At 42.2% G+C, this 288,358-nt stretch overlaps 2 protein-coding genes across 4 annotated transcripts; one reads left to right on the forward strand and one right to left on the reverse strand.

Moving 5' to 3' along the window:
• Positions 1-46,642: 46,642 nt before the first annotated feature.
• On the reverse strand, positions 46,643-59,334 carry EIF4A-III (eukaryotic initiation factor 4A-III). Of its 2 annotated transcripts, none has more exons than XM_087686725.1 (9): positions 58,912-59,334; positions 48,485-48,725; positions 48,322-48,402; positions 48,124-48,231; positions 47,910-48,029; positions 47,636-47,803; positions 47,403-47,489; positions 47,164-47,295; positions 46,643-46,976 (listed from the first exon to the last, which is right to left on the reverse strand). In XM_087686725.1, exons 1-8 carry the CDS (start codon positions 59,217-59,219, stop codon positions 47,182-47,184), a joined length of 1,227 nt encoding a protein of 408 aa, XP_087542851.1. In that variant the 5' UTR covers positions 59,220-59,334; the 3' UTR covers positions 46,643-46,976; positions 47,164-47,181. The 2 variants fall into 2 exon arrangements, with proteins under 2 accessions (XP_087542851.1, XP_087542850.1); XM_087686724.1 differs by having other exon boundaries at positions 46,643-46,982; positions 58,912-59,333.
• Positions 59,335-89,756: 30,422 nt separating this feature from the next.
• Positions 89,757-207,548, forward strand: LOC148030403 (Zn-dependent exopeptidases superfamily protein). Of its 2 annotated transcripts, XM_087686726.1 has the most exons (13): positions 89,757-90,261; positions 114,393-114,631; positions 114,850-115,006; positions 140,892-140,969; positions 153,790-153,864; positions 154,134-154,253; positions 154,377-154,538; positions 154,694-155,228; positions 155,361-155,517; positions 167,254-167,363; positions 172,140-172,252; positions 199,927-200,317; positions 206,373-207,547. In XM_087686726.1, exons 1-13 carry the CDS (start codon positions 89,875-89,877, stop codon positions 206,711-206,713), a joined length of 2,865 nt encoding a protein of 954 aa, XP_087542852.1. In that variant the 5' UTR covers positions 89,757-89,874; the 3' UTR covers positions 206,714-207,547. The 2 variants fall into 2 exon arrangements, with proteins under 2 accessions (XP_087542852.1, XP_087542853.1); XM_087686727.1 differs by lacking the exon at positions 153,790-153,864 and having other exon boundaries at positions 206,373-207,548.
• Positions 207,549-288,358: the final 80,810 nt, after the last annotated feature.

Here is a 288,358-nt window from a genome sequence, read left to right on the forward strand (position 1 = left end):
TCAATGTCTTGATTGGCCAATAATAGATATGAAAAAGAAGCTGCCTATTACAAGTGAGTTTGAATGATTGTTGATTGTTGTGGGTTGCTTTGCTTAATTTTATGCTACATAAGTAGTTTCTTTTCTTTTGGTTCCTTATTATGCTAATTAAGATGTGTTTTAAGATCATATCATATGCTCTCCCATCAACATTATGAAGCATGTAGCCTTGGCTTAATTTTTTGTGCGTTATTAATTGCATTTGTGTTCTCTAAAAAGGCTTATAATGTGTAGCCCAACTTTTGTTTATTTATGGGGAGGGGGTGAATAAACCAAGAATCATAACCTCATCTCCTAAATTATCTTCTTGAGGAGTGCAAGCTCATCCCACCAAAGTGAAAGGTGTGCATATTACATTGCTTCATCTACTACATTATCTTCTTGAGAAGTGCTCCCATCCCATTGAAGTGAAATGTATTCGTACTAATGGTCAAGATTTATGTGATAAAAACCTACTTAGATTAATCACATCCAAGTTTATATGTTTAATGCCATTCTATATAGTAACTCTTATGGCTTATACTTGAGTTTCTAGTTCCTACTCTTTCTTGTCATATTTCATATGCAAATCTATATCATCACATTATTCACACTTTCATCTATTATTTTGTATCTTTCTTTCTATTAAAATAACATCTTTTGTAATCTTTCAATAATTTTCATGCTCTAAAGCTAAGAATATCACTCGAACTTCATGGTCATCCTAGAAGAAGCCATATGATGTGTTGAGCAGCATAATTTTCATAAACTTCCTAAAAATAACTTCATGCATGGTTGAAAGCTACCTTTCTCAATCTAGACTCTCCTATCTCCCATCATTTCTCAAATAGGTTAGGTGCTACAAACTCTTTTTGTCTCCTCTTTAGATTTTTCCCTAATACTCTTGAACCAATTTAAGAGGTAGTTACTCCCCAGCATGCCTCCATGATTCATAGAGGGCGATATAGGAGGTATCATCTTACGATCCATTTATTTTGGCTCATTTTAATATTTGGTTTCTCTGACACAAAACTTAGCAAGGACTTAAGTGCCAAAATCTCTATCATAGAAGGAATGAATGCTCTTTTTAATTGATTATACTTGAAGAAATTTCACATACACCAAATGGTTAAACCATGGCCTATTGAGCCCCTCAATATATACAAGAGATCCTTTCCCCAAGTGGAGGCTTTAGTAAATTGAATGGTGGTCAAGTTCTTTATGATCATGTTGATTATCTTGAGAGTTCAAGAATCATAGTCACTCTCTCAAGGGATCTATTGAAGAAGCGGATTTGTTGTTGATAGATGGTAAAAGGGAATGCTTTTTAGGTGTTGTAATCCTTTTTGGGAAAGACTTCAAAAGCATTTATTTACCTATAAGCACAAAGAACTAGCATTCGTGTAAAGTCTTCTTTAATGAAACTCAAAAGAGGTTGGACCTAGACCAACTTCTTAAATTCCACAAGTCAAAGTGTTCAAGGAAGTAGCAAAATTCAATCAGGGTAGGTAACTGTTGAGGACTTGAATAACAATAGACAAGAACAAGTTGTTATTGAGGATTTAGATGGTATCGTCTATCAGTTATTTCCTTAGCAAGTTGTGGAAATGGCTACATCTCTAGAGATACTTAGGCAGATGTTTCTTCAAGTTTTTGTGTCCATTAATTCGGAAAATGTGTTAGATCCAAGTTGTGAGATAATGAATAATATGTGAGAACCTTATAAAATTAGACATAAGATGTTGAAGTCACCAACTTTCAATGGGGTTTCTAGCTCTACACTAGGCTTCTTAAATGATAGTGCGAGAATGACCTATGTTGTGGGTACAAGTCGTAGTCAAAAGAGTCTTGTTATTATTGTGATCGTGTGTCTGAACTATTTGAGGCTTCAACAAAGGATTGTGTAGCTAGTAATTGAGATGGAGCCAATGTTTATCTCAACAACCCACTTTCAACCACTTATATACTATGAATATCAAGTGGGCTATCCGATTCAATCAAGGATTTTAATTGGAAATGACTCTAGCTTAAAAGCAATTTTATAAATGGGCATGCAAGAAGCCAATGTCAAGCACACATCAAGAGTTCTACACAATTGAATTAACACAAAATCATAAGCTTGGATATTCGATTTTCATATCAAGGACAAAATTGATAACAATACTAGAAAAGGATAAATGTTTATTTTACTTATTACCTTATTAGATCACGCAAGGATGTAAGAATGGCGTAACAATTCATATGTGCAAGAAGAAGTTAGTTAATAAACACCAACAAGCATATTAAATCAAATCAAGTGAGAAGGCATGTGGTGATTTATTAGAAAAACCAAGTTATATTGTATTCCACAAATCATTAAAGCTATGCCCAATATTAGTTAATAAGGAAGATCAATCCTTTGACTAGTCATACAAAATTGGTTCATAAACAGATATTGGCCTGGCTAGACCTTTGAGATCCCTATAGCTACTTCCTTTGTATATTGCATTTCCCTTGCCATCCTCCACTTACAAACATTGCATGTGAATAGGACTTGATTCTTATATTGGGTAACACCCACACACACATGCTCGTGCATGCACATCTGAGATGGACAATCATATGTACCATTTTAAAATGACAAATTGATTCATACCAACTAGATTAAGTGATGTTGCATATTTTGACTCTCAAATATGTGACCACATTCTATTGGTAATGCACATAACACTTTCATCATTCAGGGATAGTTCTTTCACCTAAAATCGATGTTTTTTCAAAAGCAAGTAATATAGGTTATATCCTTGCTTGCCTATCTAACCTTACATGCATTGACGATAGGTCAAGTTTCACCTCAAATTGATGTTCTTTTACCTAGATAGTTTGATTGTTTCAAAATCCATTAAGTTGTGCATATAGATGGCGCATTATACATATTTTCTAATATCTCTTATAGTAACAATGACACACTATATTTGTTTTAAGTTAACAAGGAGGCCAAATGTCTCCAACTGTGAGATGCCCTTCAATAAGCGCTACACTACTTACTTGGTGGTGGTTGTATTGATAGTTAACAATGTTCCCATCTTCCAAATGCGAGCATATGTATTAGTCCCAACACACCAATCCATCAAATTTTGGACCATTGTACTTGATATGGGCATTCAACTCATGACATCAAATTGGCCAATAGATTGTATTATTAGTTGATTAGCACCCATCCAATTTAGCAACAATTTAGAACAAAAGATGCATTTGGCCACTTGAATGTATGACACCAATGCTCATATATTAAATAGACGGTTTAGCACAACTCAAAATATTGAGCCATGTAAATTTCCTTATATTTGTATTTTGTAAAATCTCAAAACAATGCATTCTTAAGTGGCACTCTATTTGCCCCTTATTATCTCTTTTTTGTGAGCCCTTCATTTATAACTAGGTTTTCTTGATAAAAATGTCAAAATGCTCCAAATTTTTTATATTTGAGTATAATTTAATGGATTTAAACATATTATATCAATCACTTAAATACAAAAGATTTGATTGTGGACCTTTAGATATCACTATATTAGCCCCTTTACCCCCATTAATATTTATGCAAGTTCTCTTCATGCCTACTCATTCGCATACTAGATATTGAGCACTTTCATGGATGTCAAGTGCATTATGGAGGCTTTAGAGGGTTATTTAGGTCATTCCTCTCATAACACATACATTATGCCTTGGGAGGCTAGGAGCCCCTTGATCCTACAACATATTTGGCATTGATAAACAATTTTTTATTGAAGGTTGATAAAGTAAACAATACTTACATATAGAGAGTGCCTTTTGGACAATCAGTAAGAGGCATCTAAAAAGGACTTCGGTTGTGTGATCAAGCATTTCACAATGAGGCAACAAGAGGTGATTAGGCTAGTCTAATCTTAATCTCAGGAGCTTACATTAGGCCCTAAAGTAGGTACCTATTTAGAAAATTGAGAAATTAGGACAACATTGAGGCATGTCACATGTCGAATTGTGCTTTCAAGGATACCATTGGTGATACCTTTTGCTCGAATAGTATGGTATTTGTAATCCCTAGTGAGTGTCAATACATACATATACTTAAATCATATTTGTCAACACGAAACATTGTCGTTCATGCAAGCACAAGCACTTTGAAGTTAATTATTACTTCATTAGGAAGGTGCTTGAGAAAAAGTGCATTAAGCTTTCCAAGGTCCATATGAATAATAACCCTAAAGATCTTCTCACAAAGAGTTTACCTCTTAATACTTTTCACAATGTAGAGTTATTATGGACATAGTATCTTCACTTTCTATTATACTCCCATAAAGATACATTGTCATTTAAGTGGGAGGTTGTTGGGTTAAAGGCCCATAGTTGAGCAAGCACCCCTTGTGTAAGTTCACACTATAGAGTCATGTATAAGTGAAGGTAACAAAGAATAAGGGTCCCATTAATTATACCCACTAAACTTCTTATGTGCTTCTCTCTCTCAATCCTCTTGCATTCCATAACTCCTACTTTGTATCCCACCATTACTTCCCTCTCAAGTTGAGTACTACAAACTTGACTAGTGTGATAGTTTCAAGACCAAATGCCAATTTGGATGGGGTTAAGCTTGTGATGACCTTGTAGGTTGTGCAAAAGGCCTTCTAACCTACTAGTAAATTTCCATCCCAATATTTGCAATCTATAGACACTACTTTTGTGAAGACTTTGAGGATATTTTTGTTATAGATTCCATGAATCTATAGGTGTGAGGGTATTTCAAATTCTTGTGGACAGTTTGAAGTTGTTTTGTTAGGACACTGATGACTTTATTGCTATAATGAGTACCATGTATTGAAATGAAACTATACCTGGTGATGATCTCTTTATAAAGGTATGTGGCTAATATTTAGTGCAATAATTCGTGGCTATGAGGATATAGCAATTACTTGTTTTAGAGATAGTTGGCTTGTTAAGATATAACAATAATCTATGGCTATGAGGATATAGCAACTACTTGTTTTAGAGATAATTAGCTTGACAAGATTGAAAATTTTGAGGCTACATTTTTAGAATGGTTTAGCTAAGCATTAATCCAATGCTTAGGAACTGGAGCATTTCTTTATACCATCTCTATGGGTCTTCTAGATAACCGATGATTCAAGGGTCTTTGGGATGTTGTGAAGAGGTTGGCATTCGAAAGGGTGGTTTCAATGCTAGTGGATTCCTCTCTAAATCAAGGCAAGGGAGAACCCTACTACCAAGAGTTGAGAGCTTGAACAAAAGACTACTATTCGATCAAACTCATGCATCAATCTAGCCTATGACGTTTTGCTATTCAACCAATACAACATAGTAAAATGGTCAACGTGAAAGGCAAAGGACTTGCCTATTAAATAGTGTGAATATTTTTAAATGGAGTAAATATAGTAGTAAGGGAATAATTTGTTTCTAGAATTGGATAGTGTCAGCACTCTTGTGAGTGCACCGCGCCAAGACCCATGGGCCACTTATTGCTTCAAGTGTGTTTCAAGTCGAGAGCTATGGCTACCTCTCACATAGCCATGTGCATTCTCTCTCACACAAGTGTAGTGAGCTTACCTTTGAGTCTGATCGAGTTGCCTCCCCCTATGAATTTGTGGTAGCTCCATGATTCAAGATACACCTTCAAGCAAGCTCCATCTCCAAGATCCAAGCTTCAAGCTCCATAACCACGTGCATGAGAGAAAAGAAGAGAAGAAGATGATGATGAAGAGAGGAGAAGAAGAGTTTCTCCATGGTTCCTCACTCACTCACACACACACACACACACACACACACACACACTCTCTCTCTCTCTCTCTCTCTCTCTCTCTCTCTCTCTCTCTCTCTCTCTCTCTCTCTCTCTCTCTCTCTCTCTCTCTCTCTCTCTCTCTCTCATACACAAGAATGAAGCAAGAAGCAAGAAGCAAGAAGAGAGTAAGTTTGGCCACACACCAAGAATAAGCTTCTTTATTCACTTTTTGACTTTGAAACATGCCCTACCTCCTCCTTCGACAGCCATCCCCTTTTTGGTCTGGGCCTTTGTCCATTTCTCCACTCTTTTTCCTCCTCTTTTCTTACTAGCATGGCCTTAACTTGTGCCTCTTATTCTTTACAACTTGCATGGGAGTAGTGCATTACGCAAGTGATGGAACTGGGAGATGGAACCATAGGCAAGCCTAAGGTGTTGTCCCATACTTGAGAACCCAATTGGTATAAAGGAAGGTACTGTGTATGACTTAGGGAGATAGGTCTATCAAAATGTTTTTCCCTTGATGTGCCCTAAGTTGTGAAGTGGGAAAGGGGCTAGGGTGGTCCCTAGGTGTAGTGGTTTTTGTGACACTCAAATGGAGGGATTTCATTTGAGATAGATATCTTGATCTTTTCATATTTCTTGCTATAGTATCTACCATCTAATGTACATATCGTCAACTAGATTAATTTTACTTCCATAGCTAGTACAACTAGATGTGAGGCTACATATTGCCTAGCTCTTTTCCAAGTAGTTCTCAAAATAAGGTGCTAAGGCCCATGGTACCATAGGCATTATACATACATACATCTTGGCTCTAAAGATTACGATTGGAAAAATATTATTCTATTTAAAAATCATATGATAATTATAAGACCTTGCATGCAACTCGAACCAACAAAAGGATGTGCTAGAGCAAGAGTCTTTGAGGATGTTATGCGTGTATGACTTGCTCAAAGTCACCATCCACTAAGCAATGCTCCAGTGCACTTTGTAGAGGAACCACTAGAGGAAGACTCATATGTGAACCCTTATGTCTCTTATGACAAGGAGGCTAATCCTATACTGATGGACTTTAGGCCTATGCCGGTCATGGCTTTAGGCAGAGGGAGAGGTAGAGGCATAGGAGGAGGTCAGAACCATGAGCCCATATAGCATGTTAGACGTGTGGCCATCTAGGGTATATCTCATCTTGTTGCCCTAAAAAGTAGAAAGAAAAAATAGAAAGAAGGCCGACTTGAGATATCTTGAATGTGGAGTCACACATCTACTCGTTGATTTCCCTAGGAAAAAACCCTCCACTAGTTCGACAATCATACCATCTATGCCAGTCAGACTCTTTTGTGTCAAGTCACTTGACAATAATGCCACACCCATCCCCATAAATGTCATGACACCAGCCCAAACAAAGGAGGTTGGTATTTCATTACTTGGACCTAGCAACCCAGATGTAGCCTCTATAGGGAAGAAGAGCCAGTGAAGGAGAAGAAAGAGAACTAATGCAAAAATAACACTCAAAACAAAGAGCACGAGACCACTTTAACAAAGGGAAAGCATGTTACTAATACAAAAGCAAAAACATCTGCTCCTAAGACAAGGGAGAAGGGAAGTGCTAAGGTTGGAGAGTACCCTGACCCCAACCAACAAGTAAAAGCTTTGGATAAGGTCAAAGAATGGATAAAAGAAGCAAAAACTCACTTGCAAGATGATGAGCCTATCATTGAGGACAAGATGAGCTCTCAACCATGAGCCCACCAGTTTCTCCCATGTACTTGAGATTAGGAGAGGAAACATCACCACATTCATAGCCACATAGACAGAACATGGATGCCATGAATAGACGAACTATCCAAGAGAATTGACAAGAATCCCATGAAGTTGAGGAGGGAAAGGTGATTGACAATTTGCTCACCACATATCAACACCTATAACATTGCCACCATGAGAATTTCTTAGGCAAAACCTTGCAATGTGGCAAGTTTTGAAGCAATAGGTAGAACGAATCAATAGACATGAACCATAAGACTTTCCCACAGATACACACAGTCTTACCTATCATTTCCCTAGGAGATACAACACAAAAGGGGATAGTAGACACATGAGTAGGAGTTAGTGTACTTAGCGATAGTCCTGCAAGCTTAGGGAAACCCATCGTTAGAAATTGTATGGTTTAATATTACACTAGCGAATGGAATGAAAGTTAAACCATTCGAAGTGCTAAAAGATTGGCCTATGAAGATAGCAAGAGTCCAATTCTCGATTAACTTCATAGTTATGAAGGGACTGGACTATGATTTTTTGTTAAGGAAGGCCTTGCATGAGGAATGCACCCAAGTGATAGAGGATTGGGATAATGGCCTAATATTCTTAGGCAATAGATTAGAAATCCGAGTAGAGATGGACACTTGGAAAACCTCACTAATGGACCTAGATGCCATCTCTTCTATTTTGAAGGGTGATTCAAAGGCTAGAAGTGATTATGGACATTTAACTAAGTACATTCATTGTCCTAAGGATGAGCACGATCGGATGTGTGTGTTGGCAACCATTGATCTGCCATTCTCGGATGATGAGGATGAATATAGGCAAGCTATAGACTAAGGTAGGAAACCCAACAAAGCCACAACTTTTAACCTACCCATAGTGCCCCTATTCATGATGGCTAGGAGTTCCATTAGCTGATTGACACCAATCACATATCATGTCCTAACAAAATCAAACTCCATAGAATCCTCGAGTACCTGTCAAGTGAGCTAGTTGGTAACTCAGTTGCTACTACAAACCTAAAGCCCGTCAAGGATCTCATTGAGAGTAAGGAGTGGAGATGGACTAAGTTGCATGACTTAAACCTACTATACAACTGGGCTCTCATTACAAGTGAGGAAAAACTTGAGGACAAAAATCCTGAAAACAATGCATTGTCTGAGCATGAGGATTTCAATGATGAGTATAAAGATTGCTATTCCATCAGTGAAGAGAGAGAAGAGGAAGTGGAGACCATAGAATATGGCACAGATGGAAGAGTGATTGAGCAAATTAGAGTAGACTCTAAACCCCGAGAGGTCAATACTTTTAGAGTGAACAAAGGAGTTGTCAAGGTAGATCATGACCAAACTTGGCTAGAATACCTAGAGGTAGTAGATTATGAGAGCAAGTGCGATTAGTCCAGCCTAGCACCACATCATTATTTGGAGTGGATTCAACCTCTGAGCTATGACCAATAAGGGAGACAACCCTTCTATGAGGATTGTGAGTACAACTCCGAGTCAGAAGCTCTAATAGGCGACCTTGAAATGCCTCGACCACCTAGGACCAAATGCACCAAGGGGGAACTCCCAATCCACCTAAGGCACAAAAAGAGGATAAAGGAAGAGAGAAGGAAACGGTCAAAGTCTTCAGAAACCGACCAACAAAAGAAACCCTAGGATGGCCAAGAAAGGTGACATAAGCATGTTTGCATGGTCCTTAGAGGAGCTTAAAAAAATAGATTGAAGTTCCGTGACTCATAATAATCTCATGATTCTTGATATAGTACCAGCTGGTTGATAAGCTACTAAATGTAGGATTCATTTATGAGATAGAGCACATGAAGTGGGTATCACCCACTGTGATAGTCATGAAAAATAATGAAAAGATTCAACTATGTGTGTACCATAAAAAGGTCAACGCAGCTACAAAGAGAGACAACTACCCATTACCATACACTAAGCACATGCTAGAGAGAGTGGCAGGAAATAAAGCCTACAATTCTTGGATCGCTTCTCAGGCTATAACCAAATGCAAGTCCATCTAGATCACATGCACAAGATGGGTGGGGTGTTTTTGCCTACATAGTCATGCCATCTGGGCTGACCAATGCCCTTGCTACCTTCCAACACACCTGCCCATCTTCAAGGACATATTCAAAAAATGTTTGGAGGTATTCATCGATGACTTATTCATCTGGGAATAGCACTTAGAAAAGCTACAGATAGTCTTTGAATGGTATAGGCAATATGGTCTCTCACTAAATCCCTTAAAGTGCCACTTTTGGATAAAGCATGATTGTATTTTAGGACACATTATGTCAAGGAATGGGATAGCCACAGACTCCTCAAAAGTCAGGGTAATTGTAGACCTTTCCCGCTTCAATCAACTTCAAGGGAGTTCAATGCTTCTTAGGCCACACAGGGTACGCGGTTTGTACTAAACTATGCATTGATTACTATACCTTTTTACAAGGTATTGATAGTACTCGAGTTGACCAAAAAATATAAACAAGCCTATAAAAGGCTTAAACATGCTCTAACTTCAGTTCCTATCTTAAGAGCCCCAGATTGGTCCATTGCCTTCCATGTGTTAGATATGATCAATGCCCCACCCTCATTAGGTGCTACCAATGATCCATGCTGCTCAAAGTTGTAAGGCCCCCATTATGAGGAGAAGCCAAGTGTGAGCCCGGACATTGGTGGAGTCCTAACTTGTATATTAGATGAGGTCTATGTGATTGGATGGCAAAAAGGTGACCATTGTGGGTCTAATCTTTGGATTAGACGGAGTGGCTAAGCTGGTAGCAACTCGAGGTGCATTACATCGAGTTGTGGTGTAAGGGAGTTAAAAGGGGCCCCTATTGTGGGGTCCGGGGGCCGCGGAAGCGGCCCCTGGCTGGCCCCCCTGGCGGGGGTCCGGGGGCAGCGTCCCCGGCCCGATGGTAAAGGGAATATTCCCTGGAATATTTCCTGGCCGACTAGTGAAGGCTCATATGGTAGGTCGGGTCAGCATGCCGACCTAACGACCTTCGCGGGCTATAAAAGCTAAACCCCTTCGCAGCCATCACTCACTCATCTTTCACCCAGTTAGAGTTGTTGTTCCAGCTAGCCTTAAGCTCTTCACCTATCTTCTGTCTAGATCGCCATCTAAGCTTCACACAGTGGAAGCGCACGGGTGGACAGAGCCATCTTTGTATCAGTTGTTTGGAGTTAAAGAATTTACTGATTCTCCTCTTATCTGTTGTGTACTCTCTATCTCTTTCTCAGATTCTGTTCGCTGCGCCGTATAATATTTTACATGGTATCAGAGCCCAGGGGGCTCTAGAGATCGGAGAGCATGCAAGAGGCAAAGGCTTCAACAAAAAAGAGAAACTATGTCGACTTCCGGAAGCGGTGCAGGAGGTGGTGTTGCTGTACCGGCTATTCAAACACTGAGGATTCATCCACCAACCTTCAGCGAAGGCAAGTTAGATGGTACAAACTACACCTTGTGGAAGTTCAAAATTACAACTATCCTTGATTCTTATGAGCTTCTGGAGACTGTGCTGGGGACTGACGCAGAACCACAGCCTACCCCCGACCCATCAAATCCTAGTGTGATGATTCCTCCGAATGCAGATCTTCTACGAGCTTGGAAACGAAGGAATGCAGATGCATTGTGTGCCTTAGTGACAAGCTGTTCTGACAATGTTTTGACTTTGATTCAGCATACAACCAAAGCGTCAGAGGCTTGGAATGTGCTAAGGAGTCAGTATGAAACACGAAACCAAACAAGGGTTCAAAACTTGGAGAATCAACTAGCAGCGGAGAAGTTTGCTGAAGGAGAGACGGTTGAAGCATTCATCACTCGGATTAAGAATCTGCGCGACCAGATGGCTGGCACTGGGATACAAAAGACTAGCGAAGAGCTAGCTCGGAGGTGTCTTCGGATTTGTCCACAAAAGTTTGATGGACTAGTAACTGCTCTTAATACTCATGTGAGACCTCAAGCTTTGACTTTTGAGGAGTTTTGTGCATTATTAATGGAGGAGGAGTTGAGGCTGAAAGCCCGAGAAGGAAGCAACAATGGAGATGCTGCATTCTCTGCCAATGCAAAAGGCAAAGGTGTTTCCTCCACCAAAAATGATGGTGACAAAAAGAAGAAGGGCGGCAAGAAGAAGTTTCAAGGAGAGTGCTTCTACTGTAAGAAGAAAGGACATGCAATTGCAGATTGTCGTGTCAAGAAGGCAAATGAAAAGAATGGTACCCTTAAAAGTAAAGGGAAAGAGACAGCCAATACGGCTGAAGCAGAGTTGGAATTATTCATGGCGACCATTGAGGAAGTGTGCTCCTCGGCGCAAGAAGAATCTACCACTGACTCTTGGGTGTTGGATAGTGGGGCCTCCCGTCACATGACCAACAAAAAAGGTCTATACAGTTCTATGCAGCCTCTACAAGAATCCATCACTGTGACGGTTGGAAATGATGCTAAATGCCCTGCTGCGGGCACAGGTACTATTTCTTTTGTTGCTGCAAATGGTGAAGTCAAAAAGCTTTCAAATGTGTTGTATGTTCCCGAAATCAGGAGAAATCTCTTATCAGTTGCTGCCATAACTGATCTTGGTGATGAAGTGAGGTTCAAGAAGACAGGTGCAGAAATTATTGATAGTGCTGGCACAATTGTTGGCAAAGGAGAAAGAAGGAACAACCTGTAAGAGCTAAGTGCTCTTACAGCCACCGCTGGAGTGGGCACAAGTAAGCTTTGGCATGAAAGGTTTGGACACATCGGATTTGCAGTATTGAAGGAGATGCAAAAGCAAGGTATGGTTGCTCACCTACCTACAATAACTGAATTGAAGGAACCATGTGAAGCTTGTATGATGGGCAAGCAACAGAGAAAGGCATTTCCACAAGAAAGCAAGAATAGAGCACAGGCTCCTCTAGAGTTGGTGCATGCTGACTTGTGTGGTAAGATGCCTACACAGGCCTTGGGGGGATCTTCTTATTTTATGTTGATTGTCGACGACTACAGTAGGAAGATGTGGGTGTACTTCCTTCGTGATAAGGCTCAAGCTTTTGGTAAGTTTAAAGAATGGCTAATACTTGTTGAGAATGAAACAGGGAAAAGTGTGAAGAAATTTAGAACAGATGGTGGTGGTGAGTTCAACTCAAAGGAGTTTGAAGGCTTTTGCAAGAGCAAAGGGATCAAGCATCAATTGACGACGCCTCACACACCTCAGCAGAACGGTATTGTGGAACGCAGGAATCGCACCATTGTGGAGATGGCAAGATGCATGCTAAAGGGCAAGGGATTGCCTAACCATTTTTGGGCTAAAGATGTTAATACTGCAGTCTACATTCTAAATCGGAGCTATACAAAGGCTCTCAAGGGAAAAACACCTCATGAGGCTTACACTGGTAAGAAACCATCTGTCTCACATTTCAGAATTTTTGGATGTGAATGTTATGCACATGTTCCAGATGAGAAGAGAAACAAGTTACAACCAAAAAGCAGAAAATGTATCTTCTTGGGTTATAGTGATGAGCAGAAGGCTTACAAATTATATGACCAAGAGGCAAAGAAGATCATCGCGAGTCGTGATGTGGTGTTCAAGGAGGAGCCGCATACAGTGGAGGAGGAGAAGGCAAGTTCTTCCACTTTATCATCAAGCGAAGAAGTAGTCCATTATGAACCTGTCCCGAGAGCTATCCCTATCCTTAAGGAGGAGGAAGCATCATCTTCAGTTGATGAGGAAAAAGTTCACCAACCTGACATCACCCCACCGGAAAAGCCATTGCCGCGTTGGGTGAAGCAGCTCTATGACCACAATAATCCTATGCCTGCATCTGTTGAGGAGAAGGCAGACGGACCAAGGAGGTCTCAGAGAATAGAGGAGCAAAGGAGGGCTTCTGCTCACATAGTCAATATGGCCTTGATGGTTGAGATTATGAGAGAAGTAAAGGAGCCAACTGACTTAGAAGAAGCACTTGCAGATCCATCATGGAAGGATGCTATGCAGGCGGAGTATGATAGCATAATGAAGAATGACACTTGGGAGCTAGTGGATCGACCAGCAAAGCGGAAGGTTATTGGCACCAAGTGGATCTGGAAGGTAAAGTACAAGGCTAATGGTACCTTAGAAAAGTACAAAGCTAGACTGGTTGCCCAAGGATTTTCACAAGTTGAAGGGTTTGATTTTCAAGAGTCATTCGCCCCAACTGCCAGAATGACCACTATTCGCACAGTACTTGCAGTGGCTGCCCACAAGAAGTGGCCAGTGTACCAAATGGATGTTAAGTCAGCGTTCTTAAATGGTGACCTCAAGGAGGAGGTGTATGTGGCTCAGCCACCAGGGTTTGAGGCCCCCCATTCTGAGAACAAAGTGTGTAAACTGAAGAAGGCATTGTATGGGCTGAAACAAGCCCCCAGAGCATGGTACCAGCGGATAGATAGGTTCTTTTTAAACCTAAACTTCAAAAGATGTGCCTCAGATGCTAACTTGTATGTTTACAGGGATGGTAAAAAGTCTGTAGTGATTGTCCTATATGTGGACGACCTTCTTATTACAGGTGACTATGAAGATATGATCAACCAAACTCGAAAGGCTTTGAGTTCTGAGTTTGAAATGACAGACTTGGGCTTGCTGCACTATTGTTTGGGGATTGAAGTCTGGTAAGAGCCAGGAAAGATCTTCATCTCTCAGAAGAAGTATATATGGGAGATCTTGAAGGCATTTGGCATGACCGAGTGCAAGGAGATAGCTACACCTATGGAGGTGAATGCAAAGTTATCCGTCGAGGATACATCAGCATTAGCAGACATTGGGAGGTATAGGAGGTTGGTCGGCAGTCTGATCTACTTGTGTAACACCAGACCAGATATCAATTTTGTTGTTGGTGTTTTGAGCAGGTTCTCAAACAAACCTCATGAGAGTCATTGGAAGGCTGGGATGCAGGTGCTCAGATACTTGAAGAAAACTCTTGACTATGGTATCACATACAGTTTCGAAACTTCTCTTGTGGGGAACTGTGACTCAGATTGGGCAGGAGACATTGATTCGAGGAAGTCAGTTTCTGGTTATTGTTTCTCTTTGGGTTCAGGAATTTTCTCTTGGATTAGTAAGAAGCAACCAACAGTGGCATTGTCTTCTACCGAAGCAGAGTACAAGGCAGCTTGTTTTGCTGCATGTGAGGCCGTATGGTTGAGAAGGATTCTATGGCATATGGGAGTGCAGGATGAAGAACCAACTGTGCTGAGATGTGACAATCAGAGTTGCATCACCATTGCCAAAAATCCAGTGTTTCATGCACGCACCAAACATATAGAGATCCAGTATCACTATGTGCGTGATTTGATGGAGGATGGGATAGTGGAATTGGTCTACTGTCCAACAGAGGAGAATGGAGCAGATATCTTTACCAAAGCACTTACGAAGGATCTGCTTCAAGTTCATCTTCAGAGACTCGGCATTGGGCCGAGGAGATAGTTCACCTATGGGTGGACATTGAGGGGGGGTGTTAGATATGATCAATGCCCCACCCTCATTAGGTGCTACCAATGATCCATGGTGCTCAAAGTTGTAAGGCCCCCATTATGAGGAGAAGCCAAGTGTGAGCCCGGACATTGGTGGAGTCCTGACTTGTATATCAGATGAGGTCTATGTGACCGGATGGCAAAAAGGTGACCATTGTGGGTCTAATCTTTGGGTTAGACGGAGTGGCTAAGCTGGTAGCAACTCGAGGTGCATTACATCGAGTTGTGGTGTAAGGGAGTTAAAAGGGGCCCCTATTGTGGGGTCCGGGGGCCGCGGAAGCGGCCCCTGGCTGGGGGGTCCCTGGGGGGCCAGCGGCCCCCCTGGCGGGGGTCCGGGGGCAGCGTCCTCGGCCCGATGGTAAAGGGAATATTCCCTGGAATATTCCCTGGCCGACTAGTGAAGGCTCATATGGTAGGTCGGTCAGCAGGCCGCCGACCTAACGACCTTCGCGGGCTATAAAAGCTAAACCCCTTCGCAGCCATCACTCACTCATCTTTCACCCAGTCAGAGTTGTTGTTCCAGCTAGCCTTAAGCTCTTCACCTATCTTCTGTCTAGATCGCCATCTAAGCTTCACACAGTGGAAGCGCACGGGTGGACAGAGCCATCTTTGTATCAGTTGTTTGGAGTTAAAGAATTTACTGATTCTCCTCTTATCTGTTGTGTACTCTCTATCTCTTTCTCAGATTCTGTTCGCTGCGCCGTGTAATATTTTACACCATGTGCACATTGATGAATTAAAGTTTACCATGGGGGCAGTGTTGTGCTAACTTGATGAGCGTAGCCTTGATTATCCAGTGATATTTGCTAGCAGATGGCTCACTGATATGGAAATAAACTATTCCATAACAGAGAAGGAAGGGTTAGTCATGTTGTTTGTTGTAAAGTAGTTTAGACATTATCTTCTAGTGACACCCTTTACATTCTTCGTGGATCATCAAGCTTGCTTTATCTTTCGAACAAACCTTGCGCAATAGGATAGATTGCTCGATGGTTGCTTTTTCTTTTGGAATTTGACCTCTTTGTGGTAGTACGCAAAGGCAAAAAGCACTATATTGTAGATTATATGTCCCGCATATCCATAGGTGAAGCGGCCAGATAGGGCATCATTGATGACCTACCAAATGCATATCTTTCTAGAATGTTCAGCCAAATGAGGCTTGTTTAGAGCAAATCTCACACTATATTGGGTGGATGATATAGTCCACATCCTAGAGAATGGATTGCTAGAATGACCCATAGAAAAAGTTGTTGAGAATCAGAAATCACACTCACTAAAACAGCCTCTTTGTATGGAGCTTCAGGGTCAAGGACATGCAAGCTAACCTATCCCATATGCACAATGGTGCCTATTGCAGTTTCCTACTTTCCTATAAAGCATTGTACTTGCTTCCTTTTCTTAATGCAATGATAGTACTCTTTTCTTTTCAGTGAAGTGTCAATGTCATTGTCCACATACACAAGATTGTGTTTATGAGTCCAAGTCTCAATCTTGGAACCTAATTCACTTGTGTAACAAACAGTGTCTTTGTCTTCTCCATCATGAGTCCACACTTCTCCTTTCATCCACCATAACTCACTGCCATGCTCTAGATCCCGCATTTCTCACATGGTATCAGAGCCCAGTTGGGCATGGCATTGCTTCTCCAGCCTCTCTTGATTTCTCTCAACCTCAATCTAGCTCAATGTCAGCTCATGACTTCATCTCCCAACTCTAGTCTCACTGAAGCTTCCATGGCAGCCATAGCCAGCAGCACCCTGTCAGAATGAGCTGCTTATATCTCACTCCACAGGTCAAATCTCTTGGAGCTTCCTTCTGGAAAAGTATTCCCCAACTCACAAAGCTTCCCTGTATCACACATAGATACGAAAATGAACTACTCAACGACAAAGAGAGAGGATTTAGCCATGGTGTTTGCTGTAAAGAAATTTTGGTATTATCTTTTGGCTGTGCCTTTTACCTTCTTTGTTGACTATCAAGCCTTGCTTTATCTCGCTAATAAACCTTGTGCTACAGGATGCATTGCTCGATGGCTACTTCTACTTTTAGAATTCGTATTCTCTATGGTTGTACGAAAAGGAAAGTAGCATTACATGGCTAATCATATGTCTCTTATACCCACTAGAGAAGCCAGTGTGGATAGGGCATTACAGACGAATTGCTAGACTCGCATATGTTTAACCTATCTAGCAACCGAGATTTGTTTAGAGCTGACTTGACGCCATATTGGGTAGATGACATAGTCCAAGTTCTTGAACACGGACTACTTGAACGACCCATTGAAAAGGCCCGACTTAGGTGACTCATTCTTAAAGTCCAATCCTATCAGTTGATAGAGGGCCAATTCTATAGGCTAGGGCAAGATAGGTTGCTATGAGGATATGTGTGCGAGCATGAAATGCATGACATACTTGTAGAGGCACATGGCAGAATTGCAGGAGGACACTTCAACATAGATATGACAACCTGCAAAGTGTTGCAGTCTCAAGTATGGTGGCCTACTCTTTTCCAAGATGCAGCACAATTCGTAAAGCACTGCGACCAAGTGCCATCGGACCAATGTACCTATTCGTGAGGACAAAATGGAATTAAGTCCAATCATTGCAAGACAACTATTCAAGAAATGGGGAATTGACTTCATTGGGCCGATTAGTCCTATAGCACAGTACTCACAGGCCAAGTACATTATCATTGCCATAAATTATCTCATGAAATGGACAGAGGCACTATCCACGAGGAAAAGCAATGCTAGGACAAATGCTAAGTTCATATGGGAATAAGTGATCTCACAATTTGGCTACCCCATTGAACTGGTTAGTGAGAAAGTCATGCAATTCATCAATGAAGTGATCTCTCACCTCCTATCCACCTTTCTGATCATCCATCAAAAATCCTCACTGTGCCACCCTCAATCGAATGTCCAGGATGAGTCCACAAACAAGATTCTAGTAAACATCCTAACCAAAGTAGTCTCTGCTTCATACAATGACTTGGATAGCAAACTAATGGCAGCCTTATGGGCCTATCAGATAGCCTATAAAATGGCTATAGGACAAACTCCCTTCAGGTTGACCTACGGAACTGAAGCAATTCTACTCATAGAGTTTTTTGTTTCGAGATTTAGAATAGCTCTTCAAGAGAGATGGGACAGAAGGGAGGCATGGACGTAGTTCCTAATCAAGCTAGAACACTTATCAGAGACTCGACTTCTAGCCACCCATGCACTGATTTACAAAAAGGCATGACGAAAGGGCTGGTTTGACTTCTAGCTTCCATGCACTGATTTACGAAAAGGCATGACGAAAGAGCTAGTTTAACAAGCATGTCAAGTAGCAAGATTTCAAATAGGGAGACTTAGTACTATTGTACTCAATCAAAGGTCATAAACAGAAGATGAAGTTTAGAGGGCTAGGACCTTTCAAAGTTTGCACCATTAGCCAAACCGGCAATGTAGAACTCAAAACCCTAGAGGATGAGGACATAGGCTTTTTCAATGGCAATCACATAAAGAAGTACCACCCGCCCACACACCCACTACATGAGCCTTCAATGCTAGAGTCTCATGTCAATGTACGAGTGGCCATTATCATGGAAATTGAAGATAAAGATGAGGAAACTGTAGCTTTGGCTTACTTGCATATGATTGTCACTGCCCAGCAAGACATACATTTGATGCATTGATTGATGAGGGAGTTAACTTTAATAACTTAACTCATAATCATTGGATTCAAATTGGCAGACGACAATTGCAGCCCACTTCAAATGGATGCCTAAGCATCAAGAGCCACCACCTAAAAGCACACAATCACGACCTCGCAAGGCTAAGAACTCGCATTTGAAACATGGGAGGTAGAGAAGAAACTATAAGCATCGACAAATGGTCAAGCAGTGATGGGTTCCAAAGATCTCATTGCAAACGTAAGGCTATTACAAGGGTAATGCCTGGATATGGGTACCTAAAGCCAAGATGGCCAAGGGCACTACTCAAATGCCACGTGCTGCAACCTTGACCACACCAAGCCACGTGACAAAAAATGCCCCAATGCCACAATCGACTTAGGCTGCAAAGCCCATAGAGCCTCAAATGCATAAGCTCGCAGAGACTAAATAAGTCTATCGACCATAGTCGCAGCCTACTACTCACACAATGCCTCAACCTAGTCCTGCTAGTGTCCCTAAAACCCCACCAGTGTCTAGTAGTGCAACATTTGCATCACAAGCCAAGCCTAGTGCGCCAATGACTCAACCGTGCCATCAAGGACAACCAAAGTCGCAACTATCAACTCTGTTGAATTATCTAGTTCAGTCAAACCCCAACCACCTACAGGCCTTACACCCTCTTACGAGCAAAGATCAATTCTCACTTTGGCTGTAGATTTAGCGGAGAATACAGGGGATGACTTGGTTGCCTACCTTCAACGGTTGGATGCCACCTTTACCACACTTGCTAAAAGCTACGACATGCTAGACTTAGGTCTTTTAGACAAGCCTTTAGCAACGGAGGTACGTAAGACACTATCTTACTCATGGGAGGAATCCGAATTTGTATTTGTTAAGGCTCCCAGGCAACCGAGGAATTAATTTCCGCAAAGATATCCTGAGAACACACATGAGAAGAATGCCTCATTATGTCTTATGACAAAGCATAGTCCTTGCCACCAACCAAGAAATGGAGTTGACATAGCTTGCTGACAACGACTCCTCTTTCTTGAGAAAATGGTATGCTCTCTGACTTTAATGGGAGAAATAGGGCTATCAAATCATGACCAATGCTGAGCAACGATATGCAATCAAGACCTCATAGTATGACCCCATTTATGTAGCTCCAACCTCCTATAAAGTGTTGACCACCATTTGTAACCGAACCCTAGAAGCGCACCTCCTGACCCACCCATATTTAGATCAAATTCTGACTGAGGAGGCACTACACATTGCCAGCAGAATAGACTCCAGTGACTTCCTAATGTATGTTCGCACCTACATCACTCAAGTAGGCATCCGTCCTTTCGACATGGACTGCTATGTTCATCTAGAATACAATCCGAACTTCTATGCTTGGCTCATGCGAAAGTAAAATACTAAGAGCATGAGTTGAATGCCCTTGACCACTCAACCCTTAATCCTAGGAAGGATTCTTCTCAATTCCAAATGGGAGGGGGTAAGGTGAATCAAACATGTAAGCTTAATGAAACATGCAAGGAAAAAAACCTCAATCAATGTCCAAAAGTGGAAAAGAATGGATGAAAATCAACTTGTGATTGAGGAAAAGTGTCATAAATTTTTTGGAATGAATGGATTGCTTGAAGGAAATTTCTCTTTCTATACTTAAGCATTTTATTATTTCCATAAAAGCATAATCAAATCTTGCTTACTTTTCAATAAGAAATTATCTTAAGGACACTAATGGTGAACCATGGTATCATGGCAGGAACTCAAAATGGTAGCATAGTAGAATCGGGCCCATCAACTTCCATTCATGGAAGAAGAAAGGGTAAAGTACCACATCTCCCTCGACAACCCTGCCTACAACCAACTAAAGTTTAGAACTATCCACAACATTGAAGAAGTCGTGGCTAAGGAGGAGGCTGCCAAAAGAGTTGTGGAGCAGTGCAATCTTGCTAAATATGTCGAGAAATTTGGGTAGGAGACCGACCACACTAAGTGCATAGAGTTCTTGAGAACCTACGATCCCAATAGAGAATGTGGCACTGTGACAGTCGGAAGAGGAGAAGGAGCCAAGCAGGTCTAGGTCGAATTGAGTAAAGCCTTGGTGGAGAATGCACTAGGATTGGAGCACAAAGTGGAAAGGAGGCCCAAAAGGTATGTCTATGCAATGTTGAGCATGAAGAAGGACTAGGCTCCAACCAATGATGGCATCAGCATCCAAGACATCCCAAATCCAAAAGTATTCATGAAGTTGTAGATCTTTCACATGAATCGTGATTACTCCTAAACAGTCGATTTGTGGTCCCTCATGGGTCTTAATAGGTGGTCTGATGGGTGATTATCACAGGCAATCAAATTGAGTCTCTACAAGGGGGTAAGCAACTGGTGGTCGGTATTTTCAATCACTCTTGGACTGTAACGTTAAAGTTATTGTGACAATAAGCTCCATGGTCTCATTGACACGTGGTGTGAGTTCCAATCTTGATTGCTAGGTAGTTAGATAATGCCCTTAGGAGGCCCTAGAGTCGTCAAAATTGTCAAAAATTGTGTTCTGGACAACGCATCTGAGTAGCAAGTTTGCCGGTCCGAGTCCCAAATGTCATTCAAGTGGTCTTTGTGACCGTCCGAGTGGTTAAACTTGGACTTAGATGAGGGGTGCCCATTTGAGTGTCCAAGTAGTCTGTTGTTTGAGGCATGTGGGACGGTTTTCCGAGGCTTAAAAGTGGTCCAAGTCCAAGTGGACCTTGTCCATCCAAGTGTTCAAGTGGGGAACTATTTGAGTGGACTTGATTAAGTGTTCGAGAGTGGACTAAGGTTACTTTGCCATCTGAGATTGAGTGAACTTGACTATCCAATGCGAGTGGGAGTAAACTTACTCAGACATCTAAGGGTTGAGGGCCGATGTGAGGATTCGGCCATCCAAGTCCTAGGGACATCATCGAAGCGGCAAAAAAACACACCGAATTATCAAAAATTGACTATCTGACTTCATTCAACAAGCATCAAGGAAGACTCAGAATGTACCTGAAACATATGACACCACGAATTGATGTTGCTGCCCTCTTGACGTGTGACTCTCTTTGTTCTCTTAATAGCTCTCTCTCTCTCTCTCTCAATGTCCAAATGAGCTCTCTCTCTCTCTTTTCCTTTCTTTCTCTATTCCCATGTTTCCTAGTTGTTACAAAGGCTTATCTTTTCCTTCTTTTTTTCTTATTTCCCAACCTTAATGCATCCTACTGATGATGAAAAAAAACATACCACTTATTTAAATAATGCTCCTAAATCTTCCAACACCTAAACTATTAAGCAAAGAAGATCAAATGCCCTCCGATTGCCTCACTTCCTGCCTAAAGCAAGCACTGTTTCGAAGACAAGATCCTACTCCATTGCTCAATTTTGAGCATGCAAGCTCTCAAGCCTGAATCCCTTGGTCTCGGCAACAAAATGTTGGCACTCTCGTGAACACACCTCCAAGACCCATGGATTTCTTCAAGCATTTCAAGTCGAGAGCTATGGATGTCTCTCACTTAGCCATGCACACTCTCTCACACACAAGTGTAGTGAGCTTACCTTTGAGTCCGATTGAGTTTCCTCCTCCCATGAATCTACCAATAGCTCCACGATCCAAGATGCGCCTTCAAGCAAGCTCCATCATGAAGCAAGAAGAAAGCAAGTTTGGCCACACACCAAGGATGAGCTTCTTCATTCACTTTTACACTTTTATACATGACCTACCTTCTCCTTTTATGGGCATCCCCTTTTTGGTCATGGCCTTTGTCCATTCCTCCACTCTTTTTCCTCCTCCTTTTCTATTAGCATGGCCTTAATCCATGCATTTTATTCTTTACAACTTGCATGGGAGAGAGTCTAACGCTCTTTTACAAAATAGATTACAATGCACCTACACACACACACACACACACACACACACACACACACACAGATAGCTATTGTTATTGTAAAAATGAGGTTTTTTATTTTTTTAGATGTTTTATCTCATTTTTGAACATTTTTAACATTTAAAAAAATAGGTATTTTGGGGAAGGAATTTGTTAAGATAGAGAAAGCAAGAGGCTTTTGAATAATTTGAGAAATTGGATAGCGATATATTTTTTCCACCCACATATCATTGCAATCTCCCTATGATTTTCTTGAAATGATCAAATATTATTACCGAAATACTTATTCTCCATTGTAGATCCCTATTAAGTTCCCAAATATCTCCAACAAAGTGCCTTTCCTCCCAAAATCTTACACACAATTTTCTATTCTCACTTTTGCTTTTTCTTCAATGCCTTCTTTTGCTTCATTTTTTGTTTCTATGAAAAATGCATGTCCCTAGTGTCTTGCCTCTTCTATCAAAACAATCACAATGTAAATCAATTTTGACCTTGATATAAATGGAGGTAGGTTCTTACCATCATCTCTATTAGTACTTGGGTAATGCTATAAACAAAGAAAAGAAGAAGACATGGAAATGAATTCATTGAGACTTACAAGGGTCGAAACACATATTTCAAGCTCATAGAGCCAAGAATAAAAATCATATAAAACATGTAAATATACACTCACAATTGTGCTTACACAAATGGCCCATTAACATGCCACATTACATACAAATTGTACATTTTAGGGATTTTCTAAAGTCTATCCTTCAAACTCAAATATTGATAACCTATCGAAAGCATAGTTCGAATTTTGATGTATCTCATAGTTGTATTATTGGCGAATAACTTTACAAAGTTAGATCAAATAGGTCATTGGTCAAGGACAAGGTTCTCTTTTATTAAATTTTTTACACTACATGCTCAATCATTACACTATATAGATCTTTAAACCCTCTTCCTCTCCCAACTCTAGACAATGTAGAATGGCCAACCCCAAAACTAAAAACAAGCTGTGAATGTCCTAGATTAAAGATTTTCAATGTCATCAAATATCATTATTGCCGATTTTGAGGGAAAGAGGGCCTTTCAATTAGTGTTCACTAATTATGAGATTAGTGAATAGGTCAATGGAACAGTGCCATGTGTGGTCCAAAATGTAACATTTGACTCTCTATGAATTCAACCAAATTTCTTCTAACACTAGCAAAAAGGTGAATTCCAACTAACAAATTTGTCCTTGATAATGACTTTTTTTCATGTCCTTTTCTTTGATTTTGGCTCCTTGATTGTCACTTGAAAATAATAAAAGTAGAATACTTTTATTACAACTCAAAGCAACGGATTATTTAAAAGTTTTTGTAGTTCCCTCCCTTTTATATGCATTCATCTTGTAGCTATCACTATTTTATTATTCTAGCTTCTCTAAACTTGATTTTGCAATATTTTTATTCTATCTCAATACCTCATATGGCTACTTCTTTTAGTGCTTCTTCAAGATGGAGATCTAACTCCATACAAGCATGTATGTGCTACAATAAAAGAGAGGATTATTTATGGTATTAATCAACATACAAGCTGCAAGATTAGATAACAAAGCCTCCATCTTGTAAATGTCTTTACAAGATTAATTTTATAAAAAAAGAAAAGATGTGAGCTTTCACTAGAAAGGATGAATTCTAAGGTTCAAAATACAAGATAATAAATGGTATGCAAGGATCCAACATGTGTATACTATGAAGGATCTTCACTTGCCACCTTCCATACAACAACAGTTCCTAGCTCATTTGTAAGGCAATGAAATTTCCTTTGCTAATTCTAAGTATGTACAAAGCTGAAGAGACTATACCTATCCAATACCCATCATCTATTGGCAATGGGCAAACCTCTCTACTGGAAGACCCTTCATGAGAAGGTCTTCAGGGTTATCATCAATGTGCACCTTGACTAGCTTAATGCTCTTGCTATCAAGTATCTCTCTGATGAAATGATACTTCGCATGTATGTGTTTTGTCTTTGCATGAAAGATAGGGTTCCGTGCTAACATGATAGCACTCTGACTATCACAATGGAGGACAATAACCTCAGTAATCCTAAGCTCAACAACCAAACATGACAGCCATAAGCCCTCTTTGCATGCCTCAGTGGTAGCCACATACTCTGCCTCTGTAGTAGACAGTGCAATACACTTCTACAGCCCGGATATCCAAGAAACATCCCCCAGTGAAGTTAAACACATGTCCTGAAGTGGACTTCCTACAGTTTGTATGTCCATCATGGTCTACATCCGTAAAGCCAATGACATATGCCTTCTACTTACCAAAGAAAATGCACAAATCCTTTGTGCCCTTGAGGTATCTCATAATACCTTTCACTCCTTCCCAATGCTTCTTGCCAAGGGTTGCCATGTACCTGCGAACCACTCCCACTTCCAAAGGCATCACACAACGATACGGAATCTTGGCCGTTTCAGCCTTCTCATCATCAGATGTAGGGCTATCCTCTGCACTAAGTTTCACATATGGAGGCAATGGAACTTCGATTTCTTTCCCTCCCTCCATATTGAAACGCTGCAAAATCTTGGATACATACTCCTACTGAGATAGATAGAGTAACCCCTTCAATCTATCTCCAAGTATTTGCATCCCAAGAATGTGATTGGCATCACCAAGATCCTTCATGTCAAAGCTGCCATGAAGACTTTGCTTCAATGAATCCAAGGCATGAGTATCCCTACCAGCAATTAGCATGTCATCAACATATAGAACCAAGATAATCAGGCAGCCATGTGATGCCTTCTTGATGTACAAGCTATGATCAACTTGACTGTGAAAGCCCTGAGACTACATGAAAGTATCAAACTTATGATACCATTCCCACAGTGCTTGTTTCAACCCATACAAACTCTGTTTGAGTTTACAAACCATCGTCTCTTTGCCTTTAGCAACAAAACCCTCAGGTTATTGTATATATATGTCCTCATGCAGATCACCATGTAAAAATGCAATCTTTACATCCATCTGTATGAGCTCCATATCTTCAGCTTCTACAGCCAAGCCCAAAATGGTTCTTAGTGTAGTCATGTTGACTACATGAGACAAGATGTCGTCAAAGTCAATTCCATGTTCTTGCTTGTACCTCTTTGCAACCAATCGTGCTTTGTACTTTGGCGAAGAACTGGAAGTGACCTTCATCTTGTAAACCCACTTGCATGGAAGAGTTTTCTACCCTTTAGGTAGCTACACCAAGTCCCAAGTACTATTCTTATCAAGTGATTCCATTTCCGATAGCATGGCCTTAAACCACTTCTTGCTGTCCATCCTAGTCATTGCTTCCTTGAAGCATGATGGCTCACCATAATCCGTCAACATTTGACCTATGGAGCAAGGGCTCAATATTTGCTAGCTGCTAAGTCTACAAATCTGCATTTACAAGTTGCTATCTCTACATATACAGCTTGTTGTCCTGAAATTGCAGCATGTTGTCCTTACAGTTTAGGTTGTCCTAATTGCATGTTTTCACGCTGAAATTGTGATGTATCATGGGTAATACATTGTTGGTCATTTCCAACACCATTTTCTGCATTTTCAGGAGTATTTACAGTAGGTATATGCTGCTATCCACTAGGCACAAACGATTGTCTAAAAGGTGCATGAGATCTTCATGAAAGATGACATCATTTTTGCATACTATCTTTCTTTTCTTAGGATCCCAAAGTCTATACCCCATTTCACCCTTGTCACCATATCCTAGGAATATACATTTACAGGACTTTAGTTCCAGTTTGTTGCATTCTTCTTTATTTATGTGCACAAAAGTCTCGTAGCCAAACACTTGCAAATGAGCATAAGAAGGTGGCTTGCCCAATCACTCTTCCTGAGGGACTCTCCCCCCAAAGACTTATTCGGTGACCTGTTAATAATCAGATGAACAACAGTCATAACAGTGTCTGCCCAAAAGCCATGGGGTAATGTAGCATGAGACAGCATCGTACGGATCTTATCCTATATGGTTCGATCCATGCACTTTGTAACTGCATTTTGGAGAGGATTATGAGGGGCATTGAGCTCCCTCTTTATCCCCTTGTTGTCACAAAATGCTTGAAAGGCTTTGGACACATACTCCACACCATTGTTATAGTGAAGACACTTAAGTGTCTTATCAATCTAATTCTCTACCAATGCCAAGAATTTTTTAAACTTGTTAAGCACTTCGTCCTTGCTACAAAATAGGGTAAACCCATACCTTCCGAGTAGCATCATCGACAAATGTGATAAAGTATTTCTTTCCTCCTAGAGATAACCCTGGCATCTGAAATATATCAGAATGTAGTAACTCTAGAGGCAAAGATTTCAATGAAAGAGACTTTTGATGAGATGTATGCGCATGCTTACCATAAACACAATGATCACAATGCTCCAAATCAACATAACGAAGACAAGGCAAGTAACCCAAATGAGAAAGTACTTTCATTCTTGTTTGACTCATATGTCCCAACCAGCCATGCCACAAGGAAATACTTGATTGCTCAGTCATGGCAACAACATGGTCATGCACACTAGATACATGAAGTGGATACAAAGTATCACTATTGCAACCTTTGGCAATAACCCTAGATCCCTTACATATCTTCCATTTCCCATCACCAAAGGTGGTATGAAAACCATCATCATCTAGCTGACCAGTACTAATCAAGCTCTTCTTGAGATGCGGTACATGCCTTACATTCTGAAGAGTGAAGACAGATCCATGCTAAAACTGCAGTTGCACACTGTCAATGCTTGCAATGTCACATGCATAATTGTCCCCAAGATGGACAACACCATGTCGATCTTATGTATAGTCTGTAAACCACTCACGGTGAAGGGTGACATGAAAAGAGGCACATGAATCCAAAATCCAAGTGTGCATGTCATCATCCGTATCGGCTATCAAAGCATGTGCATTGAAACATGAAGAGATAAAGAGTACATCATTCCCACTGGTGCTCTCATGGCTAACTACATTCACCTCTTCAATCTTTACACTACTCTTCTTAGTAGGCTAACTCTCTTTCTTCTCTTCCTTACTGTCATCCGTCTTCTTGCCCTTCCCTTTCTTTTTCTTCCATTTATAGCAGTCACATCTGAAGTAACCCTTCTTGCCACAATGATGGCATTCAACATCCTTACCACGTGATTTACTACGTCCCTTACTATCAAATTTGCCTTTCTGTTGCGATCTGCCTCTAGTATGCAAAGCACTGGAAGACTTACTAGATGCATTGTTTTGCCGATTCATTTCTTCCATGAGTAGAGCACTCTCTACATCAACATACAAATGCATAGCATTAGAATTGCTCATAGCAGTCCTGAAGGTATCCCAGCTCTCTGGTGGCAAAGTGCAAAGCAAGAACATAGCTTTGAACTCATCATCAATATTGAACTTCAAAGCGGCAAGCTCGCTGAAAATGGATTTAAACTCACCAAGGTGAGTAAACATTGCAGTATCCTCTTTCATACGCAAATCCATGAGTTTCTTCAACCAGTAGACTTTGCTTGCAACACTCTTCTAGGCATACAATTCTTCCAATTGGTTCCAAATGTCATAACCAGAATCCAACCCTTCAATGTTAAATACCAAGGCATCAGAAATAAATAGCTCAATGGTCGACAACTATATGACAATAAATGACAGCTAATGCCAAGCAATGAAACTTCAAAATCCCTACGATCCCATGTCAAAGTTCATTTTAGCCTCCTCCTCTTGCCTTGGCCCTTGCTGTGCCCCTTCTGTGAAGCCAAGTGTGTCAACCTCTTGTGGGGTTAGGCTTGCTAGTAGGAGATAGTGGCGCTGCTCTTCAAGGCTAAGGCCAACTCCCACTGGTTGTGGCAGTATTTGTAGGCTTGCTCTCACGAACCTGTGTGCTATTCCTAGCTTCTTCTTCATGGCTTCTATGGTTTCTTCTTCCTCTGCTTGTGTGACATCCAGTAAGGTATTCAGGAAGGCGCATTGCTGAGTTTGAAAGCCCACTTGGGCAGCCTCTACTCTGCTTTTAGTGAGTACTTTTTCTTCCTCCACTTGAACCAGACGGCGCGCGAAGCTTTTCACCCTCGTTTCATTGCGGGTTTCCCACTCTTTTGCTCCCTTCGTCATCTCCTCAAAGCTCTCCCCTTGCATATGTGTTAAGGCTATTATTACCAATTCCTATGCTTTCCACTTTTGAGTTATCACCTCCTTCTCTTTTTCCAAGTGCTCAACCTCTTGGTGATACTCTTCCTATTCCTACTCTCTTTTAACTTCTCTTGCAGCAAGCTCATCCATACCTAGTTTGACTCTCTTTTCAGCTGAGCGTCCAATTCCTCATGCTACATTATTAAGAGTTTATGTTTGTGTTGTAGTCCAACTAGCTCATGGATCTCACCTTCGAGCTGTTTTCTCCAAGCTTCCTCCTTTTCTTCCTTGGTATTGAGCCTTGCTTTTAGCTCACTAATCTCCTTTTGGTACATGGCCACACCTACCGGGTTTTTTCTGTTGGGATAAAGGGCATTGTTCATGTCCGCCTGCCAGGCTGTACATAGTACATATACCTATCTAAAATCATTATTGAGGTACACTCTTCAGTACCACAAATTGTGTGTCTCTATCTCTTCTCTCTCTCTCTCTCTCTCTCTCTCTCTCTCTCTCTCTCTCTCTCTCTCTCTCTCTCTCTCTCTCTCTCTCTCTCTCTCTCTCTCTCTCTCTCTCTCTCTCTCTCTCTCTCTCTCTCTCTCTCTCTCTCTCTCTCTCTCTCTCTCTCTCTCTCTCTCTCTCTCTCTCTCTCTCTCTCTCTCTCTCTCTCTCTCTCTCTCTCTCTCTCTCAACCTACATCTCTACGCAGAAGCTCCATTGCAACTAACTCAAAAAACTAGTATTAGAGTATGGTTCAGGCAATCAGGAGCTTGGCGTTTCTTCAGATGTAGGAGCTTAAAGTTGAAGAAGAGTTCAATGTGAAGAGTTTTCAGGTAGGACAGCAAGGTTTGAAGCTTTTTCTTGAAGCTTGAAGCTTCCCTCTTCATTTGAGCTTGTTGGCAGCCATCTTTGGCCACTTGGGGACCCTCCCCATCATCTCCAACACTTGGACCAGCATTCTAATCCCTTCATCAGGGTTGAAGGTGCCATCAACATGGGTATACAGATCTAGTTTTCAGCATGCTCAGGACCTACTACAACTGCTCTTCATTTGGCATCATGTTTGTGCTCCACACTTTGCATCTAATGCTTAGCATTGAGCATTGAACTGTAGTATTACACTTGGGACTGATATACATTTAGCTTTAGGTCTAAAATAGACAATATTCAGATCTGAAATAAACAGGGCATCACGTATCTTTGTGTGTCTAGTGCCTACAGATCGTGCAAATTTGATGGCTATTGGATATCTTGATGTTGGATGCTTTGGGAATCATGTGGCATTTTCTTGACGCTATTTTGAGCTAATCTTGGCAAGGATTTGGCTCAGTTTGCAGATGTGCTCATGGCTGGAATACACATTCCATAGCCTACAATTTACAAGAAGCTCTCTGTCCTTTAATGACATTAGTTCTTGGACATGCATGTTGATGCGTATACATGCTCAAGGGATGTCAAGACACCGAGGAATGATATGCCTATGTATTGAAGTGCATTTGGCCTAATTTTGTCTGATATTTCACTTAGTTTTGATAGAGATTTGATTGCTAGAATAATATGGTTGAATGACATTTTGAATGTGTATGCATTATGTCTAGTTTCTAGACTTGGTTTCAAACATTCTATACCATGTATTCATGCTTATGGTTGATGTTACATGATTGGATTTGATTCTGGAATGCATTTGAGTAGTGTGATTAGAGCTCATTTTTGGATCAGCTTTACTTATAGGTCTATTGCTGTACATTCAGAACAGTTTCCTAAATTGTAAGATAGCCACCTATATTGTCAGGAATTTCTAGACTGCACTCCTGAATTCTAGGACAGTCGCCTGTATTGTCAGGAATTTCTAGAATGCACTCTGTTTTTGTCAGGAAATTGGTATGTTTACTGTCATTGAATTCTTTTGAGGCAATTTGGGCAATGAACTGATGTATGTTCTTGCTGTACATACTTGAGGATATTCCTAACATACTGCCGAGTGAAGAGCATGTCCCACTGCCACCTTCTCCCCCATGACCAGATGAGCAGCAACAAGTAGATACCTCCGCAAAAAGAAAGGTGGCATTGAGAGAAAGGAGAAAACAAATGGTAGAGGAAACAAGAAGAAGATGGAATGCCAAAGGAGTAATAGCACTACATGTACATATCCCACCATGTAAGGGATGAGTCCCCAGCAAGCTTCCACATCGACCTTGTGATCTGGGAACGGCAAGAAATAGCCATGAATCCCTTCGATTTTAATTTCCAATTCCCCACCACCCTGCGTAGAGTTTTGCCCATCAAGGTGGTGGAGGAGGTGATTAATATCAAAGGCAAGCTTGGGGAGAAGTGGCTGAAGGAGAGAGAACCCCACTCTATGGGGCACTAAAGATGCTGAATTTTGGCAAAACAAAGTTTTTGAAGTGCCGAGGTCTGTGTCTTGTTACGAATGCCAACCTACATGGAGAAGGTGGATCTGCGACATCAACATGGACACTTGGATGGCCTTTTGCAACACTCAACCCTTCGAGTGGAACAACCCAACGTTCATGTCATACCCTTGAATGGTAGGAGTGGATTTTGACCCCAATATCCACGGCCTGTACGATTTCTCGATAATCTATAATCCGCATTGTACTACATATGAAGATGCCCTATTTTCACATCAGAAAATTTGTATGATACCATGGTCCACTTCATCAACGAATTCTCTTCGTGCCCTAACCCCGCCTTTATTACCACCTGTAATTACCTTAGATTGCTTAGGATAATCCTTAGGCAAGACTCCACTCCATAGGAGCGTAGCCTCCCAGCCTTCGATTTTGATCCTAATGCTATAGATAGTTGTGCATTGGCTCGACTAATGATGCAAGTTGCATTACTACCTTCATTTTTCTTAGCTGCTTCTAGAGGATATGAATGCTAGCCTATGGTTAGACCTATTTCCCACTACACACACTTAGGGCACCTCAAGGGCAAGACATACATAGGGAGGTAACACTCGCCTACGGTTATAGACCTATCTCCCTAAACCACAACCATTGTACCTCACTTCCCCACACGCGGGGTCCTCAAGTGTGGGACATCACCCAGGCTAGACCATACCTCCCATTCCACCAGCACAACCAATATGCATTACACGATGAGGTAGACACTCCCTCTAGGTAGAGTACGTCTTCTCTTTTCAAATACTCGGATGCTGCAACCACCAACATCAGAGGCCCCGCCATCCACTCAACATATCTGCAGTCTCCAACAATGCAATCAATGCCAAGCTCCTCAACCACTATCAATCAACACAAGGCTCCATCATCCACTTAGGCAACCACCCTTCAAAGTACCAGACCCTCAACAACAAAGCCCCGCAAGTGCCATGGGACTGGCACTCATCTAGCAGAGGGGGGAAATGTTAACCCCAACTCGAGATGCTCGAGATGGAAGCAAAAGAAGGATTAAAGACAAAAGTACATTTTTAAGTGAAAGGCGTCCCAAAACTTTTGTAAAAGAGCGCCACGCTCCCTCCTGTGTGAATTGTAAAAGGCTAGATAGGCATAGGCTAAAGAAATAGGCCACGTAGAAAGGAATGGAAAAGAGGACCTTGGCACAATGGCCGGTCATGTAAAAAAGGGGATGGGTGCCCATGGGATTTTAGGGCATGTATATAAAGTTCAAAAAGTGAATGAGAACTCATTCTTTGGTGTGTGGCAACAAGAGACTCTTCTTCTTCTCTTCTTCTCTTCTCTTTACTTTCTTGTGTGTGCTTGAGAGAGGGAGTGTAAGAGTGCGGGGGAATGAGTGTGTGAGGGTGAGGGATCAAGGAGGTGAATCTCTCCACCATCTCCTCTCTTCTTCTTCTTCTTCTTCTTCTTCTTCTTCTTCTTCTTCTTCTTCTTCTTGCGTGCGGCTATGGAGGATGGAGCTTGGAGGTAGAGGCTTGAGGATGCTTGAGCTTGCATCAAGAATCAAGGAGCTACCGGCGTGCTTGAGGGAGGAGGCAACTCATTCGGGCATCGAGGTAAGCTCACTACACCTCGATAGGACCAAAAGCGCGTCGGCTAGGTAAAAGATAGCCATAGGTTCTCGCTTGAAATGCTTGAATGAATAAGCGGTCTGTGGGTCTTGGCAGTTGAGCATGAGCACACCTCTACACCTTTCAATTAGTGACCATGGTGGACTTGACCTAAAGCTACCAATTCACATGACCACAATAGTATTACTAACAAAGGCCAATGCAAATAGACCCTATTGGCTAAAGTGCTTGTGATCATATGGGTGTTCAAGTAGTCATATAATTTGATCTATGATGCATGTCTTATTGCAAACCCTATTGGCTAAAGTACTTGTGATCATATGGATGTTCAAGTAGCCATATAATTTGATCTATGATGCATGTCTTATTGCAAGCTTGGATTCCATAGTCTACATACTTGAATATCAAGGCTATAAAGTATAGTGACTATTATTGAAATATGCAAGTTCAAACCATTTCTACTTGCATAGGAACAAGCCTTAATACAAAGGCTTCATAAGCTAAGGACAAGAAAATAGTATATTTGTGATAATGTGTGATGATGGGAAATGTCCAATATCATGTATGCAATCCCACATTCCTATATGTTGGGGCTAAAGGCTGATGCCTAGTTGCTCGTGTATTAGTTACACTAACAGTACCTGCACACACATATACACTGCAAGTGACGGGCACCCATCACTGTCACTTCATTCTTCATTCTTTTAGTAACATTTAAATAAGGGAAGATCGGTCACACACTGTGATGGTTGAGGTTCCCACATCTTGTGTCTCTTGCTCTTGCTCTCTTGCTCCTTCCACCATAGCTCTTGCTTCCGCTTGCGGATTTCCACTCAAGGCTCACTCCCTTCAACTAGTATAAGAGCCAAGATTGAGGAGCTCTTCCCTTTAGTTTACTTCAACCCAAGACAAAGTTTTAGCTTGAAGGTTCCATGTTAGTTCAGCCCTCTTCTTCCCGAGGTATGAATCTTGATCTTGCTTCTTCTTTCCAAGTTGTTCACGCCCATTGAGGCTTCCTCCAGGGGTTAGAAAGACATCTTGTTTGCGATTGTGTGTGGCTCAATGAGGACTAGCAAGACTAGTAGCCACATCATCACACACAGCATGATTTGCGCCAATTTTCCAACTCCTCTCCTTGACACTATTGCAAGTATTGGCAGCTCCTATGGCATTTGACAAATATTTGTCACCTCTCCTAACACTGTTTGGGCCCTATTGGAGCATCCTTTGCCAATGCATACATCATCCATTGTCTATACAGTTATGATAGTTTGCTATAATATAAATAGGGATATCCATTACTTCATTGTTTGAGCTTTACTAATGCTCATATACCTATGTATTGATGCTAAGATGCTCGATAAATGTTGTGAGTTACTTCTTGGATAGGTTTGAGCTTTCTTTGCTCAGTTTAAAGCAGGGTTCTTTGTTGTATACACTGTGGGCAACAAGTATTTGACTTGAAAGCCTTATGCATTGAAGGCTTACAAGCTTCTCAATTACAACATATGCTTATGTGCATACCTGGCACTAATGTATGGGCTTGGAAATGTCTATGGTGACATTGGAGACTATGTTTTGAGCTACATTGGATGCTTTGCCACTCTAGTATTATGCTTCTATTATGTTTTATGCTCTTGGCTTATGCTTTATGTATCTTAGATGCTCGGATGTCATGGACTTAATGTCTTGAGCTTGCATTGCTCATTTGGCGCTCAAAATTTTGTTCTAGTGGGAACTGCTACTTGTCACTTGGATGTTACATAGAGCACTTGATATTTGTAGTTGAGCTTGAGTGTATTACAGTGAGATAGTGGGACTCATTGTGACATGTGCATGCTCTCTTGATATGTATTGGATGCAATTACCCTGTCATGGGCTGATTTGATCTCTTGACTTGGACCTAACACTTATGTTTGTCAAGGTGTTGTTAGTGGTATTTATATGCTTTTGGGTTATGTATTGAGCTTTGCTCAATGGGTTATACATTTGGCAGTTCTCTTCATTTACCCTTGAGACCTACCCTATGCATGATGTCTATGCATGTTGCATGTCTAGTTATTGACATACTACAGTTGTGGTAGTCTTCAGTGTCAGTTGTTTCATGGCTTTTTTATCTTGATTGCTCACAGTGGGTTGTTGAGCTATTGCTACAGTTTATTACAGCAACCTGTCATTTCTAATCTATGCATTCTTTATTGTAGTTTTTGTGGATAGTTCATTACATTGGTAGTCTTTCTTGTTTACAGCTTGATTTGGTAATGGTTTTGGGGTTGATTTTCAGGAAATTACAACAGCATGGTTTTCCCTTCTATGCACTTGCTTGGTCTCATGATAGTGTTATCTTCAATATTGAAAAACTAGATGGGACCAACTACAGCTATTGGAAGACATAAATATGCAGGTTTTAGTGCAAAAATTGCAGGTTAGACCACTAAAAAATGAGGGTGTCAAACCCAAAACATTGATGCCAAGGATTGGCTGGAACCGGATGAGGTCCACAATTATTTTATCACTCCCTAAGCAAGTTCATTACAATGTTATGATTAACTAACAATCAGACTACATAACAACTTTGGACACTGATTAAGAGTCTTTATGACAAGCAGAGTCTTGCATCTCAGACATATTAGCTAAAACAATTGATGGGCCTTCACATGAAGGAAGGGACTTCTATGTCTACACATTTGAATGAGTTTCACTCCATCATCAACCATCTAGGTTTGCAAAATATTGATTCAAGGATACTTTGCATCCTTTATTTCTGCTTGGTATAGCTGAGTCATGGGACACTTTTCGCATGGCTCTATGTGCTAACAGCTCAAAGGATGGGCTAGAATTGTAGGATGTTGAGAGTTCCCTCGTAACAAAAGAGGTAAACAAAAAAAATGTGGATGCTTCTTATATGTCACATCCATTAAGTGTGAGAGGCTGGCAAGACGATAAGGGCCATAGTAGAGACTCTCAAAGGTTCTCAATCTAGGACACATAGATAATCTCGCAAAAAGTCTGGTGGCTGTAAGTTGTCTTATTTGTCATTATTGTGGGAAAGTAGGTCGTATTCAACCACAATGCCATAAAATGCACAAAGACAAGTGCAAAGAAAAGGATAAAGAGCCAGTGTAAGATAAGAATCATGACCACATCATTGTGGCTAGCAAGTTTAGCATCAAGATTGATGAGATTAATGTGGTGTAGCCTGATGTTTCTGATAATCTCATATTGGTATTCTCTTCCTTGGATGCTTCATATATGACTGATACTTTGTTAGGATATACTCAATGTTGGTTGATAGATTCACGGGCTTCCTTTCATGTGACTCCTCATAGAGAGCAACTTACCAGTTTATAGTATCTCCCACCCCTAGACTATTAAGTGTTTTGAGTATTGTGATCATTGTATATATGGCAAGCAAACATGTAATACACATAAGAAGCCTAGCGTGAAGCACATGGGTGAGCCGTTGGCTCTTGTCCATTCAAATGTATGTGGTCCCATACCCTATCAGTCTCAACAGGTGGTGTAAAGTACTTTGTCACTTTCATTAATGATTAATCATATAAGGTCTCGACTTACTCTATTAAGCAAAAATTGGATGTCTTGTTTACCTTTCCGCATTGGCTTGCTTTTGTTGAGAACCTGTCTGGGTATAGGCTAAAATGCCTAAGGTCAGTTAATTGGACAAGTACGTCTTGAAAGCTTTTGAGCAGTTTTGTGATGAGCATGCTATTAATAAGCATCAGTTGACTACCCCTTACATCCCTCCCCAGAATGGTATTGCCAAATGCATGAACATGACAATTCAAGAGGGAGTCCACATGCAGGCTTATCATAGCACTTTTGGGCTCAGACAGTTACTACTACCATGCACTTCATTAACATGTCCCCTTGCACTGTTATTGATTCCCAGGTTATAGAGGAGGAGGTATGGACTGGGAAATCTCCATCATATGCTCCTTTGCACATCTTTGGTTATGAGGCATTCTACCGTGATCCCAAGGACAAGCACAATAAGATAGATCCTAAGTTTGAAAATGCATCTTTCTTGGTTATGGGAATGTAGGCGAGATGGGCTATGCCCTATGGGATCTGCAAGCTTGCAATGTTGTCCGCAACCATGATGTATTTTTCCACAAGGAAAAGATCCGTAAGTAGCCTAAGTAGGTAGTTGAGGTACTAAGGGTGATCTTTTAGGAGAAGCCCCCCACACCCATACAGCCAACTAGATAACCTGTAGCAATCGTTGATGTTCTAGTGGCCCATGATCTACCTATTGTGTAGTATTAGCTTGCTTTGAGATAATTTAATAGAGTTAGATGTTAACATGAGCACTTTACACCCTCCATGGATTATGTTATGGTGACATATGCAGGTCATCCTCTCTCTTCTAATGAGGCCATGTACAAAGATGATAGACACTCATGGGACAGGGCTATGCAGTCATAATTTGACTCTTTGCAAAAAAACCATATATGGGGTTTGGTTCCTTTGCCTAGTTGCAAGTAAGTGATTGCCATGCAAGTGGGTATACAAGTTGAAAGTATCCCTATACTCCCCAAGCTTGCTTATAAGGCCAGATTGGTAGCTAAGGGTTTCAAGTAGGAACATGGTGTTGACTTCAATGAAGTCTTTTCTCCTATGGTCAAGATGAAGACCCTACACTTGGTACTCACATCGGTTTCTCAACTAGACCTTTATCATATCGATATCAAAATAGCTTTTCTACATGGGGACTTGCATGCTGAGATTTATATGCAATAGCCTTAGGGCTTGGAAAAAGGTAGGGAACACCTAGTGTGCAAGTTGAGAAAAGAACCTTTATGGCCTTAAGCAATCACCTAGGGAATGGTACCACAAATTTGATGCTTTTATGCATTCACAAGGATATAGTTGTAGTGCTATGGATCCATGTTTATACACAAAGAAGACTCGTGATGGCAGCCTTATGATTTTGGTACTCTATTTGGATGATATGCTTATTGCTGGGAGAGCTCATGATGAGCTAGATGCCTTGAAAACTTAGCTCAAGAATAGCTTTGAGATGAAGGACATGGGACAAGCCTAGCATATTCTTGGGATGTGCATCACGAGCGATCGCTCTAAGGGGCTCCTTTATCTGCCACATAGGAGTAAATCCAGAAAGTTCTTGAGCAATTTCATATGAAGGATGGTAAGTGTATTGGTTGTCCTCTACCTTCTCATGTGAAGGTTAGTCATGCCAATTGTCTGCAATAGTCAGATGAGTATAGGGCCGAGATGGCCAAGATCCCTTATACATCCACAATGGTTAGTTGTATGTATGCCATGATAGCCACTCGTCCTGACATAGGATTTGCGGTGGGAGTTGTAGCATGCTATATGTCTACACTTGGTAGTTGGCATTGGGATAGTGTGAAGGGTATCATGAGATACTTCAAGGAGACAACAAATATGTGCATGTGTTATGGTGGCCAAGATTCATGAGTCATGGGGTACACTGACTCTAATTATGTAAGCCATGCAGACAGTAGGAAGTCCACCTCTAGCTATGTCTTCACTTTTGCTGGCAGTGTTGTTTCTTGGATGTCCACGGGGTGCAAAAATCCACGCCCCTCTCTATTACCAAGCTCGAGTATGTTGCAACCATTGAGGTTTGCAAGGAGGCTCTATGGTTAGGCGTGATTGATGTGATCCCTACACTATATTCGGATTCTATGAGTGCCATTCAGTTGGCCAAGAATCTAATCTTCCATGCAAAGTCAAAGCACATTGAATTGCACTATCACTTTATCAAGGAGGTAGTAGAGGACGAGTTCATTGAGCTTGTCAAGACCTCGCAACTAACAAGAAACCTACATATCTACTCACTAAAAGTCTCTCAACGGAACATTTTTCCTTCCTTAGGAAGGTGATGGGTGTAGGATGAGATGTCATCTATTCCTCATCCTGTTGTATTTTATTTATACAATATATTTTGTCACTTTTTTCTTGTTCTTTCCTAACTAGTGGCACATTCACCTTTAAGTGGGAGGTTGTTGGGGGCAAAGGCACATGTGGCTAGCCGCCCATGTATTAGTTACACTAACAGTTCTTGCACACATGTACAATACAGGTAGCAAGTGCCCATCACTGTCACTTCATTCTTTATTCTTTTAGTGACATTTGAATAAGGAAAGGCCCATCACACATTGTGACAGTTGGAGTTCCCACATCTTGTGTCTCTTGCACTTGCTCTCTTGCTCCTTCCACCATAGGTCTTGCTTCCACTCAGGGGTTTCCACTCAAGGCTTAGTCCCTTCACTATCTAAGTTGTTGCATTTGCATACAATGGAAAATGACAAGTGTCTCTACATTTATGGAGATAACTATGTAGAAAAAATTCAATAGCTATCTTTCCAAGCGATAGTTATGCAAAGTAGGCTTCTCTCAATCTATACATCAACTTCCCAAGCCTCAAAACATACAATGTTCCTCTCATTATGGAGTATAAATAAAGAACTCATGGATATTTGATTCTTGTGCAAAGATATTGGCTACCTAACAAAGGCACATGTGTGAAGATTTCACAACTATAAGACAACAACCACCTATTTGTAATCAAGGAATTGCACCTAATATTAAGCCTTGGAGTGTATATGAAAGATACTTGCCATCACCAAGAAGTCCATCTACCCTCAACAATTATGGGATCAAGATAATCTCGTTTCTATAAAGATACATAGCTATAACAATATAGAAGATAGAGAGAGAACACAATGAGGGAAGAGAGATAGCACAAAGGAAGAAGTAGAAATGGAATAGGCTGAAGATTGCAAAGAGCTAAGTTCTGAGCATCATACTTAGTATTTGGAGAGCTAATTCATAGCTCTAAGTATACATAACAAAAAAGAAAAGTACATATATCCTTCTCAAATGCATATACAAGGAATGACACTTTTCCCTGTAATTATGAATAACTAAATAGACATGCCAACTCTTCAGTCTATTTTAGCAGCATGGTTTTTGTGCTTGTGTTTACTTGTATACTCTCACAAAGTTGCAATGTACTCATTGTTATGTGAAAATATTAGAATATAAAAATCTATTACCTTACAGATTCTAAGTGATTTGTATTGCTTATTTGCTATTGAGGACAGCACACTCGAGAGAGTAGCACATCTTTAAAACTCTTGGCTTCATTTGATAGTGAGAGCTCTTCCAATTCCTCCCAAAATGTACATTTATATAATGCAATTCATTTTTCCCTTGAAGCACACCATCAACTAAACTAGATTGCAAAGTGGTGAGCATTAGTTCTTGGGCCCTAAAGCTATATAAAAGCATCTACTAATTTGAGAAACAAGGTGAGGAGAAATTTGGAAAGGGAGAGAGGCACTAGAGTGTCTACTCGAGAGACAAACAAGATGAGCAAGAGGCAATGATGAGAGAGCAAGTTGAGAGCTTACAAGAGGCCTTCATGAGACAAAGAGCTTTGAGTTTATGTAAGCTATCGTTAAAGGAGACTTGATAGGAGATGTGTATGATTTATAGCAAGTTCATGTGAGAGATGTAGACTAAGATATGTGCCACTTGAATTATGCATGGAGGAATTTCAAGGATGTTGAATATTGAGAAGGAGGAAATTTGTATGCTACCAACATGGAGGCTCTTGACACAAAGATATTCATTAATCTTTTAAATCCATTTCTACAATACAAGATGTCAAAGAGATGCTATTCAACGAGGGGAATATTCAACTATATTTGAATTTTTTGTGATTTTGGATTTTGGCTCAATAGTGGGGAGAGCACAAGTTTCAAGATTCAATAGAAGGTGAAGAAGAAGAGCCTATAACAATGAATAGAGTTGGCAAATCATTTGAGGTCATGGACATGGATGGTGGTCCAGTTTATGAAACTATTTGTCAAGATTCCAATATGGAGATTCTAGTGTGATGTATGTATATGTATATAGGATGTTGAAGTTGTTTGCTCCTTGTAAGCCCAAAGCCTTGAGGAATTGATAGAAGATTCAAACGTGCGAAGAAAAAATCAAAGGTCTCCCAAAAGAGACACACATAGATATTAGTTGAATTTGTAAGCTTGTAGTTGTGCTCACAAGTTCAAAATTATTTAGTTATAGAAGAGAACTTGCCTTTTGTTGTTGCAAAGCTAGAAATTACAAAGATCTTAAGCCATGTGGACCTAAGCATATAGTCTATCTTGGTCAATGATCAACGGTGCATAGATTATCCTTCGATGGTATTACTCTTTATCGATGCTCTTGTATGATTTCACATTTATACCTAAGAAGCAATTATGGAACAATCATGTAGTCACTGTTCATAAATCAAGACACACTGAAACTCCTTGTAGGTGACTTCTTGAATTATTTTTATCAACAAGGTGTAGAGAGCTACATTTTGTTTTCTCTTTTAGAAAGGAGGATAGATAAAGCAACTGACAATTTGTGAAAGCCCAATAAGGGCTATGCCCATCATTAGACTTTCAAGGGATCAATCATGAAACATGATCATGTATATTGCTTGTAAGGAGCTCAATCTTGTCAAGCCTAAATATCCAAGATCTCTCAGTTATGCTAATATTTTCCAATTAGGAGTCTAAGCTAAAGTTCCTAGTTCAAACTATCTATTTTATGCTCATCATGGTTAGGTGGTCTATATTTTTATCATGGAGCATATATTATCACAAGCTTGGATTTCGTAGTGTGATCTTAATATCAAGGGCATTACACATGATTGTATGAGGCTTTCTCCTAGGTGTCTAAGGATGGGAGAGTGATACATGGATTTTTCTTGGATCTATATTTTTATCATGGAGCATGTATTATCACAAGCTTGGATTTCATAGTGTGATCTTAATATCAAGGGCATTACATATGATTGTATGAGGCTTTTTCCTGGGTGTCTAAGGATGGGAGAGTGATACATGGCTTTTTCCTGGGTCTATATTTTTATCATGGAGCCGGTATTATCACAAGCTCGGATTTCGTAGTGTGATCTTATTATCAAGGGCATTACATATGATTGTATGAGGCTTTTTCCTGGGTGTCTAAGGATGGGAGAGTGATACATGGATTGGTGATGGCAAGAAGGGAAAGGTTATGTTTCGTGCCCTAAGGTTGGCATCATGTGGAAAAAAGGGATATAGCTACTAGGAGCTTTTGTTTCCTAAGATAGTATGGCAAGGTTTTCCCTATTAGCTAGCAAAGGTTTTACTTGGCACCACAAGATTTTCGAGTCGTGATTTTGGTTTATTCAAGGACTAATAACTTGAGCTCAAAGATAGGTGTAACATCACTAACTAGGATACTATAGCATGAGGACATATTGGTCAAGGCTATGCAATTGGTTTGAACTAGTTGATCGTGGATGTGGACATCTTGTGATGTCATAGATCCTTGGGTATGTGTTGGACTATAATGGGTGGACTATATGGACCTTGAAGGTCACATGCGCTTATTCAATAAAGCTATTGACACTATAGGTAGACAAGGTCTTGGAGGTCATGGAAATAGCATCATCTTTTTAATTCTAGACTATTTATATACCCATATAATGAGTGCCATGAGCCATGAATCTAGCATCATCATTGTTTAAAGTAGGTCTAGTGACTGACTTGGATGGTTGTGGATGCCTACATGACAAGAAAACGGCCGATCTATAGGTGACGAGGAGATGGAGAGCATGTGCTTTCTGGTAATGTGGTCAATTGTATAGTTAGCATGATTTGGTGGAGGTGAAAAAGGCAGTTGCCTAGACATGCTTTTTCACAAACGCCACAAAAGAAGATGGATGATGATTTTTTGAGAAGTGGAATCAACGATGAAGGAGTCTCTGTGGATGAGGCGATAACCGAACAGCCACCATGATTGAAAAACAAAAGTATAGTTATACTAGGTAGGAGACAAGAAAGCACGAGAGCTTTAAAGCTCTAAAGAGCTTATAGGAGCTAAAGACATCGAGAAGCCAAAGTGGTGGTGTTATTGAAGAAGAGAATATGTTTTGGAAGAGGACAGGAAGACCATGAGACTGAATAAGAAGGCTACACATGTGCTCATATCAAAGGCCCGTTAGCTTCAAGAGTGTGTTTATGGAGGTTTGGAGGTAGCTCGTGGATGGGCGTGTCTCCTTGCGAATTGATGGGACTTCAAAGTTGAGGTGTCCCCGATGGATTCTCCAAGAGCTTCTACTTGCCCAAGGTTACTGGGGATTATGATGCAGATGCTATTGGTATATGAGTCATAAGTTGAACGTTTGATTTTGCTCAACAAAGAGTATGAGTATCAAGGGGCTATTGTGTCTAGAGGTGAGAATTGCTTTTTATTCACTATGCTTGAGGTGATGTCGTTGTCTAGCAATTTCCCTCCTAGAACCATTGATATCAAGCTCATCTGTCTGTTATTTGTATTGTGAACATGCCTTTATACACCATGTTCCACCTATTGTTGATTAGATACTTTGATGTCATATCAAGCTTTGAGCTAATAATATGAGGCATTATTTCTCATTCTATATGAGCAATTATGTTGTTATTCATCGTATTATCATACTTACCTTAATCATTACCCTTTTCCTTTAGCTTTGGATCATGAATATTTGATGACTTTTTAACAACATGCTCAACCCACTACACAGAGAGGTGGAGGAGGAAGTACAAAGAATACATGCAACACTTATAGTGCTAAGATTATCAAGATTATCTTTAATGTATATAGTGACAATGAAGATATTTGCATCTATGAAAGCTACATGAGACAATAATAATACTAAAATTTCAAATTGTAAAGTGAAATTTTTCTAAAGGCAATACAAAGGGTAAATTTTCTATTTTCAAATTAGGTTAGAAAATAAAAAGGGATACAATCAATGTTACCATATTGGTTGAGCATAGGCATATGAATGGTATCACAATAACACATCAGCAACATTTTTCCCTCTCATGATATGCACCAATCAATGATAACGTCCTACTTGTAAAGCATGATCCCTTAGATATGGGATCTACATGTATAATGTTGTTCCTTCTTTTATTTCATGTTGAGACAACTTTATAGGGTCATAAGGCCAAACAGGGTTGGTGAGAAGGGAACACAAAGTGCTTAGGGAGCTCCTTCAACCATGTGATGACTTGGTTCACACAATTGTGTAATTCAATGGAGTTTTTCAAGGCTTAAGCAATGAAACAAAAGCATGTATACATTTGCAAGAACTAATGTGTTGGACCAATTTTGATGGTAACTTGTTGCCACTTCTCCATGCTTCAACAATGTAGCTCATGGTTGAGAGAAAGCTTTTGGATACTTAAATGTACCTTGCTAATTCAATCTTTCCCTTGAATTGGTGAATCACACCTTCATGTGGTTTTACTATACTATCAAATAAGGCTCTATAGACTAATAAATCATTATTGCCCCTACTAAGGTTGCAACCTCCATATCATTTCTTGTAGAACAGCCAATTGTCTTACTAAAGATTGCTTCACATGACCTATTCATAATAAGGACACTAGCCAATCGCCATCATTGAAAACCTTGTTACACCTCCTTTAAGAAGACTCCCAAATTATTTGATTCAAATTATCACTTTCAGCTATTTGATAATGGCCTCACTTTGCCTAGTGCTTGGTGTCCTCAGCAATCCATTCTACTTTTCTATCACTACCTTTTCCCTTTACCTGCCCAATAACTCCTAATACCTTGCTTTGGCTAGTCATGGGGATTTCAAATGAATACGTGTTGCAATGAAAACCTACACAAGTATTACAAAACATACATCCCTCCTTTGTGCCCTTTCATAACAAGGTGTGCTAACATCAATCTTCACTGTATAAAAAGGCACCTACATTAATTGAGGTCACTTCCCACCCTAATTCATTGCTTAGGTAAACATGTTACAACCTATAACTATATTCAACTCCACAATTAAAAACTCTCACCACAACACCCACATTCCCATAAATTGCTCTAACATATAGTTCAAGTAACTATTAAATGAATCTCCTAAAACCATTGGCACATCCTTTCAAGTGTTGCTTAAGCCAATACGAATATATAAAACAATGAGCTATGCCGACACTCTCAACTTTGAAGATGATATCAATTCTTATCAAAGAATGCACTGGAACATTATGCCATTTTAACTATTGCACTACAACCAAACTTTGATTACAAGCCAAACCTCTCCTCAATAGTGCAATATAATCCTAACGAAGTTGTACACATTGTCAACACCCTCTAGCTATAATTGTGTATTTTGCATTGCATTTACTAATCAATGCTTTTTTGTGAGGTTTTTTTTTTTATGGGTGGCACACATGCACTCCTTGTATTGTGCATGTTATTTATAATAGTCAATGCTTGGGGGGGAGTTTCTTCTAAGCCAAAACGACTTCAAGCATACATGCACTTTTAAGTATGACACACACACCCTACTTGGTAATACATTGGTTTTGTTTTTTTTTTTAACTCCAATTGATCAATTATACCCATGTTGTACTAGTTCAAGCTCATGCACCTGGCAAATGATCCCCAATCCATGTACTACTACAATCCCTCGTTATAAAGGTTGAACCAAGAACCAAAAATTAGCTAACAATATTTGAAGTGATTTTTTCTCACCGATCCTACCATCAATGCCTACACATGAGCTCCCGATTGTTACCAACCAATATTTTCTTGCAAAGTACCTATGCCAACATAGCCAGCCACCAAGATTCTGCCGCCAATCTTGTAGCCAAGTCCCTATTCATCAGCGGTGACTATTTTCTTGCCAATTTAACATGCCCAACAATCATCCAACCACCTAATCCCAATATATCTAATTAAGCATAGTAGACTGATGACATCTGCATAGATAGTATCCAATTGGGGGAAATAAATTGACACCTTGCATGAAATATCTTAAAGATACTGGTATAATCTTCCTAACATTGACTGATTTAAGTTTCATAAAAAAACATTGACAATATGTCCGCTTCAAAATAAGTATAAAACAAGGCGATGGACCGGCCAAGGTAAACCAATTAAAGCACGGTATTAATCACAATAATTGCTACTCCCGATGGACCCCTTATTGAAACATGGCAAATCACTTCTACTAGGTTCCAACAACCCGATTCAAGGGTGATGAAGGTCTCGGACTTCGATTCAAGCCACATAGTCAATATATTCGGGCAAAGGGTGAGAGCTGTGGAGGTTAACTTGGTTCCATCTAAGTTCCACAGCTGCAGTATCATTCCAGTTACAATTTACATCAGGTGGAAGAAAAGCACAATGAGCAGCACTTTGCATCTTTTTATTGTTGGAAGTGGTCATTCAGCCTGAGGCAAACCATTCCACCATCAGAATGACAAGGGTAACATGAAGAGGTAAGTCAACCAAGCTGGGGGAGTCTCCATACAAATATGAAGAGAACACGATCATAAGAATGCGAATGAACACTGAATCCTGTAGCATTGCTTCTTTATCTTAGCTTCTTAGATGTAGGCTTGTGACTCAGTTTGGAACAAAAGGCGCTAGACTCTCATGCTTCTCAATGGCAAGCCAAAAGATTTGTTAAACCTGAGTAGGCTAACCAGATTTAAAAATTGTTCAACTTTTCTGGTCTTTACATGACTAATAAAAATAAGCACTTCGAATGTGAAATACTCAACTTTCTGCTAAACCTTCTATTAATCTTTGATGACAATGATAGACCCACGCAAGTCTAAGAGACAACAGGGGGACTATACATGAGACACCAAGGGTGATAGGCATATACATGACAACACTAGTAACACACAGGCAGTATTTAAAGACCCTGCCATAACAGTCCCCCAAGACATAGTTTGAAGACAACACAGAGCATCAGAGACTAACAAACTCACAAGTACATAGTAAGGACTGCAATACCAAAAAAGAAACCATTTCTTTACAATACAAACATACCAAGGTAGAAACTTCCTTTTTGACCAAGTGAGAAGAGCACACCATGAACTGCCCAGCATATCCAGTATGTCCGTAAAGTCAAAAAGAAAAAGCTCAGCCGACTCAGAGCAGTTAAAGGTAGCTGACTAATGTACAAGAAATCGGTTGTTCAAACCGAGCACTGTATTTCATATATCCCTTGGACTGCAAACACAATATCGAGAAATCTGTTTGTGTGCATCTTCAAAGCCATTATCTGGCAGGAGTCTGACTTGGACTGCAAACACAATATCGAGAAATCTGTTTGTGTGTATTTTCAAAGCCACTCTGGCACGAGTCTGATATCTTGGACCTGTATCTGCCAACAAGATTCACAAGTGGTTAACATTAATGCCAATCCGATCCTTTCTTACATGGTTAAATCTGCATTATATAGCTTAAAAGACTGCACGAACTGTAAATAGGCTATTCGTAAGATGCTGGGATTCTTAAAACTTCAAGATATGATAAATCCAACTTGACAAAATATTCGGACAAACCTGTAAAAGTTAAATTGCTCATAACAAATCAGCAACATTCATGGGCATTTCATCAATTTGAGTACTGTAATACTGCTCAATATCCCGGAGGATTCTAATGTCATCACTCCGCACGAAATTGATGGCAACACCCTGAAAGCAATTAGAGGACAGAAATCCATCCACAATTCATCAAAAGGTTTCAGGCATTCAATCTTTGGCAACATGATTTTACACCAACAATTGGCATTACACTTTACCTTTCGCCCGAACCGACCAGATCGACCAATACGGTGGATGTAGAGCTCACGGTTATTTGGAAGATCATAGTTAATAACCAACGAAACCTTGAACAAAAAATTCATGGAACGCTATTTCAGATTCAGAAAAACTCCTAACACCAAAATTCAGAGGATGGAGTCAAACAAAAAAACAATATATCAACACTTTGCCCAAAGTAAATTCTATAAACTAAACCATTACAACATTGCACCTGTTGCACATCAAGACCACGAGCCCAGACATCTGTCGTGATTAAGACCCGAGTGTTCCCATTACGGAACTCTGCCATGATTGTGTCTCGTTCCTTTTGAGGCATATCTCCATGCATTGAAGATACAGTAAAATTGTGGCTCCGCATCTTTTCTGTTAGCCAGTCCACCTGACATACAAAGATGAGTTTAAATCAGGCATCTGGAGAATTCAACAATCAATACATGCGATCACAGCACAAATGAAGGTGCCTTTTAGAGCTCTGCCACACTCACCTTCCTTTTCGTATTGCAAAAGATGACTACTTGGGTGATAATAAGAGTGTCATAAAGGTCACAGAGTGTGTCAAACTTCCACTCTTCTCGCTCAACCGCCACAAAGAATTGTTTAATGCCCTATATTTAGTAGGGAACAAAAATGCAGCATAAGTTCTCTGAATGAAATTACATAATGTTGTGACAAGCCTTGCTAGCACAATCACATGCCTACCTCAAGTGTCAACTCATCACGCTTCACAAGAATGCGCACAGGATCCGTCATGAATTTGTTTGTCATTTCCAAAATTTCATGAGGCAAAGTTGCCGATATTAGCACCACCTATGAGGATGCAGAGAAATGGTCAATCTTTATCAAAATTATCAATGTGTATACCCATATTCGGTGCAAATTGAAAATACTTAATTCAACCTGAAGTTCTGGAGGCAGATACCGATAAACATCATAAATCTGGTCCTTGAAACCTCTGCTTAGCATTTCATCTGATTCGTCCTGTATTATGAATAAATCATAGTAAGTGTCACATCCTGAATTAGAGAGCTTGAAAAGACAACACTCAGAACATGATACTTACAAGAACAAGTAGTTTTATAGCCCTTGTTCGTAAGGTTCTCCTCTTTATCATATCATAAACTCTTCCTGGAGTTCCTGATACAACATGCACACCATGTTCCAACTTTCGGATATCTTCACCAATATTTTTTCCACCAATGCACGAATGAGCTTGAATATTAATGTAGTCCCCAATAGCTAATATCACTGTCTCTGTTTGAGCTGCAAGCTCTCTGGTTGGGGACAGTATCAATGCCTGAACCCTGAAGAGAAAGTAAACCAAAAATAAAACACAGATTTAAAAGTTGACAATTTTTTTGCAGAACTAAGCAGTCCCTATAATGGTTGAAAAGAGGCTTTTCTAACTTGGCCAATTCCACATTTAAGTTTATGCTTTGGCTGATTATGCATTTCGTTTTAGAAATTAGCAAATTTTGTATTCAGTTTTCAAGATTTGGCCTACCTTGTAAATTTGGACTATTTAACTCACATTTATGAGTGTTATCATATCACTGTACAGTGGATTAGGACCCCAGTCCTGTTCCATCCATGCGGCCTCCTCTCATGTGCATGCACATAACATCTGCACCCACTCAGGTTCTCTGATAAGTTTCACCAGTAGCCGTGTTTCAGTAGTTTCAGTTGCCGGACACAGCCAGAAAAAATCTTATTTCAACAGACAGGCAGGCTGAGCAGGATGGTGTCAGCTGCAGAGTCACTACTCATCTTCCAATGAGTATGAGACTCATATGAAGGCAGGAAAATATTTTAAGTGTGACCAGCCAGGTTGCACGAAGGTGTTTTATCCCAATGCCTAAAGCAAAATGTTCCCCTTTCAAGACCATCTCAATGTACAAGTCAGTAAAGGGAAGGTTAATGGTGCAATCTGTCACCTTCCCTTTAGGGATACTATCTCAATGTGCAAGACAGCAGGTGTTTCAGTACAAACATGAACATGATTTATTTTTGGAAAACTCTTTGGCAAGTCTAAGACATTGCATATCGCATAAATGAGTTGTGCCCACATTGATTAAAAAACAAAATTAATTAATGTGTTAGTTCATGCCACATTAATTATTTCATTTAATCAGTAATTGAGGTTCTCCGAGTTACAAATGAATTTATTTAATGTGTAAGTTTGTGTACACATTAAATGATTTCCTCTTAATGAAACTTCATGTAAGTTTCATTTAGCTTATTAATCTGGGGGCAAACCAAAGCTTTGGGCTGGGCATCTTAAATTTAATGAATCAAAGGTGGAATAATAAAAGTGTAATATTAGTTTTAAATATTCTTATGAAAGGCACAACCCCAGGACAGACTGAAAAACACCACTCACGAGACCTCTCTGTGGGCAGGTCAAGTTGCCAAGAGGGGAACATAGTCTATAGTTGCTGATCATGGATCTTCCTCTGATATTTGCAGTTTCTGATCAGGACAGGCAGCTCTTGGGTGAATCATGGCAGTTTTCGGGCTGGGAGGAGCTGCCTGGAGCTGGAAGAAGCAGTTTAGAGTTGAGAGATGGCTTGCTAGAGCTGGGCAATGGCTTCTTGGAGCTGGATGATGGCTGTTCATGTCTAGGTAAAGCTGTACCTTACACATGAAGGTGAAGGTGAAATTTGTAAAGCTTTACTAGTCGATACCTTACACATGGAGGTGAAATTTGTAAAGCTTTACCATTTAGGAGGGCACATTGCAAGTAGCAAACATGAAGTTGAAAACTTAAAACTGAACTTAAGTTTTGCCTCTTATGGTTAAGTATTTACCTGCTTGAGACTGTCCTTACTGAGCACCACCCGTATCATGCACAATTTAGTGCAACAATAAACTAGTCACTCTAGTTGTCATGTGCTGAGTCAATTGCGACTCTAGTGTGAGAGAGAATAGGCACTCTAATTTCTCCCACATGCGCCTAAAGAGCAATCTTGGGTGAGGATTCTCATGACTAAAGGCTACAGAGTCTCAAGTGTGTAGCCAAAATTCTACCACCAAAAAGAGATTAAAAGTAAATCCCTCCTCCAACAAGTGGAAGAAGCACATGCCACATGCCCTCTCTAATCTGCATAGTACTCAAGCTCCTCAAGCACTACATTGTGGTCATCTATGGACACAACAAGTCATGTGTGCATGCTGGTCTAATCGGAGCTCTCTATCATCCATGATGGCTACCAACTTGCAGGCTGGATGCGCCAAAGCTACAAAACTATGGATAGACTTTATAAATCCATCTCCATCTTCTCTCTACTATGTCAATGAGGTATGCGCACGGTGACTTTGTAACCATTATGCAAGCCGGCACCCCCATAAGACTCAATTGCCACTCTAAAGAAGTGGACAAGAAGGCCCATGGTGGACCTTTGCAATTAGTCATACGCAACACCCTATGAAACGAAGTCACCACAACAACAGTGGCTTTCTTCTTGGAACGAGTGGTAGATGACCTGATTCACCGCAAATTACAGGAAGCAATAGATACAACTCTGAATATGAAAACTTCACCACTTAATCTAGTAAACCAACACCAACTTGGCGAGTCGACACCATGTTTAAGTCAAAGTGAAGCGGTGCCGAAGCGTATGACCAAGACAGAGTGAACAGAGAGAGGAGAGAGAGAGAGAGAGAGAGAGAGAGAGAAAGAGTGGAACACAAAAAACCTGCAATGAAGAATGCTATATAAGGAAGCAGATACGTACATGGGCGTAGAATGTATGTATGCGTATATCTCCACCTCGAAGATCTCACAATTTGTGAACCTCCAAGCAGCCTCCACGATTAGCAATCTAGAAACCTATAACCAGAATGATCGAAAGTGTGTGGAGGCTGGGCAGAATAAATAGCCCAAAAGAAATGACAAAAATAATGCAGGTCTAATGCAGTCGAGTGCCCAAAATCTGGCCGATTGCAAATGTCATGCCACGTGGCACCTACACTGACTACCACCTACTTACATCACCTACTGTATGGCCAGACTGCCGCATGTCCTACCTCAACGACTGCACAAAACTGCTTGCGAATGCATATGACTACTTGTCCAAGGAATGCCAATCTCTTAACACCCCCTCTCAAATCCTAGACAGGGCAAAAGGCTAAGGGATCTGGAGTGCTGTCAAAGTAAAGCCTAAGGAAGCGCCTTCGTAAACAAGTTTGCAAGATTGTCCTCTATCTTACAGTAGACCATACCAATAGTCTCATCCAGAAGATTCTCCCGAATGAAATGGTGCTGGATCTCGATGTGCTTTGTCCAAGCATGAAACACAAGGTTCCGGGCCAAGGCAAGGCAACTCTCATTATCGCACTAAAGTACAATATGTAGTCTACCGGCAACCAAGCTCCTCCAATAGTCTGCAGAGAGAGCCACAGAGTCTCACATGTGGTAGAAGACGCTGCCCAATACTCCGCCTCAGTCGAAGATAGGGCAACTGTGGGTTGTTGCTTACTGCTCCATGAAACAACACCAACACCCAAGGCAAAGCAATAACCTGTTGTGGACCTCCAATGATCCACATCGCCAGCCCAATCTGAATCACTCCATCCTATAAGTTCCAAGCATGCATCACTTGTATCTGCTGGATAAAAGATCCCGATATCAAGTGTTCCCCGAAGGAACTGCAAAATGCGCTGAGCAGCCTACCAATGCACCATCAACTCATGAACCCGGCCAGCACACCTACAACATAACATAAGTCAACACAAGTATTGAGAAGCCAAATCAAGGAGCCAACCAACTGCCTATATAACGAGTAGCGTTTACCAAAGGAGAATCCGAATGAGCTCTGGTCTTCCAGTTTGGATCCATAGCGGTCGTAATAGACTTGCATCCCTCCATCTCCCACGTAGTCAAGAGCTCTTGCACATACCACTGCTAGGAGATAAAGATCCCCCTCGGAGTCTAATAGATCTCATGACCTAGAAAGAAATGAAAAAGTCCCATATCCATCATCTCAAACTTCTCAAGAAGAGTTGCCTTCGTCTACTTGACCATCAGGGCATGATCACCTATCACAATCAAGTCGTCCAGGACAAACACCACACGACCTCCACCTAAAAAGTGAACATAAAGCTACGGGTCAGCCTAGGAACACCGATACCCCAATCTCTCTTGGAGAAACAAGGCAATCTTCTCATTCCAAGCACTGGGAGCTTGCTTAAGGCCATAGAGGGCCTTCCTCAACCTATACACCTTACCATCAGCGTTGGCACCCAACTATCGCTAGGATCTCCAAGAACGGAGTGTTCCTCACCCCCCTCCGAGGAGGCTAGAACTTCCACAAACCGAACATCATGGCTCGTGTAGACATCCCGCTCAATGGGGTCATATAATCGGCAACCTTGAGACTACGAGCTATAGCCCGCAAACACCTATCTTTTGGAAGCCGCTTCAAATTTGTCACACTGTGTTTTCGGGATGTGAACATAGGCATCACACCCAAATGCCCTAAAATAAGAAACATCTGGCTTAGACCCAAAATACGCCTCATAGGTGCCATACCAACAACAGTGGAAGTAGGGTATCAATTAAAAATGTGGACTGCAATAGACACTGAGGTGTTTGTCGATGCTCCATCATAGTTCAAGCCATCTTGATCACACTGCAATTCTTCCGCTCCAATATTCTATTCTCCTAAGGGGTGTTTGAGTTGGCAAACTCCTAGTGGATACCAAGATCTACACAAAAACGAGAAAGCTCATTAGAAACACATTCTCCACCCTTATCCGACCGTAAGGTCTTTAGTTTCCAACCCAATCGATTCTCCTCAAAGAGCAACCAATCTTGAAGTTGAAGAAAGCCTCCTACTTCAAAAAATAGGCCCATGTCATCCTGCTGTAATAATCCACAATTAGCATGAAATACAAGCTCCCCCTCATTTGTCCACAAAGATCACTAGAAACAAGCTTCAAGAGTGCTGACAACCGCCTCGAAGCCTTGCTAGGAATAGCATCACAATTTTGCTTCCCACGGATGTAGGATACACACTGTTGCTAGCTCACCACAATATCCGTCAAACCTTGAACAAGCTATCCCTTAGTCACCTTCTGTAGGTAATCATAGTTGAGGTGGCCAAACCGAGCATGCCAAAGCTCGGATTGTGTTTGTGAGGTAAGAAGAAGAGAGGTCAAGGCAGAAGAAGACCGCAACTTGTAGACTCCATTCTCCTCATAACCTGAAGCAAAGACCTATCTTGATCCATGATCAAGAACCCGAAAGAAATCCACATCAAACTTGACCAAGAGGCCGAGGGCACAAATCTTGTGCAATGAAACCGGATGGTATCCCTAGGCCAACACATAAAGCACCTCATATGTATAGGCACCACCCTGCCATCTGGAATAAGATGCATATTAACCCCTCCTTGAATAGGGATAGAAAAACTATCACCAATGAGAATCTGTCCATGCAAAGGCTGCAAATGAGCAACACCCGCTATAGAAGGAGTCATGTGCCAAGAGGCACCACTATCAATAATCCACTCCCGAGAGTATGGGGCCGTCAACACAACATCAGAGGCCTTCAAGGTCGATGCCTCAACCACCTCCAAGTGGAGGAAAGCAGCTGATGAGTAGGCAACCACTGCTCCAGAGTCCTTTGAAGATTTCTCCTTCTTCTCCTTTTCCTTCTTCTCCTTGTCGAGGCAGTCCTTCTTCCAGTGACCTGTCTTGCCACAAATGTGACAAGTCGGCTCCTTTTCCTTGTGCTTTGATCTATCCTCCTCCTCCTCCTCCTTTTGGTCTTTCCCTTTTTTCTAAGAGGAAGCACTAACCAATGCCTCCAATTTAGAAGCATTGGTCCCTTTCAACTACTCCTCTTGGTCCAAGACCATAAGAATCAACTCCTCCCAACGAAGAGTCTCTGACCGCCCTAAGACAATCAAGGTGGAATAGAAACCACTAAAATGATGTGGAACTATTAAAAAAGAGTTATCACCATGTCCTTAGAAGTGATCACCTTTCATGCATTTTCCACCTGCATCTAAAGATGCCTTATAGCTTATTGATATGCTCCCGCATAGAAGATGACTGATTGACACTCATGGTCCTCATATGGGCTTCCAAAGAAGCTCGTTTCATGACATCATGTGATTATACATCTAATCAAGCTCCAACCACATCTCCCAAGCCATCATCAAATGCTCTATATGGGAGATCACAATTGTAGTGCATTAGAGATTAAAACAAGCGAATGTGAGCATTTAGTTTGTCCCAATGTGCCTGAGCCTTTGCCAACTCCAACTTATCACTTGTAGGGAGTCTGAACTCATCTCTCAAAGGAGAATGGATAACCTCCGTAACAAGCTCCGCCAAATCATAGGACTCCAAGATGGCAAGCATCATAACCCGCCAAATGCGATAGTTCTCGCCATCGAGCTTTGGTTGACCCTAACAATTGGCACCCCTTGCAATAAATTTTTATCTTGTATTTCTAGAAGGTTGAAGTACATTGAGACACCCACTGATCTCCTTCAATCTTCAACACAATTGCTCTTAAGAATGACCAGCACTTCATAAAATCAATTTTCTCTTTAATTGTACTACAATCCAAGTACAATTGGGCCTTCAATCTCTCACATTTAAGCCACAATAAATTGAGAATGAGTGGCTACATCTCAGATCAGCTACAAATTTATTGCCTTCAATTGCTATGCCAAGTGCAAGGTCTTCCGTATTTGGGCACAAATGCCAAGGTGACAATGGAAACCCTGATTTCTACTATATATTAGGATTTCAGCAGCATTGTCTTCAATTGCTCTTCATCGAAGGCTAGAAAAGGCTGAGAACTACCGAGGGAAGACTAAGATGACAGAGAAAGTTGTCAACAAAAAAATTTCAAGTTTCTATGCCAAAAAGTGTCCAAACTAGCTGCTGCTGTGATCTGTAATAGTAAATATGATGTCACTCGTGTTGATTTGGTAGCCCCTAATGGCTGTCACCAGCCCCAAAATGGACTCACCTGCTGCTGGCCACACCCTTGGAGCTGCTGCTTGTTGTGTGGGCCTCTTTGACTAGCTGAAAATGCACTGGAGCTGTTGTTGCCTGCTGTAGCAGCTCTCTCTCTCTCTCTCTCTCTCTCTCTCTCTCTCTCTCTCTCTCAACCTCCACAATCCTCTAAATGGCTGGAATGACCCTCAGCCAACTCCCAAACAATCCTCCCTCAGTTTGCATAGGTAATTTTGACAAGTGGCAATCTTTTTGCCACTTGGCAGCCTTCTAACTGCAATATTCAGCATTAAAAATATTTTTCAGAATATAATTTCTAAGATAATTATTCTTTTATCCTTGCCTAAGAACTAGCTACTGCCCATTCACAAATAATGTGCTAACCCCATGTTGAGAAACCAAGTAATTTAGTACATTTTCCCTCCATTCCTATTTTTGGTTTCCATTTACAACCCCAAATAGGCTTTCTGAGCGGCTCCCGAGAGAATCGGGGCACCACCTAAGAGACTTCAATGGGCGGATTGTGTGTGTGTGTGTGTGTGTGTGTGTGTGTGTGTGTGTGTAAATATGGCATTGACTCCACCCATAGATTCAATCCTACACATTCATTCCTTCCGACATTCAGTCACTCTCTTCCACGTTCTTCCATCCTCTCCATTGCTATTCACACCCTGCAAGGAGGACATTATGGTTCGTGGCTTCGGCTTCCATCTCCACCACGCGACAATAATCATCATCATCTGGAGTCATCATCACGGCTGCATTTTCAGTCTAGGAGGCTTCTCTTCATCAGGCATCAGCCCTCCATACATCTACCTTGCATTTGAATCATCCTTCCATCGGGTATCAAGAGTTCTCCATCTAGCAACATCATCTATCTACGTATAGGCAATTTGGTGGCCCATTCTCCATCTAACAACCCTGGCCCTCATCAATGTTAGTTGTTTGGTTGTGTTTTGCTGTCCACACATCTTTCCAACATCTACATCAGCTCCACCAAGCATCTACTTTCCCAAGAGGCTGCATTTTGCAATTCTTGCTCCATCTAGGGTCAAATTCCTTCATCTAGTAGGCTGTCCTATCCTTCACCCTCCAAAGTACACATCATTAGCTAGTGATCTTCTTCCTCGACTCCGACGGCACCAAAGGACTGCATTCTACTCCCTCAACACATGTCCTTCATGTTCAACATTACCTTCTATACCCTATTGCCCTGAGGATTACCTTTCACTCCCTCTACAGTGCAAGTTTCTTTGAAGTGTTGCCCGAATCAGACACGTATAGTCATCTTCAAAGTTTCGGCTCTACTATATTAGCTTGATTCACTTAGCATGATCCAATGATCCATCATTCTTGTTCCTCTTCTTCTGAGTTTCTTGTTTATACATTATGTGTTTCTCCCCCCAAACCCTACTCTCTCTCTCATATGCACACCCTTTCGTCTCACTATTTTGGCATGTTATCAAAGCATATTTGTTATTTTGACATGGTATCAAAGCAAAGCTCCTTAGAGAGCTAAAGATCCTCTTCATTGAAGAAGGCAAAGACAAATTGCAGATTCGGAATCACCTCCACCTTACCCCCTATTTCCCTTGCATCATTGGGAGATACCTTAATCTTTTACTCCCTCCCACCCTTCCTTTAGAGGTTTGCCACATCGGTGCTCTCGCCTCTCCACAAGACAGGCGAGCCACTGGTGCTTCTCTTGCAACAAGAACAAGCATCCCACCGAGGATTGTTGACATCAACCTTTGCTCCCCACCCCACCAAAGTATATGCATCTCCTTCCTAGCACTCTTGCTACCTCACCTATATGGGCCACATAGATCATTATGCATCGGCTCTCTAGGGTTAATGCTCCAAGCAATCAAACACATTAGATGCACAATAATTCCTAACGAGCAAAAGGAGGCTCTAAGATCTCATCCACTGCAACAACCTCCTAGAGACAACCACAATACACTATCAAGGTTTCCCCCACTCATTTTTGGATGCAATGGCTTTCCCAACCACCAATTCAACAATCCGCTCCAAGGAGAGACAATGGTTGTTGGGTACCATCTCATCAGTCCACTGAGAGAGAGAGAGAGGGAGAGACTATTCGGCTTCTTCCGCTCCTTTAGCTTCACAGTCAGCTCCACTGAGAGACTGTGACTGTTGTCCACCCTTGGTTCCCTAGGAGCTATCTATTTCCTCACCTGTCATTGTTTTGCTCCTCAAACACCAATTCTGATGCGGGCATTGAGGAGATTCTATGTGATACCCCTCCCTCCACTCCCTCTTTTACTCAGGTTCAAGAGGCCACCTTTGGGAGCTACCAAGCCTCTATTCCATTGGCAGCCCTCCCTCCACTCCCTCTTTTACTTAAGTTCAAGAGGGCACCTTTGGGAGCTACCTAGCCTCTATTCCATTGTGAGCCCAAATGCCTTCTTCGGCACCAACAGCAGAATTTTCTTTGTCTTTAGATGTTTTGGAGGCCACAATACATGAGTTTCTTGCTTCCCTCTCTCTCTCAAGAAGAACTCAAAAGAGGCTCATCTTTCTTCTTCAAAGGGGGATCCCACTTCCGCATCAAAGGGGGTCCTTCTTCATCCCATAGTTCTCTACACACCTTTTTGATAACACTTTAGCACGAACTCGTACAAAGAAAGGTATGCAAGGTCATTATCTTCATTCACATTGAAGATTCTTCAATCATGGTCAAAGGAAACCTTCTAGTCTTACAATACACAACAATGTAAGAAAAGATCCAGATAATTATGCAAACTAGATCCCTACAAGGAAGCAAGATATAAAGCACAAGAAACACAAAAGGAATGAAAATGGGCAACCTACACAAGAGGTAGAGCTATCATTATGAAGCCCAAACATCCCAAGCAAAAAGAAGCAATCATCTAAGAGTGTCTAGGTGGATCGTCTGATATATTGTATTCTTGTCCTATCATGATATGATGATTTTAGTATTTATTGGGTTTTTTTTCCTTTTTTAATTTCCAATTTGATCATGCCTTTGGCACGTGAAGTGAAATGTATAAACTTTGATGTATATGATCCTATCCTTTAGGTCAATTTTGGCCAGCATAGGTCGTCCCTCTCTAGTGATACACCAGTCATTTTATCATTATCACCCTATAAATCTTGGTTCAAATCATGCTTTCTATGATGACCTTGCATGGTTTCCATTTCTATTACAAGATAACCTTACAAGTGAAAGAATTGAACTCGTTGCAATGCATTTAATAAGCTGTGTTCTCTCTCTCTCTCTCTCTCTCTCTCTCTCTCTCTCTCTCTCTCTCTCTCTCTCTCTCTCTCTCTCTCCAAAATTGCCGACAAACTGACGGTACTAATCGTGGTAGGCTAGAAATTAGAATGTTACTGAGATCATCACAGTGTGAAGAAAACACGTTAGAATTTGCAAAAAGTTCTCAGTTTTGGACAGAGAAATTACCTAGGTAACCATAAATTTAGCACAGTTTGAAAGACATAATTCACTCAAGCCAGGAGTACATTTCTTACTCTCTATTAGTGATATCTATGAGCTGACAAACGGCAAGGGCAATCATCGAGGTCTTGCCGGTCCCGGACTGTGCCTGCGCAATGACATCACGGTTCTGGATGATGGGCCGGATGGCACGCTGCTGGATGGCGGACGGCTTCTCGAAGCCATAAGCGTAGATGCCACGCAAAAGCTCATCGTTGATACCCATCTGGTCGAAGGTGTTGTAGACCTCAACACCGGGGCTGGTCTCGAAGGCGATGCTGTCATCGTCGAGGACGCCCTGATTGCGGGTCCTGTTACGGGGGACGACGGAGGTCGCCGCCATGACGGCAGCCAAGGTAAAACGCAGGCTCTGCACGCGCGAAGGGTGTACCTGGGAGGACCCTCTCTCCTGACAGAGAAGGAGAAGACGCTGGGTAGACTTTGAAGCAAAAGGATTTCTTTCACAGAGACCTCTTTTATCTTCACCTAGGGCTACGACTTTAGAGCGGTTTCACACGGGCCCTTCTCAAAATTGCACCAAAAAAATAAAATAATAAAATAATAATGCGGTGACCTTTCATATTTTTATTTGATAAGGCTCCCCTATCTCTCCTCGCGTGTCCACGTAGTACCCCCAAGCTGCCCAGCTAGGGAGTGATCACACTCGGCACACCCAGTACTCCTGCCAACTAAGCTACCACCCCAGGTGGTTAAAATCGCACCAAAAGTTGCCAATGGTGGCTGTCGTAATGGCAACCTAGTTCATGACCACAAAGTGTGTGTGAATTCCAATTATGTTCCATTCTCAAGTTCGACCAGCCATTATTTGCCTTGCTTGTATGGGGATGCTTAGCATCTCCAAAACCTATAGGTTTTTTTTTTTAACTATTGCACCAATTTCCACACCACTGACTAATAGGCCATATTCACATGTGTAAACTGACTTTCTACATCTTGCAAATTAGCCAAAATTTCAAATCTTTTCGTGTTTTTTTGACTAGTAGATTGCTTACAATCAATGACCGATATTCATCAAGACATCTAGGATAATAAATACAAAAGCCTTCAACTCAAATTTTGGAGGGAATTTTTAATCAACTCACATGTATTCTCCATTTTTATGACTTAATTTCGTAGAGTGCAAGGTTGTTTTCAAAGTTTTGAAGGTGATATTGAAAAATATTGCAATTCATTTTAAGTCAAACCTCGGTTTTATATATACACAACCAATTGCATACGACCATATATATGCATTAACTCCATCTTTATCTACCAATGTTTTCGAGTTTATTTGATCAATCCATGGCTTGCAGCAGCTCTACTGGTGACACAACTAATGATATACAAGCACATGCTTGCATTAACTTGGTTTTTACCTTTAACTACGAATATCAGGAAAGACACCTACTTGTGTGCAAAAATATATACATAGTCTATGGCCTCTATCTAGCCATAGTTTGAAATACACTACATGAAAGCACTCTTGATGAAGGACAAACAAAAGAATGGTGGCCCAAAGGCCCCAAACTACATAGCTACCCATGCCCATGCCCCTATCCCCACCATATTTTAGGAAACTCTAAAAATTGCCCTTGAATTTCAAAATTTACCAAAATGCATCTCATATTTAGTCAAGATTCTCACTAAACTCCTCCAATTTGGTCAAATTCCCAAAATGCAAGTGAAAACATTGCCTAATTTCTTAATAGGCCCCTTACATGTTTACAAAATTGGTTTACCCCACCATATTTTACAAGTTTTTTTAGGACAATTGTGTCTCATAAATCCAAGATAACATAGTGGCAACATTTTATTATATTATATTCAAATGAGATATAAGAGCTTATAATTTACAAAGACAAGTGTCGCTCTTTTGCAGCTCATTTAATGGTAAGGCACTCAAAAATAGATCCTCCACATAATTTGAATTAAAACACATACAAATGTATTTTAGTCATTTGAAATTGGAGGGGTATTTAGGGAAAGTCCACAAACTATATAAGCATTTTGGTACGTTTTCTAAAAGAAGTGTGTTGCCATCACTATCAAATGAGAGTGCACATCATGCACCATAGCATTGCGCCTGCTTTGGTTTTTCTCTCTCTCTTGTATTAATGTTCATGTTTGATAAGGGAAAGAATCAAACCCTTAAGTAGAGAAAAAGAGAAAAGACCTATACAGTGCTAGTTAAGTAGGGATGATTTTCCCCTCAACAACAAGCAAGATCCCCTAATCATTACCATATAATGCCCTTACAAACAATGCTAACAATGGCCCCTAACTCATATGAACAAGGTGATGTAGTCTTAAGTTCATTTCCTATGTTAAATGTTGTAAGAAAGGAGTAGTCATAGCAATTCTAGTAGGGTTGTATAAAGAAATAAGAAAGTAGTCATAATACAATAAGAAATAACTTTGTATAGTCATCTAAGAAGAAAGAAATTATAAAAGAAATCCCCACTTTAAAGGCACAAATAATGCACATTTGAGGCATCATGTAGTGACTTTGAATTTTAGATGGAGTTCCAAATGGAGTATGCAATAAGAATTTAGGTTGTTCCAACTACTATTATGTTTTTTTTTTTTGAAGTTAAATCTTAGTATATTCAATAAGGCCCTTCATATATTGTCCACTTGGGTATGTTATTAATCGTTAGCTTGATCAAGCAAATAAAGGTTTACCCCATGAGTCAAGTATGCGTATACATGAGCACATGCAAGTGTCAAGAGAGATTGTCAAATATAATAGGTTTTATTATGTATACATGTATGTATGTTAGTTACATCAAGGTATTTTTATAAATGTAGATAATTTACATGGATAATGTTAGATAGATGTACAAACATACATACACATGCATGCATGTTTTGTGTGTGTGTGTGTGTGTGTGTGTGTAGCTATATATAGCTATGCATGCATGCATACATATGCATATATTAATATATGAATACATACATGTATGTTTGTGTGTGTGCATGCCCTTGCATATTCATATACAAATGTATGTGTCTATGAATGTTGTATGGATATAAGCATTATTGACAAATGTATGTATATAGTTGTAGACATGTGTGGATAGATGTCCATGTGAATAAATAGGGTAATAAGGTGTAAAAAACATACATTTCTTTTGTAAAATGAAAAGTACTTTGATATAGTACAATGCACATTTAGGTGAAGTATCACTTCATCAAGGAGGTGCTTAAGAACAAGTGCATTGGACTAATCAATATCCATATGGATGATGATCTTACTGAGCTTTTCACGAAAATTTTACCTTCCAAGTGCTTTGCACGCTACAAAGTGTTGGTGGACATTGTATTGTATCTTCAATTTCTTCGTATACTCCCATAAAGGTGCATTGGCCTTTAAGGGGGAGGTTGTTGGGGTAAAGTCTAGTGGCCCACCAAAGCCAAGCGAGCACCCCTTGTATGTGTACACACTCTAGACTCATATATAAGTGAAAATTTAAAAAATTTAGGGTACCATTCATTTTATACCCGCATAACTCTCTTGTTCTATTCTCTCTCAAAACCCTATTACACTCTATAGCTTCTACCTTGTATCCCAACATTGCTTCCCTCTCAATGTGTTACCCATTGGTAACTTAGGATGTGGAGCTCATTATTTTGATATATAGTTTATTGCTATGAAAATAATTTATTTATTTTTTGAGTTATTAGTATTTATAATATAATAATAATTATTGCACATTGTATACTTATATAACATTGGTCACATTGTGTCTCATGGATAGATGGGAGGGAATGAATGTGTTTTGTATTTTTGGGGGGGTGGATTATTAGGCAAAGTTGTTTAGATGTAATGGTTTTTATATTTCTCAATGGAGCACATTTATTGCATGGAATTATTATCGTTTTTTGGGCACTATTATTCCACATATTTATTTTATATATTATATATGAAATTATTTTTTATTATTTTGACACTTGTATTATGGCCTTAGATCAAGACAATTATTTTTACAAGACTAGATTTATGATTTTAACTTTAATTAATTTGGATTTTTATTGCTTAGATTTTAAGCACAAAAAGCTAAGAAATATAAATCCAAAGATACATGTGCAAGGGAAGTTCTTCCTCATGCATGGGGGGAGATTCTATCCATTTTCTTGTAATACACTCTTGTCTAGTCATTGCTTCCCTCGTGTCTAATATTTGTGTATCACTCGCAATCACATGAAGTTTGAAAGAGTACAGATTCACCATATGTCTAGTCATTGCTTCCCTCATGTCTAATATCTGCGTATCACTCACAATCACATGAACTTTGAAAGAGTACAAATTCACTACATGAGTTAGTGTTTAGAAAATCCATTGCTAACTTATTTTCAAAGTGGATATGTAGATTTCATGAGACAGCATCTATTGCATTTTGGCTTTTCTCATTGACTTAGTGCACATTTGTTGCACAAGGCAACACTAGCATGTGATTGATCACCCATGTTGTTTGTCTTCAATCAACTAAGGACAATTGCTTTTAATTCCCAATAAATCTCATGGTATTTATTCTATTGCTACGAAAATAAGATGATTGTTTATTTATTTTGTGGATTTTTGTTATTATTTTCTATTCACTATGTAATAGTAACTTGTTTCACGTTACACATGTGTAACATTGATTAGATCTGTTGAATAGATGGGAGGGAATAATGTATTTTGTATTTCTCATGAGTGGATTATTAAATAGTTGTGCAGATGCAATGATTTTTATACTCATCACTCTAGCACATTTGGTGCATGGAATGATTATTATTTTTGAATACTATTATTATGTGGATTAATTTTTTGTGCTTATATATAGAACTATTGATTGTTGTTGTAACACTTATATTATGGCCTTAGGTTAAGATAATTAATTTTGTAATGCTATTAAGCTTTAGTAAAATTAGAGAGAAATTATTAAACAAAAGAAAGTTGTTCATATAAGGAAAGTAAAAAGCCCAAAAAGTATGTTCTTCATGATTTTTGAGCACAATAATCTAAGAAATACAAATCCATGAATACATGCATGAGGGGAGATTATACTAATTTTCTTATTGTGAATTATTTGAAAGGTAGAGCCCAAGTGAAAGCACACAAGCCGAAGTAAGAGTAAAGCAAGAGCTATGGCTGATGGAGCAAGAGAACGAGAGAGAGAGAGAGAGAGAGAGAGAGAGAGAGAGAGAGAGAGAGAGGCAACATATATGGGAACTCCAATAGTCACAATGTGTGACTGGTATTCCCTTATTCAATAGTCACTAAAAGAATAAAGAATAAAGTGATAGTGATGAGCACCTACCACATATAGTGTATAGGTGTACGGCCACAATGTGTGTAGTAAATACAAGGTAGTGTAAGCATAAGTGCCTTTACCCCCAACAACCTCCCACTTAAAGTGAATGTGCCCCGAGTGAGAAGAGAATGAGAAAAAAGTGACAAAGTACAAATGTATATAAAGTACAACAAGACGAGGAATAGACATAATCTCATCCTATGCCCAATATCTTTCTAAGAAAGGCAAAACATTCCGCTAAAAGACTTTTAATGAGTAGGTTTGTGAGATTCTCGGAAGCCAAGATCTTGACAAGCTTGATAGACTCGTCCTTTACCAGCTCCTTGATAAAGTGATAACACACCTCAATGTGCTTTGTCTTCACATGGAAAACTGAATCCTTGGCCAACTAAATAGCACGCATGGGATCCGAATGCAATGTAGGAGTAACAATAATACCAAATAACCTAACCATGGGGCCTCCTTGCAAGCTTCAGTGCTGCAATATACTCTACCTCGATATTAGATAAGGTCATGCATTTCTTCACCCTAGACATCCAAGAAATAATACCTCCAACAAAAGTGAAGACATACCTAGAGCTAGACTTCTTATTATTTGCATGTCCTGCATAGTTAGAGTCAATGTAACGCACAAATGTAGTATCATGGCCACCATAGCAAATATACATATCTATAGTGCCTTTCGAGCACCTCATGATATCCTTCATGATGTCGTCCTAATGTCACCAAACATGTGTAGTTATATAGTGTGGGGATAGTATGCCACAACTCTCACTGCAAATGCTATGTCAAGGTGAGTGGCTATCATGGCATACCTCAAATTGTCCATTGCAAATACACAAGGGATCTTGGCCATCTCGGCCTTTTGCTCTAATCTGACTAGGGACAATTGGCCTGCTTGACCTTCACATGGGAAGGTAAAGGACAACCAATAGGCTTAACATCTTGCATATGGAATCACTCAAGCACCCAAAGGTCTTGGTAGGTACTTTGAGCTTAGCTATGATGCACTTTGCTATAATTAAGGCAAGGTCAAAACTAGTCTAAAATAGAGTGCTTTTTGTAGGCAATCTAGGGTCAAAAACCAGGCCATGTCTAGCTACTCTTTTGCTAATTGAGCATCTTTTAAGTGGGGAAACTCCTAAAAAATGGTGGTTGGTCACTAAGAGGATTCTTCTAGTAGTAGACCTTGCCATTTGATGAGGTATTCTTTGATGGATCTGGACCTCAAATGCTTATCACACTGCCCAATGATTGCCTCAAGGGTATAAAAAGCAAATTTCTTTGCAGAGACGAAATGCAATTTCTTGTGGATAAAAAGAAATCAAACATTGATTTTCCTTTGTGCAAATAATAAAAGGATAGGAGGTAAGCAACATACCTTTCAATAGTTGAGTACAAATGCCACATAATTCTCAGCCAAACATAGGGGTACTTGAGAGCATATTTGTGTGCTAATTTTCTCATCACCATTAGCCGCTTGTACTTTGAGGGGGTGCTATGATTCAATGGGAAAGCATTTCAACCTATTAATGACTAATTTATTTACAAAATTGTGGCTATTGCCACTATCCACTAAAATGAAAACATTATTTCCATTGATTTTCCCTTGAATGCGCAGTGTTCTAGGGCTTCTAAATCTTATCCATGTGGGCTATTGTTGGCATTGGGGATATACCACAACAATTCTCTACTGGCAATACTTTTCTATTGCAGGATGTATGTCATGTACTTGCGCTTACATGTAGTCTTATGTCTGCAGAGCAGCTTGATGATGCTGGATTTCATGTTTTATTTGGGGATTCTGCCTGGAAGATCACCCGTGGTAGACTTGTGCTTGCTAGAGGTGCCAAGGCTGGCAGCCTCTATCCTCTTGTAGTTGATGGGTCCTTTGTTGACCATGTTTTGTTAGTCAATTCCATCCCACATGTATCTCTTTGGAATGCTTGTTTGGGCCATATGTCCTTGAAGGGAATGAAAATGCTTTCTGGTTTGCAATACTTACCGCCCCTTGACTATGCATGTTTTGATTCATGTGAGCATTGTCTTTATGGAAGACAGACTAGGAATACGCATAAGAAGTCTAGTAGGACATGCACGAGTGAGCCCCTAGCATTGGTACATTCGGATGTTTGTGGGCCCATGCCCTGTTAATCTATGGATGGTGCAAAGTATTTTGTGAGGTGACAATTTTTTGTGTAAAGTCTAGGCTTACCCCATTAAGCTTAAGTCAGATATCTTGGCTATGTTTAAAAGATGGCTTGCATTGGTTGAGAACCAGATTGGGCATAGACTGAAATGCCTTAGGATTGAAAATGGGGGAGAATATACGTCATGTGCCTTTGAGTAGCTATGTGACGAGAGGGGTATTAAGCATCAATTGACCACCCCCTATACCCCACCCCAGAATGGTTTGGCTGAGCGGATGAATAGAATCATCCAAGAGAATATACGTAGTATGCCTAGCTATGTAGGCCTACCACAAAGCTTTTGGGATGGGGTAGTCAGTACAGCTGTGCATGTCATCAATAGATCACCTTCTAGTGGTTTGGATTTCTAGGTTGCAGAGGAGATATGGACTGGGAAACCTCCGTCTTATGAGCATCTACGTGTCTTTGGATGTGAGTCATTCTGCCATGTGCCCAAGGATAAGTGGACTAAGTTGGATCCTAAGAGTGTCAAATGTATTTTCCTTAGCTATGGAGATGCAGGCGAGATGGGTTACCGCCTCTAGGATCCGCAAGCGTGGAAAGTCATCTGCAGCCATGATGTAGTCTTCCATGAAGACAATATGCATAGGCAGCCTGAGAAGGTGGTAGAGATATGTAGGGTTATGTTCAAGGAGGAGCCATGTGCTCCTACATAACCAGTTGGACAGCCTGCAACAACAATTGGTACACATGGCCAGGGTGTTGGACATGATGCTAGACATGTAGCAAAGCCTGCAGTGAGACGGTCTACTAGAGCTAGACGTCCACCTGATAGATTTGAGCCCTTGATGCATTGTGTCTTGGTTACATATGCAAGAGAGCCTCTCACCTATGATGAGGCTATGCGCAAGGGTGATAGTCACTCCTGGGAGAGGGCAATGCATCTGAGATGGACTCCCTGCATAAGAATATGACTTGGGATTTGGTTTCCTTGCCTGCTGGCAAGTACAAGTTGAAAAGTAACCCTAGAAACCACAAGCTAGCTTATAAGGCAAGACTTGTTTCTAAGGGGTTTAAACAGGAGCATGGAGTTGACTTTGATCAAGTCTTTTCTCATGTGGTCAAGATGACCATCCTATGCTTGGTTTTGGCCTTAGTTGTGTAACTTGACTTGGACATGCATTAGATGGATGTCAAGACTGCATTCTTGCATGGGGATTTGCATGATGAGATCTACATGGAGCAGCCTAAGGGCTTTGCAGAACCTGGTAGGGAGCACCTCGTGTGCAAGTTGAAGAAAAGTCTTTATGGCTTGAAGCAGGCACCTAGGGAGTGGTATCATAAGTTTGATGCCTTTATGCAATCACAGGGCTACATCAAGAGTGCTATGGATCTATGTCTTTACACTAAGAAAGCCTATGATGGCTCATTGCTTATTTTGGTACTTTATGTGGGTGATAGTAGGGGAAGCTCATTATGAGCTGGATGCTCATAAATCTCATCTGAAGAAGAGCTTTGAGATGAAGGATTTGGGACAAGCCTCTCACATTCTTGGTATGCGCATTAAGCGCAACAAGCATTAGGGCATACTCTACCTCTCACAGAGGGAGTACATTCATAAAGTCCTTGACCGTTTTCGCATGCAAGACGTGAAGCCTATTGAATGTCCATTACCTTCTTATGTGAAAGTCTCACACGCTGATTTTCCACAGAAAAATGAGCAGAGGGCCGAGATGGCCAAGATCCCTTATGCATCAGCCGTGGGCAGTTTGATGTATGTCATGATAGCCACTTGTCTAGATATTGCCTTTGCAGTTGGTGTTGTGGCATGCTATATGGCTATACCTGGCAAGAAACATTGGGATGCCGTGAAGGGTATCATGAGATACCTGAAGGGCGTAGCAGATATGTGTATTTACTATGGTAGCTAGGCTACAGGAGTTGTGGGCTATACAGACTCCAATTACGTAGGACATGCAGATAGTAGGAAGTCCACTTTTGGCCATGTATTCACCTATGGTAGAGGTGTTGTCTCTTGGATGTCTAGGGTTCGGAAATGTACGGCTCTCTCTACCACTGAGGCTGAGTATGTTGTAGCCACTAAGGCTTGCAAGGAGGCCATATGGTTGGGCCGTTTGGTTCATAACCTTGGGATTGATGCTATACCTACACTACATTCGGATTCTATGAGTGCTATTCAGCTAGCCAAGAATCCGGTCTTCCATGCAAAAACGAAACACATTGAGGTGTGGTATCACTTCATATGTGGGGTCGTGGAGGACAGGTCTATTAACCTTGTCAAGATCTCCACTGATGAAAATCCTGCATATCTGCTCATGAAAAGCCTTACTACTGAGCGCTTTGCCTTCCTCGGGAGATTGATGGGTGTTGGATGAGATGAGATTTTTCCTCATTCTATTGTACATGTGTACATTGTACTGTCTTTTCTTTTTCTTTTCACTCCTCACTGGGGCAAATTTGCCTTTAAGTGGGAGGTTGTTGGGGGTAAAGGTGCCTCCATCTAGCCACCCATGTATTACTGCACTGACAATACCCGCCATTGCACACTACAGGTGGCGGGCACCCGTCACTGTCACTTTATTCTTTATTCTTTCAGTGACAGTTTGAATAAAGGAAGACCCAGTCACACATTGTGATTGTTGGAGTGTCCATTTGGTCTCTATCTCTTTTCTTGCTCTTGCTCTCCCACCATAGCTCTTCCAAGCAAGCTTCGATCCTTCTCACCTTTCATAGTCACCTAAGCATGCATACACATGTGTGCGCATTGCACACACACACACATTAAATGGGAGGGGTACTTGGCCACGATAAGAGAGGAAAACCAATTAAAAATACTACAACAAGAGAGGAAAACTAGCTACAAACACAAAACTCAACGACACAAAACAAAGAATCAAGAAAACTAAAAGAACCCATACTCACACATACACACACATTAAATGGGAGGGGTACTTGGCCACAATAAGAGAGGGAAACCAATTAAAAATACTACAACAAGAGAGGAAAACCAGCTACAAACACAAAACTCAACAATGCAAAACAAAGAATCAAGAAAATTGAAAGAACCCATACTCAATTTGAACCCAAAAATGTATTCACTTAGTAGGTTAAGGTGTTGTATATTAAGAATCAACAATGCAAAACAAAGAATCAAGAAAATTGAAAGAACCCATACTCAATTTGAACCCAAAAATGTATTCACTTAGTAGGTTAAGGTGTTGTATATTAAGATTGCCTTACACCACACATTCTTTGAGGAAAAGATAAAGTGTATTTGTGCATAGTACACAAGAACGAGTTGAATTGAAATCAAGAAGACCTTGCTTGATTAATATCCAAATAGCCATAACAGAAAGATAATGACAAGAACAAGGAGACTTACAAAATCCAAGGTCAAAAGGTAAGAGTTGAAACAATGGAGCAAGCCAAAGGAACCTTAGGACTCAAACCTATAGTGTAAATGTATGCATCTATGGAGTGGGTGTGAACTTTAGACTTTGTCTGCTAGTAGAGACCCTAGACAAACTCTTGCCCTTGAGAATATGCCTATTTGCAACATCATTAGTCAAACCATCTAGATAGTCAATATGGAGACCATGAGGACCTTAGCTAGTGCTATGGAATGATTTGAGAACACAGGAAGTAACTTCGACAACTTTCAAGCCACTGTTGATAGCTTCTAGTATGCTACTAGCTTTGACATCTCAAAAATAACCCTTAAAGCCATAGAATGAAAACTTGTAGAACTGCAAGGGTGGGAATAATCACTCTCAATTAGCTATTGGATATCAATAATGATATTAGGTACTAGCTTGTGATCATGCAAGTAGAAATGGATAGCATACAAAGTATGCATCCATATTATTGCACAAACCAAGAAACATGATGGGTGCTAGAGACCAATCAAAGATCCTCTTAATGAAAAAAAAAATATCGAGCCATTGATCATACGTATAATTTCATTGAACAATCTAAGCAAGTTTACAACGCAAATAGCCTTGTCGATGATGCCAAACAAGCACAAGTATTTAGACTTTGCCTAGGGAGAAAGGGGAAGACTTGGATTTTATGGAGAATGTTGGGGGTAAAGGCGCCTTCGCCTAGCCGCCCCTGTATTACTACACTGATAGTACCCACCACTGCACACTGTAGGCGGCGGGCGCCCGTCACATCGGGGATTGGAAAAGAGTTCGACACTGCTTCTTAATCATTGGTTGAGCTTGAGCTCCACTTTCCATAGCATTTGGATATTTATCTTGGATGTATCTTGGCACTTATCGGTCTATGCTTAACCGCTTTGGATATGCACTTATGCTCATGTCACCTACCTATGTCAGTTACATTGTTTGAGCTTAGATGCTATTGGAGTTTTACTTGGGCTTGACATTCAATTGTCTGGAGCATATTTTGGAGATCTATTGGCTTGCCAGATTTTATTTTGGGATATACTTGATGTCTATGGATGCTACATATGGATGTCACACCGCCTCCATGTTCGGGATGTCTCATTGATGTTTGATCTTGGACACTTGTCACTGGTGCTTGTGCATGCTTTGTTTGAGCTTTATTGCTTAATATTTATGGCTTTTGTGCCAGTGGGAGCGTCTTTGGATGCTTGATAGACATTGAGCAGGCGATCTATGCTATTTGAGCTTTTGAGACTATTTGGGATTTCTTACCCTTTGGGATGATGCATGGTTCATATGTCTTGGTTCCTTCCGATGCTTATGAGTTGTCTCTTTGACTTGGGTCCCTTTCCTTGTGAGATGACACCTACTTGTGTCAAGTCTTGGTAGTGGCAAGCACACTTTGCTCCGTTGACTAGGGGTTGTGCCTACTCACTGGCAAATATTTCATGACATGTTTGGGTGTTGGATTCATGCTTATCGACTGTCATATGCCTATGTTATGCCCGCATGATGCTGGTTATGGTCTTGGTAGTATATTATTGACGTGGGATCCGCTTTTGGCACAGTTAGCTCTCATTTACTGAAATCTATCATTTATTACAACAAGCTGAAATCTACAGATTTTGAGCACTCCTCTAAGGGTAATCCTTACTATTTGATGTTATCTTGGCCATATTTAGTGGACAGGTGCTTCTCTTGGTAAAATCCACTCTTTCAACCAGTTTTAGCAGTGGTTTTAGTGCATTTTCTACTAATTACAACAACCTACAATTATGCCTTTTTGCATTGATTTGGGACAATATGGCTGGTCATCTGAAAGACACAACTCTCTTTAACATTGCCAAGTTGGATGGTACCAACTATGGTATTGGAAGTCCCAAATATGGCAGGTTTTGGTGCAAAAGTTGCAGATTAAACCCTTGCGTTTCAAAGGTGTCAAACCTGAGGATATGGATGATGATGTTTGGATGGAAGTTGATGAGCTATGCAAGTCTACCATTATTTTGTCACTCTCAGAAGAGGTCCATCATAATGTTGTTGAAGATGAGAATCAGAGTGCATGGGATTTATGGGAGAAGATTCAAGAGCTCTATGCACTGCAGAGTCCTGCATCACAGATGTATTGATTGAAGCAGTTAATGGACCTTTGCATGAAGGAGGGGTCATCCCTATCATCTCATTTCAGTTAGTTTCATGCTATCATGAAGAATCTGTTGTCACAGGGTATTGAGTTCAACGATGACTTGCATCCATTATTCCTACTTGGCACCCTTCCAGAATCATGGTATGTATTTCGTACTGCCATATGCACGAACAAGCTTGATGGGTTGAAAATCAAAGATGTTGAGAGTGCTTTAACGACGATGCTTCTCGCTCTTCACATGCATTGACCGTTAGAGGTGGCAGAAATGGTAGGCATGATAATGATCATAAGGGTAGGGACTCTCAGAAGTCCATGTCACAGTAAGTCCCATGGACGGAAGTCTGATCTTACCTGTCATTATTGTGGGAAAGCGGGACATATTAGGCCACAGTGCCATAAAATGCGCGATGATAAACGCAAGGAAAAGGGAAAAGAAAAAGTGTAGGAAAAGTCTTCTGAGCACAGTATTGTACCTGCAAAATCCAGTGTGAAGATAGAAGAGGTTGTTGGCTCTTGAATTCAGGTATGTCATTTCATGTGACACCCTGTAGAGATTGGTTTCTTACCTATCGTACTATGTATGGCTCTATGCACCTTGGTGATGATAGGTCTCTTGACATTGTGGGCATTGGAGATGTTAGGCTACAATTTCCTTTTGGCAGTTCTTTTGTTTTGCATGATGTACATCATGTACCTGCGTTGACTCGCAACCTTATGTCAGTTGGACAGCCTGATGATGCAGGGTATTTTGTGTCTTTTGGAGACTCTACATGGAAGATTACTCATGGCAAGCTTGTACTTGCAAGAGGTGCCAAGTTTGACAGCCTCTATCCCTTACTTGTATCAGGAGCTACATTAGATCATGTTTTGTCTGTGGGTTCTATTCCCCATGTATCCCTTTGGCATGCTCGTTTGGGGCATATGTCTCTTAAAGGAATGAAAATGCTCCGTGCTTTGTAGTATCTTCCGCCTTTTGACTCTTCGCATTTTGATTCTTGTGATCACTGTTTGTATGGCAGGCAGACTAGAAATACACATAAAAAGTCTGGTAAGAAACGCATGGGCGAGCCCTTGGCTCTTGTGCACTCAGATGTATGTGGGCCCATGCCCTGTCAGTCACTTGGTGGGGCAAAGTACTTTGTTACTTTCATAGATGATTACTCACATAAGGTTTGGGCTTATCCCATAAAGAGAAAATCCAATGTCTTAGACACATTTCAGCTTTGGCTTGCATTGGCAAAAAACCAGTATGGGAAAAGGATAAAATGCCTAAGATCAGATAATGGGAAAGAGTCTGTATCACGTGCTTTTGAGCAGTTTTGTGATGAGTGGGGTATTAAGCATTAGTGACCGCCCCTTACACCCCACCCCATAATGGTATGGCTAAACGCATGAATAGGACCATTCAGGAAAGGGTCCGTAGCCAGGCTGGCTTACCGCAACACTTTTGGGCTGAGGCAGTTACTACTGTAGTGCATCTCATTAACATGTTGCCTAGTGGTGGCATTGACTTTCAGGTTGTAGAGGAGGTGTGGGCAAGCAAGCCCCCCCTCTTATGATCATTTGTGTGTCTTTGGCTGTGAGACATTCTGCCATGTGTCCAAGGACAAACGCAATAAGATGGATCCTAAGAGTGTCAAATGCATTTTCATTGGCTATGGAGATGCAGGAGAGATGGGTTACCGTCTAAGGAATCCACAGGCGCGGAAAGTGATCCGTAGCCATGATGTCATCTTTTATGAGGACAAAATGCATATGTAGCCTGAAAAAGTGGTTGAGGTACGCAGAGTTATCTTTCAGGATGAGCCACCTGCTCCTATTCAACCCACTCCACGGCTAGCTAGATAGTGTGCAGCATCACTTGATGATCATGGCCTAGATGTTAGACATGCTGATATTAGATAGGATGTCGGTCAGGCAGCAAAGCTTGGGTTGAGGCATTCTACTAGAGATAGACGACCTCCTAACCGTTTTGCGCCCTCTATGGATTATGTATTGGTTATAGATGCAAAAGAGCCTCTTACTTATGATGAGGCTATGCACATGAGTGATTGTCACTCTCAGGAGAGGGCTATGCAGTCTAAGCTTGACTCATTGCATAAGAATCGCACTTGGGATTTGGTTTCCTTGCCTCAGGGTAAGAAGGCTTTGCCATGCAAGTGGATGTAGAAGCTAAAAAGTACCCTTGGACACCCCAAGCCAGCATACAAGGCTCGATTGGTTGCTAAGGGTTTTAAGTAGGAGCATGGTGTTGACTTTGATGAAGTCTTTTCTCTTGTGGTCGAGATGACCACCCTACACTTAGTCTTGGCCTTGGTTGCACAGCTTGACCTGGACTTGTACCAGATGGATGTCAAGATGGCTTTTTTACATTGGGACTTGCATGATGAGATTTACATGGAGCAGCCTAAGGGCTTTGCAGACCCTAGCAGGGAACACCTAGTGTGCAAGCTAAAGAAGAGTCTATATGGCTTAAAGCATGTACCTAGGGAATGGTACCATAATTTTGATGCATTAGTGCAGTCACAGGGCTACAGCCGCAGTGCTATGGATCCATGCTTGTACACAAAGAAAGGCCGCGACGGTTCTTTACTGATTTTGGTACTCTATGTGGATGACATGCTTTTAGCAGAGACAGCTCATGAGGAGCTCGCTGCTCTTAAGGCTCAGCTCAAGAAGAGCTTTGAGATGAAAGATATGGGACATGCCTCCCATATACTTGGTATGCGTATCACGTGCGATAGATCTCAGGGACTCCTCTATCTGTCACAGAGGGAGTACATACATAAAGTCCTTGAGCGCTTCCGCATGCAGGATGTTAAGCCTATTGGCTGTCCATTACCTTCTCATGCGAAGGTTTCACAGGCCAATTGTCCGTAGACAGATGAGTAGAGGGCTGAGATAGCCAAGATTCCCTATGCATCAGCCGTGGGCAGTCTTATGTATGCCATGATAGCCACCCATCCAGATATTGCTTTTGCAGTTGGGGTTGTGGCACGTTATATGGCTACACCTGGCAAGAAACATTAGGATGCCGTGAAGGGTATCATGAGGTACCTGAAGGGCACAGTAGATATGTGTCTTTGTTATGGTAGCCAAGATACAGGAGTCATGGGGTACACTGACTCTAATTATACAGGACATGCAAATAGTAGGAAGTCCACTTCTGGCTATGTGTTCACTTATGTTGGAGGGGCTATCTCTTGGATGTCGAGGGTGTAGAAGTGTACAACTCTTTCTACTACAAAGGCCGAGTATATTGCAACCATAGATGCTTGCAAGGAGGCTATTTGGTTAGGCCGTTTGATTGCAGACCTTGGTATGATAGATGTTATGCCTACATTGCATTCGGATTCTATGAGTGCCATTTAGTTGGCCAAGAATTCGGTCTTCCATGCGAAGACAAAACATATTGAGGTGAGGTATCACTTCATTCGCGAGGTCGTTGAGGATAGGTCTATTGACTTTGTTAAGATTCCGACTGAGTAGAATCCTGCAGACTTGCTCAGGAAGAGCCTCACTACTGAGCGCTTTGCCTTCCTCAAGAGATTGATGGACATTGGATGAGATGACGTCTTTTTCCTCATCCTACTGTACATGTATACATGTTGTACTATCTTTTATTTTCTCTCTCTCTCATTGGGACAAGTTCACCTTTAAGTGGGAGGTTGTTGTGGGTAAAGGCATCTCCGCCTAGCCGCCCGTGTATTACTACACTAATAGTACCCACCATTGCACACTGCAGGTGGCGAGCGCCTGTCATAGTCACTTCTTCTTTATTCTTTTAATGAATGTTTGAATAAAGGAAGGCCCGGCCACACATTGTGGTTGTTGGAGTTCCCCATTTATGGTCTCTCTCTTTCTTGCTCTTGCTTTCCCGCTATAGCTATCGCGTGTAAGCTTCGATCCTTCTCACCTTTCAAAGAAGGCCTCCTTTGTATTATTGAAAGATTTGTCCATCAAGTGCTTTGATGATGCTGGCTATAGGGACAGCCTCATTGTGTGACTAATGAACATTGCAGTGTTGGTAGTAGGAGAGGGTATGAGAGACTACATCTCTAAGGTTTAGAGTTTGTTTTTAAAAAAATCCTATTGTAGAAAGACCTACATCGAAGGCAATCACAAACGCCTTCATCAAGTGTATCCACGATGGATGTAGAGGGAGCTCACTGCTCAACTGCTAGATTCACGGACCGCTTATCCCTTCAAGCATTTCAAGCGAGCACCTATGGCTATCTCTCACCTAGCCAATGTGCCTTCGATGCTACCGAGGTGTAGTGAACTTACCTTGATGCCCAAATGAGTTGCCTCCTTCGTCAAGCACACCGGTAGCTCCACGATTCGTAATACAAGTTGAAGGATCCTCAAGCCTCCACCTCTAAGCTCCATCCTCCATAGCTGCATGCGAGAGAAGAGAAGAGAAGAGAAGAGAAGAGAAGAGAAAAGAAGAGAAGAGAAGAGAAGAAGAAGAAGAAGAAGAAGAAAAGAGGAGAAGATAGAGAGCTTCATCTCCAAGATCCCTCACCCTCATACACTCACTCCCTCACACTCCCTCTCTCAAGTACATACAAGCAAGCAAAGAGAAGAGAGGAAGAGAAGAAGATGAGTTTACTTTTGCCACACACCAAAGAACGAGCTTCTCTATTCACTTTTTGGCTTTTATACATGCCCTAAATCCCTTGGGCACCCATTCCTTTTTTACATGATAGGCCATTGTGGTAAGGTTTTATTTTCCATTTCCTTCCATTTGCCTTATCTCTTTACCTATGCCCATCTACCTTTTACAATTTGCACAAGAGGGAGCCTGGTGCTCTTTTACAATAGTTTTAGGGGTGTCTTGTATTTAAAAATGCATTTTTTCCTTTAACTTGATTTTTGAGACCACCCTTGGGCTTTTAGCTATTCTCCATCTTGCTTCTTCCATTGTATATGCATTCTTGACGAGTGCTAGTCCCATGGCAGTTGCGCGGCTTTGTAGATGAGAACTTGGTGCTTGGAAGGGTGGTTGTTACCGACGTGATGATGGGCCTTGTGTGGATGGGTACTGGGTGAGAAGCTTGGCAAATGATTGTGTTGTTGGAGGCCGAGGATATGTTGTGTAGATGGCAAGGCCTCCGATGTTGGTGGTTTGCAATATCCATCATTACTTGAAAGAGAAGAAGTGAGCTACCTAGGGGGTGTGCCTATCTTACCATGTGGTGCATTATACTCATGCGAGTGGAACTGGGGAAGTGGGACTTACTACAAGCAAGTGTCCCACACTTGAGGACCCAGTTTGTAGATAAGGGAGGTGTGGTGGGTGTGGCTTAGGGAGACACGTCTAACCGTAGGTGAGTGTGACCTTCCTAGGTATGTCCTGCCCTTGGTGTGTGTAGTAGGGAATCAAAAAGGCTAGGGGATTAGGGACAGAGCTAGCTGACTAAAGCCACCGAACACACCTAACTTGAGAACCCCTAGATGCAGTGCTTGTGGCCTATGTGAAGTGAGGTGGTCTAATTGCTTTGCTCATGAGGTGTTTCTCTTTCCTCTTCTTTTTTTTTTTTGAATTACATAGTCGTGACAAGAGCTAGTCTTCGTCATTTGAGTGGGGTGGAGATGGGGGCCTAAGAGATTTATTTAAGAATTGCCAACTCTGTAAGTACCCTTTGAGGTTTAGGTGGACTTGCAGAGTGGTACTAGAAAGAAATGGATGATTGCAACGGGTAAAGCGACTATCACTCATATCTTCTAAGAGGGAAAAGCAAAATGAAGGGAGAAGAGCAGCTCGCATCATCAACGAGTCATGGTGCAGTTGTCTATGGCATTGGGATCAAAATAGAGGTTTGGAAGGCTGTGTTCTTGTGGACTGGGATCTTGTCTAAGTAGTATTGTAAGTAGTCTAAGGTAATTACATGTAGTGATGAAAGCAAGGCTGGGACAAGAGGAGAATTCATCTACAAAGCGGACTATAGAGTCATACATATCTCTGGATGTGAAGACAAGGGCTTCTTCAGGTTTAGTAGAATTTGCATTGTAGATTATAGGGAAGTCGTATCGACCATGGACATTGGGGTCAAAATCCACTCCTACTCTTCGAGGGTATGGCATGAACATTGGGTTGTTTCACTCGAAGGGCAGGATGTTATAAAAAGTTATCCAAGTCTCCATATTCACATCACAGATGCACCTTCTCCATGTGGGTTGGCACTCATAGCTAGGCACAGATTTAGGCACTTCAAAAACTTTATTTTACTAAAAATCAACATCTTCTGTGCCCGATAGGGTGGGGTTCTGGTCTCTTTCAGCCAACCATTTATCCCCAAGTTTGCTTCCGATATTAATCACTTCTTCCACCACCTTGATTGGCAGAATCTTGCACAAGTTGGCGGGGAATTGGAAACTAAGATCGAAGGGGTTTCTAGTAGTTTCTTGTTGTTCCCAGATTATTAGGTCAGCATGGAAGCTTACTGGGAAGTTGTATTGGCTTGGTGGGATAGGTGCAGAAGCCAGTTTAACACTCAGTCTCCTCCATGCTTCCTCCACCATCTACTTCCTCTTTTCTCTAAGTGCAGCCTTTCTTTTTGCAGATGTGTCTGCTTGTTGTTGGTCTTCTAGCCATGGTGGTGAAGGAGGCTGTGGGACTAGTTCCTCTTCTTGAGGTCCCAACTCAAAGCTCGGTCTAGCCCCTTCTCCTTGCTGGTCTCCCTATGTTGTTGCCTTTGCAAGGAGGAACTTTGTATGCCCATCGAGTCTTGGAGCCTAAGAACCCATTTGCAAGTGCAAGTACAACCCATCCCTACCTCAAAGACCATTCGAAGAACACTGGAAATGTATACGGGATGTATGTCACACATGTATTGGTAGTGAATTGAATGTATGCTACTTGGGACTCTAGTTGAGTTTATCAAATCATTGCAGGCAGTCACAAGCTATGTATGGATGGTATGGTATGCTCTAGAGGTTATGTATATGCTACAATAAGTTGTCTAAGTCTTTTACATCATAACAAGGTCAAACAATATTGATTTGGACCAAGACAAACAGTGAGACAGGGTGTAGTCATTCCAAGACTACTCCAAAAAAAATATTAGAGCAAAAAGGAATTGGAGGAGTGAGCTAAAATCCTATAACTTGTCTCAAAGAGGGCTTTGTCTCCTTTGACTAGAGCTAGAAATCCCCTCAATAGGAGATCCCATTAGAGATTTACAACAACTTTTGTGTGTAGCGGTCTTGGTGGGGCAGGTTGCAATCCCCTTCTATACAGCCACAGTAAGTTGTTTACAGACAATTCTAAAATTTTTTTGTCATAAAACTTTTTATATAGGCTCATAGAGGATTCTCCCCTCTGTTTTGAATCAAAAAATTCCTCGATCAAAGTTCCCTAGCTAAAGAGATCTCAATTTTTGTGCCAGAGGGTCTGTTTGGATAGCACTCAATGTAGCAGGATAGAGAGGCAAAACAGAGGCCCAATAGGAGTTTCAACTTGAAATCACGGATTCTCAGTCATCAATGAATGACCCTAGCTCCATCCAAAAGGACCAGAGGAGATGTGTGAAGTGTTGCCCCCTAAATTGGACCGTTACTCTATGCTTAATAACACATTATGCCAACATGAGAATCATCATGTTGAGAGACATAGAGAGATGATGGCCACAATGACTAGGTTGATGGAGCAAATGACCACTCTCGTCTCAACATTGGTAGCCCCCTTGATGCAAGGAAAGGAGCATTGATCCAATCTTGAGGCCAACCAGTCCCCTACCTTGGAGACTGTATGTGGCCAGCAAGGCAACATTGGGACGTGAGGTATTCCCTTCAACACCTATGAGATGCATGAACCCTCAACAAGGCATGATGAGCCTATCCTCCCATCCCCCATTGCCAATCCATCCAACCCATCCTTGGGACAGTTTGCTACTAGAAATGGTAGCTACGTGCCTACCCAAAATCATGGACAACCCACTCCACAAGGTACTTGTGGACAACATGGGATGCATGGCACTTATGGATAGCAAGGCCCTAATGTTCAGTTTGGATAGCACATGATGTGTGGGCAGCATGCCCCACATGGTAATCATGGGCATCAAGGCCCTTGTGGACAATTTGGCTAGCATGGCCCTCGTGGACAGCATATGCTTGGGTAGCATGGACCACATGGAATGTATGGGCAGAAGGCACTAATGAGCAACATGACAAAATCGTTTTTACCAAGTTTAATGGACAATCCCCATCCTCAACTGACTTGGAAAAGTGGACCTCTAAGCTAGAGGCTTATTTTCACATCTACCAATGCATCGATGAGGCAAAAATCCTTTTCACCTCTCTTCATTTAGAGGGCTTTGCCCATACGTGGTGGCATAACAAAATCAACAATTCTACAATTTGGATGACTTTAAGATGCATATGGTGCAAGTATTTGTGTCCCTGGTACAAAAGGAACGATTGGCAAGAAAATGGTACCAACTTAATCAGCATAATCTCATCGTGTGGAAGTATACCAATCAATTCATGAGCTTGACAATGCATGTAGAGTATGTTAGTGATAATGCCAAGTTTCATAAGTATACTTATGGGCTAGAACCAAGCCTTTCAGTTGATGTAATGGCTCAAAAGCCCTCTAGCTTGTTTGAGGCCATAGAGTTGGCTGACGAATATGGTCAGAAGTACTGCAAGAGTGACAATTTATAGTCTAGTTTTGGATAGCAAACAACCCCTATCAGGCAGGGACAATATGGTGGGATTCATCCAACACTAACACACCTAGTGGAAGCCTCAAAATACCCACTTTTAATGCTAATAGAAAACAAGGTAGTTTTGGGACAGTAGCAACCAACCCAACAAGAGACACTAAGTATACTAAAAATAGACCATGCAATGCATCAGCCCCAAGTGGCCTAGAAATTTATCCCACCAAAAGTGGTTAAGAAAAGAAAAACTAAGGGTTTATGTTTCAAATGCAAGGACAAATATACAACCGACCATGCTTCTCAATGCCCTTATAAGATAGCCACTATCAAGTTTCATAGCATGTATGTCTTGGAAGATGATGAACATGAGGATGAGGACCCAAATGCTATATCTCCTATGCCCCATGTTGAAAATATTGATCATGAGGAGGACCTTGACCTGAGCAGATCTTTGACTCCCCGAACGGCTTTCCCTTTAACCCTAGTGGTTGTCTTCTTTATGAGATGGATGGGACTGATCATATGACAGCCCCACATCCCATTGCTTCTAATTGCTGCATATCTATGGATGCATGGACGGGCTCTAGAAGCCCACATACGAGGAAACATAAATGGTAAAGCATGCATTTGTTCTTGTTGATAGTAGTAGCATGCATAGCTTTGTAAACAAATCAACCCTTAACTATTTGAGATGCTTTCCCATAGAAATACGACAGCCTCGTAAGGTGCAGGTGGCTAATGGCAATGAGGAAATCAACACTCACATATGCTCTAAGGTACCACTCAGCTTGACTGCAAATTATGAGGCAATTGTGGACTTGATTACATTTGATATGAGACCCATTGATGTCATCGTAGGCTACGGGTAATTTTGCCAGGCTGAAATAATTGGGTAATTTTGCCATGGATTTCTCTAAGCTATACATGGAATTTTTTATGCATAGACAAGTTGTACACTTAGAGAAAATCAAGGATAATGCATATTTTCAACTAATTACAACAAAGCAACTTGGAGTTTAAGAGACACTCACAAATCATTATCTTGCATTTAAACAAGGATGTTTCATATCAGTCCACTAAATTGACCAAGGATGTAGCATTGAGAGATCTTTTAGATGAATATAAGAATGTCTTTCAGCCACCTATAGCTCTCCCACCAAAAAGGAAATTGGATCATCTTATTGACTTGGAACCCCACGCAAAACCAGTCAATAAGCCACCTTATAGGCTCTCTAAGTGTGAGTGTGAGGAAGTTGCTAAGCAAGTTTAAGAGCTCATTGAAATGGGGTTTATCAAACCCGGCTCCTCCCCCTATACATCTCCTGTCTTGTTGGTCAAGAAGAAGGATGGCTCCTTCAAGATGTGTATCGATTATTGTTACCTTAACAATATTATAGTCAAGCATAGGTACCCCATACCTAGAATTGACGTCTTGCTAGATGAGCTCAAGAGAGCCTGCTACTTCAAATACGCATGAGGGCGAGTGATGAAATCAAAACAACATTTAGGACTTGTATCACTTTCTTATCATGCCAATTGGGCTAACAAACGCCCCTGCCACTTTTCAAAGTCTTAATGGTATTTGATTGTTTGCCAAAGAAAGCAAATGTATTTTCATGTAGACTAAGGTTGAGTATTTGGGCCATATCGTGAATGAAAAGGGGATGCAAGTTGACCCCAAGATGGTGCCGTGTGTTCAAAATTGACCCACCCTCTATAATACTACCTCTTTAAGTGGCTTTCTTGGTCTCTCCTCCGTTTATCAAAGGTTTATTCACCATTATGCTACCATTGCAACACCATTAATAGATATGATAAAAAAAGAGGTTTTTTATGGGGATGCTCTGGCTTATCATAGCTTTCAACAATAGCTAAAGGAATTGCTTACTTCAGTCCCCCATTCTCATGTGTCCTGACTTTATAAAAGAATTCACTATATAGTGTGATACTAGTGGAAGGTATATTGGGGTTGTTTTGCTACAAGAATATGGTGTTATAGCATTTGAGAGCCACAAATTGAATGAAAAAGAGAGGACAATACATGTTTATGATCAAGACATGTCGATAGTCTTTCATGCTATTAAAAAGTGGCACCACTATCTATACATTAGTAGATTTGAGGTGAAAAGTGACCATCGAGTGCTCAAATACTTCTTGATATAGACTAATTTGACTCCTAAGCAAAGGTAGTGGGTGGCAACTTTGCAAAACTATGATTTTGAAATCACTTATGGGAAGGACAATGTGGTGGAGGATTCACTCTCCTGTATGTGGGCCTACAAAGTCTCATCAATTCACATAACTTCACAGTGATTGGATCGAGGAACTTCAGGAGGCCTACTTGCTTGATGTTGAATTTAGCCCTATCTTTCAAAATTTATAGCAAGGCACTATGAATGAGCACTCCCTATATTAGCTCAAAAATTGTCTCATCTGGGCATATGACTGGATTGTGATTCCCCACACCTTCTCCTTCACACAATAGATACTAGAAGAGATGCATTCTTCACTGATTATTGGTCACCTAGGGGTATTTAAAACCTATGATCACATCTCAAATAGCTTTTGGAGAGGCCTATGGAAAGATGTTAAGGACTTTGTGTCTCGATGTGTGCCTTATCAACAAAATAAGGATAGCAACCTTAAGCCGAGTGGATTATTGCAGCCATTGCTCATGCCCGAAGGCAAGTGGAACCACATTACCATGGATTTTATCATGGGTCTTCCCATGACCAAGAAGGGCTGGAATAGCATTTATGTGGTAGTTGACATGCTCACTAAAGCAACCCATTTTATCCCCACCAAGTCATAATTCACATTATCTCAAGTGGCTTGTCAATTTATGGAGCATGTATTGAAGTTGCATGGGTTACCACATGCCATAGTGCATGATCGGGACAACAAATTCATGAGCCATTTTTGGCAGATAGTTTTCACATCCATGGGAAAAAATTTGGCCTTATCTACAGCCTATCGCCCCTAGGTTAATGGTCAAACATAGCAGGTCAACAAGTGGCTTGAAACTTACTTGAGACATTTTTGTCACACAATGTTCAACATGGATGGGCTTCATGGAAGCACTTGGCTAAGCTTGCCTACAATAACTCCACTCATTCTAGCAGTAGAGTATCCCCCTTTGAGGCTTTATATGGATGTCGGGTTCCCCTCCCTATATAGTAATCTAAAGTGAAAAGCTCAACCCACAAGGGAAAGAGGAATTAGACCGCATGCATGCCTTGCTTCAGTAATGCAAAGTGAACCTTAAGAAGGCCCAAGACCACATGAAGCTCTATGCTAATGAAAGGAGGCGCTCTCTTGAGTTTCAAAAATGTGAGTTGGTACTTCTCAAGGTCCCCAAGTCTCGATATGACACACTCAAGAATGGCTCATGCAATAAGTTGACAGACCACTACTATGGGCCATACAAGATAGTTAAGAAAGTGGGTGACTTGGCTTACTATCTCTAACTCGCCCCCTCCACTAAGCTCCATGTCTTTCATATGAGCCAGTTTAAACCATTCATTGGAACCCCAAAAGACTATGTGGAGGAGTTGCCCCCCATGAATGAAGAGGGTCTTAATCAATGCATTCCTAAAGCAATTGTTGGGCAAAGAGAGAAACAACTTTGCACCCAATCAATCAGAGAGTACTTGATCAAATGGCAGAGTGTACCTTTAGAGGAAGCATCTTGGAGACGAGCACCCATTTTGGATGAAATTTTCCACCTCATGGATATTATTTTGGCTAAAAATTAACCATAGTTTGGCCCCATTTGTGGACTGTAGATTACTTCTGGACAACACACTATTTTATGTGCTTGTTTAAGTCCATAAAGACTTTTCCTCAACTTGCATGCTAGGTGTTCCCTACCCATTTCCACAAAGCCCGTAAGCTATTATATATAGATGCCCTCATATAGATCCATATATAGAAAACTGACATTAACATCCATCTAACACAAGTCCATATCTAAATGTGCAACAAAGGCTAGAGAAGATCTCATCAAAGTCAACTCCCTTGTGATGTTTAAAACCCTATACAAATCAAACATGCCTTATATGTTGGCTAAGGGTGACCAAGGGTGCTCTTTAGCTTATACACCCACTTGCATAGCAATACGTGTTTCCCATTAGGAAAGGAAACCAAATCCCAAGTGTCAACTACATAGCCCTCTCCCAAGAGGAACTATCACCTCTCTATATAGCCTTCCTATAATAAATAAGAGACTCATCAGAATCTATCACGGTCATAACGATCAAGAGGATGCCATGCTTTAGTAGAACATCATAAAGTTGGCTATGGAGCTAGTACATCCTATTTTCTATGTCCATCATCAACATGATCCTATACAGCAAGTGAATCTTAAGCCAGTGGTATATTAATAGCAACTGTAGGTTGTCTAACTCGAGCTAGTTGTATAATAACAGGAGAGTTCTAAAAAATCAACTTGCATACCTCAATCACTTACTCAAGTTGCCTATAAAATTTTAAAAGTGTATAGTTTTTAATTAAAATATAAAAAAATATGAGGTCAAAATTAAAACACTGGCCATGCTCAAGCATGCACTAAGACCTTTTTCCTCACTTATAAAATAATTGTGTGGGGTTCTCTACATGAATTTTAATCCAAAACGAGTTGTATTTCTTTCTATTTTGTTTCCTTCTAATTCATAAAGGAGTTATATTTCAAGGGAAGTTCTAACTACTTTGCGTATGACCTTTGAGTTGATCCCGAAAGCTATACCCATGTATTTTGCCTCTAATCATGTGCCAAGTGCCTCTGAGCTACATTGGCTTTTAATCAACCTCTGAGCCATGCACATGCACCTTTGAACCATGTTATACATCAGGTCCTTGAGCTTGTCGATAGACCATGTCATGACCTACCTCGTGTTGTATCTCTTTTACTTACGTATCTCCTTTCTTGAATCATTGTACGCGATTAGATACTACCTCTTCAAGGTAAGACCTTCCCTTTTCCTTTTTTCATATGTTTCATGTCATAGGTTTAGCTACCCATGACCCGAAGGGAGGGTTTGTTAGATTTATTCATCCCTATGTGTGAATACACATTATTGTGTGAAAGTGCATGCTTAGGTGTAAACACCTTTTACATTATCAATCTATCTTTCAATTTGTACTTGCAAGAGCTTTCTCTCTCTCTCTCTTTGTGCTCCATGGAGTTCCATCCACCATAGCCTTCTGGTCATGTATATGAGCTCCATACCCAACATATATATCATTTTTGCTACATGACTTGCTTTGTGATTTACATCTCTCACGAGAACTCCACATGATAAATCCTTCAAGACAACAAACACGTGGAATTTTGTGTGCAATCCCAAGCCACTAGTAGTCCAAGAATCTCCAAGTGCGAGTTGCTATCCAAAAATGATATCGAAACTAGAACTGTTCTATTTTGTATAAAATAGTGAATTGAAAACTATTCAAAATTAATCTATCATTATCAAATCTATAGTTCTTGTCACACTCGTTGTTTTGAGCCATATAACACCTCAATCCGGTATTGTATGCAAAAGTTATAGCCAAAATACAAAAGTGATGTTAAGCTACCATAGCTATCCATGACTTTTGCAACATGCTTTGTATCCACTCAAAATGGATAGAGTGGCTCCAAATTGAATTCTTGAAATGTATTTTTGTTTTTTCCATGTTGTGTATACTTTTGAGAGGAAGAAAATGAAAGAAAATGTTGATTTCTCCTCTTGAAAGGCTTCGATGTTGCTCAATCTCTTTGAGCATCCAAAATCTCTTTCTAAGAATCCAAAATCAAGCTATTTAACATCATTTCTTGCCATAAATGGCTACCGAAATCAATGCCAAAATGGGCTATTGCAAACCCAAATCAAGCTCAATGTCTCAGGCATGTGCTTGACTCAAATCTAGATCTCAGCTATGAGTACCTCTATCAATGTGTTGAGGATAGAAAGCATCAATGTCAAAGAAGAAACTTGAATCCTCACCCTTCATAATAAAGTGTCACTCCTCGCACTCCTTGCTCCAAGCATGAGCTCCTGCAAACACCAACATTGCCCTAATACTAGTTAAGAGGGAAGCAATGGTGGAATGTAAGGTAGAAGTTATGCATTTCAATGGCTTAACATGCTTATTTTGCTAGTTTAGGGTTCCCCTACGTGACCCGTCTATCACACTAATCCAACTAACTGCCAGACATCTTAGGAGGCTATGCGCTATGATTCGGGATCCATCAGAGTATGACACAATCTCTAGCTCGTATTCTCTCTCTTGATATTAGAGACATGGGAGTTGGAGGTTACTCTTTCTTCCAATAATTAAAGTTATTGCCATTCAACTTATTGATGCTAAAGATGGTACTATCTCTAGAGGCACTAAAAGCACATGCCATTATGACTACAAAATAAAGAGAGAATTGGATGTTATAATAACTATAGACAACCCCAAAACTAAGTAAAAAATGAACGCAATAGGAGGAAAACAACTCAACATATTGCTATCCACAAAGTATAAGCACTAGTGCACCTGAAGCAAGTGTATGCTCTCAGTAAAATAGCTCAAGATTGAATTTCAATAATACTGTCCATAAAATTCTAGTAAATGATAAGTCAACTACATGCAAATGTCTGAAATAAAGTACTTTCGGTATCATGGAAGTTTGGATAGCAACATGACTTATAATGCAACTAGTACTGTCCACGAAAGAGCATGCAGTTCCAAGTGCCAAATATTATCAGAGATTCCAAGAGTGAGAGTTACAGATGCATCCCAAGCACAAGGTAACCAAGTATATAAGTTAATTGTGCATAAGATATCTTCAAGCAATGGTGAGATCTACTAAATGGCAACCAACGCACTCCTCATGAACAGTGAAGCTCCATACATAATGAAGCATATATCCATGACTAACAACCTACCTAATAGGAGGAAGTATTAGATAACCAGATATTAAATAAAGATAAGCCCTCAATGATCAATCATTGCAAGGCGAGCTCTACATAAACCAATGAGCTGTATAAAGAGATCCCACATGCTCCAAAGGCCAAGCTCTACACAATAAAAATCGAAAGTATTCTAACTGGAGTATTGGAGACCAAAGCAAGATCAATGCATATGAATCATACTATCTAAAAGGCCAATGATACCACGCAATTCATATGAGAGCATATAAATGACATAAATTTCCAAGCCCATAAGGGGAAGATCACTAACCAATGTAACCTCTACCAAATGTGAATATAAAGGAGCTTAAAATCAAAGCTCAAAGCTCAAAGAAGAGCATCTCCAACATAACCAGTAGTCGTAAACATCTGTATGATCCAAGAACATTTCCAAGTGGCATAAAAGCATGTATTTCACTACCATTCAATACATATGCTTGTTGTCCACTATTTATGAATCTTCCAATGTGTCCAAGAAAAGTGAGCTCTAATCAATCCCCATAGAGCATCCCCAAGCATTAACACATTATCCTAGAATTAAACCTTCACTGAAGAAGCATCAAAGAAGCATAAACATTCAAAAGTTTAATGCCCCAAACTATAAATAACAAATCTATCCACAACTATCAATTAATATCTAATGATCTCACCCCAAATAGTACCCAAGACAAAGTCCAAGGTGCTAGGGATAATGGCCAATGGCTAAGCAAGGAGTAGGAGTGCCGAGAGCAAGAGACTGATGTTGTGTGTGTAGGGACATTCCCTTTAATTACATTGCAATTTTGGGCTACTATCATGAGGCCTACCCTACTACTTATAATCTTCCAAGATCACTTGCCAATGCATAAATGCCTTCTTGGAGCTAAAGAAGAAGGTGGAGAAGGTGGAGAGCTAATGCATATCTCAAAATGACGAAGAAATGGGCTAATGCATATTTCAAATTGATGAAGAAATGGCTATCATGGAAGCTTGGTTGAAGCTCTCTCTCTTGGCTACATTTGGGTACTTCAGCTATCTTCTTCATGCATCACTTGCCTCATTCTTTAAAAAATTAAGTTTTTTTTTTGAAAAATTTACAATTCATTTGACATAAAACTCTATTTTTGGCAAATACTTGCTATACTTAAGAGCCAATCCCCAAGCATGTCAATTGACCTATGTAGGGCGCTAGCTGTAAGCAAAGCACAATGACCACACACTTGCAAAAAAATGGTGGACCCGCCACATGGCAAGTCATCAAAGAAGAGTGAATCCATTAATGGTGAAGAGAGAATACATTATCTCAACCAACACAATCATACCACATAAGAATAGTTGCACCAAGTAAACGATGTACCCTCATTTTGAGGGTATTGCATTAATTTCTAGAAGTTTCATTTTTCATGGAGATGAAGGCAAGTAAGAGTTAGGCCATTGCAAGCCAATGGACTTCCACAAGTCGCCAAAGTAAATAATTATTCATGTGGTCTTGAGCTTCTCGACTTTGAAACCAAAAATAAGGTAATTGGTGAGGTTTATAAAGTACCTCCAAAAAGAGAGATATTTAGGCCAAAGCAACATGCAAGTTGATTTGACTTGCCAAAGTTGTCATGGTTGAAGTCAAGATCATGTGGAAGGGTAACAATAACTCACACTACGAAAAAATCAACACTCTAGCCAATTGAGCTAGTACCACTGAAATTAGAGATACATTATAAACCAGTTGGTCTACATTACATGGCACAAGACTATTGGCAGTACGAGATCTCTCTCTCTTTGCCACATGTCTTTCTCTTCTCCATTGAATCTCCAATCAGAGTGTGTGATTCCCTACTATCAGTGAAGGGTTTGTCCTTCACCATGATGGTCCCACCTTAGTGTCGACTTGCATGGGGTTGCTGCACCCAAGTTGTTGTCTCTCCTTTGCATAGATCAATAGACCTATGTGGGGCACATCTCTTATACGTTGCCACAAGTTATGCGATGTGGCGATCGATAGTAGGTCATGCAATCCTCTATCTCCTCCACTTGTCTCGTCTATCCCTTTTTCTCTCATTTGCATGGATCATTGGAGCAGGCTCCACCCACAGTGCACTTGTGCGTGGAAGCAAAGCTTGAGGGACTGAGCTCAATCCCTTACACAAGTCACTCGGCCTGCGCGGGGACGGGCTCTAAAACACTCAACCTGCAAGGGGACAGGCTCTAAATCTATCGGAGTGTCGCACTCTTAGAACTTTGACTCACACGACCTGCCCGAGTGGAATGGATCTGCGCATGGCCGGAGTCTAAAAGGCAAGGCATTAAGGACCGTTCTGAAGTCGGACTGCACGTGTCCTTAGCCGGATTGCCGTTGTCCTATAGTCGGATTCGCCGTTTGCCCCGGAAGATTCTTAAATGAATTCACTCTTTGCTCTGGTAGAGAGAGAGAGAGAGAGAGAGAGAGACGCCATGACAGCTCCTCGCCATAGGCGTCAATCTGCCAAGGATGCAAACACTTCCTCGCCACAGGATGAATCCTCCTCCTCGCCAGCCCTCCCCTCTCATGCGGACAGGCGGAGCTCAAAGGATGCCGCGCTGCTGTGGACGGCGCTGCTTCTGGTGATAATGCAGGCCTCCTATTTCGTGTACTATTTCCAGTGCCTCAAGCTTCCCAGCCCGGTGCCGGCTGCCCAGGCCGGCAAGCGAGGTTTCTCGGAAGAGCGCGCCTACCAGCACGTCAGATTCCTCTCCAACCTAGGTCCCCACCCTGTTGGATCAGATGCTCTGGACGCAGCCATCGAGGTGCCATTTGCTGTGCTTTGTCGTTTGATTCGTTTTCCATCAATCCGTTTCATCCGTGTAATGATCAATGAACAACTAGGATGTATACAGTAAGCAACAACTTGCCATAGACGGTATTATTGTGGTGATGATTAATGATGGTATCTGAATTGGCTGTAACTCTATAATTGCATTACGATGATTTTCCACGTGTAAGCATGCATGTGGCAGACACACATGCACACAAGCCCACGCATTGACACACACACAATTAGTTTTTTTCAGGTGATAAAAACCATTTAAATTTGTTTTAAAAGGGAAAGGCTCAATTTGAGGCCATGCAACGTAGAATCCCTAGGTAATTTCAATGCCAACCAAACCTAGAGCACACACACACACCCTAGCTCCACCTTGCACACAACTATTATCGGAGACCGACTGGTAATGACATCTCCCTACCCAATGCCTTTTGGGATTGCGAAGGCTTGGTTGATTGATTCGTTGGACCTTGTATGGATCTTGGCCCTCAAACCCATTTGTCTTTTGTAGGATGTGTCATTGGTTCCCTAGGAGAGTCATTTTAAGACATCTTTCTTGTTAGATATGCTCGATGTCCCACCCTTGTAAGGTGCCACCCATGATCCATGGTGCTTGAAGTTATAGGGCCTAGGTAGGAGGAGAAGCCATGTGTGAGTCTGGTTAGGTCTTGTCTTTGATATCAAATGAGGTCTATCTAACTAGATGGTAAGAAGGTGATCCATGTAGGTCTAGCCTATTTGTTAGATACATCAATCAAGTTGATAGTAGTTTGATCGAGTTGTGAGGTGTGCGAGTTGACAAGGACCCTTATTTTTGGGTCCCCATGGTAAAGGGAACATTCGTCGGTTGACAATATGGTAGGCCAACCTACCAGCTTTGCATGCTATAAGACGAAGACTCTTCCAAAATTATGATCATCCATTTACGCAATCAAAGATCATCCAATAAGCTTTAAGCTCCTCATCTAGAATTAGTCTAGATGGCCATCTCAGTTTTGCTATACAAGCACACTCATGGACAAAGCCACGATTAAAGCACTTTGTTTGCAAATAAAGAAATCTCATTGCTTATCTAATTTGCTATGTGCTTTTTGTTCTTTGCTTAGATATTGTTCACTACATTGTCATTTTACATTTCCCTCCCAAAGGCATATTAGAGTAGTTTAGTAGTGGCCTGTGAAGATATGCTAGGGTTTTGCACAAAGAAAACTCAGAATGTATGAATATGGATGAAACACAATAAGTTAGATAGTAATACAATAAACGCGAACCCTAAACGTTAAATGCAAAATGCAAAAATGCAAAAACACCAACACAAGCAGAGAAGAAAGAGAGCTTTGAAGTGAATGAATCAATGCTGTAAATGAATGAGAGAATGCATAGAATTCTCATGGTAGAGTTGCTGGTGGCTTGTGTGGGAGTGGGCTGAGGGAGGTGTTGATGTGCATCGTGTTAGCAGAGTATTTGTCAGCTCATGTGTGAGTCTGAGCTTGATCTGGGCTGGGCATTTTTATTAGGTATTTTAGGTATTTTTCTGGTGTGGCATTTTATGCCATTGGGGCATTTTATGCACCAGTCGGCCAGCATTAATGCTGTCCGACCAGCATTATTGCTCCCCACTTTTTCAGCCTATTTATACTCAGTGCTCCTCCACAGTCATCATCATCACCTTCACCATCTGCAGACTCTGTGGAGAGAGGAGCCAGTGCCAGTGCCTACGCAGCCACTGACTCACTGTTGTATGCGACCGTCTCGTGTTCAAATATATGGATTCCATTTCCCGTGCATACATCTGAGTTCTCATCTGTATTGTGTTCTTTTCTTTTCTTTTCTCTTTTTGTCTTGTGTTTCAGCAGTTTATTTCAGCACATGTTTATGCTTCCACCACTGCTCCACTTCTGACATGGTATCAGTTTTCAGGATGTGTGTTTCTTCTGTGTTTTATTGCTGATTTCAGGACTGTTTTGTACCCCTGCTGATCAGACGACTGCTGTCGCAGCCAGGCGACCTGTTTTGGGGCTGTTCTCAGCCTGCGTTTTTTGCAGTTTTGTCATCACCTGCTGCTTACGCACCCCCTACTGCCTGCGTTTTTCATCTGCAGCTGCTGGCGACAGTTTTCTACCTGCTTTTCTCCAGTCTACAGCCTGCGTTTTGCTGATTCTACATCTCTCGTGGCTGGGTGACTGTTAATTCAGGCCGTTTTTGCTGTTTTTGGCAGTTTTCGACTGATTTTTTGACTTTCTGCAGCAGATTTTGTCTTCTATTGATCAGATTTTGGGTTCTATTGCATGTGAACTCTCATTTTCTGCAGTCTGTGCTTGTGTTTTGGCTGTGTTTCCTCTCTACATTCCATCTCTTCTCTACTTCTCTTCTTATCCTCTCCATATGGCTTCTCCGTGCACTTCCACTGATGATAAGTTACATGGACCTGATTATCTCACATGGAGTGCTGTCATGAAAGCTTGGTTTGTGCAGAAGCGGTTATGGTACATCGTCTGTGGAGCTATTCCTCGACCTCTCCGTCCTTTTCCTCTTCCTGACGACTTTGATGAGGACAACCATGAGGAAGCGGTGCTCACATGGGACTCGGACGATGCCATGCTTACTCGGCGTTGCTTCGGTGTCCTGTAGGACATCTCCTGAAGTATGGCAGAAGTTGCAGCAGATGTACGAGGCACCTTCCACCATGCGGGCAGTCACACTTTATGGCCAGCTCCAGCAGATGAAGTTTGAGCTGAAAGATACTATTCATTCTTTTCTTCTTCGTGTTACGCAGGTCCACGACCAGCTTCGGCACATGCAATCTGCTCTTCCCGAGGCGCATCTCGTCGGGACGGTCCTCTACAAGCTCCCCCCGGAGTTTGATGGAGTGGCCAATGCTTTGTGGGCGCAGACATCATCGGCTCCTGTCAGTTTTACACATATGACCTCGATGCTTCTTGAGCATGAGACATTCTTGAGATTACAGGGGCGGCTTCCGGCACATTATGGAGGCGAGGCTTATGTAGCTTCAGAGAGGGGTAACGAGAAGAAGAAGTCGAAGGCCTAGTGTTATCACTGTGGCAAGAAGGGACATTTGCGGAAGGACTGCAAGACGTTAGCGGCTTCCAGGAAGAAGGAGCAGAAGAAAAAGCGGGATGTTGACTCTACTGATGCGTTCTCTCCTTCATCAGACTCCGACTCTGATTCTCCGACCAAGGTGAAGTCCAAGGCGCGGAAGGGATCCTCTTCTTTGGATCGCGGGAAGGGCTTGGTGGCCCCTCGTAGATACAAGCTCCATTGGTGAAGTAGACCGCCGCGAAGCTTTGTGGGGAATGGCATCCCTATGCTGCTTCTGACGAATGCAGGAGACACATGGCTGCTGGCTCACCACTATATCCGGCAACCCTCGAACAAGCTGTCCACGTGATGCCCTCCGAAGATAATCATAGTTAAGGTGACCAAACCGAGCATGCCATAGCTCTGACTGTGTCTGAGAGGTAAGAAGAAGAGTAGAGAGGGCGGTGGAAGACATCAATTTATAGATGCTGTTTTCCTCATATCCGGATGATAGAACCTTCCTTGACCCATGATCGAGGACTCGCACCGAATCACTGTCAAACGCCACCAAAAGTCCAAGGGAGCAAATCTTATGAACTGACAGTAGATGATACCCTAAACCTGGTACATGCAAGACCTCTGAGGTATGGGTACCACCACGTCCATCTGGAATAAGCTGCATCTCACCCCGCCCTGCAATAGACACTGAAGAGCTATCTCCAATGAGAATCTGCCCACGCGAGGGTCGCAACTGGGCAACACCATCTGATGAAGGAGTCATGTGCCGGGAGGCACCACTGTCAACGATCCACTCTCGAGCCTGGGGAGCCGTCATCGTAGCATCAGAAGCATTCGGTGTAGAGTCCTCAATGACAGCTAGATGAAGAAATGCAGCTGATGAGGGTGCAGCCACCGCTCCAGAATCCTTCGTGTCCTTCTTGTTGGTGTCCTTCTTGTCCTTGTCAGGGCAATCCTTCTTCCAATGGCCAGTCTTTTCACAAATATGGCATGTGGATTCTTTGTCTTTGTCCTTGTCCTTCTTTGACTTGTTATCCCCCTTCTTCTTCTTTTGGTCTTTCCCCTTCTTCTGAGAGGCTTGACGTGTCAGTGCCTCTGACTTGGAAGCATTCTGTCTCTTTAGCTGTTCCTCTTGGTCCAAGACCATAGGAACCAACTCTTCCCACCGAAGAGTGGACTCTCACCCCAAAGCAATAAGGGCAGAGTAAAAAGCACCGAATCGTGGCGGCAACTGGGACAAGAGTGTGATCGCCATGTCTTCGGAGGAAATCGGCTTCCCCGCATTCTGAACCTATATCTGAAGCTGTCTAAGCTTGTTGATGTGCTCCCGCAACGAAGAAGACTTGTTCACGGACAAAGTCCGTATCTGAACCTCCAAAGAAACCTGCTTCATTAGGGTCATCCGGTTATACATCTGATCAAGCTCCAGCCATATCTCCCGAGCCACCGTCAAGTGCTCGATGTGAGCTATCACGGCTGTAGTACAAGACAGAAAAAGAAAGGAACGAATCCTGGCATTCAGTTTGTCCCAGTGAGACTGTGCCCTGGCCAACTCCGCACGAGCATCGGAAGAGAGTTTGGACTCATCTCTCACCGAGGGCCGGTTGATTTCCTCCTGTACAAGCTCCGCCAAATCATAAGACTCAAGGATGGCCAACATCATGACGCGCCAGATGCGGTAGTTGTTGCCATCAAGCTTTTGATCTGCGGGAAGAGCCGGTAAGACAGGCACCTTCCGGTCCATAATTGTCTGGAACTCCAAGTCAATCTCGGTAGACATCTTCACCTGTAATGCCTTCACAAACGCAAAAGCAGCCCCCTCTGACTGTGAAAACTCAGCTTGCTAGGGCTCTTCCGCGTCCCAAAACTTCTTCACCCACCGGAGGCGATGAAAAAGCAAAACCTGCACTTGAAAGCTGAAAACTCAAACTTTCTCCTCGTCAAACAGCAGTAAACAGCAGTAAATCCACCACCTGGACTCCTTTCCCGCGCGCCCACGCTAGCTTCAGCCTTGTTCCGAGGCGCAGCCCTCCTGCCTGCCCTCAAACGCTGAAAACGCAGCCTTGTGTCGCGATAGAAACTCCTCTTCAGGTTGGTTCTACACTCAGTCAGCCCTTTAACACTGTTCTGATACCATGTCAGAGTGCAGCGGTGCGGAAGCGTAGGACTGAGAGAGAGAGAATGCAGAGAGAGAGAAGAGAGAAAGAGACAGTGGAAGATGAAGATCTGCTGTATAAAGTGTGCTGTATACAAAGATATGCAGATATGTACACGGGCGCAGCGCGCTGGACTGCGTGTCTCCACCTCGACGATGCAACCTACTGTTCACCTTGAAGTCCGCTGCAGTCTGCACTGTCTCTTGTCAGAAATCTGCGAACAGAGACCGAATTTGTGCGAGCCACCAGTTTGTAATCTGCGAGCAGAAAAGTGTATGCTGAAGACTGAAAACTCGGCTATAAATAGCCAGAAAACAGGCGCCAGAAAAGCAGCCAACTGTACTGCAGTCAATCGGACTGCCACGTGGCAGTCCGACTGTACAGTCTGACTGGACTGTGCAGTCCGACCAGGGCGATGATCTCTAACAATATGTTCTCTCTTGGTTGAGCTCCTTTTCTTGGATGGGCATGGAGTGGAGAGTTTGTTTTCTCTCTTAAGGATGATTTTAAGCCACTCTTGATGTGGTTTTTATGGGGCACATTCACTTTATGCTATGGAAAAAGGACACTTAACATGTAGGTATCTCATGGACCTCTTGGATCCATGCTTGCACTCCTAAAAGTATGGGTGGTGGGGCTATTTTGCATGCACACACTCAAATGGTTGCTCTTCGATGGTCTCTCTTTCATGCCACGTGCATTGATTGATACCCCTGGGTCTTTGTTGCTTGGTTCTTTTTGGAAGAGTGTGTGAAGATATGCTAGGTTTTGCACTGAGGTAACACATCATGTACATCTAAGAATGAAACACAAAGACTCAGGCAGAGACAAGCAAAACTCAAACCCTAAACTCAAAATGCAAAATGCAAAAACTCAAAACTCAAACATAGAGACAAACACAGCGAGAGGAAACTTTGAAGTAAATGAATGCTATAAATGAATGTAAGAGTGTACGGAATGCCCAAGGGTAGAGCAATGCAGTGTCGGAGGGTGATGTCCATTGGAGATGGATCCCAAGTGTTGTGACTACTAGTTGGAGATGAGAGAGTGCTGAATAATGAAGCGTAGTAGATTGGCCACTAAAACACAACAGTCGAAGGCTGAAATCTGACAAATGAAGCAGTGTACCATTGAACGAAGACTGAAAACTGATCATCCGAGGCAGAGAATTGTCAGGCGATAATAGGAGAGGGGTTTGCTGATGTAGACGGCCTGCTGGACAGCAAAAACGCAGGTACTACATCAGTCACTTGGTGGGAGAGATGGCAACAGCCTCTGTCCCTTGGCACCAGATGCTAAAAATACAGGTTGATTTGGTGCTATGATGAGGTAATAGATGGAGACCTCCAAACAATAGGGCGATGGTTGAAAATAGGCCACTTAGGGTTAGATAGTGATGGGCTACCGTTGGTGATGGCTGGACAGTAGATGGTAGGTGGCTGATGGCTAAAATCTGCACAGTAAAGTGAGAAATGTGCACAAAAGGATCAGGTTGAATGGTGGGCAGACTGTTTATTTATAGATGTTGAAGGGTGCCCCAAAAATTAGGGTTTTGGCAAACCATTGAAACTCTCTTGAACCACGTATCAAATTTGTGTTTTTCATTAACTAAGAGTGTTTTGGGGCTGTTTAAAGATGTTAATCAACTGTAAAGCGTATTCATAGTTGTCAAGTATGAAAGGTATGGTACAATAAAATGTGGTACTAAATGGTACCTTATGATTTTATAAGGTATGGTACGATATTAGTACGAAAAAAATTTCAAGATGATTTGTTTAAAAACCATAAATCATTAAATGATAGAATACATGATTAAAGTGGAAATAGCCATTTTATTACAAAATAAGATGAATACATGAGGGTGACCATCGCGGTTGCATGGGCTGTGTAAAACATGCGATACAACTACAATCTATTGTATCATAGTGGCATCATGCATGTGGATACAATTATAGTAGATACAAAAAGGAGAGAGACCTATGAATCTATGATGAGGCATCACTATCATCATCATCATCATCATCAGAACTATTTGAGTGCTCATCAAGAGAGTTTGAAGATGACTCCTTGGCATCGGATGATGAGACACACTCATACTCATCCTCATTGATGAGGTTACCATCATCATCAAACGATGGCTTCCTAGGTGGCGGCTGTGTAGGCAAGGGGGGATTATTATTATGAGGTACAGGATGTGAGCTACTAGAGCCCCGCCTTACATATGTTTGCAAGTCACTTGAACACCCTTCCTCAATGTTGGAGGGTATATAATGACCATGCCCTTGCTACTACCTACTCGAACTCCTTGCCCATGAGCACGCTGACTGCGAGTGTCACGAGTATCTGTTTCTATAAGCTCTCCATAGAGCCTTGTAAAAATCATCTCCTCCTCCTTGTCCACCTCCTAATATACACTCGAAAGAGTGTCGCCCGTCAACTTGAATTTATCAACATTCACCTGCACAATAAACGTAAGATTGTAAATGCTAAAGTCTAAATTGTAAAGTATAAACTTCAAAGTTCAAAGTTTAAAACAACAAATTTTAAATGTTATGGTTAAGTGTTTAAACTTTCCCTGCTTCGGATTATCCATGCTCATCATAGCCCTCATCATGTGTAAGTTAGTGCGGCAATAGACTAGCTGCTCTAACTGTTGTGTGCTAAGCCGATTGCAGATCTTTGTGTGAATGAGAGAATAGACACTCTAGTTTCTCTCACATGCACCTGAAGAGCAATTTTGGGCAAGGACGCTCATGGCTAAGGGCTGAAGGGTCTCCTATGCGTATCCAAAGTTTTGCCACAAAAATAAAGTCTTCACAATTGACTCTCTCCTCCAACAAGTGGAAGAAGTAAAAGCCACATGCCCTCTCTGATTTGCATAGCTTTCTAGCTCCTCCAACACTGCATTGTGATCATCCACAGGAACCACACGAGTCAAATAAGCAAGCTAGTTCGAACGGAACTCTCTATTATCCATGACCGCTAGCGAGTTATAGGCCGGATGTACCAATGTTGCAAAACCATGGATGGGCTTATGCATCCATGCCAATCTCCTCTCTACTATCTCTAAAATATGTGCATGCTGTGTCTCTGTGATCACACGTGCCTCCACCAATACAGCTCTAAAGAAGTGAACTAGAAGGCCTATGGTGGACCCCTCGTAATCACTCATACGTAACACCCTATAAAAGGGAGTTACGATAATGACAAACGGCACAGACTTTTTGCCCAAACTGCTCATTAAGGCACAAGCATTGCATGGCTTTGGCCCTCTCTGTCTCATGCTCATTCCACTCATTCCATAGAGTGGATACCACTGTCTGGCGCAAGGTGGACCGCACCTCATAAATGCGCTCCAACAATAACCACACGTAAGCAAGGCAAGTTGAAGAAAGCTTATTCAACTCTAGTGTACTATGCTCACGATACATCGCAAGCACCTTTACCTTTACTGTGAAGAAGGTGACAACTGATGTGGCTTTGTGGACCACCCTCTTCACCCACTTGAGCTTTCCAATGTCCTCCATGAGCAAGTCCAAATGATGACTTGCACATGGAGTCCACACAATCGTGAGAAACTTGGCCTCAAGCAAATGGCCCATGTGCCGACAATTCAATGCATTGTCAATAACAACTTGCACCATATTCGAGCGGCCCATCTACAACCACAATTTACAAATTACAAGTAAGTATACTAACAATACTTGGAGGTTAGAGAGAGAAAGAGAGAGTTGAGCCTTTTAAATTTCAACTTTCAAGATTCAAGAATGAAGAGAGATGGGGGTTGGGGCTCGGGGGGAAAGAGAGAATTGAGATAGATATTAGAGAGAAATTAGAATAGGGAGATAGCTAGTTATGCATAAATCAATTATCATAATGAAAAAAAGCGAAACAAATTTAAAAGGCAATGTATACCTCAATAATAGCTTGCCGAATGTGGTGGTAGATGAATGCGCCCATTGTTTTCCTCCCCCTCTTGCCGGTATCTACGGCCCGCAAAAAGTAAGTGCCGAGTGGACATAAGATGAGTATGCTGATGATGCCCCATTTCTTACGATCACTCCATCTATCGATGAGAATGGAGCAACCATATTTTATCCATGTGGCCTGAATAGGATCAAGGTCTCTATCAATGCTCTCCTTCTCTTCATCAATCTTTTTCGTTCTCATGTCGTTGTATGTGGCACCTGTCCATCCTTCATATGGACCCAGATTGGCAATGGCTTTTACCTTGAATGCAAGATTGCACTCAATCATCGTGCGTGCAATTTCAATGTCCGCAAGTCATTGCCTTTCTCTAAGAAAGGCAACCGCTCCATGCACACGACTGGGATCTTGAGAGAGAGAGGATTCGGCACCGCATGAGCCTCCACTCTTTGTCTTTTATCGGAGCTGGATGCGGATGTGGAGCCCCCACCACCAATGGTAGAGGCCTCTCTCGCGTCGGTTGAAGATACGCCCACATTGGATGCTTCCTCGTTAGTAGGCATAGGAGTTGGTGCCGATAAGCCACTTCCTCCTCCTCTTGTGGATCCCCCTCTCATCTTGGTGAGAATCTCCTCCGTGATGTTTTGAGGGATCTCTTTGCATGGAGCAACTTGCCCCCCCCCGTCTTGGAAAGATGTTGGAGAAGCCGAGTTGCACCACTTGTATAGTGCTTTCTGCAATACTTGCATGTCTAATGGTAGGAGTTGGACATCTTTGTGCCCCTCCACATGGGTCATGTGCAAATTGAAGGCCTCGTGCTTCTTAGGAGTCATGGTGCCGATGACGGAAGAAGAGGCCCGGGGAAGAGAGAGAGAGAGAGAGAGAGAGAGAGAGAGAGAGAGAGAGAGAGAGTGTAGAGAGAAGAGAGAGAGAGAGAGAGAGAGAGAGAGAGAGAGAGAGAGAGAGAGAGAGAGAGAGAGAGAGAGAGAGAGAGAGACAACAATGGAATGGATGGTCGCGATGGTGCTCCCGCGTCGTCCCGCCCTGCCGTCGAATGATCTGGCGCGCCCTCTGGTCTGCGCTGTCGCCGCCTGACGCCCTGCCAGACGCCACCCCTCGTTCGCGCCCGCCCAGCCTCTGTTCGTTGGTAGGTCGCGCTGTCCATCGTCGAGGGCTACATCGCCGCCTCTGGTTGACGGTCGCGCCTACTCACGGAGCCGTCCCGCCGCCCTGTTTCTGCCGCCCTAGCCACGGCAGCCTGCCCCTGCGGCCGTGAGTCAGCGGATCCGCCCCTGCCTGTCTCGCTGAATCATCTGAAGCCGCCCTGTCAACTTCACCTCTGCTGCGGCTCGAGGCGCCGCCTGCGTGTGCTCCTCCTTTCGTGCAGAGGCGCCCAGTTCTTGTGAAAACCCTGAACCTGACCTTCGTCAGAGAGGAGAGAGTTCGTCCTCTGTGTGAAGACAGCAGTATGGCTGGCCTGGATTTGGATTTTCTTGACCGGACGGTGGCAGCTCTTGGCCCTGATTCCGATGCAGAGGAGCCGGAAGATATGGTGCCATGCACGGAGGAGTTGCCGCCGAGTTCTGAACAGCCGCCTGCCGGCAAACGCTCCAAGCCGACGCCTGATGAGCCAATGAGTCCTCCGGAACGCTCCTATGTGCAAGTGGCCTCTGATCCGGTGGATTCGCAGGAAATCGACTGGGAGCATTTGCTGGACTTCGCCAATACTTTGCTTGGCAATTATGTCCAGCATAATACCGAACTTTTTCTGTTGCGGGAACGGATGATGCGCTGGAAGCCACGGTGGACCCCAAATCAGTCTTGCGATCTTTCTCGGTGTTCTATGACCGTGCAGTTATTCTTTTCTTCACTGGCAGGATCCCAATGCTTTCGCATATTCGCCAGTGGCTGCACCATCTATTGCAAGGGGAGTCGGTTGAGGAGATTTTCCTTGGACCTCGCGGGTTTTATGAGGTCCTGCTGAAATCGGAAACGCATCGCGTTGAGCTCCTGTCCAAGTTGCCGCTATTCTTTGATCGCCGCCTGGTTCATGTTGTGCCATGGCGCCCCATGGCCGTCTTCCAGCGCCTGCTTCAACGCGAATGCCCGGTGTGGGTAGAGGTGGAAAACTGCCCGGCGGTCTATTGGCCCATGTTGAAGGATGCGATGGCAGTTGTGGGAACAGTGCTGGTTCCCCCAAGCCTCAGGGCGATGAATCGCAACCGTTTATGCATGCTATGGGACACGGCCAGGAAAAGGCCCGCGTGGCTTCGCCTCAATTGTTCGGGCATGCATCCTTTGTATTTTCGCTTAAAATGGGGCAACTTTGCGGGCCACTGCTTTTCATGTGGTAAATTGGGGCATTTCATGGCCGAATGCCCTGAAAAGCAATCGTCTTCGGATGATGCGCAGGTTGTGCTGCCCAAGGACGACATGGTGCTTGATGCCACGCCCCAGGAAGCCCTTCAGTCTCCTCATGTCATGGACAAAGGCAAACAACAGGTCCGAAGTGTGGATTCCCGTCGTACTGACTGGATTGAGGCACGTCCTCAAAAAGGTAAAAAGTTGGATACAGGCTTGGCGGATCCTGGGCCTCCCGCTTCCCAGGATTCCGTACGCACGTATACGCGCCGGAAAGAAATGGCCACTTCACAGCAGGCTCCGCGTCCTTGGGCCCCGTCGGGCCCCCGCAATCAGTCTCCAAGGAGAGCCTATACCGACGGCCCCAGAGGCCCACCTGCCAAGCTGGCGTTCGATGCCAAAGGAAATGTTATTACACCCTGGGATCGGCGTTATCCCCGCCCCTCTCCCAAGGCAGTGGATTGCCCTTCTACCTCCAACGCAGGTCGCCAGAATTCTTTTGCAGTATTGGCTGATTTTCTGGATGAGGGTGTCCTGGATGCTCTCGCGGAAAAGGTGAAATCGAGGCAGCAGGTGCCTCGTTCCTGACTTCCTTCTTTGAGGATACATGAAGATAGCCACGTGGAATGTGCGAGGCATTTGCTCTCGCCATAAGCAACATGCCATGTGGACCGTCTTGCACGAGAACCAGTGGGATGTATTGTGTGCAGTTGAGCACAAAAGTCACGGTGAAGCAGGAAAAGTGATGGATTGTCATGGATTCCGCCTGTTTTATGCAGGGACCCATGCTGCGCACTATTCGGGCGTGCTGATGATTGTCCATGAGAAATATCAGCCTGTCCTTGTTAAAAATGATGTGCAGGGCCGCTTTCTGGTGATCGAAGTCTTATTTGAAGGCGAGATTTTATGGCTGTTGGGCCTCTATGCTCCGAATGATCCCGCATCCCGCCGGGATCTTTGGTCCACTTTGCAGGGCTCCATGTCACTCGGCCGAAGGGGATTCTTGATGGGAGATTTCAATATGTGTGTCGACTCTTCTCAGTCCACTTCAGGGCATTCGGTAATGGATATGCCGGAAAGCCGGGTGTGGAGTTCTTTTGCTTTGCACGTGCTCGTCGTGGCTTCACCCTTCTTTTTCAGGGTTTACTTTTCATTCCGCACAATATGCAACTACCTGGTCGCGGCTGGACAGAATGTATATCATGCAGGGCGATGACTTTCTTCCCGACATGCTGGAAATGAAGGTCTTGCGGCAATATGCGTTGTCGGACCATTTCCCCCTCCAGCTTGAGATGCGGGCACACTCTATTGCACCTTTTGTGCAATTCCTGGATAGGCTCCCTTTACGTTTCAACTCCTCTTATCTGAAGCATTCAGTTTTCCAGGGCTATATGCAGCAGTTGATTGAGAGGTTCTTATTGGACTTCGCCTCTGAGGGCTGGCCTTCATTTGCACGGCTGCTCTCTAATGTGCAGCGGGTTGCTCGCCAGTATGGGATCCATCATGCCTCGCTTTGCCGCCGACGTCGACATGCAGCAGAAGACTTACTGGCCTTGGTCCGTTCCTTGCTCCTGGATTCCCCTGATGATGATTTTCTGCTGTCTCTGGAGAGGCGGTTGGCCCATCTTATTCAAGTGTTTCAGTTGAAATCTTATCAACAGGCCAAGCTGCACGACTTGATGGACACAATGCAAGATAGTACCTGCCAGTCTCATAAGTTCTTTCGCGCCTTGCATGCATCTCCGCCCCGCGAAAATATGACCAGACTCCAGGATTCGGAAGGTCGCATGGTCACGGATCCGCAGACCATTGTCACTATGTGCAGAAACTATTTTATGGATCTTCTTGGTTCCTCTTCCTCGCCTTCTAGCCAGGTTACGCATGCCCGTGCGGTCTTCTATCATCTGGTCCGCCAGCAGGTTCCAGTTGATATGCAAGCCGCTTTGGAGACGGATATTTGCGAGGACGAGGTTATGGACGTTTTATTGCACCTGCCGAATGATAAAAGCCCTGGCTGGGATGGTCTCACTAATGAATTCTTTCAGACCTCGGCCACGCAGTTGGCGAAGCCATTGGTGGCCATGTTTCAGCAGGTGTGGGAAACGGGGGTCATGCCCTCCTCATGGAAAGAAGGCCTTATCAAACTAATTCCAAAGGTCCCTTCGCCGTCAAAGTTGCAACACTGGCGACCAATCTCTTTGATGGGCTCCATGTATAAAATCTACTCCAAAGTGCTGGCGAATCGGCTCCACAAGCACCTTCCAGCTATTGTGCATCCTCTCCAGTATGGTTTCATTAAGGGCCGCAACATTCTGCATAATATCTTAAATGTGCAAATGGCCATTGACTATGCGCGGCACTCTGGTCAGGAAGTGGTATTGATCCAATTGGACTTGGAAAAGGCATTTGATTATGTGGACTGGTCTTTCATTGCAGACCTCATGTCGGCTATGGGCTTTGGTACCCGAATGTCCCGATTGATCTACACCATCAGTGCTGAGGCTTCCTCCAGAGTTATGCTTAATGGTGGAGTTACAGAGCCATTTGTTCTTGCACGCTCGGTCCGACAGGGTTGTCCTTTGAGCCCTCTCTTCTTTGCCCTGGCGACTCACCCGGTCCTTTCAATGTTATCCTCCATGGCAGCCTCTGCCCAGCTGGCCGGTCTGTCTCTTCCGTTGGGTCAGCACTTCGTTAGCCAATCTTTGGCGGATGACACCTTTATGATTTTGCAGGCGGACAGGGACAACATTCGAAGGGCTTTAGATGTTTGGACACTCTTTGGTCAGGCCTCTGGGCTTCGCATCAATGCCCTTAAGTCAGCCCTTCTCAGTTGTACGGAGCCTGATTTGCAGTCCTTAGGCTGGCAAGGCCAGGTGGTTTCCCGTGGCTCCATTGTCAGGCATCTTGGATACCCATTGGGGGTGGATGTACGGCCAAAAGCCCTGCTGGAGTGGATTTCACAAAAATTGGCAGCAAAGTTTATGTATTGGAAGTCGCAAGCGTGGCCATTCCATGTCCGCCTCAAAGTGGCCCAGACAATCATGCTTCCAATGCTAACGTATTTCCTGCCATTGTTGCCATGGACTCCTACTACTTTGAAGGCCCTCACTCATCCCATCCGTTTCATGCTATGGAAGAAGGACTCACTGCAGGCCGGCATTTCCTGGATTTCTTGGTCACATGCATGTACCCCTAAGCGCATGGGTGGCGGAGCGATTTTGGATGCACACACTCATATGTTAGCTCTCCGTTGGTCCCTTTTTCGTGCCATGTGTGTGGATCACCACCCTTGGTCCATCATAGCCCGTTATTTTCTTGAGGACAGCGGGCTCCGCCATGGCAACACACGGCTTCGGGCCTCCTGGTGGCATGTCCTTAATGCTGACTCTCGTGTTTTCAGTCCCTCTTCCTCTTTGTTACTGCACTTGGTCGGCTCTTGGAAAGTGGTGCTCCAAAAGGCCCACTGGCACCCAGTGGGGGACCGCTTGCAGACTAACTCCTTTCAGCTGGAATTGTTGGCAGTATCGAGACTCCTTTCATGGGAAGATAAACATCAACTCAGACCAAGATTTAATCGCATGGCCCGTTTAGGTGTGATGTCGGTTGCGGATGCTACCCTAGCTACTCGCAATGTCCTCGCCTCATTTCGGACTGCTCGGCGACTCTTTAAGATCCCGCGTGGATACTGTGATTTGTGGGAGCAGCTTTCGTCGAAGCTTCAGGGTCGGCAACCCTTTCCTGCCTTGACGGTGGATCGCCCTTGGCAGGACTGGGATCTTGCAGGCCGCCTGAGTCTGGAAAAGGCCTCCACGAATCAGGTGTATCATCTTCTTGTTCAAGATCACCAATGGCTGGGAGAGAAAGCTAACACTGTTTGGGGACTGCGGAAATCGCTGTCATGGTGGCACAAAACGCTGATGGAGGGCTGGCAAAATAAGACACCTTTCAAATGCAAGGTTTTTCTTTGGCGGGTAATGATTGGTGGTCTTCCTCTGGCCTCGGCCCTTGCCAAGCGTCGCATCTCGAATGGCAATTGTTTCTTCTGTACCACACCGGCGGAATCGGCCCGACATCGTTTTCTCTCTTGCCCGCTCGCCAAGAATATCTGGTCACTCTTGTCGCACATTTGGCGCGCGGTGGTGGGATCCTCGCTAACTCCTTTCGATTGGGTTTTTGTGCGCCCGAAGTATTCCGCACCGCCACAGTTGCATGAGAAGATCTTATTTCACTTTTTCAGATATTGGGGATGCTGGCACATTTGGACCACGCGCAATGCTTTTCTCTTTGATTCGGCCTCTAATGTACCCCGACATATTGCCAGGCTTAAAGGGCTCTTGCATTGGCAGCTGGATATCATCTGACACTCCGACTTGCTCCCTCGAGAGGATTTGCATCCGTGGCATATGGCAATTGCCTCTGGGTCGTTGCCATGATTGGTGTAACTTTTTCAGTGCATTACTACGGGGCTTCCCCACACGTTGGCCTAGGGCCCTCGTGTATCTTGTAATCAGAAAAAAGAGAGAGAGAGAGAAAGAGAAAACCTCTTCACATGATGGCTTTGTGTCATCATGTATCTTGTAATCCAGTAATCTTGTATTTTTTTTCGTAATTAATATAATTACCTTTTACGAAAAAAAAAAGAGAGAGGAGTGTGTGTGTGTGTGTGTGTGAGAGAGAGAGAGAGAGAGAGATGCTTGAGTCTTGAGTCTTGACTCTTGAAACTGGAAAGCTGAAAGACAGGGAGAGGCTCAAGGGTTGGGGTAAGTTGAGAGAGCAAGAGTGAGAGAGAGGGGATGGGAGATGAGATTGGCAAATGCTTTGATAGGATGCGGGAAAGAGAGGATGGGAGATGAAACTGACAAATCACCAGTCAATTCAAGTGACAAGATCCAAGAGAGGAAGATGAGAATGGCAAATGCTTGCTGAATTGGTGTGGAAGCATGGCAGAGAGGAGCAACTTTTGTAGATGAGAGAAGGGTCAAATAGTCAAAGAGGGGTCAATAGTCAAAGAGGGCTGGCAATTGTATGGAATCCAAGGAGGGTTGGGGGGGGAGTGCGTAGCTAGAAAAGGGGGTGAGATGAGGTATCCAAGGCTTTCCACCCTCCCAAAAGTGTCATGCAAGCGGAACATGCCGGATTAAAGTGCATGCGGAATGTAGAAGGACGCGTAGACATGGCGGCAAAAAATGGTCTATTTTTGGTTTGGATACGTATGGTATGGATCATATGGTACGATTAGTACCGTGTGATGTACGAAGGCAACTATGAGTGTATTTTAGCTGAGCACCCCCTCTCAGGCCCAAAACGAAGTATAGAGGCGATGGTTATCTTACTAAGGGAGTCCAAGAAGTCACCCCAGAGAGGACATGGCATCGGACAAAGGGTGCTCATTGGCTGCCTAGTGGCTTACCAAACCCTACAAATGCGGATGGAACCACATTATTATTATTATTTTTGTTTTTTTGGTATTTGGTTTGAGTGGAAAGTTAAATTTAGGGGTGGTAGCTGATTAAGTAACAATGACATAGAAGATGGGAGTAGGGATGGTACACCCAACACATCACAAAACAATATAAGCTTACCCAACCACTCGAGGATGTTGATGACGAGGGAAAGGTGATGGAGTATCATGTGAAGGAGAATGGTGGTGTAATCCACCGGTGGAAATAGCTTAGGATCCGTCCAGTGGTGCTTTGCACAATGGGATGCATAGTATGCTACATGTTGAAGAATGCTCGTGCAACAAATACCACTTGGACAGTGTCTCTCGTGGAAAAATTATTCACTTGCCCAAGTGTCCCAGTACAAAGATGATGAAATCATGCAATGCATAGGGGAAGGTACAATAGGGGAGGAAAGGCAGATGTCGAAGACAAGTACCAAAACCTATAGAATACCAAGAAGGCTAGGAATCCCCTCTCAACCTGAATATCGATGCCGAAGAAGGAAGAGGAGCACGAGGATGTCGAGCTTCGTGTGGTGCTAAGAACCGTATGGATGAAAATGATGAAGCATCCCTATTGGAAGAGCAAGGATAGAAGACACCACCATGATAGCATCAAGAGAGATGCTGCATGATCTGTTGTGAGAGGGGATGCAAGAGTGTATAGAATGCCTAAGGGCAAAGTAATGCAGTGTCGGAGAGTGACGTGCACCGAAGATGGATCCCACGTGCTGTGACCACCAATTGGAGATGAGAGAGTATTGAATAATGAAGGACAATAGGTTGGTGACCAAAACACAGTAATTGAAGGTTGAAATCTGGTAAATGCAATAGTATACCACCAAAGGAAGGCTGAAAATTGATCACCCGAGGCAGAGAATTGTTAGGTGACAATAGGAAAGTTGTTTACTGATGTAGACGGTTAGGTGACTATAGGAGAGGTGTTTACTGATGTAGACGGCTTGTTGGACAAAAAAAACGCAGGTACTACAGCAATTGCCTAGTTAGAGAGATGGCAATAACCTGTTGCCTGCCATTGGATGCTGAAAACAGAGGTTGATCATGTGCTATGATGACGCAATAGATGGAGATCTCCAAATAGCAGGGCAATGGTTGAAAGCAAGCCACTCGGGGCTGGATAGTGATGGGTTGCAGTTAGTGATAGCTGGACAGTAGATGGTAGGTGATTGATGGCTGAAATTTGCACGGTAGAGTGAGAAACCTACACAAAAGGATTAGGCTGAATGGTGGGCAGCCCATCTATTTATAGATGTTGAAAGGTGCCCCAAAAATTAGGGTTTTGGGGGACCATTGAAACTCTCTTGAACCATGCACTAAATTTGTGTTTTTCATTAATTAAGTGCATTTTGGGGCTGTTTAAAGATGCTAATCAGTAGTAAGGCATGTTTTAGCTCAACAGAGCGGGGTGTGGTTCATGGTAACACGATTAATTTGTGGTTCGTGGTGGTAGGTTCTGTCAGAAGTGGTGCAACAATGGAAGCATAAACATGTGCTGAAATAAACTGCTGAACTCAAGACAAAAGAGAGAACACGATACAGATGAGAACTCATATGTTTCCTCGAGAAATGGAATCCATATATCAAATACGAGACTGTTGCATACAACAGTGAGCCACTGGTTGTGTGGGCACTGGCACCGGCTCCTCTCTCCACGGGACCTCCAGGTGGTGAATTGACTAAGTGAGGAGGAGGAGGCTAGAATATATAGGCATGAATAGTGTCATAAAATATGTCAGGTCGGCCGGCATTAATGCAGGCCGACTGGTAGCAATAAATGCTATAAAGCATAACATGCTACATAATAAAAATGCCTAAAATATCTACATAATGTGCCTAGCCCACAATACATGCTCAGACTCACACATGAGCTGACATACTTTGCTAACACCCTCTCTCAAATCATGGGTGATTTGATACAATACAATGATGCAATGCTAAATGACTTGTCATAGTCCATACAACATAGAACCACCAAGTAGAACCATGGATACCCAGTGAGTGAGTGATCAAGCCACCACCAAGGTGCCTCAGAGAGAACTTGATGTCGATGTCGATCATACTAGCTCTTGAAGATAGAGAAGATCATAGCAGCTCTCAATGTCTGTCAACAATGCCTGTGATGTAGCACACATGAACATCTTGTCACCAATGTCGCAACACATAAATGACCATGGATCCCCCTCCTTTGGCCAGACTGCCAAAGTGTCCCCTCATGTGAACTCTAGATGAAAGTCACGTGCTCTCTGTCAAATAACCAGCCCCTCATGAACCTGGAGGTTAATCCCAACTCCAGGATTTGAACTTGCGAGACTTCAGTCGATGTGTTAGGGATGTCCCTCTCTGGATCTTGTGCATCTGTATAGAAAGATAGATGAGGCATGGCTGCCCCATCTCAGCACCCTCTCACAGTCCCTCTTTGGCATTGGAGAGTCTTGAGGGATGACCTCATCACCACCACTAGAAAGTAGCCGAGGAAGGGGCCACCAAGCCCTTCCCACGTTCCGAAGAAGAGGATCCTATCCGCGCCTTGGACTTCACCTTGGTCAGAGGATCTGAGCCGGAATCTGAGGCAGATGATGAATCATTGGAGGAGTCTGTATCCCGCTTTGTCTTCTTCTCCTTCTTCTTCCTGGAAGCTAGTAACTCTTTACAATCCTTCCGTAAATGACCTTTCTTCCCATAGTAGTAACATTGGGTCTTCAAATTTTTCTTCTTCGAACCCCTCTCTGAAATTGCAAGAGCCTCACTAGAACCTGATGAAAGCCTCCCTTGTAACCGCAATGATGCCTCATGCTCAAGCAGTATGGAGGCTATATGTGTAAAACTAATAGGATTTGATGATGTTTGTGTCCTCAAAGCATTCGCTACTCCATTGAACACCGGAGGGAGTTTGGAGAGTACGAGTCCAATAAGATGAGCCTTTGGAAGGGCAGATTGCATTTGCCGAAGCTAGTCTTGGATTTGGGTCACACGAAGGAGAAAAGATTGGATAGTATCTTTGGCCTTGAACGAAATTTGCTGGAGCTGGCCATAAGGAGTAACTACCCTCATGGTGGAAGGTGCCGTGTACATCAGCTGCAACTTCGTCCATACTTAAGAAGATGTCTTGCAAGAGGTAACCGCCGGTGGGACTTCTTTGGAAATACACCGAAGTAAAGCTGAGTAAGCACGAGCATTGTCTGAATCCCATGTAAGCATCGCTTTCTCATGGTTGTCTTCATCAAAATCAGTTGGAACTGGAGAAGGTTGTTGAGGATGTTTAATAGCTCCGTAGATCCCGTACCATAACTGCTTTAGTATAAACCAAGCCTTCATCATAGCACTCCATGTAAGATGATCAGATCCATATAACTTATCATCAGTGTATGTACACGGAGGAGCCATTTAGAGAGGATGTAGAAGAGAGTAGAGAAAAGAAGGTATTTGGAGAGGGAACACAGGCAAACCACAAGCACAAACTAGAGAAAATGAGAGTTCACATGCAGTATTCACCTAAAACTAACCAAAACAAGATGAAAATTGCTGTGAAAAGTAAAAAAAAGCCAAAAATTGCTTGAAACAGCAAAAACAGCCTATTAATGCAGTCGCCCAGCTAGGAGGAGATGCAGAGACCCCAAAACGCAGGTTGGAACTGACACGTAGGTAGGAGAGGGGCTGATGCAGGCGGTACAGATGCTGACATCAGCAACAACGCAGGAAAAACAGGTCGCCTAGTTGGAGCAGCAGTCCCGTGATCAGCAATGGTCAGAATAGTCCTGAAATCAGCAAAGAAAATACAGCAAGAGCATAGAATCTAAAATCTGATACCATATCTGAAGTGGTGCAGCAATGGAAGCATAAACATGTGCTGAATTAAATTGGTGAACACAAGACAAAAGAGAGAACACGATACAGATGAGAACTTAGATTGGCTGCGTGGGCACTGGCACCGGCTCCTCTCTCCACGGGACCTCCAGGTGGTGAACTGACTGAGTGAGGAGGAGGAGCCCAGAATATATAGGCATGAATAATGCCATAAAATATGTCAGATCGGCCAACATTAATATTGGCTGGTTGGCAGCAATAAATGCTATAAAGCATAAAATGCTACGCAATAAAAGGTATAAAGCACAAAATGCTACGCAATAAAAATGCCTAAAATATCTACATAATGTGCCTAGCCCACAATACATGCTCAGACTCACGCATGAGTTGACATACTCTACTAACGGGTTCTTAATGTTGATGCCTCCTTTTCCTTGTCCTCTTTCTTATTGCTTGCCTAGCTTGTCTGCTTGTGGAAGTAGGTTCTTCAAAAGGCCCACTGTAGAGGATCGTTTGGTTACTAACTCTTTTCAGATGGAATTGTTGTCAATGTTCAAGTTGATTTTGTGGGATGGGAAGCAAGTGGCTAGCCCTAAATTTAATCACATGGAAGGACTACGCTAATCTTTGGTTTTTGATGCCACTCAAGTGACTCGCCAAGGTGGGGACTTGATCCTATGGCATCATGTATGAAGAAAACCCCACTCTTGTAGGATGAAGTGACTTTGATTGGGTTGGAGATGTCGACACTTGACGTTCCATTACAAGTTTTGCTTTCTTCCTTGGATCAGGATCTATCTCTTGGAGAAGCAAGAAGCAACATATTGTGGCTTTATCTTTGACAGAGGCTGAGTATCGTGCCCTTTACTCCACTACACAGGAGGCAATATGGATCCACAACATGTTGGCAAAAATTAACTTTCCATAAACAAGACCTACAATGCTACATGTAGATGACCATAGTGTCCTTGCTTTGGCAAAGAACCTAGTGTTTCGTTGTCTATATAAAACACATGGAGGTTCAGTACCATTATGTTTAGGAGTGGATCATGGAGTCCAAGCTAGTGGAGATCTAGTGCCCTATGAAGGACAATGGAGCAAACCTCGAGAGATGTGAAAAAGCCCCTTGGCGGTGCGGAAAGACATCAACCCTTGACGATAGATAGTACTAGGGGTGAAGAGAGTGTGCCAAGGGTGAAGTAAGAGCCAGTCGAGAGAAGAGGCAAGAGAGAGCAAGAGAATCGGTGTGATCGTAGGAGATCGAGAGGGTAGAACATGCACTTACATAAGGGGTGCTATAATAGCCAATTGGGGACTGGTAGCCTTGGAAGATGTAGAAGGGGGAGAATGATAAGATGATGGCTAGGAAGGAACATTGCCCTACGGTCCTCACGGTCACGGCTCTATTACTGCTAGTCTTCATGGTCCAGTTATTACTTTGACAGTCCTCACAGTCTTGATCCACACTATCCCCCTAGTTGTACTGATTTGCCATAGGTGTCCTACAAGAAAACTGGTAAAAAACATAAGAAAGACTACTCCACTAGATGTCCTTTGCTTGTTCAGGACCTGTGGATCTACTAGGCGGCAAAATCTAATGTGCAGATAAACAAGGATTTAGAGGATTTCTTCTTGCTCCACAACCCTTAGATAAATTCTCTTTTAGATTAGGTGTATTACTTGATGTAATTCATTTAAGGGTCTTGCCAAAGCTTCCCTTCCTATGCTATTATCGTTTTCAGTAAGGTATGAAAGTGGGGAGTATTGAGGCTCGAGGGCCTAAACACTGCCCCGAACTAAGGCTAAGTGAAATCAGCCTTCCTTCTCAGAAAGGGCTGTAATTCCTTGATTAAGAACTTAACTATAGCAATCAATAAATGAATATAACTTGAAATGCACAAATTACCTTAATAATCTTGGACATTGGACACCCTGTTGGCCCCAAAACTGGTGCCCCTTTCGGTATTTCTTTAACTTGATTGCTAGTGGAATGAGTATAAGTTGAGATTCACAATTTGCTTTGTTGTTCCAAAAAGTCTCTTTGCTATAGCAACAATCAGCAATCAATTTGGGCCAATTGCCCCTTGATTTTTAACCGAGGACTTGCACAAATGGAACCACCAACTAGCCAAATGGTGCCCCAAATTACAATGAATGGATTGGCATCTGAATTCCTTGACAATTACACAAAGTTAAGGTGCTGAATTCAGTGTACGATGCCTTCACCAATTGGCAGGGGTCTTGAGGTGGCTGTCAAACCCTAACTTTTGTAGAAATTTAGGGTTTACAGCAGAGATCTCTCTGCAGTCTATCAAATTTGGTTGAGATATGCCCAAAATGGCTGAGGTCTTCTGAGAATGGATTGGAGAAGGTGAGAGAAAGCCAAGATGAGAGAGAAATCTGATTTTCTTCGTGAGAAAACCCTAAATTTTGCCAGTTGCTTGCTCTAGCCTACATTTAATGCAATCACGTACTGCGAGGCACCTCCAAAATGCTATCACTTGATCAGCAATGCTATTGCCAGCCCCTGGAAGGTGATTCCTTGCTGTCCCTTGCCTGTTGAGGTCCCTAGATGGCTGTCTTTTGTAGCAAATTCCTATTATCTGATTAGAAAATGGACCAGCAGCTCTCTCTCTCTCTTTCCCCCTTTCCCAAGGTGTAAACGAACTGAATGGCTGAGACCTGGCCGCCAAAAACGTTTTCTTAGTTTGCATGGGCTTTTTTGCCAAGTAGCAACCTTCTAAACCCATTTTTCAACATTATCCAGCCATTTAGTTAACTTTTAGAAATAAATAATCCTAAAAATTAAACTTAACCCTTTTGACCTTGTCCAAAATTAAATGTGCCCATCCATAATTAAATTGGCTAGGCCATTTGCAACCTGGAGTGGTCCCCAACCTGTGCTGACCCTTAGATTAGCATTAATTAATTTATTAATGCTAGCCCCTAGTGTTGCCACCGACAAAAGGCTTTGCCATATGCTGGTGCTCCTGTCATCTTAAGCTTCTCTTGTACATGTAATAATGATCCGGATGTAATCAAGGATGAATGTAAGAGCAAAAAGGAAGGTTTTTCCTCTTTCTATACCAGCCTGTGCTGCAGAATCCGCCCTCTGTCTATTGTAGTACTTTCTCTCAGGATATATACTGATTGGCAAATTTATTTTGTTGATAATGTTTTCTCTTGTCAGTTCTCACTTTGTCAAGCATCAAAACTCAGTAAGCATTCTGCGATTTCTCTTCCTTAATTCTGCTCACCTTTCTTTATGTCTCTGTAAGTTGTCAGTTTTGGCTATCCCTCTCAAAAATAAGATGATTGATGGGGCATTTTATTAACCATGTGCAGTATGTTATGTCACAAGCGGAAGAGATTGAAGCAGCAGCAGCTTGGGATGTGGATGTGGATGTTAATCTGTTTCATGCAAAACCAGGGGTGAATAATTTGGAGGGTGGTTTATTCAAAGGAAAGTCTCTTGTGTATGCAAATTTGAAGCACGTCGTCATTCGAGTAAAGCCAAAATCCCTTTCAACGGCAGAGGAGAATGCTATCCTTGTCTCCTCTCACATTGACACAGTCATAACTTCGTAAGTCAACATGTATGGAGTTGGGTATTTGTTGATCTTGTTTCCTATATCCTAACATGGAAGAGTGAATGTAAATAATGTTGCCTCTGTCTGCAGATTCACAGATCAGAGCAGATAATTAGATAGTATGTTCTTGATTAGGTTTCACTGTAACGAAGGTGACTTGGAGAATGCTTATTTTTGTATTTACTCTGAATGTGGTTTTTTTTGTCTGGCAGGCCAGGGGCAGGCGACTGTAGCTCAAATGTTGCAGTGATGCTTGAGCTTTTGCGAGCAATTTCCCATTGGGGACATGGGTTCAAGCATTCAGTAATCTTTTTGTTCAATAGTGGCGAAGAGGAGGGCCTAGATGGGGCACATGGATTCATTACACAGGTTGTATAGGTGCCATAAGTGATCTGTCACCATGGTGCTCTTTATGAAAGCTTTGCAAATCAATACTGTTATATTTAAATGACTCAGATGGCTCGAGTGATACATATGCAACACAGTTTTCATCATCTTATGTTGATTGAGAGTATATGTGAAACCGATTATGTAGGTCACTTTTGTGTGGCTGGCCTGATGTGCTTACTTCTGTGGTCTTCCCTTTAAGTGACCTTAATAATCTGTCGACAATCTACTCAGCCAAATCCACACTATTATGCCACCATGAGAGTGTGGATGTGGTACGATCTGTGATAGAAGAGGTATAACAGCTTGCTGATTGGTCTGTAAAGTAGGGTTTCTGCGGTTAAACAGGAGAGATACGACAGAGAAAAGAGTGTGCGAGCTGTATGATTCATCTTCCAGCCAGACTATGACCTTATTTTATTAATTTATGACCTTATTCCTTGTATGCGTGTGCATGCCTATCACATCACCCACTTACTTGGCTCTAGCCCCTGCGCACATGTATTAATAGGATGAAGCCCTGCACTTTAAATGGCCTAAGCCCTTGGTCACACCTGTCCTTTACGTGTGCTATTAATTGTGCACTCTTGAACCCTGTATGTGTATGTCCGCCGATACACAGTCACAACTCCTTAAGGTGTTTCCCCTTAAATGTCACATTAATTATATAATACCTTAATTTATTTGACACTTCCTCCCCTTACGAACTTTTTTGTCCTTTAAAACAGAACTGGGAAGGTTTAATTGCAAAGTGAGAAACCTTTTCTGAATGGTGCGCTCCCATGTTGAACTCTCTTCTCAACAATCCACTTTACTAAGTTTATCTACCATGAACATCTAAAATCCTTTGAAACTGACATGGAAGGGATTTCTTATCGAAGAGCTCCACTATCTCATCCCTTGAGATGAGATCATTAGCTTTACCCAACATTTACCCTAGCTTGCTTACATGAAAAACTGGATGTATCTTACTTTTGGTAGGAAGCTCAAGCTTTTAAGCCATTTCTCCTATTTTCTCAAGTATTGTGAATGGACCACAGTACCTAGGAGAGAAATTTGGACATTGTCCCTTTTGCATTGTTTGAGACTGCTCAGGCAGCCTCAAGTATACTTGCTCTCCTTCCTAAAAACAGTCGAGGTCTTTGATGTTGGTCCATATAGGCTTTGATTCTATGTTGTGCCTTTCAAATGCTGGTTTGTGCAGTTTAAACATTTCATTCATATCTTATGGAAACTCTTTGCTCCCTGAAGCTTATTCTTTTGCAATTCCATTCATAAGGAGCTTTAGGCTAACATCCATACATCAGCAGAAAGGGACCATATTTGAAGGAAAAGTCCTTAGCTTTTGGGATTTGGTTAATCCTCCATAATTTGTGGATGCTCCATTGTACTCATCCTAATTTTAGCGTCCAACTTTCTAAACGCAACTCTCCAAAAGTGACTAAGACTGGACTTCTTTTTCCACAACGTGAAATGGATGTGTTTGGTAAGAGCATTCAAGGAAGTGGTGTTCCCAGGCAGAAGTGGCAAAAAGTAAGCAAGCATGGGTAGCACGATGGCTTGTGCCACTTTGAGGTGTACATGAAGGGCCAAGCCTAGTTTTCCAATAAACAAATTTGGCCTCCATCTTTCAGGAGATCCATTCCAACAAGTATTTTGACTGAACGTCGACACCCAAAGGATAACCTAGGTGTCTAACAACATTGCCATGGGGTACCACCAACCCCTACCATCCCAACGACTGGAAATCAGATTCAGTGCAGCTGATAAGGGAGGATTTTGCAGCATTAACATGGAGACCAGAAGCATGCCCAAATAGTGTTCAAACATTCAATGCCTGGCGAAGGTTATCCTTTTTTGCATGTAGGAACATGAATGTGTCATTTGGTAATGACTGAGCAACAAAATGCTGTCCAAAAGGAAGGGATAAACTTGTCAAATGCCCAGTGGCCACCATACGGGATAACATGGCAAGTATTAGATGTGTCACTAAAGCAAAAAATAAGGGGCTCAATGGGCAACCTTGTCTGACCAAGCGTGTAGGGGGAAAGGGGTCAGTAACACCACCATTTAACATGACCCGGTAAGAAGCATCAACATTGATAGTATATATCAATAGAGATATACGCAGCCCAAAACCTATGATATGGATAAGTTCTGCAACAAAAGACCACTCCAAATAATCAAAAGCAAATCCAAGTGCATTAGTACCACCTCTTGATTGGAATGCTTGGCATAGTCAATTCCCATCTACACATTCAATACATTATGCAAAATGTTTTGCCCTTGATGCATTTGTATTGATTGGGATGCACACAATAGCAAGGAGATACTTATGGAGGTGGTTGGCCAATACTCATAGAAAATTCTCTCTCCTATTTCGCAAACTTGTTGACACAATGCAGTCGAAGGTTTCACCAGACAAGTGTCATAGGTCTCAAAGAATTCATTAGTGAGGCCATCCCAACTGGGGCTTTTATCCATGGGTAAATGCAATAAGACATCCATGATGTCATTCTCACGAATGCCACTCTCCAATGCAATCTATATGTCAGATGAAATGTGGTCCCTAACTGAAGCATAAAAATCTGAACAGGCCTCCGAAATCTACTTAGATGGTGTCGGAGCTGAGCCAAGAAGCTCCAAAAAATAGTTGTGGCACATGTGAATGATGGACCGTGGATTTGTAACCATGTGGCCATTTGGATGTTGGAGTCTAATCATATTCTCACAAGAAGGGGAATGATACAAACCTTGAAAAATTATGAGATTGGCAAGAGACATCTTGCAAATTGTTTGTCAAAGATTTTAGTTTAGCCTGTTGGTAGGATCTCAACTGAAATTGCTGAATAAGGTCAACCGATCTTGCAGCCAATGGAAACAAAAATGTATCATCTGGGAACTCAAGAAGCAATGAACGGACCAAGGCCAATCATTCTTTTGCCGCCTATTGATGCTGATTGCAAAGGGATGCATGATGAATGCCATATTGCTGAGTAAACCTTTGTACATTGCCAATCAATTGCTCTAAGGAGTGACTGCCCCTTGATAGGAACTCAGACAAGAATCAATCAAGCAATTGCCGCATATAACCATTGAAAAGAGAGTGCTTCAAATAATATGAATTGAAGTGCAATAGAAGCTTGCCAAGAAATTGTGTAAAAGGAGCCACAAAGTGTGTAAGCATCTCAAATTGCAAATTGTTTTAACAAGGCATATTGTTGTAAGACTTGCATATACAAGATCTTTGGCATAAAGGCATCATTATGCATGATGTAGATATGATCCATGCGGAATGAAAAGTGAATCTTGGATCCGATGGCTAGAGCTAGGACCAAAGATGTTATTTAAGAACATCTAAAGCAAGCTCATGCAAGGAAGGACTCTTAGGAGCATTCATCATCTAGTGCTTAAAGGTAGATTGTGAAAACAAGCAAGAGGGGAGAGAGGTGAAGGACCCAAGAGTGCACATACAAAAGCAATGGAGACTTGAGTACACAAAGAGAGAGGACTGGAATCTTCTTCTTTCTTTTTTTTTCCCTTTTTTCTCACAAAAGAACTGAGTCTACAACACGATAAAGAATCAATATGAAAGTATCACAACGTATGGTCACTAAATGTGAACCCGCTAAGGAAAGAAGAGGTGGCACAATAAATGTGCCATAACCAAGGTGGTGGACTGCATGGGTGTAGTTCAATTGTAGAATCACTGGCGTATCCGCATGTCGGCCATCTAACATGCGGGTGAGTAATATCTTGCCACATCACCAAGGTGCATAGTGGATGCTAGCTCATGTAGAGCTCGACATTCTAACACTCCTCCTTGAGCTCAGTATGAGCTCATGAACTCCAAGCATAGTTTTGAAGCATTGAAGCTTCTTAGCTCCTAAGGCCTTCGTGAAAATGTCAGCAGCTTGATTCTCTGTATTAACATAAACCAAGTCAATATCACCTGCTAGGACTTGCTCCCGAATGAAATGGTAATAGACTTTTATGTGTTTTGTTGGCCCATGATACACTGGGTTCCTAGCCAATTGAATGCTACTAAGGTTGTCATAGCAGATGATAACCTTATTATCCACATCTATCTGCAAATCACCAAGTAGCTTGTGTACCAAGCTACCTCACATGCTACAATTGTAGCACCTTTGTACTCTACCTCTATACTAGACAAGGCAACTGTCGGTTGTTTCTTGTTGCTTCAAGTAATAGTAGCACTCCCAAAGGAAAACATAAAACCATTGATAGATCTCTTGTTTGAAATACTACCAACCCAATTTGAATTTGTGTAACCATGCAAGTCCTATGGTACACATGTACCATAGAATAAGGCATAGTCCAATGTAGACTTAATATAGTGCAATGTGCATTGTACTACGTCCAAATGTGGCTTTCGTGGAAGCTACATAAAGTGACTCGCTAAACCATGTAGTTTAGGTTTTGGCCTAGTGATCGTCAAATAGATAAGGTTGCCCACAATCTTTCCATACATGGTGACATCCTCAATCAAGTCACCCTCATGTGCACTAAGCTTGGCATTAACATCCAAAGGTATAGAAATCCTTTGATGCAGGCATTGCTATGACAGACCTTGCAGTGGGCATTTTAGCTACCTGAGCAAAAGTCTCCTCATAATCAATACCATCAGTCTGCGCATACCCTTTGACAACCACTTGTGCCTTATAGTGCTCAATAGATCCATCTGACTTATGCTTGACCTTGTAAACCCATTTGCAACCAATAGCTTTCTCACCTTCACGTAAAGACACTAACTCCCATGTGTCATTATCTATAAGTGCGACCGTTTCTTCATCCATAGCACAATCCCAATACTCATTACCCACTACATCTTTAAAACAAGTGGGTTCTACATCCTGTATAACCTTAGCCATGTATGCATAGTGATGAGCTAGCTACATAGCTATCATATGTCAAGCGTTATGTTGGCTTTCTTACTCTACTTGACCTGCATGGACCTGGATCACTACCAAGTGTTTTAGCATTCTCTTGTGCGTTTTGTACACTAGGTGCTTTAATAGACGAAATTTGAAACTCCTCGTCCAAGCTTTGCTCAGAACCATCTGAATCAAGATCAACATGAGAGAAGCTTGATGATAGTAGATATATATGTCATAATAGATGAGTCCCCAACTTTCTCTTGATGTACTTGGTGGAGTAACCTGTGACTTCAATCTGCCACTCCAAGGTCTATCAATAGACTAGGGGGCTCTTCTGGTCCATTCAATATCTGTGACTACTAACCTGTTTTCTGCATGGCCTCCACTCTCATGCTTATCAACCCGAACTGTACTTTGCACATTACTGTACCAGCTATTGATTTTATCATAAACATCCCTACTAACTCTCAGTTCACATGTAACAGGGTTATAATATCTATATTCATTCTACTCAAGAGAATATCCAACAAATACACATTTTTTTTTCTTTGGGATCCAATTTACTATACAACTCATTAGGAATATGCACATAAGCAATACATCCAAATACTTTTAGATGGGACAGATTTTGCTTTCCACCCGTAAATTTCTCTTCGGGTGTCATACCATGTATAGTAACAGTGGGTGTCCTATTCATAATGTATACAACAGTAGCAAATGCTTTAGCCCAATAGTAATGAGGCAAGTTTCTTTCTGAGATCAATGTATGAGCCACCTTTGCAATATGGCTGTTTTTTCACTCAACAACTCTATTTTGTTGCGGAGTATATCTACGTGTATATTGCCTCTTTACACTGTTTTTTTTGCAAAAAAAAAAAAAAAACTCATTGGAGAGATATTCTCCCTCTCCATCTGACCTTAGGCATTTAATATGCAACCGTGTCTCCTTCTCAACCAGGTCCTTAAGGCTTTTAAAGCAAGTGAACACCTCCCTTTTCTCACGTATAAAGTAAACCTATACTTTGTGAGTATGATCATCAATGAAGGAAACATAATATCTATAACCACTCAAAGTTGCAGTCTTTGTAGGACCCTACACATTAGAATGTATAAATTTAAGTGGTTTCTTGTATACATGCACATTAGAATGTATAAATTTAAGTGGTTTCTTGTATACATGCTTTTCATGTGGAAATGCATGTCTTGCTTGCTTCCAAATTGACATCCTTCAAATACTTTATGTATCCCATCAACTTTAAACTTGGGTAAACCATTCACAACTTGTTTTGACTGTATGTCTTTCAACTGTTGCACATTCACACGACACAATTCTCTTACACCAAATTTCAAAATCAGCCCCAACACCTAAACCTTTTGCAAACATGGTAGTATGCATTTTAGGTAGACTTGCATCAAGAGTAAACAATTTATCAGCACATGTCCCTTTTACAATCATTTTTAAGATTTTCTACATAGCCATCAGATGTGAACCGAACTTGCAATTCTTGTTCTATCATCTGACTAACAGAAACTAAGTTCTTTATAATAGTTGGTATATATTGGACATCAGCCAAGTACTTCGTTTTGCCATTCTATGTACTCAAAGGAACATTTCCAACACAAGTAATGGTGTGAGTTGTATCATCCCTTGTCTCCACATAGCCTGGAGACTTTGGATTGCACATCTCTTTGGATTGCACATCTCTTTGTATCATCCCTTGTCTCCACATAGCCTGGAGACTTTGGATTGCACATCTCTTTAAACCACTCTTCGTAAGAAGTCATGTGGTTAGAGGCACTTGAGTCTATATACCATACATGATTCTTTGATGAACCATGAGTAGTCATAGTATTTATAAAATGTTGCATAGTAAACAACTATTCACTTCTGTTATCATTGTTTTTGCTATTGGACGCATAATTTCCTTGCTGCTTTTTTTCATTTTTAATTTCAACCTTTTTTTTGAATCAGTTTTTTGAAATGTTGCCTTTTACTTACTACAATGCTAGCACTCCCTGCTATCACCAGAATTCTGTTGCTTATTAGAATTTGCAACTTGGCCTCTTTGACTTCTTCTTTCTCGGGGTTGTCCTTCTCTATTTTGCTGTGTATTATAACTTTGACCATGACCACCACCTTGGCCTTTACCACAATCTCTACCTTTGGTAGTAGAGTAAAACACCTGTTTAGACTTGTTCTTGCTTTGAGAAGAAGAAGAATCCAAGCCAAGGTTTTTCTCCTTAAGTATCAACATAGAAATCAAGTTTGCAAAATCAGGGATATCATCCCTTGATTTATAGATGACTTGAAGCTCTTGGATTCATCTCCAAGTCCATCTAAGTATGCAAGTACAACATTATGATCATTATTATAATAGTGATAGATCCAAGAACTTCCACAATACTCTTGATCTTCAAGGCATAATCATTAATGGATATGTTCCCTCTTTTCACTTGGTTTAGCTCTGACTTGAGTTGTAGCTTTTTGGCCTTTGTATTTACTTCGAACAGCCTTGCTAGATCCTTCCATGCAATAGTGGGGGTATCAGATTCTTGAAAATAGCCCATCTTGCTATTTGTGATACTGATAGATAGCTAATATATGATTCTGTGTCTGCTCCCAAGCTTGCTTAGCCTTCACTTGTTCTATAGTAGCATTTCGTACATGAACTTAAGGTGCTATTGCCATGTCTCCTTCAATGTAATTCTAAACACCTTTGCTCTTTAAGAAATATATCATCTTGAATTTTCATGTAGGATAATTGTTATTATCAATCTTTTCACTAACAATCTGGTTGAAGATGTTAGAAATTTTGACAAAACAGACAACCTTGCAAAAAATTGCAATTTGCAAGTAAGCTGATACCAGGTGCACCACAACTAAGCATGGAGCCTTTTTTCACAGGCTGCCTAACAATAACCGCAATTTGTAATCTGTATGTAGATACCTTCTGTGTCTGCAATCCAAGAAATACCTGAAATCTTACAGACTTGACTCGACATTCCATTACAGAAGCTGACTCAGCAGTTCAATGAGGCCCTACACATCGCTGCAGGTGTAGCCTTCCCACACTCACGACCCACACAGAGAGCCTCTACTGGGGGGACACCTCGGAACAGCTGGTATGATGATGAGTGCCGTGAGACTAGAGCACGGCTACAGATAGAGATAGCACTGGGGTCCACTATCCACAGACAGGCACAAATACTCTTTAGACGCCTCACACAGTGGAAGAAGAGAACATTCCTGGCTCCAGTTGGAGCGAGACCTATATGAGTTATTCTTGAGCTAGGACTCTAGAGAGGCTTGGAGGCTTTTCAGAGAGCATTGCCTGACCACACCTATTACGTCCATCGCTGTATGAGAAGAGTATGTAGCTAGTCTCTATTCTGTGGAGGGCTAGCCACCTCTTCGTGACACACTTGAGCCTTGTCCAGAAACCACCACTTTCTTTACAGAAAGTAGGGTCCAAGAGACCATTAATATACATAGCAGAGGAAAGGCACAAGATCATGATGGACTAGTAGCCGAGCACTTGATCCATGCTAGAGATTTGGTGGTAGGATTTCTTGCTTACATGTTTAACAGAGCCATGTGTGAAGGCCTACCAGAAAGCTGGAGCACGAACACTATTGTGCCTATCCTCAAGTCAGGGGACCCTACTCTACCTTGTAACTATCGGACTATCATGGTGGTTGGGCATACATTGGCTAAGTTATATGCTTCCATCCTTGAGCATGAGTTAAGCAGGTGGGCAGAGATGTGGGGTCTTAGAGCACAGGGACCGGTTGGCTTTAGGAGAGGCTTCTCCACATTGGATCACATCCTCACACTCAAAGCGATCATTGAGGAGGGAAGGGCCCATGGCTGATGGACCTACTGTTGCTTTGTGGACTTCCGCAAAGCCTTTGACACAGTACCGAGAGACAGGCTGATACATAGATTGCATGCCATGGGAGTACCGAAAGAGCTTAGTTGGGGTATTTTGGCACTGTATGAGAGAGTTGTGGACAGAGTCCGGACACCTGAGGGCCTTTCGGCACCTATTTACTCCACCATTGGGGTGAAGCAGGGATGCCCCCTCTCTTCGACATTATTTGGCCTGCACATTGATGGGATTGCTAATTACATTTCACATAAAGGAGATAAGAGGAGGTCCACAACTGGCACTTGGATACCTCTCCTATTGTATGTAGATGACATTGTATTGATAGCTGACTCTCCAGAGGGTCTACAAAGACACTTGGATGCATTACACTCTTATACTTTGGACAGTGGGATTTCAGTGAACTTTGGTAAAACCAAGGTGATGGTATTTAATACTACACCACAGTGGGTCAGGAGATCAGCACCTAAATTCACATATGGATGTGAGGAGTTGGAGTATATGGATTTTTATACATATTTGGGAGTCTTATTCACAGGGCCCACCTTTTCTATGTGAGAGGCAGTAGACACTAGACTAACTCGCGGATACACAGCACTAGGTAGTTTGCAGAGGATGTGCTCACATGTGCAATTTCAAAAACCCCGCACCAAGCTATGACTCTTCGATACACTGGTCACATCCACACTACTCTATGGGGTACAGATATGCAGGACCCAGTCTTGACCACTGTAGCAGATCAGGGTGCACTTATGATGGATGGAGGTTGATGGAGAAACCCCTAGTGTCCATGATATCCAGGATGATCAGATAGTCACACCATTTGATGCAGGGTTGTAAGGCACTGTCAACTTCCTCTTAATGCCATGCATCTCACAAAAACTTTTGAACTCATTAGAGATATACTTGCCTCCATATCTGTTCTTATTGCTTTTAACTTAAGCCCTTTTTGTGTGGTAACAAAGGCATGAAACCTTTTAAAAGTGCGGAACACTTCCTTTTTGCTCTTTAATACATACACCCATGACTTTCTATTGAAATCATCAATAAAAGTATCATGCATCCCCATGTGAATTAAAGAGCATAGTGCACACATCTGAATGTACTAAGTCAAGAGCATTGGACTTCTTAACAACACCAGAGTAATAAGGAGACTTCACATGTTTTTCATATATGCAATCATTATAAAAGTCGAGATCAGAGCCTTTTATATCAAATCTCCCTGAAGAGGAGAGAACTTGAAGGCCTTTTTGGCTCATATGACCAAGTCTTTTGTGCCAAAGTTCCATCTGTGAATGATGCTGGCCATAGTGACAGCAGTAATCTCATGCACATAAAGAAGCTTGAAGGAGCACATAACTTTGCAGTTTGGCAAAAACAGTGCTACAATATCGTGTTGCAAAAGAAGCAAGCAAAGCCAATTAAGACACAAGGGGCAAAGCCCGCAGAAGTGGAACATGACGATTGGGATTAAATGAGCTTGTACACTCAACCATCGAGCTATCGATTTCTGATGTCTTGTTGTTCAACATTGAAGGTTTGGATTCTGCATATGCTATTTGGACTAGACTAGAAGAACTATATGCACAGAAGAGTGCTGCAAGCAAAGTGTATTGGCTGAAAAAGCTTATGGATTTCCGTATGAAAGAGGGTACAACAATGTCTACTCACTTGAGTGAGTTTAACTCTATTTTCAGCCAGCTGGTTGCCTTGAAGTTCTTGATTGATGAAGAATTTAAGGCTATGTTTTTGCTTTGCACTCTACCAAAGAGTTGGGATACATTCAGGACTGTTATGAGCAATTCTAATGTGATCCTTTTGTATATTGATGTAGAGAGTGCTCTACTCATGGAAGAAATGAATCGGCAGAACAATGCATCCAGTAAGTCTTCTAGTGCTTTGCATACTAGGGGCAGATCATAGCAGAAAGTCAAATATGATAGCAAGGGACACAGTAAATCACGTGGCAGAGATGTTGAATGCCATCATTGTGACAAGAAGGGTCACTTTAAACGTGATTGCTACAAATGGAAGAAAGAGAAAGGAAAGGGCAAGAAGACAGATGATAGCAAGGAAGAGAAGAAAGACAATCAGCCTAAGAAGAGCGGTGTTAAAATTGAAGAGGTGAATGTAGTCACTCATGACAGTGATAGTGGGAGTGACGTAATCTTTGTCTCTTTACACTTTGGTGCACATGCTTTACTTGCAGATATAGATGATGACATGCATACCTGGATTCTCGATTCAAGTGCTTCCCTTCATGTCACCTCTCATTGTGAGTGGTTCTCTGACTATATGGGGGGTGAACATGGTGTTGTCCATCTTGGGAACAACTATGCATGTGACATTGCAGGTATTGGCAGTGTGCAGTTGCAGTTTCAGCATGGTTCTGTCTTCACACTTCAACATGTATGGCATGTACCACCTCAGCTCAAGAAGAGATAGATTAGAATACGGCAGCTGGATGATGATGGTTTTCATACCACCGTTGGTGATGAAAAATAGAAGGTCATTAAGGGATCTAGGGTTATTGCCAGAGGTTGCAAGAGTGATACTTTGTATCCACTTCATGTATCTAGTGTGCGTGACCATGTTGTTGCCGTAACCGAGCAACAACCAAGTGTTTCTGTGTGGCATGGCTTGTTGGGACACATGAATCAAACAAGAATGAAAGTGCTTATGGTAAACATGCACAGATGTCTCACAAGAAGTCTCTTTCCATGAAATCTTTTCCTCTAGAGCCACCTTCATATGCTCACTTGAAAGTGTTTGCTGCGAGGCTTCTGTGCACAATCGTAAAGAAAAATGTAGCAAACTTGAGCCAAAGTCCTGTAAATGCATTTTCCTAGGATATGGTGACGAGGGTGAAATGAGGTATAGACTGTGGGATCTCGAGAAAAGGAAAGTAGTACGCAGCAATGATGTTATCTTCCGAGAAGATTGCATGCATAAACAACCCGAAAAGACTGAGGTCTGTAGGGTTGTATTCCGGGAAGAGATACCTTTTGGATAACAAAATGTGCCCTCTGTACAGCAGCAAATACTTGCTGTAAATGAACCTGTAAATGCAGAAAATAATTCTGGAAATGATCAACTAGCTATTGCCTATGATAATGAGCCACTACATGTGCAGGAACAGCCATGATAACAAGCTGTTAATGCTGATTTGTAGGCTGAAATGCCAAGACAGCAAGTTGGAAATGCTCAACAGCCAGCAAACAATGATCATTGGCTTAGGAGATCGTCTAGGGCTACTAGACAACCTGATAGATTTGTTCGTGGTGCAAACAATGTGGCTGATTATGTCATGTTGATAGACTGTGGTGAACCTTCTTGCTTCAAGGAAGCAATGGACAGATAGGACAACAAGAAATGGTATAAAGTCATGTTGTCAGAAATGGAATCTCTTGAGAAAAATGGCACTTGGGACTTGGTGCAGTTGCCTAAAGGGCAGAAAACACTTCCATGCAAATGGGTTTACAAGATGAAGGTCACTTTTGGTTCCTCACCAAAGTACAAAGCAAGATTGGTTGCAAAGGGGTACAAGCAGGAACATGGAATTGATTTTGATGAGATTTTCTTGTGAGGGAGGACAGGATCAAAGCTTAGCGCGGAAAACCAGTAGACAGTATGAGAGTGAAGCATGATACCCAAAATACGATAGACTGAAAGAGTGTAAACTAAAAGTACAAGGTACAACCCTTAAACCTTAGGGTTGTAGGGGGGTGTTCACATCCAAACACGGTAAGTGTCCGCAAGTGTGTCATAAGGACATACGAAATAATACCATAAGTCTGGGGGAAAAAACGTCTCCTACTGAGAGTAAAAAGTGCCCCAGTGTCCTACTGATCACCGACACTCCTATGTGAGCGTAGGTGTAAGTGAGGTATGAGTGAAATACCCAACAAACCCTCCTGGAGTGAAGAGTGATTAAGAGTACAAGGATCATCCGCTACCAAAGGAGATCAAATTTAAAACATGGCGAAATGCTTCAAAATTTTCACGAGGAAGAGCTTTGGTGAAGATGTTTGCCACATTATTGGTGGTAGGACAATAGACAAGGTTGATATCACATGCATGCAACCTCTCTCTGACAAAGTGATAATATATCTCAATGTGTTTCGTGCGTGCATGAAACACTGGGTTCCGTGCCACTGCAATGGCACTGTGACTGTCAGTGAACAAAGGAGTAGGTTTCGTAACAGATACATCTAGATCAGCAAGCAAGCGTCTAATCCATATGCATTCAACTGTTGTAGTGAAAGCTGCCTTGTATTCAGCTTTACATGACAATGTGGCAATAGTGGACTGTTTCTTGCTAAGCCAAGATATGCAAGATGAGCCAAGAAAGAAACAATAGCCACTAGTGGAGTGACGTGAATCATAATCACCAGCCCAATCAAAATCACTGTAAGTATGTAACTGCAGTGGTCCACCCTTGGCATAAAGCAATCCAAGAAATCTAGTACCCTGCAAGTAACGGAAGACACGCTTAACAGCTTGCCAATGTGACATGCGCGGCTGATGCATATATGTGCTCAGGGCTGAAACTGTAAATTGTATGTCTGGCCTAGTGTTGCATAAGTAAATAAGACATCCAACTACTGGAGCATATGTGTGTATATCAAACAAATCGCTGTCATCATGTAATGACAGTTTAAGTCTAGGTTCCATTGGTGTACAAACTGGCTTGCAATCTTGTAAGCCAAACTTCTCAAGAAGTTTACCAATGTATCTTGACTGTGATAACCCAATACCTCTAGCATCATGTATGAACTGAATGCCCAAGTAATAATGCAAAGACCCCAAGTCTGACATGTCAAAAGTTTGCTACAAATTTTGTTTAAATGTTGAAATGTGATGATTATGTGCCCTTGTAAGCAAGAGATCATCAACATAAAGACAAATGATCAGCATGGATCCCCCCTCTTTACATACGTAAAGGGTAGACTTAGATGAGCTGTTTATGAACCCTTGGCTAAGCAAGAAAGCATCTATCTTTGCATACCAAGCTCTAGGAGTTTGTTTCAAACCATACAAAGCTTTTTTCAACTTGCAGACCAAGTGTTCCAAGCCCTCAACTGCAAAACCAATGGGCTGCTGTACATATACTTTCTCATGAAGTTCCCCATGTAAAACTGCAGTTTTAATATCCAACTGATGCACAGTCCATTTATAATGAGCAGCCAAAGCAACCATAGACTTGATGGTTGTCATACGGGAAGTAAGAGCAAATGTCTCCTCATAGTCAATGCCTTTTTTCTGTGCATAGCCTTTAGCTACAAGCCTTGCCTTGGATTTGTCAATGGATCCATCTGTATTCCGTTTCAGCTTGTAGACCCACTTTGTTCCAATGGCTTTCTTCCCAAATGGCAAAGACACCAAATCCCATGTTTGTTTCTTAGTAATAGACTCCAATTTAGCTTTCATTGCTGCCATCCAATGCACACTCTGTTGTGCATTCTCAAAACATTCAGGCTCCTCTTCATCAAGGGTGCTTGCTGCCATAACAAACTCAATGGTATGTGCAGTATCATGCATACGAGTTTGCCTTCTAGTACGACCACCCATGGGTGCATCCAGATGACTATCTTTCATAGTCTGTAAATACCATCTAGGCATTTGTCTTGCCTCCTGACTGTGCATAAGCTCTTACTGAATTTCAGTTTCAGCACCTTGCTGAATATTCAGATCAGCCAATGGCTGATTTTCTGCATTTTCCAAAGGAGTAGCTGGCTGAACATTGAGTTCACTTGCTGAAACTCCAGCTGAATCACCAAATGTAATGGGCAACAGCCCTTCAAATACATCACGGGCAGCCTGATATGTGTCTAAACCAGCCAGGAACAATTCTGATTTTTCATCAGATAGTACATCCCTACTAACAAACATATTTTTAGAAACAGGATCATAGAGTTTGTAGCCTTTGCTCTCACTGCTATATCCCATAAAAATGCATTTAACAGCCTTGTTATCCAACTTTTTCCTGAGTACCTTTGGAATATGTGCATATGCAAGGCACCCAAAGGTACGAAAGTGTCCAACAGAAGGTTTCCGGCTGTTCCAAGCCTCAAAAGGTGTAATTTTCTTCAAAGCTTTGATGGGGTATCTGTTCAAAACATGGCAAGCACACATAACGGCTTCCATCCAGAAACTGTGAGGCAAGCTCTTTGCCTTCAGCATACATGTGGCCATCTCCATGAGTGACCGATTCTTTCTCTCTGCAACCCCATTTTGCTGTGGAGTATAAGCAGTAGTTTACTGATGGACAATGCCCTTCTGCTTCAAAAAGTAATTCAGCATAGAGGACATGTATTCCCCCCCTTGGTTTGAACGGAGAGTCTTAATTTTACCACCAGACTGGTTTTCAACAAGTGCAATAAAAGCCAAGAATGCGTCATACACTTCTGACTTTTTGACCAAAGAGTAGACCCAACAAAATTGATTAAAGTCATCAATAAAAGTCACAAAATAGTAACATCCTCCCAATGACTTTGTCTGCATAGGCCCACATACATCTGAACGCACTAACTGCAACTTGGCTGTTGCTCGAAAAGCAACATCACAGGGAAATGAAAAATGATACATTTTTCCCAAAATACATCCTTTGCACAAGTGCTCAGGAGGTCTCTCCAGTAGAGGTAATCCATCTAGCATTTGCGTACGGTGTAAGAGTATCAAGCTGCCAAAGTTCACATGCCCCATCCTAGCATGCCATAACTCTGCATGTATCATAGCAGTAGTAAGAGTGGATGTCAAATACGTTGAATGATCAACTGAAAGAGCATCCAACTCGTATAACCCATGACATAAAGTGCCTGTCAAGACCAAAGTCATGTATCCTTTGTCTCTCACTATGTATTTGTCATCATGAAATGTGACCTGCAATCCACAACATGCCAAAGAAGAGATAGAGAGCAAATTCTTCTTTATACCTGGCACAAATAAAGCATCCTGTAGATGGAGAATAGAGCCATCAATGGTTGTGAGCACAATCTCCCTAATACCTTTAACAGGGTATGATGCATTGTTGGCACACTATACAGACTTGCCAACTGGAGCTGCATGAACAAATGCAAATAAATCTCTGCGAGATGTAATATGCCTAGAAGCACCACTGTTAAAAAACCAAGTGCTTGCATCCTCAGTAGAGCTAAATGCTCGATTTGCCCAAGATGTGTCATAACTGCATGTGTAAAAACAATAGTCCCTGTCTGCAACAAAGGACGCGAACTCAGTAGCAGTGGAAGGAGCATTAAAAACAAACATTTCTGACTCATTTTTCTTCTCTTTGGCAATGCACTTTTTGCACTCAGTGATGTAGTGGCCTGACTTCTTGCAATAATGGCATTTGCTCTTTTTGGCTTGTGTACCCTCTTGTTTTTTGTTTGCCTGTGATGTGCTAGAAGTCCCAAAACTCTGCGGAGCATTCTTTACTTGGTTGTCTTTGCCCTTTTGTCTAGCCATAAAAGCCTGCTTAGAGGCTATAGCATCCATACCACTATTCCTCGGTGTTTGCTCCTCCTCTAGAAGCAAACTGACTAACTGAAGATAAGTGATTGGTTGCGCGGTAATCCTCATGGTGAGGTTTAAGGCTGTATGAAAAGCCAAGTACGAAGGAGGTAATGAGTTCTCATCTGTGCATCCGAATAGTACTCATCAACATTCATGAGTTGCTCTTGCAAGTCGTGAATTTTGTTCAAGTGATCGTGAATAGAATCACCTTTATCCATTTTCAATGTCTCTAGCTCTTTCTTTAAGAAAGAGATGCAAGTCTCATTCTTGCCTGCAAACATCTGCTCCAAAGTTAGCCAAGCTTCTCGTAAAGAAACTGTTGAACGAATATGCGGGATGATTGATCGCTGAACTGCCAATGCAATCAACGACAAAGCCTGTGCATCTCGTGTATCCCATGCTTTTTGAGCTGTTGTTCTTTGGGGAAGTGGCTGAAGTGAAGCAGACTGAGGTGCCCATGGTGCATGTCCTCTTGGAGGAGGAGTAGCTGGAGCCACAACTCCAGGTTGAGCTTCTTCTCCACTGACATAATCCCAAAGATTTTTGGCCACAAGTACATTCTTCATCATGAAGGACCAAAGTGAATAGTTATTTCCATCCAATCTGTCCTCCTTGGATACATAGGTGAAAACATCTCCTCCCTGATTTGCCATGATTTTCAATTACCAAAAAATGCAAAAGAGCAATGTCGAAGTAGGACTACACTGGAAATCTGAAAAATTCCAGAAATTGCAAGAAATAATTTTCTGCAATTAGTGTACAAAGGTGCACTATGTCAAAATTGTTTGTTATGCATGCAGTCCAACGTGCAATCAGTGTTCAGCAACACTGTACTAGCAAAATCCCCAAAATTTCTTGCCTTGGGTTTGTCAAAACAGTCTGTCAATGATTGTAACTGCAGTGCGTATGCCAATGTTCCTAGAAAACATAAAAGCCCCAAAAATTTTTGATGAATGTATTCAGAAATTGCATTTAATGTGTCCTAGACTTTACTGACTTCTGCGTCTGTGGCGTGGGAACCCTTGCTTCCAAGAATTGCAGGAAATTAAAAATAATAATAAAAACCAGAAAAATTACGGTTTACTGGCGGCACTTCAGTCGGGCGCTTCAATCGGGCAGAGCTGGTGACGGTTGACAGGCGCAGCGATTGGCGACTTGACGGGCGCAGACTGGCGTGTGACACGGATGATGTGTTTGACGGGACGTCTAGCGGGGTATGACAGGTGACGAATGTTTGGCGGGGTGTGCAGCAGCTGGCGTGAGGGCTCAGATAGGAGTTGCGTTGACAGGGCTGGGGGTATCGCAACAAGATTGGTGGCAGGGGACTAACAAGGCACAGGTAGGACGGCCAGAGGGCAGGCGGGGCAGTGGCATTGGGCAAAGAGCTGCCTGGCAGACTGGCGAGCTGCAAGATGGTGGCGCAGTCGTGCTTCCTAGCGAGCAAAGTTGTACCTAAGTATAGCTGAGCTGAGCAGAGCAGAGCTAATGCTCTGATACCAAATGTGAGGGAGGATAGGATTGAAGCTCAGCACAGAAAACCAGTAGACAGTATGAGAGTGAAGCATGACACCCAAAATACGATAGACCGAAAGAGTGTAAACTAAAAGTACAAGGTACAACCCTTAAACCTTAGGCTTGTAGGGGGTGTGTTCACACCCGAACACGGTAAGTGCCCGTAAGTGTGTGTCATAAGCAGATACGAAATAATACCATAAGTCTGGGGGAAAAAACGTCTCCTACTGAGAGTAAAAAGTGCCCCAGTGTCCTACTGATCACCGACACTCCTATGTGAGCGTAGGTATAAGTGAGGCGTGAGTGAAATATCCAACATTTCTCTCTTGTAGTGAAGATGACTACATTGAGAACCATTTTGGGCTTGGTTGCAGCTAAAGATATGGAGCTCATACAGGTGGATGTAAAGACTGCATTCTTACACGGTGATCTGCATGAAGACATATATATGCAGCAGCTTGAAGGGTTTGTTGAAGAAGGGAAAGAAAAGATGGTATGTAAACTCAAAAGGAGTTTGTATGGGCTGAAACAAGCACCAAGAGAATGGTATCATAAGCTTGATACATTTATGCAATCTCAAGGTTTCCATAGAAGTCAAGTGGATCACTGCTTGTACACTAAGAAGGCAGCATATTGTAGCCTGATTATCTTAGTTCTGTATGTTGATGACATGCTGATTGTTGGCAGGGATACTCATGCATTGGATTCAATGAAGCAAAGTCTTCATGGCAGCTTTGACATGAAGGATCTTGGTGATGCAAATCACATTCTTGGCATGCAAATACTCAAAGATAGATCAAAAGGCTTACTCTATCTATCTTAATAGGAGTATATCTCCAAGGTTTTGCAGTGTTTCAATATGGAGGGGGGGAAAACAATTGGGGTTCCATTGCCTCCATATGTCAAACTGAGTGCAGAGAATAGCCCTACATCTGATGATGATAAGGCTGAAATGGCCAAGATACCATATGCTTCAGCTGTTGGCAGTTTGATGTATGCTATGGTTGCTACACGTCCTGACATTGCCTTTGTAGTGGGAGTGGTTAGCAGATACATGGCAAACCCTGGCAAAAAGCATTGGGAAGTAGTGAAAGGTATTATGAGATACCTCAAAGGCAAAAGGAGTTGTGCATCTGCTTTGGAAAGCAGAAGGCATCTGTTGTTGGCTTTATGGATGCAGATTATGCTGGTCATGTGGATTGCAGAAAGTCCACTTCTGGGTATGTATTTACTTTCACAGGAGGAGCAGTCTCTTGGATATCCAGGCTACAAAAGTGTGTTGCATTGTCTACTACAGAGGCCGAGTATGTGGCTGCCACTGAGGCATGCAAGGAGGCTTTATGGCTTTCACGTCTGGAGGGAGAGCTTGGCATCACAGAGTTACCTGTTTTCCATTGTGTACGGAATCCTGTCTTTCATGCAAAGACAAAGCACATACAAGTGAAGTACCACTTCATTAGAGATGTACTTGACAGCAAGAGCATTGAGCTTGTCAAAGTGCATACAGATGATTTTCCAGCAGACCTTCTCACGAAGGGTCTTCCAGCAGAGCGGTTTGCTCATTGCCGATAGATGATGGGAGTTGGATAGATATATGTATTTCAGCTTTGTACATACCTAGACTTAACTGATTCTTTTCTCCTCTAAAGGCACATTGCCTTTAGGTGGGAGGTTGTTGGGAATAAAGGCCCTCGTGCCTTTTAATGTGCTTGGGTGCGAACACACCCTTAGTACTTGTACTTACACATATATATCTATCTAAATTCCTAGAGTGGTACACTCGTCATTGTACCCACAAATTGTGCACACTCTCTACTCTGCCCTCTCTCACTCTCTCTGTCTCTCCACGCGTAAGGAACACCAACTGTCTCGATCTTCGTGCTGACCCGTCACTACAAATCAACTGCACATAATACATCAGCCTCTGTATTTGAAAGCTCCTCTATGACCACACTAGAGGCCACATTGGCCTTTTCCTTGCCTTTGACTGCCTCATGCATCTGTCTTATCCTCTTTTTTATCTTCTGCATTCTTCTTTCTCCCTTGTTCCTTCTTGTAATACCTACAATCAGGTTTCTTGTGGCCTTTCTGACCACATTGATAGCAAGTAATGTCATTCTTTTCCTTTTCTTTGCTCTTGCTCTTGTTTCTCTGTCCTGCATTTGCATTTTTCTTTTCAGCTTTGTCTCTTACATTATAAGCTGAGTTACTGCCTTCCCCACTAGACATACGTCTAATTTCTTCATTCAAGATTGAACCCCTCACTCCTTCATATGAGAGATTGGGGTTATTGCTGAGTTAAACCACCAAGGTCTCCGAAGAGTTAGGTAGTGTCATGATCAAAAAGATCGCCCTCAACTTATCATCAAAGTCCAAATTGATGTAAAATCCTTGTAAATGCACTCAAGTGCTCAGCTGCAGGCTTTGACTCATCCAGTCGCATATTCACCAACTTGCGCATTAAATGCACCTGATTAATAGGTGTGGTGATCTCATAGGTAGTTTTCAGCTTCTCCCATATTGCATAACTTGTATTTAAACCCTTGATGTTTGTCAAGATGTCATCAATGACACCCATCTTAATGTAAGCCACAGCCTTTTTGTTTACTTTGGCCCAATCTGCATCAGACATTAGTGTGGGTTTATCTTCCTGCAAAGCATCCTCACAATCCTTTAAGAAAGAAATGCCCTGCATATGGTCTTTCCAAAGGTCAAAGCCATGACCATCAAACCGTTTGATTTCCATCATCTTAATGTCTAAACTGGAAGAAGTTGCAACCATTTTATCACAAACACAAGAGTAAATGCCTCTGAAATGCAAAAGCACAAGTTGAACCAGCAAACACCCTGCTGGTCTTCCTCAACTAGAAATAAGTCTCTGCTGTTTGTACATGAACCAACCACCACACGGGCAAAAAATGCAGAAATTTACCAAATTCTGCACAAACCCCCAGAATTTCAGGTCCGAAATTGCATAAATGTCAGCCGATCTGACCCAGCCGAGCAGAATTTTATCAATACATGAAAAAGCCCAAATTTTTGGGATCCAATGTCAATAAATTTTACTCAAAAGAGCAAAATGTTGATAAATTTGGCAAAATCCCCAATTTAATTGAGGTCACCACACGCAATGTCTACAATTTCTAACTTGAGTGTCACTGCCAGGCATGGACGAGATCAAAATCAAGAAAAGCCCCAAATTTTTGGGCTAGATTCGCACAGATTTGAGGATTGTGCCTCTAGTGTGCAAACCACCGTTAAGAGAAGGAATTTCCAAAGAGATTTGAAAAGAAAATAAAGTTTTGATTTAAAAAAATGGTGGAATGAACAGGGGGTGTCCGTTGACCCGTTGTTGGTTCCCCACGTGTGCCTACTGCTTGGTCGTCGCCTGCACACTGGTCGCTCCCCGTCCGCCGGCCTAGTAGCCACGCGTTGGTTCCACTGGCGCCTAGTCGTCATGTGACCTACCTTGGCAACTCGTCACTGCTCGTTGCCACGTGCGCGGCTACCACCTGGTCCCTTGCCCTTCGCTAGACCTGTTGCCTGGTCCCTCGATTGCCGCCTGGATTGTTTGCCTGCCACTGCCCCACTGAGTTGCCAGGAACTCTAGCTGTCTGTTGGTCGTTAGCTCCGTCAACTAATCCCATTAGATCTCGGGAAGTGTGCGAAATCTTATGCTCTGATACTAGTTGTTGGAGTGCTCAGGTGGGGATGTGCAGCAGCAGTTCGAGGAGAGTGTGAGAGTAAGAGTGTGATGACTGGTGAGAGTGAGTTAGAGAGATAGCAGAGTGAAAGTAGGATGCGATATGAGTGTAGCAACAATGTGTTGGTACACAAAGAATAAAATGCATTTATACTTAGGGCACGTAAGGATGCATTCATATGTACAGCTAAATAATGTGCGTTTACTTTACACGGAGGCCAAACGAGCCTTTATCCCAACAGTTGATTAAGTTCAAAGTATTGTTATTCTCACGTTCTTTCTCGCACTTACACTTGGTATTCTACAAGATTTTGCACTTATCTTTGACATTAGTCTCCCTTTCTTGTTGTCTCTCCCCTTTGCATTGCATGATTGTCATCATCTTTGTATTTGGGTGCTCGGGCAAGTGAATGATTTATCCATGAGGGACATTGTCCAAGTGGTACTTGCTACATATGCATTCTCATCTTGTAGCACACTACTCTATACATCTCATTGTGCAGAGCACACTTGGGTAGATCCTGAGTTATCTCTAGTGGCAGTTCTTTACTACCACATTACCATGCTTCTTTACCCATTTCCTCGTCATCGACACCCATGAGTGGTTGGGATAGCTTGTCTATTTTGTGGTGTGTTTGATCTAACCATCCCTTTTTCATTCTCCCCTCAAGGTATAGTTGATTAGTTAGAAACCATATCTCTAAAACCAAAGACACCCGTCTATTCCCCCCAAGAAGAAAAAAAGGTACAATGTGATTGCATCTGCCTTTGCAAGTCCTAGTAGGCCATTGGGCAAGCATCCTTTGTGCGATGCCTTGATCTCTTTGGGGTGATTACTTGGGTTCCCTTGGTAAGATAACTATCATCTCTATAGTCTTGGTAGACCATTGGGTAGTCGACGTGCACCCTTTGTCCAATGCCTTGGTTGCTTTCGGGCGTGAAGCCTTGGGGTAAAAATGGACTTGAGCTTTTTTTTCAGTCCCTTCTTGGTTTTAGTTTTGTGTTTGAGAGGGGAGCACCCCTCCGAACCCTACGGTCGACGCCTTGGATTTTGGTTTTTTCCTCTCTGTTTCCATTGTTGTAGCTGGAGACTCTCCTCCTATTGCCTTTGGAGTTGTTGCTAGCACCTTTGCTGATGCCCCAGCTTTTGCCTTATTGTTTGGAGTGTCATCATACACCTGATTAGCTTGCATTTTCAGCGTTTGGTGCTAGAGATAGGCTATTACCATTTCTCCCATGGGCAACTGTTGTAGTACCTGTGTTTTTATTGTCCAACAAGCCGCCTACATCGTCATGCACCTCTCCTATTGTCGTTTGATAGTTCTTTGGCTCAAGGTGATCAGTTCTCAGTTTGTTGGAGTGGTACATTGTTGCGTTTACCAGATTTCAGCCTCTAGACTATTGTGTTTTGGTGACTAATCTGCTGCCCTTCCACATTTAGTACTCTCTAGGCTATGAATGGTGCTTACAGCACTTAGGATCTATCTCAAGTGGACATCACCCTTTGACATCATTCATTGCTTGGTCCTTGAGTATTTTGTACACTCTTCCATTCATCTACAACATCGATTCATTCACTTTAGAGTTCTCTTCTCTCTTTGTTTGTGTTTGTGTTTTTGTGTTTTGAGTTTTGCGTTTAAGGTTTGTGTTTATTGTGTTACTATTTGAGTTGGTGTGTTTTAGTCATGGTTGTACATTTTGTGTTTTCTCTACACAAACCCTAGCATATCTTCATAGTGTTCTACACCAATCTCCTCACATCTCATACGAGGGACACTCTCACTTGGGAGGAGCTAGTCATGACGGTGCTTGCAGGATGTGCAACACCAAGAGACAAATCCTAGTGAAGTTTATGCAAATAGACATGCTTTTTGGCATCATCTTCAAGCAAAGGACATGCCAAACAGAAGAGAGGGAAGAAGAAGTCCATGAAATCGGAGTCATCTTTTAACTCTGATACGGATATGGAGGGGAAGCACAAAGAATATCCCTAGTGTCCTCACTGTGGGAAGACCTCACACCATGAGGAGAAAAGCTGGAAGAAATACCCTCAACTTCGTTTGGGAGCGAAGGGTGGAGCTACATCATTAGAGCATCCCTCTACCTCTACTTCTCAATCTACACCCGCTATTACATGTAAGTCATTGTTTCTTTATATCCATGAGATGGAGGTAGCCTTGTCTTATTGACAATGGTGCTTTAAGTCATATGACTCTTTGAGGTGATTGGCTTCAGAATCTCCATGCATTTGAGGGTACAATCATTGTTGGTGACATGTCACTGATGCCTATTTGTTGCGTCGGCACCTTGCCTTTATGACTTGGTCATCTATTGAGCTCCGTCTTGGAAGTTCTACATATTTTGAACTTGGGCTTCCATCTCCTCTCAAAGCATAGCCTTACAAGACTTAGTACTACCTAGGTTGCCTTTACCAAGCAGGCTGTCTTTGCTAAGGATTCTTCTATAGGAGCCATTCTTGTGATAGGTTGGTAGGAGAGGGGGCTATATAATCTCCATTCCCCTTTCATTGTGAAGGGCCTTCTGAGGTAGATTTCTATTGCCGCATCCATTTCTAATTGTGCACCACCCATTCCACAAGTTTTAGCTTATCCCCCACCATTTCGTTTGGTGGTTGCCTCGTACCTCCCATCCCTTTCAGAGGGGGGCAATATAAGTGCTGCAGCTATAGATTGCCTAGCCCTTTGTGTTTAAGTGAAGGTCTTCTAGGATCTTGAGGAGCTTCTTGAGGGATTGTGGTTATCTTTGGGCCATTTTTCTTTGTCATCAAGCCACCATCCCCTACAGCCTGGCCCTTAGTCCTTGTTGTTTCTTTGTAGGTCATGCAGTGGCCTCTTTTCTTTGTCATCAAGCCACCATCCCCTACAGCCTGGCCCTTAGTCCTTGTTGTTTCTTTTTAGGTTAGGGCACCTTCGATAGCTCCTTGCTATTGTCTCTTAGTTGGGTTAGAGGTTTGACTCACCCATCCCCGCTTGGAGTTCTTTAGAGCAATCTGTTTGAGGCCTCTTTGTTTCCATTGGCCTATGGTGGCCTTTTGTTGGATTGGGCTTTCATCTAGAGAGGGAGTCTTGCTCCTTAGCTAGTATTTTTCATCTATGGACTTCATCAGTGGTGGCACTCTTCCGGCTACTCCCGGATTCAATCCATCTCCTTTGGCCTTTTGCACATTCTGTATTTGAGAGGGGATCTTAGCAAACTTGTGTCTTGTATACTCATCTCTTGCATGTGAGCCTTAGTCTGAGTCAGATGAGGACATTAGGAGCTCTGACATTGTGCTTATCTGTCATTTCACATGTTTTAGATAATAGATGGAGGGTACGTTAGTGTATGAGCTTTTTTGGTATTGTTACTTTTTTGATCAGTTGGGCGGGCTGTCTTGGGTGCCCACATTTTTTTTCGTATACGAGTTGAGGCCCCATTTCTCCTGGTTGTAGGGAGCCTGCCCCCCTCATTCATTCATCCTTTGTGATCATAATTCAGCAGCCCTTCTCACTTTGTTGTTGTTTGGTGCCCACACTAACATAGAGTTGTATGTTGGGGCTGACCGTTGCAGCCTTGTATCTTTCAGCCATCATAATCAATTTGTTCCTTCTCTCTTGCGTTTCTTTCATTCTACTTCTTTCTTTGTTCACTTTCCTTTTTGCTACACACTCTCACAAAAACCCTAGTTAAAAAATGTATTAACCATCATAGAAAGCTGTAGCCCTAAATGTACTAGGTGTTGGAAGTATCCTGTCCTAAGTGGCAGTTTAAGCTAGCTAGGAGGCGCAAACCAGGGGACAAAGGGCATCACTGCAGAGGTCATGAGATGACGGACAGTTACCAGCCTGTATGTCTGCTAGTCAATGTGAGGAGTAATGCAACTTCATGTCAATTGCTGCTTGTTTTAACTTTTAACCTTTCGTCTAATAATGATTATCAATTCTTTCAATGTGGTTTTCACACTAGCTAAAGGTCACACACTGAGACTCCTCCAATTCAGATTCACTAATGTCTTTAAGATGCTGTTTGTTATTTGAGTGATCACCACGTTTACTTGTGTTGAAGTTGATTGCAATCAAACTATACTCAATAACATGCCTCTAGTTTTAACCAAACGTTTTTAGACTTAATAACTGAAGAATTTTGACTTAAGCACTGCATGCAAAATGACATACACTAATCACTGGCCAATGAGATGATTAAAGGTGCTAGAATCAAGCACAATCTGAATGTATGACCTTCGAAACTCCCTGTATATGACTGAAATGCTTAGGGTTAAAATATTGTTTCATCCAAATTGAAAACCTACGTTTTTTTAAATGTCCAATTATTTGGCTTATTCCAATGTGCAGCACCCCTGGAGGTCGTCCATACGAATGTTCATGGATCTCGAAGCCATGGGTATTGGTGGAAAAAGTACTTTGTTTCAGGTTTGTGCATTCTTTAGAGCTCAAATTTAGTATTGTGGCCTTCTTTTGCATATATCTTCCCCATGCATAACCATCATGTGTTATATTTCTATTGCAAATTCTGTCACACATTTTCAGTTCATGTTATAGGAAGCATATTGTTTAATTAGTTTCCACGTGGGACCCTTGACCACACAAACATGTCTTAGATTCTTGCTCACATGTCCACAGATGACTGATTTCTCCTCCTTGATTGAGGTTGTATGCAAATTATGTTGGGATCTTATAGGCGTAGATACCTAAGAGAAATTTCTTTCTTCAAACCAGAGAGTATTCTTTGCAGCTTCACTTGATGAAGGATTAGCTAATTAGAGAGTCTCGCCCTTGTGATTTCCTGCTGCTCTCAGAGTTTGGAGACAATGTTGAATGAAGCATGCCTTACACGCTTGTGATCACACGCACATATGTATTCTTGCTTATTCTTCTCAATAATGGCATATTCTTTTCTTGGAACCTTGTACTCATAATATTCAGCTTTTTGACACTAATATTTGCATGTTGCCTTGATTGAGACAACATGTTATTGTGTCTGTTGAGATCACGTAATGTAACAAAGTTCTCTTCACCTTCACTGCACAGGATGATACCCAAATAATCAGGCAGAAGGTAGATATGTAGGAGTACTTAGAGTGGTCTAGACGTGGGATTTATAGAAACAAACATTGGCTGGATCCAAGCTAAAGATTTTGGGCCTATCAGAGGTGGCCCTTTCTGATGCTAGAGCAGTATCCTAGAGAGTGGGTTTGGAAGCATCCAGAGTTATACAACTGAACAAGGGAGGAGGACCTAGATGGGTATGCCTTGAGCTTCTCCAGCAGAGCCCTCTGCTGGTTATTGAGTATTACATGATCATTTGTGATGAATAAGGCGACCAATTTTGACCTTGGAAGATATCCTTGTTTTTGTGGTTGGTGTGTCACATGATTTTTGTGATGGCAGGTTAGGTTATGGCAGATACCTGTCCTTTTTCAAACTGCAAAGCAACATACTTGAGGGTATATACTTGGGGTTGCAGTTACCTAGGGCATTGATAGAGGAGTGGTGTTGGCTGCAAGCATATCAAGGGAAGCATTTCATTTCTCATGTCAGACCATGGACTGTTGGGGGTTAAAGGCCACTTGTGCCTAACTGCCTGCATTTACTTGTACTTACCGCCTCCACACCTATATACTACAGGTGGTGGCCGCTTGTCACTATCTTTTTATTCTCTATTCTTTACATGACAATAGAATAAGGGAAGGTAGGTCACACATTGTGACTATTGTAGTTCCCACACATCGTCTTACTCTCTCTTGCTTGAACTTATATAGCTCTTGCTTCTCTCTTGCTTCTGGTTGTGCTTTCACTCTTGTCAGCTTGAGAGAAGAGCTTGACTTGAAGCCATAGTTGCACTCGTACGTAGTATGAACTGGTTCGTACTATACAGTTCGTACCGTACCGTACCGTACGAATTCATACAAAAAAACAAGCACTTTTTTTTTGGGGGGGGGGGGGGTTGGCGTGGTTGTTGTTATTGGTGGTGGTTTGGGTTGTTGACTATTGTTGTTGTGGTGGCGGTGGTGATTTTGTAGCCTTGATCAATCAACCAAGAAAGGGGGTGGAAACTTGATTAGACTCCTCATACATGTTTTGTTATGATTTATCCTAGAGCCAAAGGCCATACATAAGGTATTCAAGCAGTTCCAAACGTTTCTAATTGATGTTCCATCATTTTTCACAATATGTTAGTGTCATCAATAAATAAATTCAGCACCATTTGAGAATCATTAAGTAGCTTAATCCTATTGGTTTTACCTTTGTTCACAGCTCATTTTGCACCACCCAACCCAAAGCATTAGTACACATTGCTAATAAAACTAGGCCAGAGGATAGCTTGGCCTAATGTACCTTCTGAGAGTACATGAATTAGTGAATGTACCATCGGTAGCTACTTTAGCCTTAGCAATGCCAAACAAAACCATAACAAAATTCATAAATCTTTTACCAAAACCTTTGGTGGTTTGTTTGGTAACCGTTGGTCTCACAGGTCATTTTGGCCTCTTGTAGACATTAATCTCTCTCTCGCCTCTTCCTCTCTCTCAACCTTCTCTCTCTCAAGCATACATGCCTCTTATTTGTATGATCATTCATGTATGATGTATCCACTCCTATGTATGTACTTGTAAGTTGTAGTGCATGCTGCGCATGCGGCATATGCCATAGAGATTTTGGCGTGGTACCCTCAACTATTTATCTTATATACTCCAATAGCATTGCTATTTGACTTTAAACATTTGTTCTATCATCTATAGTTCAAAATAATGAAGTTATTTTTTTTTCGTACTAATATCGTACCGTACCTTATAAAATCTTAAGGTACCACTTAGGACTGTATTTTATCGTACCGTACCGTACCGTACTTTTCGTACCTGACAACTATGCTTGAAACTTTCATGGCAGGCATACACTAAGGTATGCATTTGTTGCATTGCCTCTCGGATTAACTCCACATCTTTTGGCGTTGTTCAAGACCTTGCTGACATTTTTTTGAGCTCTAGCAAGTGACTCTTGAGCTTAGCGGCATCGGTAGGACCTCGTAGGATGGGTAGCATGAAACCTGCTAGCTGTCTTGGCTGTCTTCTTCCAGGGAAATCTTGGTTGTCTTCTTTCGGTTTCCCTCAGTCCTGTTCAATCTCCAACACTCTCCACACTTTATCAAGGCTTGGTAATCATTGGCATTTTCTCTTGGTACTTGTGGCTTCGATCTTGAGCACTTCTTAAAGGGTTTTGAGGTCAGCCATTGACCTCTAGTAGTTCAGGATAGGTCTGCTTCTCACTATTTGGATAGCAAGAATTGACTTGTTTTATACTCTCTTGATGCTTATGGGACGGCCCATTTGTTGTGTTTGGATGATGCATTGATGCTTGTGAAAGGCTTTTGGGTTGACTAGAGATTGATTAGCTCAGTTATTGCAGCGTTTATTGCTGTAGCAAAGTTTGGATAGAAAGCATTTATAGTAAATGTCTATGTGTTGAGTATCTACATGCTATTTGTGTATGCTACATGGTTATGTTGATGCTTGGCATTGATGTTTACACTCAAATATGCTTAGGTTGAGCTCTATATCTTGGATTTGAGCTCGGTTGGTTGCATTTAGGTAGTGGCAATTTGCTTCAGTGATTTCCATTTATGGGCTTGAAGACGTATTGAAGATATATGCTTCGGAATGTAAACATGATGTATTTTGGCCACTTGGATGCAATGAACTGTATGTATTGAGCTTTCTTTGCTATTTTGAATACTTCGGATTTGCTCTAATGTGAGTACTTGGTATTTTCTTCACATGAGCTTCGTTCATTTGACTTAGTGGGAGACTCTCTTATCGTTTCTTGGTTTATGCATATAGTGTCATTGTAGAAGTTTATGACCGTGGACTAATTTTCCTTTTAATTTGGACACCTTTTACCTCTTATTGCCAATGGGTTGTCAGTGGTGGATACATGCTTGGCATGCATATATATACCTAATAGCTTGGATGTTTTGACAGTCTTTGGTACTCTGTGGTTTATGCTCAGAATTTACATTGCTAATTGCATTGTACATCCTGGGATTTTTTTGGAAATGGGAGCTTACTCTTTTGTATGTTGCCTACAGTTACATGTTGATTCACTGCAATTTTATGGGCAGCCAAACTGAAAATCAGTTTTGAGTTGTTTTGAGCAGATACTTGTATTTAGCACTCTCGTGCTTTCTGCTTGTGGATAATAGTGTATTATGTCCGTCTTCCTCCTATTGCATGTTTTTTAAGCTTGGTTTTGGGGCTGAATTAGAAACTCATGGATCTTCGCATAAAGAAAGGGACGTCTATGCCTTCTCACTTAAATGAGTTTTATTCCATTTTCAGTCAGCTTACTTCGTAGGGCCTTAAGTTTGAGGAGAATGTCAAGTCTCTTTTCTTGCTTGTCACACTACCAAAGTCTTGAGATACATTCTCCACTGCTATGAGTGCAAACCCTCATGAAGGTGGCTTTTAGCTCAAGGATGTAGAGGGTGCTTTGCTTATTAAGGAAGTAAATAGGAAGAATGTTGATATAGCCCATATTTCTCATGCACTTATTGAGAGTGTGACAAGATGGTAATGGGAATAGTAATCATGATAGAGACTTATAGCCCAACAGGAGCAAAGTCTAAGTCTCGTGGACAATCACGTAATAAGTCCCATGGTCCTAAGTCCTCTCTTAGTTGTCATTATTGTAGGTAGTAGGATCACATAAGGTTGCAGTGCCATAAGATGTGCAATGATAGGTGCCAAAAAGGCACAGGGAAAGCGTAGGATAAAGTCAAATCTTCTGATGATTGCAGCATTGTTTCTAAGTCCAATCTTTAGATAGAAGAGATAAATGCCTTGGAGTATAGCTCAGATGATTACATACTTCATGTTTCATCACTTGATGCTACGCAGTTACTTGATGTTCAGTCTACTTATTCTCATTGTTGGCTTTTTGATTCAAAGGCTTTTTTCCATGCTACACCATACATCGTCATTGGTTTTATATCTACTATATTGTTAAGAGGTTCATAGTTAGACTGGATAATGATCATGTATGCAATATTATTGGCATAGGTGATATGAGATTGCAATTTGGTATTGTTACTCCATTTGTGCTTTATGATATACGTCAATGTCTTGGCTTTAGCTAAATGTCTTATCTCCACTGACAGTTGGATGATGACATGTCTTAGCTTTAACTAAAAGTCTTATTTCTGTTGGATAGTTGGATAATGACAGGTGCCATGTCTCTTTTGGTGATTCTACATGAAAGACTACACATGGCAAACTCATTTTTGCTAGAGGTGCCAAGGTTAGCAGCATGTACCCCTTGCTTGTATATGAATCTGTTGATTATGTTTTGGCCATGACTCATCTTCCACATGTATCTCTTTGGCATCGCCGTCTTGGGCATATGTCCCTTAAAGGAATGAAAGTACTTATTTGTTTGCAATATTTCGGCCTATTGACTACTCATGTCTTGACTCTTGTGATCATTATTTATATAGCAAGTAGACTCGTAACCGGCATACAAAGTCTAATTCTATGTGCGTGGGAGAGCCGTTGGCTCTTCAGTATATAGATGTTTGTGGTCCCATGCTCTATTAATCACTAGGTGGTGCTATGTATTTTGTCACGTTTATTGATGATTCTTCATATAGAGATTAGGCCTATCCTATTAAGTAGAAGTCAGAGGTGTTAGTTACATTTCAACGCTTTCTTGCTATGGTTGAGAATCAGTTTGGGCATAGGCTGAAATGTGTGCGATTTGACATTGGGGGTGAATATGTCTCTAAGACTTTTGAGTAGTTTTGTGACGAGAGGGGTATTAAGTGCCAGTTGACCATCCTATATACTCCACCTAAGAATGGTATTGCAAAGCACATGAATTGGACTATTCGAGAAAGAGTCCGTAGTATGTTTAGTCAAGCAAGCTTACCACAATACTTTTGGGCTGAGGTACTTACTATTGTGGTTCATTTGATTAATAGATCCCTATGCACTGCTCTTGTAGTAGAGTTGCAAAGGAGGTATGGTTTGATAAACATTCCTCGTATGCACACTTGTGTGTCTTTGAATGTGAGGCTTTCTGCCATATTTCCAAAGATAAATGCATCTTTCTCGGATACGGTGATACAAGTGAGATGGGCTATCACCTTTGGGATTCATTGGCTCAGAAGGTTATCCGCGGCCATGATATCGTGTTCCATGAGAAAAAGATGTATATGAGACTAGAGCATATAGTTGAGATATACATGGTAATCTTTCAGGAGGAGCCTCTTGTTACAATATAGCCAGCCCCAATTAGACAATTTGCAATAGCTGTTGATAATGATGTAGTGGCCCAGGATCCATTTGTTGTGCAGGATCATGATGTTGGACAGAGAGGACAGGCTATACAAGCCCTATAGCGAATCTTGAGACACTCCACTAGATTCTCCCATTCTCTTAATTATTTTGTGCTCTTTATGCATGGTGATAGATTTTGATGAGCCCTTTACTTATGAGGAGGCTATGCGTAGAGATGAGTCACTCTTGGGAGAGTGCCATGCAATTTGAGTATGATTCACTACAGAAAAACCATGTATGGGATTTGGTTCCTTTGGCCAATGGGAAACATGCATTGCCATGCAAATAGGTGTATATTACGGGGATGTGAAAATTTTTAGATGCTTTACTTTTACTAGAAACATTTGATTAGTTTAATAATCAAATGTACAATGTTCTAAGAAACTATGATGCACACGGTAGCTATTTCATGGTAACAAGCCAATGGAAGCAGTGGGTGTGAAAGGCATAAGTTGTGACAAGTTATGCTAGCTGTGTTTTGGGTGTCAGTTTGGCCCTAGGACAACTAATTGGCCAATAAGTGTCACCATTGACACTAGGGATTGGGCACTATGTAATTAATTTGTGCTTGTCCAAGGGTCAATTAAGGCAGGGGACCGCTTAGGGTTGCAAATGGCATAGCCAATTAAATTGTGGATAGGCATATCTAAATTTGGACAGAGTCAAAAGGGTTGAAATTAGTTTTTAGGATTAATTACTTTTAAAAATCAATAAAATGGCTGAAAATTACTGAAAAATGGGATTAGAAGGTTGCCACTTGGCAAAATACCCATGCAATGAGAGAGAAGGCTATTTGGGAGTTGAAGAGGCTCATTTATGTGTTCAGCCGTGAGAGAGCGAGGGAGAGAGGAGAAGCTACTAATCAGAATTTGCTGCTATGGAGACATACAGGAGGCTGCCAAATATTGCAGGAGATCCTAGAGATGCAGGCGACAGGATCTATGATGCCTACAGATGTAGGTGATAGCATTTAATGCAGGTGGCAGCTATTTGATACCTTCCTAGTAGTAGGCAATAACATTTGGGGCTGATCGATGTAGGCAATAGTCAATTTCAGGGGTTTTTCGATGTAGAAAATCATAAATTTCTCTCCTCAATATTCTTTCATCTTCTCCAGTCCATTATTTGATTATCTTAACAAATCTGAGCCATTTGAAGGAGTTCTGAGCTAGATTTGGTGAGCAACTATGAAATTTCTATTGTAAATCCTAATTTACAGTAGAAATTAGGGTTTAACAGCTACCTTGGGACCCGAGTCAAAAATTAGAGGCATAGTACATTGAAATTAGCAACTAGAATTCAAGAAATTGCCAGAGATTTCAGATGCGAGCCCATCCCAATTGATTTGGGGCAGCATTTAGCCAGTCCAATTTGTACAAGTCATGGGTGAAGATCACGGGCAAATTGCCCGAAAGGCTTGCTGATCATTTGTGATAGAAAGGGGCTTTTGGATCAACGAAGAAGATCAAGAAATCTCAGTTGTACTTCATCCAATTACATTACAAGTTAAAGAAATACCTCAATGGGTGCCAGCAAGGTGTCCAATGTCCAAGAATGTTATGATAAAGTGTGCATTTCAGTTTTATTGAATTTATTAATTGCTGTAATCAAATGCTTGATTAGGTTTTACCACCCTCTTCGAGAAGGAAGATTGGTTTTTGAGGTTCCATTACTGGGATACCATCAACTCCCTCAAATTGGTGGACTCAAGGCACTTTGATTAAAGGTTAGAAACTTTGCTCTAGTGTTGAAATTGTATTCAGTTGAGCATTAGAGCAAGAAGGTCTTCAGATAGTGAGATGGGATCAAGCAAAGATGATGTCTCTCAATTTAAAAATTCATAAAGTGTTGGGGGAAATGCAATGCCTAATCTTGGACAAGGCACGTAGCATGGACAGCAAGCTGATAATGTTGCTTTAGACCAAAATGTGGGTTCTTCTAGGTCTGTTGAAGATAATGACCAGCAAGAGGAAGAGGAATTTGATGACCGGTTTAAAGATCAATTGAGGATACTAGCTGAAATGTTTATGCAATTGGCAAATGATTCTCAACTCATATGCTTTTTGAACCCCTTAAACAAGGGTAGCAAAGGCAAGAAGAGGAAATTGTCTTGAAGAGCTTCGGGACACCAATATGCACCGAAGGAAGAGCCAATACAGTAGCATGATGTTCCAAATGTGCGTAGTGAGCATAAGAAAATGACACTAGTGGAGCAATTGATGTATATGCAAGGCCAACTTGGAAGTGCCAATCCATTGCTTTTTGGACAGTAGGGCATGCATGACATGCTACTTTGGTGGTGGCACTAGTTTTCATGCTAAGCATAAGCAAATGACACTAGTGGAGCAATTGATGTACATGCAAGGCCAACTTGGAAGTGCCAATCCATTGCTTTTTGGACAGTAGGGCATGCATGACATGCTACTTTGGTGGTGGCACTAGTTTTCATGCTATGGTGGGTTAGGGACTGCATACGGAGATCTATGGTACAACTCCCTATGGTATGCAGCAACCAATGTGTGGCGTGCAAGGCCCAATGTATTCGGGTATGACTGGTAATATGCATAACCCCATGTATAGCAATGTTGGCATGATGTTGAGACATGAAGTGGCAAGCTTAGCAACGCATATATGCAGCCCAGTGTGTTTGGAACTAGTGTGTTTGGAACTCATGGTATTAGTGCTAGTTATGCAAATGCTCCATATATTGTGAGGAAAAATGTAGCTAGTAATGCATGCAATGTATGGAAAAATGTATTTTGGTATGGTTGGTAATATGCAAATTTCCATGCACAGTCACATTGCAATGGTCCAAAGTATGCAAACAAGAATGTTTCCTAATGCATCTGGTGCTCCTAGGATGTCAAGTACACATGAGGGGCTAGTCAACTGGATACAATGTTGCACATTAGTTAAGTTGGAATTGCAACAATGTGAAAGTATAAAGCATCGCAATGCTTAAGAGGGAGAAAAGCCTAGAACCTAGCAGAGGTTTTAAGGCAAGTAAAGTTAGAGGTAAAGTTTCCATGTGCCTCTTGGTGAAGCTTCAACATTGTTTCATTTCACCTATGTGTTTAGCAAAGTAAGGGTCTAGAGCAGTACCTGATGCTCAAGGGGGAGGTAGCACTTCCACTCCTCTAGTTATGGACAGCTCTCGTAAACTAGATCTTGGATATGTTCAGCATGCATCCAAGGTACTGTGCTGATAGTATGTGCGTCATGAGGTTACTATTCAATATACTAGTCACTGTGAGATGTGTGTAGATGAGTATGGTTGTTACCGCGGCTCTAAGACTATACTTTTGTATCAGCTTTTGCATTAGTTCCTAATTAGTTTTTGCATTTAGTTTGTGATTAGTTTGAGATCAGCCTATGATCAGTTTGGGATCACATTTGCATCAGTTTTCAGATTAGCATATATTAGTTTATGATTAGTTTATGCTAATTTTCAATGGTTTTCAGCTGGTTCTATGGACAACAGCATGGTTAGTGAATGCCATTGATAATTCAGCTATGGTTTAAGCTTAGTTTATGCTATACTATGGTTCTTAAGTCAAAACCATAGAGAAACATGAGAAATCGACGCATCTGACGAGTTTCTAGCAACAATTTTTGACTATTTTTCAGTTTTATGCTATATGGTTGGAAATTTTCAGCAACTATTGGTCATAGAGCATGGTTAAATAGCAGTGGCCAATGTTGAGTTGAGTCTAGTGCAATATACCTTTGCTTTGGCACATTGCAATGCAATCGCGTATGATTGCAGGGATTTCAAGGAGGTCTATCATGAGGACGTGAAATTTTTGAGGTGCTTTACTTTTCTTGGAAACATTTGATTAATTTAATAATCAAATGTGCATTGTTGTAGGCACATGTGGTACACATGGCAAATATTTCATGGTAACAGGCCAAGGACACTGAGGAAGCAGCGGGGATAGCAAAGGCAAAAGTTGTGACAAGTTATGCCAGCTGAGTTTTAGGTGTCAGTTAGCGTTAGTTTGGTCTTAGGGTAATTAATTGGCCAATAAGTGTTAGTGGTGACATTAGAGACTAGGCACTAATTAATTAATTTGTACCAATTCAAGGATCAATTAAGGCAAGGGACCACTTAAGGTTGCAAATGGCCTAGCCAATTAAATTGTGGATGGACATAATCTCAGTTTGGGCAGGGTCATAAGAGTTGAAATTAATTTTCATAGTTAATTAATTTAAAATTTAATTAAATGGTTGAAAATTGTTGGAAAATGGGATTAGAAGGTTGCCACTTGGCAAATGCCCATGCAATGGGGGAGAAGGTTGTTTGGGGGTTAAAGAGGTCCATTCAGTGTGTTCAGCTTGAGAGAGAGAGAGAGAGAGAGAGAGAGAGAGAGAGTCTTCATGAAAAAAAAAGGAGAAGCTGCTGTCAGCTGATCAGAATTTGTTGTTGTGGACACATACCAGAGGTTGTCAACTGTTGTAGGAGACCCTAGAGATGCAAGTGACAGAATCTATGATGCTTACAGATGCAGGCGACAACAATTTGCAATTTGCAGTAGTAGGCGACAGCATTTGGGACTGATTGGGGCAGGCAGCAATCAATTTCAAACGTTTTTCCGCATGAAAAATCAGAAATTTCTCTTAGTATTCTCTCACCTTCTCCAGTCCATTATCTGATTACAAATCTCAGCCATTTGAAGAAGTTTTCAGCCAAATTTGGACGACAGTTGTTGAATTTCTGCAGCAAACACTAATTTAGCAGAAATTAGTGTTTAGCAACCACCTTGGGACCTGGGCCAACAATTGAAGGCATAGTACACTGAAATCAGTAGTTGGAATTCAAAGAATTGCTAGAGATTGCAGATGCCAACCCATCCCAATTGATTTGGGGTAGCATTTGGCCAGTTATTAGGGGTCCAATTTGTACAAGTCCTGAGTGAAGATCAAGGGGCAAATTGCCCAAGAGAATTGAAATGCTAGCCCATTCCAATGGATTTGGGGTAGCACTTGGCCAATTAGGGGTCCAATTTATACAAGTCGTGGGTGAAGATCAAGGGACAAATTACCCAAAAGGCTTACTAATCGTTTGTGATAGAAAGGGGCTTTTGGATTAGCCAAGAAGATTAAGCAATCCCAATTTTACTCCATCCAATTGCATTATAAGTTAAAGAGATACCGCAAGGGATGCCGGTTTTGGGGCCGATAGGGTATCCAATGTCCAAGAATGTTACGATAAAGTATTCATTTCAATTTTATTGAACTTATTAATTGCTGTAATTAAGTGCTTCATTAGGTTATACCACCCTCTCCGAGAAGGAAAGCTAGTTTCAATGTAGAAGCTAAATTGAGCTATTTAGTTTGCAATGTGAACACAACTAAAATAATGAGTTATGTCACTACACTTAAGAGTTAGTTGAGTTAGGGGTCAGGTCGAGACCTTAGACCTAAGTTGTACTTTCATTCTATCACTTTACAGCTCAGCAAGTACACTCCGTTTTCAGCTCTCACGTTGTCTATTGTTCACTCTCTCATTACTCTCTCCTCCATAGCTGGTTGTTTTCCACATGAGGAGGGCAGACTTAAGAGGGAGGGTTTTGACTTGCTAGAGTCTGCTGACTGTACTATAGCTAGAGGATCAGAATGTTGCAAATTGTTGCCAGAAGTGTTACATGGAGCTAGATCCAGCTTGTTGCCCTCGGGAAGGTTTGAGTTTTTAAGCATAACAAAGGAGACCTTACAGAGACTTGAGTTGATCTTGGGGAGTGGGGTTGGAGAGATCCCCTCTAGCACAGGACCCTAGACATCCCTGCTTCACTACTAGATTGGGGAAGCAGATCCAGGTGAGCAGGATCAGGACAATTTCTGCTGCCACTCAGCATTTGTTTAGGCATGGCATTACCGAACCTTTTCTTACAAACTTCTGGACGAGATCAGAGCAGCTGAGGAAGATCTCACTCTTCTTCTGGCTATTGGGATATAGTAGCGCCAGCCGCAGGAGGCTTGAAGAAGATGCCTCAATTGGGTACACCATGTCACTTACATTACAATGATAGTGACCTGGGGTCCAGGGAGCAGTAGTGTGGGTCATGGAAAGAGAAAAGAGGGCCCACTTTCATGGGAGGATAGCCTATGAGATATCTGCTCAGTGCTTGCCATCCCCACTCTTTTGTTCTTTCAGTCAGTGTGGATTGGGACTCACTGGAGCTCATTGGCAGCATTATATCTCAGTACATTTGAACAACAAGATGCAGCAAGGCCAAAGAGCAGTATCATCCATACCCCAACAGGCAGATAGGAGAGTCTGCAGGGTGACCCAGGACGCATGAGCAGGAGGCAAAGGGCCTTCTTGCATACTTGGGAGACTGGCACCTTCTTTCACTTGGGATTCCCAACATTGAGAGGCAAATAGAACCCCAGAATGTTTGCAGGAATTTCTGTTGTTTGAAAAAAAAGAAGTGTGTGCATGCACTTTGTAATACAAACTACGGCCAAGGAAAAAAGTGTGCACGCTTCAGTTGGTTATTTTGATAGTTCCTTTCTTTGAGTGTTTTCCAAATGTTTGTGATACACTTATTGCCATGTTGACCTCCTGGTAGCATCACGCCCATATGATTTAACCTAACCAGATTATTGGTTTTACTAAAACGTATATAGAGTTTTGGAGAGAGAGAGAGAGAGAGAGAGAGAGAGAGTGTGTGTGTGAGTGTGTGTGTGTGTGTGTGTTGTTCACTATCTAATTCAATTATCTTCATGAAAAGAGAGAGAGAGAGAGAGAGAGAGAGAGAGAGAGAGAGAGAGAGAGTGTGTGTGTGTGTGTGTGCGTGCACGCGCGTGTGTGTTTAATGAGTAGATAAGTCTTCCTGCCATGCTTCTTGGATTTTTTACAGACATCTAATTGGTTGGTTTGAAAATGCTTGCTTGCTCAGGGAGGCCCAAATAAGCGTGTTGTAGAATTATGTGCCAAGGAAATGAAATATCCTGCAGCACAGATAGCTGCTCAGGTACTGAAGTAGTCTTAAGTTATTTGATCTTATCTAAATCCATCATATGCATTGTAGCTAAAGTAGAAAAACTATTGTGCAGGTGTAGGCTGAAAGTTTTTTGGTTGCATAAATGAATCTTTCTCTGCTATAAAATTGGAGCACCTTTACACATGTGGCTCTGTATTGCTCAATTGTGGTGGGGAAAGATTTAAAGAAGCAGAAAAAGAAAAATCATTGGTCATGTTTTGTCCTTCCTAATAATTATTTTACTGAATCTAGCTCTGCAGGATGTATTTCTTTCAGGATTTGTGAAGTCAGCAACTGATTTTCAAGTATACCAAGAAATTGCAAACTTGTCAGGGCTTGATTTTGCTTTCATGCAGAATGGTGCTGTTTATCATACTAAGGTAGTGATTAGTCCACCCATCTCTTTACTGAAGATTCTGGGAAAAGCTTTATTGAAGTTTTGATCAGCTTACAACATCCTGAGCCTGAAAAGAACATCAATCTAAGTTACTCCTAACTTGCAGAATGATAAAATTCAATTGTTGACTCCCGGCTCATTACAACACCTAGGAGACAATATACTTGCAGTATTACTTGGGCTGGCTGTGTCTGATGAATTGTCAGAACTAAGTGTCAGGAGTACTGAGGTGGAGTCAAAGATGGGTATTGTGTATTTTGATATTCTTGTAATCATCTGAACTTTTCACATGTATGTTTTTATTTTGAATATTTTGCTTAAGGTCTCAGATAACATGGAGATTACAAACTTTGAGCAATCTTGGAACGGTTCTTTCTTTTTTTAACTTCAAGGTAAGACTCACAAGATGTCTGACATGTGCAGGGTAAATATCTCATTACTTACTCTCAGGAGTTCGCAAAACAGCTGCATACTTCTGTAATTGCACAATCATTGCTATTACTGCTGGTGTCACTATATCAAGGAGGGCTTGTTTCAGTTATAGCCATGGCAATTTCTATCATAAGCCTTATTCTCATGTGGGCTTTTTCAATTAGCTTATCTGCATTAGTTGGTTTTGTCTTGCCACGGTTCACTTCTGCAGCAATACCATATATTCCACACCCTTGGTTAGTGATTGGTTTGTTTGGTGCTCCTGCTCTGATTGGGGCACTGTTGGGCCATTTTCTGGGCTACATGATATTGAAAAGCTACTTAACTAAAGTTTGGGGAAAGAGATCTGGGATGAAGAATATATCACCTAAGTATAGCAATCTCAGTTTGGCAGTTTGGGATACTGAGAGGTGGCTGTTTAAAGCAGGGTTCTTACAATGGCTTTTGCTTCTAGCTGTTGGTACTTGGCTTGAAGTTGGATCTTCCTATATTGCAATATTGTGGGTGGTTTCACCTGCATTAGCATGTAAGTTTCCTTTTCTTATTCAACACTTTCCTCGGATGCATTCCTTTAGGCAGTAAGGTCAGAACTTCAAATCTGTCAGATGTGTGTCATGTGTTACAAATTGGAATCATAAGACTCACCTGGTTTTGGCAGATGGGTTGATAGATGCCACCTTTTCTCCACAGAGGGCTCCACGAGAGCTGAGAAGTGCCATACTTTTAGTAGCATTGCCTGTGCCATTGATTGCTACTGGTGGTCTTGTTATTCAGTTCTTTGATATAATGGTGGGCAATTTAGTGCGATTTGACAGGTTTGACTTTTTTATCTTCAATTTAAAATCAGTACCATTTTATTCTGAAATGTTCCCATTGTCAGTTCTCCAGCATAGTTTGTGGCCTTTCTTATGACTATGTTAAAGTAGCATGCATATTCTTCATCAAGAACCCTGCTCAGTGTTCCTCAACCAATGTGTGTCACCTTCTCATGGCATCTCTCTGCTTTGCCCCGCACTGTCCCTGTCTGTACATGCTGGTGCTGATGATGATGATGAAATAGGCATTGACACAATGGGCAGGACCTGATGTCACCCTTCTCTCCTGATCTGTCTTTGCGTGCCTGCTGACATTGCTGTTTGTCACTGTTGACAGCTTGCTCCAACTACATCTCAAGTTGTCAAAATAAAGAGAGCTACCGGTTTCCCTCCTTCACAGCATTGCAGTTATTACTGTTGACAACCTATGCCAACCATTGTCGTGCCACTATGTGAACATAGTGTGAAAAACCTTGGAGTGCATCATCATCCGGCTTTCTTATTAATCTAGAGAGACAATGTCATATTAGTCATTAGTGTTAGTGTCCATAGTATAGATAGTTCCAAAATACGGGATTTTTGGACAAGTTTAGTCTATTTTTGATGTTTTGGATATTATTTCTTGTAAATATCTCAAAAAGGTGTAGAAAACTTCTAGAATAGGATAGCAAGTGGCTTTTCAGCCAGTTTTGGAAGATCTCATGCAAAAAGAGGGGCTTCCGAATTCGCGCGTGGTACAATCACAGTTTTCAAGTAGCAAACAATACTTCGGATTGGGAGGAAGTTGACAGAAGACAGCTAACGACCACTTGGCTCCAAAACTAGCGCTTGTGTCTTAAGATTGTGTTCCACAAATCTTGTAGTATAGCTGAGAATCGGCTCCGATCCCCAAGAAGTGTCTGATCTTGCCTAGAATTTAAAAGGTACACTCTCCAATCCCCACTTCCTCTATTGATTGAGCCAATCACTCTACAAATTTTGAAACTGTGGGCTGTGATAAATGATTAGCAATACAAATCCCCAAATTGCCCCTTGATTCCAAGCACATTCAGGCACAAATTCAGTTTTCAACACGCATGCAAGTCACACTTGCTATAGGTGATAAAATCCTTTCGAAAGGAATGATCTTGGAGAATTCTGAGCAGATGTCCTGCGGTTTTTCCCCTTTAGGAGCCAACAGAACCATCAGATTTGTTGTCTGAGTAGCAGAGAAGAAGCTAGTGTTTGGTGCGCGTTTTTGGTTTACTAGGGAGCTCCAGGAGATCTAATGCTTGGAGGTTGCTTCCGAGCAGTCCCAGACAAGGTTCTATCAATACATAGTACTTTGAATTATTGAGCTTTGTCTTTATCTTGGATACCTCTGGCATTTTTTTTCTTCTCTTCTATTTCCTATTCTCTACTTCCTTCTCTCTTTGATCCTCGACAGATACGAGCTTTCGATAAAATCCCTCCGACATTGGTGAACCCAACACAAGGTCGTTAGATTTTGGTGACTAGCCTGCTGCCATTCACTATCCAACACTCCTACACTCCGTTTGGTGGTCACAGACTTGGGATTCGTCTTTGGTGGATGTCACAATCTGACATTGCTCTGCCCTTGAGTACACTGTATACTCTTACATTCATTTAGAGCATTCATTCACTTCAGAGTTGCGTTCTCTCTCTCCCTTCTTTTGTTTGTGTTTGAGTTTCTGTGTTTGAGTTTTGAGTTTTGCGTTTAGGGTTTGAGTTTTACCCTCTGTGTTTGCGTTTGTGTTTGTGTTTGTCTCTTTGTGTTTCTGTCGTGATCATACACTCTTATGTGTCCTCAGTGCAAACCCTAGCAGCTCTCTTCACAACCTATTCTCAAAAGATGGAGTTCTTTGGGGTGGCTTAACTTGCATAGAGCCAGTGTTTTGTACGCATCACTGTATATGAATTGAAAGCCCAAGTTACTAAATTGTACATGAATTAAAAGCCCAAGTTACTAAATTGTACATGTAGGATGCTGACTGGGTAGCTTTTAAGAAGACACTTAGGGAAGAATTTTACATCGGAGACACGAGTTCGATTACCTTAGGAGTGGGTTCTACAACCCAATAAGGGTCTTGTGGCTACAGAGTTATTAAGAGAATTTGAAAGTCAGTTTGAATAGTCAGATCTTGCAAAAGAGCAAGCTCTTGCAAGTCAGAAAATTAAATTGTTTCTATAAGTAGTAGATCTTGAGCTTCAAGAGAAGCTTGATGATTTGTTAGAGGATCAAACTACAAAGACACGGCTTTAAACAGAGTGGAGGCATGTTAAGGAAGCCGTTATTGCACTGGTGAAAAAGCATAGAAGAAGAGAAAGATTGCATGTATCTAGCTTATCCACTGTTATGGGCAAAACAGTTGATGTATCCAGTAAGCCACCCACTTCTGTGGCTAAACCTATGGTTGCACTTGCTACTATTTCCACTATTAGGGAAGGTGTATTAGATAAATTGGTTAAAGACATACAAGATCTTTAGTTAAAGGTTGCAAAATTGGATGAAAAATGACAAGAGGAAAGGGGACGGGCAATAGCCTCTAAACTAGGGAAAAGATATATGTGGTGTGATAGTTTGCAGCATGAAAGGAAGGATTGTGCTACTTATTAGGAGGCCTTGGTACAACAACTCATTTTTTGGAAAGTTGGCAAGATCCATGCACAAGAAACACGATTGCCTCTTGCTTTGAATTTTGGAAAGGGAGGTATGCAAAAGTTATTGGAAGACTTGGCAATCTGAAATGCTTATGCGATTGTACATGCTTTTACTTTTGGTCTATAGTTGGATAGAATACCTAACCAAGTGATGGTTGGTCCGAAGGGTGCAATATGGATACATGCTTTGCATGTAGTTGAAAAAAGAAAAGTTACTGATAGTGAAATGTCTCATACTACCATTCCTTAGGTGCCTGCTTCAAGCCATAAAGACTTTTCTTCAACTTGCACACTAGGTGTGTTGACAAACATGGATTTTAAACACAGTTTAGCTATGGAGGCTTGAACTTGTAAGCAAGAGACATGAATACTGGTGACTAGACACAGACGTTTACTTAAGTGAATTAGGTTCCAAGATAGATTAGCTTGGACTCATAAACATAATCTTGAGTGGATAGAGTTACATACGCTAAGTACAAAATACAATAGCATTTTATTAAAAAATGAACCAAGTACATGCTTTTATAGCTTTCTAGCTTCTCCACTATCCTGACTGTGCATATGGGATTCAGGACATCTCTTCCTGAAGCATACATCATTTGTTATTTCTCAACACCCCTCCTCAAATGATGAGTCCCTACACTTGCTGGCTTTTGCTCCCTCTACATGATAACATGGCTCGAGAGACTAGCTCATAGGCAGCCTAGTCAAGTTAAAACTTGAGACTTTACATCTTTGGCAAGGGTTTTTATAAAGCAAATCCACTATGGAAACAAATTCCTTAGAACAATCTGTCAGAGTTGTTGATGGTAGCAGAAGCATCTTCTTCTTCTTCTTCGTTCATGAATTGACTTTGGTGGTGGTCATTCTACATCATCTTTCTCAAAGAGATCCCAGAGGTATTTCCTTATGAGATGGTACATGGTTTTTTCCTTCCATGCGTAAAAGCCTTCACTATTAAACTTTGCTATCTGCTCTAGTTCAGTCATCTTAGAGGAAGGTCTTACCACAAGGACACTTGAGTAGTGTCTGTCCTTTTACAATGAGATTGAGACTTTCAAGGAATTGGAAAAATTTCAAATCATTACAAACTAAGAGTAGGCTTTGAAGCGGCTGAAATGAGATTATAAGATGATTTACTTTTGATTAAGTTAAAAAACCTTAAGTGCCAAGAAGCACTTGTTGAGTATCAATAGATACTAGATCTTGATATTGGGCTTGATGCTGTTAGGTAATTTTTTGAGCTTCCTTGGGCACTTCCAGATGTGAGAGGTAATGCCAGAGTGATCAAAATCACTATTGATGATGGCAGTGAAAAAGGAACAAGGTTACCAAGCTTTTCAAGTTTCTAGCTATGGCTTCCTCTAGGGTTTCAGACAGTCGACCGTTCTTTCAGCTCGTGCAGCTCAATGAGTTGACCATTGCACAAGATATTGCATGGGGAATAGGCTTGCATAGTGAGCTTCAAAAGCCCTATGCTCATAGGGTAGATTGCGGACTGTGTTATTGGCGACAGTAGTATGACCGAGATCTGGTGCAAAAAGGAGAGCGAGGTCAAATTCTCGTAATGCTGGGCTCCATAGTGAACAATGTCACACTTTGATGTGATAGGGAGCTGTGCTGGGAGTAGAGTTCCCCAGAAGACACCTCGAGCTGAAATCACCTGTATGATGAGATCTAAGTGCTTAACTGAAGGTAGGTGCAGTCTGGCTATGGTGGCCAAGAAGAGGTGTGTGAGAATAAAGTAGGAGATGAACTCAAACACTTAGTCTTGAGCTGGAGCTGAGCTATGAGAAGTTGAAGAAGCAAGGAGAAGAGCTAAATTGAGCTCATGATGGCTCTGATACCATGTTGATAAACATGGATCTTGAACATAGTTTAGCTATGGAGGCTTGAACTCGTAAGCAAGAGACATGAATACTGATGACTAGACATAGACTTTCACTCAAGTGAATTAGGTTCCAAGATAGATTAGCTTAGACTCATAAACACAATCTTGAGTGGATAGAGTTACAGAGTACAAAGTACAATAGCATTTTATTATAAAATGAACCAAGTATATGCTTTTATAGCTTTCCAGCTTCTCCACTATCCTCACTGTGCATATGGGATTCAAGATATCTCTTCTTGAAGCATACATCATTTGTTATTTCTGAACAAGATACTCCGTGCCAAGCTCTGCAAAGCCCTTAGGCTGCTCCATGTAAATCTCATCATGCAAGTCCCCATGTAAGAAAGCCATCCTGACATCCATCTGGTACAAGTCCAAGTCAAGCTGTGCAATCTAAGCCAAGACTAAGCGCAAGGTGGTCATCTTAACCACAAGAGAGAAGACCTCATCAAAGTCAACACCATGCTCCTGCTTAAAACCCTTTGCTACCAATCTAGCCTTGTATGTTGGCTTGGGGTGTCGAGGGGTACTTTTCAGCTTGTACACCCACTTGCATGATAGAGCCTTCTTGCCAGCAGGCAAGGAAACCAAATCCCAAGTCATATTCTTATGCAAGGAGTTTATCTCAGACTGCATAGCTCTCTCTTAGGAGTGACTATCATCCCTGCGCATAGCCTCATCATAGGTGAGAGACTTTCCTGCATCTGTAACCAAGACATAGTGTATGGAGGGCTCAAATTTGTCAGGTGGGTGTCTATGTCTAGTAGAATGCTGCAATGTAGGCTTTGCTGCCTGTTCAACATTTTGTCCAATACCCAAGCCATGAGCATCTGCTTATGCAGGCTATCTAGCTGGCTGTACGGGAGCTTGTAGCTCCTCGTGAGTTATAATCGTGTGTATCTCCACGACTCTCTCAGGCTGCCTATGCATCTTGTCTTTCAGAAAGACTATATCATGGTTGCGGATGACTTTTTGCACTTGCGGATCTCATAGACGGTAACCCATCTCTTTTGTATCTCCATAGCTAAGGAATATGCATTTAACACTCTTAGGATCCAACTTGTTACACTTGTCCTTGGACACATGGCAGAATGCCTCACATCCAAAGACACGTAAATGCGCATAAGAGGGAGGCTTTCCTATCCATACCTCCTGTGCAACTTGAAAATCAATGACACTACAGGGTAATCTATTAATGATATACACGGTAATCGTAATTGCCTTAGCCTAAAAGTGCTGGGGTAGGCATACATGGCTAAGCATATTGCGAACCCTTTCCTGGATGGTTCTATTCATCCACTTAGCCATACCATTTTAGGGAGGGGTGTAAGGGGCAGTCAATTTGCGCTTAATACCCCTCTTGTCATAAGGACATGTATTTTTGAAACCTCACTTAACATGTGGATTAATTTTTAATCACATGGTTAAGTAAATGCTCCACATGTGAGGTGTAACTGGGATTAGAGAAAATTTACGAGTTTGGGCACCAAAGAAATCACGAGACATCAAGGCAAAAGTTGCTATAAGTTATGCTGCACAAGTACTTGGTGGTATTTGGTGCCCGTTGTTGGCCTAGGTCATTCATTTGGCCATAAGTGTCAGTTGGTGACACTAGAGAAGTGGCGTTTAATGGTACCTAACGCCAATCTGATGGTCAAAGATGGCACAGAGACACTCGGGAATAGAAGTTGTCTAGCGAATTTAATTATTGGCCAGTCAGATTATTTTTCAGGGTACTGAATTAGATTAATTTTTAGTACTTAAAGATTGAAAATTAATATTTAATTATGGCTAATGCTGAAAAAACCATTTTGGAAGGCTGCTACTTGTCAAAAATACCCATGCAAGATTAAAAAACGTCTTTAGAGCGTAGAGAGAAGCATTTTTAGTGGATTCAGCTTGTAAGAGAGAGAGATGAGATGCTACTGGTCTGATTTGCAGCCATTGGAGAAGCTTTTGAGGAAGCTAGAGGCTGGAGAAGACCTATCAATAGTAGGTGACAGCATCTACAAGTTGTTGAGACAGGGTAGCAACAGTAAATGACTGATTTTCTTTAGTTCTTTGCATCTACAAGCTGTTGTGACAAGGCAGCAGCTGCATTTGACTGACTTTCATTTTTCGCAACAAAACTTTGAATTTTCTCTCTCTACAGCTTTCTCTCTCATCTCCGAGTCATTTCATAGCCTTGCTTTGAAGATCTCAGCATTGGGACCCTTGGAGGTTGAGAAATTGCAAATTTCTCTGCTGTAAATTCTAATTTACAGCAAAAATTAGGGTTTACCAGCAGCCTTGGAAAGCGTGCTAGAAATTGAAAGCTCCAAGACATGGATTTAATAGGACTGAAGGTGAATTTCAGCTAAATTCAAGTGGAGGACTAGCTAGCCATTGAATTTGGGGCATTTTCATCATCTATGAAGTGGGTGAAGGCCAATTAAGTGCCCAAATCAAGGGGCAAAATAGATTGAAGACTTGCTGGTTACTTTGGACAGCAAGGGGAGTTTGGATTGCGAAGGGGATCGGGAGAATCCCATTGTAAATCAAATTTTTCTTCAATAAAGCTAAAGAAATACCGAAAGGGGCACCAATTTTGGGATCAATCGGGTGTGCATTGTCCAAGATTAGTAGGTAAATTTGTATTTTTAGATTTACATTAATTGTTTTTTGCTGTAATTAAGTTGTTTTGCCGGGATGAGTTGAGCTTATGAGAAATGGACATGTCACATGATAATCTAGCAATGTTTTTGAGATTCTTTGTGAGTCTTATGCTATGTTATGTTGGTTGGTAATTTTCAGTATATGTTGGGCATATGGAATGGTTGAACAGTGGTGCGCAATGTTGTGTTGACTATGATGCTCTATGGAAATTCCAGTGTAGTACTTTGCTTTTGATGCATTTGACAGTGCAATCGAGGACGATTGCAAGGATTTCAAGTGGGAGGGCTGTCATGAGGACATGTATTTTTGAAACCTCACTTAACATGTGGATTATTTTTTAATCACATGGTTAAGTAAATGTTGCACATGTGAGGTGTAACTAGGGTTAGAGTAAATTTACGAGATCGGGACCCGAAGAAATCATGAGATGTCAAGGCAAAAGTTGCTATAAGTTATGTCGTATAAATACTTAGTGGTATCTGGTACCAGTTGTTGGCCTAGGTCATTCATTTGGCCATAAATGTCAGTTGATGATACTAGAGAAGTGATGTTTAATGGTATCTAATGCCAATCTGACGGTGAAAGATGACACAAAGACACTCGAGAATGGAAGTTGCCTAGCCAATTTAATTATTGGCCAGTCAGATCATTTTTCAAGGTACCAAAATAATTATTAGATAAAATTTTAGTATTTAAAGACTGAAAATTACTATTTAATTATGGCTAATCCTAGAAACATCTACAAGCTATTGTGGCAAGGCAGCAAAACGGACTGATTTTCAGTCATTCTTCATGACAAAATTGTGAAATTTCTCTCTCTAGAGCTTTCTCTCTCATCTCCCAACCATTTCATAGCCTTGCTCTGAAGATCTCAGCATTTGGACCTTGGAGGTTGAGAAATTGCAAATTTCTTTATTGTAAATCCTAATTTACAGCAGAAATTAGGGTTTAGCAACAGTCTTGGAAGCGTGCCAGAAATTGGAAGCTCCAAGACTTGGAATCAATAAGGCTGAAGGTGAATTTCAGCTAAATTCAAGTGGAGGAGTAGCCAGCCATTGAATTTGGGGCATTTCCATCGTCAATGAAGTGGGTGAAGGCCAATTAAGTGCCCGAATTAAGGGGCAAAATAGATTGAAGACTTGTTGGTCACTTTGGACAGCAAGGGGAGTTAGGATTGCGAAGGGAATCAGAAGACTTTTGGAGCTGCTTGTGGGCGGCACACTGGCGGTGGCCAAGAAGCTGAGCTAAGTAGAGTACTGCTCTAATACCAACTGTGAGAATAGGAAGAGATCGAAGCTCAGCTAAGAGTGGAGTAGACAATGTAGAGTGTGAGAGCATGACACCCAATGCAATAATCTGAAGTGTAAGGTGCAAGTACAAAGTACAACAATTAAACCTTAGGGTTGTAAGAGGGTGTTCACACCTGAAGTGTGTGAAACACGATAAGTGCCCAAAACTATGTAACATAGGCACATAAAATAAAGGGAATAAATCTGGGGGGGGGGAAAAACCTCTTGTACGAAGAGGAAAAAGTGCCCCAATGTCCTACTAAAGATCACCAACACTCCTCTGTGAGCGTAGGCATGAGTGAAACCAAACACATTGGCTTTATGTAGACGTTAATATATCTTTCTTGCTTTGTTGCTTTGTTGCTTTCTTTCTTTCTATCTAGATCCTTGAAAGAGTCTTTATAATAGAGATGTCTTGAAGTTCAATGCCATGGCTACATCTTGTTGTCCAAATGAACCAAGCAATGATGCAAGCAATCAACTCCCATTTGTGACAATGCCCCTCACTCCAATATGTTCATGAGTAATGTGGTGTGGGAATTTGCCCCAATTGTGCCATGAAAGACTATAGTTAAGGCTGTCCTCCACACCTCTTGGGCCTTGGGCAATCTCATTGATGCCAGGAGGCATATTCCACGGTGGATTCCGTGAGGTTTTACGGTGGATTCCGTAAACTTAGATGACCGGGGCTCATACGCAAAGAGGATTCTTTGTGCGAGAAGTTGATGGGGACGCCTGTCCTTTTCGGGCGTTTCATTAATTTAGTGTGTACATGGGTGATTCCATAGTGGGTGATTCCGCAAAATGCATATTAAATTAATAAACGTTTATGAGTTTAGAGTGCGCACTCGTAATAAATTAAGGTTAGGATTTATTTCTAACCAGTTGATTTATTTATGTAGCTGAAGACTGCTAGGTATTCACTTTTGTCGGTTTAATTGTGTTATTTTACTAACGATTGTGAATGCTTCAGTTGATGTGTAGAGATAGCAGCAGTGGCGGAGGAAAGCATTGGAGTCTAGCGGGTTTTCGACCTTTGGACTATATTTTGATAGGCGCCACGCCTATATTTTGATTATGTCTATAGAGACATCGATTATTTATTATTATTTTGTATGCGCTTATGCGCCTGGATATGTTATTTTTATTTGGATATTGAGATTGGGCGTGCCAGACTCTTTGGGCACCGTCCATTAGCTTTATTTTCCTATTTTTGGTAGAAAGCAAACTCAAAAGCTAAAAGCTTGTCATATTTTTGTAATTGGGCTATTTTTGAGCATAAAGATTGGAAATATACATTAAATACATGCTTTGTGAAGCGCTCACACAAGGCATGGGAGAGATTCAACCCAATTTGTCTCTTGTCTCATGTCGTGCTTGTTTTTACATTGGTTTTTGTGCTAAAAAGTAGAGTGCTTTGTTCTTGGGGACCTTTGGGAATTCACTACGTGAGCTACCTGCGTCCGATCTGCGCACCACTCATAGATGATGCCTTTCAGTCTCTTTTATCTCTTCACATCTTGTGCCACAAGAGCCCTGCTATAATCAAGCCAGTTGCCAACTACCGGGCTCCTATGGGCTACAAGCCACAGGAAGCTACCATTCAATCTCCGCCAAAAATCTGTAAAGAAAGGTGTTGAGATGCTCATCTATGCCAATGGTCAGTAGTAGCAGGCTCTACTCTGGTCCCACCCATCTATATCCTCTTCCCCGACCTGATGGTGTAGCCAAAGAAGGCTATGCCACAAGGCTTGTTGAGGGATGGGTTTTTACAAGCCCACTCTCCTAATCTCTGTAGGAGCCTCCTTTGTAGGATCAACAGGTCAGAGTACCTTGTAGAGGTAGAACAAGAGAAGTCGGAGCTAGGAATTTGGGCTTAAGACATTTGGAGAGATCCAACCTTCCATATTACTGGGGGTTCATTGGCGTTCCAGTTTATAAGCAGGTCTGACTGCAAGCTTCCTAAGCAGCCTGATAGGCTCTATGTGCGAGATGGGGATTGCAGTTGGGATTGTTAGGTGGGGCACTTGTAAGTGGGGTTGAAAGAATGAGTATACGAGCTTTGTCATTGAGATTAGGAGTAGGATGCAAAGGATATGGAGGTGATTGAGTCAAAGCAATATTGATTAACATCATACTACTTGTGCTTACTATAGAAGAGCTTTGTAGGGATTTGATTGTGGTACAAGAGAGGAATGAAGGTTTTAGGATTACTAGAGGAGACCCCTCTAGAGACTTGATTGGGAATTGTGATCGAGAGTGGGTTTGGGGAGATCCCTTTCAAGATAGGACTTTCAGTACATCTTACCAGATTAGGAGGATTCACACGAGCAGGTCCCAACAGCTTCACACCATTGGTGCAGGCAACTTGACAAGATATCACCAAGCCTTCTTGACAGGATTTTGGAGCAGAATTTTAGGTGAAGGAAGATTCTGCTCTTTCATTGGCATATGGCATGTAGGAGTCTGGCGGTGGGCATTTTGACTGCGTACCAATAGCATGATTGAGATGTGGAGTGATTGAGGAGTCCGAAAGAAATTCTATTTGGGACTACCCCAAAGCACATAAGGTTTGGAGAAAAGCTCTGAGAGTGGTTTTTCAAGGCACCCAAGAAGAGATGGTGCTGACTTGGGGAGAATGGCCTAGGCTATAGATAGAGGACCAACATGGGAAAGCATGTCTTTTCATATCCCTAGCTAGCAACACGAGAATTATATTCACTCTTGGCTTGGAGGGCACTCATTGGTGTGAACTTACTGTAGTAGTTTACCCTAGTAAATATGAAGAGAAAAAAGCAGCGAGGCTATAGAGGAGCAGCATACCTGCACGTTTGGAGTTATAAATGTGGAAAATCAGTCATACTTTTGGAGACAGATGAGAAAGGTTTCGGGGAGATTTAAATGCACGAGGAGGCAGAGAGAGCAATGTCTTTCTTTTGAAAGATTTTCACACATGTTTTGGCATTAGAGACTGTTAGACTGGCTGATTTGGTAGGCCTTTTATTAGGCATTCTTCTCGAGAGTGATCAGCCTGTCAGATGTCTCTTTCGGAAGTTAGGCTTATTCCACGTGTTTGGGATTGTGATTATTTGTGTTCTTTATAGTGATGATTATGGCTTATTGAGCTTTTATTAGAATTTTCTTTTCTTGGAGATATAGCTAGAAGTTATTATTCATTGAGAAGCTTGTGATGTTGAAATTTAACATTTACTGAAATTGGGAGTACATTGTTTAATGTAGAAATCCAGGGGCAACTCCTGAGTGGCTGGGAAATCTATTCATAGCAATCTTGGCAGCAATGATAGTATGCCTTTTTTTGGTATACCTGCTTCCTTACGCCCATCGCTCAGGTGAGTACAGTAAATGCACATTTCAGTAAAACATTGAAACATGATTGCATGCAATTGTTGAAGTTTAATATTGGCTGCCCAAAGGCTGCTCTGTCATAGAAGAGCTATTATTACCTGTCCATCACAAAGAGCGACTATATGCAATTGCTGGTTCAGAATTGCTGATTTAACATAGGTTGATTGTTCTTTCATGTCTTATTGCTGCTCTCTGTTTTCCTCCTGATCAATAGCTGTCCTGTAACTTGAATCTTCACAATGAAATGTTTGGAAAGGGTCGTATCAATCTCATCCACCACTCTTCCTTCTAACTTGCATCATAACTTCTTTCATATTTAAGCACATACAGAATGAACAATCGAGAAGGTTGTTTGATGGCTACCATTAAATTATTGCCTCCTTATAGCTTGTTGGGACACAGTCCTCTGATATGTAGACCAAGTTACAGCAGCGCCAGCAACTCCTCTGCCGCCCCTGTTTCCAGCTGTCTGCCTGCTATACCTGCTGAAGGCCACCACCTTTGCTGGAGTTGCCACCCTTACCTGCTGGCCCAGGCTTCAGCTGCCGTCATTGTCTCCAGAAGCACTGCATGTTCATCAGTGCTGCCACCTCTGTCTAAACCACAACCAGGAGCATCACAAGTGCTGTCCACCACCTCTGCAGCACTATCAGCAGCTGCCACCTTCTTCTGCCCAGCCAGTAGAGCCGTCTCTGACCAACACTACCAGAGATACATCAGCTGCTGCCACCCTTTCAGGCCTCTCCCTACTGCCACCCAATTCTGCCATCTCTACCAAAGGCTCTCCCTGCTCAGCCAGCAGCTCTGGCTGCCTTTGAAGCTCCATTAATCTGTTATACTGGCTTCAAATCATTGATCAAAATTGTCCTGAAATCTGGTGTTTTTTGCATTTTTCCTTCTTTTTGGCACCCTTGCCCTGTTCATAATGGGGCTTTTGCCAGATTTGCAGACATTGGTCTGAAATTTAGTGTTCCATCAACATTGGGCAACATTGGCTCACAATTTTGGCCAATTTTCAGATCGGCCCTCTGTAAAAATTGGGCTTTTTCCAAATTTGTCTTCCTGTGCTCTCGGATCACCCAAGCCAAAATTGACCTCACAGTTTCTCATGCTCAGCCCACTAGAATTTGGGGCTGTTGTTTCTACTGCCTTGTATTGGATTTTGAGCTTTGGGGATGTCATTTTCGGGTCTATCGAAGCAGATTTGGGAATACATTGAAGCAAATTTGTGCCCTTGGTGATCTTCTTTCAAGACTTTCAAGTCAAGTACCTGCTGTTGCTATTCCATTGAGGAGATTTTCAATGCTCTTCAACTTCATCTTTGACTTATTCATCTGTCACAGCATTCCAAAGACTGGGTAAGATACATTAGATTGTATCTCTTCAATTTCAACACACACACACACACACACACACACACACACACACACACACACACACACACACATCCCTCTCCAAATTACAAATAAGAAAGGCATTGTGTGCCTTTCACTATTCCTTTGACCAGTTTGTTTCTCTCTTAGTTCAAGAAGAGCAAAACCTGTCAATTGCAAAGCCATGATAACTTCAAATCAAGCCTTTGTTTTTCCAAGTAAAAGAAAATTCTATTAATAACATCTCGGAGAAAAAACCCTCCCGAGGTAAATACAAAATACAATGAACTTTGTGAAGAGTACCTAAGTACATAAAAAATACAACGGTTGTGTGAACAACCAATCTAGTGGGCTAAAGTGCCAGACTATGTGAGGGGTAGTATGAAAGGTGTCTGAATCCCAAATCTGCAGAAAAGCCTCTCTTTTCTTCCTCATCCTCTCAGACTCAGCCTGCATACTCTCCCATCTCCTATGGAAAGTGTACTGTCTCTATCCAATAATGCGCAAAATCAGCTCCCATCTATGACCATATCCCTAAGTCCACTATGTGTGTGAGTAGTTTGGGGTAGGGATCTTGCTTAGATGTTGTCCAATGATGAGAAAAGAAGTGCTCCATTGAATGTCCTCATAGTAGCCACACATTGGACCTATGTCTATGACCCAAGCTATAGCCCCCCATGTTGCCACCATGGACTCCACTATGCCATGTAATGCTGTCCTGAGAGCTCTCCTCCAAACCTTCTAGGCTCTGGGGCAATCCCATAGGCAATCTCTCTATGTCTCTTGAACCCCCTCTATCATGGCCTCAATCATAGTCGTGGCTCCCCTAAGACCCTATGGTCTCTGCCTCTGAGTCTCCTGTGGTAACTCCTGAAATGAAAACCAATCCCCCACTAACATAGTGACTTGTGTGGAGGATCTCCTCTATGACAATTGTGTGGCCTAACTCTGATCTCAAATAATGATTAAAAAGGAGAGGCTGCCTCCTCTTTTCCTCAATAGTAGTAGGGGGGAGCTAATGAAGCCCCAAAGATACAAATCTCCATGCTCCAATAATGGCAGTTGCAAATTTGACCTCAAAGATCCTCCCCAAATCTATAAACCTCTCTCCTAAAATATCTAGTGAATGTTGGGCTTCCACGGTCCTCCATGTGTAGGTGTCATATCTTGTAAGCCCCAAAGATACAAATCTCCATGCTCTAATAATGGCAATCGCAAATTTAACCTCAAAGCTCCTCCCCAAATCTCTAGTGCTATCTCTTGAAATATCCAATGAATGTTGGGCTACCACGATCCTCCATGTGTAGGTGTTGTATCTTGTAGTCTCCCCATGAAAAGTTTCTTCCAAGGCTCTTGGCTTAGAAGCAAATCCCTAACAATGAGCTTGATCAAAAAGGCTTTGCTCTAGCTATCTAGGTCTATGATCCATAATCTTGCTCTCGATCTAGGTTGTAGGATGACACCCCAAGCCACCATCGCTCTAGTTGGGCTCCCATCTCCTCTTGACCATATGAAGTTCCTAATGGGGGACTTCACATGGCCAATGCATGACCTAGAGAATGCCCAACAAGAAGTGATGTACCACATGGTCACTAGAAGAACTTGCTTGACAACCAATACTCTCCTTGCCAATGAGAGTCTCACCGAGCTCCAATATAGAAGCTTCTGTTTGATGCTGAGAAGGAGAGCTGCCAACTGTTGCTCTAAGGTATTGTCAATCCCCACATGGCATCCAAGATATCTCACAATGGTCCCATGGGGAGCCCATGTGAAATCTTTATGTGGTCACCACTCGAGCGGTGTAGCGTTGCATAACCAAAATCCATAGGATTTGAGCCAACTAATTAGGGCTCCTGATGCTCTGCAAAATGTCTCTATGACCGTTACAAAGGCTTTAAAGTCACCCTCACATCAGATCAAAGCCTTTTCCATACAGCACAAAGGAAAGGGAAAATCAAAGTATGCTGGCTAAAAACCTGCCCTTACACATGCTTGTCATGACTCCGCATCCTTTCATGCTAGTTTTGAATTAGGTATTTAGGCCTTTTTCCACAAGGTTGATTCACTTACTATTTATGGATTTATAGATAGTGATTGGATTGGTTGCTTAGACACTCGTGTCTCTCATAGAGGCAACTCTTGCATGTTGGTTACTTCTCTTATTCCTTGGTTTAGCAAGAAGCAAGCCTTAGTGGCTACTTCCAATTGTGAAGCTAAGTACATAACAACTTTTACAGCTACAATGGAGTTTATTTAGCTTAGCAAGTTACTTGTAGATTTTCACATTCAATAGAAAGCTCCGACACTCCTTACAATGAAAGTTGGAGTGGTTTGACCAGTGCATGCCTATACAAAGAATATTGAAGTACATTATTATGATGTTTGTGAGCTCATGTCAATAGGGGATATTCAATAGTCTTATGTACACATGGAAGACACTTGACATGTTTGTTTATGAAGGCTCTTCCTCATCTAAGTTCCTAAGCTTTTAGGAAAGCTTGGGACTTATACATGCTTGTACCTTGATTTGTCATTCACTTTACAATCATACATTGCTATATCCATTTGGATGAACTTGCACAACTATGACTTTCTATGTTTCTAGGTTTTGCTTTATTTTCCTAGATTTAAAGGCCTATACCATGGAGGGAGGTTTGTTGGCAATTTCATTGCTTCCTAGACATGCTAACTTCCACGTACCACAAATAAGACAATTAGTATACCTAGGATAGTTGGGCTAGAGTTTCTTAGGACAATTAGTACTATTATTACCAGGGTTTTCTATTTCAAGACATCTTGTGCATTCTACGACATTGTTGTGAGAGATACATTCATTTGTGAGAGTTATTGATTGATTGTACTTTGATTTATTTTGGTTGAGTATATCGATTGATTATCATTGTGTTGAGCATTCTTGCGTGTTTCATTTCTCTTTCTTTCTCGCACTATTGCTCGCATGCTTGGGCTAACAAAACTCTTTAGACACAATGATTTTGAGGCTAGGCACATATTGGATGCTATGAAGCAAGTTAATGATTTCTACCCACAATGATGTACATGAGATCAAGTTTTTGATGGGGCTAGTTTTCCTACCCATGTTGTGCTTCTTGCTTGTTAAAAGAATATTTTCTTATCTATAAATCATTATGAGGGTTATATATATCATGCTCATATGTTTTGGAATGTTAATTTTCTCTATGAAATTCAAAGATGATATCCCTTGTGATACGAGTTTTTGTTGTATATGGTTCAAGAACTTGGTGAACATTGTCCTATCATGCCCTAGCAATAGTAGAATTTAACTAAGGTAGTAGGAAAAACTTTTAACTATCAACTTTTGCAACTTTCTATGAACCTCTCCTCATAATATGCAATAATTCTTTCCAGGTGGAATATGGTGGATTTTAAGTGGATTGAGTTTTATATTCATTGTTACATTGCTAGTGGTCTCTTTGGAACTTCTTCCACCTTTCACCAGCCATTTTGGGAGGGCAGTAAATGTAAGTGGACATCTGAAATTTAATATTGTTAATGTTGCTTTGGGGTCTTTTAATGCCTTGTTGTGTTCCCTAGATGCAAATTAGATATGTGGACACTTGCATGCACAGTACTGATGTGTATATGGGTGCACACTGGTGCAAATCCATATCCATGTCACCTTCTAGCATCTGCATATACATGAAAACCGAATACTGATGTACCAATGAAACAAGCATGTGAACCGAAAATTGTGCATCGTGGTGGAACCTAGGATAACAATGTACGAACCATCTGAGGGTTGAATGAATGTGACGTCTTTTGTCTAGCTAATGGCACACACAGGTTTGGTTGTAGGGACTTGGCCAGAGCATGGTCATCTTGTGCAAGCAGCTCTCAATGCAGAAACAACCACTGATAGTGCACCTAAGACTGCCCCCTAACTGGCTCTCAAGATACTCTTCTCAAGTTTGGATGGAGACATGATGGTAATTTCTGCTTCTTTTTGAGCTATTGGGATCTCCTTAAGGCAATCCTCCTCTCCGATCTCCAAGAGATCAAGGATCAAGAGACATGCCAAAGAGACTATGTGAGGGACTGATTTGCCTGCTTTCCTAAAGCAGCGGAGGCAAATTGGCAATTGCCAAGTGGAGTCCAATGACCTTTTTGCCAAAGAGACTGAGGGACTGATTTGCCTGATTTCCGAAGACAGTGGAGGCAAATTGGCAATTGCCAAGTGGAGTCCAATTACCTTTATTAAGATCCTTGCAACAGCAATCAGTCCTAGAATCTCTTCTTATGTTAGATAGTATTCACCCCACTTACATACTACTTGTTTGAGAACACAACATTTTGGACAGCATCATCATATTTTTGGAATCAATAGCTCTTGCACACTCCATGATATTGGATAACAATTCTGAGAAGGCTTATGATGGAGTGAATTTGGACTTTCCATATCAATACTTGTGAGCACCACACTTTGGATATGTCTCTATAGTCTTGTAGTCTCCTTCAAACAACTCACAATCATTGACACATGCATGGATGTTGTAGACCATGCCAGGCTTTCCTAACACCAGTTGTGGATCATGATGGAACTCAATATCGTGTTTTCATGTGACAATATATGATATTGTAGTAAATTGAAAAAAAATCGAGCACCTTTGAAGAGTATAAAAAGTGTTATTATAATGGTGTAAAAAATAAAAGAGCGTCGTATATACATGAACAACTCGATCACACTGGAAATATTGATGACAGGCCAGCAAATGTAGTCCCATTGCGAGTTTTTAAGGGAGAGTACAATGAAGACCCTGATCTTCATGTAGTAGAATATATGGTAGCATGTGTGGCTAACAATGCCAGAACCACTGAGCATTGGTTAGCAATATTCCCCGCCACTTTCAAGGGCGCGGCGTTTCAATGGTATGAGAGATAAGCAGCAGGAACTTTTGGCACATGGGACGACCTGAAGTTGGCATTCCTCACTAAATTCAGGCGTGAAGGTTTTGAAGAGCGGATGCGAGAGGAGTTCATGAACCTAAGTCAGTCCTCTCGAGAAAGAGTAGAAGCTTATGGTTCGCGAATGGAACTCGTTAAAGGATCAAAGTAGTCGCTCACCATGATAGGAGATGGAACTTCAAATCTAGATTGCCAGTTTGCATGATATATGGATGGATGGAGACATAGTCTATCAGACAAGATAACAATATAACAATTGTAGTGGGAGTTGGAACCCAAGGGGAGTGGATTCGGAGAGATCCCTTTCAGGATAGGGACTAGAACATTGCCTTTTTTGGTCTTGCCACCAAGTTGAGGAGGTTTCAGATGGGTGCCCTACATGTGGATATGGAATTTCTCAAGAGCCAATTGTTGTCCTCCACGATAACTCTAGCCACCAAGTTGAGGAGGTTTCAGATGGGTGCCCTACATGTGGATATGGAATTTCTCAAGAGCCAATTGTTGTCCTCCACGATAACTCTAGCATCTCTAATACCTTTGCAATCTCTAGTGGTAGATCTTGGAAAGCAAACTAGTGTCCTACTAAAAAGGCAACCTGTGTAGAAAATCTCCTGTAACATAGATGTGTCCTTTGTGCTCGAGTGAAGGAACTTTTGCTTGATGCTCAAGAGTAGAGATGCTAGTTATGCCTTTGAGGTAGTATCAATCTCCACATGCCATCCAAGATACCTCACTATAAATTAGCAAAAAACCCAATTAAAGTCCCTCATGGGTCTCCAATCTAGCTATCTAGTGTCACATACCCAAAATCCATATGACTTATGACAGTTAATGAGAGCATCTGAAGCTTTGCTGGCGATCTCTCCTGAAGATACTCTCATTTCCATCTAGATAGATGATTGTATCATTTGCAAACTTCAGATCAAGGAGTTGGGCAGCTTGGGCATGCTAATATGTGAGATTTGTTTGTCAAGAAGGAGCTCATGGCCTCTACTACACAAATAAAAATAGAAAGGGGGTAGGTGGACAACCCTATTTCACCAATCTTTGAATGTTAAACCTCTCTTTTTTAGGCCCTATCCCCATTGACAAGGACCTGCTACAAGTTGGAAAATAGAGAGTTGTATCAGAGGCTCATGCTGTATTGTCAAGTTTATTATTTCTAGCTTTTGTATGGCATTGGGTTTATGCAATTCCTTTGACCCAATGCTTTGGAAATCCCATCCACAACATGGTGCCCTCTAGGAACTCCTAATCTACTTGGTCATATGCCTTCTTGAAATTGAGAAAAAGCACAATGAGGACATGGTTTTTGGAACATGCAAGTGCGGTGGACTCCCAAAAGGTGAAGATGTTGTCCAGGATGTTGCACTCTCTAACGAACTTGTCTAAGCAAAGTGGATAATGTTTGATATCGAAGGGGACAATGTGTGACTCATGGCATTTTCTAGGATCTTATAAGTAGTTTTAAGCAAAGGGATCAATCTCCATTGAGTGATCTCCAATCTGTTCTCATTGCCCTTTGGGAATGAGGTGGATCTCCCTTGGATGATCTTTTGAAAATCTGCAATAAGGCTTGTGCTGATAGTATCATAATAGCTCAAGGAAAATGTATTATCCAAGCCATCCTCACCACGGCGTTTGTCCAAAGGCAAGTCTAGTAGGGCCTTCATAGGCTTGTCCTCTATGAAAGTAGCCATTAGATGCTTGCTCATCCTATCTGTTGTGACATTGGAAAAAAACAGAATCCAAAGCACAACCCTAAAGCAGTAGCACGGACAAAAAACTTCAAATCACTGGATAGACACACCACTCCACATCTTAATAGATAACCAACAAAGGTTGATGTTAGTTAGGTACAACATCACTGTCTTTAGTCTTCTGAAACACAAGGTTTCAAAGCAGAAATCAAGTTCTTTGAACTTTGTTTGAATGGCTCTAGTAATCTTAAAGAAATGCCACAAGGGTGCCAAGCTGTGGGGCCAATCTGTGTTTTGTATCTTTGAGTAGGCAAATTCTAGCGTACTTGTGTTAAGTGTGCTAATTGTTGTATTGCTGATTTCATGATTCAGCTTAAGTGTTTTGAAGATTAAGTTTAAGATTACTCCCTTTAGGGTTTTAAAAGGCCGGTTTCATGCTTCTTTGATGTTGAAATTTCATGATGGATTGTATGGGTTTTTGCTAAATAAAATCTGGTAGGTAGTTGCGTAAACTAGCACCATACTTTATCATTAGAATAAAGTGGTTTTAGGTATGTGAATTAACCACTATTGTAAACAAATCCTTCTGTATGTGAACTACCTTTGCATGGACTATTCTAGCCAATGTGACACCTATGAGTACATTTGACATTTGTATTTGTGACACATAGCAAGGTATGGTGGCAGCACATTCTTCACTTACGTAAAGGGACGTTCTCATTTGAAAGGACCACTATCTAATAGAAGGTTGTGTGTGTCTCTACAATCTTGTGAAGTTCTGCCTAACCTTAAACAGTCCCTTATTTACTCTCTGTTCTCTCCCATTGCACCAACAATTGGTATCAAAGTTGAGTTTTTCTTTTCCATCATTGCTTTGTACCCATCTTTGCTTGAGAGAGAGTGAGGGATTTGGGTTCGGTTTCCCGTGACGGATTTGAGTTCCATCTCCCATTAAGAGGGCGACTTGTTTTTTCTTAAGAGGGGAGGCTATTGTATTCATAGAGGCACCATAGCTGAGAGGTTCAGCTCATTGGAGGTGGATGTTGTAGTCAACAGGGGTTGTAGTTATTGAGAAGGTGTGGCTTGAGGAGAAGAAGTTGGTGACATGGATTTCTTGCTTCAAAGGTAGCTGTCAAACTCCTTGAGCTTGGTAGCAAAACTTGGTCCTGGTATCTCCATAGCCGTTCTGATCCATGCATGCTGAGCTCGGTTGACAAGAAAAGAGGAGGCAATAGTCCTCTCTGATCAAGAAGCTGTAGGTTGTCAAGCCTTATTATCAATTTGAGAAGGCCACAAGACTGAGTTTACTGTCAATGTCATCCAAATGGGCCAATGCCTTTAATACTGATTTGATTTCTGATATAGCTCTTCATCCCAAGATATTGCCTTGACTGGTGGAACTAGTCTACAACAGTCATGAATATTTGATCTTCAGCCTTTGGTTTATAGCCTCCTTGGCTAGTGTTCATGTGAAGCACTCAAGGTGCATTCTCACCATAGTTGCCTGAAATGACATTTCGGCCCTGAAATGTTTCTGTCCCACAATGCATTTCGGGACAGCCCTTTGGGGATAGGCAGGGTAACTTACCCAATTTCATGACAGGCTGGCCATTTTTCCTTGCTGCGTGCAAATTTCGCCCTGTTTCATTTGCTCTCCATCCTCTTTCTCAGCTGATCACTCTCCCTACCTTCTGTTTGCTTCCCCCCTTTCACATATACTACTTTTTGAGCTCGTCAATCCTTTTCCTTTCCTTACTATTTTCAGCACTTTTCCCTCAGATTTGGAGCTGTTTTTTAGTGTTTCTGGTGAGCAATCCCTCTCCTCTCTTCATCCTTAGCTGTCCACACTGGTTTGAGCTTGGTTTCCCCAGTTTTGTTGCTGGTTTCATCTATTTCCAGCAAGGAACAGCCATTGTGAAGGATACATTTTGGAGCCACACGCGCATCATTAGCAACTATGGAGGTAGTGGTGGCTCATAGCGGTGGGAATGCAACTATCGCCATGTCATACACACGGGGAGCGTAACACGTTACATGAGTGAAGGATCATCTTACTCGTGTTAGTGTAAGGATATTGATAATTGCCTTGATGTGCCTAATGATGTGTCTGCTAGTTTAGAGCATTGCAGGCAGCAACGCCTTGTGGTCAATGTGGCAAATGAGGATGATACTCCACGACAAAGTGCAGCAACTATGGTAACATAGTTGTATTTATTTTTCACGCATTGTTTACGGAGTACTCTTTTTTGAGTCTATATGACATAATGTGAGTCTCTGGCTATTCACTATTGAGTCTTCAATCTTGGCATATGTCATCATCGTTCATGGGCTAGCTTGATCTTGAAAGTTGTTAAAACTCATGGATTATGATTTTATAGTGTTACTATGTAAAATCTTATTATCTTTGGTAGAATCATGTATACTTGTCAAATCTCTTCTAAAATATGTATACTCTATATTGTTGAGGAATTTAAGTGGTTTGGTGTAGATGTTCGATATGTAAATGATATTATCCATTTATATATGCCTAATATTAAAATATTCCTAGAAATAGATGTAAAATCCATTTCCCTATTTCGCCATTTCGGCCTTAGACCAAAACCCTGTTTCGTGACTTTGAAATGCGTTTCTGTTTCATTGTTTCTGAAACTCCAAGCACCTATGAATCTCACACTGGCATAACCTTTAGTTTGGGATTTTTAGACTTTCACCTAGAGATTGTTTTATGGATTAATAATCCAAAATTCCTGTAACTCATGCACACATCTTGGGGCCAATGTAAAGCTCACTCAAGTGTACATCTTGTTATATGGTACACTTTGGTGATTGCACCCTACATCCTGTCTTATCCTAGTTGTTGGGTTTTCACTCACGCCTTTGCTCATAGAGGAGTGTCGGTGATCAGTAGGACATTGGGGCACTTTTTACTCCCGGTACGAGAGGTTATTTCCCCCAAACTTATACTCTTCTTTCGTATGTGCTTATGTCACACACTTACGAGCACTTATCATGTCACCTCAGAAGGAGACGCCTTGGGTGTGCCTCCATAAGTCCCTTCAACGTTGCCTGCGTCTGCTCCTGTTGACACCCTTGACCAGCTACCTGGGCCACACAACCTCTGGTCCACTCGCCCCTGACAACGCTTGTCAGCAGCACCGTCTGCACCTAGCTGAGCTCTGCCTATCTTTGCATATAGTGCCTCTAGCTCGATACAGAACTTTGAGTATGTGTCTAGGACACAGTTGATGCAAATTTCTTGGCAAAATTATCAGAATTTTTGGGGCTTTTGAGTTTTTTGAAGACATTGGCACATGTACTATAGTTTTAGTTAGAGATAGACTGTTTTGGACAAATTTGGGGCAAGAAAATTTGGGATTTTTGCTCAGACAGTATTGCCGAACATTGAATGCACCTTGGACTGTGTTCATTGCAGACAGTTTTGACAGAGTGTATCTCAGTGTACTAATTGCAGCAAGCTATTTACTATAATTTCTGAAAATTTTGGAGATTTCTAGGCTATTCTAGCTTAGACATTGCTCTTTTGCCTTCTTTTGGTATTATTATCATGGCAAATTAGGGAGGAGATGCATTTACCTATGTATCCAAAGAGGACAGATCGGATGGTGACAATTACTCACTTTGGTCCTTCATGATGAAGAATGTGCTTGTTGCAAAAAATCTTTGGGATTATGTCAGTGGAGAAGAAGTTAGGCCCGGAGTTGTGGCTCTTGCTACTCCTCCTCCAGGAGGACGTGGACAACGGGCACCTCAGCCTGTTCAACCTGCTCCACTTGAGCCACTTCCCCAAAGATCAATAGCTCAAAAAGCATGGGATACACGGGATGCACAGGCTTTGTCGTTGATTGCATTGGTAGTTCAACGGTCCATCATCCCTCACATTCATTCTGCAGCTTCTTCACGAGAAGCTTCGCTAACTTTGGAGCTGATATTTGTTGGTAAGATGAATGAGGGTGATTCTATGCAAGATCACTTGAACAAAATTCAAGACTTGCGTGAGCAACTTATGAATGTCGATGAGTACTATTCGGATGCACAACTGATATCTGCTACATTGAACTCATTACCTCCTTCGTATTTGGCTTTCCACATTGCCCTAAACCTCACAATGAGGATAGCCCCACAGCCTATTTCTTTTCTTTAGTTAGTCAATTTGCTTCTAGAGAAGGAGCAAACAAGAAGAAATAGTGGTGTGGATGTCATAGCCTGTGAGCAGGCTTTTATGGCTAGACAGAAGGGCAAAGGCAGCCAAGTAAAGACTGCTCCGTAGAGCTCTAGGACTTCAGGCACCTCACAAGGAAGTAAAAAACAAGGGGGTACGAAAGCCAAAAAGGGAAAATGCCATTATTGCAACAAGAAGCTAGGCCACTACATCACTGAGTGTAGAAAGCCCATTGCCAAGGAGTTAGAAATGTTTGTTTTTTATGCTCCTTCCATTGCTACTGAGTCTGCGTCCTTTGTTGTAGACATGGACTATTGCTTTTACACATGTAGTTATGATACTTCTTGGGCTAATCGAGCATTTAGCTCTACTGAAGATACACACACTTGGTTTTTTGAGAGTGGTGCTTCTAGGCACACCACATCTCGTAGAGGTTTATTTGCTTCTGTTGGTACAGCTCCAGTTGGCAATTCTGTACAGTGTGCCAACAATGCATCATACCCTATTAGAGCTATTGGAGAGATCGTGCTCACAACCAGTGGTGGCTCTATTCTCTGCTTACACGATGCTTTGTTTGTGCCAGGTATAAAGAAGAATCGGCTCTCTATTTCTTCTTTGGCATGTTTTGGATTGCAGGTCACATTTGATGATGACAGATACATGGTGAGAGACAAAGAACACATGACTTTGGTCTTGACTGGCACTTTATGTCATGTGTTATATGAGTTGGATGCTCTTTCAGTTGATCAGTTAGCGTACTTGGCATCCACTCTTACTCTTGTTATAATATAGGCAAAGTTATGGCATACTCGGATGGGGCATGTGAACTTTGGTAGCTTGATGCTCTTACAATGTACATAGATGCTAGATGGATTACCTCTTATGGAGAGAGCTCCTGAGTACTTGTGCGAAGGATGTATTTTGGAAAAAATGCATCGGTTTTCATTTCCCCATGATGTTGCTGTTAGAGCCACAACTAGGTTACAGTTAGTGCATTCAGATATATGTGGGCCTATGCAAACAAAGTCATTGGGAGGATGTTACTATTTTGTGACTTTTATTGATGACTTTACTCAATTGTGCTGGGTCTATTCTTTTGTAAAAAAGTCAAAAGTGTATGATGTATTCTTGGCTTTTGTTGCACTTGTTGAAAACCAATCTAGCTGTAAAATAAAGACTCTTCGTTCTGACCGAGGGGGGGAATATATGTCTTCTATGCTGAATTCTTTTTTGAAGCAAAAGGATATCGTTCACCAGTTCACTATTGCTTATACTCCATAGCAGAATGGGATTGCAGAGAGGAAGAATCGGTTACTCATGGAGATGGCCAGATGTATGCTAAAAGTAAAGAGCTTGCCACATATTTTTTGGATGGAAGTCGTTATGTGTGCTTGCCATGTTTTGAACAAATGCCCCACCAAAGCACAGGAAATTACACCTTTTGAGGCTTGGAACAACCGGAAACCTTCTGTTGGACACTTTCGTACCTTTGGGTGTCTTGCATATGCACGCATTCCCCAAGTACTCAGAGAAAAGTTAGATAAAAAGGTTGTCAAATGCATTTTTGTGGGATATAGTAGTGAGAGCAAAGGCTATAGACTCTATGATCCTGTCTCTGAAAAGGTATTTATCAGTAGGGATGTATTATTTGATGAAAAATCAGAATTGTCCCTTGCTGGTTGAGACACATATCAGGCTGCTCGTGATGTATTTGAAGGGCTGCTACCCATTACATTTGGTGATTCAGTTGGAGTTTCAGCAAGTGAACTCAATGTTCAGCCAGCTGCTCCATTGGAAAATGCAGAAAATCAGCCATTGGCTGATCTGAATATTCAGCAAAGTGTTGAAACTGAAATTCAGCAAGAGCTTATGCACAGTCAGGATGCAAGACAAATGCCTAGATGGTATTTACAGACTATGAAAGATAGTCATCTGGATGCACCCACGGCTAGTTGTACTAGAAGGCAAGCTCGTACACATGATACTGCACAAACCATGGAGTTTGTTATGGCAACAAGCAAAATTGATGATGAGGAGCCTGAATGTTTTGAGGATGCACAACAAAGTGTGCATTGGATGGCAGCAATGAAAGCTGAATTGGATTCTATCACTAAGAATCAAACATGGGATTTAGTGTCTTTGCCCTTTGGGAAGAAAGCTATTGGAACAAAATGGGTCTACAAGCTGAAACAGATTGCAAATGGATCCGTTGGCAAATTTAAGGCAAGGCTTGTAGCTAAAGGCTATGCACAGAAAAAAGGCATTGACTACATTTGCTCCTACCTCTTGGATGACGACCATCAAGTCTATGGTTGCTTTGGCTGCCCATTATGGATGTATTGTGCATCAATTGGATATTGAAAATGCATTACATGGGGAACTTTATGAGAAAGTATATGCACAACAACCCATTGGCTTTGCAGTTGAGGGATTCGAGCACTTGGTTTGCAAGCTGAAAAATGCTTTATATGGTTTGAAACAAGCTCCTAGAGCTTGGTATGCAAAGATAGATGCCTTTTTGCTCAGCCAAGTGTTTATAAACAACTCATCTGAGTCTACCCTTTACATATGCAAAGAGGGGGGATCCATGCTGATCATTTGTCTATATGTTGATGATCTTTTGCTTACAGGGACACATGCTGATCAGATTTCAGCATTCAAATAAAATTTGTAGCAAACTTTTGAGATGTCAGACTTGGGGTCTTTGCATTATTGCTTGGGCATTCAGTTCATACATGATGCTAGAGGTATTGGTTTATCACAGTCAAGATACATTGGTAAACTTATTGAGAAGTTTGACTTACACGATTGTAAGCCAGTCTGTACACCAATGGAACCTGGACTAAAGTTGTCATTACATGATGACCGTGATTTGTTTGATATACACACACATGCTCCAGCAGTTGAATGTCTTATTTACCTATGCAACACTAGGCCGGACATACAATTTGCAGTTTCAGTCCTGAGCAAATATATGTATCAGCCACGCATGTCACATTGGCAAGCTATTAAGCGTGCCTTTCGTTACTTGCAGGGTACTAGATCTCTTGGATCACTTTATGCCAAGGGGGGACCACTGCAGTTACATGCTTACATTGATTCTGAGTGGGCTGGTGATTATGATTCACGTCACTCCACTAGTGGCAATAGTTTCTTTCTTGGCTCATCTTGTATATCTTGGCTTAGCAAGAAACAATCCATTGTTGCTACATTGTCATGTGAAGTTGAATACAAGGGAACTTTCACTACCATAGTTGAATGTGTATGGATTAGATGCTTGCTAGTTGATCTGGATGTATCTGTTACGGAGCCTACTCCTTTGTTCACTAATAGTCAGAGTGTCATTGCAGTGGCATGAAACCTAGTGTTTCATGCATGCACGAAACACATTGAGATACATTATCACTTTGTTAGAGAGAGGCTACATGCAGGTGATATCAGCCTTGTCTATGTCCTACCACCAGTAATGTGGTGGACATCTTCACCAAAGCTCTTCCTCCTGACAAATTTGAAGCATTTCGCAATGCTTTAAATTTGATCTCCTTTGGTGGCGGATGATCCTTGTAGTTTTGATCACTCTTCACTTTAGGGAGGTTTGTCGGGTTTTCACTCACACCTACACTCACAGAGGAGTGTCGATGATCAGTAAGACACTAGGGCACTTTTTACTCTAGGTATGAGAGGTTTTTCCCCCCAGACTTATTGTCTTCTTTCGTATGTGCTTATGCCACACACTTACGGCACTTATCGTGTTTGGTTGTGAACACCCGCTACAACCCTAAGGTTTAAGGGTTGTAGCTTATGCCACACACTTACGGCACTTATCGTGTTTGGTTGTGAACACCCGCTACAACCTAAGGTTTAAGGGTTGTACTTTGTACTTTCAAATTACTCTCTTTTAGTCTATTGCATTGGGTGTCGTGCTTCACTCTCCACACTGTCTACTGCACTCTGAGGTGCGCGTTGATCCTCTCTCTATCTCACACTAGTGTCTGGTGTGCACAATCTTGTCAATCTTGTATTTTCACTAAGCCGAGTAGTGCACCTAGTTCTCATAAAATGAGGGACTATTTGTATTTGTACTTTTTTGTATAGTGAAATCTAGTTTGTGGGGATGGCACAATTTTCCTCTACAACATCTAGATAAGATATCTTTGGTTACCTTACCTCTAAGGACCAACTTGATGGTATCAATTGTTCTCTTTAGAACTTCATCCGAACGAATATGGTAATTGCAAGGGGCCTTTGGGATGTGGTTATGGGGCAAGAACCTCATCAAGGAACAACAACTACATCCACCTCTTCTCTATTACCATCATTATCCTCATTACGTGGGCAGACAACCACCCACGGACAATCGCCCAAGCAATGGTAGGAACTTTGACATTGACATCCCAACCATCACCTCCAAGTGAATAGCAATGTGATGGGATTTCCATGATGTCCAAGCTATTTCAATTGTTGCTTTGATTGTAAAGTGTGATCAATCATTCTCCATGTCTACTCATTTGCATTTTGAAATCAGTGTGGGAGACTCTTGACTCAATGTACTAGACGTAAAATGAATCTTGTATCATGTATTTGATGCATGAGCTTGATAATCTGAGCATGAATGAAGGAGAGGAAGTTTCCAAGCATCTCACAAGGATCAAAGACCTCAAGGAGCAACTTCTTAACATAGATGAAATTGTTGATGAAAAGGAGATTTCTACCACCCACAACTCCTTGTTGCCTTACCAAAGTTTTGACACCTTAAATGTTTCTATGAGAGGCATTAGAAAACCCCTCTCGTTTGAAAAACTTGTAGTTTTGTTTCTAAAGAGAAGCAAACAAGGAAAAATCACTCAAATGGGAAATGTAGCATCGAAGGATTGGCCTTCCTTATAAAAGGTAAAGTGGGCTCGTTACAAAGTGACACACCAAAAAGAAAAAAGGAAAGTATCACTATTGCCATAAACTTGGGCAAAAGACTTGCCAAATTAAAGATAGAAGAAAGAGCAATGAAGTTTAAACAAAGAAGAAGCCAACATTGCTACCACCAAATCTACTTCCGACGACTAAGAGTAAGAAGCAAATTTAGTCCATGATGATTGGGCATTTTAAAAGTGTCACAAATTACCATCAAAGGAAGGATTGTTAAATTAGTGGTCATAATTTGTTATTACTAAATAAAATGTGCTAGGTGGTGGAGTAAATAAGCACCGTCCTTTATCATTAGAATAAAGTGGTTTTAGATATGTGAATAATTGCTTTTGTAAAAGAATCCTTTTGTATGTGAACTTCCTTTGCGTGAACTATTCTAGCCAATGCGACACCTATGAGTACACTTGGCATTTGTATTTGAGACACATAGCAAGGTGTCGTGCCTACACAGTTTTGACTCATGTAAAGGGAGGTTCTTCTTTTAAAGGATCACTATCTAATGAAGGTTGTGTGTGCGCCTACAATCTTGCTCCCAATCTTGTATAGTCCCTTTATTATTCTCTCTCACTGCACCAACATTGTTATGCTTTGTAGGTTTTCTATCTTGTTTTTGTATTGTGAATAGAGGATCTCTCTTGTGCTTTGTCAAATGAGGATTTGTGAGTTGTTAGGTTCTTGTTTTGGGTTTCCATAATAGTGTTGGCCAATGATCTTCTATTATTGAGTAGACAGGGCATCTTGATTCTTGTTTGTTGAGGTTCTCCATTTCTTAGTGTCTTGGTTTGTGGAAGACACTACCATGGTGGAATGGTTTAGCAGCTAAAGAGAAAGCAAGTTGGACATAGGTGCAACAAGAACTTATTGATAAATATGCAAAAAAGCAAAGTGCTGAAAGCTTATGGAGATCTTTTGAATGGTATTTAAGGCTAAAAATGAGGATGTTAGAGGATCCATCAACCTGCTAAAAACCTACTCGGATTGGAAGACTAAGCAAAGGAGAAGGCAAAAATAGAGAGAGTATCAAGTAGGGCAGCTATGGCAAAGCCTCATCTACCTAGCATGACACATGATGAGAAGGGATGTAGAAAAGAGTCCTATGCTTCAGCCCCACGTGTTGAAAAGAATGAATGAGTCTCTTCCATATGTACCCCAAAGACATGATGATGTATTGTCAAAATTACATGACCAGCTAGCTAATATCAACCTAAACATGGATCTAATGCAAACTAAGCTTGTAAATAAATACTCATCTATAGATAACAAACATAATTGTACAACAAAGCACAAACTGATAAAGAACACAATTAGGGTTAGGGGAGCTTAGAGACAATGAACACCGAAGAATAATGAATGAATGAATGAATATATACGATGCTCAATGCAGCAGACACACTATGCAAAGTGAATACTAAACCCCAAATTCGTGTGTCTCCACAACTAGGGCAAAGAACATGAGCTAGATAGTGTGTTGTCCTCTGTATGGATCCCCAAACACAGCAAGCAGCCTCCAAATGTGATCAGCAGCTGCAAAGCAGATTTATAGAATTTGGGTCAGGCTGAACACACAGTGACAGCACAGGAAAATGAACAACATGCTGAAAACTGACAAGGAGATGAAGGCGACTGCTGTAGACAGCGAACAAAGCTATCTGAATGCTCTAGAAGGCCTGGCGTCAGCTGTATGCTGCAAACACAGACTGGAGAAGGTAAAGCTGCAGCAAACACAAGCAGTTGAAGGGTCATGGACTATAGGTGATGGCTGGAAATAGGTATCTACAGGCTGGAAACTACCTCTAGCAGCAAATGCAATGTCTGGATGACTGTAGATTGATCCTTAGGTGCTGATGGAAGGCTGGTCACCACCACAAACTGAGGCATCCACCATGGAGGGGTGTAGACAACAGTGGAGTTGTGGGCACTAAGTAATGGTGGACCTGCAATAGCAAGATTGGATTGAGTGGTGGACAACCTATCTATTTATAGGAGTGTGGATCCTCCCAAATTAGGGTTTGGCTTATGGGACAAACACTCTTTAGGAATGTGCACCCTTTAATGAAACTTTGGTAATAATTGAGTTTTGGGACTCTAATAAAGAGCTAACGAGTTCATAATATATTTTTTAGCTCAACACCCCGTCTCAAGCCCAAAACTGGAACCAAGAAGGGTCAACCAAGATATCTCAAGCCCATGTTTCTAACCCAAGGTGTTCCACCCCAAAGCAACCAAGGCATTGGGCAAAGGATGCTCGTCAACTGCCCAGTGACCTACTAAGACTACAAAGGTGATACTTTTCTTACCAAGGGAGCCCAAAGGGTCACCCCAAACAAGCCAATACATCAAATAAAGGGTGCTCGTTAGTGGCCATGTGGCCTACCGGACCTACAAATGTAGAGGAACAACATTGAACTTTTTTTTTCCCTTTTGGGATGGCACGTTGTATGTTGTCACACAATAAGCTGCCCCCAAAGTTTCAGCTTCATGCTCTTGTGTGTGCAGTGTATGTGCCGAATTGCAGCCCTAGTAAAGCATTAGTTGAATGTATGCTTTATGAGGCTTGGAATGGCCCAAAACTAGTGATGTCACATATTCTTGTCTTTGGTTGTTTGGTATATGCTTTGGTGCCATAGCTATGAAGATATAAACTCCAAGACGAAGGCTGTCAAATGCATTTTTATTGGTTATAGTACAGAAAGTAAAGGGTACCACTTGTATCAACCCTACAACAAGATTTTTGTTAGTAGAGATGTGGTATTCGCTGAACGTACTAGTCAGCCCTTCATGGATTGCGAAAATCAGCACAATGCACGGCCTATGGACATGTTCACCAATTTGTTGCCATTATTTCAGCAAAGTGCACCTGATTTTTGTCAATTTCAGCAACTGGTTGGTTTACAGCAATAAAATCAACAGCAAACACATCCTCGACAGCAACTTGATTTTCAGCCCATTGATCAAGGCATTGCTGATTATGAAGCAATCGATAAGAGGGCTACTTTTCGGGAAGCTATAATAGTCTCTAGATGGCTACTAGATACATTATGGGACAGCAAATAATCCATTCCACTTCCCAATAGAACTAGAGCAACCACTTGCCAGGCATAGGGTAACTTGGTTGTGCAGGCACTTGTAGCTACTGCACGCAATGAGGAACCTGTTTCTTTACATGATGCTTTACAAAATGAGTATTGAATGATAGTTATGCAATCAGAAATAAACTCTATTTATAAAAATGGCACATAGGAATTATGTGACTTGCCTACTGGCAAGCGTGTTATAGGCAGAAAGTGGGTTTACAAATTAAAACGTAGATTTGATGGTAGCATTGATTGCTACAAGGCACGTCTTGTTGTGAAGGGGTACACCCAACAACATGGGATTGACTATGATGAGATGTTTGCACCCACTTCATGTATGATCGCCATTTGGAGTGTCATTGCTTTGGCTGCTCGTTGTGATTGGCATGTGCATTAGTTGAATGTGAAGACTGCTTTTCTGAATAGTGATCTTCATGAGAGGAGGTTTATGTCACACAACCTCCTGGCTTTGTTCAAAAAGGGTCAGAAAGAAAAGTATACCATTTGCATAAGGCCCTCTATGGTTTTAAGCAGGCACCTAGGGCATGTTATGAAAAGATACATGCATACTTGATTGCTCTTGGTTTTAGTAATTCACACACTAAAAGCACACTTTATGTCCGCAAAGACGAGAATAACCTCTTGATTTTCATTCTGGATGACATGCTATTGACTAGACCTCATGAAGCACAAATTTCAGCCTTAAAAGCTGAATTGCAACGTGCTTTTGATGTGACAAATCTTGGCCACTTGCACTACTATCTTAGTATACATTTTACAGCAATTGAGGGGGGCATTATTTTACGACAGTCTAAATACATTCGACAGCTTCTTGAGCATTTTGAGATGCAAGACTACAAGCCCATCTCTACTCCTATTGAGACAAGCCATAGGTTTACACTTGATGATGTAGGAGAACAATTTGATGCTTCTCTTGATCAGCAGGCTATTGGTTGTTTATTGTATTTGTGTGGTACATGGCCAAATATCCACTTTGGGGTTTCATAGTTAGCTTGCTTTATATGTATAGTCCTGGTACTACACATTGGCAAGCAGTTAGACATGTATTTCGTTGACTTAAAGGCACTCAAACATTGGGTCTTATATCCTAAAGGAACTTCTCTTTGCTTGCATGCATTCACAAATAGTGATTGGGCTGGTTGCTTTGACATGAGGGAGTCCACTAGTGGTACTTTTTTCATGCTCGGTAATTCGTGTATTTTTTAGCTGGGTAAGAAGCAGTCTATAGCAGGGTGGTTTCGAACGTCTAGTATGATATGATTCCTATGTGAACTAGTGCGGTACAAAACATACAAAAGCTTCAAGAATAAAATACATTCTTTCATACATTCATTAAAAAATACATGTAAAATTGTATATGTGTATATATATAAATACATATAAAATGTGCAACTTAAAGTAGATCAATCATCACAAAGTTTCATGAATTAGAGACTAGAGTTTAGAAAACAATTACAAGGCCATATAGGTCTAAAGAGTCAAAACTAGAGTCATGTATTGAGAAATCCAAAAAGATATGGCAAATAGTGGTCCTCACTAGAAGAGGCCTTAGATGGCTCACCAAAGTCACCATCACTAACAACATTCCCATCATCATACTCATGCTTCCTAATTGGAGCATCCTCTACAACAATTGCACATGTAGTAGGGGAATTCCCAGAGTCTCATTTCATATAGGTCCTGATGTCTTACAAGGCCGATCCTAGTGCTTGCAACTCAAGCAACAACTCAATGGTCCCTTCTTTTTTGGAAATAAAATGTAGCTAATTATATTACTAAAAAAAACTGATTACAACGGAGTGCTCATGCTCAACAGACTAGCTGGAGCTGATGCAAAGTCACAAATACATCATGTATATAAGCCTCTCAAGGCGGTCTGGGGGGGATGGGGGCAAGAAGCCATGGAGGGGGGGTGTATCGCCATCTAGGGCTGCTTGCTTGCATCACGAAAAACAGGTCCTGACCGCCCCAGGTATGCATGAAGTGACAATGGAGCTCTTGACGAGCCCTGGACTCACCTTGCACTTGATCCCAATGGCCGCGGAGGGAGTGGATGATGGAGGTTCAAAGCTCTGCTAAGGTCGCATGTACTGAAAGTCTCTCTCCGCCAAAAGTCTCCTGATACCGCGCCTTACGGATATGCCATCCAGTAAGACTCCCTATGATCTCCCATACCTCAGAGCGGTTTGCTGTGGGCTCCAGTACCTGGCAGATGGATAGAGCCTCCAAACTGACCACTGCGCATGTCCCTACCTCAATGATGAATATCGTGTTCTGCATCTCGGCCTCATACAGAAGGTGACGGCCCTAGTTGATTGTCTGCCAGCAGAAAGCTCCCCATGAGATACATCCAAGGGTGGGTGGCATCCAGCCGCGGCCTCACATCGGGAGGGCAGACCTGGAAGGTCCTATTGCAAGGAGTCTTCAGAATGTAGATTGAGGCTTGGCGGTGAGTGGAGGCTGTCTCTGAGATGGATCTTCACGTCAGCCCAGATCAACACCCCCCCCCCCCCCCCCCCCCCCTCCGTGCCCAAATCACCTCTCCTACGCAGCTTACTTTTCGTATGGCAAGGCCTCAGTAAGGCCCTAATCCAAAGCCCCCCAAGCTGCTAGGAGAAGATAGACCGGATCTAGAATTCCGAGGTCAAAGATCGGGAAGGGGCACAGATTGGCGAGCGACCCCACATCCAGTGGGCTGACTGGGAGGCCTGGCTGGGAGGCCGGCCCGGCTCATACCTAGCTTGCCCAAGAGGGCCATACTCTGAAACTCTGGGTCTATGATTCCAAGCCCTCCCTCTGACCGATGTCGTATGATGGTTGCCCACGCCACCTTGGCCTGGGAATCCTTGGAGCCGTTTGACTTGGATCAAAGGAAGTTTCGCACTAGGCGGCGAAGCTGCACTATGAAGGATGAGGAGCACCAACATGAGGCGATGTACCAGGCCGTCGCTAGGAGGACCTGGTTAACCACCAGGGCTCGGTCAGCTAGTGAGAGGTGACCCGTGCTCCAGTAGGTGAGCTTCCTCCGAATAGAATCGAGGACTGGAAGAAACTGCTGGGAGGGAGTGATGTCGAGTCCCACCTGGAACCCTAGGTACCGGACGATATGCCATCTGTTCACCCATCTAAATCCTAGGTGGACGCCCCACTCTGTGCTAGAGTCCGGGTCTGAGAAAACCAACCGACTTGGAAGCGCCCCATCTCCTCTGTGACGAGGGACGGGATGTGATCCTAGACCTACTGCCTACATTGTTGTCCTCTAGTTGAGGCTGTCTCCTGCTGGAAAAGGCGCCTGTAGTAGTCAGTGGCAATCTCCATCACCTCGTCTGGGCTAGAACGAGTCCTCCCATACTGATCTCGAAGGCTGCGTATCTGCTTTCTTGAGGTGTGAGGCTGGTGCATTTGGAAAAAATCCCTGCACATCGTGTTCCCCTTCCGCGCCCAAAAAGCTACTGAGGTGCGGAAAGAGAACTCTGAGCGCCTGTCCTCTAGGCCAGCAATGGCTGCTCGTGCTCACACCTCCTGTGCGTGGAGGGTGGGATCACCTGGTGCCTCCTGTAGTAATCTTTGCGTGGTTGCAAAGTCCCGCTGGAGTGCTCTCTCCTCCTCCCAACTGTGCTACCTGGCCTGTATGGCTGCCTCTTGGCAGTTTCTGCTTGACTTGGCTAGGACCTTTGCAACCTCCTTTGGGATCCGGTCCCTCTTGCCCCACTCCCTAGTCCAAATCTGCTCTATCTGTCTCGTCATCTCATCCCTCCTATAGATCGAGTCAGGGATCCGACATGATCGAGTATCTAGGGCAGACGTTGGGGAATCTAGTGTCAGGAGAACCGGGCAATGATTGGACAATGTGGTGCCCGCCAACTGCCCAATCTGGCCTCCACGAGAGCCTTCCCACTCTCCCACATAAAACTTGTCCAACCGCTCCAGCAGGACTCTACCTAGCCGCTTGTATCCCCAAGAGAAGTCCAGCGACCTCTCCCTCCCCTGTGGAAGGCAGGGTCTCTCCAGGCATCGCGTGTACCAATTGCTAATAGAAATATCTCCCATGCCCCCTGCTCCTCCCCGGCCATGCCCTTGTATTTTCTACCTCTGCCTTGTTGGTTCTCCAAAGCCTCCAGGTTGTTGAAGGCTCCTCCAACGATCCAGGAGTCCACCTTTGGGAGTCCATTTGCGATCTCCACTCAAGACCTATTGCGTGCCCTAACCTCCGTAGGGGCATAGACATTGAGGACTCCAAGGCATGAGTCCCCATTATCCAATCTGATCCATAGAACCCTCCTCCTTGCCACTATCGTCCCATGGTCTTGTACACAAGCGGTGAGGCTCAAGCCAATAGAGATGCATACGCCTCCACTCCTGCCGTGGACGCCTATGGCGTGCTCCCAGTAAGTGTGCGAGCTGCCCGAGAGTACCTTTCCTACCTGCAAGGACTGGGAGAGAGTGAGCTTGTGCTCCTACAAAAGTAAAATGTTGATCCGTCTGGCAAGGGCAGACTGCAGCTCTTGCCGAACAATCAACTTCTTGGAACCACGTAGCCCACTGTAATGGAGACTATTCACATTCTAGGATGCAAGGTATAAGCTCATGGGGAAACCTGCGACTGAGCGAACAAACATCTGTTCGGTGTGGAGGCTGCTGATGAGGATGAGAAACTATGGGGCATGCAAGTACGCTTTGCCGCAGGTCCTGGACGACGAACTCCAGTCCCCCATGGTGGCCGTCGGCCGAACCATAGGGGTGATAGATGCTCCAGGTGGTACTATCAATGCATCTATTAGCCATGCTGAGAGTTGTGACTCTGTACACTAGTAGAAACAGGCCGCTTGTGCTAGGGGCCACTCGATCACATCCCTCGGAGCCCTCCACTGTGGAGGGGCTCGAAAGATAATGCTCAAGTCCCCCCAGCCCACCACCAGTTAATGCCCATCATGCAACCAGGCCATTGCTGTGCAAACAGTGCTAGTCCGTCTCCCATCCATTGGGAGATGTGGTCCGCCACCTGACTCTTCAACGTCTCCTTTGTTTGTGTCGTCGTCCAATTCCTTGAGTGAGAGGACTGAAAGAAAAAGGAGTAGTTTGGTCCATCCGCCGGTGGTGCTAGTAGATGGACCTTGCCCCTCCTTGACTTGCGAACCACGAAGATCCCCACCTCTAGAGGTAGTGGGAACACTCCCGCTCTGGACCATGGGCCACTGCGGAAGAACTCCTTTGGCAACAGCTGTGCCCGTCTTACGAAGGTGTGACGGGCGGCAGGGGCAGATGAGTTGGTGGTTGTGTGGGAGGAGGAAGACTGCTGGTGCGAGGAGGATGTAGGCATGTGTGGTTCATCACCTTCTATGGGAGGAGCGGGAGTGGGTCTGGGGGGGTCACGTGAAACGGGTGTGGATCAAGGGGGGTGCTCGGTAGGGGAGCTGGTGAGGGGGAAGATGGTTGAGGGATGGTCGGAGGTATGTGGTGGGGGGGGGCTGGTGGCTTTGGAAGGGGGGGATTGTGGGCTAGGGTTAGCAGGGGGGGGAGGGGGGAAACTTGGGAGGAGGGGGAGGGTGGGTGTGGGGGTTGTGGGATCGCAGGTGGGGTAATCTGTGCTGCGGGTTGTGGTTGTGGGGGACTGCGGTCTTGCCGAGTGGGACAGGCAGGGGGGGGGGGCTGCGGAGTGCTCTGCCGTGGGGGCGTCACTCGCCCTCTTGCACCCTGCTGTCGAGGCTGTGATTGCGGCGCTGGTTGAGGCCCCCCCTGCCGTCTCCCTCTCTGTCATCTCTGGACCCGTGTGAAGCCGTCAACATCCACCTGCGGCCTTGACGGCAGAGCTGCCTTGGCTCCGAAACGCGTGCAATCTACTGCCCGATGTCCATAGTCGTGGCAGCGTAGGCACTGCCCTGGTTACCAAGTCACAATGACCTGTTGCCTAAAGGAGTGACCTCCTGTCTCAATCTCCAGGAACTTGGGTATACTCTTTGTCTCTATCACAGCCACTCGTACCTTCGGGACTCCTGCAGCTGTCACTGCATCCGCGAAGGAGACAGGAAGAACTGTGCCGAAGAGCTGTCCAAAATCCTCCACTAACTGGCAGTACTCTACCGCCAGTCCGGTGAAAAGTAGAGTGACTAGGTGTCTGAGAAATCTGTTGTGGAGCACAAATGTCTCCACCATAAAGCCGCTATACCATGGAACCATGTAGATGACCCCCTTCGTGGAGGCATGGGGCGAGCTCTCCACTAACTCACGAGCTGCATCCGCGGAGGTGAGTTGAACCATGAAAATCCCTCGGCCCATGAGAACTGCCTCCACGATTTGCGCTGTGCCAATGTGCAACATGGAGTGGAGCCAATTCCACAGTTGAGCCCTCAATGGGGAGTGTCCAACGATCTGACCGAAGATTGCTGTTTCTTTCAACTCCAGCTCTATGGCATGGACGGTTGAGAGCTCTTCCTCAGAGAAATAGCTGGAGGCCGAGAAGGGTATCGTATTTCTTATGGCTGGTGACACATGGAGGCCTGGCAGTGGGGAGTTGGTTAGCCCAAATGCTGAAGGATGGAGGGTGTAAACGTTGCACACGGTAGTTTCTGGAAACTCCAAAGCACTCCCTTTGGTTGTGTGAGGCGGCACACCTGGTGTGGAGAGGAGCGTGCTGCATCCTCCGCCGCATAGCACCCAGCCTTGGATGTATCTCATGGGGAGCTTTCTGCCAACAGGCAGTCAGCCAAGGTCGTCACCTTTTGTATGAGGCTGGTATGCAGGACAAGATATTCCTTATTAAGATTGGGTCATGTGCAATGGTCGGCTTGGAGGCTCTACCATCCGCCAAGTACTGGAGCCCAAAGTAGACCGCTCTGAGGTATGGGAGATCGCAGGGAGCCTCAACGGATGGCAAATCTAGAAGGTGCGGTATCAAGAGGTTTTTGGCAGGGAGAGACTTTCTATACAGGCGTCTTTAGTAGAGATCTGGACCTCCATCATCCACTCCCTTCGCAGTCGATGGGACCAGGTGCAGGGCAAGTCTCGAGCTCGTCAAGAGCTCTGTTTTCATTTCATGTGCACTTGGGGCAGCTAGGACCTGTTTTTTGTGATGCAAGCAGGCTGCCCCAAATGGCGATGATCCCGACCCCCCCCCCCGCCCCCACATGGCTTCTTGCCCTCATCTCCCCTAGACCGCCCTAAGAGGCATATATATTTTATATATCTGTGACTCTGCATTAGCTCCAGCTAGTTTGTTGAGCATGAGCAGTTCTTTGTATGCAGGTTTTTTTCTGAAGTAATATAATTAGCCACAATTTATTTGCAAAAAAAAAAAAGTTGACAAAGGGCAGCTTCTCTTGGTATATGTATTGCTGAATACTCACTATGCAATGAAACAATGGTAAATACAGCATTTGGGTATTATGGTGATGTATTACTGAAGTGGGAGATGTCTTTAATGCAAATGTTCATGAATATGCTGTAATCAGTACTTGAAACTGAAATTGCAGCTAAACATCTGCTTCTTGGACACCTTGGAAGCACAAGAGTGTGTACTTGCTGTTACAATTCAACAACCTTGCTATTGGCTGAAAGCCCCTTATTGCAGTTGTGTATTGCTGAAGATGGCTGGCAGTGCATCTACATCTGACACAAAGAATCTCTTTGAGACTCGTAAATTCGATGGCAATGGTTTTGATCTTTGGAAAGATCATATGCAGGGTATACTCTTTCTAAAGGATTGTGATGATGCTTTAGCAGAACATAAGCCAGTTGCTTTGTTAGATGAGGATTGGGCTTAAATGAATAAAAGGCCATTACTTACATTAAAATGGCCGCCACAGATGATATCTTGGTTGATATAAAGGGGCTTGATACTGCCTATGTAGTTTGGGAGAAACTCAAGGCTATTTATGAAAATACAACTCCTGTCAATCAGGTACATTTCATGCGGAAGTTGGTCAACTTGAAGCTTGATGAGTCTAAGCCTGCCTCAGAGCATTTGAATGCTTTCACTGGTATTTTGAGTCGGTTACTTACAGGATGCATGTTTGTCAGCTTTTGATCCTAAATTGAGGGCTATATTCTTGCTCATGACCTTGCCCGATTCATGGGAAGCATTGGTTGTTTCATTAAGCAATAACCCCAACTTGACATTTGATGGTGTGCGTGGTTCTATTCTAAATGAAGACATTAGACGCAAGGCAAGTGGGGAAAATAGTGGATCAGTCTACAATGTAAGAGGAAGAATTGAAAAAAGATCTAATGCTGCAAATAAAACAAAAATTGCAGCAAAAGCAAGGAAAAACAACAAGATGTAACTTGTTATCAATGTAATTCAGCTCTTTTGATGCTAATTATGATAATTAGTGTATCATTATTGAGCTAGATGAAAATGGGCAACAAGGGGATGCTGAACATCAGCTTGAGCACCAAAATCAGCATGCTGAAAATGAATTACAGCAGCCTGAAATTGTATTGCAGCAACCTGAACATGCAGTTCAACAGCCAAACAATGAGGTCATTGATATTCCCTTGGATGTGGATCCATTACCTGATAACATAGATCATTGGGTAAGGTCTACACGTGCCAGACGACTTGTACAAAGATTTGATCCTTCCTTGGATTGCATTTTGCTCATAGATGAAGGTAAGCCTCTTACGTATAAAGAGGCCTTATCATGTGAAAGAAAAAGTGGGAGCTAGCTACGCAGGAAGAAATAAAGTCATTGTATCAGAATGATACTTGGGATTTGGTTACATTGCCCAAGGATAGGAAAGCCATTCCTAACAATGGGTCTATAAAATCAAATGTATGGATGGTAAACCCAAATACAAAGGCAGACTTGTGGCTAAGGGCTATACACAAAAGGAGGGCATTGATTTTCAGGAAGTGTTTTCTCCTGTTGTCAAAATGACCACTCTTTGAGTGTTATTTACGTGCTCTAGATTGCAAAAAATGGTAGCACTCTCTACCATTGAGGCTGAATATATTTCAGCCACTGAAGCTTCAAAAGAAGCAATTTGGCTTGGTCGTTTGGTCAAGGATTTTGGGCTGCCCACCAAAACATCTGTACTTGGATGTGATAGCCAGAGCGTTGTATACCTGGCTAAGAATGCCATGTTTCATGCACGTACCAAACGTATTGATGTTCGGTATCATTTTATTAGACAGGTTCTAGATGATGGTCTAGTCACCCTGACTAAGATCAAATCACAGGATAACCCTGCAGATATTCTCACTAAAAGTCTTGCAAAGGCTCAACATGAGCATTGCATTAGACTTTTGGGAGTTGGTTAAAGGTTCACTTAGGACCTTTAAGTGGGAGGTTGTTGGGTGTAAAGGCCCTTTACGCATCTCCCGTGTATATATTACTTCACACACGTGAACTCACCCTAGCGGGTGTAAGTGTACCATACCCTAAGTATAAATACATTCTTTTATTCTTTGTGTGTACCACACTGGTACACACCTATCCGTTGACTCACTCTCACGCTATCTCACTGTCTAGCACTGTTCAGCCTCGATTAATGCGTGTGCCCTCTCTCGGCTGTAAAGGCCCTTTACGCATCTTCCCTGTATATATTACTTCACACATGTGAACTCACCCTAGCGGGTGTAAGTATGCCGTACCCTAAATATAAATACATCCTTTTATTCTTTGTGTGTACCACACTGATACACACGAATCCATCAACTTGCTCTTACACTATCTCACTGTTCAGCACTGTTCAGCCTTGATTAATGCGCGTGCCCTCTCTCTGCTTCCACTTCTACTCGACAATTCCGTAGTCAATAAACTGAAATCTATCTTCCTCGTAACCTATTCCAAAATCTTGCATTGATGTAGAAGCAAAAGGAGGGTCAAAAATAGAAGCTTTTGTACCTATGCCCCTCTAACTAAGTCTTTGCTGAGGCAAAATATCCCACTCTAGCACAGCCACATATGAAGATGTTGTTCTACTTTCTTAGATTTTGATCTGTTGGCACAATTGGATCACCTGAAACGTGTTTGTTTTTAATTCAGTCTTTGGTGTCTAGGGACATATTGTCAAGCTCAAGGGTCTTCTACATTGGCAATTAGATCTCATTCGATACGATGGCCTTGTTCTTAGAGAGGACTTGGTTCCTTGGCACATTGCAATTTCTTCTATTTCTCTACCATGACTTTTGTATTCCTCATTTGATTTGATATAATATAACAGCTCGTTGAAAAGGTTGGAAGAATGGAACATACTCTGGATCTTTTTTTCCAAGAGAGGGGCCTATTCCTAATGGAGGCTCCGACGATCCTACAACATCTTCAGATTTATGTGCATGTAAAGGGAAACGGTCATCTTCACCTTCAATAGCTTGTTTGGCTTGATGCATGAGAATCAAATTGTACTCAACTTGTGAAATCTCATAGCGTTTGAACTTTGTAGACACCATGATAGTGAGATGTCTCTTCACCAATGTTGGGGAACCTCACTGGGCAAGTTGTGAAGCCTACTTTCACTCAATTTTCAACATAGGACATTCTAGAGATTGAAGCGGTGTGGAAGTGTTCAAAGTCATCTTACCTCTATAAACTTGTTTCTAATGACAAGATTTCTGATTGAGGGGCCAGGTTTCTTCTAAGAGTACCTAGCTTTGACACCATGTAAAGAAATACTCATCTACAGATAACAAACACAGTCATGCAACAAAGCACAACAGACTAATAAAGAACATAGTCAGGGTTAGGGTAACTTGGAGATGATGAACATGGAAGAAGAATAATGAATGAATGAATATATACAATGCTCAATGCAGCAAACACGCTACACAAAGTGAATGCTGACCCCCGAACATCCATGTCTCTAGCACTAGGGTTGAGTATATGAGTTGTAGAGTGTGTTGTCCTCTATATGGATCCTGAAATGTAGTAGGCAGTCTCTGAATGTGATCTACTGCTGCATATGCAGATCTGCCACTGATACTTGCCATTTTCCTTGGCTTCTAAAGTGGGCATAGTCTAGCGTTGTAAGTTTTTAGCTGGAGTATCAAACAATTTTTGTGGGGTGGAGCAACTATCCTACTATGCATACCTTGAGTTCATCTAGCTACACTCAAAGTGTGGATTTGCTGCCCTTTGCCATAGAGAGAGAATGTACCCATATGTCATTCCACAAGCTGAAGACAAAATTATGACCTTTTTGCTACACTAGTCGCTTATCTGATACATGGAGTTATTTTTTGGAGACCTGATCTTTACAATGGGTGGTAGAAGATGAAGAGGCCATTGATTATGATGATACCCAGACTGTGTGCTACAAACCATTAGCACCACATGAGAGTGTGATTGGAGATGACTGTTGCCCCCATGATGGTTGAGACTCTTTTCTCACTGGATGTGTAGACTACAAGAGAAAACTCTAGACGAAGTGATTGAGCTGCATGGTAGGTGCATTTAGGTTGTATTGTAATGGTGGTGGTGTGTCAAGCTAGTGTGTAAAGGAGCAATCTGATTCTTGTTGCTGCCTACTTCTAGGGAGTTCTCAGTGCAGTTGTTGTGCTTCCCTGGCTGATACTTTCTTTTGGGTGTGCTTTGCCCTTGATATAGAGCTTGCCATTTGGGAGCAGAGGGGCAGCCCCATGAAGTGTCACCTTTGGGATGTATGGTAGTGGATGATCACTGATCACTAGCTATTTGAGCTTTGAATGCCATGATCCAGCCAAATCTCACAAGTTATTTACTTTTTATCTCATCTCCTAGAGATAAGGAGTTTTTTCAAGCATGTGATGTAGAGAGAGAGAGACCCTTGTTGATGTGGTAGCTGAGGGTGTGCTTTACATCACTTTCCATGTCATCCTGGGACTGATCAGCGTTTGGCAGTCATTGCCAAAGGCTGACAAGATTCCCTGAGTACATAGAGGGGATTTGGTTATGGAGTGAAGCAGGATGCTTGTAGATTAGATTGCTTTATGATAATCAGGCAGGTTTTAAAAGGAAAGCCCATATATTTCTGAACCAGTGCTGTGTATGGCGATACACCTACTCATGTTCTCTGTCATGCATAACGAGCCAGGATCTCATGTTGGTAGTCTACGGCAATGTGTATTATCTCTACTGCAAGCTGGGGTTGTTTTGTTCTCATAATGCTAGCATCTTCATCTCTTCTAACTATTGTTGAACATGTGTCTTCATCTCTTTAACTAGTGCTGAATGTATTTTTGTACTCTGGATGTAAGTTATCTCAAAAGCCTTCTGAAAAGGTACTAAATTATGCAGAGGAATCAGAATTTTGCAAGACCATCTATTTGTATAGTAAATAGGCAATACCACACTTGCATTTTAATGTTAAAACTCATTAGTCATACAAACTCTTTCTAAAATGAGCTTGTGTTTCAACAGGTAGTTGAAATTGTTAAAGTTGGATCAACTGCAGATGAGGAAAAAGCATCAGCATCATCATATGTTTCAATTTCTTCTTTCACTCCAGGAAAGCTAAGGAAGGAATTGTCTTTTCTCAAGCATGAGGGTTTTCTTTGTGGAGAAATTGAAGACCTTGACATGGTGACCCACAAAATAAAGTACGGATGCACTAGCTCTAGAGATCTTCAAGGCTATAAAGACTGGTACATGAGTGAGCTGCCTACAGTAGTTGCAACAGGTGTAAATGTGGGTAACAATGAAAGAGAAACAAAAGTGCTTATAAATACAGGAGCATCGAGACGTTGGGTCCTTGCAATCAATGCAATGGAGGTGAATCACTTTCAATTGGCAGCAGTAAAGCATGCAAAAGGTAGGCAGTATGCTAAGCCCGTAAAGGACTTCTCAGGGGTCAGGATGTCTTTTACAATAGGAAACATAAGTTTATAAATTTAATGAACAGAGAAAAAGACATCTTTTTTCAATTATGGAAACCTGGTTTCTTATGATCATTGTAAGATGTTGTTTGAACTTAACAGACAGGAACAGACAGGAGTGAGTCGTTGTTGAGATTCAAGTATACAAAGGCATAAGGAGGATCTTTGTGTTCTCAGCCACTCATTCTTGGTACTTTGTCCCCTTGTAGGAAGGGGGGAAACAAAGAACAATATTTTATCTGACTGTTGCAAATCAATCATGGGATGGAGGATGAATCAACATGAGATCTGAAGCATCAGGAATAACAATGAAAAGGAGAGTTAAATAACAAAAGGGATAGGAAACAAAAATCCATTCCCTCTACAAATGATATATCCTTGTGGTGTCCATTCCCTTTGTCCACCTCTAGAATATGATAAATCCACTCTGCTGAAAAAGAGTGGTATTGTGTCTCTACAGCGTCTCCCAACTGCTTGTAGAGGATAAGAAATGCCTGCATGCCTATCTGGTTACATGAGATGAGCCCTGTTGCTAGCAGTGTTGTGATCATTAATGCTTCTAGTACCACTGCTGGCATTGTGCTATCATAAATATAAAGGCTGTGCTGTTGAATTGTGAGGATTTCTCTGGCTGCAATGAACACTACACCCATGGAGTCTTACTGGGTGATTCCTCACCTCCAAATGGAAACCCCTTTTCCAAACCTCATGTGTCTTAGACAGCCGAAAGGAATGGAGGATGAATCAAACACAAGAACTGAGGCATCAGGAGCAACAATGCACAAAGCGGATAGGAAACAAGAATCCACGATCAATCCCCTCTACAAATGATGTATCCTTGTGGTGTGCAGCCCATTTGTCCCCATCTAGAATGTGATAAATCCACTCTGCTGAAAAAGAGTGGTATTTTGTTCTCTGCAGAATCTGGGGAGTGGTATGTAGACGATGAGCAATGTCTGCATGCCCCTCTGATTTGATGAGTTGAGCCCTGTTGCTAGTAGCATTCTGATCATGAGTGCTTCTAGTACCACTGGTGCCATGATGCTATCATACACATAAAGACTGCTGGTGAATTGTGAAGATGTTGCTGGTGGCTGTAACAGTGCCTTTTGAGTCTTATGGGCCAATCTTTCACTCCCAAATGGACCCATTTCCTAGAGCTCATGTATCTGAGATGGCCAAATGCCATCTCAGAGATGCAGTAAACACATCTGTCTCCTGGAGTATAGCCTCGGCATGGCAATGTGACAACCACTCCTCAAGCAACAGTGAGTTGCTTCCTACTACTTAAGAAATAACACTTGATCTAACAGTAAAGCATAATTTAGTAGTAAACCTGCCTGTGTTGAATCACTTACCCAATCTGAGGTGCATTGTGTAAAACTGGATGTCGATGACAAGGAGAGGACTTATGAGGAATTGAAGATGGACCCTAGTGAGGAAAGATCCGCCCTGGTGCAATAAGCCAAATCAATGACCCAACAGAGCACTTTAAACCAGCCTTCATTGATGCAACGGGATGTAATTTACTTAACTTGCAAAGCCCTTTTCATAAATTGAGCAATAAAACACTTCACATAGGGGGAGCTAGAATGCTTCTACTGAAAGGCACAAAACATATATTGGCCAAAGCTCAACATCCATCGCAGTGCTCCTTAAAGATTATTGAGAGCTCCACCAACTGGATACAAAATAACCTATTAAAACTGCTTTGAAACTTGGAGTTCAACAATTCTTGATGGCTATCTTGTTGAATGAGTGACAATCTATGTAGATGCACTAAGAATCATCCTTCTGAACGAGGCAATGCATCATCAATAATTGCATTCTCTATCAACTATGAGATATTGGTAACCTTGGCCTTAGTGCAATAATAACAAACTTCTTTAGGCAACCCATAATAATATTCCTCAATCTTCTTAGCTAGTGACACCTTCCAATAAGAACTCAATTGCAACAAAACTTCCCAAAATTTCTTGTTGTACTCTTCAGGTTTTCAAATTTGTTGCATCTAGCTTGTGTCATGTGTTGTCTTCACATCCACCTAAAGGTGTTTGTGAGCCACGTAAATGAGAAGACATACTGACCCATGTAGACAGTCCCAGGCCTTGAACCAAAAGAGTTTGCAACCATTGCACTGCATTTCTGTCTAACAAGGTTGTTGCCTTTCACATTGTGGAAGACTCAATAAAGTCTCCACCAAAATAAACAAAGTTTCCACCAAAATAAACTGCATCAAATTATTGAAGAAAGCAAGAGGCTTCAGCTTATTCTAAATGCCAAAAAAGTCTCAAAATTCATTGCCTGTCCGCCTCCTTTATAGTCCTTGACCTTGCCTTTTGATGACAGGCTATCATATAGTGGTGGCTGCAATAAATTGTAATTTGTGCATTACTAGCATTACCAATAGGTGTTGGATTTACCAAACTAGCCCGAATTACTGGCACATCTTGCATATTTTGCAATGCCTTACAGTTTACCGTGCATTCCATGCTGAAAGCCTGGCTAGATGCCAATGTTCCCATCCATAAGATTCTATTTGTTGGACTCTATACCAGTGAATACATTCCCTTACAAGCCTTGCATTCGAAACTGAATGCCAACATTGTGGTTCCCAAGCAATCTTTGCCTAGCTGGTACATCGGTTTGCATAGCAGAACATTGAACCACCCCCAAAGCATCTTAGATGTGCAAAAGGTTTTGGCATAGCTTCGTATCCATGATTCACATGGTGCAAATTATTGCTATTTGCACTTAAATCAGCACCAAGCACTAGCATGGAATTTTGCAAAGTACCACCCTACATAGTATGCATAACAGATGGTTGTCCATTACTCTTCACGAGACCTACTATCTGTCCTTGAACTACAGTTGGTTCCTTTACATGTGAAACCTGCTTCTTTTCTCAAGTCTTCAAGGAAGGATCCGATAATTCAACAAATTTGGGGATTTTCATAAGCTTAGCAAAAGTCCCAACTGCACAAGAGAGTTGAGTAAATATTTTTTAATGCACAACTAATGCAATGTCTTGCCTACACAGAGATCTAAGACTCAAGTTAATCTTGGACTTTGGAAAAACACAACTTGATGACACTGCCAACGGTGGGTAAATCCCTGAAATAGACCCACTGAATGTCAACATCGCTTTTCCAAATCTAGTTTGACCAACTTGTCAATGTGCTTCTCCATACATGATGGCATGATTTATAGGTGCCTTGCTTGCAAAGTTGTATATCAATAAGGAGAGAACTTTGCATAAGGTGGGGAAAGATATAGGCACACATGAATGAGCTGAATCAATAGTCAATCAAACACCTGTAATGGGTTTGTATCTACCATCTCACTCGAAGCTTGCTAGGAGAACCTGAACTTTATAACCATGGGGAATGTAAGAGTAGCATTCTCACGCCAAAAGTTGAAAGTAGTTCTGAGGATTTGCCAATGTCTTGAAACGAAAATTCAATGTCGAAATGTGGAAAGTATGTAAGCCCTAAGAAGAAGTAAGTGAGGTCCAAATGTAGCATGAGTCATCGTTAAGTTAGATGCAACAGCTTCACTGTGGGAACATGCTTAGTGTTTCTAAACGAAGGATGCTAACTTGTAACAGCAGTGAGCACACATTCCAGTGTTGGGAGTATGCTTACCGTGTCTAAGAAAAAAGATGCTAACAGAACACATTCCTGTAACTGACAATGGGCTTCAATATAAGGTCTATTTGTAACTGTTCATATCCTTCATAGAAAGTACTAGAAATAAATGGCCTACACTGGCAAGAATAAGTGCTTGCACTTTGGCTTAGTATGGCAGTTCTCATAAACCAGTTCAAGCCTAATGGTTGAGGGTATGGTTATGAATTGAAGCAGACCCATGATGTCTTTAACTGCTATCATATCTAGTTGGTTTGCCCATCTCTAGGTCATAATCAACATACACAATTATATCTAACGACCATGATGCATGAAGAAACTATTGATTTAGTGATACCAAGCACATGATGCTTGCTTTATCACAGGGGCAACTTTTCACTAGTGGTAGATGTGGTCCCCCTAAGCCTATACAACAAGTCCTAGTGGTTGCTCAACATAAGCCTCCCATGCAATGCCTCATCAAGGACGGCTCAGCCAAGCTATGATTATTTGTTTATTAATCATCCTAAGCATGAAGGAAAATGTGTCATTATCTAAGACTAGACTGTTGGTTAAATCCCTTGCAAACCAGTTGAGCTCTGTGCTTGTCCAAATTCACATCAGCCTAATACTGTCTTGCGGGGTGTGCAACAGAGTCCTCATGCATGACAAGACTCCCACCTGTTGTATGCCAAAGCCTCTTGCAAAGAAGTATGGCACACGATTCTATGTTCCATACTAATTGAAGCCGCATTCTGCGCTGTCGCTGCTAAATCTCAGGATTTGAAACACCAACTCCTGAGTACATGGATTTGAAACCATGAAGAAGAAGGTGCCTGATCCTGCCCAAAGTGTATCTCTCCCCTTTGCCACAGGTGAAAATCAATTGACTGCATTGAAGCACCCAAGGGATCGTGTCTTGGTTGAAGCACAGCTCACTGAAACTTGATGAAGCACAACTGTTAGAAGAATTACATGGGGAGGAAGTGTCCTCACCAAACAGTCTTTGATAACAACCACCTTTCCACAATCTAAATCAGAAAACCTGTACCCCTTGGTCAAATGAGTCTCACTTCCCCCTCTAAGCCTCAATACAGGAATTGTGAAGGCAAAGGTATAAGAAATTTATAGATCTCTTTGATCAATGGCCGGCAACATTGTAGCCAGGAGCCTAAAAGAAACTGTTGGACCTCATAGTGATATGATGTAGTGGCTGTTCTTGTTAAGTGAAGTTAACCATAAGCACCCTGAAGGGTGAAACTGGCAGTGCAACACTACAAAAATCCACATAAAAACTCTTTTCGGCCATAGTACTTGTTTTATCCACTATCTTCTTTCCTTTTATGAGCCTTTTATTGACCTTTGCTGCATCTGAGTTTTGCCTTTTGCTACGCAATGCTTCCAACCATCTTGGCCCTGCTTGTTGAGCCTCCATTGGACACCCTTTGCATGCTACTCCTGTACCTCCTCTCCAATACTCTCTAGGAAATACACTCATCATGTGCTCAAACTCATCCTGAGTATCATGCTTATACAAGACCATGCTCTTTCATCCTTCTGCTGTTCGCATAGTTTTTTAATGCAAGTTTGAGCTCTCGCCCACTCATACAATCTTGATCCTCTTCCTTGCCAGGGCTATTGAGGAGGGGGGTTCCCAATGGATCAAGCTCTGCTGTTCATTTGGCTTGCGAACTGTAGTAACTAAACTTCAAGAGTTCTTAACAAGCTAGGAAATTTGACTGGCTGTATGTCGATGTCTCATGCTGTCCTACTCCTATAAGAAGCTATTGCAGGCCCAACTACTAATAAAATCTTTTTTATAGGAAACATCTTGGTGGTGAAAAGACAAACTGGATGATGACCCCCTAAAACTGCAATTAATATCAACCACGTTTTCTAGATAAACCATCAAAGACCACAATGGGACTTTGTTTTCACTTGAGCAATTTTGAGAACAGTTTATCCAATACAGTAAACTGCATAAAGATTGATTGTGAATGCCGAACCAAAACTGTTTTAAACGAGTTTGCACTTTGCTGGAAATTCAAGCTTAGCGTAGCAGTGTTGTTCATATTCTGTATTCCTAATGTGGTGCTCAGTCACTAGCCAGCCTTTTGAAGCTTAGGCATTCAATTCCATTCTTCAGTGGTGTAGCAGTGAAACTTAGAATTCACAAGGTTTAACATGGTCTCTTCATTGTATTATTGGCTTGTGTGAGTTTGGATTAGGTCTCACAGAGTCATGAAGTACTACTGATATGCTGGCAAGAATGCCTAACATCAGCTTTTGTAGTCTAGGTCCTAATTTGGTGCAAGCAGCAGTTGATTTATTAAAAGTCATAAACTCTGTTTTTCCGATTAAGCAGGTGAGAATGAGATTCTGGCTTCAAGGAGAGCTGCTAGCTCAACAGATGGATGGCATTTTATTCAATTTGTGACTGATAAGACGGGGCCTTCCCATTTTGAGCTCATACTTTTCTCAAACAGCACCTTATGGACATCTACCGACAGAGACAGAGATCTTGAGAACAAACAAGAGAAGACATTATTGAAGCTGAGAACAGATGTTGACAGATTGACGCCAGGAGTGGAGAGGGCACTTCTGAAATTACCAGACTGGGTTGTAACGTTTGGAAAATCTACGGCACCGTACCCATTGTCGTATCTGGTCAGTCTGTCTACTAGCGATGTTGCATTCGGTAATTGAAGCTGGAAAACACCTCTCCACAGAAGGAAGCTTGGGATGCAACAAGAATATGTCTTATTTGCAGAGATGCGATATGTTGTAATTCCGAGCAGAAGCGCACGAAAGAGAGACTTGAAACGTCCCTGAGTTGTGTCACATGTGAGCTTTTGGATTTTGTGGACAAGCTCCCAAGGGGCAGCTATGGTGGACTTGTTAAATGATCCTTTGAAGTTAGGGTGTTGAGTCTCTAGGATACAAGATGAATGTGTCTCATGTGTAAAAAATCCAAAATTTTGTAGTTCTAAGCAGAAGTGCATGAAAGAGAAACATCCCTAAATTGTGTCACATTTTGAGCTTTTGGATTTTGTGGACAAGCTCCCCAAGGACACCTATGTTTCTCATGGTTGTATTTGTGGTGCATAAAGCTCTGCGCACTATCTCACATGGGTATTGAATATGGATGGAGGACACATCTCAAAGAAATTTGGGAATGTCAAAGATTTCATTGCATACAAAGGATTCTACATAAAGGTGACTACTAAGAAATTGCAAGCGGCTTGTCCACAGTAGTCACAACGAACAAGTGCATCGGGCTTTCATGTTGCATAAAGGATTCTATGAAAAGGTGTCTACTGAGAAATTGCAATCAGCTTGTCTAGGTTGGTCACAAGGCCTAATGCTTGGGAAATGCACAAGTATGACTTGAACATGGTAGGAGAATGTGGTGTTGTTACCAACTCACCAATCATAGTTCAATGAAAATTTGATATATATTGTAAATATTAATTTGTCTAGGTGGACTATGTGAAAGTCAAGCATTCCTTTTTAGATTTAAGTCTAATAGGAAATCCTCCATGCTAATCCACAATTTGATTAGCTATGGCACCACATTTCTAAAGAGTGCTCTTTGTGCATTCCCCCTCTAGATAGTCATTAGCATTGTGTTAATTTTTCCATTATGCATTGCTCGATGCAACATGTTCATAGTTTGCATTGCATAGGTAGATTTGGGCCTTTTTAAGAGAGAGAGAGAGATATATATATATATACCCCTATGCGAAGGTTTTTGAATTAAAGAGTTAAAAATTTTATAGAGGGCCGTTTGGTAAACTATATAGAGTCAAAGACAAGTAGAAACAATCACAAGAAGTCAAAAGGCTCACACATACAATCACCTCTCTATCAACACTCCAATGGTCCTCTACTTGTTCACTCTTATGAGTGTATAATACAATTGTGTGCGCGTGCGTGCGCGCATGTGTGCTGACCATCCACCATGAGTTGACTTCATTCACCACAAGCTTCACTATCTTTATATAATCTCAACCATCACTGCATAGTCTCAAATATCTTTCCATTTTCACAATTGGTCTATCAATCATTTCTTTTTAACTTCTTTTTTCTTTCCCATCCACATATTTGCCCCTCTTTTACACAAAGACCTATTCACATACGAGTGAACCAACTTTTATCTCCCCCAACACCTCCCCCTAGGGTGTAAGGGCAACACCTACGAGTGAGGGTTAGAACTAGGCTCTTGCCCTAATAGAGAAATGAAACCAAAGACTTTCTCAGTGGTCTTGGCATCACCACTCAAGCTAAATAGAGAGCCAAGCTCATAGGAGTATCTACATCAACAAGTTCACAACTTGGAAGCTTTGAAATCAATTGTGAAAGACTCAGCTGCCAAAGTTCTTACGTGCTTGGCGGAATTAGAGGGAAAGTTTGCAGTAGAAGTGGCTACAACCAATAAAAAGATTGAAGACGAAGTGAAGGAAATAATGACCAAAGAATAATAGGAAGTACAAAAGGAAATTGAAACAAAAAAGAACGTGTATGAATAAGTAAAGAAAGAAATTGAAACAAGAAAAAAGATGGATCAAGAAGGTATATAGAACACCGTCTTTTTAATATTTAATGAAACTTGGCTACAAAAAAAATTGCATTCCATGCTTGTATAAGAGGCGTCCTAAGGGATAGCATGAAGAAAACAAAAGGAACTAGTTGATGAAGAGTGCCAAGAATGCTCAAAGTCATACGGGGTAGAGACTAAACTAAGGCCAATATTGGAAGAAAAAGAGTTCAATTGCATGGTACCATGGCAAGTCAAGTAAGGAAATAATTGAGAAACTTTATACTTTGGAAACATGGAAGATAAAATTGAAGCATGGAAGATAAAATTGAAGCATTAAAGCAATCAAAATGTTTCAAGGGAAGCAAATCACAAATGTACTTACACAAACACAACTCAAAGCATGAGTAGGCAACATTGCCAAGATGAACACACTTAGAAAGGAGGGAAAATTGGCAGTTTATTGAGGTGTCAAAGTTATCATAGAAGCACTAAGTTACTTTTGGGTTATGATGTATTAACTTTGATATCTTTAGTAGTTGGTTTTTATTTTGGTGTTAATGGTGTCTTGCCACATGGGTTCTTTTTGTGCCAATGGGTCCCCTTAGTGGATTGTAACTAAAAATTTTGATCCACATCTTTGTTCGATACACCTTTGAGGCATCTAAAAGCATTTTTACACACACACACATGTAGCACAAGGTAGCTTGTGGTACTCACACATGAGGTGCACCCTTCTTTCGCCAACTCATACATCTAAAGAGGAGACCAAACCTCTTGTGCAAATAATAAGAGATATAATAATTGTTCTTAGGTTGGGACTATAAGGAGGCTTGGAGGGTGCTGTAGCAGATCCAAAACCCCTCCACCTGACCCCGCCCCATGAGAACAACCACAAAAAACAAAAAGAGAGAAATGAAAGACAGACCCACCAATGCCTCTCAGGCCCACCCAACCTTTATCCCCCCCTTTGAATTTGACAGTTACATACACCCTACATATGATGGGTACTAGACCCTAGTCTCCCTACTCCTTTCACATGGTGCTCTTTTTTTAAAACCTATGGTAGGGTTTGTGATGGGACTGACAAGCTCCAAACTAGAAGGTTGCAAGTTCATTATGGTTTTGGTGGTTAGGCATTTCTCACATGCACAAGACAAACCCCACTCAACATGCCATGTAGTTGGGGAACTATGGATTCCTTATGGTCGGATATGTTTGTGCCAAGCCTCATGATTTAATTCTTAAATATGATCTTAGTATTTGGGTCAAAAAATAATTAGTCAAAGCCAAAGGGCAAGTATGATTTTTAGTGAAGATTCTCCACTCTTGTTCACATCATTATCCTTTGAAGCAACATCAAGGAGGATAGGACACATATGAGGAGGATGTACTCCTAGCTTTGGACACTACAAATAGGGCTAGGCTTATCAATAGGTTGCAAATTTAGGGATATTTGGGTGAGATGCTTTAGGAAATCCTAAGCATCTATGAGGAGATGGCAAGTAGGGGTCATTCTCCAATTGGCCATTTAGAGGAGATTGCTTGTACTACTAGAGTGAAGCAAGTTTGTCCCTCTCCACCCCCACTCTCTAGATTATTAATGAAGAGTGGAGTACTTTGGCTACAAGGGAGGGGCGAGTTCATACTAATCGGGTACTTTATCTCTATCCTCCTATATTTCAATGGCATTGTGCCCATATCATATTCACATGAGGGCTTACAATGTCACCTTGCTGCATTATAGAAGTTTTGTGGACCAAGACATTATAGTGAATCTGGGAAGACCAAGGTAATGGTCTTCAATGCATTCTCTTATGGGATTACAATCCCAATTTATGGGGGGGATAATGGAAATAATGATCTCTTATGTCTACTTCAAGGTCACTTTTTTTGGGGCATGGTCTCACAAGAGGGCAATTAAGGACCAATTGACATGAGGATAATGGAAATTGTGATCTCTTATGTCTACTTCAAGGTCACTTTTGTTGGGCCATGGTCTCACAAGAGGGCAATCAAGCACCAATCAGCATGAGGATATCCAAACTTGGGTACCTTGGAGTCTAGATGTTCTCATATAGAAGTCGAGGTGCTAAGAATGAAGCTATGATCATTTGAAACTTTGATGACTACTCATATCTAACAATCCTAAATGGGGGCTCGACTTGGTCCACACACAAAGGGTTAAATGGAGCATAAGAGGAGGATGGCACATTGGATGCTATACAAGAGGAGGATGGCATATTGGATGCTATACAAGAGGAGGATGACGATAGTGCAATCGAGAGCAACACAAGAGTTAAGCATGGACAAGGGATTCAGGATGAAGTATGATGGATGACAACTGTGGGAGTAGCCTTCACAGTGATAAGGATCTCCCCTATTGCCTAGAGCAAGGCCTTGATCTTGCACACCATTATGTATGTGGAGCTGGGAGTTGCACCTTATTTAAATAAAGGCCAATGGCCAATAACCAAGCAATAACCCCTTGTATAAGTATACATTATAGACTCTAGAGTCATATATGAGGAAAGATAATAAAGAATATGGATACCATTTGGTCTTATACCCACTAATCTCTCTTATTTACTTCTCTCTATCAACTCTCTTGCACTCATAGCCTTTACCTCGCATCCCACTCCCTCTCAGTTGGTATTAGAGTATCATTCAATATTTATGGGAGCTCATGCTTAGAGTGAGGGGCATGAGGAGTGAAGCTTTGTTGTGAAGATCAAGGATTCGAGCTTGGTGTCTACATCTTGATAGAGGCACTATTCTCATCATTGAGCTCTACATCTAAAGCAAACAACTGGTTGGGCTTAACTTAGCCACCATTGAGGCTCAATTTGGGAGCTTCCAATAGCTTAATTTGATTCCATTTTGGCAGCCATTAGTGGCTGCAATTGATGCAAAGTAGATTGGCTTTGGATGCTTGAAAAGAGCTTTTGGATGCTCATAGAGATTGAGTAGCATTGAAGCTTATCAAGAGAATAGAATTCATCATTCTCTTCTATTTTCCTCCTCTCAAATTTATATAGGAGAAAGTGAGATTGCCTTTCAAGCATTCAATTTGGGATCCATTCTAGGAGAAAGTCAGATTACCTTTCAAGCATTGAGTTTGGGATCCATTCTATCCATTTTGAGTGAATACAAAGCATGTTGCAGAATTCATTAACTGTTATAGCAATTTGATAGCACTTCAAGATTTTGGCCATAGATTTTGCATCTAATATCAGATTGAAGTATTTAATCACTCAATAAAGTTGCAATGAGAACTATAGAGTTGTGTAATTAGAGATTGACTTTGTGCGTCATTTAGTTCTCTATTTTACATAGAATATAATTGTTTTTTATTTGGACAATAGCTTGAAATCTACTTTGTTGTAAACAGATTATCTAACAATTTGAGATGATTAGGGTATTGCTTTGAAGCATATTCAGCAAATGAACAAGGAGATAAGGTGGTATTCTACCTTTAATATCAATTTTGGGCTATTGATACTATGTTAGTCATTGTTTGTCTTTACAAGGCACTTGTATTGCAACCAATTGGTCTCTTTTGAGCTTGTATTTGAGCATACCTTGGACGTTTGGTATTAATAATATATTATTATCATTATGGCTTCTTCATCGACTTCCGAAAATACATTGTTCAACTTTTTGTATTGGAAAGTAAAAATCTACAACATTTTGTATAGGAGAGATGAGGAAAGTTGTAGAGGCGAGCACAAGCTCAACCGCCAAGACCCATGAACCGTTTATTGCTCAAGCATTTCAAGAAAGCTCTAATGGCTACCTCTCACATGGCCGATGCGCCATACCTCTCTACGAATGTAGTGAGCTTACCTAGATGCCCGATTGAGTTGCTTCCTCTCTCAAGCACTTTGATCACTCCACGATTCTTGATGCAAGCTAAAGCATCCTCAAACATCCACCTCCAAGCTCCATCCTCCATAGCCACACGCGAGACGAGAGAAGAGAAGAGAAGAAGAGAAGAGGAGATGGAGGAGGGCTTCACCTCCAAGATTCCTCACCCTCACACACCCACTCACTCTCACTCCCTCCCTCAAGCACTCACAAGCAAGAGAAGAGAAGAAGAGAAGAAGAAGAGTTCACTTTGCCACACACCAAAGAATGAGCTCTCATTCACTTTTAAACTTTATATACAAAACCCTCTTTCCCTTGGGTGGTCATCTTCTTTTTACATGGTTGGTCGTAGCCTAGGCCCTCTTTCCATTGTTCTCTTATCTTCCTAGCTTCCTTCCTACAGCCCATCTACCTTTACAATTTGCACGTCAAAGCCCGGCACTCTTTAAATAAATCATGGTGCGCCTTGCGCTCTTTTACAAAAGTTTTAACTTGCGCTTTTTCTCATGTGCCTCTCCTTGATTTAGAACTTTTTCACACCTTGTGTTTCCCGATTTTTCTTGGCATGCCTTCATCCTCCATGTTGCTTGGCATGCCTTCGGTCCTCCATTCCGCTTTTGCCTTGGCCTTGTCTTTTGCTTTAGATTTTCTGGATCCTACCCTTCGAGGGTAGGGCATAAAGGTTGGGTCATTCCGCTCGAAGGGTTGAGTGTTGCAAAAGGCCATCCAAGTGTCTAGGTTGGTGTCCCAAACCCTTCTTCTCCATATAGGTTGGCATTTGTAGCCGGGCATAGACCTTGGTACTTCAAAAACTTTATTTTGCCAAAATTCGACATCTTTGATGGCCCATAATGTGGGGTTATGGATTCTCTCCTCTAGCCATTTCTGCCGAAGCTTGCTTCCGATGTTAATTACCTTCTCCACCACCTTGATGGGCAAGATCCTATGCAAGGTGGTAGGGAACTAGAAATTAAAATCGAAGGGGCTTCTGGATGTTTCTTGCCTCTCCCAAATTACAAGGTCGGTATGGAAGCTTGCTTGGGCATTGTTCTCACATGGTGGGATGGGTGCATGGGGTGCCTTCACTCCCTTGGCATTCCATTTTCTCATTATTTTCTCCACCATTTGTTTTCTTTTTTCCCTCAATGCCACCTTTCTTTCTGTAGTGGTGTCTGCGTGTTGCTACTCTTCAGGCCGCAGTGAAGGAGATGGTGGGACAAGTTCCTCTTCGTGTGGTCCCATTTCCAAATTCACATCCACCTCTCTGCCCAGCTTGGCTCTTGCTGCTCTCCTTCCATGAACCCGAGTGCATCTACTTCCTACGAGGTTAGGCCTACTAATAGGAGATAATGGCATTGTTCTTCCAGGCTTGGGCCATGACCCCACTAGGTTGTGGCAGCATTTGCAATCCTACTTTCAACGCTCTACGAGCCATTCTCAGCTTCCTTTTCATTGCCTCTATGGACTCTCCCTCTTCTGGTTGGGTGACGTCCAATAGAGTGTCCAAGAAGGCATGTTGCTGGGTCTGGAAGCTAACTTGGGAAACCTCTACTCTGCTTTTAGCAAGTATTTTTTCTTTTTCTACTTGAGTGAGATGGTATGCCAAGGCTTTAATTCTTTTTTCATTCTGATTAGCCCATTCTTCTGCCCTATTGTTCATGCCTTTGATGCTTTCCCTTGCCTCTGAGCCAGCATTGCCAGTCTGGATTCTTGGTCTTCCATCTCTGTCTTTAACTTTTGCTGCTCTTCTTGTGTTGTGGTAACCTCTTGGGTTAGTTTTTCCACCTCTCTTTCATACTTGCGAGCTCTTTCCTCCCTCAGCTCCTCCAACTCTTCTGTGGCTTTAGTGATTTTCTCCATTTCAGCTTGTAGGTATTTGTAGCATGCCACAATCTCTTCATTGTGCTATCGTAGGCATCGTGTGGCCTTGGTTTCTTCATTCAAGTGCACCTGCCATTCAGCTTCTGTCTCTTCTTTAGCTTGTAGTTGCTCTTTCAGCTCATTGACTTTCCTTTGGGCCATGGCCATTTGGCGCGTTCTCTCCAGCAGGGATGCAACCATGGCCTCCTTTTCTGCTTCGAGCTCTACTAGTGGGGTTCTCTTCTCCTCCTTGGCTCTCTTCTAATTGAGAGAGGAGTTCCTTGACGTGCTCACCGTATTCTCCGGGCAGTCTCTCTGTTGCGGGTGCAGAGGTTGTAGAGCCTGCCACATTTTGCCTCTTAGGGTCTCGCCTGACTCGACGTCTGCCACAGCCGGTTGCTGACGTCCACCTGGGTCGTAGAGCTGAGAGTAGAGATGACGATGGTGATCCCGTGTGTAAGGAGAGTGGGAATGGGGGTGATTGGGGCTTTGCCCTTGCCTTCTTGCACCGCAGGTGGCACGAATTCTGGCACCTAGGCGCTTGAGCTAGGCCCTTCATTTCTGATTGGGCTCACAAGTTCTGGCTCGTCGTGCCTAGACTGCTGCTCAATGGACCTGCACGTGGTGAGGGCTATGTCTTCCTCCTCCTTTTTTCTAAGCTCCTCCTCTTCCTCTTCCTACTTTTGCTTTCTTTCCTCCCCGACCTTTTTGGACTCTCTACGAGCCTTTTGCAAATCTACCTTTTCTTTTTTCCTCCTCTCGTCTTCCTATTGTCCTTGTGCAATTTTCTTCTTCGTCTTCCTGGTCTTTCCTCGGCTAGTTTACTCTTGTTGTTCCCTGTCTTCTTCTTCCTCATTCAGTGTCCTTTCGCTGGACTGTGCCTCTTGTTCTTGGTGAGGTGGTGACCTGCATGGTGTTTCATCCACCCCTTCTCCTCCTTCCTTTTGCCCTTGCCCCAAGGCTTCCCTGATGATTGTGGGGAGGATCCCCCCCGAATCCAATGATTGTGGCCTTTGAAGATGAAGCTTTTCTTTTAGCTTTGGTGGCGGAAGATTCCCCTCCTACAATCTCTGTCCTCTCGTAGCCAAGGATTTTATGGAGGTCTCAATGGTCTTCCTCACAAAACCATTGAGGTTCACCTCATCCAGTGACCTTGCTGCGACACTCTCTAGTAGGGGGACGTTGATGGGGCTCATAATGGTGTTGTATCTTTGACTAGAAAACAAGGTGTACATCATTTTGGCTTGGAGCTTGATTTTAGGGTCAAGGATATCTAGCAAGGTATATACATCTCTTTTCGGCTTCCTCTCTACTTTGTTTGCCAAGCCCATTGCCTTTTCCACCAGCTCCAAGGTCAATTCAATTTGTATTTGATGAGTTCCCTCTCCCTCATGCACTGTTACGATGCCACGGTTCCTATGGAAAGTCATTAGGAACTCTGCACAGTGGAAGTAGTCCACCCCCCAGCTTACTACTTCCATGTATTTCTGCTGATTGCATTGCTCAATGATTTGCCTTATGGCCTGCTCTTCAATGACTACATCTTCTTGGTTGAAGATATGTTAGAACTTGAATTGGTTGAAGGCTCGTGTCTCCACCGAAAGTCCATATTTTGCATGTTCCTCTTTCGAAAAAGGCAATTTGCTAGCCTTTTCTTGGCTTGCCATGATGGGTGCCTATCATGAAACAATGTTCACCATTAGTGTTATTTAGAATAATCATACAAAAAGGGAACGACTACATACTTGCTAATTAAAATGCTTGAGCGTAGAAATGGACTTTTTCCTTCGAAAAGTTTATTGATTCCAAATTTTATTGATATTTTTCCCAATCACAAGTTGTTGCCTTCTACCCTTGCAATGTGTGCTTTTCTTTTATTGTTTTATGTAATTGGTTTGATTTACCTTACCCCCACCTTGCCCTCTCCCCCACTGAAAATGAGAAGAATCCTTCTTAGGATTAAAGGGTTAGAGGATGAAGGACCTTCAGCGCATAACCTTAGTGTTTTACTTTTGCATAAACCAGGCATAGAAATTCGGATTGTATTCTAACTTAACATAGTTGTCCATATCAAAGGGTCGGATGCTGAGGTGGGTGACATCGGTAAGGACATCAAGCAAGACGTCATCGGAGCCCATGCGGCTAGTGATGTGGAGTTCTTCCTCGGTCAAGATGCGATCCTCCAAGTAGGGGTGTCCCTGCACATGTTCTTCCATGAGTCGGTCACGACTGGTCATCAATACCCTATAAGATGTTGGTTGGGTCATGCTCCGATGTTTTGATTGCCCGTCTTTGCTCAGCATTTGTCATGACCTAACATCCCTCAAGCTCCCATTGGAGGTGAAGAGTGTACCATTTTTTTAAAGAAAGGGGAGTTGTTGGCTGCAAACTATTTCAAGTCGTCAATTTCTTGGTCGTTGGCATAGGCTATGCGCTTGTCATATGTAATGATAAGGTGTTGTCATTGCGCTTGCTTGCAAGAGACCTCGGTGGCGATTAGCTTGGTAGCTACTTCAGAAGCCTTGACAAACACAAATTTTGGTTCTTCCCAAGAACAAGAGAGTCTTCGTATCTCCGTCGCCAATGGTTCCTCCAAGAGCTCCAAGTCTAAGCGGTCATAGCTTTTAGCAAGCGACATGAAATTCACACCCAAACGTCGAACGCAAGCAACCAAGTCATCCCGCGTATGTTTAGCTAAGTTTGTGGCTAGGATGAGAATTGATCGCCATTCATAAGAGGGTCTAAGGCGAGTGGGTGGTGACAGAACTAGAGAGTTCAACAGCTAATGGTCACAGCTTGGTTTGCTCCTTAGGTTGTGGCTTGGTCTCATGGTTGACGAGTTGGGTTGTAGTGGCGGTTGTCGTGCGACTAGATGCCTCCGAGATTTGAGGGGTATCATCAGGGCTAGATTTGGGCGGTTCGTTAGTAGGTTATGGTTTTGGGTGATAGATTGGTTCAGGTCCTACTCAGCTAGGCGTTGGATGTTCTAAGGACTTAGCGGCTTGATTCTCTTGTGGTTTGAGTGTCAGTGGTGTGAGGTTTCCTATGGTCAAGCTTGAGGATGGAGATTGAGTAGGCCTTTGGTTGTTTTGGCTTTAGGTAGCCAAATCCAGGTGTTACCCGTATAGTAGCCTTGCACTTGCGATAAGGCCCTAGGGACCCATCGCGACATGCCCGTACATATTAGCTTTCAAGGTTTCAAGTGCGGATCATTAGTCGTGCGAGGCTACACGTTTCTATTCCTAGGTGGCACTCTCTATTTAGGTACCCATTTGAAATGGGGTTCATGGGCTTCAGCGTTGGTTCTAGTGGGTTGCTGGCATCGAGGCTTGGTAGGTTATGTCGGGTCATGACCCCCCTCCTTAGACTTGATGGTGGGTTTCTCTACCAAGTGTTGGGAGGCTTGGTAGGTTGTGACGAGTCATGACACCCCTCCTTAGACTTGACGGTGGGTTTCTCTACCAATGGCTCTATGGACTTGGAAAGAGTTACATCCCCCTTGCTGAAAGCTGTAACTATGCAGACATTACCCATGACTAGGTGGATGCGCCGCGACTCGTAGTCGACATTGCAATGAGCTTGCTTCTTAAAGGTTTAGGTCCTAACAGTGACTCTATGCCGACATCTTTAGTGTTGGGTAACACATAGAATATTATCGGCACGCTTTCAGACTTGATAGAAACTACAACCTTGCACTTTCCCAGAAGTGTGTATGGTTGGCCTCCATAAGGGGTGAGCTTAGCATTAGTGGGATACAACTGTGATTTGCCAATTTGGGTCCAATGGTCATGGGTTAAGACATTAAAATTGGCTCCCTCATCGATTAATGTGTAGATGGTGCATGTGTGCTTAACAGTGACTGTCATGCTGAGGTAAGCTAGTGGTACTGCTTCCTCATCCTCCTCATCCACCTTAGAGATAGTGGCTACTCGTATGTGGACAGGGGGTAGCATTGAGGGCTCATGTAATGGATGCGTAGGAGGAAAATACTTCTTTATGCGGCTACCTTTGAAGAAGCCTATGCCCTCACCCTCTAGAGTTTCGAGTTCTACGTTTCTAGTTCAGTTGATGGTATGAACCTTAAAAGGTCCTAGCCCTCGAAACTTTAGTTTTTGCTTATATCCTTTGACTGAGTATAGCAGCACTAAGTCACCCCATTATTCGAAGCTGCGCTGCTTGACATGCTTGTCAAACCAGCTTTTGTGTCTTGTCTTCTCGCATATGAGCGCATGGGTGGCTAGAAGCCGGATTTCTATTCAGTGTTCGAGTTCAATTAGGTGTTCCATCCATGCCCCCTTTCCATCCCATCTTTCTTGAAGGGCTATCCTGAGGCTGGGTAAGAAGAATTCCAAGGGAAGGATTGCCTCTATACCATATGTCAATCGAAAGGGGGTCTTTCCCACAACTGTATTGTAACCAATCACTGCATGAAGCAGAGATGACTTTGGTCAGGAAGTTTACTAGGATTTTATTTGTGGACTCAGTTTGACCATTTGCCTGACGGTAATAAGGTGAAGACTTCCAATGGATGATTAGAAAAGAGGACAGGAGGTGAGCTATCACTTTGTTGATGAGGTGCATGCCTTGGTCGCTAACTAATTCTATGGGGTAACCAAATCGTGAGATCACTTGCTCCCATAGGAACTTAGCAGTGGTCCGAGCATCATTCTTTCTCATGGCTCATGCTTCTATCCATTTTGCCAGATAGTCAGTAGCCACAATGATGTATTTGGCTTGTGAATACTGTATTGTAGGACTAATGGGTCTGATGAAGTCAATCCCCCATTTCTCAAAGGGTTGTCTTGCAATGATTGGGGTTAGCTCCATGTGATCCTTATAAATTGAAACTTTAGTCCTTTGGCACTTGTCACAGTGCTTCACAAATCATGCCGCATCTTGAAAAAGGGTGGGCCACCACACCTGGGAGTGCAATACCTTGCACGCTATTGCGTCTCTGTTGAAATTTCCTCCTGCAATTACGCCATGTGCCTTTGTCAGTACATCATGCATCTCGTGCTCACATACTCATCTGCATAGTAACCCATCTTGCCCCAGCTTGTAAAGTTGGCCAGCTATCAACTGATAGGGTTGGATTTTTAGGATGAGCCGCTTGAGTTGGGCCTTTCTATTGGTCGTTCCGGTAGTCCATGTTCCAACACTTGAACTATGTCATCTACCCAATATGGCGTCATGTCAGTTCTAAATAAATCTTTTTCGCTGGATAAGTGGAATAGATGCACATCTGGCAATTCGTCCACAATGCCTTGTCCAGTCGCTTCTCCCATGGGGATGCGAGACAGATGGTTAGCCATGTAAGGATGCTTCCCTTTACCCAACATCACGGAGAAATCAAACTCCAAAGGCAGAAGCCATCTAGCGATGTGTCCTGTAGTGCATGGTTTGTTAACAAGATACAACAAGGCTTGATGGTTAACAAAGAAAGTGAAAGACATAGCTAAAAGATAATGTTGAAATTTCTTTACGGCAAACACCATAGCCAAGCCCTCTCTCTTCGTTGTCGAGTAATTCATTTCAGTCTCAGTGGGTTGTCTACTAGCAAAGCTCACTGGATAATCCAAGTTATATTCACCAAGTTGGCACAACACAGCTCCTACGGTGAATTTCAAGGCATCAATGTGCACATGGAATGTGAGTGTCCAATCTGTGGCTCGTAGAATTGGTGGTGTGGTTAGAGCCTTTTTCAACTCCTCATATGCACATTGACATTCCTCGATCCATTCGAATATGATCAACAGCTTATATAGAGGTCTAGCAATTAATGCATAGTTCAACACGAACTGTGATAATACCCTGTATGTCCTAAGAAGCACTGAACACCCTTATAATTAGTTGGGGGTGGAAGATCGACAATGATCTTGATCTTTGAGAAATCTCAATACCATTCTTTGACACCATGTGTCTTAGGATACACTGATGCTTCACCCACAATTGACACTTCAAGGGGTTCAATGAGAGGCGGCATAGGTGACATTGTTCAAAGACAGCTCGAAGCCTGAGTGTTCTCAGCACATAGAGTGAATACACAAGTCATCCACGAAGACCTCTAACTCCTTCCTCAGCATGTCTTTGAATATTGTATACATCAGTCATTGGAAAGTGGTTGACGCGTTGGTCAATCCAAAAGGCATGACTATGTAGGCAAAAACTCCCCATTCAGTGGCAAATGCGATTTTATACCTATCGTTAGGATGTACTTGCACCTGATTGTATCTAGAGAAGTTTTCTAGGAAACTGTAGGCCTCTTTGCTAGAGCCACTCTCTCGAGCATGTGCTCGGTGTACGGCAGTGGATAATTATCTCTCTTTGTAGTTGCATTTACTTCTTGTAATTGATACACACTCTAATCTTTCCATTCTTCTTTAATACGATAACTATGGGAAAACCCCAGTTCGTGTGTTCAATTTCGTAGATGAATCTTGCTCTCATTAGCTTGTCAATTTCTTCCTTGATAGCATGGGCGTGCTTTGGATTCATGGGATATGGTCGCTGCTTGATCGGTGTTGCATCATGTGTCATGGGTATGTTGTGAGTCACTACACTCGGGTCTACCCCTTTGAGCTCTTCTAGGGACCAAGCAAAGATGTCTACATACTCCCGCAAGAGAGTAATGAGACTTGCTTCATCTTGCTCAGCCAAGTCCTTGGCTATAAAGACAGGTTGTGGGCCTACCCCTCCCTAGCTAAATTGACCTCCTTGACCTTGGCGGGTCCCTCGATTGGTTCACTTTCTTACCCCTGTTGTTTGGCTCCCAGCAGGATCACCACCCTATCTCCCTTTTTGAACTTCATGAATCATTTTGGCAGGTCTTGCGGGTTTCGTTGTTCTTTTGTTTACATTACTTTGCTCTGCATCTGTCATTCCTCCCTTAATCGTCGGTGTCATAGGTGGACGGGTAGGTCCCCCTTAGTGCGTCTAGTCTTGGGAGGCCAAGGTATTTCAGGGTCACTATTTGAGCTGACTTCCGATTTGGAATCGAACTATCCGTCTTCGCTAGAAGAGGGGCTCTCTCCTAGTGGTCATAGCTCAGAAGGCGAGTCTATTTGCAATAGTGGTGCATTGCTCAACTGGGCTAGGCCTGCTCGTAGTCGATTGCACTAGTGTGCTTCAACCAAGTTTGATCGCAGTCTGTGAGTCTAACTCCTTTCTCTATTCTAAGTGCCCTCTACTTGCGTGGTCTAGGGTCTACCCGTATTTGTTCTATTGTATGCCCTCGAGTGTCGTTCTCTAGAGTATTGACTTCCCTTTCGCTCTCGTCACTGAAGGAACATCAGTCCTCATATTCATTGTCAGAGCTATCTTTGTTTGGTTGCTCCTCATTCTCCTAGTTCTGATAATTCTCTTCTTGTTGTTCGAGGATTAAGGTCCCATTGTACTTGAAGTTTAATTTTTGTATCTTGGACCATCGCCATTCAAGCTCGTCTAAGAGGTCTTGGAGTGGCTTAAGATTCATTGTTGGATTCCCAACCAACTTGTAGGTCAAGTACCCTAGAATCTCCAGGATCTCTCGTCTATTGTTTGGGACTTGGACTGCAACAGGGTTGGGTCTTCCACGTAGGCTTCCCATCATCATGCAGACTGGCACTGAAGGTGTGTCCTTGAGCTTGCAAGTTGCCTTGGTGGCTTGTTCATACTCCTCAGTGTCTGAGAACCCTAGGTTGATGGTAGCAAGAACATGCATCCAGTCTCACTCATCCTTAGGGCATGGGATGTACTTGGTAAGGGCCCCATAGGATCTCCTAATATGTCAATCACCCTTTAGCATGGTGGAGATGGCATCTAGGTCAATCGGCATAGTTTTCCAAGTGTCTGTCTCTACTCTCACAGCCTCCATTTGATTGCCTAAGAAGATGAAACCATTTCCCTAGTCTTCTATGACTCTCGCATTGCGCATCCAAGGTCGGCCTAGTAGGATGTCGTAGTCCACTCCCTTCATGACTATGAAGTCAACTAAGAATTGGATTCTTGCAATCTTCACTGGCCAAAATTTCAACACTTTGAACGGTTTCATCTTCATTCCATTAGCCAATGTGATGTTGAACCTAGCAATCTCGACCGGTGGGTTACCCTAGGTCTGGAGTACTGCATGGCTTAGCACACTCACTCCTGCCCCTATGTCTACAATCCCCTTTCTTGTGACATCCCCCAAAGCTAGGACTAGCAGGATTGCATGCATTTCTGTGCCTTCCCAAAAGGTGTTGACGTGCAGGGATTTAGGTATGGAGTGTAGCGTCAGACTCGGTATTTGAGTTTCTGCGTCATGCTCAGGAAAGTCTGTGGTAATTGGCTCATTTGGTTCTTCAACCCACTGCTTCAGCTCTAGCCATAGCGTTGGATGCTGCCTAAGCAGGTCGCCTAAGCTTAGAGTTATAGGGGTGGTCACCAGAGTATTGAGGAGGTTTCTAGTCGCTTGCCTCTCTTTTAACTTCACGGCTCTTGGCCAATGGCCTTGACTGGTTTGGTGGTCTGGAGTATTTAGACTTTGTCTAGGTGGCCCAGCTTGTGGTGCCATCACATCCCTTGATTTTGGCTGTGGGAGAGAGATTGGGTGCTTACGCTTGAGAGATCATTGACCTCATCCTCTAATATGGGCTCTGCATCCTTTAGGTGCTCCTGAGCCTTCTTCACCCATTCTTTCACCTTCTTGATGGCTTCGAGTTGGCGCTTTGGGTTGGGATACTCCTCGACCTTGGCATTTCCCTTTTCAGTCATCCGAGGAGCCGACGTTTCTTTCTCTGCATCAATGGCTTGCCTTCCAATAGGTAGTGTCGTGGCACTTTTGGTTTTCAGGGCGACCTTAGCGTCTAGTCTTTTCTTCCTTCGTCTTCGACTCTTCTTTTTGACTGAAGTTGTGTCAAGGTTTCTAGGCCCTGGTAATGATATGCCGGTCTACTTTGTCTGCGCATGGGTCATGACATGTAATGGGATAGGTGTGGCCTCCCTGTCGAGGGTCTCGACACTGAACAACCCCAATGGAACCAATGGATCATTTGTCAAACTAGGAGATGGCCTCTGCCTACGGCAATCGACAAAGAGATGAGTGATTCCACACTCATCGCATCTTAGGTCCACCTTATCTCTATTTTCTTACGCCCTCTCAGGGCAGCGTGAAGAAATATGCCCTGGGTGACCATTGGCTCTTGGGCTTGCTCTCCTAGGCCTCTGCCTCTCCCTCTTCCTAATGCCATCACTGCTATTGGTCGATAGTCCATGATGATAGCATTGCCTTCCTCATCATATGACACATATGGGTTTACATAAGGCTTGTCTTGCTGCTAGGCTCATCCACATAGTGGATTTGCATGGTGTCATGGATGAACCTACCACAATTAGCACAAGGTTGTGACCTAGAGTCTTGACACTCATCTGGCAAGTGGTTTCTGCCACAATGCATACATTGGATGTGTGGGCGTGTTGGTCGTCTCATCATCTCCTACAGTTTGGCTATGTCCATCGTAATCTCTGCTAGCTCTTGTCTCGACTTAGTGCCCTTCCCCTTGTCTTGCATGCTTGGATCTACTCTCTCACTTGACATTGAGGCTCTCTCAAAACTCCTAGCATTGGACTCTTCTTTATTTGAGCCTCTAGAGCCTCTCTCCTTGAGCTGGTCATCCACTCTGATAGCTTCTTCAAAGACCCTTACCAATGCATCTCGTTGCAAGCTTGAGTTGCCGGCCAAGGCTTTGTAGAGCTCTTTGCTTTGTATCCCATTGATAAATACCATGGACACTGCCCTTTTGGTTGGTCTCTTGCCCATGGGAATTCTCTTGAAGAGGCTTCTCACATGGGTCACATAATCTCGAATATCCTCCTCTTTCTGCTTGACGTTCATGAGTTGCACTATCAAGTTATTGGAGTATCCAGGTTTGGAAAATCTCTTAATGAAGAGAATTTTCAACCCATTGAAATTGGCATGCTCCGCAGCATCTAGACTTGTGTACCAGGATCAACCCTTATAGCCTAAGTACAGTCCGAGGCTTGGAAGTGTTGAGTAGGATCAGTGAGGATTTAGCCTTGCAGACCTGCTTAAACTACTCCACAAAATTGTATGGGTCGTCGGTTGCTTGGTATTTGTCATTGCTTTGCTACCATGGGGATTTTCAGTTGCCTCTTAGAGCCTTGGTTGACTCCCAACCCTGTCAGTAGCGATGTTGCCAATACCGTAGCGCTTTGTTTTGGGGCCTTGTTATCTAGCAGCTGCTTCGTCAGGAGCTCACGCTAAGCTTTGGATCTCTTGAATTTCTAAGCTCTGGCGTAAGTTCCTAGTTTGTTTATCTCGGTTGTATGTAGCTAAGCCTTACAGAGCCCTACATGATAGCTTCCTTTCCTCCTTGAGGTCTGTTATGATGTCCTCTACCGGTCTACTGTGGTGTTCTAGCCAGGTTTGAGAATTGTATTTGTTCACTAATTGCTAGATACCCTCAGGAAAGTCTCCTAGGTTAAGCTCCTTGTTGCTTCTATGGCCTAAGCTACCCTCTTCCATGTCTAGGACTTCCTATTCTGCCAAGTTGTCAATTAGGTTAATAAGGCTGGGTAGATCCACTTTCCCAATAGTACGCGTTTGGTTTTTCAGCTGTGTTCCTCGCTTGGTCCTTGTTAACCTCAAATCGAAATGACAGAAAAATGAAGGAAAAAGCGGAAAAAGAATGGAAAAAGAGCAAAAGCGTAGACCTCAAATTGAAAAGGCAAAAAAATGAAGGAAAAAGTGGAAAAAGAGCAAAGGCGTAGATGCGGCCTCTAAATCTAAACTGCGGCAAAAAGAGCAAATTTAAAGGAAAGGTACCTCAAAAACTCTAAAAACTCTTGTAAAAGAGCGCCAGGCTCCCTCTTGTACCACTTGTAAAAGAATAGACGGGTATAGGCTTAGGGCATGAAGCAAGAAGAGGAAATTAGAAAAAGGGACCTTGCCACAATAGCCGATCATGTAAAAAGGGATGGACGTCGATGGGGGTTTTAGGATTTGTATATATAAAGTTCAAAAAGTGAATGGAAGCTCATTCTTTGGTGTGTGGCTAACAAGAGTTCTCTCTTCTTCTCTTATTGTCTTCATCTTGCTTGTGTGTGTGCTCTTGAGGGAGGGAGTGTGAGAGTGTGAGGGAGTGAGTATGTGGGAGTGAGGAATCAAGAGGGTGAAGCTCTTCACGATCTTCTCTTCTCTCTTCTTCTCTTTTATCTTCTCTTCTCTTCTCTTGTCTCGTGTGCGACTATGGTGGATGGAGCTTGGAGATGGAGGAGGCTTGAGGATGCTTGAGCTAGCATCTAGGATCGTGGAGCTACCAGCTTGTGTGAGGGAGGAGGAAACTCATTTCGGCATTAAGGTAAGCTTACTACACCCCGAGAGGATCGACGGCGCGTCGGGTAGGTGAGAGATAGCTATGAGAGCTTGCTTGGAACGCTTGAAGCAATAAGCGGTCCGTGGGTCTTGGCGGTTGAGCGTGAGCTCCCCCTACATTTTGGTTCCACACTCACGCGCCTCATATCGAGCATCAAAGTAAGGGATTCATCCCTGAATTGGAGCTTGAGGTAGGTAGGAAGTTTGGGTTTTTTTATCTTCGAAACAAACTGTAAGTATTTTGGGTTATTTTGCTGGTTTGATGATTGGAAAAGATGGAGAAATCATTTCAGTTTGGTACAAGTCATGCAAAAATGGAAAAAAAGAATGCTTGGGATGTTAATGTTAGCGAGTGATTGGGGACATCAAAACCTTATCCGGGAAGGGATTTAAGAGCCAAGAGGTCAAGGAAGAGCTCATTTCATACCCTAATATTAAGAGAGAGTGAGAGAGAGCAAGAGTGTGTTTCCAACATTGATTCGATTTGATCTTGCCATTGGGGAGTTCTTTGTGCGATTTAGGTACATCAGGACCTCCATGCTATGTATTTGTTGTGATTTGGAAGGCGGCGTGCTCGGTGGTTGTGCGGATCGTTAGATTCAATGAAATCATCCCCGATGCAGCTGTCATCCTATACGGCTCGGCTCGTCCAAGTGACGACAATTCTGGGCCAAGTCCCAGAATTCATCCTCGGACCACTCGGCCATTCGGCCCTTTAGTATTCAGCCCTCAACCAACTACACTCGGACGCCTTTCACTTGGCCTGTCCGAGTGAAGCATTCGAACCAACTTTGAAATTCGGCCCTCAGCCCTGCCAACTTGGCCTAACACCACTCGGAAAAATTGACACTTGACCCAATCGAATTCACCATTTAGCCCTCGGCCAACCCCATTCGGACTAGTTACCATTCAGCCCTCGGCCCATCCGAGTGAATCTCCTCGGCCCACAATTCCATTCCTCCCTCGGCCCGTCTGAGTGACACACTCAGCCCCTGCAACTTGGACAAGTTGGGCTAAGTTAGGATTTTTCCAAATTCTCCGGTCGCGTAAACCTTCGTGAGTACCCCCGAGGCGCAAAACTCAATTCTGGCACAGGAAATAGGCAAATTCGTAGGATACAGTCACCTAGCAGCTCGAGTAGGCTATTACTAGACCCAGAGTCCTAGCAACAGCCAGCCGAGCCAAAGACCCTGAATAACCCTAAAACGAGCAAGATAACGCAGTGAGAAACCCTAAAAACGGACAAGATGGCCAGATGCGGGTCAACAAGCCTATTAGGCCTAAAACGAAGCAAGAGAGTGCATAAGCTACTTAGATACTTATTTTTCACACTCGCCTTGAATTTTCGCACTTGAAGTACACTTGAGGACAAGTGAAAGCCTGATTGAGCACAAGTGCACGGGAAATAACACACACATATTGAGTAGAGGTAAATTGAGTATTGGATGCAATAAGTCAAAGAACTCACTCAAATAAACACCTCAAGGAACCAACCAGTAGGAGAAGATCCCAAGACATAGACGGACAACCAAAGCATAGAGTAGGACCAAGTAAGTGATACTAGAGAAGTGGATCTGACCAACTTGCTCAACTTGATCGATAGCTTGGTGGAGCACGAGAATGCGATCATGTCAGAGGAAAGCTCAAAGTGCAGGCCAAACGAGCAACTTGACTTAGGAGTTTTTCTAGAGGCAATTTAGAAACTGGTAAGCAGCTAAATTGCACCGCGACAGAACATCAAAAGCCATCATAATAGACTTGGAAGAGGAACGGAAGCTAGCCCACAAGGCACTACAAGGCATAGTGAAATACAACCAAGACTAGCATGCTAGGAGCTTAAGGCAAAACACAGAATCGCACGAGGTATAGTGGGTGCTGAACCTGGCAGGTGGGAATCAGACTGATCATGAGAGAGCCCTGGAAGAAGACTTGACATTGAGTGAGCTTCTCATGAAGCGACTGCTCGACAACACAGTAGCGGAGCAGAGTGGTACAGCACTAGCAATATCATTACTAGCAGGATTAGGAGCCAAGGCTCTAAGGGCCAGTCTAAAATCCCGATTGTTGCAAAGCAACTCGACAAGTTTCAACCCCACGACGATCCATATAGCTTTGTAGAGCAATTCGAGTAAGTCTGCGAGGCCAATGGCCTCACCGGCTTGACTCAATTCTCTCAAGCATTCGGGCTTTGCTTAGGCGACAAGGGTAGGACTTGGTACACGAGTCTAGATGCCGGAGAATGAGCGGACTTTAACGGCCTCAAAAACCTCTTCATCAAGAGATTCTCTGAGCCTGAATACTCTGACAATCTACTAGTGAGACTGATGAATGTCAAGTAGAAAGAGAAAGAGGACATCCGCGACTATGTCACCCACGTGAGGAGTCTCTTCAAGAGAATCCCTGTGGTGGGTGAATGACCTACCAAAAGAACAGCGTCCACTGTATTTATTAATGGAATACGGAGTGAGGAGCTATATAAGGCCTTGGCAGGCAACTCGAGCTTGCAGTGAGACTCGATAGCTAGGGTGTTTGAAGAGGCCATTCGAGTAGACGACCAGTTGAAAGAGCGGAGCTCCAGGAGCTCAAATTCAGAAGAGACCAACTCGCGGAGTTCAGAAAGAGTGTCAACCCCTAGTGAATGATAAGGTCCAACAACCCAGGACAAAGGGAAAGCCACTGAGACAAACTAAGACTTGACTGAGGTAAAAATGGAGATAGCCAAACTGCAAGATATGTTGAGATGACCAACGCGCCCACACATCCAATGCGTGTACTGTGGCAGAAACCACTTGCTGGCCGAGTGTCAAGACCCTAGGTCACGACCTTGTGCTAATTGTGGTAGATTCGGTCACGATGTTGCGCATTGCAGATTGTCGAGAAGACTCCCATACTCACAACCCTACTGCCAGCCATATGCAGTGAGCGGACCCTAACAATCATTGGCCCTTCCTGCACCTAACGACATTAAACCGGCTGCTTCTAGAATAGACATAAACCCTACATGCATACCTAGACTGCCTAGTCCCTACGTGACTCATCCATTGAGTAATGCTCCAGTCCACTACGTGGAGGAGCCAAATGAGGAAGAGACTTACATACACCCATACGTCCACATGACGATGAGGGCAACACAGTCATTATGGACTATCAACCAGTACCGGTGATGGTGTTAGGAAGAGGCCGATGTAGAGGCCTAGGAGGGCAGACACAGGATCCAATCATATGTTGGACTTGTGGTCATCCAGGGCATGTCTCATCACGTTGTCCTGAAAGAGAGAAACCAAATAGAGACAAGGCAGACCTAAGGTGCCCAGAGTGCAGAATCACTCACCTCTTCATTGACTGTCCCAAGCGAAAACCATCCTCAAGTAGTTCAGCCAATGTGCCATCTGTCCCATTGGGGCTGTTTGGCATCGAGAACCTCGATGGGGAGGCCACACTTATCCCATTGTGTGTCATGACCCGAGCACAAATGAAACATGTCGGCATATCATAGTTAGGTCCGAGCAACCTCGATGCAGCCTCGATCGAGAAGAAGAGCCATAGATGGAGAAAGAAGAAACCCATAGCTAAGATCACGATGAAAATCGAGACTACCGCTACTCTTCCTGCTAGAAAGAAGGTCACTGACGTGGAGGCAGAAACCTAAGCTCCTAAGACAGCCAAAAAGGGAAGTGCTAGGGTAGGGGAGTATCCGCATTCAAAGTGCCAACTAGAGGCTATCAAGAAAGTGAAGGAATGGGTTAAAGAGGCCCAAGAGCACCTAAAAGATGCTGAGCTCATCCTAAAGGACAAGGTCAAGGATCTCTCCAGCATAAGCATGCCAGTCTCACCCCCTCGACCAAAAGCAAGGGATGCAACTGCGACGTAAGCGGTACTACTTAGGCAAAGCCTTGACGCTACAGGCCAGCAAATCAGTCACACGGCCATTGGCTAGGACAATCCAGAATAGGAAAAAGATGAGCAGTCAACGATCTCCTTACCACGCTAGTGACCACCCCTATGACGCTGAGCCTGGGAGACTTGCTTAGGTAGGATTCCACCCTATGGAAAGACTTGAGGTAATGGGATGAAGGATCACGAGAGCAAGCTGCTGCAGATCTGCACGGCCGTGATATAGAGACATAAATATCGAGCTTGACACTGCACTCTATGCCTAAGTCCTTGCATGTTAATGCTTTCCAGGAAGGCACCGAGACGCATGTGGTGCTACCTATCTTAGCCCTAGGTGACACAACTAGAAAGGCGATTGTAGACATGGGAGTGGGGGTTAATGTATTGAGCCACACAGTGCTTCAGACATGGAGAAACCCGCCTGTCGAGACTGCCAGGTTCAATGTCACACTAGCAAATGGTATGAGAGTGAAACCATTCAGGGTACTTAAAAACTAGCCAGTGAAGATCACAGGCGTCCAGTTCTCAGTTGACTTTATAGTCATGAAGGAAGTGGACTACGATATCCTATTAGGCTGACCCTGGATGCGCAATGCCAGATTCATCGAAGATTGGGGTAACGGCTTGATCTTCCTTGGCAATAGAACAGAAGCTGTGAGGGTAAATATGGACATGTGGAAAACCTCACCAGTCGACTTGGATGCCATCTCCGAGATGCTTAAAGGTAAAGCTCAGGTCAAGAAGGCCTATGGGCCCTTGACCAAGTATATCCCATGCCTAGAGGATGAGCGGGACTAGATGCATGTCCTTACTACAATCGACTTGCCATTCTCTGATCATGAGGCATACGAGCAAGCCATCAAGACAGTTGGTAGGACAAAAGACACACCCTCCATACTAGTCTGCATGATGGTAGGAACCCTTTGTGGGCAACCTAAGCGTCTCACATTCCAAGTGCCAATTAACAAGAAGGAAATCCAAGAGATTCTAGAGTATTTGACTGGCACACTAGCTGGCAATCCAGCAACAAACTTCAAGCCACTCCAAGATCTGTTAGACAAACCAAGGTGGCAATGGACTAGAGTGCATGACTTAAACCTCATGTACAATTGGGCCCTAGTCCCCGATCAGAAACAAGAGATATACCAAAACCTAGGAGATGATGAGCAGTCGGACAAAGACGACTCCAATGACGAGCACAAAGACTGTTCTTCCAGTGACGAAAGTGGGGTGAGATGGGCACGGTGGAATATGACACTGAGGGATGAGAAATAGAATAGATACGAGCAGACTCCAAGCAATAGAAAAAAAGTGTCTTTAAGATAAAACGAGGTCATGTGCATGGATTGTGACCGCGCTTGGTTGGAGCACATAGGAGCCATAGATTTTGAACAAGTAGGCCTAACCCAACCAGGTACGACACCAGTGCTTAGAACAGAGTCACCCTCTAAGCTGCAATTGCTAGTAGAAACCACCTCTTCTAGCAAGAACAACGAGTTCAATTCTGAGTCGGAGGTAAGCTCAGATAGCGACCCAAAAATACCTAGACCATCCAAGACCAAACGCACCAAATGGGACCTACCCGTCCAACAACTAAGGCGTAGACAGTTGAAGGAAGAAAAGGCAAGGCAGCCTAGGGGCATGCAAACAGAAGAGTAAAGAAAGCCGTAGGATCTCCCGAGGAGATTTACGAAATTCAAGAAGGGTGATAGGGTGGTAATCCTATTGGGTGCCAAACACCAAGGGCAAACGAGTGAAGCTATCGAGGGACCAACCAAGGTCAAGGAGGTGAACCTAGCACAGGAGGGGGAGACACCTCGACCAATCTTAATTGCCGATGACTTGATTGAGGAAGAGGAGACAAGTCTTGTTGCTCTCTTGCGAGAGTATATAGACGTGTTCGCTTGGTCCTTAAAAGATCTTAAGGGGGTAGATCTGAGCGTAGTAACTCATAACATACCCATGACGCCAGACGCAACACCGGTCAAGCAGCGATCATACCCGATGAATCCAAAACACACTCATGCAGTCAAAGAGGAGATTGACAAGTTAATGAGAGCATGATTCATTTACAAAATCGAGCACATAGACTAGGTGTCGCCCATAGTCATAGTGATGAAGAAGAACAGAAAGATTAGAGTGTGCGTCAATTACAAGAAGGTAAATGCTGCCACTAAGAGAGACAACTACCCATTGCCGTACACCGAGCACATGCTTGAAAGGGTGGTGAGAAAAGAGGCCTATAGCTTCTTGGACGGATTCTCTGGATACAATCAAGTGCAAGTGCATCCTACCGACAAGCATAAGGCTGCCTTCGCCATTGAGTGGGGTGTCTTTGCTTACATGGTCATGCCCTTCGGGTTGACTAATACCCCAGCCTCCTTTCAACGCCTCATGTGCACCATATTTAAAGACATGCTTTGCAAGGAATTGGAGGTCTTCATGGATGACTTGTGTGTTCACTTGACCTGGCAAGAACACTTAGACAAACTTCGAGCAATCTTTGAGCGGTGTCACCTACATCGTCTCTCCCTGAACCCCTTAAAGTGCCAGTTCTGGGTGAAACATGGATGCATCCTAGGGCACATGGTGTCAAAGAACGGCATTGCCAAAATGACTTCTTGAAAGTCAGGTTTATTGTTGATCTTTTGCCCCCAATCAACTATAAGGGAGTGCAATGCTTCTTAGGCCATACGGGGTACTATCGATGGTTTGTGCTGAACTATGCATTGATTGCCAGACCTTTGTACAAGCTATTGATAGTCTTCGAATGGACTGAAGCCTGTCAATGAGCATATGAGGAATTGAAAAAGGCTTTGACTACTACACCGATCCTACGAGCCCCAGATTGGACCATTACCTTCCACGTATATATTGATGCTTTGAAATTTGCCGTGGGGGTAGTATTGTATCAAGGTAAACACAACCTTGACTATCCAGTGAGCTTTGCTAGCATACAACTCACTGAGACCGAAATGAACTACTTGACGACTGAGAGAGAGGGCTTAGCCATGGTATTTTCTATAAAGAAGTTTCGGCATTATCTTTTGGCTACGCCTTTTACTTTCTTTGTGGACCATCAAGCCTTGTTGTATCTAGTGAACAAACCCTGCACTACAGCACGCATAGCCCGATGGCTCCTCTACTTTTAGAATTCGACTTCTCTGTGGTCGTACGGAAGGGAAAACATCACTACATGACTGACCACATGTCACGCATTCCCACGGGAGAGGCCACTGCACAAGGCATTGCCGCTGAATTGCCAGACACCCATCTGTTCAACCTTTCCAGTGGAGAGATTTATTCAAGGCTACTCTAGCACCATACTAGGCAGATGACATCGTCCAAGTGCTAGAGCACGGACTACCTGAGCGATCGATAGAAAAGGCTCAACTTACGCGACTTATCCTCAAAATCTAACCCTATCAGCTGATAACAAGCTAACTATATAGGTTAGGGCAGGATGGGTTATTGCGTAGATGCATATGCAAGCATGAGATGTACGATGTGCTCACAAATGCACATAGCAGGATTGCTAAAGGATACTTTCGTGGAGACACGGCAGCCTGCAAGGTGCTGCAGTCTCAATTGTGGTGGCTCATGCTTTTTCGCGATGTAGCACAATTCGTCAAGCATTGTGACGAGTGTCAGCAGCGGACAAAGGTCCCGATTCACAAGGATCAAATGGAGTTAACCCCAATCATTGCACGACAACCCTTCAAAAAGTGGGGGATCGACTTCATAGGACCCATGAGTCCTACGGCATAATGCTCGCAGGCCAAATATATCATTGTGGCCATGGACTACCTAACGAAATGGGCAGAAGCGAGAGCGACACAAAAGAATGATGCTAGAACGACTACCAAGTTCTTATGGGAACAAGTGATCTCACGATTCGACTGCCCCATTGAACTAGTCAATGACCAAGGCATGCACTTCATCAATGAAGTGATAGCGCATCTTCTATCCACCTTTCTGATCATCCATCAAAAATCCTCTCCATAATACCCTAGAGTAAACGGGCAGGCAGAATCCACAAATAAGATCCTTGTAAATGTCCTGACCAAAGTAGTATCTGCTTCGTGCAACGACTGGAATAACAAGCTGATGGCAGCCTTATGGGCTTAACGTATAGCTTATAAAACAACTGTTGGCCAGACTCCCTTTAGGTTAACCTATGGGACTGAGGCAATTCTACCAGTAGAGTTCTTCATTCCTAGCCTAAGAATAGCACTTCAAGAACGGTGGGAAGGGAAGGAGGCATGGATGCAACGCCTGGTTGAACTTGAATGCCTCTTGGAAACATGCCTTCTAGCCACCCATGTGCTCATATGCGAGAAGGCACGATGCAAGAGCTGGTTTGACAAGCATATCTAACAACGTGACTTTGAACGAGGCAACTTAGTGCTCCTATACTCAGTTAAAGGACACAAGCAGAAAATGAACTTTAGAGGTCTTGGGCCTTTCAAAGTTTGTGCAATCAGTCGAACTGGCAACGTTGAGCTCAAGACCCTAGACGACAATGGCATGGGCTTCTTTAATGGCAGCCGCATTAAGAAGTACTACCCTCCCACGCATCCATTACATAAGCCACCAATTTTGGAACCCCCTTTCACGGTACGAGTCGCCACAATCACGAAAATTGATGTTGAGGATGAGGAAGTCGTAGGATCCACATACCTCCACATCACGGTCACTGCAAAGCAAACATGCGCTTTCAATGCCTTGATTGATGAGGGAGCAGACTTCAATGTCTTAACTCACAATCATTGGACCCAACTTGGTAAACCACCACTACATCCCACTAATGCCCAATTAAACCTATATGGGGGCCACTCACATGCACTTCTCGGCAAGTGCAGGACCGTTGTTGCTATCGAGTCTGAGAGTGTACCAATTATCTTTTACATGTTGCCAAACACTAAAGACGCAGGCACAGAGTCGCTGCTAGGGTGAACCTTCAAGAAGCAAACTCATTGCAATGTTGATTATGAGTCAGAGCGCATCCACCTTGCCATAGGCAACACCCATATTGTTACAGCCTTAGGCAAGGGCTACGCGACCCCATTAAAGTCCCAAGGCCACTGGTAGAAATACTCGCAGCCAAGTCTACGGGGGGGGGTAGTGCTCAACCACCATCCACCAAGTCTCAGGGCCGCCGCTCACAGCAGCAAAAGCTAAGGCCCAACAACCCGAGTTTCAATGGAGACCTAAACAACCGCAACCGCCACCTTGGAGTAGACGCCCACCTCTTCATAACACAAGAAACTCTAAACCCAGGAGGCCGAGACACACTTACAAAAATCAAAGCATGATCAAGCCAAGATGGGTTCCTAAAGTCCTCTTGCATGCGCAAGGCTACTATGAGGGAAATGCCTGGCTATGGATCCCTAAGGCCAGAATGGCCCATGGCATCACTCAAACGCCACCCTCGCGCTTAATCACCTCGAGCCCCGTAGAACCTCGGAACCAAAAGTCGCAATGTTTTCTGAACCCACCTCCTCCCAGCTTACCCACGCATAAGCTCAGAAGAGTTGAGTAAGACTATCGGCCCAAACCCCAAACAATGTTACCCCCTTCAACCCCTGCTAATATGGATAAGACTTGCCAAACCCAATCCGAGTGTAGCAACCCATCCGTAGCAGCTACTACTCCGACACTTATCCACAAGGCTCAACCACCGCCGCTTCATGGGAAACTACCATCATCTGCCTCGCCGAGCTTCCTAGCCCCATCAACCCTAGCCACCTGCGGGCCTTAAACCATCTTACGAGTAGAAATCATTCTTAACTCTAGCTGCAAACCTAGCCGAAGACACAGGGGATGACGTTATTACTTGTCTTAGATGCTTAGATGCCACGTTCATGTCACTGGCTCTAAGTTATGACCTCTTGGACTTAGGCTTACTACAAGAGCCTTTAGCAATGGAAGTTCACACAATGCCTTGCTCCTGGGAAACATTCGAATTCGCATTTGTCAAAATACCCCACTCAGCTACCGAGTTGCTACACACTAAGATATCAAGAGAACAAGCCATCAAACAACGCCTCATTACGTCTTACGATAAGCATGTAACTTCTTCCATCACTGACAAAGAAGTTGAGGAGTTGAAAGCATTAGCTGACACCGACTCCCCATTTTTACGAAACTCGTACACTCTGCGATTGCAGTGGGAACTCAAAGGATGTCAAATCATGACCAATGCTGAGCACTGCCACACAATTAAGATATTGGAGTACGACCCAACCTATGTCGCACCCACCTCATATAGAGTGTTAACCACTCTTTTTGGCCAACCCATGGAAGAGCATGTCAAAGGACACCCATATCTTGATCATCTCCTGACCGAAGAAGAGCTCCACATCACTAGTTGCGTCGATTCCATATATTTTCTAACGGATGTCCTCACTTACATCACAGGCGTAAGTACCCGACCCTTTGCTTTGGACCCCAAGGCTCAGTTGGCAGAATTCTATACTTGGCTCATGTGCAAGTAACCCTTATATCCAAATGTTGAATGCCCTTGATCTCCTACCCTTCGATTCTAGGAAGGATTCTTCTCAATTTGGAAGGGGAGAGGGTACGAGGGTAGGGTGAAGGTGAATCAAATTAAAATCAATCAAGATCAAGTAAACACAATAAACACATAAGAAACTAGTGATGTAGGAGGAATATCACAAAAATTTTGAAGTAAAAAACAGAAAGTCTGAAGGGAAGAATCTGTATTGGATCTTAATGCTTTCATTCAACAAACATAAAATCTTTCTTTTAAACAAATTATTGTATATATATTAATTATAGCACTAATGGAAAGTATGGTTCATGACAGGAACGAGAGATGTCATAACAAGACCGTGCCCACCAACTCTCCTTCACGGAGGAAGAGAGAGCGCAATATGGCATCAACTTGGAAAATTGAGCTTATAGTCAGCTAAAATTCCGCAGCATTCACAACTTGAGAAGATGGTGGACAAGGAGCAGGTCGCAAGGAGAATAGTGGAACAGTGCAAACTCCACAAGTACCTAGAGAAGTTTGCACAGGAACCTGACCACATGAAGTGTGTAGAGTTCTTGAGAATGTACAACCTCGACCATGAATGCGGAATGGTGACGGTGGGAAGGGGGGACAATGCTCGACAAGTGTAGGTACCACTAAACTAGGCCTTGGTGGAGAAAGCACTAGGCTGGAACCTAGGGTGGAGAAATAATGTACAAGGGATCTATATGCCCTGCTAAAGATGAATAGGAAAGAAGTTTTGACAAACGGCGGCATCAGCATACAAGATATCCCCGATGTTGAGATTTGCATACATGAAAAGTTGGTGCATGCCCTTTTCTCTAGCCAACGCTACAATTCCCTCATGCATTGGTGCACCGGATCAATGTACCTGTGCTGGAGAGTGTGGCAGCCCGCACCCTGGATGAGGTGGATTGGAATGGTACGTGCACAAAACAATAGACCAAGTGGCCAAAGCACTAGCCTTGGGCAACAAACAGGCAGGTGGAGAATCCCTTGTATCTAAGAATACTGAGAGGAAGAAACCTTCCTCGAAAGCCTCCTTCATTGAGTATGGAAGCATAGTGACGGCCATCATCTAGGAGGCTATGAAAGAGGCCCAACAAGGAAGCAAAGGAGCAGATGAGACCCTAGATAGGACACTGACCCATCAAAAGGATGAGTAATCAAGTGACTGGACAGAAACCGAGACAAAGAAGGAGGAGCGGGAGGCTCAATCCAGATGAGTAAAAACAAAGGAGTTCACTGGGAAGGCAACTCAGAAGAAGAAACAGAAGGCGGGTGGGAAAAAGAAAGAAGAAGATATGGAAAGAGCAAAAAAGGAATACCTGAGAGAGGCGACAGAGTGGAAAAAGAAGGAGAATGAAGAAGCTGAAAGGTTGGTCGAGGATGCAAGCAAAATAGAAGAAGAGAGAGAAAGAAGAGTTATGGAAGAGGAGGCAGAGTTGAGAAGACATGAGGAGGAAGACATGGCCGAAGCAATTCGCCGATCCATAGAACAACAGAGCCGACTCGATGGCCTAGGGACTTTAGGTCTGCCTAGGGAAGATAGACCCATCTCAAAGCGCACAAGTACCTAAAGCCATGCTGTCCATGGTCATCGAGGGCAAGGGTATGGCCCCCATCCATCCCATTTCGACCCCCTTGGTACCTTCCAATGAAGCCACCACTGCCACCCCAAGCGTCCCAGCCAGCACCGACGTGAACAATTTTGTGGTGTGGATGCAATACTTTATCAATAAGGAACTAGCACAAGGAAGGAGCGGGGAGGCCACAGTCACGGGCAGAAAAGGCCAACTATAGATGTTGAATCTAGGCAAGAGCCAAAACACCAAAAAATGGAAGCCTCAACCACCCCAATCCCCACCACTATGACGCCACATGCGAATCGTGACAAATACGTTGATGAATTGCTCTCGCAGTTAGAAAGGGCAAGGGAGGAAAGGAGGATTATGGTGGCCAAGTTGGAGGCAGAAAGGGAAGAGGTAGCAGGCTTCCAGCTCGAAAAGACAAAGCAAATGGCTATGCAACAAAAGGAAATTCTTGACCTGAAGAGGGAACTAAAGACCAAAGAAGAAAAGAAGCAAAGCTAGCGGCGACAGCTCATAGATGAAAATCAGAAGCTCAAGAAGATGCAAAAAGAATGTAACCTTCTGATCATGCAACACGAGGATCTAGCAACAAAAATAGGGCGGATCAAACAAGGCACGAAGGAGTTTACCGCAAGGGAGAAAGGGAGGAAATAAGAAGAGGAGCACCACCACCGAGAAATGGAAACAATGACCAAAAGGCTAAGTTGCGAAAGAGAAGAGTAGGAGCAAATGAGCAAAGAGTTGAAAGATCAGCAGCGGAGGCTCATAGCCTTGGTGCAAAGACAGGGAGAAAGCATGGAAGAAATGAAAAAGAGGGATGAAGAGTGGGCAGGCCAGAATGAGCAAAGAGTGAAGACCTTGGTGCATCGCTTGGCTCTGGTGGAGAAAGAGAAAATCTTAGCAGAAGGCAGAGCAGAGGCAGCCCAAGTGGCCTTTCACACTCAACAATGAATCTTCCTAAACACCTTGATGGATGCCACTCATGAGAAGGAAGGGGAGTCCTTGGAGGTAGTAAAAAAGAAACTGAGCATAGCGTGCAGAGCCCTGCGAGCAGTAGGGCTACACGTGCCCTCCAAACCCATTACAGTGGGGCTAAGCCTGGAGAAACAACGTAGGTATCTGCTATCAGCAAGCCTAAACCCCCAGGAAATTGATGCTCTAGGGTTCGTAGAAGGGATGCAACAGCAAGAGTGCCTAGGGAGTGAGACAGAACTGCACATTGACCTAGGCGGATTCGAAGAAGAAGTGTTTCAATAACCCCCTTCACCCCATCTTGAAGGACAAGGGCAGCCAGCAAATACATCTGCGGAGAGGAAAACCACCCTAAGGGAGAAGAGGACGAAACTAGTGGAAGAAGCCAGACAAAGATTAAGGGCTAACCCTATGGCCCAGCCATTTGTACCCCTCACGCCATGCCCAAATGACATGCCTCCCAGTTTTCATGCAGAGCTCATACTCTAGAAGAGACGTGAACATGAGAAGCAGCCCTTTACCTTCAGCTTCCTCATCCCCTATGCCCTATGTAGAGTCCTTTCCACTAAAATAGTGGGCGAGGTGATCAACGTTGGAAGTCGACTAAGCCAACAGTGGTTGAAGGAAAGAGAGAAGAATCCCACCCTCTGGGGCAGCAAGGATGCAGAATATTGGTAGAATAAAGTTTTTGAAGTGCCTCGGTCCATGCCCGGATACGAGTGCCAACCATTGTGGCAAAGGCGCACCTGCGACGACAATGTATTTGCATGGATGGCCTTCTATAAAGAGGAACAACCCTACCTACATAGCGTACCCTCGACGAATAGGAGTAGAATTCGATGCAAATGCTCATGGCCATTACGACTTCCCTGTAATGTACAACCCCTGTAACCATCCTTTTAGCCCAGGCCCTCACATTCACCTCCGATATCTTAGATGCCACCATGACACGCTTTACCGTTGATTTCTCCTCCTGCCCAGATCCTGCCTTCATCACCACTTGTAACTATCTTAGGCTCCTAAAAATCCTACTTAGGCAAGATCCCACTTGACTGAATGCAGCCTTCCTTTGCTCTTTTTTTATCCTAATGCAATCGATAGATGCATGATGACCTACCTGATGATGTGAGCCAGTCTCCTCCCTTCTTTTTGCCTCGCTGTTCTTGAAGATATGAGCGATAGTCGGTTCAGTCGTTGCAGCCATCCTTTCCTCTCCACCATTCCCCTCCAGGTTTGCTTGAACCTTAAGAATTTCATGCAGAGCTGGAGATTTTTGAGCCATTCCATTGAATCTCCTTCACCACCCCCTCCTAAGGACGAGAACTAACAATTTTCTACTACTAAATCTAAAATTAAAAAAAACAGATCCACACACAGGTCATGACACATGGCTCACAATCCCTACACCTAGGGGTCCTTAAGTTAGGTGCGTTCGGTGACCTCGGTCAACCAGCCATGTTCCTAACCCCCTAGCCCTTTTAGCCCCCACTTCACGCTTAGGGTACCCCAAGGAAAAGACACACCTAAGGAGGTAACACTCGCCTATGGTTAGACCTGTCACCCTACGCTACACTCACCGCACATCCGTACCGCAGGAACGAGGTCCTCAAGTGTGGGACATCACCCAAGCCTACCTGTGGTTAGACCCAGCTCCCCGTTCCACCAACATGAGCACAAGGCACCCCACAGTAAAGCAAACACTCCCCTTAGGTAGAGCATCGCACTGTCTCCTTTCAAATACTGCAAGATGTGCCAAAACATCAACTTCGAAGGCCCCATCATCCACTTGACATCATTGGCCACACTTCCACAGCAATCCAGCCCACATATGTCCCTACCATCGCCTGACCAATAGCTTGCTAACCCCCTTTCCCAACAAACAGCTCGACATGCCATGGGACTAGCACCCGCCTCAGAGGGGGGTAATGTTAACCTCAAATCGAAATGGCAGAAAAATGAAGGAAAAAGTGAAAAAAAAATGGAAAAAGAGCAAAGGCGTAGACCTCAAATCGAAATCGCGAAAAAATGAAGGAAAAAGCGAAAAAAGAATGGAAAAAGAGCAAAGGTGTAGAGGGAGCCTCTAAAGCTAAACTGAGGCAAAAAGAGCAATTTTAAAGGAAAGGCACCTCAAAAACTCTAAAAACTCTTGTAAAAGAGCGCCAGGCTCCCTCTTGTGCTACTTGTAAAAGAATAGACCGGTCTAGGCTTAGGGCATGAAACAAGAAGAGGGAATTAGAAAAAGGGACCTTACCACAATGGCCAGTCATGTAAAAAGGGATGGGCGCCTATGGGGGTTTTAGGGTTTGTATATATAAAGTTCAAAAAGTGAATGGAAGCTCATTCTTTGGTATGTGGCTAACAAGAGTTCTCTCTTCTTCTCTTCTTCTCTTCATCTTGCTTGTGTGTGTGCTCTTGAGGGAGGGTGTGTGAGAGTGTGAGGGAGTGAGTGAGTGTGTGGGAGTGAGGGATCAAGAGGGTGAAGCTCTTCACCATCTCCTCTTCTCTCTTCTTCTCTCTTCTCTTCTCTTCTTTTGTCTCGCGCGCGGCTATGGTGGATGGAGCTTGGAGATGGAGGAGGCTTGAGCTAGCATCTAGGATTGTGAAGCTACCGGCTTGTGTGAGGGAGGAGGCAACTCGTTTTGGCATTAAGGTAAGCTTACTACACCCCGAGAGGATCAACGGCGCATTGGCTAGGTAAGAGATAGTCATGAGAGCTCGCTTGGAATGCTTGAAGTAATAAACGGTCCATGGGTCTTGGCGGTTGAGCGTGAGCTCCCCCTATAGTCCTACTTTTAGGGATTCAATCACCCATCTATGTCTTTGGGTCTTCTCTTATTGGTAGGTTCCTTCAAGTTCTTAAGTTTGGGTGAGTTTCTTGTTAATTACAACCAATCTTCAATTTACCCTCACTCTATGAGTGTACGCGTGTGTGTGTTTGTTCCTGTGCACTGTGCCAAATTAAGTTTTTAGCTCTTTTTAAGTGTACTTTGAATGATGGGAATCAAAGTGAGTGAGAAAACAAAGTGTGTGCAGCTCTGGCACTCTTGTCTACGGGTTGGCTTGATAGGGTTGTGTGTTCTGTTCCTAGTTGTTTTCACTGGATTCTTGGGTTAGTTTGTTGCGCTATCCTATTTGGCTCATTCAGGGTCGAGTTGGGTCTTGCAACCAGCCCACAACACCAGACATCCTTTCAGATTGTTTGACTACAATCTCTAGGTTTGTAACTACTTGTGAGATGTTTGGTGGGTTCTTCCGGCGTGGGTCACGTTTCTCATTAGTCGAGATTCATCGAATTCCCAAATTTTCCTTCTCATGCTGTGCCCGATTTACCAATGTCCGATTTTAAAAATCGAACATTTGATTTTCCAATGTCTGATCCTAAGGATCGAACATGGTCGGGTTTGATTGTCACAATCGGATAGGTGTGTCCAATCGGACAGCTCGAGTTGGTCCAATTGGGGTGTGTCTAATTCTTGGAATCGAACAAGGTGCTTGGTCTGATTCGAGGGTATGTCCAATGGGACAGGTCTGTTGGTCTGATCTTGGGAATCGGACGATTCTATCAGTCTGATTTTGAAAATCAGACTCTGTAGGGAGCATTTGATTTCGCCGCAGCCAAAACGTGTGTCAATCACATTTTTTCCAAGAATCTAAGCTCTGATGTTGTCTCTGCCCACAACAACAGTCAAGAATCTAAACTCTGATGATGCCTCTGCCCACAACAACAGTCAGGAATCAAGAAGAGGTATGGGCCAAGGGCATCCTATACCTAAATCTTGCAGAAAGCCCCGATATGCTCCGATCAATCTGATGTAGACCTGGACCTACAATCTCTCTCTCTCACATACACACACACACAAAACCAAGAGTGCGAATAAGGTTTTTCCTGGTCACCCAAGATCTTAAACCCTAGCTAATCAGCACCTCAATCCTTCCAATCACTCCACCTATGTGACAGCTGAGCCCTCTTCTTTTTCCATTTTTCCCTGTTTATTACCCTATTCAAGTCTGTTTTACATAAGTGAACTTCAAGCTTCCCACTTTGATTTCCCCTTTCTATCCTACTCTAAATGCGACAAAATTCAAAAGCAGAGTACTGACTCGATTTCTCTTGCTCAATTAATCATCAAAAACCAAAAGTACTTATTCTTAGCATGGATTAAAACTCAAAACCTCCTATCTATCTCAAGCTCTGGTTCAAGGATGAAACCCTTACTTCGATACTCGATTTGAAGCGCACAAGCGCTCAAACTTGAATCCGTATGTCCCGACAATAGTACCAAAATGTAGAGGCAACAACTGCCAAGACCCACGGACCACTTATTGTTCAAGCATTTCAAGTGAGCACTAATGGCTACCTCTCACATGGCCGACATGCCATACCTCTCTACGAGTGTAGTGAGCTTACCTTGATGCCCAATTGAGTTGCTTCCTCTCTCAAGCACTTCGATCACTCCATGATTCTTGATGCAATCTCAAGCATCCTCAAACCTCTATCTCCAAGCTCCATCCTCCATAGCCACACGCAAGACAAGAGAAGAGGAGATGGAGGAGGGCTGCACCTCCAAGATTCCTTATCCTCACACACTCACTCACTCTCACTCCCTCCCTCAAGCACTCACAAGCAAGAGAAGAGAAGAGAAGAGAATAAGAGAAGAAGAAGAGTCCAGTTTGCCACACACTAAAGAATGAGCTTTCATTCACTTTTGAACTGTATATACAAAACCCTCTTTCCCTTGGGCAATCATCCCCTTTTTACATGGTCGGTCGTAGCCTAGGCCATTTTTCCATTGTTATCTTATCTTCCTAGCTTCCTTCCTACCGCCCATCTACCTTTACAATTTGCATGGGTCAGAGGCCACCGGCACTCTTAAAATAAATCATGGTGCGCCTTGTGCTCTTTTACAAAAGTTTTGACTTACGCTTTTTCTCATACGCCTCTCCTTGATTTAGGACTTTTTCAAACTTCTTGTATTTACCGATTTTTCTTGGCGTATCTTCATCCTCCATTCTGCTTGGTGTGCCTTCGTCTTCCATTCCGCTTTTGCCTTGGCCTTGTCTTGTGCTTTAGATTTTCTAGATTTTCCACCTTGTTCATTTGAGGGTTAACAAAAGCTCATCAAATGCAATGGGTTTAATCTTAAGGACATGGACGTAGATATACATAAGGAATTAGATGAATTGGCATGCTCTATTATATATTGACACTTTTAAAGTCCATGTAAATGTGTAAGATGGATATGATGTATGGAAAAAGCTTGGTGACCTGAAGATGAAAATGTAGCCTCATAGGTTTATTGACTTTAAACTCATTTATCTCTACATGAAGAAGGGGTCTTTGATGTCTAATTGCCTTAATAAGTTCAGCCAATTGATATCTTAGAAGATTGTCTTTCATAATTCAGTGAAGGTCATGTTCTTATCAGTCACCTTGCCTAAAATTTGGGACACTTTCAAGACAACCATGAGTAACTCAACACTTGCATGTGTTGTTATGAGTTCTAATGTTGAGAGCATTTTGCTCACTGAGGACGTAAAGAGAAGAATAATATAGGGTTAATGAGATCCATTGCATTTATCATGGGCATTAGGAAAAAAATGAACTTACAAATGGGCACTTAAAAATAATATAGTTTAAGATGTGGGCCTTTTGGATTTTCCAATAGGAAGGCTAGATGTTGACATCGATGGAGGGTGAATCTTCTCTCTCCAAATCTTGGGTTTTCTATTAAAAAAAGGGGTAGTGGGGGATTTTAAAAAAGGGAGAATGAATAGTACACAAAATTTGAGTTTCTCTCACCTCGTATTCCCCCCCTTTTTTTGGAGAATTTTCAATTTCAGTTTTTTCCCTCTCATGAAATTAGTTTGACCCAAAAGTTGAGCAACAGACCACTTTCCCTCTCTTCTCTATACTCGTGAATTTTCATCTCCATTGAATCTCCCTGCTGAGAATAATTAGGGTTTTGAGCGTTCTGCTTACCTCTGCACTTTCTTCTCCATGCAGTTCCAGATTTTGGGCAAAACACAGGCGCCCATCTCTCTTTGCATTTTCTCTTGTTTGTTGTTTTTTCAATAGGGTTTGATGTCATTTCTTACTGTTATTGTTATTTTATTGCAAAGGTTGTTTGGGACAGGAGATAGAGGTGCTCATCTTTCTCTCTCTGTGTGTCTCTCTGTCTCTGTCTGTCTCACACACACACACACTCTCTCTCTCTCTCTCCTTTCGTTCCCCCCTCTCTCTATGTGTTGTTTCTCTTTTATGTTGTGTTTTCAATAGAATTTGATATTGGTTCTAATTGTGGTTTTCTTGCAAAGTTTATTTGGAGCAAGAGGCAAAGGTGTTAATCTCTCTCTCTCTTTGGTTTTTTTTTGCTGATATCTTTTCAATACAACATAATGTTAGTTCTAACCCTTGTTGTTGTTTTATTGTAGAGATCATTTTGGGTGACATTGCATAAGTGCTCATCTCTCTCTCCCTCTCTCTTTTTCTCTCTATGTTTCCTCTTTTCTACCATTTTTCAGTATACCTTCATGTAAATACTAACTCTTGCTATTGTCTTTTACAGAGATCAATTTGGGCAAGATTGGATAGGTGCTCGTTTCTTTCTCTCTCCCACATACTCACACACTCTCTCTTTCTTCCTCTCTACATTATCCCTTTTCTACTATCTTTACAATAGGGTTTGATGCTAGAGCAGAGATTCTGTAGCTCAATTTACAGGTAAATCTGCCATATTTTGTGGTGCTAAAATTTATTCATTTAATTAGTGGCTTTTATGTTTGATGCGATTGATGTTTTCTTATGTCCATCATTTGCAATGGGTTTTGATTAGCAACGATTCAATCTTATCTTCAATAGATCAGCTTATAAGTAAATTGGCCCTATTTTGTATTGCTTCTATTCATGCAATTATGTAGATATTTTTTGTTAAAAGGGATTCATGCATGTATTTTTTTATACATGCAGGCATTGTACAAGGTTTAGGTGAAGCACATAATTATCGATCGACTATTTTGATGTGGTGAGTGATTACTTTGTACTGGATGATATGGATCTGCTGGAAGTCGATGGTTCAAAACTCCTCTACTTTATCGGTCCTATGTGTCCATTTGGATCTCCATGCCAATTGGCAATGATCCATGAAACTCTTGTACCATATCATCCATATAACACACAATGTGTTGAGCCTTAGAATATCTCAAGTGTCAATCCAATGTGCCTATTAAGATTTACATGCCATGTGGTTGCTATCCTTGTAACAAATACTCTATAATACCCACAGTTCATACAATGTATTGAATCAAATCAGACTCCTCTTCATTATAATAAAATTTATTTTGGTAAAATTCTCTGAGTATTCTTGTGCTATTCTTTTCATTATATTTCATGTAAATGGTATGATTAAAGTGATGCCTTGAAATTGAATCTATACTTTGTGTCGATGTATCCACATGCGTTTCGATATCAATGTTTATGTCTGTTTAGAAAAGTGTAAACATCTCTTAATGCCATGTTGATTTGTATAGCATATTGGTGATTACTAGATAGACTTAAAATGCTTATTATTTAGGGGTTAATATATACTTCTTTACATCTAATGCATAGGTTATAATGCTTGAGACAAAAACAAGCATTCTCTCAATAGAAGTATGCAATAGAAAAGATGAAGAAGGGAATTAGATCACTGATACGTATTATTGCTTGTCTTGGATACATATGCATCCAAGTATGAAGGGAGCTTTCAGGGTGAAAGCGTCTGCAATTACATATGTATCAAAGCACTGGAAGGGTAAAATTTTAGCTCTTAGACAAAGGAATGTTGATTCTCACCTTGTAAAACAGAGGCGTTTGTACAACATGTATTCATGCAAAAACAAATACATATTGCACCCATTGAGAATGATAAATTTCATGATACCTATATAACAACTTGTCTCGTATTTACAAAAGAATACCCTTTGGATTGCTATGAGTGGCAAAATGTTGAGACTTTCGATGGTTCTTTTAAGTGTTACCACCTCGAAATTGGTAGATTACTCTTTGAGGGGCGTACAACTAAGTAACTCACAAAGGACCTTGTTTTTTTTCTATGACTCCAAGTACATATTGCCTAAGGGGGGTCGAGAATATGGAACCCTTGAGTCTATGCAGATATCGAATCTCAATAGCATAGAATGGCCATTGTGTAGTAGCGATATTTTGCACATGTGTAGCATAAAAATTTCAACAGACATATTGAATTCTATGAAGCCAAACACCAGCTCAAAGAATGTACATCTAAGCTAGTTCATACCAATTGTAATTTTTGCATACATGTTCAATGAATGTAAGGGTTTGAGATGTACCAAAAGCATGTATGTTATAAAAAGTGTATCAAAGGATTATTTAACAAGGATTTTAGGAAAAACTTGGACATAAAAATAACTCATAGTCCTCACATAGTGGAGTGTTGAGTCACAAGAGACATGGATTTTGGGTAAAAATTTTCTCTCTTAGTTGACTATTATCTTACTTTGGGATAAATTGGCTAACTTTCATTTCCAATTACAGGTACTTTGTCACACGACTAACTTTATGCCTAGTGTTCAAGTATCATAGATGGAGGATGCTCAAGGGTAAATAGTTGTGTCTTGATCAAGATATGCGTAAAAGTGTAGCTGTGGATGTTACTGTCATTTATGAGGGCCGCGAGCCCCAAGTGTTGCAAATGGAGGATGATTGGCCCTTGAGTATAATGCACTAGGAAATTACAATGCTAATGCAAAATCCACCTATTAGCTTCTATTTTAGACTAGATGGCAGGAAAACTTGAAGCCAAGCTGAGGATACTGTTACCAACAGAAAGTGTGTGGCTCCACATATATTTAGAAATTGTAGAGTCTCCCTAAAAATCCCAACACCACAAGTTGTAATATCCAATATCTATAAATTTTTGGATTTTTTTTGCCAATAGAATATTGTCTCTTGCAAACTTGCAATATTTAAAAATTATGGTATTTATGTAAAATCATACACTTGTTATACACTTTCCATATCAACATATTTACATATGCATGTAAATTTTACAAAGACATAAGTAAAGCCATAACTAAATATCGTATGCGAATATCCCTTAATGGTTTAAAACTTAAGGTGTTTAAGGTAGAACTAGTTTAGTTCTTGTTTCATTGTTTCATTTTACACTTTCTGCCTTCATCTCTTTATATCCACCACATCCCTCCTACCTGCTACGATGGATGCTCATGCACACTTTGATAAGTGGATTCACGATACTATGTTTGCCAACCAAGGTGACGAGATATTCCAGGTTTTCTCTAAGAACATCAACCTTGAAAGCATGCTCTCATCGTTGGATCCCCCCCTTTAGGTTTTGGAAGACTTTGTGAGCACCATTGCTACCTGCACATACTCCATCAAGGGATCCGACATGACTTGGGTGCCTCTGGAATAGCTCATGGTATTTCAAGCATGGAAGAATCACCAAAAAGTGGTTAATAGGTGTCTGGCCCATGTGGATCCTTTGCACAGAGTATGCATTGTTCCCATGGGCAATGCACCAGGTACATCACCTTTGGATCTCGTGGAGTGCGATTGCGCATTGGTAATTTACCTCCTTGCATTGGATACACCCCTAGAGGAGGAGAGTGATGAAGATACAACTCCATAGGTTGTTGCTATCACATACATGGGAGAAGAACCGATTGAAGAGCTCATAAATGCTGAAGAGGAACATCGGGTGGTGGCAGAGCAAGGGTTGGCTCTCATGCTACCATCTTCTTCAGAATAGCCACAAGTCGACAAACCCAACCTTGCCTCCTTGATGCCCATTGAAGTAGATGATGTACAATACTTGCTTCTATAAAATGTGCTACAATACTTGGAAATGAACTCTATAAAATGTGCTACAATACTTGGAAATGAAGGAAGAATAGTTTTTTTTCCATCCTAGTCAAGGATTCGATGGAAGACTTGATCGATTATGATTACATGGATGTGCATCCAACGATGGAAAAGATTCGATGATATGATGGCACAAGCTTAGATACATTGAGTGCCATTATAGCAACATAGGAGCATATTACCTTGGTTGGAGAAGATTACCTTGTGCCGGATGCTGAATTTGAAGCACTACATCATGATTCATTTGGACCAAGACCCCAGCTTCCTACCAAGGAGTTTGTAGATCCCTATGCCCAAAGTTATGCCTCGCTGACACATGAGGAAATGAAGATACAAGATGATTTGGAGAAGGTGAGATTTCTAACTACCATATATTTTTATGCGATGAAACTTGATGGTAGGGTGCGTTGGGTCCCCCGAAGTTCACCGGTGAAATCGGTCCTATGTGTCCATTTGGATCTCCATGCCAATTGGCAATGATCCATGAAACTCTTGTACCATATCATCCATATAACACACAATGTGTTGAGTCTTAGAATATCTCAGGTGTCAATCCAATGTGCCTATTAAGATTTGCATGCCATGTGGTTGCTATCCTTGTAACAAATACTCTATAATACCCACACTTCATACAATGCATTGAATCAAATCAAACTCCTCTTCATTATAATAAAATTTATTTTGGTAAAATTCTCTGAGTATTCTTGTGCTATTCTTTTCCTTATATTTCATGTAAATGGTATGATTAAAGTGATGCCTTGAAATTGCATCTACACTTTGTGTCGATGTATTTATCCACATATGTTTTGATATCGATGTTTATGTCTGTTTAGAAAAGTATAAATATCTCTTAATGCCATGTTGATTTGTATAGCATATTGGTGATTACTAGATAGACTTAAAATGCTTATTATTTAGGGGTTAATATATACTTCTTTACATCTAATGCATAGGTTATAATGCTTGAGAGAAGAACAAGCATTCTCTCAATAGAAGTATGCAATAGAAAAGATGAACAAGGGAATTGGATCACTGATACGTATCATTGCTTGTCATGGGTACATATGCATCCAAGTATGAAGGGAGCTTTCAGGGTGAAAGCGTCTACAATTGCAGATGTATCAAAGCACTGGAAGGATAAAATTTTAGCTCTCAGACAAAGGAATGTTGATTCTCACCTTGTAAAACAGAGGCGTTTGTACAACATGTATTCATGCAAAAACAAATACATATTGCACCCATTGAGAATGAGAAATTGCATGATACCTATGTAACAACTTGTCTCGTATTTACATAAGAATACCCTTTGGATTGCTATGAGTGGCAAAATGTTGAGAGTTTCGATGGTTCTTTTAAGTGTTACCACCTCAAAATTGGTAGATTGCTCTTTAAGGGGCGTACAACTAAGCAACTCACAGAGAACCTTGTTTTTTTCTATGACTCCAAGCACATATTGCCCAAGGGGGGTCGAGAATATGGATCCCTTGAGTCTATGCAGATATCGAATCTCAATAGCATAGAATGGCCATTGTGTAGTAGCGATATTTTGCACATGTGTAGCATAAAAATTTCAACAGACATATTGAATTCTATGAAGCCAAGCACCAGCTCAAAGAATGTACATCTAAGCTGGTTCATACCAATTGTAATTTTCACATACATGTTCAATGAATGTAAGGGTTTGAGATGTACCAAAAGCACGTATGTTATAAAAAATGTATCAGAGGATTATGTAACAAGGATTTTGGGCAAAACTTGGACATAAAAATAACTCATAGTCCTGACACAGTAGAGTGTCGAGTCACAAGAGACATGGCTTTTGGGTAAAAATTTTCTCTCTTAGTTGACTATTATCTTACTTTGGGATAAATCGGCTAACTTTCATTTCCAATTACAGGTACTTTGTCACACGACTAACTTTATGCCTAGTGTTCAAGTATCATAGATGGAGGATGCTCAAGGATAAATGGTTGTGCCTTGATCAAGACATGCGTGAAAGTGCAGATGTGGATGTTACTGTCATTTATGAGGGCCGCAAGCCCCAAGTGTTGCAAATGGAGGATGATTGGCCCTTGAGTATAATGCACCAGGAAATTACAATGCTAATGCAAAATCCACCTATTAACTTCTATTTTAAACTAGATGGCAGGAAAACTTGAAGCCAAGCTGAGGATACTGTTACCAACAGATTGTTCAAGAGGAACATCGGGTGGTGGCAGAGCAAGGGTTGGCTCTCATGCTACCATCTTCTTTAGAACAGCCACAAGTCGACAAACCCAACCTTGCCTCCTTGATGCCCATTGAAGTAGATGGTGTACAATACTTGCTTCTATAAAATGTGCTACAATACTTGGAAATGAACTCTATAAAATGTGCTACAATACTTGGAAATGAAGGAAGAAGAGTTGTTTTTCCATCCTAGTCAAGGATTCGATGGAAGACTTGATCGATTATGATTACATGGATGTGCATCCAACGATGGAAAAGATTCGATGATATGATGGCACAAGCTTAGATACATTGAGTGCCATCATAGCAGCATAAGAGCATATTATCTCAGTTGAAGAAGATTACCTTGTGCCGGATGCTGAATTTGAAGCACTACATCATGATTCGTTTGGACCAAGGCCCCAGCTTCCTACCAAGGAGTTTGTAGATCCCTATGCCCAAAGAGGTGCCTCGCTGACACATGAGGAAATGAAGATACAAGATGATTTGGAGAAGGTGAGATTTCTAACTACCATATATTTTTATGCGATGAAACTTGATGGTAGGGTGTGTTGGGTCCCCCGAAGTTCACCGGTGAAATCTTGGATATCATTTTTGGCCAAGATTTCACCAGTGGACTCTAAGGGACTCAACACACCCTACCATCAAGTTTCATTGCTTTTTGATAACTCTAGATTAATCGTTAAATATATTGTTTGATTTGACTTTATCATTCAGGACATACTATATATAGATGAGTTTGCATTAAGGCAAGGAGGAGCTCGACATGCAGATCGACTAAAGGATTTAGCTCTAAAGGAGTACATTCACAACCTTGATGCAGACTTGGTGGTCTCCCATAAGAAGTGCTCACCAGGAGGGCAAGAAATAATCATGAAAATTCGAGCAAGTTTGGACCTTTTCGAGTGATACCTGTGACATCTAGCTTAGAGAAGGTGGTGCTAATCAAGGGATCAAAGCTTCTTTACTTGTTTGATCAAATGCATGGTGGAGCAATGTGTATGCTTACTACATTAGGTGACCTTGCTAAAGTGTCAAATCCGCTTCTCCTGGGAGAAAGAGCTAAAGGGGAAGCGCATCATTTTTGAAGCAAAGAAGGAACTTATATTTTCATCGAAAGCTGGCCTCTCCTCTCCACCGATGAAAAAGCCAAGGAACAATTGAGAGTTCTTGTTGGCTATTGGCTTTTTGTATCTACCATCACTAGCAGCCATCACATATATTTTTCTTGATGAATATAAGATATTTTACTTTGTTCTTATAAATAAATATTTATTGAATAAATATGTGGTTCGTATAAGTGTGATGATAATGTGTGGTATGTGAATGACGCATTCACATATGTTAACATAATTCAACGCGTAGTACTCTACTTGCAATTTTGTAAATGCAACGATAATGTGTGGTACAATAATGATGCATTTACATACATTAATATAATTCAACACATAGTACTGCACTTGTGATTGTGCATAAGCAATAACGTAACTCGTATCCGTAAGTGTTACTACTTTTTATGTGTTTGTACATCAAACAAAAATTAAGAGTCGTGTGTTTCAATAAACAAAACAAAACAAAATAACTTTACTCAATTATTTGAATTCAGTACACATCGCATGAGATATTTTGTATATATAAATAAATATTCCAATGTGACAGAGTATACAAAAAATTTTGGCCTTCCAAGATCCTATGGTGCTATAACACTCATTACAAAACCTTGCATCATTAATCTTGTAAACTATGAAGGAGTCCCCTTGGCGTGTCGAAGCTGAATGATAAAGTTCATGTCTTTATCTGTGATCGTGACACACTTTGCATGGATTGGCTGCAAGTTGTGTATCATCAAATGAGTCAATGAGAAACCCCTCTGCACAGCTGTTTGTAGGGCCTCCATAGCTATAGTAGTCCACCTTCCTGTTGGTGGGCCATCCCCCCGCACTCGTGCCCAAAATCTTCCCATCCCTTTCAACTCCAAGTCTTGCATGACTTCTCGAACAACCTTATGAAAAGAACTTTTCGAGATGAGAAACTTGTATCCGCGTTGGATTCTCTTTATCTCCAGAAGGGCGACAGTGCCCGGTTCCCATCTCCTCTTCTTCTATGGTGGTCCTTGTGTTCTATGGGGAGCACCTATTTTGCTACACTAGAGGAGGCTTTGACGAAGGAAATTCGATATGGCAGCCTCTATACTATGCCAAACTCCCTTCTGCCACAAAATGAATGAGGTAAGGGCACCACCTAGTCATGGAAGAGCGGACTAGGACACTATGCAAGAGGAAGAGGAGCTTGTGAGGGAGAAGAGAGAAAAACTGAGAGAGAGAGAGAGAGAGAGAGAGAGAGAGAGAGAGAGAGAGAGAGAGAGAGAGAGAGAGAGAACTACAAAAAATAGATGAATCAATAAAACTTAAGAGGGCACAATACACAATATGGACACCAATAGCATGGGCTTATTACACTGTAGACCATGCATAAGCTATAGTAAGGGAATGAACTGCATAAGCTCATGAAAGAGAATGGGGAAGGCTCAATAGGGCTGAAGAAGGCCTCTTGGATCTCTCTTGCAAATTACAAAGGAGAATGCCTCTTTATATAGGCCTTGAGGGTGTTTAGGGAGGAGGTTAAGATAGAATAGGAATTAACACCACCAAAGCTGCATTAAGGCGGTTCCACCAATGTGGAGGCTCCATCTAGATGTTTTGTTGACCAATTTTGTACTTAATCAAGTTCCATCATAGGTGAGTTGTCTCCATTTTTCCCCCCATAGCTTGAGTCCAAGAGCTCTCCTGTAAAAAAATATAGAGAATCTTCATAAAATAAGATCATATCTAGCAATAATGGAGAGAGAGTAGTGAGAATTCATACATTACTACTACAATTAAGGATGATTTAAGGGTGATTTAGGACGGGAATTCTAATGGTTTATTAGCTTGAGAGAGAGGATAAGAGAGGGGAAAGGGTTGGGAGTCTAATGAATGATGTTTTATGGAAGTGTTAAGTGTGGGGAAGAAAGTGTGGGTGTGTATAAAATTGGGAGGTGGTCTCTACCACAGTTGGAAAAAGTTGTCGTCCACTATTTTGGCCATATCTCCCGATTCGTAGCTCCAAAGAATTATAAAAAATTACCAGTCACAATTTCAGCTCACGCACTACAACTTTCATGTTGAAAAGTTTTTTTGGATCGGAGTAGAAGTATTTTTTAAAAATCTTACAAAATCATGTGCCTGATTTTTCTTCCACTAATGCTTCCAAGAAAGGTCCCATTTGTTTGAATTATCATAAGGCTCCAAAGCCATGACATTATGAGCCTCACATGCCCTTTGGATGGCTCCAAATCCATTTCATGTCTTTTCTTTTCACATTACACATTTTTTCCTTCACCTTCCTCCATTGATCTTTACTCTTTATCCCCCCTTGGTAAACTGATCCATGAAATATTTCCATCCAATGAGGATTTCCCTTTCACACCCTCTTCTTTATTTCAAACCTCCAAATGTACAAAAAATCAACAAAGTGTTAGACAAATATTTTTTTGTGATTTTCTCGGATCATATAGCCCCCCCCCCCAACCTGGCTAGAGGTATTTATGCCTCTAGCTACTCTTTGTATCTTGAGCTGACCCCACCCTGATGTAATAGGGTTTTAAGCGCCATCCATTTACCCTAGTCTTGAGCACTTTTCCCTCAATGTCTTGAAGTTTGTAGGAGCCATTGTTGAAATTTTTTTGTGACCCAAAATGGTCCCTCGCACTGATACAGAAACTTGCCATCCTTTCTTTTATCAAAGCGATTGTCATATCGAAGCAGTAAAGATCACTCCTTGATGTTTTTATCTATTAGCTTCTTATTGAACTTTTCTCTACACTTCTCAGCTTCCTAGGAGTAGTGGTTGATGGCTTCTTCACGATCCAATTGTAGCCTCTCTAGGTCCAGTAATCTTTGATGTAACTTCTCCTTTTGAGAGCCTACTATGCCACCTAATACCCGAAGGCTAGCTAATTTTACCTCAATAGGCAAAAGAGCCTCTTGTCCATAAACTAGATGAAAAGGTGTGAACCCTAACATGGTTTTGAAGGAGGTTCTGTAAGCCCGTAGAGCTCCACTAAGGTGCTTGTCCCAATCCCGAGACCTTGAATGTACCTATTTGCTGATGATTTTACAAATCATTCCATTTACCTTCTCCACCAATCCATTGCATTAAGGGTAGTAAGGGGTAGAGTGTCGTCATTGAATATTTAGCTTTTGCATGAGTTCACCCACCACATTAGCTCTAAACCCTAGTCCTCTATCTGATAGTATTTCAAGAGGGGTACCAAACCTACAACAAATGTGGTCAAAGATGAATTTACTCACTTCCTTAGTAGTGATTCTTCTAGTTGGCATAGTCTTGGCCCATCTAGTCATGTAATCTACCCCCGTGATAATATACTCTTTTTCTGATGGAGTGCATGGTAGAGGTCCTATGGCATCAATTCCCCACTTCTCAAAGGGTCCATAGACCTTGATTGGGGTTTGGGATTCTGCTATGAGCCGTCGTGGTCCTGATTTTTGACATTCTTCACATGTTGACACCAATATTTGACATCTCGGTGTAGACTGGGCCAAGTAAAGCCGGCTTGTAGAACCTTTCTACTTGTGATGTCATGTGCAAAGTAGCCTCCACACATATCATCATGGCAAGCTTTTAAGATTTCTTCAATTTTCCATTTTGAAGGCACTTTCCTAAGCATACCATCCTTACCAAGACAATACAAATTATCATTTACCATACGATATCTTGTAGCCTTCCGAGCTAGCCACTGTCTTTCTCTCTTAGTCAGGTGTTTGGGAGCTTCTCCTTGCTCTAAGAGGTGTAGAATATCTTCTAAGTCTTCCTTTCCTTGCTGAAGTTGGGGTTTGATAGCCACTGCTCCCACCATTGACTCATTCAACTTTGATGATGCTAGATGGTTGGCATCCTTGTTCTGGTCTCTTGGCACATGATGTACTTGTGCCTCCCTAAATCTTCTCATAAGAGATTTGTCCTCTCTCATTTTACTAGAGAGTTTTGTATTTTTGCTTGCCCATGTACCTTGCGTCTGCCTTACCAATAGCATGGAGTCTCCAAAAGCATTCAACCTCTCGATTGAATTACTAAGACACCAATAAAGACCATGAATTAAAGCTTGATATTCTGCTTCATTGTTAGAGTGGACACATTCCAAGATCTACAAGAGTCTTTATGGATGGAGTGGACAACAATGCTTGCGGCTGCCTTATCCTAGTTTTCCTGTATGCACCATCAAAGTAGAGGCTATAAGCATCTACAAGAGTCTTTATGGATGGAGGTGGTGGAAGGTCATTTCTTTTCACCCTGAGATTTTTCTCATAGCACATGTTTGTCAAAATATCAGTCAGGCATGCTCGAGTTGTTTATTCAACTTGCACTATATAATCAAACTATTGAAGTCGGGCCACCCACTTTGCTATTTTGTCAGAGATTTCCATATGTTGTAGTGCATAGGGAAACATATCCTCCACAATGATGATCACAAACCTCTTTGGAAGCAAATATGGCCGAAATTTGGTTACTACAAAAATGAGGGCCAACACTAGTTGTTCCATGGAGATGTAAGCCTTCTCCGAGGCTTTCATGAGGCGGCTGGCAAAATACACAGGCCTCATGAAGGATGTTTTTGGATCTTTTTGTAGGAGAGCAGCACCAATGGCCTCTTCTCCCATGCTAGGGTTTACAAAGAATGTTTCTTCCCAACCAGGCTGGAGGATTATAGGAAGTGACCCCAACATTTTCTTTATCTCCTTAAAATGTCCTTCACTTTGTTCACTCCGTACAAGTGTTTCTTGGCATGTCAGTTGCTGCAGGGGATATATGGCCTAAGAGAGTAAGTGTATAAATCTACCCAAATATCTTAGCTTTTGTAAGGAGACTAATTGTTTGATGGAGGTTGGGGAAGGTAGAGCTAGCAATGTTTCTACCTTTTTTGGATCTACCTCAATTCCTTCAATTGACACTACATGCCCGTGAGACCAAAGGGCATGACCCAAAAGGCAAAACAGCCCCATGGTGTGATGAAAGTGGTCTTCTTTTGATCCTCCTCTGCAATGCGAATCTGGAAGTAGCCAGAGTAGCCATCACACACTGTATACCGCTCATGTCCCGCTACTTCATTCAAGATTTCATCTTGAAATGGGAGAGGGAAGTGGTCCCTCTTTGTTGAAGCATTTAGTGGCTTGTAATCTATACATACTCGTCACTTACCATTTTTCTTTGGCCTCACTACTACTAGGGAGACCCATTCTGAATCTCCCACTGGGTATATGAATCCTGCATTTAAGAGTCTCTTCACCTCCGTCAACAGTGCATTTTGTTGCACAAGTCCCAGTATTCTCAATCTTTGTACTGCAGGTTTGCTTCCTTCTTTGAGTTGGATGTGATGCTTCACTGCAGTGACACCTATAATGTGAGTATAATAAAAAATAAACAATGATGCATGCTTCTTGAGAACATTCAAATAACCCTTCATTTCTTCATCCTTTATATCCTTGGATATCATCTTCTCTAGGCTAGCATCCCACACATCTTTTCCTTGGATTCTTGGGTTGTCTTCTGATGAGGTAGGTTCCTTTAAGGTGACGCCCATAACTTTGAGAGTGCTATCACTCTCTCCACTTGAACTCTCTTCCTCTTCTACCGATGAGGAAAATCCACTTGAGCTCCACTCATCGGCAGAAGTTTCTAGTTCAAGGTTCTCTTGACGCCCACTCTTCAAGTTGTAAACCACCTTTTGATCGTGGCCACCCACCTTATGTGGCCTCAACTCCAGATCCCCTGTTGCCCAATCTTGCCTAGCTCCGATGCCCATAAGCCAAGGTCTCCCTAGGATGAGGGGATATCCTTCTTCCTTTACTGGCATCACATAAACATCCACCTAATGCAGTGATTCCAAAAACAGAAACTCTCAAAGCTTTCACTACACCCACACATGTGACCATATCATTGTTGGCCATCTTTGCCCTAAAGGTTGAGGATTCCATTACTTCTAAGCCTAATTGATGCATAAGCTTTTTTGTCATGACATAAACCTTTGCTCCACTATCGATGTATGTTTTTCGAATCCGTTAACTTTTGATTTGAGCCTCCACTAAAGGCACTATATCTTTGAGGCTATATGCCTTGATTGCACTAACCATTTTACCTTGCCTTGCCCTTGTGCTTACCATTTTTTACCATTCGTCATAGCTTTGGAGAGGCATGAAGTAGTTGTGTCCAAGTAATTTTTGGCCCTTGAGAGCTCACATCTACTATCAGATCATAAGGTTGTGTCCGAGAATCCAAAGGGAAGTCGGAGATATCAATTTTAGACCTAGTTTGAGTCTTTCTCTTCTTCCCTTCATCTCTAGGTGCCCGTGATGTACTTGCCTCATTGATTGCTTCCTTGCTTGCCTTAGTTTGGACACATACCCACTTGATAGGCATGGTCTCTACTACATCTATCTTCATCTTACCTCTCACTATTTCTTCTTGGAGCCTTCTATCCCTGACCACCTCCTCTGTTTTTATGACATTAACATTTGGTTGAACAGCAGGGGTTTCAACTTGAACATAAGGTGGTTGTAAAATTGCAAGTCGTGATTGCTCTTGCTCTGGAGTCCTAGCACGAGGAGGGCTTACTTATTGTCGAGGATCTCTGGCAGGGTGATCATATCTTCTAGCGTGAGGACAATTGTACATGCCATGTCCATTTTCTCCACAATTGTAACACAACATCTCCCTTGTTTGTCGTCGCATTTGTGGCCGATTCCCACCATTCCCCTTGATAGGTCTTCTTGCACCTTGCACAAGATTCACTCTCAAACCCTCTAGTTGATTAGTAAGATTGTTTATTTGTTGGATCATGTCTTCTTGACCTCTAACAAGGCCTGGTGCATTAGATACATTTGGGGGAACTTGAGAGGCCTCCATAGTTGTGATGTTGTTTCCCAAAACTGCTTGGCTAGCTTGGGCTTGGTAGAGAATCTTTTGATTCTTTTCCCTAGTGATTCTCAAATCATCTTCAAAAGTGTTTGGAAAGTTCATCTTTACCTTCTCCGTGAGCAAGGGGTACAAACTTGAAACAAATCGATCCTTTTGAAGGAAGTTTGGAGCTCTCTCACCAGGATTCAGTGAGTCTAACCCTGCCCCCAAAGCTTCAAAAACCCTTCCTCATAAGTTGCATAACCATAAGGATCACTTTGATGGAGGGCCAAAAGCTGTTGCCATAACTCTTCAGCTGAGTTAGTTTGTTGAAATCTCTGCAAGAAAGCTGCCTTAAATCCCTCCCATTTAGCTCTTTGGGCCGGATTTAGAGTTTGAAACCACATTCTAGCTTCTTCCTTGAGCACCAAAGGAAAAGCCCTCAACTTTAATGCTTCATCATCCCTCCCAGAGACAAGGAAGGCCATCTCAAGGTTGTCCAAAAAATCCACTGCATTTTCCCCATTGTGCCCAAAAAAGCTTGGAAATGCCATGTTGCCTTAGTAGAGTACAAAGATGAATATGTCTAGACTTAAGTTGTATTTTATGAGGGGAAGGATGAATGGATTCACAGATGCATTGATTTCAACAAGACGTCTAGGCCCCAATATGCTTCTAATAATGCCTTGGAATCTAAGCTTTGTGCTAGCTACAATATGCACAGTTTGCATAGCAAGAGGTTGGATTGGTCCATACAACTCATGGTTATTCATGAGAAACTATTATAATAAAATAAATACATGTACATTGAAGGATGCATTGTAGTCTAGCATTGGGAAGATTATAAGTTCTGGTGATACAAGAATCTTCCTTAATCTTTCAGCCCCAAAGTACATGACAAGACGTTGCTGGAAGAAAATCTTCCTACTGATGCATACATTGACTCGAATGTTTTGTACAGAGTGGAAGGTGTAGAAATTCGGGCCATTATTATTAGTGGAGACTACTTAAGGGAGTAGAGGGAATGCACTTTCTTGAATTATAAAGGATTTTTCCCAAAGTGTTTCTTTCTGGAACCCACCAACTTTGCTATACAGAGAATTTGCTCACCAGTGATTGTTCTTTCCTTAGTGTGTCCATCCTCGACGACATATATTTCATAAGGTGTGATGGCCACCTTTTCACCACACCCAATCTTTGAGCTAGCAACAGTTGAAGGTAGTCTCCATACTTTGCATCTCTACAAAACTCCACACCGTTCATGCATAGTTGTCCTCCTTTGATGTGGATTAGGCCAAAGAAAGAGAGGGATTTGATGATTTGGAGACGAGGACCTCTCGAAAGGGCCTTCACTTTGTTTGCAAAACACTCACCACAATTATGAGAACCTAGAAATTGATGGCAACATGATTTTTTCCGTTGTGAGAGAATGGAATTTCTAAGGTGAACACCTTCTACCCGCATACGTACCGTCATCCGGTAGGCATACTTCCTTTCTTGGGCTTCCTTGGGAGACCATTGTGGAAGTCGTGCACTTCGAGTAGCTTCAAAAAGAGTTGGTGAAGGCGTTGGAGAAGAGCCACTTGGAGCACTTGTTGTAGAGGATGCACCACTATGTGTTGTATTGTTCCGCATAAGGAGGTGGAGAATTGTGCATGAGAATGTCCTCAGCGGGGACACCAATTTATGACGAAGAAAATTCGGTATGGCAACCTCTATACTATGCCAAACTTCCTTCTGCCACAAACTGAATGAGGTAAGGGCACCACCTAGTCATGGAAGAGCAGACTAGGACACTATGCAAGAGGAAGAGCAGCTTGTGAGGGAGAAGAGAGGAAAACAAAGAGAGAGAGAGAGAGAGAGAGAGAGAGAGAGAGAGAGAGAGAGAGAGAGAACTACAAAAAATAGATGAATAAATGGAGAACCCTTAAGACATAACCAATATACACAATATGGACACCAATAGCATGGGCTTATTACACTGTAGACCATGCATAAGCTATAGTATGAGAATGAACTACATAAGCTCATGAGAGAGAATGGGGAAGGCTCAATAGGGATGAAGAAGGTCTCTTGGATCTCTCTTGCAAATTACAAAGGAGAATGCCTCTTTATATAGGCCTTGAGGGTATTTAGGGAGGAGGTTAAGATAGAATAGGAATTAACACCACCAAAGCTGCATTAAGGCGGTTCCATCAATGTGGAAGCTCCATCTAGATGTTTTATTGACCAATTTTATACTTAATCAAATTCCATCATAGGTGAGTTGTCTCCATTCTCCCCCCCATAGCTTGAGTCCAAGAGCTCTCCTATAAAAAATATAGAGAATCTTCATAAAATAAGATCATATCTAGCAATAATGGAGAGAGAATAGTGAGATTTCATACATTACTACTACAATTAAGGATGATTTGAGGGTGATTTTGGAGGGTAATTCTAACGGTTTATTAGCTTGAGAGAGAGGAGAAGAGAGGGGAAAGGGTTGGGAGTCTAATGAATGATATTTTATGGAAGTGCTAAGTGTGGGAAAGAAAGTGTATAAAATTGGGACGTGGTCTCCACCGCAATTGGAAAAAGTTGGCGTCCACCATTTTGGTCATATCTCCTGACTCGTAGCTCCAAAGAATTATTAAAAAAATACCAACAAAAACTTCAACTCACGTACTACAACTTTCATGTTGAAAAGTTTTTTTTTATTGGAGTAGAAGTATTTTTAAAAAATCTTACAAAATCATGTGCCTAATTTTTCTTCCACTAATGCTTCCAAGAAGGGTCCCATTTGTTTGAATTATCATAAGGCTCCAAAGCCATGACATTATGAGCCTCACATGCCTTTTGGATGGCTCCAAATCCATTTCATGTCTTTTCTTTTCACATTACACATTTTTCCTTCACCTTCCTCCATTGATCTCTACTCTTCGCCCCCCCTTAGTAAACCGATCCATGAAATATTTCCATCCAGTGATTTCTTAGATTTCCCAAGAGGTTGTTTCCATCCTCTTCTTTATTTCAAACCTCCAAATATACAAAAAATCAACAAAGTGTTAAACAAATATTTTTTTGTGATTTTCTTAGATCAGCTCCACCCTGTGCTCCAGGTGGCGGGCCTTGGCATGAGGTGTTCTCGAGGCCGAATTGACGACATGCTTGCTTGGTGCATGCCATGCAAGCTCGAGAAGGGTAAGACAGAGAAGAGACAGAGGTTGGGGATGTGAGAATGGAGGAAGCAAAGAAAGCAAGTTGTGAAAATGAGAAGAAGAATGAACTTTTAACCCATTTAAACCCCAAAGCCGGGTTAATGTAGCTTCATACGCATTGTCCATCGTGTGATCATAAATCCATAACCTTTTATCAGAATGTGACAAAACTTCACAGGTGCACTCGTTAGGTGCCCAAGAGTCCAAATTAGTATTATTATTATTTTTAAATGCATGCAGATCCTTGGTTCAAAGTCTAGTGTTTGGAGTCACTTTCCTACCACCCCTAGTCCAAAGTCTGGCATCTGGAGCCACTTTCCTACCAGGAAAGTGGCTCCAGACACCAGACTTCGGACTAGGGGTCTGCGTGCTTGTTTTTTCAAAAAAAAAAGGGCTCTTGGCCACCTAATGAGTGCGTGTGAATTTTTGTCGCATTCTGATACAGTTTAGTATTTTAGAAATTATCACACACCAAAATTATGAATGGATTGATAATTGAGAAATCAACATCGCGACTACTGGCCCTTAGAAACTTCGCACCACATAGACTATACAAAGGCACTAGGAGTAAATTTTGCAACAAGAAATTGTAAATTTTTGCATGTTTTTCCTATTGAAATTGATAGTGCTAAAAAAAACCATAAGTAAGAATTGAAAATACAGTGAAGATACATGGTTAAAGTTGAGAGCGAAGGACAATAGTAAAATGTTAATTCATATTTTAAGGGCGCATACAATAGTTTTGCACTGGGACATAGTCATATGTCCAATGCACGAGGATAACACTATGCCAAAAAAGATAACATTACAAACTATGTTCATTCCATCGGAAGAAATGCATCCTTCATTGCTTGAAGATTTCTTACAAGTTGGAAGTCCTTGGGAGTTATAATGATGCGCTTCGCATGTATTGCACAATGCTGAGCATCAGTCAAGTCAACTAAAAAGGCCTCTGCAGCACACTGTAGAGCATTAAGACATTCTTTTGTGAAGTGATCAGGTCTATCATAACCTTATGCCAAAAACCACCTCCTTCTTTCTATGCTGTAGAGGTCTTGCATAATCTCACGAATAAGTCAAGAAACTCGCCTTCGGAATGATGAGATCAAAAGAGCGTTGATACCTCCTAATTTCTCTCAAGGCCACTATACATGGCTTCCACTTGCGTTTCTTGTGGGGATGCTGAGGAGAACCCTTGTGAGGGCGGCTTGAGGAAGGTGGATTAGGTTGATAAGGGGATGCATCTAAGCTAGTAGATGCTCCAAGGGGCTAAACACGATATGGGGCTCTAAGCGAAAGCTTATTTGCAACTACCTTAGACCTAGCCATCTTTCCCATACAAGAGATTTGAGAACTCAATGAATGAGATAGAAAGTGAAACCCTCTTTTATATAACCCTAAACTGTAAGACTCATTCACATAGATGCACACTCTCTCTTTCTCTCTTAAACTATGAATTGCATTCACACTGAACACATTGTTCATCTTACTATCTTAGCTCTCTTCGCACCCATTTTCTGCCTTGTTAAAGCCTTGTTTCTAGCCACTTGGCATGGTTTTCCTTGGCACTTGAGGCTTCATAACGTACTCTTTTAATGACACGACATGATTCCATCATGTTTGCATCTGATTCATCAGCACTTTCATTTGCTCTCTTTTGCAAGAGTTTAGCTTCTTCCACTACTATAATCCCATACCACCAAGATAGCAATTGGATCATTAGATTGCTACCATTCACCCCTCCACCATGATCAATTTTTCTTTGGTATGCACCACATGCTATCCAATGTGAATTTTCCATCCCTTGTGTGGACCAAATTCCAATGCTTCCCTTTCCTGCAAAGTATGGCCCATGTGCCTCAAGGATATGCTACAAATACACATATCACACATGAGTAAAACTATGCTCAATAGTTTATACATTTAAAATATTAACTTAGTATGCACCATGTAATGTGTGATAGAGATTTTGCCCCATGCTTCCACCATGTTTTCGTAAAAGCTATACACATCATTGATAAATTCTTGCTTATCTTCATTGTTAAACACCATCTTGCGAAGTAAGGGAGCCAATTTGTTAAGAGTTAATTATCCAAACCTTAGCTTTGGTCAATCTTGTTTTTCCTCCATTACTTCGATTAGAAACTGCAAAATGTACCTTTTTCCACCCATCATAGTCCTACGGCCTATGAACCATGACATTCCCTTCCTCATTGATGGGTGCTGAGAGAAACTTCCTAACCTTTGCTCCTCCAAAGCAAGGCTTTTTTGGCAAGTAACTAAATTTTTCTAACCTCTTCTCATCTTTTTCAATCGTCACTTGATGCTTGTGTAGCCCAATTTCTAATAGCACTCGCTCCACATTCTTACACATTACAATGGCTTCTTTTTCTGGTTGCATCCTATAAGCAAAGCAAATGTATTCATATACAAGTTTCTCCATGATTCTGACAAAAGCATGCAATGAACAAATGTGAATACGATCCAATGGAATGTTGAAGATGGGCTTCCAAGTGGGATCTTCTCTATTGCACGTCGGTGCAGCACTTGTCACCCTTTGCCAGCTCTTCTTTATGTCCTTTCCTTCCACCCTCTCTGCTAAGCAATATAGACATGGATTCTTTGTATTTGCACCATTGGAGATTCCACACATGCATTTTAAAGTTTTCAAGTCTCCTGCAAGATGCCATTCAACCAAGTATTGACCATACCCTTCAACCGAGAGCATCTCACCATGTTCGTGACAAATCAATGATGCTTGGAATGCTTGTGTACATAAAGAACAGATGCAGCACCTCAAATGTTTCTTTAGGAACTTCAAATGTAGCGAGTCACCACACATGGCGCTCAGATTGAACACTAAAGTTCCCTGGGTTGTTATTGTCGAATTGTAAAGCTCTATTCATACTTTAGTGTTCCCATGCATTGAACATGCATGGGATCTCCTATAAGCTCCAAAACCTTTGTATTAAGTTGCCATTGAGCCTCTGTTAACTTTGAAGGTTGAGGAAGAGGCACGATTATATTTCTCTTTAGCACACAACCAAACCCAGCCTTTACACCTTTGAATATCTTTGAGTAAGTCGTTGTGCTAATACCGGCCCTGTCACAAATAGATTGTGCATCCACAGCTGAGAACTTATTTGACACATCTTTTAATGTGCACTCAATCACCTTTTCTTTCACAGCCTTAAACTTAGGATTGCTCAAAGATTTTTCCAATGTACTTGCCTTTATCAATTTACTAATACACGATCCAACCTCACCCTCACCTAGGTTCTCTTTCTGAGCTACCTTACATGCTTTGATACATCACTTCCATTGGCCGCTATTCACAATTAACTCATTGATTGGCTTCTTCTTTCATTTGCGCTCCTATGCTAGCTTGTTGTTGATCTTTCCCAAGTCGTCCAATTGTGCCTTTACCTCCTCATATGAGATACCAATGTCATGGATAGTGTCCTACATTGAAATAATTTGATTGTTTTGTTGAATTATAGTGTCATTCAGTTGTACCACGTGTCCTATGAGTTGTTGTATTTGAAGTTGATGTGCAGTGATCACATCATGGAAAATTTTTATGGTTGTTTGGCAAGTTGTAAATACTTTGAATGCCTGATCATTGAGTCGCCTCGTATAACCGAGCAACCCATTTTCACCCTCGCACACATACTTTAGCAAATTTGTGATTCCTGAGAAAGTTGAAGGTCTATTGTTTAAGGGGTCAATTGGGTAGATTTCCCCATCAACCCACAAATCCACATGTTTCAATCCCATTTGCCTATAACTCTGCAAAACTTGAGGGTTAACACTGGCATGTTGGGTTCTTTTGAATAATGGGGCATATTCAATCTCTACCTCAATGTGTAGCTCCTTCTTTCTTGTATTCATTTTACTATTAATAGAAACAAGGAGCCTACTTGGTTATCACAAGAGGTAGAGTGGAGATGCACAGAGAGGCACACAAAGGTGCCAAGGGAAAGGAGGGTGTAAGTAATTCACTATGTTAATGAAGGTTGTATAAACACAGAGAAGAGATCACAATAAAGCCATGAGAGAGTATAGATATGGGGGAAAATAGTTTACAGGGTAGGGATGTCCAAGACTTTTTGTATTTTAGACGTTTCTATTTTACCTCCAAAAATATCTCCAAAAAATACAAAATTTGACCACTTGGTTTGTTTTTTGACCAAAAGCTAGAATATAAAAAATCCCTAAAATATCTTAAAAGGAACTTCTAAAATTTCATTTTCCTTTTTCTCGATTAGAAAATCAATTACCTCATATCTACTAATCATTTTGCATTGAAAACGAAGCACCACACTCCCATAACTAACTCCTTTTTTAATATAAAAATTGGTTGAAAAAAAATTCTTGAATGAGGAGAGAGAAGGAATCTGATTATATCTTTGTAGATAATATAAAAAAGGCAAAACAAGATTGCAAAAGTGGAGAGAAGAGGATTATTTTACTATTCTTCTCTCCTCTTTTCCTTGTTTTAAGGAGGAGAGAGGGGGGCTAAAAGACCCATTTGTGACTTCATTTTTTTCCTAATGAGGAATGTCAAATACCAAGAGGAACTCTCATGAGAGAGGCAAGTCAAGAAGCAAGTCACGCAACAAAATGAATGTGGGATACTTCTTTTGTAACAAGAAGGGACACATAAAAAATGATTGCTGCAAGTGAAAGAATAAGCAAATGATAAAAATTCAAATAAGCATGATAGCAAAAATAAAAAGAAAAGCAAGGTAAATATAGAGTAAATAAATATATGCAACATTGATGATGGTGATGTTTTATTTGTATCCTCTTTGGGTGATGCATTCTTGGTTGCCATGGATAATGGCATGTCTCAACACTTGCTTCTAGATCCTAAAGCATTGTTTCATGTTACCCCACATAGGGAGTGGTTCTTTACTTGTGATGTTGGAAAGAGATTATATGTCTATTTTGTAAATAAATATGTATGTTACATTGTTGGCATTGGGGGTATCCACTTATCACTACCAAAGGGATCTTTTTTATCTTGTGTAAAGTATGATATGTTCAATACTTAATTAATTATCTAATTAGTACAAGACAACTTGATGATTGTGGTTAAAGGGTGATCTTTGGTGATCCTATGCTGAAGATTTGCAAAGAAACTATTATTATGGCCAAAAGATCTAAATCTAGTATTTTGAAATTTGTATCCTTTGTATATTTCTGGAGTTAAAGACCATGTTGTAGCTATCAAATGAACTCGCAATAGGGGGCACATGTCAATCACTAGAAAGAAATTTTCGTACCATTGAAATATCTTCCATGTTTAAATTTTTTTTAATCTTCGCTTTTGTGATCATTTTCTCTTTGGAAAGTAAATTAAAACATCACATATGTCACATATGAGATGTAGTGGGAGTAGAATATCAAAATGTCTTGATTTGGTTCATATTAATTTACATGGACCAATATCCATGGTTTCATTGGCAAAGTATAGTGCGGCATCACTTTTATAGATGATGCCACAAGGAAGGTTTGGGCTTATCCTCTTTACAAGAATAGTGATATGTTGAGTGCATTCTGAGAATTTGCTAACAATCACTTGAGTAAGAAGCTCTAGTTCTTAAGGACTTATAATGATGGAGAGTATACCTTACATGCCTTTACAAGATTTTGTGCAAGTTGTGGTATCAAGAGAGAGTTGACAGCTCTTGAGAATCCTACTTAAAATGGTATGGCTAAGAAAGATGAATAGGACCATTCAAGAGAGGCTTCATAGTATGCTCTCTAATGCTAGTCTCAGTAATGGATTTGGACTGAAGCTATAAAGACAAATAGTGCATTTGATGTACTACCATATAAGTGGGTCTACAAGATAGAGTTATCTCCACCTGATGCATTGCCTAAGTATAGGACAAGATTGGTGGCTAGAGGATTTAAGCAGGAGAAGGGGATTGACTTTGATGAGATCTTCTTGCCCAGTAGTCAAGATTACCACCCTTCCTATGGCTATTGCTTTGGTTCCTAGAGAGGATATGGAGTTAGTTTAGATGGATGTAAAGACTACTTTCTTATATAGAGGCTTGCATGAAGATATGTGCATGCAATATCCTGGGGGGACTTGTTGTGGAAGGTAAGGAACAATTAGTGTGTAAGATGCATAGGAGCTTCTATGATTTGAAATAGGCTCCCAAGGAATAGTGCCATAATTTTGATACCTTTATGTGGTCTCATGGGTAAACTAGAATTGATTACTACCGATACACTAGGAAGGCTTAGGATTGTAGCCTTATGATCTTGATTCTTTTCATGGATGACATGTTGGTTGCTCAAAAATCAATCATGGATGTGGATGCTTTAAAGAAAAGGTTGCATGAAACCTTTGACACAAAGGACTTGGGAAATACTAGTCACATTCTTGGTACTCACATTATACAAGCTCGAGACAAAAATATACTCTACTTATCTCAAAAGGAATACATTGGTAAGGTATTAGAGTGTTTCAATATGGAAAGGGGGAAAGCTATCAATGTTTTATTGCCTCCATATTTGAAACTTAGTCAAGAGGATAGCCCCAAGTCAGATGAGAAAAAGGCTAAAATACCCAACATTCCTTATGCATCTGCAGTTGGTAGCTTGATGTACGCAATGGTTTCTATACTTTCAAACATTGCCAATGTAGTGGGGAGTTGTCAGCAAGCATATGGCAAACCTTATGCATCCACAATTGGCAACTTGGTGTACGCAACGATTGTTATATGTTCAAACATTGACAATGTAATGGAAGTTTTCGGTAAGTATATGACTAACCCTAGCAAGAAGCATTGGGATGTAGTAAAGAGTATCAGGAAAACCTTACTAAAATATGTGCCCTTGCAACTCATGCCCTCTTGGCCAGAAAGGCTAGATGAAAGGCCTGTTTTGATAAGCATGCCAAGCAGCAATCCTTTGACCAATGCAATCTTGTGTTGTTGTATTCAATCAAAGGCCATAAGAAAAAATTGAAACTCTAAGGCATCATACCCTACTACATTCAAGTCATCAACAAAATTGATAACATGGAGTTAGAAAACCTAGATGGGTAGAGCATTGGCCATATTTTACCCTCTTGGTCATTATTTGCATGAGCCATCCATGAAAGAAAATGTCATTCCCATATGAGTCATCATGGTGAACGGGAAACGAAGACCATCCATGTCTCCTTCTATGTTCTTATAAGCATTGAAGGAGTGAGAATCAATATTTAATTAGCATACTCATTTAAATTCATCACAGATTCCCATGTTAACTATGCTATCAAATGCATACATATGAAATTTCTAGGAGCTAGGTTGTCTCAACTTTCAACCTTACGAGACTGACTTTACACCCTCCCTCAAAAGGGATGTTGACACCATAACCTCTATAAAACACCCCTACAATTGAAATGGATCTCTTGTCAAAATAATAGTCACACAGGCTCAAAATAACCAACTTCTGAGCATCCTCACCTCACCACCTCATCTTTACTGGAGGCCAAAGTCCAACTTATCTCACATAGAATCTAGCCCTAATTGAACAATGACCTTCTCTTGATGAAGAAGCCATATACGTAGACAGCCTCATCATAGGCCATGCACCATAGCTCTATGGGTCCCCAAGGCTCTTCTACACACCCAAGGATATTATCAAGGTTGTAACCCTCAAAGATGGGAAATGCAACAAAAAGAGTCCCCGTATTGCTACTCTCCCTAGCAAGAAATCATAGGCCAATCAAACCATGCCATCATTTCCATATAAAACAGCAATCAAGACACATCCTAAGACATCCATACATGCTATACAGAATGTTAACTCTAGGCCCACCTTGATTTCCCGACCCAAACAACCATAGTGAACGTGATAGATTACCTCCCAGGAGTCAACCATACTAAGCTCTAAACCCTAGAAGAATAACCATCACTATCTACCAATTCTCACACCTCACATCCTCTAACCAAATGGTACCATCAATCTCAACCAATTTTCCTATGAGGCTTGACCTCAACAAGACTCCCTTCAAGATTAGTATATACAAGCCACTTTGTCCAAGCCATTTAAAAGAACCCTAGTGCTACCATTCAATTTACAAAATGGTGAAAGAACTAGCATGATAGACTAAGCAATCACCTAAATGCTTTATATATCTAGACTCTACTTTTGGCACATTTACCAAACTCCATGCCATGGTTAATCTAGGCCTAGTTATGTCGATGCTTGCCTCCCAAGGGCATCTCACATGGAAAGAGCAAGAGCATTTATATTATAAAAGCATCTCAATTCAAGAGAAACTCTCACAAGAACTCTTAGAAACACAGCTACAAAAATGCCAAATCCTCCCAAGATATGCAACAAGTATGCAACTTAAAGACCCATTCTAGGTGGACACACTCAAATTGTTATCTACCTCTTCCAACCATTTCACATGAAACTGGTATCAATTGTGCCATGACATGGCCACTCAAGGAAGTCACCTCTTCACCGTGTCCAAACAGCATCGTCATATGATCTTGATAAAGAGCGACTCCATGTATTGTGACTTGACATCCTTTCACTCCATCCATAAATCTCACAATCTCCATTCAACAAAATAGTTGCTACATCACCCATTGCTACTCCACATTGCCAATTGCTCCAATGGACCCTCGTTGTTTGCTCAGTGACATTATATCCTATTCGTGTGTTCTAATGGTTCAACCTATAGACTTGGACTCTCTCGCTGAGCTCGAAGACAATTTGAACTTCTACAAGACTAAGGAATTCCCCAACAACTCAATGTACAAAAATAAAACCATCTCATTGTTGTAAATGTTAATAAAATTGTCATCAATAATTAACCACACCCTCAAAAATCCCATATACACTATAACCGAATTCCCAAGCTTGGAAGCTTACATTCTTTTTTACAAGGGGAAGAGAGCTTAAAGAATTCTCCAATTCTTTCAACTCCTCCACACAAGAAAATTTCCCATGATGCCAACCACGCTCAAAAAACCCCGCTCCACCTAAGCCCCCCCTCCCCCCATGACACGACACAACCTTCAAATGAAGTAATAACTGTGTGGTAAAAGTCAAAACATGTAAAAGAAGGGGTAAATAAATTAAATACTTTGAATTTCTCTTTATAAATATGTCTAATGGAATTCCCTCTTCTTTTTTTGCAGATGGCAACTACACAAGCATCATTCTTTTAGCCACCCATAGCGCAACCCATACTTATTAGAAACTCATTAAATGAAGATAAGATGGGTGTTCTCTACCCAGCAAAGACATGAACTAAATTTGGAGGCAAGTATGTGGAAGGAAAACCATCTATGATTTTGAGTTCTAACCAACCTCAAGGATCTAATTGAGAAATACCAAACTAGTAGGGAACTTGTAGCCAACTATGGCCTTGGTGATGACAATATCAACACCACATCAACCCAAATCAGCTTCCTAATGTGCACTAGATTGATCTAAACTATGATCCAACCACCAAATCAAGTAAATTTATATACAATCTAAAAACTTAGGGGAACTATAGAAAACAAGAGGCAAGCATTGAGTTTACCACAAAGTAAGTAGAAGGGCCCTTGGGTATCACGATGGAAAGTATATTAAAACATAGAAAACCCCCAAGTCTCTCAAAGATGGGATGAAGCTTCAATTATGAGAATTTATGGAGCCTCAGTAAAGGTGGTGGCCAATGAAGGAGTTCTCCTACAAACAATTCCAAAAGAAGAGCTGAGGGTGACAATGTAGCTATTTCATCATCCCTTTACCTATGACAAGTCCTTGACAAGCCCAAGAAGAATCCCTAAATCGATCTTGGAGGATATATTGATAGGAAACCTAGTTATAAGTAAGAGTTAGATGCTCTATGGCTAGAACATGTCACTGAATCCCTAGCCAAGGTACAAATGTTCATTCCAAAGGACCCTAAAGTAAAGCTTAATCACATGAAGACCAAGTACAATATCATCAATTATGGCAACACAAACACTCGAATCATTTTGTTATCATTGTAGGAGTGCTCCTCCATGAGATATTGCCACCACATATAGAGCCACCTACACTATCCAAGGATTCATTTGAGGACACCACAAAATGTAAAAAGAGGTGAAAATAAGAGATAGAAAGCCCTAACCCTTGTGATGACCAAAACATGAGAGAGAAGAAGCAAAGAGAAGAGGAAGAACTAAACTCATCCTTAGAGGACTATAATGAAGGAGACACTAAAGAAGCATGGCTAATTGTCCATGCTGCTAAGAAGATGTCAAAGAAGGAATGGAGAAATTTAGAGGCCAAGCTAAAGCAATCACAAGAGTACAAGAGGGCCATCAAAGCATCTATAAAAGGATCTGTGCACAGTAAGGATCATACTATCACACATCAAGTAGAAAATCTCATAACCCAAAAATGAGAAAGCATCTTTAGCAAAGGGAAGGAGAAAGGTGACTGAGGAAACAACTACTGATTCAATAATCTTCTGTGAGTTGATGGCTCTTAAATAGGAACATTGTAGACATAAATTAGTGAGTTAGCAAAAGGAAGATCTACACTTGAAGTCACCATCACTAATCTAGAAGAGAGCCATTGACAATAGATGCCTCAAAAAAATGCATAAGAATCTTCCAAGGGGTAGAAATAGAACCACAAAGCTTATAGTTGAGATAAATTTAGCACATCATGCATTTAGCATTACATATACCAACACTCCTTACTATATTTTTGTAATTTACACATGTTGTTACACATATTATTACACAATGCTACTTTGTGCAATACATAGCCCTTTTGCAATTATCTTAATTCAAAAAAAATCAGAAACATAGCATTAACATAGAAAAAAAAAAGTAAATATTGTGAAACTAAAGAAGAAGGAGAAGACAAATACCACTCTCTATAAGCTTGCCTCCTTTGACATATATGAAGTTCCTCACTATCTCTTCATTTGAAAATAAGATGAACAAGAACAACAAAAGGAATAAGATGATGACGATGATGAAGGGATAAAGAGGAGAAGAGAAAGAAGAGTAAAAGGGACTCACTTTCATATATATGGAGAAAAATAGTGGGTGATGAATAAAATGCAGTCTCTCCATGATAGCTCTCAATCATGACATTTCTCACATGGCAACTCTTGATCTCATCTTACAGGTCATCAATTGCTCAGTCTTCTTCTTAGCCCTTCTTTCTTCGCTCTTCTTTTATTGTGCATATCTCAAAAGAAGGTTTAAAATTAAAATGAAGGGGGTTGGAATTTACTATGTGTCCAAATCACATTTAAGTACACATTTAATAGTACCACAAAGTATGTGGCTAGGTGTGTGTTAAAGTGCCCATTTAATTTAGATGATTCTTCCTTTGATAGTAGTAGGAAAGAGAAATAACATCATTTTCATGGGCCTAATTACGTCAATTATTTTCATACTTATTGAGATAATCGATAACACAAATCTAAATAATGTATTGTGAAATTATTCTTTGACTCTAGTATGTGTGGAAGTAGGTTATAGTTCCAAATGAGAGGTGTGGAAAATCAAAGTTGGAAGCATGAGAGTGTGCACAAGAGGGAGAGAGAGAGCTCAAGTACAAGAAGAATATCTTGCTTAGTAAGTTGTTCAAAGGTACAACTAGTACGCACTCCTCAACTGTGAGAGTGACCTTTAGGCAGTTTATATAGCCTTTGGAGAAGTTAGGGTTAGGGTTTCCCCTTGTTCCCCTGTCCTCCAATTCATTTACACCTAGCTACCCTTATCCCCTCCAGTATAAGGAGAGTTCACATGCTTACTTCTCAACACCCCCCTGAATGCCAGGTGGCATTGGATAAAGCATGATAGGATGCCCCCCCCCCCTAATCCACAATGAGATGCCTTTATAAATCAGGCTACAAAAGATGGTTATAGGTAGAGAGTTTACAAGACTCAAAAGAGTTTATCGTTTGTGGATTGGGAGGAAAAATTAGCCTCCAATTCCTTAGGTACTCCTGTAACACTAGGACATACTGGTGATATGCCCAGTCTTTTTGCATTTATTGCACTTCATTTTGTTGGGATACTTCTTCCAGCAATTACTTACAATATGCCCTTTTTTATGACAGAAGGAGCACTTTTAAGAAGCAGTACAGACTAACACTTGCTCACGAGAAGTAATTGCTGAAGTACCTTCGTTATGGTTCCTATTCTCTTCATCCACGCATGACTGGATGGTACTTGTCAAAGTTGGGTTCGGGATATTAGTAAGGGTAGTAACAAGGGTTGGAAATACCTTCTTTATAGACTTCAGAAGGATGGCAATGGCAACTTCATCATGGATTGGTGCTTGAATAGAGGCTAGATGTGTCATGAGCCCCTTCATGTGTGAAATAAACTTACTTAGATCTTCTCCTTGTTTATACTCCAGCTAAAAAACTCAATCTTTAGAAAAATCTTGGAGTTCTTCCTTGTAGCACCATAGAGTCTTTCAAGCTCATCCCACTTCTCCTTTGCAGTGGAGAGTTGGTCAATATGATGAATTAAGGATTCATCCAGATGAAGCATGATGATGGCATGAGCTCTTTCATCATCTTCTACATCAAGGGGATTTGATGGGTTAATAACTTTGGTCCATTTTATGAAGGACCAATAGCCTCGTTCCATCATTTTATATTTTACCAGGACTTGCCAAGCATGAAAATCTTTTCCATTAAACTTGTGGATTTGAGGCCTTACATCTGCATATGCCATGGGCATTAGGAAGGTCTTACCTATTGCCTTAGGCAATGGTAGTGTCTAGTCCTTTACATGTGGCCAAGCACGAGCCAAATAACAGAATTGATAGCCCTACAAATGATAACCAACTTTAAATTTGTAAGGATGAAAAAGGTTGGAAATCATACATATGTAGTATCTCAAGGTAAGATTTTGGCAGTCTTGTCCTTCGAACAACCCTTGATTTAAGTTTTACTATTTTCCTAGGTTTCAATTATGTGAACCTTGACTAGACTTCTGGCTCCTCCCCACCTTGTGGTTTAATGTATGGGCATTTGGTTGAGCAAGGTCGATTAATGACTTCGACACTTAGTGAAGAGTCCAAGGAGATTTCAATCATATCAATATTTATAGGGTAGTAGTAGTGATGTCACTAAATGCCTTTTCAGTGCTTAGAAGCACTCATTTCAAGATTGAGATGTTTAGGTATTACCTTGTCAAGTTCGGTGAGACACTTGACTCATTACTGATTTTGAGAGCACGCTTCTTAGTGAACTTATGATGTCCCCCGAGTGTTGGAGCTACTCATAGATTAGGAACACACTTCAGAGCATATGCTTCAATTATTAGAATCACTATTAATGATTATAGATTGAAGAAATTGAAAAAAGTAAGAAGCTTGAAGCTTCTTGACTATGGCTACTAGAAACCCACTGTTAGGGTTTTGCTCACATCAGCCAGTAGAGGGATTTCTTCAAACCCTCTTAAGTGAGGATGGTCTACTATAGGGGCTACGATAACCCTATGACAACTACCACAATTTCACCCACTACAAGCAGTGCCAAGGAGCTAAGCTAGCGGTAGCAAAATCTGTGCCATAATCACGATTTCTAGCAATGACATCTTCCTAATTGCCCAATATCCACATTTGAAGTGCCATGCTGAAGTGCCTTGAGCTAGGATGAAGCCTCTAGAAGGAACCTTAAGCTAAAATGCTCTCCTTTGCTCTCCCCAAGTCCTCCAATAGAGGTGGGTCAAACTATGGCTATGGAGGCCAAGAGGCAAGAAGAGGAATATGAAGGCTCATGTGCACTTAGAGGTGTAAAGAAATTGAGGGAAGCTGAAGGATCAGATATGGCTCTGATACCATGTGGAAAATCAAAGTTGGAAGCATGAAGTGGACTTTCTAGTATCTACATGTCCTCTGCATAGTCAGAGTCAGTGTATCCCATGACTCATGTATCATGGCTACCATAACATATGCACATATTAGCGGTGCCCTTTAGGTACCTTATGATATCCTTCACAGCATCCCAATGCCTCTTGCTAGGTATAGCTATATAACGTGCCACAACACCAACTGCAAAAGCAATATTTGGATGGGTAGCTATCATGGCATACATAAGACTGCCGATGGTGGATGCTTAGGGAATCTTGGCCATCTCGGCCCTCTACTCATCTATGTATAAACAATCGGCATGTGATGCCTTCACATGAGAAGGCAATGGACAACAAATAGGCTTCACATCCTACATACAGAAGTGGTTAAGGACTTTATGGATATACTCCTGCTGTGACACATAGAGTAGTCCCTGAGACCTGTCACGCGTAATGTCCGTCCCAGGTAAATGAGAGGCATGTCCCAAATCTTTTATCTCAAATCTCTTCTTAAGCTGAGCCTTAAGAGAATCTAGCTCATCATGAGCTTTTCCTACTAAAAGCATGTCATCCACATAGAGTACCAAAAACAATCACGGGCTTTCTTCTGTACAAGCATGGATCCATAGCACTATGGCTATAGCCCTATGACTACATGAATGCATCCAATTTGTGGTACCATTCCCTAGGTGCTTGCTTCAAGCCATAAATACTCTTCCTCAATCTGCACACTACTAGGTATTCCCTGCGAGGCTCTGCAAAGCCCTTGGGCTGATCCATGTATATCTCATCATGCAAGTCCCCATGTACGAAAGCCGTCTTGACATCCACAACTGATACAAGTCCAAGTCAAGGTGGGAAGCCAAATCCAAGAATAAGTTTAGGGTGGTCATCTTAACTATAAGAGAGAAGACTTCATCAAAGTCAACACCATGCTCCTGCTTAAAACCCTTTGTTACCAATCTGGTCTTTTATGCCAACCTGGGGTGTCCATGAGTACTTTTCAACTTGTACACCCACTTGCAAGGCAAAGCCCTCTTGCCACTAGGCAAGGAAACCAAATCCCACGTATGATTTTTATGCAACGAGTAAATCTCAGACTGCATAGACCTCTCCCAGGAGTGACTATCACCCCTACGCATAGCCTCATCATAGGTGAGAGGCTCTCCTTCATCTGTAACCTATACATAATCTATGGAGGGTTCATACTAGTAGAACACATTAATGCAGGCTATGCTCCATCTCCAACATCCTGTCTAACATCCTGGCCATAAAGATCGGTTACTTTGGTGCAAGCTTCTAACTGGCTGTGTGGGAGGAGGGAGCTCCTGGAAGCACCCGTGGTGGCCGATAGGTAGAGCATACACTAACCAAACAGGGTTCATCCTGGTTATTATAGTAATAAATTCACTATGAAAAGTGAGTAAATTAGTCCTCAAATCTAGCTCAAAGCCACCTCAATTCATGGGCATATGATAAACCAATGTACTAGCATCAATGGTACACATTAGTAGTATTGCATATAGAAAACCCGAATCATAGCCAAAAGCAATAGGTCTGTGGATTGTTATAACAATCCAACACTAAATTTTAGCACTCAAATCGCATGCCAAGAGTGGAAGGATCAATACCAAGTATATCAAAATCAAGTTTATAAGTGCTTGTATAGCCGCCCAATGAAGAATATATGCTATAGGAGATGAAAAACGTGAGCTCCTGCTAAAAAAGAGGGCTTGTTCCACACAACATGATGCTGCACCAATAAGGTGAGGGCTATGGGGGGTTTCTCCAACTTGTTCGAGAAGGCTCAAAGAGTACCCAAGAAGAATGCAACTGATAGGAAGCTCGAACGGAGTGGTTGTGGCTGCCAACAAAGAGATGACTATTGTTTGTAGGTATTCAAATGGAAGCTGTGAGAGTGTGCTGGCTTGCGAAGAAAAAGGCTTTGATACCAGTTGAAGGGAGATGAGTGCCCTAATAAGTGGAAGCATGAGTGGGAGCAAGAGCTATGGTGGAAGGAGCAAGAGTAAGAGAGAGACACATACACAATGTGGAAACTCCAACAATCATAATTGAAAGGTGAGAAGGATTGAAGCTTGCACGCGAGCTATGGCGGGAGAGCAAGAGCAAGAAAGAGAGAGACAAGAAATGGGAACTCCAACAGTCACAATGTGTGACCGGGCCTTCCTTTATTCAAACTGTCACTAAAAGAATAAAGAATAAAGTGACGTGACGGGCGCCCGCCACCTGCAGTGTGCAGTGGCGGGTACTGTCAGTGTAGTAATACACGGGGCGGCATGGCGGAGGCGCCTTTACCCCCAACAACCTCCCACTTAAAGGTGGAGCCCCGAGAGGAACACCAAGGAAAAGGGAATTCTCTTGCAAGAAAATCTATCTTGTAACATCAACAAGCTTGTTTATCATGTTTCATATGATCACAATGAAGAAGAGAACACCAGGCACAACAAATCTTCATACAGCATCATGTAGATCTCCCACGGATTTGATAGAATCAACCATATTCTTCAACATCTTCACAAAATCCATCAATAGAACAAAGAAAGCAAAGAAGTACACCATCTTTGAATGGAAATACATCACATAGTATTCATCTTCAATATCTTCATAGTCTTCTCTCTCAATCTCTCATATACAATCACTCTGTTTGAGTAGAATTAGCTATCTCTGACTCTCTCTCTCTCTCTCCATCAATAATACATCATATCCTCACTACAATCTCTCAAAATCACTCTCAATAATCACTCTTAGGTCGTGGATACCCCTCCCAAGAGGTATGTCTGATATGAAGAGTCACCAGAGCCACTACAGTGTCCTTTCATAGCTCACTACTGTCACTTCACTCTAGTCTTCACTTGAGTCTTCAGCAGCTACTTCTTCCACTTCTTTCAGCTCTTTTGTACTTGTATTCACCTCTTTCCAAGGCTAGAAAACTTTCCCAAAGTCACACATACATTCCACAGAACACTTACAGAAGCATACAGAACAGTACCAGAAAGCTACAGTACAGAACAGAACAGAAACAGAACAGAACAGAAGCTCTACAAAAGACCTACAGAAGGTTACAGAAGGTTATCAAAACCACATAACTCATTCTCAAACCACTCCAAACTCTCACAAACCATTCAATAAACTTTCTCAATATCTCAATCTTCATCAATCAATACTCCATCCCTCCTTACAGAAGACAATCAGAACAAAATAGACCAAAACAGAGCAAAACAGAAGGTATACAGAACCATTCAGAACCTATCAGAACATCACAGAACCACCAACAAACATCATGAACTTCCAAAACACAATCATTATCATCCAAAACACTCTCAAACCACTTCTAAATCAATCAATCATCTCATAAAATCAACCATTCAGCTCTCAAAAACAACAAAAATCAGCCAGGCGGTGACAGCGGGTGGCCCACGGGGGAGGAGACGGCGCTGCGGGAGGGCACGGCGGCCAGGGACAGGAGGCGGGGGAGGGAGGGGAAGAGGAGGGAGGAGGAGCAGATGGTGGAGAGGGAGGAGGTGACGATGGAGGGGAGGGAGAAGAAGAGAAGGCGAGGGAAAATGGAGGAGGGGAAATGGAGGAGAAGATGGTGGAGAGTACGCAGGGAGAAGAGGGAGATGGAGGGGGTTGGAGGGAAGGGGTGGGCGGTTGGGGGGAAGGGGTGGGCAGGGGCAATGGGCGGGCGGGGTGGGTGGGTAGGGACAAGGGTAGGGTAGGGTAGGGGGTGGGCAGGGCAGGGTAGGGACCAAGGGGGGGTAGAGGGTGGGCCAAGGGGGTTAGGCAGGGCCCAAGGGGGGTAGAGGGTGGGCCAAGGGGGTTAGGCAGGGCCCAAGGGCGCATACCCCCGTCCCGCGCACGTGCGCGTGGCGGGGTAAAAAAATTTGCCGTGACGGAATTGAAATGACGCTGAGATGACGGTACGAGTTATGCGGACACGACCGGGGCGCGTGGAGACTCGTAAAATCAAAAAAGGGCGCGTTCACGCGCAAAAAGGGCGCGCGAATACACGTAAAATAAAGAAAAATTAATAACACCAAATCCGGACGTCAAAACGAAATAGTGTAAAAACAAAAAGTGGGAAGGACAACAGGGGGAAAATGAGAAAAATATATGACGGAGGGTCCGGGAGGGGTAAAGGGCGGTCACGTGCAAAAAACACAAAAAACGAACCAAAAAACGCAATTAAAAATTAATATAAAAAAATCTGTGCATCGGAATGAGGTGCAGAAAAAAGAAAAACTATGCAAAAAGACGTGCCCGACAGTCTTATTACATCAAAACATAATTCCGACGGAGATAAGACGTGTTCACATGGGAAAAACCCAAAAAACAAACCCAAAAATGGGATCGAAAATTAATATCGGACAAATCGGTCACCGGAATGACATGCAGTAAGAAGGAAAAATGTCCGCAGGGAGGAGTGGCACAGGGTTATCATGTGAAAACGCAGTTTCGGTGGAAATAGGAGGGGTTCCTATGCAAAAAACTCCAAAAATACGCCCGAAAACTCATTTAAAAATTAATAAGTAAAAATCCGGAAGTCGAAAAAGGGTGGAGGAAAGAGGAAAAAGGTAGGGGAAGACACAGGAGACACGACTGTCAAATCAAATTGGAATTCCGATGCAAATAGGGCAGGTTCACATGGAAAAATGTCAAAAATACGCATGAAAAAGTCTTAAAAAACCGGAAAATTAATAACGGACAAACCGTGTAGCGGAATGATACGGAATAAAAAGGAAAAATGTCAGGGAAAAAGTGGTTGTCAGGGTTATGACAGCAGATCACGGTTCCAAAGCAAGAAAAGTGTGTTCACATGGAAAACCGGCTAAATTGCGCAAAATGCTTCAAAAATTAATAACTTGAAAACCGTGCACCGGAATAAAGGTAGGTAAAAAGGAAAAATGGTCAATTCAATGGGGAAAACAGGGATATAAGGTTGGATTGGGACTTTGGTGAACGTAGGGTGCATTCACATGGCAGGACCTCAAAATCAAGGAATGAAGGAAAACTGCAGGGAAACAGCCCCAAGGGTGGGTGGAACATAACCGGGTGGATGGGAAGGGACCCCATCAGGGTAACAATAAGGCATGGCATACATGCATGAACAGGTTAAGGCATATGCAGAAAGGTATGCACGGTAGACGCGCAGGGACGCGTCCCCACACTTAAGACCTTAACGGATAGGGTTAACCGAGCAACAGGGACCTAGGACCATGCAACAGACCATCCACTAACTTCCCCACACTTAAAACATGAACATCACTAAGAAACAGAAGTTGTAGGGTTAGAAAAACTTGGCCCGTTTCGTCAAGACTCAAGGTTGAGTGTCGACGGCACGTCCAGTGTGGTTGTCGGCGCTGGAGGGACCAAGGCATCTTTACAGCGCACGTCCTTCATGGAAGGGACCACGCGGTAGCACCCAGGGAGGTAGCTGATGGAAGGAATCACAGGAAATTCGTCGATGATGAGGGATACTACACTCAACTCACAGTCACTCAATTGGAATGAAAGAACAATCACTCGCCCCATGACTAATATCACTTGAGGAATAATGATGGAAACCCATATCTCATACCCGATTGAGGAATCGACAAGGGGGAATGGTGCAGAAGGAGTATGCCAGGGTGCACAGTTGATGGTGCATTAGTGCATCCAACCCGTCTGGCATAAGTGCAAGGAGGAAGGCAAGGGAGCCTTACAGTGCAGTGTACAGAACAGGGTGACGTGTCCTGTGATGACAATAGAGACCCATCCCGTGGATGCATAGGGAAACGGGAACATACCTGACTCCAAGTGTCGTAACGTCCCTCAATCTCACCTCTCGGTAATTGATTGAAGAAACTCCAGTCACACTCATCCCACCCTCTGTCTCACGCTCTGTTGATAGATACAGGAGGGCAGCCTTTTCCTGAAACCCATTGATGTAATCCTCACAGTCACTTGTGCAAAGATTGTATGCCTTGTGCGCATTTGATGGTGCAACTGTGCATCCCGCCCTGTGCCGGCATACAGTGCGAGAAGGAAGGCAAGGGAGCCTTATGGTGCAGTGCACAGAAACAAATCGTGCGTTGTGCATTGAGAGGCCCATCCCGTGCATGCAACACTTCATTCACACTTCTCTCCTCTCATTTGATTTGAAGGGAAAAGACTGGTCACTCACCCCACCCTCTGTCTCACTCGTTGTTGATAGATACAAAGGGCAACCATACTCACTTCCCCATCAGGTTAGGATGAAAGCTCACATCACTCTATTGTTTGTCGATGAAGATCGCGTCATCAATTGTTGAAGAGGTGTACCCAGGGAGGTAGCCATCAAATCTAATATTGTATTGGACAGGAACATGTCGTCTGCTGGAGGACAGGTAGTCACTTTGCAAAGAGACCCAGGACACAGCGTACCAAGGGAGGCAGCTTCGGAATTGGATCCTGGGAATATCAATTGATGAATTCCTTTCTGGACTACTGGGTGTTACCACCTTTTCCACAGCCAGCTTCTCGCCCAAGGGTGGTTACCACCTTTTCTTGGAACGAGGCCTGCTATGACAGGGAATCGCTTCCTTTTCTCTCATAACAGATTTGTTTTTCTTGTTTTTTTTTTCTTTTTCTTATTTTCCCCTATTCCCGAGGGTGTTTCCACCTTTTCTCGAAGAATAAGTCGGCATGACAGGGACCTAAGTCCTTTTCTCCCATGACCGATATGTTTTTTTTTTTTTTTCTTCATTTTTTTTTCTTCAAATTGAGCAAGGGAATGGTAGAAAGACCATTTGTCAGAACCCACCTCGCCACTGTCGCTGGTGGAAAATAGAGGATAAGAGATCAAGGCTGGAAGGGGGTTTGAGGAGATAGAGGGTTGCGTCCACTTCATCAGGAGTGATTGAAGAACGGCTATCAGAAGTAGCATCATAAGAAGTACAATGCCGCGCCAACGAGGAAAAGGATCAAGTGTCCGTAATTGTCAAGATCCCCAAGGAGGGAAGTACTTCTTCAGGCGATATCCATTGATCAGAAAGGGATCATCAGAGGCATCAATGGTCTGCACTTGGACAGAACCATTAGGGTTGACTGCAAGTACCTTATAGGGGCCCATCCACCGCTGTTGGAGCTTGCCAGGAAACTTGCCAAATCGTGAATCATAGGCTAGAACCAAATCACCTTCTTTGAACTCCTTGTGCTTGATGAAGCTGTCATGGTAAGCCTTGCGTCGAGCTTGCGTGGCTTCCATGCACTGTAGAGCCATCCTATGAATTTCGTCCAAACATTCCAAGTGCAGGAGACGGCGTTGCAGTGAATCATCATCCCCCAAACGCTCTTTGATAGCCACTCTCAAAGAGGGTAATTCCAGTTCAACCGGAAAAACGGCTTCTGTTCCATACACCAGCTGGAAGGGTGTTTGTCCTGTTGCTGCTTTATGGGAGGTTCTGTATGCCCAGAGGGCCTCTGTAAGTCGATCGTCCCAATCAAACGATGTGCGGCGATTGTTCTTGTCAGGATCGAGGAGAGGATGCGATTGGTGACTTCGACTTGGCCGTTGGCTCTGGGGTAATAAGGAGTGGACTTGCGATGGCGGATCTTATACAACTCTGTCAACTCTTCCATGACTTTGTTGAGAAAATGAGTACCTCTGTCACTTACCAGCTCTAAGGGACTGCCAAAACGGGTGATGATATTCTCGTACATGAATAGGGCCACGCTGTTACCATCGTCCCGCTTAAGGGCTTTAGCTTCACACCACTTTGTGACATAATCCGTACATACGAGGATGTATCGGTTTTGTTTCCTTCTGGTGGGAGGGTCGATTGGACCTACGAAGTCAATGCCCCACTTCTCAAACGGCTTCAAAGGAAGGATAGGTTGCAGTGGTATGGCACTTGTCTTTGTGGGTTTCCCCATTCTTTGACAAGCATCACATCTTTTACAGTAATCATAGGCATCCTTATGAATGGTAGGCCACCAATATCCTGCTAGCAGAGCCTTCCTGGTTGTAGCTTCTCCTGCAAAGTGACCTCCACATGGCTCGTCGTGGCAAGCCTTCAAAACAATCCCAATCTCTTCTCCTGCAACACATCTTCTGAGCACTTCATCTTTGCCTTTCTTGTACAGTGCACCGCCTAGCAGGGTGTAGGGGGCTGATTCTAGCATGAGCTTCTTCCTTTCCCGACTAGAAATACCAGGAGGGTACTGTTGGGTTGCCAGCAGATTGGCAATGTCTGCATACCAGGGAGTTACAGTTTCTACCAAGAATAGGGAAGCATCAGGGAGGTCTGGATCATCCTGCTCCTTGTCTGAAGTTTGTGGGATACGCGACAGATGATCAGCCAGAACATGGGAACGACCAGGCTTAGTAATCACCTCAAAGTCGAACTCCTGGAATAAAAGGAGCCATCTCATCATTCGTCCTTTCACATCTGCTTTGTTCATCAGGAAGGACAGGGCCTCATGATCCACATAAAATTTAAAATGGGTGGATAGGAGGTAGTGGCGAAACTTCTCTAGGGCAAACACCATTGCTAAGCACTCCAGCTCGGTCACTGTATAGTTCTGTTCCCTATCAGTGACTTTTCGGCTTGCATAATAGATCAGTTAATCCAGCTTCGAGGAGCCCTTCTGGCAGAGGACAGCACCTAAACCTTCAATTGACGCATCAGTGTGTACATGGAACTCTTTCGTCCAATCAGGAGGTTGCAGAATGGGTGCTTCTATCAAACACTGCTTCAGAGTGTGGAAGGCTTTGTCACATTCTTCTGTCCAAGTAAACTCTACATCTTTCCTCAGAAGCTTGTGCAAGGAAGTTATCTTTGTCGCAAAATGGGCTATAAACCTTCTGTAGTAACCCACATGGCCTAGGAATCCCCTCAACTGTTTGAGGTTGGTGGGTGCTGCCAGAGCTGCGATCTTTTCAATCTTTGCAGGGTCTGTTGATATCCCTTGTGCAGAGACAATGTGGCCCAACAGGACTCCAGAAGAAACCCCAAAGATGCATTTGTTGGGGCTGAGGGAAATCCCATACTCCCGGCATCGGTCAAAGCATTGTTCCAGGTGTTCCCAGTGTTCACGGATCAAACTATAGACACAGAAGTCATCCAAATATACCTCAATAAAGTCGTGCAGATGATTTTGAAATGCAGCCATCATGACTCGTTGGAAAGTAGTAGGGGCATTGCAGAGCCCAAATGGCATCACTCGGTAAGCGTAGGTCCCCCATTATGTGGTGAAGGTTGTTTTGGATTGGTCCTCTTCTGCGATTTGGACTTGGTTGTATCTGTTGAATCCATCCAGAAGAGAATAAAGCGCATGTCCTGCCACTGTGTCCAACAGTTGGTCTGTGAAAGGGATAGGAAAGTGATCTTTCTTTGTTTTGGAATTAAGCTTTCGGAAATCCACACATATTCGCAATTTGCCATTCTTCTTGGGTACAACCACGATGGGTGAAACCCATTCACTATTTGCCACTGGATAGATGAACTCGGCTTCCAGAAGCTTCAGCAGCTCTGCTTTCACCAATGTGGAATAATTCGGGTTCATTCGCCTTTGTCGTTGCCGTATTGGCTTGGCATCAGGCTCCAAGTCAATATGATGTTGACATATTGTGGGATCAATCCCCTTTAGGTCTTTGTAGGACCATGCAAACACGTCCAAATTTTCTTTCAACAAGTTATACAAGGTTGACAACTCCTCTTCTGGGAGACTGCTACCCACCTTCAAGTGGCGTTCAGTGCCTTCTGCATATACAAAGGTTAACTGCCTTTCAGCTTCCACTTCACGGATGAAGGTCCCACGAACTGCTTCTGGGTACAGATCCGACTCCTTCAAGGGAGTGGTGTCTTCTTCTGATGTCCCACTAGAACCAATTTCTTCTTTTGGTGGAGACTTAGGTTGCTCTTTAAGATGTTGAAATGGGATAAGAGCCATTTCGGGTTTGGTTTCAAAATTAATTACCTCTTGACTTGAAGACTCCTCTTCTGAAGATGACACATCCAGGAACGTCACATAACAGGGACCCTCTGATGCCTGTTGGGTTGGTGGGATTGGTGCTTGTTGGCACGGTGCATCATCATCATCTTTCTTTGGCAAGGATGGGTTAGGACGGCATGAGCCACTGTTGAAAGACGGCTTGTTCTTCTAAATCCATTTCTTATAAAGGTTTTGCATATGAGAAGATCCATTTACTAGACCAAATGGTATCATCACCATTCTGTCCCATAGCATGAGCTCGTCTGCTTCTGAAGCTTCTGGAACTTCTTCTTCAAATGTATCCTCTTCAGGTGGGATAGACTCTTCCGTTTCACTTTCATAATCTTCTTCGTCCATACCATATCCATCCTCTTCTGTCTCTATCTCTGCTTCTGCTTCTGCTTCTGTTTCTGTCTCTGCTTCTGCTTCTGTAGGTGCTCTGTAACAGAAGAACAGCTTCTCTATTTCCTCTCCTGCCTCTGTCTCTGCTTCTGCTTCTGCTTCTGTTTCTGCTTCTGTTTCTATCTCTGCTTCTGCTTCTGTAGGCGCTCTGTAATAGAAGAACAGATTCTCTGTTTCCTCTCCTGCCTTTGTCTCTGGCTCTGCTATGGCCATGTAACAGGGAGAGCAGTATATCCATGCTTCTATCTCACTGTCAGAAGTGATTTCAGAAGTCATTTCTGGTTCAGGCAGGAAGTATTCACCCATTGATAATGGCTTTGCATCTTTTGGAAGTCGGCTTACAGTATCCACTGTTAAGGAATGTGCCACTGTTTTCTTGGGAAGGATCTGTTTGACAGCATCTTCGTCTGCTAATGTTCCATCCGTAACCTCATTAGGGGAGTCAGAAGATAATTCCAAGGAGGTGGATCCATGTCCTTTTTGAGAACCATACAGTTTCAGCACCACTTTGTTGGGTCCTCTACCCAAGGTCAAAGTTCCTTTAAACCAATCCGTCCTTGCTCGGGCTTCAAAAAGCCATGGTCTGCCCAGTAACAGAGGATAGGATGTACCATAAGAGTTTGGCTTCACCACCAAATAGGTTAGCCAATAATCTTTTCCAGCCACTGTAGTCTTCACATAGGGAAGAATGCCCAAAGGCTTGATTCTACTCTGATCCGCCAGTCTGATGAGCCATTAGGTTGGTTGCACACCTTGTAAGCCTAGATCCTTCATTGTAACATCCGTCCTAATGTTCACTGATGAACCACCATCAATCAGTGCGTTTGCAATAAAGCAACCTTCTATCCACACACCAGTCTCTGGAGTACCCGGATCTAGGAAGGTGTTAGCTACATCCACTTCTTTTACAGGCTCTGGAGCCTTGTTGGACTTTGTTGCTGTTGAGGGAGCAATCCTTAAACCACATCGTCTTGTCAGTATACTTTTGAACCTTTTCCGGCAACTGGGAGACAACATCAATAATTGTCGGAATGTGAGGTTTGGTCTAAAGGTATCTAGATCTCTGACCAGATCGTATTCCTTAATATGATCCACTGGCTTCTCTAACCGGTTAGGGAATGGGGCAACACCCATTTTCATTTTCCCTCTTTCTTCCAACAAAGGCATCATGGGAACTTCTTCTGCCAATTGTGGCACGTCCTCCTCTTCTATATCCTAGACCTCTGGTCATGTCTCTGTAACTGTCTCTGTAACTCTCTGTGGCACTGTAGGGCTCTGTACGGCACTGTTAGGCTCTGTTCTGTTCTGTTCTTCTGGTGGAAGACTGAACTTCACTGTTCTGGCAGGAGGGTTATTTTCTTTCTGGATAGGTGGTTCCTTCTGCTTTGCACGCATGATGGCAGCAACTTCCAATTCCACTAAATTGGAGGTAGGCTCTTGGGCCTTGGCCGGACTATCAGTAGCACTGTTTTTCACTGGGGCTGGGCTTGGACAGTCTTTTGCAGTGTGGCCTTCTCCTTTGCATCGACTGCATAAGGGCTTGTAATCCACTGACCTTCTGGGATTTTGACAATTTGGTGAAATGTGTCCCTTTTCTCCGCATCTGTAACATTCCACTTCTGATCTCTGACCACCGCCAGACTGTCTTCCTCTGTAACTTTGAGAAGGAAATCTTCTGGGTCCGAAATTAGGACCAAACTCTCTAGGCTTGGGTCCAATATCCTGTGTTGTCATTTTGGATTCTAGCAAGTTAAATCTTGCGTCTTCTTCCTTTCTTCTCCTATCATGCATCTCCTTCAGAGAGCAAATGTCCTCTGTATGGTTCTTCCGCAAACAGTAGGAACAAAAGGCTCCAGGAATGGTTGGTTTTCGTGTACATTCAGTGGCTAAATGGCCTGCTTGATGACACTTACCACACCAAGTATTTGACCGCATCACATCTCTTCCTGCTCCTGCAACGTTGGATATGCTCGCATTATTCACTTTCAACGTCTGTAGCTGCTCTGTAATCACATCCATCAACTCCTTTTTTATGTTTGCAACTGAGTTGGATAAATAATCCTTCAAACTTTCTCCTCCTGACGTACTGGCAGGAGGGTTTTGAGGAGTTTCTGTAATCACTGCATAAACTGGTTGGGCTGGTACAGAGGGGTCTCTGTTCTGGTTCTGATTCAGTGCTCCTGTTTGAACTGTTGGCTGTTGGCTCCAGTTGGTAGGATTCCACTGTTGCTGCTGATTTGTCATTGAGGAAATTGGTTGGGACCATTGTTGTT

The sequence above is a fragment of the Lygodium microphyllum genome, chromosome 10, assembly GCF_053477565.2.
Source record: "Lygodium microphyllum isolate KBCC chromosome 10, Lygodium_microphyllum_v1.1.10, whole genome shotgun sequence".
Taxonomy (NCBI): Eukaryota; Viridiplantae; Streptophyta; class Polypodiopsida; order Schizaeales; family Lygodiaceae; genus Lygodium; species Lygodium microphyllum.

Bases quoted from the DNA above. Each gene is read 5' to 3' on its own strand.
- EIF4A-III (XM_087686725.1), bottom strand. From the start codon at position 59,219: ATGGCGGCGACCTCCGTCGTCCCCCGTAACAGGACCCGCAATCAGGGC. The intron at 48,403-48,484 runs GTAAGTATCATG...TTCATAATACAG, and splicing joins CTATAAAACTACTTGTTCTT to GACGAATCAGATGAAATGCT. The intron at 47,804-47,909 runs GTGAGTGTGGCA...TTTGTATGTCAG, and splicing joins TTTGCAATACGAAAAGGAAG to GTGGACTGGCTAACAGAAAA.
- LOC148030403 (XM_087686726.1), top strand. From the start codon at position 89,875: ATGAATTCACTCTTTGCTCTGGTAGAGAGAGAGAGAGAGAGAGAGAGA. The intron at 114,632-114,849 runs GTAAGTCAACAT...TTTGTCTGGCAG, and splicing joins ATTGACACAGTCATAACTTC to GCCAGGGGCAGGCGACTGTA. The intron at 115,007-140,891 runs GTTGTATAGGTG...TCCAATGTGCAG, and splicing joins CACATGGATTCATTACACAG to CACCCCTGGAGGTCGTCCAT.